Source organism: Cricetulus griseus, chromosome 2 (genome assembly GCF_003668045.3).
Source record: "Cricetulus griseus strain 17A/GY chromosome 2, alternate assembly CriGri-PICRH-1.0, whole genome shotgun sequence".
In the NCBI taxonomy this organism is placed as follows: Eukaryota; Metazoa; Chordata; class Mammalia; order Rodentia; family Cricetidae; genus Cricetulus; species Cricetulus griseus.
This window is the reverse complement of record NC_048595.1, coordinates 349,250,831-349,508,031: the sequence shown is the minus strand read 5'-3', so window position 1 is coordinate 349,508,031 and position 257,201 is coordinate 349,250,831. Positions and strand designations below refer to the sequence as shown.

At 35.5% G+C, this 257,201-nt stretch overlaps 1 protein-coding gene across 5 annotated transcripts; it reads right to left on the bottom strand.

Annotated features, from left to right (window-relative positions):
- Positions 1–39,227: 39,227 nt before the first annotated feature.
- Positions 39,228–167,770, bottom strand: Cdh9 (cadherin 9). 5 transcript variants are annotated; one of them, XM_035440622.1, is made up of 13 exons: positions 167,660–167,770; positions 167,195–167,364; positions 122,658–122,923; positions 77,899–78,193; positions 73,537–73,656; positions 72,917–73,084; positions 70,981–71,168; positions 69,801–70,054; positions 46,445–46,581; positions 45,860–45,993; positions 44,686–44,803; positions 44,068–44,379; positions 39,228–40,561 (listed from the first exon to the last, which is right to left on the bottom strand). In XM_035440622.1, the coding sequence occupies exons 3-13, from the start codon at positions 122,880–122,882 to the stop codon at positions 40,074–40,076; spliced, it is 2,439 nt and encodes an 812-aa protein (XP_035296513.1). In that variant the 5' UTR covers positions 122,883–122,923; positions 167,195–167,364; positions 167,660–167,770; the 3' UTR covers positions 39,228–40,073. The 5 variants fall into 5 exon arrangements, with proteins under 5 accessions (XP_035296513.1, XP_035296512.1, XP_035296514.1 ...); XM_035440621.1 differs by having other exon boundaries at positions 167,195–167,732; XM_035440623.1 differs by having other exon boundaries at positions 44,128–44,379; positions 167,195–167,730.
- Between the last annotated feature and the right edge of the window lie 89,431 nt (positions 167,771–257,201).

The window sequence follows — 257,201 nt, the reverse complement described above, 5'->3', positions numbered from 1 at the left end:
CAAAGAAGACTTGATACTATTTTGGCACAGAAAGTGAAAGAGTGACAGTGTCAGAATAAGCTACGTGCTGTACAGAGCGGTAGCCTACTAAAGATTTCACATCAAGTCTTGTTCAGTGGTTGGCATTTTCAAAGGTCACTTTCTTCCTCGGTACTAGTCAGTTACTAAACAGAAAGTGTTACTGACACTTAAATACTGCTGCACAATTAGCAAAGGTGTGAAGCATTTCATTTCTGAAAGCAATATTCTGCATTTGGAAAATTTTCCTCAATATAGCCTCCTATTAATATCTTATTCTCTGTGTAGCATGTTCCATTTCTATCACCTGATCCCATCACAGTTGCAGATTGTAAAATATTGTTCAGATTTGAATCTTTGTCTTTTCTCTGAGGACTTGGATTTCCTGATTAAATGCCTGTTACACTAATATTTAGGCATAATATTTACAATGAAATGAATTCTATGGAAGTAGTAACAGTCCATAAACACTAAACTTTGTGAGTATTGGTATAGTTGTGTTAATAATTGAGTACTATGTTAAAGCAGTTAGCAAATGCAGAGCATTAAATATTCTTGAAAAATGTTCATATTTTCAACTTGAACATATGAATTTGTTATACCTAACTGAGATCATGCTGATCTAGTGTGGAAACGAAGTCCAATGGCAGGAGACATTTTAAAAGAAATATCTAAGGATCTAACCTTAGGAGACCATATATTTATGCACAATGATGATGTGTTTCTAGTTACAGTCAGAGGAAATAATGTGTATGTTTGTCATAAGCATTCTAGATGGACTCATAATTTTGCTCATAGTTTCTAGAATAAAAATTAAAGGATATTTTCATTCCTATCATTGATGATACCTTACTCTCACAGGAAAAAATTCTTTTAGGTTTGTCTTTTTAGACTATTACTATGAGTATATTACAAATGAAGAAGTATTTAAAACACACACAAACTTCCAAGCTTATTCAGGAATGCCACACTTCAAAGAGATGCATGTACATAATTTATTTTACTCTCTGCAATTTAAATCTAGTTGAAAAAGCATCTAACAATAATGGAAGAGGAATTCAGAGAGATGATTGACTTTACCCCACACAGTTCTGGCATAAAATCATGCCTCCATTGGCCTTTTAAAGGCCCTTAATACAGTATGTTTTACATAATTTTATTCGTGATGTGAGGTATTACAAATAGTCATATTTCTCAGTACATGAATTTTACATTTCACTTGAAAACTACTATAATATTTATTTTAAAGTCTTGTGTCAATAGATGATTCGTGGCATTTTTTCCTTGTAATGCTTTTGTTAGTCACATATATTTAAACACAAAATAAATGTTCATGTATAGGCTCTGTATTAATAAATATTCCCATTACACTAATATTAATCAATTTAAAACTCAAAGCATGTCTATTAAAATTGTGTTCCAATGACTCAGATTTAGAATTTCCAAAGATAAGCTTTAGAAGAGCATGAGAGAATGCAAACATTGTGGCAGGGGGCCATGTGTGCTAAGGCACTGGAAAAAAAATTCTTCAGAACTGTAGGAACATCTGATACAAGAGGCCTTGGTTGAAGCAAATAGTGTGGCTCCTCAAAAATATGATGTTGAGATTTAAATTACTCATTGTGTTTACTATCCTCATATGTAATCAAGAAAATTATATACAGAATAAAATTAAGCAAGTAGGAAGCATCAGAGAAAACATACCCACAATGAAAAAAAACACAAATGTAGTACACATACATACATACATAGGTCTATAAGTGATATGTACACAACATTAGCAAGGCCAAAAATATTGTACATGTCACAAAAAGATCTTGATCTTACTCCAGAAAGTGCATTCACCCAAATCAAATTAAAATTAAAGAGAAACATTAACTTCCAAGAACACCAGGTCATTTCTTGCTGCTTACATTTAGGTTTTCTGAATCATTCATTATGAATTCATTGCATCAATGAAACTTAAAACCCTCACAATGTCATGATTTGTTCACAAAAATTATTGTTATGATCCATGAATTCCTTCTTTTTGTAAGAACAACTGAAATCTACTTTATAAAACAATATAAAAATGATACCATAATAGAGGGAGACATCATAGGTTTAAAGAGAATTCAGACACTAGGGAAATGTCTGGAGACCTACAAAGATGACACCAATTATCCATCTAAGCAACAGAGAAGAGGCTACTTTAAATGCCCTCCCCTAATAATGAGATTGAAGAATAACTTATATCCCATCCTATAGCCTTCATCCAGCAGCTGGTGGAAGTAGAAGCAGACACCCACAACTAAACACTGAACTGAACTCGAATCCAGTTGCAGAGAAGGAGGAGTGGTGAGCAAAGGGGTCAAGACCAGGCTGGTGAAAACCACAGAAACAGCTGACCTGAACAAGGGAGAGCTCTTGGTCCCCAGACTGACAGCTGGGAAACCAGCATGGGACTGCTCTAGACCCCACAAATGTGGGTGTCAGAGAGGAGATCTCGGAAACCTATGGGGTCCCTTGTAGTAGATCAGTACTTATCGCTAGCATAGGAATGGAGTTTTGGAGCCCATCACACATAGAGGATACTCTGAGTCTAGACACAAGCGGAGTGGCCTAGACCATATCCCAAAGGATATGACAGACTCGGAAGACCCTCTATGGAAGGCCTCACCCTTCTTGGGGAGCAGAAATTGTATGGGATATGTAAGGTGTTAGGTGTAGAGCAGGGGAGGAGGGGAAGGAGAGGGAATTGGAACTGACATGTAAAACAATCTTGTTTCTTTATTCAAATAAAAACATAAAATGATACTTTCATTTCACATAAGTAATGATTATAACATTAAATTGAGTTTAAATGTTCAATGTATAGCTAAGAATTTAAGATATATTGCGTATAATATGTATTACATATTGCAGCAACAATGTAATTCGGAGGAAAATACAACACTACAGCTTTCTGTTTCCTATTATTTTCTTCTTTAATAAAACGTTTTCTAATGGAGGACTGTTTATGCTTCACTTAGTTTCACATGGTATTGCTTGCTTCATTTCTGCTAATGGAATTTCCTAATTGGCATGTTTTCCTATCACATGTTACTGCCCTAAGTCTGTCATATACTTGGTTCATTTCTAAATTGTGCCTACATGTGCTTGGTACATTCTCCTAGCCAGTAGGTATCTTGATCTTTGTACTGACTACTGAGATACTGTTTCTCTAACAGATTGATTATAATATGTAAGTGGAGTAGGAATCTATTCTGGCCCATTGAAAGCTTTTCACAACTGGATAGACTCTTATGAAAACTCTGAACTCTGCTTTCAAATTAAAGACAGTGTTTACAATGTTAACATTTCCTTATGCTGTATGTTTGTGATACATAAATACAATTCTGTGAAGAAATTATCTATATTTACAAATGCAATGTGTGAAGGTAATAAGCATTCTTTGCAAATGTAGATACTAAGGAAGAAAAAGGTAGAATATTTTGCTCAACAGTGTTGCACTGGGTCACCAATGCATCTCAGCCCTCCCTATTCTAGTACAATCATCATTGCATTTATCTCTCATTTACTGAATCACTGTAGACTCTATTCTGATAAAGGGCAGTCATATATAGGGCTTGCGACACCTGCTCTCTATACTGTCAGCAGATAGAGTGATCAATGCAGATAATCAGCTCACTCATTCTTTTGAAATCCACTTCAGCATCTGTTCACACCCAGTGAGCTTCATCTAGAAAATATCTCACCAAACCTTGATTAGAAAGCTCACAAGTACCTCGAACTACAGCTTTAGGGTATCCAACATCCTCTTTTGGCATCTGCATGTATCTCATCCCATCTGCAGGTACACAGAAACACACACATAAACACACTTTGTGTGTGAGTGTGTTTGTGTGTGTGTGTGTGTGTGTGTGTGTGTGTGTATGTATGCAAAACAATAGTAAAATAAAGCCAAAATAATAATATGCAATTTAATAATTTATATTTCCCTTTAAAATATCTAGAAGACAGGATTTTGAGTGTTTACAACATATATGATATATGTTTAAGATGATATACTAATTACCATGATTAGATAATTACATATTTTGTTTCCTCATTAAAATACTACATTGGGTAATTGCATATTTTGTTCACATATGAAAATACTATTGTGCCTCACAAACATTTGCAATTATTCCTTTATACTTTTATTCATTCCACAAATTCATATTTTTGGGAGATACATTTATTTAAACCATTTTGTAGTTGTTTTCTTATATTGCATCCATTTATTAAAATAGTATTTTAAAATAATTTCTGTTTTCATGGAAATGAAATACCACTAAAATTAGTGCAATTAATGACTACCATTTTTCAACATGTTGCTTTTGTTTTATTGCTCTGTTTATAAAGCTCATAATTTTAAACTTGACACATGTTACATTTTTATCAAAGTAAATTATTTCTCCAAAATCTGTATTTGACATCTCACGGTTGTGCTGTCTTACAAATGTGGAGGACCATACAGGTTTTGTCCTAAAGATAGCACTTAGTGCTAATATAAAGGATACATTTCACTTCGGTAGAAGTGCTGTATTTTGGAGGAAAAGGTTTTAATGAAACAAAACCTAGTTGACATGTGACCTCTATGCATTCAGACTGGCTCTGAATCCAGAACTGCCTGCACTTGGGGAATACTTTTGTACCACTGATCAAAACTTTATAATTGTCCATCTCCTATTATCTGTTTACCCTTTCCATCAAATTTGTCATAACATCTATCCTCTCAGTCAGTCTCTAAAGTTTGCTTTCCCACTTATCATAAGAAGTTCAAATCAAAACAACAAAATGAGGAACCATTATCCCTGTATCAGCTGATCCTGAGAATGAAGAGAAGGAGGTTGTTCCATTAATTGCCTGTCTTGACAGCTGGCTGGCTAGAGCAAAGTGCCTTGCCTGGAAGACACCACTGCATTTTCTGGCCTCTCACAAATTCCTGTAATATTTCTGCTAACCTATACTAGACTAGAAAAATACACGAAAACTGTTGAGTTATCAAATTGATTTTCAGATTCTTGTTCATTTTGGATGTTAGAATGTCTTTCCTAACCGCATAGCCCCCTCTCTGTAAAGTACCTTGCTTTCTGGGCCAATGTCTTCTCTAGAGTTGAGATGTAAAGAAAATGGCAAACTAGAGCACCAGGGATAATTTTGAGAAGAAATGCAAGCCAGCTCCCAATACTCCACCCTTGCAGCAGACAGAGAACTCAGGACAATGGCAATTGATTAGGCCCCTTTCCATTGTCATTCAGAATAAAGATCAACATCTTAGTAAAATGCACAAACAAAGCTTAGCCAAAACTGTGCTATTCTTCTATTGTAGTTTTTTATACAATGGCTAGAAACATAAACACCAACTATATTATACGCAGATCACCATAAGTGTTGAAAGACAACAAAACAACTATCACATGAAAGGGGTCTTATTGAACCTCACATTATTCATATGATAAGCAAGAGAGATTCACAGAACATCATATGTTTATTATTTAATATTCTGTAGGCTTCTAAAGTCATTGCAAATTGATTGATGAGTTTATGAAGTATTGTTGTAACTTTCTGATTTGAATTATGTTATCATTTATATTAGCATTACTTTGGAGTTAAGTTCACAAGTTTGGGAATGGATAAAACTTAAGGAATCCTGTAAACATATATATCAATGTCATGTTTCTTTTCTGAGGCATTAGTTTTAAGATCTAAGTAAATGTATATTACAAATCTATTATCTTTCTGAACCCTCACAATATCAGAATTATATGTTGTTTACTTTAACTCCTACCCTGAAATACAAGGAAATATGTTTTTATTTAGAAAATAGCCCTAAACAAACACTAAGTGAATGTGATTATGTTTTTAAACTTTTTTCTCCACACTTTTAAGTGAAAATTTTCATCTTACCAAGTACAAATCTTTACCATGATTCTATAATGAGATACAATATACCAGCTAACTTAAACATAGAAATGCATTGTTTAAAACTTCTGTAGTCTCAAATTCCATAATCGAAATGTCAGGGTTATTTTTAAAGAATATATGCAAGTTCTTTACACCCAAAGAACTAATCTCCAAAATAGTAGGAAAAGAAAATGGCCATTGAGCCTGAAAACAAGATAGGATGCTCTTGGAAGCACTCTGGCGAGCTAGAAAAGAAAGGAAGAAACCATACCTTTTTATCTAGCCAAACATTTACAATAAATTACAGACCAGCTCTCAAAATAGACAATAAGGAGTCTTCATGGAAATGAACAGGACATTTCAAGTAATCACCATTCTCTGGAGATGTGCCTGCCATTCAGATACGTGCTTCTGTTAGCTAATTGGTTTTATCTCAAAAGAAAACAAACTCATCATAGCCTGTAATAGAAGGCAGACTTCTAGCTTGGGACTAAATCCTTTTAAAAGTTTCTAAATTATGCTGCCACCGAAACCACTGCAACAACATTAAAACTGATGGCTCTAAAGGTTTTAGGGAAGATACTCCCGAATCATAAATATGGCAAAAATACTTTTAAAACTTAAATGCATATATTTCACCAAACAAAGAAAATACATTTACAGTTTTCCACAGAAACCAGCATCAGAACAGAAGGCTTAGAAAAAGGTATCAGATTTTAAGCTGGAATAATCAATTTTTTTATTGACATATGTTTTCTTATTGAAGAATGATCTGTTACAGGACTGCTTTCCTGTCTCTGTGTTATTATCCATTCTCTGTTTTGTCAAGTATCTGGCAATATCCAAACTCTGGATAAGCTTTTCTGTGTACACTTACTGAAATCTTTACCCTGAAAAGAATTAAATAAATATTTTATAGTTTTGTGTATTTGACAACTCAAAAGGAAATGCATAAGAAAATCCTACCCTTCTCTAAAGTGCTGGTGTGAGAGAGCTGCAGGGTGCAATATTTCCCTGTAGCTTTAGACAACATCTTCTGGTATCAAAGGGAGGATGACAATAGAATGAAAGGGATAAAAGGAATCCAGCCAACAAGGTGGCCCTGTGTATATTTATAGTCACAACCTCACTTTACCAAATTTGCCCGATCCCCTTTTCCTCTTTTTCATATTCCCTTATTACCTATAATTAACTCCTTCATGCTGAATTTTTCCATATTGACATGGAGATTACAAGCAACCTAGACATGCTTGCTTTCTTCTGCACTAGGAGGTACCAGAGGAGGCTGTCAAGTGTAGGAGGAATGAAAGACTTCAAAGAAATTAGTAATATTTACATGGGTATTGCTGAAAGAGAGCACAGAAAGGGAAGTTATTCAGCTTGAAGTTTAATGTAAAACATTTTATTCTTTTTTTTTGCAACAAGCTTTGGCAATTAATTATTAAATGATATGGTATTCAGTATGTAACCCAAGACACTCTCCAATTCATAGGTAGCTTTATTTGCTACAGCTTTATGCATGGTGGGGTTATAACTGTGGGTTAGAGTTTCTGGCATAATGGTTTTATCAAATGCTAAAAATGAATGGGTGGTAGGTAGAGATTTAGAATTTTTAGTCTATAAGAGTGGAATCATTGCAATTCGCTCTGTGGGTAGACTTACTGTGACAGGTATACTCTTCAAGGCTGAAATGCCAATTAAACTGTAAAGCAAATTCTGTCTTCTCAGGACATATGGAGGATACTCTGTGCCAAAGCAAGCAAGCAGTGGTTTGGATCTAGCAGACTTGCAAAGCTGTGAGAAAACACGTTTTCCTCGTTATTGGAATAGAAATTTCCTTACAGTTTCACAAAACAGATCAAAGAAAATCCATTTACTTTCTTGAACACAATCCAAAAATCATGGATATTTGTAAAGCCTACAGCTATTTTGTTCTGAACCTTTATTGAAATTTGCTATTCTAGCCCACTCTCTGGAGACAGAAAAAAAAACAACCAGAGTGAAACATTCTAAGGTCCGATGAGTATATTTTTTAAACTAAATTTTGTGACAAATCCTCATTGGAGAAGCATTTGAAATGGGATTTACTACAAAGTGCAAAGAAGTGACAGTGAAGAGCCAAGTAGTAGTTTCTTGCAGCCAAGTAGTTGATTACATCAACAGGAAACATTCACCTGATGCAAATTTTCACATTGTGTAGTCCCTGCCTGAGATACCTGGAGTTTTTACTTGCCAGTGCTTCTAGAGTCTTCCAGATCTTTAAGCATGGATACCCACTTCCAAGACATTACATTAATGTTAAAATCAGTGGTCAAGTTAAACAATGAAGCCAAAATGAGCAGTTCTGGAACAATCTATACAAACTAATGTTTTGTAGTATGAATGATAGAAGAAACAGACACAAACACTAAATGCAGGTACCGTGATGTAAACCACAAGGAAATGTCAGAAGTGGCTAATATATTAAACAGCAAGGCAAACACAAAGTTCAGGCATGGAGATGTGACTCATAAGCTGAACAAATTAATGAAATGAAAACAAATTGGGAATCAGTATACCTCAAAACCCAGCAATACCATACTTGAGCATATAGCCAAAGAATGCACACTCATACCACAAGGATATTTGCTCATCTATGTTCAAAGCAGCACTATTTGTAATATGCAGAACTTGCAAACAACGTAGATGCCCCATCCACTCCTCAGAAAGAGTATGGCTTTCCATGGTGAGTCAAGAATGTCAGGCACATCACTTTGAGGTAGGAACAAGGCCATCCCCCCAAAATATTCTTCCAAAGAGAATGGGTTCCAAAAAGCCAGTTCAATCACTAGGAATAAACCCTGGTACACTGCCAATGGCCCCATATACTGCCCAAGGCACACTGCCCTTACCCACATTCAGAGGGCCTATTTTGGTCTTATTTAGGTTCCCTTGCTGTCAGTCTGCATCAGTAATCTCCCACTAACTCAGGTTAGCTGTTTCTGTGGGTATCCCAAAAATTATCTTGACTCCTTTGCTCATATTATCACTCGTTCCTCTCTTACTGGACTCTGGAAGCTTGGCCCAGTGCTTAGTTGTATATCTCATGTGTTTGGATGTTTTGCCTATGCACTAAATGTCTAAGCACCATATGTGTGTTAGGTGCCTATGGGATCCAGAAGTAGGTGTCCAATCTCCTTGATTACAGATAGTTTTGAGCTAACTTATGAATGCCCCGAGAAGTCCTATGCAAGAACAACAGCAAGTGTTCTTAATTGTTGTGCCATCTCTTCCAGACCCTCAGTTGTGTGTTTAAGTAGGAATGTAGAAATTTATTGAATATTATCAGGTCAATAAAAAGTCCAGGAACATGATTTTGAAACAAACTAAAACAACATAGTTCTATAAAGATTACTGCCTGTTTGAGAAGTAAAATTTCGATTGAATTAAGTGAATAGGTATGTACCATGGCAAAGCATTGGCATGTCTGTAAAGAATTATTCAGTGATATATATTTTAAATACAGAATACACACATCATTGTATTATAATTTATATGCTATATAATTTGTGATTTAGATGTTAATTTTTAAAATGGTGCTATGCAGAGAAATAAAATATAGTCCTTTCTAGTAGACAAGGTGATGATTTTTGTTGGCTTTTAATTCCCTGTGAAGTATATTTTAAATGGTCTCTAGGGAAAAATAATGGTGCAGTATCCCTGAGTGATTCTTACATCTTGAGAGAGATGAAGGTTATTCTTTTTAAGTGATAATGAACAAGAATTAAATGCAGGCACACTAATGAGATTACTCTAGTTCAAACTCAGTCCTTGTTTCAATCTTTGTTTTGAAAAGAAGTAAAAAACTGTTAACAGCTGATACCATCAGAGCAAATCAAGGTAACATAGACCTCATCTTTTGTGTGAGAATTCATCAGAACAGGTGCCATGGAAACAATCTCTCAGCAAATAAATTGTGAAAATTAGGAAATAACCCTAATGTCTACTTAACACTTTTACTAAAATATTGGTGTTTTAATATGTTTTAATTTTTTTGTTAATACCACACAGGTAAAAATATACTCCAATTTATTTGAACTAGAAAGGCAGACCATAGACTCTGTGATTTTGGTTGATTAAGTAATTAATTCTAATAATTCATTTTATGTAGAAGAAAAATGAGACCCTGAGACCCAAGTAAGTGCATTGGACAGGTCAGAGAGCAAGTTATTGCTAAAACCATCAGAGAAAAAAAATACCCCTGGTCTTTGCCAGATGCTATATTATTTTGGAATATCCTAAACAGCAGGTATAATGGAAGAAAGTATGCACATAATGAAGTGTATGCAGATATTAAACTGTTATTTTGAAAATTAACTCTTATCTTATGAATCAGCTTCCCCAGTATAAAATTTAAAGTTAATACTGATTAGAATTAACTACTCTACAAAAATTCTAATGAATAACATTTGATACTTATTAAATAGGTGTCAATAATTATAATACTGTACTAGTTTTTCACAAAAGAAAAATAAATAATACTAATCAGTAGTTCGTATTATTGAAAACAATATCACAAACAACAGAAAACTTAATTGCAAATTTTGAATAATCACTAGATGAACAAATGTTTCCTTCAAGTTTCTATCATCCAACTAAGTGTATTTTATTGACTTTAATTGATTTTTTTACATAACATGTATTTTTCATGTGAGCAACTGCCATCTGTTCAACAGAAAGAATTTTGGAATGCTCTTTTAGCTTGTGTGATTCTGAACAAGTGGTTCCAGAATTGCCTCTGGCACACTAACACTGAAACAAAAAGGAAAAAAAAATATATTGTAGAAAGTTAAAAATCTAAATTATTTCATAAGTTAAATTACTTTGTTTTAGTGTAATTATAATGCAGCCACATCTGTATCTTAGAGTACATCAACTTAGACAAATTTAATATTAAATATTTAGATAAGAAATATATTTAGATAAGAAATAGTAAGTCCTAAGGTTTTCTTCGAGAATGTTAGCTTTTGTGAGAAAACTTTGACAGGCTCTAATCCCAACTACATGATGTTTCAATCAATAGAGACAAAGAACAGTCAATAATATTCATGGAAATTTATGAATTCATATGAATTATCAAAGCTATGTAGAAACAGTGCATATTGACTCTCTGAAATGTGCAAAGCATGTTGACACTTCGAGGTAGATCAGAGATGTGACTATTTTAAAATGAGATTTAAAAGAAAATGCAAGTAAACAAAATGGGAGGCTTTGAGGAAGCAAAGCCAATTCTTTTCTGACAATAGAAGACAACAGCTATAAGAAAGTTGGAGTCAATAACCCACCTTTAAGATCTAGTAATGCATTTCAGAGCAATAGAAAGACATTGGCTTATTTTCCTAAATATTTCAAGTATGAGGGGCAACTTTGTATTTTAAAAATTCCTCAACACTGAATAAATAAAAGGTTTTGAAGCAAATCAAATCTTTGGGCAGCTAATAAAAAGGGTCTAGCACACAAATAATTGGTCTATAGAAAGTAATAATCAGATAATTTAGAAGAGAATTATCAACACATTGCACTGATGGACTGGGGAATCAAGACTACAGGAAGTGGTGACAATGGGATTTGTGGCTTTTATTACATAGTAGAATTTGTTTTCCTTATTAAGAGAGGGTCTACACAATGATAGCGACTGCTCAAAGCTGAACTGACTTGTGGTGGCATCTTCCCTTGTCAATGAACTAGGTGTTAGCCACACCATTTGGTTATTGTTTCAGGTGCAGACATGACCTATTATATGGTAGATGAGGGGCTAGCTCATGCTCTCTTGGGTTGCAGAGAGAATCGGAAGGGCTGAGATTTCATCTTCTTGAGCAGGAAGACTGAGGTGGTTATTTACTCTTATTTGTGTAAGTGCTTCACTAATAAATATCTATCATTGATCTTCTTTCTGGTGGATTCATTTTAATGCTGCCTTCAGTGACTTCACTTTGGTTCTATTGAATCGAATCTTACTTTGGCTCAGCCTGTATTTCAAGGAGGTTAGTGGGTTATGGAATCACATGTTTACTAAAACCAGATTATATGGGATTGCCCAGGGGCATTTATAGCAAAAATAAAGTGAAGGACTAAGTATTTTTAGGTGATGATGCAGAAGTGAGATTGATGGCATGTTTATAATGAGATTATTTACCATAATCACAACTTAAACTTCATCCTAAAACATGTCTTTAGTGCAAGTCACTAGAATCTGTATATTCTGAAATTGTTGTTGCTTTTACTTAATTTGTAGAATAATGAAATTTGATGTACAACCTTCAGTACAAAGGAAGTTTAATCACAGGAATCAGATAAAGATAATGCTGCATTAAATTGTGAATTTAAATATATACTAGATAGCCTACCTAAATTCAAAACATTAAAATCAAAACAAACCACAAAAGGTAACATGACAATAAATGCTAAAACAAAATGCACACACACACACACACACACACACACACACACACACACACACACACACACACAAATAAATATGAAGTCTGTTTCTTTATTGATAAATCTCCTTTGAATGGGTCATGCTTTGGAATGTGTGTGTAGGGTGATATTCCTTTTGCAAACAAGTATGGATTAAAAATATTCCTGGCTAGGTGTTGCATTTTGTTCACCCTTCCCACCCTCAATGCTGTTCTTCTATTTCATTTGGACTGATGCATCTCTTGGGCATGCAGTCACAGCTTCCGTATTTCATATGCAAATCAGCATTGTGATATGTTGAAGACAGGAGTTATCCCCTAACTCTGGCTCTTATAATATTTCTGCCAACTTTCTCACATTGAGGCTTGAAGAAAGGATTTGATGAAGCTGTCTCATCTACATGTGAGTGCTTGGAAGATACTTACTCTTTCATAAATTGTACAGTTGTGGTTTTTAAGCATCATTTACTGAAGGAGGAAGCATCTCTAAAGAGGGTTGAGCAATTCACTAATCAACAGGTATAGTAGTATGTCATTAAGAGTCATTTTATTGTTATAATACCATAGAATAGTAAGAATCATAAATTTGCACCTGGGAACCATGACCTATCTAGTCTCTAGCTCTAGACCACTTTAGCTGTGTCAGGTATGGTCTCCTCATAAAGTGGGCCTTAAATCCAGTCATTTTTATTGTTAGTTTAGTCCTGTAAGATTTTTGCCACTACACCCTTAGTATATCTTACAGGCAGATTGTTAATGTAGGAAGAGGATTCATACCTGTATGATATTGGTGGTAACTTTTCTCCTCTGGTAGCTGCAAGGTATCTTTCAGCAACATGAGTACTTGGAAATAGACTTGAATTCATAAATACAGAAATGCCTTTCTGAATGGGACAACAACCATCACTGGGCATTATGATTGAGATTTTGCAGTTAGAGTAGTGGTTTGATCATAAGGAATACTTCCATATCAAATGTGTGGTAGCTCTTTAGCTAATTTTAAGATATTAATTTCCTATCTTGGATTATGGTTCTTACAAAAATATCTAATGTTCATACTGTGGGAAAAAACTGTAAAATAACCATGCCTCTGATAAAGTTAAATGTAGCAATAACACCAGACAATGATGCCTCATTTTTTACATTTATGTCAATTTTACTAGAACTGAAGTATAAGTAGAAAAAAGGAGACATTTGTGAAATCATCTAAGCCAAATAAAAGAGTGATGAAAAAACTATGGGTACAAAAAGACTACAATTTATTAGCACAATAATGGTTTAAAAGAGTTATCATCTTCATGCATTCAAAGAGAAGCATTGCCAGTGAAACCCTTTAAAATTCATAAAAAGTGCCTTAAGTCAATAAAGAAAATGAATAATAATTTGAGTGAAGATACACTACAAAGATATTTCTAAAAGGCCATACTGAAATATAGTTTTCTGATCTCCCCAATAATTATGTTGTCACAAAATTGAATGCTACACTCTTAACATTTTAACATGATATGCTTAGAATATGTTCATTTCATGATATATTTAATACAATGAATCACTAAAATTAAATATGAGTGTGAGCACACCAAACCTTATAAGCACATTCTATACTGGAAATCACACATGTTTTAATTGCATTAGAATTGAGATACATGTCAATATAATGCAAATAAAGTTTGAAAGTTGTGTCCATAACTATTTACACTCTCTCTTGATCCAAAGATGTCATGAAATAAGTACACTGATAAGTATAAAGTGAATTCAACATTACAGTATTACTTTTTTTTACATTACTAACATTCATTAACATTTCCTGTCTGTTTTGTAATATATGTGTTATTATTTGTGTTTCAGAAGGCAGAATTTCATTTTACAAGTTTGGTCTAAATGATTTTAATGTCACTTCCTTTTTAAGAATTTTTAGTAAGAATTCCACATACTAAGAATAATTTAACATGTTTCCACAGTCATATTTTTGAAGTATTCCTGAATGCCATTTGGCTAAAAGATTTCCTAGGGTTTGCAAATATTTAGAAGGTTGAATTGAGATGAAATTTGAGGTGAAAATGTATGATGCCCTATGCAATACTTATGCGTGCTTTCAGGGTTTTTTTCTTACCTGAATTTGATGCCATCCTTTGACATTTTAAAGCAGTACAATATGAATTTTTTTCCAACTTTTTCATTTTAATTAGAAACAGGATTTTTTTACATGACAATCCCATTTCTCTTCTCCCACCAATCGTCCCCTACCCCCCCAACTAAAACCCTATCTATCATGTATCCTTTCTGCCACCCCTGGATGGTGAGGCCTTCCCTAGGGTGTCATCAATGTCTATTCTATCCTTTGAGATAGGGCCTGGGCCCACCCCCATGTGTCTTGTCTCAGGGAGTATATGGAATGGGCTCCCAAAGTCCACACCTATGCTAGGGATAAGTACTGAACTTCTACAGGAGGTCCCATAGATTTCTGAGGTTTCCTCACAGAAACCCATGTTCCTGGGGTCTCTAGCTATCAGTCTGGGGAGCAAGAATTTCCGGATGTTCAGGTCAGCTGTTTCTTTGGGTTTCACCAGCCTGGACCACTGTGCTCTTCACTTGTCCTTCTCTGCATATGGGGTCCAGTTCAGTTCGGTGATTAGTTGTGGGTGTCTGCTTCTACTTCCACCAGCTGCTGGCTGAAAGGTAGAGGATGGCATGTAAGTCAGTTACCAATCTCATAATCAGGGGAGGGCAGGAGGATATACATGGTCCACTGGAGAAGGGGAGAGGGTCAAGATCTGCTAAGCAAATTGGGAGCGCAGGAAGAGTGGGGAGGGGAGGTGAATGAGAAGGGGAGGAGAAGAGGGATGCAGAGGACATGAGGGAGCAGAAAGTTTGAGTCAGAGGAAGAATAGATGATAACAAGAATGGAGATATCATAATAAAGAGAGACATTTTGGTTTACAGAGAAATCAGGCACTAGGGAAATGTCTGGAGATCTACAAAGATGACACCAGCTAACAATCTAAGCAACAGAGGAGAGGCTACCTTAAATGCCCTCCCCTGATTATGAGATTGAATTTTTACCTGTATAAATATCCATATAGTTCTGCATTCTTCAAGGGATACTCCATTCTGTCTTCACTTCCATCCTGAAATATTGGTGAACTATTTTAGTGATACTCAGGTAAACAGACTGCATGAGAAGGGAATGAGTTCATTTCATCTACACCTAGGAGAATATGACTAGCTTTTAATGATCAAAAGTAAAGATCCACATCTCCTAGATAGGGTAAAATAAGATTGCCATTGTTTTAAACAGTATTTCCCTTTCTATCATTATGGTTTCACAGTGAGCCTGAAAAAATATCAGTGCCATGCAATCATGAACATAGCCACTAACCTGGAGAGTTTTAATACTTGTATCTGACAGCTATAAGTGAAGAGAAATTAAAAACTAGAATTGACATACTCAACCAATTATTTTTTGGTTTGTTTTGAGAATGTTGCATGGTTGCTAACATTTGAAATAGATACAATATAGAGCAAGACATACTTTGTAAGGCTTGTATGAAATGCCAAACTATATGGTATTTAAAGTGATGTTATTTAAAAATTACATTCTAGAAATTGCAGGACTAAGTAATGAGTGATGGACCATTTCATATCTTTAAGCCCATACTGATCTTATATATATGATGTAAAAATCCACAGTGAACTTCCAGTGTATGACCTCTAACCAGTCAATTGTTCATCACTGTCTCCATTGCATGATGCCTATCCTATGCAATATGATAACATTGTTCTTGTCAGTCTTTCTAATTTTTATATATCCCATTTATAATCTTTCTCCATTATAAATTGCATTATTAAATAAATTTACAAAATATGTTTGTGTTGTTTTATTGCTGTCTGACCTTAAAAATAAGAAGCAAATAAAACGTGATTAGTAGGAGATAGAGAGATGGCTCAGCAATAAGAGCACTAGTTGCTCTTCCAAAAGACTAAAGTTTCTTTGCAAGTACCCACATGGATGCTTACAACTGTCTACAATTGTAGTCCATGGGATCTGATGCTCTGTTCTAGTGTGCAAGTGTACATGTATATAAAACACCCATATATATTTACATATATAATATGTAAATAAATATTGTTGTTTTGAGGACCAAAATTCATATTTCCTCAGATCTTTTTCCACATTCTATATACTTAGTTTCTTTAATTTCACAGGTATTTTTCCTCATTTTAATTTTTAATTTCTATTATATTATATTTAATTTCTGTTTTTCTTAGATAATTTTTTCCCAAAGAAAGTGTGTTCCTTTTGGAGAAATGAAATGTGCAGGAGTGGAGTGAGATATAAGATAATGACAGTAAATAAGATCAGAGTATGTTATCTGTTATTATTACATATGAAAATGACATAAAATCTCATTATCATATAAATAGACTAGTTTCCACAATATATTAAAATTGAAGTCGTACAATCAGAAATATGATATAATTGATACCGCATCTGAAATAGCAAGGTCAATCTCAAATAAAACTTTTCAGCATGATTGCTCTGGTAGAGTTGATTTCCTTAGTTAAAGAACCTGACATGATGGAAATAATTGCAATGCAAACATGGGTCTAATTGAATGGATTGTTTTGGAGAATAATGTGGAGTGTTCTTTCTGGGTTAAGTTTCCTTGAAGAAAATGACTTCCATGGGATTCGGGGATGAGTCTGACATACCTTATTGAAATTTAAGGAGACAACTTGACTGGGAATGTACTTCTGTGTATGTTCATCTTATTGATTGTTGAATAAAGTACTGTTTGGCAAATGAGGCAGCAAATTAGATGAGACTAGGAGTCAAGGAGGGTACTGGGAAATGTAGTAAAGAAGTGGTGATCCAGGCAGGAAGTGACATAGCAGAGGGACTCATAAATAAAAATGGGCAAGAAGGAAGTGGTCCCCTTCTCTCTTCCTCCAGAGTCACCATGTGATCCTGGGATGAGGATGTCAAAATAAGACATCCTAAATAAGACAAGTCTTATACAATATATAGATTTATGATAATTAAGACTGAGCTATCAGATAAGAAATCCTAGTCATTGGCCATGCAGCATTTGTACCTAATAGAAGTCTCTGTATATTATTTGGGGACCTAACACAGCAAGCAGAACTCAATCGGGTGTCAGAAAAATTTGCCGTAACAGAATGGTGTCAGGATAAGCCCATGCCCTAAGATTATCAGAGGAAGTGGGAAACCTGCCATCATACCTGGCCCTGTTGGGCCGCTGAGAAGCATCGGAGCAGCTTCCATATGCTCACACCATCCCAGTGCTCTTGGGGGTTAGACTCAGCACTCCTGAGATGATTAAACAGATCCAGATAAAGAAAAACCTCAAAAGTTTACACTGCATTTAAAAATACATGTAGGCTTGTGAGAGAAAAAGTAATAGGAGGAAATAGAGTAGCTGGGTATGGTGGTACACACCTTTAATCCCAGCAATCCAAAAGCAGAAGCAGGCAGATTTCCACCCTGTCTCAGGAAAAAAAGAAACAAAAGAAAGTAAAAATAGAGTAATAAAAAAGCCATCTAAAGATGAAAAATACACAGAGAGTCTGGATACTATATGCTGTATTGTTGTCTTTAAATTGTTTGATTGCTGAGGAAAGAGTTACTGCTACTAAAATACATTTGATTATAAGTGCTGCTAAATTAATCCAACTTATACATTTTAAAATTGCTTTGACTTCAAAAATTTAAATCTAAGGACAGACTACTTGGGAAAAAAGTTTTTGCTTGTGTTTCTACAGAAAATGAAAAGCTGTGGATTCCTTCCAGACGAATATGGTTTGATCAAGCAACATCCCCTGAAGCAGCAGCCCCACTGATCCTACATCCAAAACAGCTGAGATGATGCACCCATAGATGACTACAGCCAGGATTTCTGTGTTTTAACATGATCTCCATGGTACAGACATCGCCCCCCTATCTGCATGAAGCAGTTTGGAATGAACAATGCCCAAATTCACAAATATTGTTTATAAATGTTTGTTTTCATTTAAATATGGTTAGTTATAAATGATAATGAGCATAGTCAATCTCTTTTTAAAGAAAAAAGGGGGTAATAGGATATAGTAATGAATACTTTGCATTGGTATGGATTTCCATTTATTGATACAACTTTAAGGTCAATTTTGTGATATGTGTATATCTCCTCTTGTTTAGGTATTGTGTTTATATAGATCTTTTAAAATGATATGCATAATTAAATACAGGTTATATAGTCACCTATAATAGTCAGAACTTATAATTAGGATAGTTAGGTTTTCTAGATATACAGAGATGTATTTGAGATGGATAGGTATTTTTTCAAATCTTTCAAAGACCCACAGAACATATGGCATTTAAATGGTTTAGGGTCTTTCTTGGCAGTGAGACACAACTGCTCCTGGTACACCAATTATGTCAGAAAGGAGGATGGGCATCGAAGAAACTCATTATGGAGTTTGCTTTCAACATGGCAAAATTATCCATTTGAGCAAGAAACCTCTCTTGCCTGGACTGTTTGTTGCTGTAAAAACTGGACATGCAGGCCCACAACAAAATTGACTGCTGAACTTACAAAACAAGACAGTACTAAAGGGTTCCTGTTGAAATGGAGAAGTGTGCCAGACACACTGTGGCCTATGGGCTGAAGATGGATGCCCCAAGGTTACAGAAGAACTTTGGGTGACTGTCCAGGTAGTGAGATGTCTCTGCCAATTCTAGAGTTTATATATTATCCTTCTGTGGTCTTTGTTAGAGTTGAAGACAGTAATGGTTATAGTTTTCTTCGGTTATTGTAAAAGACAAGTTACCCTTCTTTTTATTTACAAAAATAAAAAAAGAGGAGATGATGGGGAATGTACTTCTGTGTATGTTCATCTTATTGATTGTTGAATAAAATACTGTTTGGCCAATGAGACAGCAATTAAGATGGGACTATGTGTCAAGGAGGATTCTGAGAAATGTAGTAAAGAAGTGGTGATCCAGTCAGGAAGTGACATGGCAGGGAGACTCATATTTAAGCAAGGAAAAGCAGGAAGTTGTCCCTTTCCCCTTCGCTCTTCCTCCTGCACTCTGCTGTCGGTCACCATGTGATCCTGGGGATGAAGATGCTATCAGAAGTTGTAGGATAAGTCTTATAGATTTATGATAATTAACACTGAGCTAGCAGATGAGAAATCCTAGTCATTGGCCAAGCAGCATTTGTACCTAATATAAGTCTCTGTGTATTGTTTTGTCCATCCACATGGCAGGCAGAAATCAAGTGGGTGGTGGAAAGATTTATCGTAACAACTATCTGAGGTTTATTAGAAAACAGCCATTATTTGAGTATCCAATTCATCATTTACTCTTTATTTCTGGGAATCTGCCTGTACTGGGCCCAGAAGGCTACTACATTTTATCAACTGCAGCATAAAAGGAGTTAATTGCAAGAGTTGCAGACCATTTGCCCATCCCTTCTCCCCTCCTATTCTTTCTGGTCATTTACTGGTTGCTCTCCCTCTGCCTCTCTCTCTCCCCACACACCTCTTCCCCTCCTTCTCTTCCTGTCTTTTTTCCCTCTCTGTAAGTCATGTACACAGATTTATTTAATTGACAAATGGAATTTGTTCCTTCAAAATCATACTCTGAAGTATGACATGGGTACCAAATACCTGAAACTTTGACTTTTACTCATTTTTTTTAATCTTCAGCCTTATGGAGCAATGATAAGCTTAGAGCAATAATAGTCACCTTTCAACTACATTAATTGTTTTTTATATAATGTTTCAGATATGCAAAACACAGCTCACAATGTGTTTATACAGCATACCTTTGCTACATACAGAAATGTAAAGTATCAATTAGATTGGAAATCACCCAGAGCAGTAATTGTGAACACTGGCAAGATGAAAGGTTTCTGGAAAGATCTTAATTTGGAACAAAACTAGAATTTAATAAATATTAGGATAAATATTAGGGCTTTTCAACATATATATATATATATATATATATATATATATATATACTTTCAGTACAGTAAGTCATTGAAGAACAAATCAATATTTATATTTAAATATCACAAGGAAAGGAAATTACAGAATTGGTAAGAAAAGATAGGCTCTGTTTTCACATAGAAGTTGCTATGGGTGATTAATTTCACAAAAATATCATCAATATTTATTCCCTTTAGGGCAAAATTGAATAAATTTTCCTAAATAAAAGTCTTATTTTGTTTTGTGTGATAATCAATGGGTTAGTTGATTTTATTGTTTCTACTAAACATAATAACTATTTTGTACTGTTAATTATACACTTAAAATTTAATGGTTTGGTTAATTTTCGTGATAAATTGTTGAGTATGGTAAAGTTAAACTTCAAGGGAAAGACCCAGCAACAATCCAGTTACTTTTAAAAAAGATCAAAGTTTATTTCTATTTCATATAGTAATTTTAGACCATTACTTCAATGGGATGACTATTTAATAAAGCATAGCTATACCTTTATAATCCTGATTAATATTTGTAGTCAAATTTTCTTATGGTTATAAATTAATATAGGTAACATATTCTGGGGTTATTTCCCTTTTAAACTTTGTAGAGAGATAGATTTTGGAATTATGATAAAATAGCCAAAATAAATCTAGAATAGCCATATAGTAAAACATGTTTGGACTATTATCTTTGACTATGTTGCGGCATCCACCCTTGACCAGCAAGAAAGACGCCACACCGAGGAATCTTCTTTAAACACAGTTTAATCGGGAACCTCTTTGCTTTGTACAATGTATAATGGTGGCGGCGGCGGCCGAGGGAGACGGGGCCTGATATAGTCTACATCTACCAATCACCTAACCCTACGTGGCGCGCCAGGATAGGTTGTCTCCAAGCAGAATTAAGAGGATACATGACCTTTGCCTAATTTGGAGTTGTTTACCACAGAGAGCGCTCGCCGTCAGGCTGGCGGAGGGCGGAAACCAGCGCCATCTTTTGGGTGCGGTTTTCTGCAGCTCCCTACAGTTCCCCCTTTTTGTTTTAATATTATAGGAGTAGCAGTATCTATCTGTTGTCAGATTTCAGTCATCTCTGTCTTAGGTTTAACCCCAGTGTCCCTATCTTACCCGTCAAAGAGTCACTGTGTCGCCCTCACAGGCTCATGTCTTAGGTTGAAGGGAACACATGTATGCTTATTCACTCCGCAAGAGGGTAGGTGCCCGTCATTGAGCATGACTGATTCAGATACGCATCACTTATTCAGCAAGGGCGAGACAGACATCTATTTATCTGTCAGCATGGATAACCATGCTTGAGGGGACTGTCCTGCTTCCACAGCAGCAAAGGCCTGTACCAACATAGCAGCTTGGGATTTTTGCGACTTCCTGATCCTGTATAGGCACCATAAGCAAACAAAAATGGCTAACAGCATCATGGAAAACATAACCCCTACTCCAGTCCATTCCTTAACTAAACTAAAGGCTTGTGTAATCATGGTATTACTTCTCTGCTGTGTGACCCTCATCCTGTAGATACACCATAATGTTATGAAACTAACTAGGATAAGCATTCCTCCCAGGGCACCCATTCCTGCCGACTCTTTTAGATGATTCATGGCTTGAGTGATCTATGCAGACAGTCCTTCCGCAACCGAGATGTCGACCCTGGTGGAATTCACATGCATTATGGAGAGTCTTAGCTCCTGTATCAGCTTGTCAAAATCCCCAGACCAGTTGCCTAGATGATACTATGAAGGTTGTTTAGACATGTTTGCTGTTAAGGAATAATTCTGATAGGAAACAGCTGTTACATACAAACCAGGCATTCTCCATTCACATCCCAACTGTGCCAGTTGTCCAATTGTTTCTGCAATAGATCCATGTGTTGATTCAAAACCATAATGCCACCTTTCAATTGAGCATTAAGGGTAGATTGGATATCCAATGCAATCTCCATATGCTAAGTGCAGCAATTTTAACTCCTTATTAGTTAAGAGAATGTCATCCATATAGTGAACACATCTCACAGAAGGGTATTTCTCTCTAATAGGAGCAATAGCATGACATACAAAAAGCTGACATATAGTGGGGCTATTGACCATACCCTGGGGTAAAACCACCCACTCATATAATGGTATGGAGAATAGAAGGTAAAGTAAAAGCAAACCTAACACTATCCTGTACACATCACAAATCAGTTTTTTTATGATTGGGTAGGGCTGACAGCAATGGTAAACCATGCTGCATAGGCCCCATGACTTGTATCTATTTATTTCCTTTAGCTGTTCTAGAGTAACCTGAAGCTCAGTGCGAACCGTATGCCACACTTCCGGACAGAAGGTGGAGCAACCAGGACCTCCTACTTCCTCTTTTGAGCAGTAGGGGGGAGGAGCGGTAGGGCGGTGCCCTTGCTTTACAGTCGCCATTTTAGGACGCTGTTTTTTTGATACTTTTAATGAATGTTTTTCCATAGCTCAATAATCTCTTCCTCCTCTTCCTCCATGATGTCCTCATTCTCACATATATCCTGTTCTGATTTTGAATCCTCTCCTGGTTCTTTTAACTCCTTTCTCAACCTTCTTAGAGAAGGATAAACTCTCTTCTTATCCCTTTTCTGTTTCTCCTTTGTTTTCTCACTGTAAGTCGGATAACACCATCAGAAAACAAAAGCCCATACTGCGATGTTAAAAGGCAGCCAAATCACCACTATAATAGCGGGGTCCATTAACTTACTCTCACTCTGTAAATTAAAGCAGAAGCGAGGTTTTTTACTTTCGGTTCGCTTTTGTCGCGAACAGTGTTGCTCCTTTCCGGAGACTTTACCGCCTCTTTCCCGAGGGCTTTGTTGCTCCTTTACCGGAGACTTTATCGCCTCTTTCCTGAGGGCTTTGGTGCTCCTTTACTGGAGACTTTATCGCCTCTTTCCCGAGGACCTTGGTGCTTCTTTACCGGAGACCTATCTCCACATTCACCGCGGACTTTACAGTTCCACTTACCTTGGGAACTTACCCCCGACTGTGAGAAGTTCTGATTCCCCGTACGGGCCACCACTTGCGGCGTCCACCCTTGACCAGCAAGAAAGACGCCACACTGAGGAATCTTCTTTAAACACAGTTTAATCGGGAACCTCTTTGCTTTGTACAATGTATAATGGCGGCGGCGGCGGCGGCCCCGGGCCGAGGGAGACGGGGCCTGATATAGTCTACATCTACCAATCACCTAACCCTACGTGGCGCGCCAGGATAGGTTGTCTCCAAGCAGAATTAAGAGGATACATGACCTTTGCCTAATTTGGAGTTGTTTACCACAGAGAGCGCTCGCCGTCAGGCTGGCGGAGGGCGGAAACCGGCGCCATCTTTTGGGTGCGGTTTTCTGCAGCTCTCTACATATGTTGGCACAATTTGGATACAGACTGACAAAGGAGAATCTACAGCCTTGCTGTTCATTCACTATTCAGATGTAGCAAGATATTTAATGTGTCTGTTTGTATTTGCTCATCTCTACACATAAACAACCTAAGCTATGAAAAAGTTTAGGAAAGTAGCAAATCTAGAGCCCACTCAATAACTAGTACTCAGTACTTTGAAATAAAAGTATAATCACCATATAATGAAATTAGCAATGAAGTTATACATTAATTTTATTTTCCCCTTGCTAAAATATCTGTCATTTATCAGGTTTTTATATCTTTTCAAGCTTGTAAGATTTTGGACTTTGAACAATTTTTAATAATTATTTGTTAATATAGAGAAACTAATATTCAAATAATTCAAAGTAATTTATAGCACTCTGTTTTAAAAGAACATGCCAAGTGGATCTTACTTATTTTGATCATTACTTCCCTAAAATTTGTTTAACTAAGTAAGTGAATTGATAACATACATTCTTTGCTTATTAATTGTTCAATAAAGAAAGACAATGTGCTGAAATGATAGCATGATGCTTAGGAACTGAGAAGTATATTATAGATGCTATTGCTATTATTATTTTTTGACCAATCATTGCAACTGATGGATGTTCCATGATGTGATTACATGAAGATCCATGATATCTAGTTTATTCCTTGAGATTTTGACTTTCATTAACTTTCACTATGCTTATTTTCTCAGTAGATATGTTTCATACCCTTTTATAATCCATCTGTTCTCACTCCTATATGACTGCAATGAATGCCAACTGGTGATTCATTCAAGTGATTTAAATGTAAAAAGTTCTTTAAATGAAAATTAAGCAAAGCAATTTCTCTTTCATCATTTCTCATATTGTTCCTAGTCAACAACGACATTATTTAAGAGGGATGGTATACAGCCACACCTCAATTTCACATTCTCGTTCAGAGGTCTTCCTCATTTGGGTGATTTCATTTATTTATTTTGGGGGTTATATCACAGAGGAACATTTATTCATGACAATGGTTCTCTGATGCTCCATGCAAAGTTGCTGACAGACTTCACAGTTTCTATTTTTTTTTTTACATCCATTCTCCTTTTCTATATTTTCTTACTGAATAGAACAATCAAGTAAGCTTTGACAATATTACTCCTCAACAATTCATTTTATTGGACACAATTTCTTTGGAAAACTTGATCTGTCATCCAATTATTTTTTTCTCTTTAACATCATTTTGAACTCATTCTAATTTTTATGCTTTAGGTATCTTATTTCCATTATTGCTATTATTGTTTAAAGCAAAATTCCCAATGTGTTTACCCTCCATATATATATATATCTGAGTGTAGCCAAGTACTGTGAACAATGAATGAATGCTAAGTAGAATATGTTCCCTGCATCTAACACAGCAGTAAGTCTGAATTTGTAGGGTGAGTGTATGTGTGGGGGTGTGGGGTTGTGTGTCTGCCAGGTTATCACACCTATAAAGTACATATTAGAGGTTTCTAAAGTAGTCATTTCTGAGGAGAGGTAGAAGTGTTTGTATTCTTATCAAAGCATGTCAATTTTCCTGACCTCCACACTTCATGAATGACCTTTATGTAATTGTTGTTAGTACATTTAAAAAGAGAATAGATCTATTAATGTGAATTCAAAGTTATTTTATTTGATTCACATAGTCTCTTTATATCCTATTTTTCTAATCAAATGAGGTGAAGAAGAGTAAGACAGGAATACACTAGACCAATAAATAGAAAATATTTTTGAATATTGATAAGAACAATTTTAGAAAACTTTATATTTCTGTAAGTAAGATTGTAGGAATCTTTTTTCTATAGGTTTTATTTTAAGTTACTGTCTATGCATTTAGAATAATATTTTCAAAATTATCAGTTTTTCTTCACTGCACTATGTAAATGAAGATTTCTCTCCCACCTGTCAGTTCCTGAATAAACATTCAGAGTCTTAATATTAATTATAATTGTTTGGCCAATGGCTCAGGCATATTACCGATTAGCTCTTACTATTAATTAATTTTTTTTCCTAATCTGTGTATCACCACATAGCCATGGCTTACCAGTAATGTTCTGAGATCTACCTCCTTAGGCAGCTACAAAACTGAAATGCATTTAACACATTTACATATCAAAAGTGGCAGGATATTTAAATTCATTGGTAATTTATATAACTGTCAAATTAATATTTTTCACATTGTTTCACTTGGGATTTGGGGTACCATCTCCTGTATTTTTGTAAAGAGATATTCACAAAATAAATAATAACTCTAGTCTCCTCTGTATGTGATACAACTTTGAACTTTATTCTATCTAGGCTTTTGAACTTGTTGTAGAAGCTCTTTCCATCTCGGTTTCTCCACTGAAGTTGCTCACAGGTCTTAGGAGATTCATTCTGCATTCTGAATAACTTATTTTCTCATCAACACATGTGCGTGAAGATGTGGTATTTATCCTTTTTCATACATACCATATTTCACCAAGATACTTCCTGATAGTAATATAGTGTTATTTTACACACAAGTAAGTATATGTATATAATATTTTATTTAGCTACTTATTCATTGATGTACCCATGTCCTATCTCTCATGGTTGGTGGGGATATAATTTAGTATGGACATGAAGAAACATGTACCTTGAAAAGGAAACGAAATAAAACCTACCATCTATCTCCTCAGATACACTCCTGCACAGCTATGTATAAAAATGATTTTCATGGGCCCTTTGGTGGTGGCACACACCTTTAATCCCAGCACTCAGAAGGCAGAGGCAGGTGGGTCTCTGTGAGTTTGAGACCATGCTAGTCTATAAGAGTGAGGGCCAGGACAGACTCCAAAGCCACAGAGAAACCCTGTCTCAAAAAAAACAAAAGAAAAAAAATAAGATTTTCACAGATGAATTAATCCCCCTTTTCAATTGCCTAATTGAAGCTTCTCGAATTATTAAAGTGTGATCATCTATCTAGAATCCTAACAATCATGTATATGTCAATCTACCTGTCATTCACCTGGCAACATGTTAATGGTTTTCTTCACATAGAAATATGGCTGTTACTCTAGGGTTCCATCCAGGAGCAATTCATTAGATTTATATTTAGTAGCATTGTTTCTGCTCCCATATTTCAGAGTCATTTTGTATGCACATTTTTATCTATTAGTCACATAAACAGTTGTAGAACTGAGCATCGATTCTTTTATCTATGTAACTAATAAAGTGGGGCATTTGAAAGATTCAAAAGAGGAAATGTTCAAAAACCAATCTAAAAGAGACAGTCTGCATAGATTTAATGGAAAGTATCCCTAATTCCTGACTGTTTAATGTCTCCCTTACTACTTGTTTACACACTATCAGAATGTATTGTAGGAAGAGACAGTGCATTCTTCGAAGACACCTGGGCATCTTCACTGGAGCATACCATCCCTAACCATTGCTCCCTTTGTTCATGTGGGTGACAATATTTTTATTCTTGGGGTTGAATTTCTCCTATATTGATTTCATTTTAAGATAATTTTGACAAACTGGAAGCATTTTTTTTTGTTCATGAGCTGGGGGGGGATAGTATAAATATTCTTCCTTTTTCTGCAGATCAGGCTTTCATATCTACTTGAAAATATAGTGTCCCCAAGGGATTTTAGTATCTTTTTTTTCTCCAGGCTTTTCTTTTTGATCATTTATTTTTACTGAAAATTTCTCTTGGCCTTTTCAGAGAAATTTGTAAAATTGGCTTTTCTATGAAGTGTAAGCAGATTGTATACATTATCTAATATCCACCCATGTGCTCCCAATGCAAAAAGTGTTTTCACCACAGCATATGCAGGAATTTATCCAAAACAGTTTGCAAAACTAAACACATATTCATTTCACTAATATTGATTTATTGGTAGTCTTTTGTTGTCTATTGATATGCGTATTTACTTTAAAACTGAAGATGAATATAGCATGGAGAAGAAAAACATTTTTAAGATGCTGAAAATCAAGAATGATCATAAAATCTAATTTGTAATATGTACACTAACAACATGTACTTAATATTTATTAGTTACCACTGAACTAACAGATTTTTAAACACACCATTTTAGATATTCAGTGCACTCTAACTTTTAACAAAGATTTACATTTAAATATCTCTTAAAGTTGTTTCTAAAGTATTTGTTATTCAGTGAACAAAACTAATGGTTATTGCATTTAAGTTTTAATGAGTTAAGGTTGAGAATATTTAATATAATACCATGATAATAAGTATGAGAGTAGATTAATAATGAGAAATGCACAATTTGTTCTTTCATTATCACTGGGAGGTTAAGGAATTAATTTTACAGACCATGAAATGGAAATAGCTTCCCCACTATTTTATTAACCAATACTTAGAGCCATCTAATCAACTCCTGCATTTGGATCACATCTATTACTTAGTGCATTTAGATCAGCATTCCCATCAGTTTGTTAGGTTAATATAATTCAGTAAATAACAGTGAAGTAAAAACTAGATCACATTACATGATTATTTCTTGATAAGACACCATAATTCATTAAAGAAATAACACCAACACTTCTGATACTGAAAAAAATTGTATATTAGTTGTTTCACTTTTGTTTTTTTTTTCTAATTATGCTGCATGATGCTGCCTTCACTGATGGAAATAATTCCATGGGTGCAGCTCAGTGATAAAAGGTTTTCTAGCTCTGTAAAGCATAAGGTTCTGGATTCAATGTCCAGCAAAGTACGATTAAAAAAGTAATAAATAAAGCAAAATAAGTGGTCAACAGGAGTTAAGGAACCTTTTATTAGTATTTATTTGTTTATTTGTGAGGGGTACATATATGTCAATGTTCCTTTCTCCCCTTCTATGTGTCTTGAGGCTCTAGAACACAGTTTCTTAGGCTTTGAAGCAAGTGCCTTTACCAAGTGAACAATCTTTCTAACCCCAGGAGACAGGGCGATAATTTAGAACATGTTCAACCTGTAAAAAAGAAACAAAACCTCTTTCCCATTAAGTGTGACTTGGGATACAAATTTTAAGTTTTTCTATAGAAGACAAAATTTGAAGGTCTGAGCATCATCAGAAAATATAAGGCTAGCTCTAAACTCTGAAAATTGTGCTGTACACTACAGAAGAGAACTGAATACATTTGTAACTGTGATTGCAGTGCACACAGTATTTACTTAGAGTTGAAAGTGTTGACCTAACATTCTAGAAATTATTTACATTTTGACCAATTGTGAGTTATTCTGGCCAGGCTTTATCTTGCATTACGTATGTTTTCAGTGAAGACCACATGATAAATAAATAAAAGCAATCGATGTGCTCTTCCTTGAGAAGAGCATTACTCTCAGAATTCCATAGTTGCCTGAAATTTTGTACGGTTGAGGCTTAACGGTCTTTCCTACACGGACTTTTGCATGTCTATTACTGGATTTCTTTGTTTAGCTCTTGTTTAGGCACATGTGTTGGTACAATTTTATGAGTGTAGCTCTGAAATTTCCAGATTGAACAGCTTTTGTCTAATATATATATATATTAGACAATATATATATATATATTAAACATATATGCATAAACAATAATTAAGGAGAAAAGGGGTCATAAATTTGATCGTGAGCTAGGTTTGTATATGGGAGGGATTAGAAAGAGGAAACAAAAGAAAAGTGATGCAATTAAATTTCTAATCTCAAAAATAAAAGAAATTCACAAAGAGTAATTGTACTGCTGAAGAGGTAGACCAATGGGTGTGGTGGTTTGAATAAAAATGGCTGCCATAGGCTGATATAAGTGAATCCTTTGTCATTAGGGAGTGCTGCTACTTGACAGATATTAGGAGCTGTGGTCTTGTTGAAGAAAGTGTGTTACTAGGGGTGAGCCTTTCAGTTTCAAATGTTCAAGCCAGGTTCAGTGTCTCTCTTTGTTTCAACCACCTGTGAATCCATATATAGAATTCTGAGGTATCTTTCAACACCATGTTTGCCTGCTTGGTACCATGCTTCTCTCCATAATGATCATGAAGTAAAATACTCATGTTATGAGCTAGCCAGTCTTTTACTATTATGTCATTTCTTTCTCTTTTCCTGCCCCATCTCTCTCTTTCTCTCTCTCTTTTATATATATATCTGCATGTATATATAAAACATGTGTGTGAACACAAACATTTAACATAGATATATAAATACATATCCACACACATGTATTTAATACATATGCACACACATGTATGTATATGACATATGAAGATTCTCATGCAAGTATACAATGCAGAAATATGTTTTAACAATTATAGTCAGAGAGCTTTCCAAAAGGAAAAGACAATTTTAGTTCCTTATGTGAGGTATGATCTATCCATGGAAGAAACTGAAAAGTGTAGAGAGCTGCGATGTGCCGCGCCTTAAAGATGGTGCTGCTTTCTGCCTTCCACCCTCCCGACAGTGAGTGCTCTCTGTAATAAACAACTCCATATTTGGCTAAGGCTGAGATCTAGGCTTGCTTCCGCATATGTGGACCTATCTGCAGTCACCATGTGGCATGCCGGGGTTGGCTACTCTTAGGCTTTATAAGCAGTGGGCTGGCTTTCCCCGGGGTCAGAAGATTGTTCAAGGTTCCTGAATAAATTGCTTAAAGAAGAGTTCGTGTGTTGCGTCTCCCTTGCTGGTCGAGGCGGATGCTACAAAAAAAGGACTGAGATAACTTCCCTGAGTCTGGCTAGCTCTTTGGGATATTTCAGTGCTAAGCAATAGGGAATCTCACAGGGTCTGTATATATCCCAAATACCCAACCAGCAAGATGATACAAGTCATTCTTTCAGAGTTATCCACTGTCCCTGTAATGTGTGGTTGGAGTATCTGATCCTCCATTTCTGACTGTGGTTTTGCTAATGACCATGACTGTATGGTAGCTTGTAGGGGAAGCTGTAGCCACGCCTACTTAGGGGCTGACCACAGGTGTGCCTGACCACGCCTTCACAAGCTTGCAATGGCGTGTTCAGGGGACGTAGGGTGACTGTGTTTTCGATTTCATTTTCTCTTTTGGGCTTGCATACAGACTGCTGCCACGCCGGCTGGCTAGGTAGCTCTGTAAGTAAGGCTTTTCCCTATTAAATACCCTTATATTTCTACCTGACTCCATATTGGTAATTTCCCACTATAGTAGCTGTTAACACAAGTGCCAGTTTTATACCTTTATCTCTCAGCTGTGGTAGTTGTGGTGTTCTTAGTTATTTCCTTATCACAGCATGATACAGAGTCAAGTAGATGGATGGTTTTGGTTAGAAGCCACCCTTATTTATCATTAGTCTCATAATTATCTGCATTTGGAATAAGTATAAATGGCAAATCAATTACTGGTTTCTTACATTCCTCAAGGGCACATGGGTGAGGGAGAAAGCCCTCATCACTGGCTCAGAGGTGAGTCCTCCTTATTCAGATAAGAAGGTCAATTCATGCTATTAACCCCAGCATATGGGAGGCAGAGGTAGGTGGATATCTGTGAGTGCCAGGCCAGCCTGGTTTACAGACTGAGTGTCAGGATAGGCTCCAAAGCTACACAGAGAACCCTGTTTCAAAAAAACAAAAACAAAAAAGAATGCCAGTTCATACCACACTGTTAACTTCTCTGTGTCTCATACATAATGTCACCATCCTCTGTGGTTTCACTGCAATAGTTAATAAACCTAACGTTCATTATCAGTGTAACAAACCCTCCTCCTATTCTTCTCCCATACGCAGGAGCTAGCAATGTCCAATAGCTTCTCATGTAGGGTGGTCCTTCTTGTCCTCCTCTACCTTCTCCATGCCCATCATTCTATGCAAGGGTTTTGTATGGCTTGATCTTTTCCCATATCATTTGTGTTTGTTAAAGACAAATAAAGAAAAAATTAGTCTTGGCTGAGGAATTAGGAATGTAGCTTAGTGATAGAATCCTTAATTTGAATACTCCCAAGCCATTCTCTAAAACCAAAGGATTCCACATTTCTTGTTAGGCTGTTTAACAAGCAAAATTGGAAAAAAAATTAAAAACTTGTGTTTAGTTCCTAGCATTTCAATTACAGGATACTGAATCTCCATGTTGCACATTAGAGATACATGGAAGGGAAACAACTAGTGTTTGGTATAGAGCATCCTGTTTTTGTACTCCATCTCTGAGAAATAATTGAGTGACATTACTAGCTGATGGTAACAGGTGATTTGCAGAGCTCATAACAAAGCAGAGAGTTGCTGTGCAGCATTTCCTCAATATTAAGGACTCCAGCCTAGAGGGAAGATGAAGCCCAGTGATTTTAAAGAAGTAAACAAAAGTTGTAAGTCCAAGAGTACCAAAAATTAAAAGCAGACTAATAAATCCCTTTGCCAATGGAAAGGCAGCAAACAATTCCATGGGAGAGGAAGCTCCATGCTGTTGAGCTTTCTAACACTCATATAGGGACTTTTAGCAATGCAGCTTTCATGAATGCCATTTAGAGTATGGTAGACTTTCCAGTAATGACTCTGCCTTGAAGTCCTCTGTCCATCCCATGCATAACTCTTCACCCACATTTACAAAGTGACCCCAGTATACTCACAGATTCCCTCAACTAGGCTTGCTACAATCTTACCTTTGAACTTACGTTGATTACCTTGCTGGGATGAGTAGGCATTTGTTGGTATTTGCCCAGGGAAAGTCACAACAAAAGCAAATACTGGCTATGTCAACAGATAGACAGGGTCCACAAAAGGTTATTTATTGTTTGAAATAAATCATAAGAACACTCTGGAAAAAACAACAATATATATGAAAAACCTTAATTGTTAGCATAAACTGTTTGGTTATATTAAACCTAAATATCAAATAAAGTAATACTTATTACTTGTGAAAAGTATTTAATGCTTGTGAAATTGATTTTCAATATTATTTGTTTATTTAGAGACATGAACAAAATCTCTGAAAAAAATACTATCACAGAAAGGTAACAAAAGTTTATAAAATTATCTGGATGGGACAGAAAAATAAGGAAAACCTGGTTAATTTCATTAGAAATTTTTCAATAAAATTCAGAATCTTTGATTCATGGACAAATTTCTTTCATTTTTAATACTAACAAAAGCATGGCTTTATTAGTATTTTATTTCTGTGTATGAATTTTTGGATGAGGTGTAGTTTCACTCTGTGATATTTATCAGATAGATTTAAATTGTGTCTCCAGCTCACATACATTGATATCAATATTATTTTAACTAACACTTGTTTTAATTTCCTGGAATCCATACTCTTATACTTCAGTGCAAAATAATAGAAAGCAGAGAGCTATATACAGAAGTAGCATGAAAAGCTACTTCATGTCTTCCTTGTGCTGACCACCATTTTGAAAATGGTAAAAAAAAAAAAAATAAATGAGCTTGCAGTTTTAAATAGTTTATCTATCACGTCCTCACTGGCAAAGTGACATTGGACATAAGAAATGAAGGAAAGGGCAATTATCTTCACAGGAACATTGGAAAACAACATTTTATAGAAAGTAAGGAATTCATTCAATAGGAGCATGTTTGACATTTCTGAACAAATACAAAATCCAGGATATGGAATTAAATTAAGGAAATAGAAGAAAGACCAGAGCATTGATATAAATCCACCTGGGTAGATTCTGGGGGGCCTTTATAATGTCTACTGGTGCCAGCAGTCAATTTGTATTTTTGAACAAACATCTTCAACACTAAGACTTATTAAAATAAATAAATGAAGTTAACATTATCATGTTTTGTTGAACATAAGCCATTGAGGTAGAGTCTAACAACAATGATCATGTTGAAAATTAGTAAATAATTTAGGAAAAATTTAGACTGTGGTTGTAATAAGAGATATTAAGTCACTATATATTACATGGAGTTTCATTATTTTTGAAACATTACCTAAATGAAAAAGCAGAATAAGTAATATACATGATAACTCATGCTTATTGTCAACAAAATTAGTTCAGAAATGTTATTAATTAGCTGATTCTTTCAATAAGAGGGGACATTTACTATTTGGCATCTTGGAATGACAAGCATCTGTTTAAATGGAAATGTATTACTACAAAAATCTACCAGTGGAAATGTCTAATAATTAGTTGGACACATATAGAAATAATTTTACAAATGAAAGAAGAATACATATATCTGAGGAATTTCAATGTATGTATTTTACATATTATCTACAATATAAATAAAGACATAAGAAGGTGTTGTAATTTGGAGAGTCCATATGACTAATCAAAGGTCACAATCTGAAAAAAAAAAAAAAAAGAAAGATGAGAATCTGGACTCCAGGAAATCTGTCATTTCATATTCAAGAAAAGATACATGAATAAGTCTTCATTTTTAATAGTCAAATGTTAATTATATTCACAATACTCAGTAATCAATATAATAACATATTGGGAATGAAGGTGTAATCAGGGTAGAGCACTTGTATATCATACACAAAGCCTAGAGTTTGATTTCCCATCACAACATTAAAATAATGTACTCAAGCTTGACCTTTCATGTTAGATTTGTTAGTTATCAGGCAATTCTACTAGGGGTCTGACAGGATATGCCCTCAGCTGCAGCCACTAAGAACACCACCTGTGCATATTCACTAGGTTCCATTTTAAAAGGGCCCTGCCTACCTCCCATCCTCCTCTCTCACTTTCTTTCTCTCCCTCTCTCTACCTCTTTCCTCTCACTCCCCCTCTTTCCTGTCTCCTGCTGCTCCTCTCTCCTTCCCTTCCCCCCTTTATGATCCCTTTCTAAAACACAAAAACAAAAACAAAAACCACAACAACAACAACAAAACTCTGCTTGAATCCTGTGGAATGGAGGCTTTTTTGGGTGCTGCTTTTCTTAAATGACAACATTACCAATTGGTGTGTTTTGCCTGAGAGAACAATGTTTCTCCTGCTCACATTGCCCAAATTGGTTGTGTAGGATTCAGGACTCCTGATCTTTCAGTCCTAAAAACATACAAGTAATATTAATTTACAGAATGAGTAGGTTATTGTTGTATACTTAGAAATATGTATGTTTACATGTGTGTATGTGTGTATGTGCAGAATAGTGTGGTGTGTAAAAGAATTAATAAAAATTTGCAATGAATGAATTTCAAAATAACAATGAAGAATATATGGAAGTGTTCGGAAGGAGGAAAGATAGGGGAAGAAAATTATGTGATAATTTTATATCTCAAACTATGAAGGAAATAATTTTTAAAATTTAATTTTGAGTCTAGTAATCATCAGTAAGCTAAGTACATACCAGTTTCTCCATCTCTGCCCCACTCCATGTAGTTCTCCCTTTTAAACAGTGATGGAATGCAAACAAGGCAAGCACATTCAACATCACTTACATCTCTTAGTCTAATGTGTAACAAATGAACTGATTTCCTTATTAGGTCATGTCACTGAAACACCCTTCCTTAGTTTTCGACTGATCCATTCGGAAGAGGACTTGAAATGGGGTAACATACATTCAATTATAAATGAAAATGGTTAATCTTAAAAAATGTGAAAGGTGCCGGGCACATGCCTTTGGTCCCTGCACTTGGGAGGTAGAGGCAGGTGTATCTCCATGAGTTTGAGGCCAGCCTGGTCTCCAGAGTGAGTGCCACGATAGGCTCCAAAGCTACATAGAGAAACCCTGTCTTGAAAAAACCAAAAGAAAAAAAAATGTGAAAGGTTCTCTGTGAACATTTATAATCAGTTCAAAGTTTCAAAGTTTTCAAGTAGTTTTTGATGTCATATATAGTGTTTTCCATTGCAGTAAATTAAATAATTAATACATATTATCTCTTGCTGATGCAATGAGAAATTCCTTAAAACTTTCGAAGAATAGCATCATAGTACCTCTTAAGCACCTGTTTATAATATTGTATTTGATACATAAAATCTTTTAATCACAGGCTAGCCAAAATTAAATTTGATCCCTATGAACTGTTATTTATTACTCAATTGTGACTGTTTAAAGAAGGTGGACAATTTTTGACACAGAAAATAATTACCCTGCCATTTACCTGTGAATGATTTTGGTTTCATACTGTAACAAAAGCAGGACCAGCATCAGCCTGAGTGTCTTTCCTACATAGAGAAATACCTTTTTCATCCTTTTTTTCTTCTGAAGTTTTTAGGTGCCTGTCTTCTGTTCATAGATAATCCTAATCATTAGTAAATAATCATTGTAGTAATTTTAAAAGTGGCATTTATGGTAGTTATCATTTTCATTACCTTAAATGCCACCCTACAACCTTCATCCAGTACCTGATGGAAGCAGAAGCAGACACCCACAGCTAAGCACTGAGCCAAACTACTGGAATCCAGTTGTAGAGAGGGAAGAGTACTGACAAAAGGGTCAAGACCATGCTAGGGCAAACCCACAGAAACAGTTACCTGAGCAAGTGGGAGCTCATGGACCCCAGACTGACAGCTGGGGAACTAGGACTGAATCAGGCCCCTGTATGTGGGTGTCACTTAAGAGGCTTGAGTAGTGTATGGGACCTGTGGCAGTGGAACCAGGATGCAATTTCTAGTACAGGAATGGACTTCAGAAGCCCATTCCCCAATAGAGGGATACTCTCTCAGCCTAGATACCCTGGGGAGGGCCTATGCCTTCCCCAAATGACTTGACAAATTTTCATGATCCCTCATGGAAGGCCTCACCCTCCCTGGGAGGGGATGGGGGTTGGAATGAGGGGTCGATGGGGGGCATGGGAGAATGGGAGGGAGAGGAAACTGGGATTGGTTTGTAAAAGAAGATTGTTTCTAATTTAAATAAACTTTATAAAAAATAATGTCAGGAGAGAGAAAGATGACATGAGACACAGCTCACATGAAGGGATTTTTTTAATAGGGGAAAGGGTATGGGAAAAAGGGAAGTGGAGAGGGGAGACCAGCCTCTTGGGACAGGAGCAGCAGAAGAGAAAAAAGAAAGGCTGGGGAGGTGAGAAGCAGGCAGAGAAAGAGAGAGGAGAGAGAGAGCGAGAGAGACAGAAAGGGAGAGAGGGAGAGAGAGAGGGAGAGGAGAGGGAGAGGGAGAGGGAGAGGAGAGGGAGAGGGAGAGGAGAGGAGAGGGAGAGGAGAGAGAGAGGGAGAGGGAGAGGGAGAGGGGGGAGGGAGAGGAGAGGGAGAGGGAGAGGGAGAGGGAGAGGGAGAGGGAGAGTAGGTGGGCAAGGCCCTTTTAAAGGGGACATAGTGAATGTGTACAGGTGGTGCAGTGGTGCTCTGAGTGGCTGTAGCTGAGGATGTACTTGTCAGAACCCCAAGTACAGGCCAGTACAGATGCCTGAACACTAACAGTCATACTGCTATACATCTTTTTTCACAAGCTATGTACTTTAGTGTTTTTGATAAAATCACTACTAAAAACTAATATTGTTTAATCCATTTTAAAATTTAATTTTATGGGGCTGGAGAAAAGGCTCGGTGGCTAAAAGCACTGGCTTCTCTTCCAGAGGACATGTTAGTATTCAGACAACTGTACTGCCCCACCCTCAGCTGCAGCCACTTAAGAACATTACCTGTGCACATTCACCACATTCCCGTTTTAAAGGGCCCTGCCCACCTACCATCTCTCTCTCTCTCTCTCTCTCTCTCTCTCTCTCTCTCTCTCTCTACCTCTGTCTCTCTGACTCTCTCTGTGTCTCTCTCTGCTTCTTTGCCTGTACCTATTTCCCACTCTGTTTCTTTCTTCTGTATTCTCTTCTGCCACTCCTGTCCCCAGAGGCTGGTTCCCCCTCTCCACTCCCCTCTTTTCACATTCCCTTTCCTTTAGTGCAATACCCTTCCACGTGAGCTCTTTTGCATAGCATCTTTGTGCTGCTGCTTTGTTAAATTACAACAGTACCAAGGTTTAATTCCCAGCACCCTGCCACACAGCTCACAGCTGTCTATAACTCCTTTTCAAGGACTTTGACACCCTGACACAGCTATTCATACAGGCAAAAGGCCAATGTAAACAAAATACAAATAAACAATTAAAAATTAATTTCATTCAGTATATATTTTTTAAATTTTATTTTACATCCTGGTTGCAGTTTCTTTGCCTCTTCCTCTCCTCCCAGTTGCTCCCCCACACAGGCACTCTATGTTCCTACCCACCCCAACCCATTCCTCTTTCATCTCCATCCAGGACAGTGCAGGTCTCCTATGAGTATCAATAAAACATGACATATCAGGTTGCAGTAAGACTAATCACCTCCCCATGTATTAAGTTGGCCCAACAGTATGAGGAGTGGGTCCCAATACCAGTAAAAGATTTGGAGACTGTCCCTCCTCCCACTGTTTGGAGTTCCACAAAATGACCAAGCCACACAACTGTAATGGAGAGTACCTAGGTCAGTCCCTTGCAGACTCCTAAGTTGTGTATACAGTCTCTGTGTGCCCCTATTAGACCAAATTGGTTGGTTGTGCCAGTTTCCTTGTGGTGTCCTTGGTCCTTCTGGTTCCTATAATCCTTTCTCCCTCATTTTAGCAGGAGTCCCAGAACTTTGGTTGTGGTCTGCAGGATAAAACCTCTAGAATGAAAATCTGGCTAGGTACTAATCCCATCATATCCCATAGGCAGGACACACTGTAAGTCAAATGTTTGGGGATGGCTTGGTTTCCCTCTTCTTCCATTTGAAGTTTTGCTTGGTTACCAGAGATGGACAGTTCTGGCTACATATCCAACAATGCTAGGTCTCTTAGATGGGATCATCCTTATTAATCCTGGGGGATTCCCTTGTGCTACATTTTAACCTCCTCTCAGAATGTCCCCACTTGGCAGTGGTCTCTTCCAGTAATCTCCCATGCTCTTTCCCCTCCTCCAAATCCTCTCAGATCCTTTCTTCCTCCCTAATCAGCCTACTTCCTTTTCTTTACCATTCTCTAACAAAAAACAAAAACAAAAAGCAAACACACAGAACACCTCCAAAATAACAAGTGAGAAAAAGAGCATAAAAAGTAAATAAAACAGAAGAAAACAAAAACAAGATAAAAGCATAAAAAATATACAGAGTTGTTTGTACTGACCTACTGTCTTGGATGTGAGGTCTACTGTGGAGTGTGGTTGGTATACTCAGTGACACTCTATTGAAGAAACTGAATCTTCCACTTCCCAGCAGGTATCAATACCAAATAACTCTTTAGATAGGGGTTTGTCTTTGTCTTTAATTCTACTTCTCAGTCCAGGAAATTTTTTTCAGTTTGCAAACGTAGAGATCAATAAAAATTTTTAACATGTTACCAAGAACTGAGAATATATCCATTGAATTTCCAGACCAGCAACACATGCACGTGCACACACACACACACACACACACACACACACACACACACACACACACACAGAATTACTGTTTCTCATTTTAAAACAATTATTTCTGAGGTAATTGATTTGGGGCTTTTTCTAATCTCTGCAGCCTCTTTGAGTTACACTCCATGTATTCAAATACAATGCATGGTTTGATATATCTTGCAAAAACGTAGTTTATTGTCCACAACCATATATATATATGTATAATAATAATGTATATCCCAAATCGATATCCATAGTCTATGAGTAGACATTAGTAGTTCAATAAACATTTGTCCACACTTAAACAATCAAAACAGAGGAAGAACATTTCATAGCACAGTTTATCCCTGGAGCTATCTCAGTTTACATGGGTGTCTTCTGCACTGACTTCTAAACTGCTTTTCCCTGAGTAAATCGTGTTTTACACTCAGAGAGATAAAACACTTCTGTTTTGAGATGAACTGCTCCAAGGAATTAAGTGAAATGAAATTGATTTTTATAAATATTAGTTTATTTCATAAAAATACAAAAATATAAATATACACTTATAAAAATATGAGTGAATTAACACAAAGACATCTTTCAACTAAATAAATATGGCAGTAATAGTCACTCCTAATTTAATTAGGTACATTTTCTTTCATATTAATTTACAAAGCAGTTGCACAATGTTTAATTTCATAATATATGTGACTGACAATCAGTTAAGAAAGCATTTATAAATTTCCTAAACTAAGACAAGGCACAAAAAGCCTTTCAAGAATTTTTATTGACTATTGATGTGATATATTTTTCCAAGCTCATTAGGCAAAGAGGGTGAAAGGTTGTTATTACTGTTTTAAAATCTATGTCATTCATACTCATTCACGGAAACTTACTAATTAAGCAAATCCTTACTAAGACAACACTTATGTATTGTTTGGAGTTGATTTTTAAAAACTTCCTCCAGAAAAAGGATAGTACAGGCCACTCAATCTGGTATCAAAGAGTATTTCCACTAACGTTGATCAAGTCATACAGGACTCATTCCCTGTCACTGTCATCACCTCCATACATATCTGCGAGTTTTTTGAACCGAGGCCCCCAGTCGCTAAGGTAATCATAATCTTGGTTACAATCAGCTGTGAGAGACTCTAAGGAGCTGAGCGAATTGGCTACGGAATCATTCCCTTCATAGGCATAAGTGGCCAGGGAGTCGTAGGGAGGTGCACTTGGATCTGAGTCATTTTCTTTTAATCTCCGGTGGATAAAATCTTGTACATCAATATTTTCCCAAAGGGGTACAGTCCTTCTTATCTGAAAAATAGTATCAGGCATGACATCTCTTCTAAGTTTACTGTCTTCTCTTGCTTCCGGGTTTCTTAAAGTGCCAATGTCAAAAGCCTGGGTGTCTTCCTCTCCACCACCTTCATCATTATAGGTCACAATATTGTCCCGGACATCATCCTTTGAAATGATTAGAGGCTCCTTTTTTCGTTGCCTCTTCAATGCAGCAAACAACATGATTAGAGCTATTGACGAGAGAAGAATGGATAGTGAAATTCATGATTAGAGATAATGTACATAATTCTAGTTTATGTGAAGCTTACTTGATCATCTGGAAACATGAGGTAACTATCTGATTGGAACAATAAAGGGAACATTACATGATTTAAAACAAAATAAAAAAGTAAAATAATAATGAAAAATGGAAGCTATTAAACAATTATTAAATTACATTTCAATGTCTGTGGAACATTGGTATTGAAAATATTATTTATGACTAACTGTATTTGATCATCTAAGATTAACTGGAATTTCATTCCCACCTAATGCAAATTTATCTCAAATTAAAAAAAATTATTCAGTCATCACCATTAAAATTTAGGGTTATGTATGTAAATAGTCTCTCATAAAGAAGCACATAAATGAATACATTTCTATACATGAATTTATAATATTCATATACACACATATTGATACGATGCATATGACTAATAATTTTAATCTAATTAAATATTGAGCAGAGAGTTATTTAAATTTCCTTAGTGTTATGGTTTTGAAAACATTCTAGAAAATCTGAAATGCAACTCTAAATCCTAAATGTAATATACAAATTTCAAAACAAGTTTAAATTATACCTACACATAGAGCAGCTAAAACTAGATTTTTCTTATTGAGACCATTCATAATTCACAAAATTATGTTCAAAATTTGTGACTAAAATTGTAATTTTGTTTTATTTAGTCTTCTAATTTTTATTTATTTACTTTTCTATGGATGTAATTAAGCACTTTACCATACAGTAAAATTGCAGGTTTCCAATTATAGTTGTAGAGTTAAATACAATACAAATATTTGAGAACCATCTTTTCCTAATGCTTATGTATTAGGATGCAATCTATGCATATGTACATTTATTTATGCATGTATGTGTGTGTGTGTGCTGTGTGTGGACTCTGAAGATTAATATTGGGGGTCTTTCTTGGTCACTATTTACAATATTTTGTGAATTAGGATCTGTCCCTGAATTAAGAAATCATTAATTGGTTAGAATGACTGTCCTTCATGTCTCCAACATTATCCTTGCCCTAAGGGCAGTGGAGGTTAAAGATGTGCTCACATATACACAACATTTTCCCTGGGTGCTGGTTTTCTGAATTCATGTCCTGAGTTTTGCATGAAAAACATTTTACCACCAAAGTCATCTTAGCTCCTATAAAATGCTTTCAAAAAATTAAAAATCAGTATGATTTCTATGTCTTAAAATTTATATTAAATTCAATAAATTCTCTATTTGTACATGAGAAAATAAGAAATAATTTAAAATATAATAAAAATACAGTGTGAGAAAAAAATTAATTAAAGAAGAAACAATCAATTTGGGAAAATTTATTTAAACAGGAGAGAATTTGAAAACTACAGTTCATTTATTTTAAGAAGCCAAAATTTTGCCAAAATTACAGACTATACATATTTGTGGTTCTAGCAATTTAGGGCCTTGAGCAGTAAGACCCTTTGAACCTAGCCCAAGTTGCCTACTGAGATCTTGTCTCAAAGGCTAGAAGAAAGGGGAGATGAAGATCATATTTCATTGAAAGAACCAATAAATTAACTTCAAATTTCCCATTGCTTTTGTTGTGCCCTTATTTAAGTTTGTTATGCTGTACTTTTTTTTCTCTTTTGTAGGGTTGAGCTTTGAGTATGGGTGGAAAGCATTGTACCATTGTCCTACATCTCCAGTTCAATTCCTAACCTCAGATAAATCCCACAAAAAATATATCTTTTTGAGGACTTAACCTTTTTCAGGTTCATCTGGGAGGTATTTAAAATAAAGAAAACATGACTGTATTAAAATGAATAAAACCTTAATCTTCCTTATTAAAAGATGAAAAAACAAAAGAAATCATAGACACTTTGTGTATCATTAGCATTATCATTTTGACAGGTAGGTATTTTTAAACTTTATTAGAATTCTTTAATTTGTCTAGACATCCGTTAACTATTATGCACTTTATTGATACAGATTTTATTACTTACATTTGTTTGGTTTTACATAAATCTTGTATCAAACTTAGTGCCTCATAATGTTAACATGCCTTATCCCTGAGCTACAACCACAGCATTCTTCTAAATTAAGATGTATGATAATTAAATCATAAGATTCATCATAGTGCCAGAGGGGTCTCTGTGGTCAAAATTTATGAAGTTCTTGCCATGGATTTCATTTCCACCATCAAGTTTTTGTTTTTCTTTTTTGAAGATCACAATCAAGCTTTAAGAAGTCCCAGACTGGGCAGAAATGGTGACTTAAGGGCAAAACACCCTCATTTTCTTTCTCAATAGCTAGATGATGTTAAATGAAACAAATGTTTTCCATTCACTTTTGTCAAACCCCTAGTGAAATTCTACAAAAATGTCTGGCAAAAGGGGATTTATCTAGAAAACTTGAAAGGGTTTGTAGTGAAAAGGAGCCAGCATACATGAGCATTTTGCACATAAACTTGGCGAGATCTCTTGCCCTACGTGCAAATTTTTTGGATGAATATTTTATAGAAATAATTTTGGAGGCGTTCACAGGGAAACAAACTGTTTAATTGAATTAAATCATTTGCTGTTTTAGTGTGTGCTTAGATAAAATGTGTTCTATCAGAAACAAGATTTAAATTGAAAAATACTGAGTGAGGCATCTGTGATTACCCTCTCACAATGACATTGCAAAGGTGATGGTGTGTGTGTGTGTGTGTGTGTGTGTGTGTGTGTGTGTGTGTGTCTTATAATAGTTCTCTAAGGAAAATATTTTAAGGTGGCCACATTAATGCCTGATATACTCCTATATATTTTATATTGTTAGTAAAAACATTTTAAAAGCTGAAATATGCTTAGTTCTGAGATTGGAATAGAGACTTTCAAGATAGAAATATTTGTTTTAATTCTCCAATAAATGCATTTAAGAAATGCTGTTTTGGAGGTGATCAGTTGATAACTAGGTTGATTGACAAGAATGAGGCCATTAGCCCAAATTTCCAGCAGACAGGTATAGTGCCAGGCATGTTGATAGAGTCCTGTAAATCCAATAGTAGAAGTGGGTGGAGGAACCAAGAGCAGCACTAACCAGCTAGGACAGCCAATTTTGTGAACTCCAGTTTTGTGAGCTATTCATTGTCAATAAATAAGGTGATGATCATTGCATGAAAGCATGTGATGCTGACCTCTGGGCTCCACACATGACTCTATATTTATGTGTGACCTGTATGCAAATGTACATGGGCATGCAGTCACACAAGGAAAGGGTTGCATCTGTTTTTAGCCATTTCCCAGCTGGACAGATTTGATAGAATTAAATTAATCATTAAATCAAATCCTTAGAAGTGTGACCAAAATACCTTCATGCTATGGTTGTAAGACCCATGCTATTTAATCTTGTTTTATAGCTTTATACAATGAATCCTTTCTCCCACAAAGAAAAAATAGGTGGGGTATACTTTTGTCATTGAGAATAACTGTAGTAAAATGATGAATATGAACAACATCATACACAATGCCTGGCAATGGAGAAGACCTTCGGGAGGGGATGATTGAGAGATACATAGCTTACTGAGCAGGATGATGACACAAAGTAAAATTGCGATGAGAGCTCCTGTGCTCAGGCCTGCAGCAAGCATCAGGGCCTCTGCATTGCAGGACTGCATGTTCCCTTGGTTATCACATGCACACACACGGATCGTGAGCGTGCCAGTGCTGCTTTGAATAGGGTAATCATTGTCAAAGATTAAAACTGGCAGTAGGTAGGTGTTCATTTTGGTGCGGCTGTACCCATCTTTTCGAGTTATGATTCCTGCTGTATTATCTGAAGAAGAAAAGATTATTAGAAAAAAGTCTTCATACTCATTTGCTTCTCTCCCTTCTCTCTTTTCCTTCTTCTCTGATCCCTTCAACACACTCTTCCTTTCTTTGGTTTCTTGAGATATTTTCTCATGTAGCCCAAGCTAGCCTCAACCCCCCTGTCTAGACAACAACCTTGAATTATTTGATATTCCTGAGATAACTTCCAAGGTGCTGGGATAACAGACAAAGCCACCACATCTTGCTTCATGTTCAATTTCAATTCTTCACCTTAATAATTGACACTTTATTTTTTATAGATGTCTATTACCTTTATTGTCTACAATGGTGAAATTTGGGTTGAGAGGAAATTCTGGCACTGGCTCAAAGAAGAACTTGTGTCCTCTGGGAGGGTCATCTTTGTCCATGACACTAATTGTTTGAATTAGCTGAAATCCAAACATATTCATTAATTCAATGCTGCAAAATAGAAACAAAGCTTAGTTTATTCAAGACCTTTTTAGTAGCTATAATTTGCTGGAGCAATGCCTGTTCATATTTTTGATATAATTAAAACATTGACCATATATATCATTCTCAGAAACACACACCAAAGGTGTTTATATGGATCTATTGCTATCATTTAAGATACCATTTAAACAATAATGAAAATTCTCTCTGAAGCAAAGTTTGTTGGGTACTCCAGTGCATTGTTTTCTACCTCCTGGTGACTCAAACATCCCACTTTACAAAAAATTGACTAATTCAAAAAATAATCTGTTTTGTTATTTTTCTATAGCCCTAGTCTCTTAAACTTGATTATTTGTACTTAATCAAGATCTCATTTCCTCACTAGAAAATTGTTTTTCTAAGGAAGAAAATATAAAATGTGCCCCTCAAAAAGCAACCTTGGTATGAAAAATAGTATAATTGAAATTTTACTATCATAGAAAAATATCAGAGCAAACTGTACTCTTCTGAGTTACTAGTGTAGCAAAACATGAACAATTACAATTGAATATTAAAATAGAAATATTTCATACATATCAATGTTCATTTAAAAGATATACTCAAGACTCTAGTAACTTTGACTCAATATGAGCCTAATTAGAACTCTATGTGAAATTTTTTTGATATGCCATAAACGTGTTTATCTTCCCACAGTCAAGTTAAAAGTAATTTTGAAAGTCACATTTTTGATGTCATTGTGAGTACTTTGAAGAGTGTACATAAAAATGCAATAACAGGCCAGGCGTTGGTGGCACACGCCTTTAATCCCAGCACTTGGGAGGCAGAGGCAGGCAGACCTTTGGGAGTTTGAGGCCAGCCTGGTCTCCAGAGTGAGTGCCAGAATAGGCTCCAAAGCTACACAGAGAAACCCTGTCTTGAAAAACAACAACAACAACAACAAAAGCAATAACAGTACAATAAAATGTCATGCAAGTGAAGCTGTGATTTGAGCCTTACCAAAGATTTGTTTATAAAGTTTATAATGACTTATTTACCTGCCCAGATTTTGCATTTTCACAAACAAATGTTTCATAGTACATGGCAAATTCCGGAGCGTGATCATTTATATCAAGAATTCTGATGAAGACAGGAATTTGGCTACTTTGTTTTGGGTTATCTGAAACAAAAACTTCAAGTAAAGTTTCAATGCCATTTGTAAAAGAGGCTGTAAAGCCCCACCAGCATTCGTATTTTGGTGACTGATCAATTCCTTTTATTCTCTAGCTCATTTGGATGGCTAGCAAATATTTCACCTTTATTACTTGGTCCACAACCAAAGCATAATAAAAAAGGAAAATATAATGGAGGATAAGAAAATAAAATTGACAATGTCCATACTCTCATGTATGATTTTTATGATGCTAGATGCAATTCAAATCCATTACAACTTGTAAAAACACATAAAACATATTTAAAATAAATTATATGCTAATCTTTAAATAAATATTAACATGAATTACAAACATGCTGAATCATTTTTTTATATTAACACTATTACAATATTTTTACGAAATACTCTTTTTTGCCATTTATTTACTACTTTGGTGAAACATGTTTTCATGGATATACCTAGAACTTACTTATCTCTGTGGCTGTAATTGTGATGTTGTGCCAAGGGGATGATTCCCTGTCCAGGGGCTTCAGAGTGAAGATAGAGCCATTTTCTGAGTGAATACTGAAAACCCGGTCCATATCAGTATGCCGGTCAACAGAGTATCTGACAGGAAAGAGACTTGTAAATTCAGACATCTCTGAAATTAGCTGTGTCTTTCTTCCTAAATTTATAGCAAATTCTCATATTCACATGACAAAAATATGATTTGTAAAATGATGGCACCTTTTCTGCATTTGTATCCCAATGGGATCATTATGGAAACAGCTTGAGGCTCTGACTGTTCCATTATGACCAACAAGTTTATGAGTGTGTTTGAAGCAATTAGTTATCCTCATGTGTACTTGTGTAAACCTTAAGTAAAGTGATATGTGCTTTTTCATTGACTTATTTTATCACAAACCAGTGTTAAATTTGTTATAGAATAGTCATATTAAACATGATGGTCAATAACAGAACATTAAAAGAATTGAATTGAAGATGGAAAATAAAGAACAACAAAGAAGGAGCCATCTAACTACCACTGAGTGCTCAAATTTTTTTGATGTCTCCTTAAAGTCACTTAAGAAAAGAACTTTTTTTATCTGCTTGTGAAATACTGTGTATTTTTTATTTGTTTTTTAATTAATTAAGTACTGTATATTTTATTGTAGTTTTTCTGTTTTGTTTTGGTTTTGTATTTTTGTTTTCTTATTTGTGTATTTGTTTTTAGATAGTATTTCAAATAGACAAGGATGGCCACTCACCATTTAGCCCAGGCTTCCTTCAATACCTAGTCTTCATGCCTACACCTTAAAAATGCTGGGATTATTTTTTGAGGCATGAGTTTGTATATAGCCAAGGATGACATCCAACTTGGAGTTCCCCTACCTTATGATCAGTACCCTTGACACTGCAGACACAGACAGCCAATCCAGCAGTTGTTGGGGATTTTGTCATTATGCATATGTGACAATAGATATTGTTATAGGAATTATGAAATTTTATAGAAAATGAAAGTAAATTCAATTAGTGTATGGATTTTTTTACTTTCATGTATGTTAACATATTGCATGCTTGGCTGGCAATTGTGGAGGCCAGAAGCATAGTCTGGATTCGCTGGAACAGGAGTTACAGAAAATTAAAAGCATCTGTGTTGATGCTGGGGACCAAACCCTGGTCCTCTGTAGGAACAGTGCTCTTAACCATTAAGACACCTCTTTATTTATTCCTGTAAATTCAATTTTGAATTTAATTTTTCCAGTTTAATGCAATTTATGAAATTACTTATTAAATTTATTTTGACTATATCTTACAAAGTAATTATCTCGGTATTTTTATATTGACTTATTACAGTTTTTGAGCCTCTTAGAAATCTGAACAGCTTCATCTGAGGGGAGAAAAGGCAAAAAAAATTACACAGTTTCATATTTGTTTATCTGTTTTACACATTTTGTTTTAAGTGTGGTTTTGAGACAGATGCTCATGGAACCTGAGTTCCCTTGAATTCTCTGTATAGCTAAGGCAGACCTTTGGTGGGGAATGTACTGTGTATGTTTATCTTATTGATTGTTAAATAAAATACTGGTTGGCCAATGAGACAGCAAGTAGACGGGACAAGGAGTCAAAGAGGATTCTGGGAAATGTAGTAGAGAAGTGTGATCAAGGCAGGAAGTGACATAGCAAGGAGACTCATATTTAAGCTAAGGAGAAACAGAAAGGGCCCTCTTTTCCCCTATGCTCCTGCTCCAGCAGCACAATGTGATCCACCGGCAAGGAGGGACACCAATAAGGCATCCAATAAGATAAGTCTTATAAAATATATAGGTTTATGATAGTTAAGACTGAACTAACAGATGAGAATCCTAGTCATTGGCCAAGCAGCATTGAACTAATACAAGTTTCTGTGTATTCATTTGGGCCTAACTCTGGGGGGGGGCAGCTGGTGTAAAGCTCACACGTGGCTTTGGGGCTCAGGTGGGTTTTGACAGAAAGACTTATCATAACAGACCTTGAAATTCCTATTTTCTCAACTCTTGTCTCCAAATTTTGTAATTACATGTGTACCTCTATACGTAAGAGATGGTCACTCCTCATGAATGCATAGATCATCTCAGTCACCAATTTTATGACCTTTTGAATGAGAGTTCAGTGGGTGATAACATTATCTAAAAATTGTAACTCCTTAAATTTTATCAAGTGTTATTACAATAACTTGAAGAAAAACAAGATAAAAACATTTCTGTGAGGAGCAAAAGTATATCAAAACAAGATAACAATATATTTGTGTTGAATAAACTACCACTCATATTCAAGTGCAAATTTGTCTTTTCATTGTTGGGAAAGGTGAGTAGTTTTTTTTTTTAATTTATTTTATTTTATTAGCTCTAGTTAGGGAACAAGCTTATTTCAAGTCCCTTCTCCCTCTCCCTCCCCTCACCCCCAACCCTCCTCCCCACGCCCCCACCCACCCCCCACCCCCCACCATCCACCCACCACTCCCCAGGCAGGGTAGGGTCCTCAACAGGGGCTCTGCCAAGTCTGAAAGGTGAGTAGTTAACCATTATCTGATTAAAAAGAAGAAACTATCCGATTCCGCCGCCGAAGACTGACCTGGAACTAGGTGAGTGAGCTCCTGCCCGCTCCCGACCCCAGACCAGAACACCCCACCACCCCCATCCCACCACCCCCTCCTGAGCCTGCCGGCTTGGGCCAGACACGCCCAGAGAGGGAGGAGCCCTCTGCCCCACCAATCTGCTAGCACTCCATTCTTACATTCCGCCGCCGAAGACTGACCTGGAACTAGGTGAGTGAGCTCCTGCCCGCTCCCGACCCCAGACCAGAACACCCCACCACCCCCATCCCACCACCCCCGCCTGAGCCTGCCGGCTTGGGCCAGACACGCCCAGAGAGGGAGGAGCCCCCTGCCCCACCAATCTGCTAGCACCCCATTCTTACATTCCGCCGCCGCAGACTGACCTGGAACTAGGTGAGTGAGCTCCTGCCCGCTCCCGACTCCAGGCCAGAACACCCCACCACCCCCATCCCACCACCCCCTCCTGAGCCTGCCGGCTTGGGCCAGACAAGCCCAGGCAGGGAGGAGCTCCCTGTGCCCCAAATCTGGTAGCACCCCACTCTTCCATTCCGCCGAACGACCAAGAAACTAGGAACTAGCGAGGAGACCACCAGGAGCGTCGAGATCATCTAGAGTTGTGGACATCGAATTCCTAGCCCCCACACACCACTGGGCCACAAGAGGAGATAGAGAGAACCCACCCGCACCCACTAAAAGGATATGGGGAGAAGACAGAATAAGATTTCACTCAACAACACAAAGACCAACATGACACCACCAGAACCTAGGGACTCCACTCCGGCAAGAGCTGAAAAGCCCAACACAGAGCATGAAGATGAGATGGACCTCAAAAATTATCTCAGCAAGTTGATAGAGACCTTTAAAGAGGAAACAAGAAAATCCCTTAAAGAAATAGAAGAGAAAACAAACAAAAAATTAAATGAATTGGAGGAAAAGACAAACCAAAAAATTCAAGAAATAAATAAATCTCTTAAAGAATCCAAAGAAAGCCAAGAAAAAACATCCAAGCAAGTGAAGGAAGCTCTTGAAATAGTTCAAAACATGAAAGCTGAAATACACACAATAAAGAAAACACAGAATGAGACCATGTTGGAAATGGAAAGGTTGGATAAACGATCAGGAACTAAAGATGTAAGTGTATCCAACAGGATTCAAGAGATGGAAGAGAGAATCTCAGCCACTGAAGACTCGCTAGAGGATATACATTCATCCACCAAAGAGAACCTCAAGTCCAACAAAACCCTAACACAAAATATCCAGGAAATATGGGACACCGTAAAAAGGCCAAACCTAAGAATAATAGGTGTAGAAGAAGGTGAAGAAATACTGCTCAAAGGTACAGAAAACATATTCAACAAAATCATAGAAGAAAACTTCCCCAACCTACAGAAGGATATGCCTATGAAAGTACAAGAAGCTTACAGGACACCAAACAGACTGGACCACAAAAAGAAGTCGCCCCGACACATAATAATCAAAACACCAAATCTACAGAATAAAGAGAAAATATTAAGAGCAGCAAAGGAAAAAGGCCAAGTAACATATAAAGGCAAACCAATCAGAATCACACCCGACTTCTCAATGGAAACTCTGAAAGCCAGAAGGTCTTGGATAGATACCCTACAAGCACTAAGGGAGCATGGATGTCAACCCAGACTACTGTACCCAGCAAAACTTTCAATCACTATAGATGGAGAAAACAAGATATTCCACGACAAAAACAGATTTAAACAATACATATCAACAAATCCAGCACTACAGAAGGCTCTGGAAGGAAAACTCCAACCCAACGAACATAACTACACTCACAAAAACACTGTCAGTAGTTAATCGAATTTCACCAAACACAAAAAGAAACAGAAGGGCAAAATCCACACGCAATGATACCACCAACAATAAATCCAAAACTAAGAAGAACCAATGAACAATGGACGTTAATATCCCTGAATGTCAATGGTCTTAACTTACCCATAAAAAGATACAGGCTAACAGAATGGATACGAAGACAGAATCCATCCTTCTGCTGTTTACAAGAAACACACCTCAAATTCAAAGACAGGCGATACCTCAGAGTAAAAGGATGGGAAAAGATTTTCCAATCAAATGGGCTCAAGAAACAAGCTGGGGTAGCAATACTAATATCTAACAAATTAGACTTTAAACTGAAAGCAATCAAAAGAGATAAAGAAGGGCATTTCATACTCATCACAGGAAAAGTCCATCAAGACGAAGTCTCAATCCTGAACATCTATGCCCCTAATACAAAAGCATCCACTTTTGTAAAAGAAACATTACTAAAGCTCAAACCACACATAAAACCACACACACTTATAGTAGGAGACTTCAACACCCCCCTTATACCACTGGACAGAACTACTAGACAGAAACTTAACAAAGAAACAAAGGATCTGAAAGAAGTTATGACACAACTGGGTTTAACAGATATCTATAGAACATTCCATCCAAACACAAAAGAATATACCTTCTTCTCAGCGCCACATGGAACCTTCTCAAAAATTGACCACATAGTTGGCAGCAAAGCAAACCTCCACAGGTACAAAAGTATTGAAATAACCCCCTGTATCTTATCAGACCACCATGCATTAAAGCTAGAATTCAACAGCAATACGAATTGCAGAAAACCTACATTTACGTGGAAAATGAATAACTCCCAATTGCACCATTCCTTGGTTGAGGAAGAAATAAAAAAAGAAATCAAAGACTTTCTAGAATTTAATGAGAATGTAGACACAACATACCCGAACTTATGGGACACCCTGAAAGCAGTGCTAAGAGGGAAGTTCATAGCACTAAGTGCTCACATGAAGAAACTGGAGGAAAGTCACATTAGAGAATTGACAGAACAACTGAAAGCTTTAGAGCAAGAGGAAGCAAACTCACCAAGGAGGAGTAGACGCCAGGAAATAATCAACCTGAGAGCCGAAATCAACAAAGTAGAAACTAGGAAAACAGTACAAAGAATCAATGAAACAAAGAGTTGGTTCTTTGAGAAGATCAACAAGATAGACAAGCCTCTAGCCAAACTAACCAAAAGGCAGAGAGAGAGCATGCTAATTAACAAAATCAGAAATGAAAAGGGAGACATAACAACGGACACTGAGGAAATCCAGAGAATCTTTAGGTCATACTTTGAAAACCTGTATTCCACAAAATTGGAAAACCTAAAGGAAATGGACAACTTTCTGGATAAATATCACTTACCAAAATTAAATCAAGATCAGATAGACAGTTTAAATCGAACTATAACCCCTAATGAGATAGAAGCAGTAATCAAAAGCCTCCCAACCAAAAAAAGCCCAGGGCCAGATGGCTTCACTGCAGAATTCTACCAGAAATTCAAACAAGAGCTAATTCCAGTACTCCTCAAACTGTTCCACACAATAGAAGCAGATGGGATATTGCCAAACTCTTTCTATGAGGCTACAATCACTTTGATACCCAAGCCTCACAAAGATATGACTAAGAAAGAGAACTACAGACCGATATCCCTCATGAACATCGATGCTAAAATACTCAACAAAATATTGGCCAACCGAATACAAGAACATATCAGAAAAATCATCCACCATGATCAAGTAGGCTTTATCCCAGGGATGCAAGGATGGTTCAACATACGAAAATCCATCAATGTAATCCACTATATAAACAAACTTAAAAAGAAAAACCACATGATCATCTCACTAGATGCTGAAAAAGCCTTTGACAAAATCCAACATCCCTTCATGATAAAGATCTTGGAGAGAACAGGAATAACAGGAACATATCTAAACATGATCAAGGCAATATATACCAAACCAATAGCCAACATCAAAGTAAATGGAGAGAAACTCAAAGCGTTTCCTCTAAAATCAGGAACAAGACAAGGCTGTCCACTCTCTCCATATCTCTTCAATATTGTACTTGAAGTTCTGGCTATAGCAATAAGACAAGAAAAGGGGATCAAAGGGATACAAATTGGAAAGGATGAAGTAAAACTTTCACTATTTGCAGACGACATGATAGTCTACATTAGTGACCCGAAAAACTCTACCAGGGAACTCCTACGGCTGATAAACACCTTCAGCAAGGTAGCAGGATACAAAATTAACTCAAAAAAATCAGTAGCCCTACTATACACAGATGATAAATCCAATGAGAAAGAAATCAGGGAAACATCACCTTTCACAATATCCACAAGCAACATAAAATACCTGGGGGTAACACTAACCAAAAAAGTGAAAGACCTGTACAATAAGAACTTTGAGACTTTAAAGAAAGAAATTAAAGAAGATACCAGAAAATGGAAAGATCTCCCATGCTCATGGATAGGTAGAATTAACATAGTAAAAATGGCAATCCTGCCAAAAGCAATCTACAGATTCAATGCAATCCCCATCAAAATCCCAACACAGTTTTTCACAGACATTGAAAGAACAATACTCAACTTTATATGGAAAAATAAAAAGCCCAGGATAGCCAAAACAACTCTTTACAATAAAGGATCTTCTGGAGGCATCACCATCCCCGACTTCAAGCTCTACTATAGAGCCATAGTTCTGAAAACAGCTTGGTATTGGCACAAAAATAGACTGATAGACCAATGGAATCGAATTGAAAACCCTGATATCGACCCACGCACCTATGGATACCTTATTTTTGACAAAGGTGCTAAATCTATACAATGGAAAAAAGACAGCATCTTCAACAAATGGTGCTGGTACAATTGGATTCGGACATGCAGAAAATTACAGATAGATCCATACCTGTCACCATGCACAAAACTTAAGTGCAAATGGATCAAAGATCTCAGCATAAATCCAACCACACTGAATCTTCTAGAAGAGAAAGTGGGAACAACCCTTGAACAAATTGGCACAGGAGACCACTTCCTGAACATTACGCCAGAAGCACAGACATTGAGGTCTGCAATTAATAAATGGGACCTACTGAAACTGAGAAGCTTCTGCAAGGCAAAGGAAACAGTCAGTAGGATAAAACGACCACCCACAGAATGGGAAAAGATCTTCACCGATCCCACATCTGACAGAGGACTGATTTCCAAAATATATAAGGAGCTCAAGAAGCTAGCCACCAAAACACCAAACAACGAAATTAAAAAGTGGGGTGCAGAACTAAATAGGGAATTCTCAACAGAGGAATCTGAAATGGCTGAAAGACACTTAAAAAAGTGCTCAAAATCATTGGCCATCAGAGAAATGCAACTCAAAACAACTCTGAGATACCATCTCACGCCTGTCAGAATGGCTAAAATAAAAAACACCAATGACAATCTATGCTGGAGAGGATGTGGAGAAAAAGGAACACTCCTCCATTGCTGGTGGGAGTGCGATCTTGTAAGACCACTCTGGAAATCAGTATGGCGGTTGCTCAGAAAAATGGGAATCAGTGTACCTCAAGATCCAGCCATTCCTCTCTTGGGTATATACCCAAATAGGGCATGTACTTACAACAAGGACATATGTTCAACCATGTTCATAGCAGCATTGTTTGTAATAGCCAGAACCTGGAAACAACCTAGATGCCCCTCTATTGAAGAATGGATTGAGAAAATGTGGTACATTTATACAATGGAGTACTACTCAGCAGAAAAAAGCAATGGAATCTTGAAATTCGCAGGCAAATGGATGGAACTAGAGGAAACCATCCTGAGTGAGGTAACCCAGTCACAAAAAGACAAGCAAGGTATGTACTCACTGATATATGAATTTTAGACATAGAACAAAAGACTACCAGTATATAATGCTCTTCACCAAAGAAACTAGGAAACATGAAGGACTCTAAGGGTTAAATGGTCCCCAGGAATGGAAATGGCATGAACTCCCGAACTAATTGGGGGCATGAGGGTGGGGGGGGAAGGAGCTGCTACAATAAGAGCAAGAGAAGAGGAGAAGAGGAGAGGAAATGGAGGGGCAGAAACATTGAGTTGGGGGAAGAATAGAGGAAAGAGAGCAAGATGAGAGAAACGATATCAGAGGGAGCCACTGTAGGCCCGAGAAGGGATCAGGAACCAGGGAGATCTCCAGAGACCTACAAGGATGACACGATCTGACAATCCAGGCAATGGTGGAGAGGATAACCTAAAAACCCTCCCCCTAAAATGAGATTGATGACTTCTCTTTATGCCATCCTAGAGCCCTCACCCAGTGGCTGATGGAAACAGAGACAGACATCCACAGATATACAATGAGCCGAAATCGGGAATTTAGTTGAAGAGAGGGAGGAATGAAGAACGAAGGGGTCTGTACTAGGATGGAGAAACCCACAGGAACTGTTGGCCTGAACAAGGGAGAGCACATCGACCCCAGATGCTGTCCAGGAGGCCTGTACAAGACTGATCCAGACCCCAGAACATAGATGTCAATAAGGAGGCCTCTGCACTCCAGGGAGCCTCTGGTAGTGGATTAGTATTTTTCCCTGGTGCAAAAAGGGACTTTGAGAGCCCATCCCATATGAAGGGTTACACTCTGGCCCTGGACACATGGGGAAGGGCCCAGGATCAGCATAGGAAGACTTGGTGGACTTTGCTGAGCTCCCGTTGAGGGCCCTACCCTGCCTGGGGAGTAGTGGGTGGATGGGGTTGGGGGGATGGGCTGGGGGTGGGGGAGAAAGTTTGGGGGTGAGGGGAGGGAGAGGGAGAAGGGACTTGAAATAAGCTTGTTCCCTAACTAGAACTAATAAAATAAAATAAAATAAAAAAAAAAAAAGGTTGGCAATAGTATTTACTGTTAACATTCCTCTGCTCTGAATAATATAATAGTGTTTGATTGTATATCTTATGTAGCTGCAGTGAAACATGAAAAATAATACTGTTTTCTAAAAAGCCTAGTAATTTAAACAGGGTGAATTGTTTGCAATTGTATATTCTAGGGTTCTTTTTAAGTTATGTAAGTAGACACCATATTTAGAACTTGGCAGAATTTTCCAGCCAAATAGATAGAGAAGAGGAATTTGTGACACACTTGGAGCCAGCTGGCTAATAAGTGAATATACTTTGTCACAAGCCCCCTACTCTACACTTTGCCTACAAACAGCCCCTGCCTCCCTCTAACCACAGGTTGCTCCACTTCAAACCTGATGGCTTGTGGGAACCGCTTTGTCAAAATCATTAAAGAAAGAAATGCCTGTGAATTCTCCAAAAAAAAAAAAAAAAAATCCATCTCCTTTTTTTGCCAATACGTTTCCCTAGAGATTATATATATATATATATATATATATATATATATATATATATGGACTCTCAAATAATAATTCTAACATTATAAAAGACACAAATTGACTAACTTGTAATTTATGGGGAATAAAAGTATTTCTAGGCACATGCCAGCCCTCTACTTCAGTTTAACCTTAAATGGCAATGCATCTCAGGTTATGAATTCATGGAGAAGAGTCACTTTGACAATTTAGCATTAGGCTTACTTTTTATCACCAACAGTGAAAACTTTATGGTCTATATTTCAACACTGCCCTCAATAAAAATGATGCCCCATGATTTGTCAAGGTCCAGATATAACATGCTTTTACTTAGCATCCATGGTCTATTTTCAGCACAGAGTTAGAACATTCTAAGGGACCAATTTGTAATAAATATATTGAATTATTGCAAATGACCAGAAAAAATGTTTTAAACACTTAACACAGAAGTCATTTCTGTGTTCCTGAAATTGGATTTCAAAATCAATATTGATTTTCCTCCTTTGAATTTTAAACAATAATCTGAAACAGATCAGTAGCATAAACTTTTGTGGGAATGATTCACGAAGAGAAAGGAACTATTTATATGGGTGACATACAAAACTCAAGATGTTCTCATGATAACTCATCTGTAGAATCTGAGTTCAAAATTGTGATTTTAATTTTATGTTGTTAAACAAAACATTAAACATAGTAAAGTCTCTCTCTTATTTTTTCCTAAGACACACTAGATAGAGACCCCAACCATATATAACATTTCTAGGAGTGGCTTCATTGTGTAAAATAGATCATCATCTTATCAATTACTAGGTCAGTGTAGCCACAATAAGTATTTGCTTTCTGACTCCAGAGCTAATTTTTTCAAAAAATTTGTTTCTCACAACTGTATACAGTGAAATTTTTATTTTCATTGTTCAAATGGATGGTGACTATATATTGAAGCTAATTTTAGTTTCACAAGACAATGATAAATGTAATTTACAGAGATTAGTAATTTTAATATCAGACCAATATTATTTACAAATAGACAGTGTCTCAATGGTTACCATAATTCTTGCTATATAGGCCAAAATAACATTGAGGAGACATTTTATTTAAGATTTATTAAAGTTTGCCTGAGGATTCAGAAGGCAAAATCAGCCTTAAGCTATAGAGATCAGGCAGTGGTGGTATACCCCTTTAATTCCAGCACTCAGAAACTAGGAGATAGTGGCACACACCTTTAATCCTAAAACTCAAGATTAACAGGTAAACAGATCATTGTTATTTCAAGGCCACAATGGCCTACACAAGAATGAAGAGTAACAGAGCTCATGCCTATGATCCCAGCACCTGGGATCACATGCCTTCAATCCCAACATTAGAGAAGTTTAAAGATAGGTGCAAGGTCTCAGAGTTGGCAGAGTCTCAGAGTCTCCAAAACTTTGCAGATGGGAAGGTATTGAAATCTCCAGACACTTTGAGGAGATCAAAACAATCAATGATTACAGTCTGAGGTTTGGTGCAGCCAGGATCACCTTTCAGCCTGAGGCAGAGGCAGGAGTTTTTTTTTGCTTCTGTGATCTTCAGGTTGAAGCTTGAACTTCAGTATCAGTTCTGGGTATTTTATCGTTCTATATAACCTCATATCAGTAATCCTCATGCTGTAGCCACCTGTGTCTCAGGAATAAAGGTTGCACAACCACATCTGGCTCGATTATTTTCATTTAACAACAAAGTAAAATGAAGAAAGCTGGGAAGCCATCTGTATACTGATGTTCCCACGGATTCAGTGCAGCCTGAGTTGGACCCTGTGGCTGTTACTGAAGCTTAACCCAATCCCTAGCCAATAAATTTGTTTTGCAACTTAGTTTTAATTGAAAGCAACTGAATTTCTTCTAAAAAAATCTTTGAACTTTAAAAAATGTTGAACATAAAATAGGTGTGAAGTGAGGCAAGATGTTCTTTCAAATGCATAAAATTACAGCCAACCTTATAATTTGAGAGATCCATAATAACTAATGAGGTGAAGCAGAGGTGGCAACAGCTGTGAGCTGTGACAGTAAATTCGTATGGCCAGTAGCATTTGTATTTAAGCCAATAGGTTTAATAAACAGATTTTCTGGATTGTAGATGAAAAGCAGTTCACCAAATTTTCTTTTAGAATGTGTTTCTGGTGCTGACTTTATACACTCTCTGTTTGGGGATTCAACCATGCTTCTTTATTTCTTGTTGATTTATTGTGGATTTTTCTTCCCATTACCATTGGATATCTAAAGGTGGTTTCATTACATTTTGCATTGCGATGAGTTTTGCTGCCTTCTCCTTCTATTTCCAGGTACAACTTTATTTGTTGGAAGGTTCCGTGATATAAATGATTGAACATCATATTTCTTAAGGTTTTAAGTGAAACTACATCTCATTCCTGAATTTTGATAAGAACTGGAAACTTAAAATATATCAGGCATCATTCTGTACAATGAAGAAAAGATGAAAACTTTACTGTGACTATTTTAAACCAAAGAAAAACATCCCATTGAAATTATATTCTTAGGAAGTTACCATATTTGGGATATATACAATTTTTCAAAAATATGAAGATTCATTAACAAATTATTAAACATATTATAGTGCATTTTTATGCAGAAAATATGTACAGTATGATAGTACTTAAAGATTGGAAATCTGATGAACAATGTAAATTAATTGTTTTAGAATATAGCAGATATCTAGATTATTTTGTTGAAAAAACATCATTTAATAGAAAGGTAAAAGTAACGCTGATTACTAGGTGGAGAATAACTTAATTTTTATTTATTATAAAACATATTTTATCGAAATCAGTGTTTCTCAACCTTCATAATGCTGCAACCATTTAATACAATTCTTCATGCTGTGGTGACCCCCAACTATACAATTATCTTCATCGCTACTTCATAACTGTAATTTTGCTACTATTACTAATTGTAATGTAAATACATGTTCAGGTGGTCTCAAGCAACCCCTGTGAAAGGATGGTTCAAAACCCCCAAAAGTTTCGTAACCTATAGGTTGAGAACCTCTGATGAAAGCAAACCTTTACAACTCAGAAAGTAAGGGATATAATCAAGAATAACTTTCTCCAGCTTCTCTCAAGTCAGTAAGAGGAGTCAAATTATTGTAATTTCAATAATTGTGAATACACAACAAAATAAATAAAAATGGAATTTAAACAATTGTCAAACCAGTAAGCTTTGCTCAAAAATGCAGGTAAGTACAAATATATTTTAATGCATAAGAATTAAAATATTTTGCAGGGCATTGGTGTTGCACACCTTTAGTCCAAGCACTTAGGAGGCAAGGGCAGGTGTATCTCTCTGAGTTTGAGAACAGGCTAATCTACAAGAGCTTGTTCCAGGACAGCCTGCAAATCCACAGAGAAACCCTGTCTGGAAAAAAAATATAAAAAACAAAAACAAAAACAAAAATAAATAAATAAAAGAATTAAAATATTTCAAGGTGCCAATGGAAAAGGAATAAATATTCAAATTGTGATATTTTTATATGAGAACACAAATAAGTTGCTGTGGTAGAGCCCTTTCCTAACACTACAATATCTCTCTAAGAGAAACAGTTCTCAAGTTCATCATAAAAAGAATTCATTATAAAATGAATCAATTTTTATATCAATGAATTCACAGTAACTATATACTTTCCAAGAAATGGTTGTAATTTATATCTAGTAATAAAAGGGAAGCAAAAATTTTGCCAAAGTAGTTGGCTATTCTCAGAGAAACTTTAAGAGGAGGTGTTTAAAAAAAGAAAAAGACTGTAAAAACAAAGACTGATGCAAAACTATTGGTGGATAGGACCAGATCATAGAACATGTGAACTCACAGCAACTGTTGTTGTCTATATAGTGTAGGCAGAAGGTCAAGCCAATCAACATTTCAGTATAAACTACAGATGCAATTCCAGAACCATTGGCATTGATGGCTGCTGAAGGAGTGAGTGTATGTTGTATTTAACTTTGTGGTCCCTGGTAGCATGTTCCTGTGTGCCTTTGTCTAAACTATGCTCATACATATGGACATCACTAATTGGACTACTGCTTTATAAGGGAAACATGGAGAATATGAGGTTTTATGTGAACATGATGGGAACATACACACACATATGTAATGATCAAATAATAACTAAAAATGTATAATATAAATCACAGAAACAAAATCTTTTAAGAGTAAGACATGATCATGGCTGTGATGATGTTTTCACTTTTAAAAATATGGCAATTTTTAACAACTCATTTTTTTCAAAATTTGTCCACTTCAGTGTAGATCAGGTTTACTCCAAGGAAGCTGATAAATGTTAAGAGAAATAAAAGTTTTTCTGGTCCTGGAAACATGGTTCATAATTTACGAGCTTTGGTATCTTCCGGAGCACCAAGATTCATTTTCTAGCCATGGCATTTTGCTCACAGTGTCAATAATTTCAAATCCAGGCATTCAAGAACATCTAATGGCTTCTATGGGCATTTTTATACATGTGGTCCACAAACATGCACAAAAGCAAATTACCCACACACATAACATAAAAAATATCTAATTTATTTTGCTACCAATATTATAACAATTATAACATAATTATAACCATTACTATATATTATAATTAGGTTATTGTAACATATTATGAACTGAGGGTTTACAGAGACAACATACAAAAAGCATTTTAAGCAATTTCTTGTAAGAGCCCGTGTTTAATAATATTAATTTATTGTATGAGAAAAGAGACAAAATATTTAAGTTGATTGATATGTCATGAAATCACAGCAACATGACTAACAAAATGTGAATTTTGTTGGCTGTGCATAACTTATTGATAAGTTGCAGAAATTTCTTCAGAATGGAATTTGTAAATAGAAAGTACAGTGAAATTTCTGATTTGAATACACACATAATGGAGGGGACTTGGAAGAGACATTTACCAAATCATGGAAATGCAGCACATAAATAAGGACACATAATATTTTTGGATGTGATCTCCAACAACAAGATGATTCATAGCATTCTAATAGAGAATAATCTTCTTTTCAAAGTTATATTACCCTTCTTTATAAGTATGCGATTTGTTGCATAAACAGTCGGCATGATAATAATTAAGGAGAAGGACTTGGCCAAAATTGAACTTTGCACTCAGAAGTTGGGAAAAGTTATCAAGAGGAAAGAATTCTTGAGTGTTTGAAGACACTCTTATGAGCACACCTATCGTAAAAATAGTGGACACTGACAAGCTGAAAAACTACAAAAAAATGACATACTAAAAGCTGAAGAAAAAGGAAAACATGATCCATCTGAGACAAATATGTTTACTTCTTCTATACAGAACACATTTTAAATATTTTAAAATTTTATGTGTATGAGTATTTTGCTACCGTGTATATCCCCGCCTCATATGCGTATCTAGTTACTAGAGAGGTCAGAATAGGGCATCAGATCCCAAAATTGGAGGTAATGGTTGGTTATGAGCTGCCATGTGAGTTCTGAAAATCAAACAACAGTTCTCTGCAGGAGGGACCACACATCTAACTGCAAAATCTCCTCTCCAGCCTTGAACACTTTATTAAAATCATTGCAATTAGTGACATTGCAATTAGTAAAAATTTGTTAATATTTGGAATTTTTTTCTAATTTTGTAAATACCCCTATCAAGATGGATGTATATGTACATGCATATATATTCACACTTATGATTTCAGGTCTTTATAAAAATGGGTAATTATATATCCTTGAAGTAAAACTATAAAGGTATGTTGTTGTCCTTACCAACTGAAAGCAAATTGCTTCTGGTGGTTTTCCTGGCCAGGGGCAGAAAGAAAAGCAGATAAATCAATAGCTGGACATCATGTACCAGAAGATGTGTTAATCTACTGAAGTTACTACACCACATTTGGTATAGCACTTAAAATTGGAGTCACTACTTGATATTTTTATAGTCCATCATCATTCTTCATGATCAATTTGTCTACTGCACTGGCCAGAGAGAAGAGTGAAAAGGAGAGGTGGTGGGAACCACCAACCTGTATCTTCCAAGTCTTTGATGGGGCACTGGTTTCCACTGTCCCTCCAGGGATGTGGTTTTTGATTCAATATTTTTACTGGCAGGGGCAACTCTAATGGCTTCCACTTAGCCTTTCTTAATACAATATCCGTTAGTTCATAGGACAGGAGCTAATATGGGAATCCTGTCAACATCTAAATATGTCTATCCCAATTATACATTCTGGGACTGGGAGAATAACCACAGTATTTTTTTTAGATACCCATTGGTTCTATTGTGAATGAAACATCACTCAAAAAATCCATTAATTAGGTAAATTCCAAAGCCCCATTTTAACTGGAAGGTTACAATTTTTCTAAATGTTTTCAGGAATCAGCATTACTTCAAAACCAACATCCAAAAAAAAAACACCACAGAAAATCTATTTACTTTTCTCCAATGTCCAATTATCCTTGTGAAGGTCATAGGTTTCTCTGGGGAGGACTAGAAAAAGGCTAGTAGTAAAACTCTAGGTATTTAATTTAGATCCTTTCTCAGGGGAACCTGGATGTCCCTTCCTTAAAGTGGTCTTGGGTCTGCAAACTGGCTCAAGTCTGAAAAATTAGTTCACAGGATTAAAATTCCCCTTTTTGAAGAAGCAAAGTTGCTTATCTTTAATTTGTTTGAGAGTATTCCTGCAAATATATATCAAACAAAAATGTCATGCACTTCTTATCTATTTTATGCCTGGAAACACCTTGATTGATTATCCAGTACCACAGAGCCATATGGGTCATGCCATGAAAAAAAATCACTTTACCCTTGATGTTCACTTATGGGTCAGGTCATTATGAACATGGTTTTACCTTTAATATGCATTGCAGGCACTATGATCACCTTGCCTTTGGCAATTCAGTACAGTTATCTGACCCAATCTACTTGGAGGTCAAGTGCATTTAATCTATCCAACAGAGAAGCAACATCTCTCACCCTAAAGTCTGGTACAAGGAAATGGCTGACAACATAACTATGCATATGAGCTTGTGTCCCTCTTATCATTATATGCCTTAATTATAATTAGTGAAGGACATGTCTTCTGGGCCTCTTTATATTGGAAGATTAGTCTTCACAGTGTGCCCACTGTAGAATTGCAATTTCTCTGAGCCTTAACATCTCTTCATCAATGCTAAGCCATGGAATGTCAGGAACATTCAACTCATTTTCAGCTGGACAGTTTTAATTGATACTTCATCCAACCAATTAAGTAAGTTTTGATACATTAAAAAAAGCTGTGCCAGCTTCCATATGAAAACTACAATCTCAGTAGTCCCACATTTAAGTAATCCACTGCCAGTTCCACTCACCATATAAACTGGCCTGACAGAAAGATGAAATGCCATTTTGAATACACAGTTACTGCACCAATTAGGTGGAAGTAATCTGGAGGAATGGGCCAGGGTTCTACAAAAGGTGACCTATGTTTGCATCAATGTCCAGTATATATGGTATACTTTTTTCTCCTCCCTCTAGCCAGGAGCCATGCATCCAGAAATCAATGGGAGAGAAAGAGAATGGTTTTACTCATTATCACATACAACGACTCACTCTGAAGTTATTTTGTTTCCTGTAATTGTGACCTTAAGTTCTACTGCAATAGAGATTCTTTCTTTAGGATGGGAGTGGGGCAATCACCCTTACCAGGAGACACAACAAATATTCCTCCTAATTGGAAGCTCAGACATCCCCCTAGTCACATTGGGATTCTGCTTCTGTGAAACCAACAGGCTAAGACATAATTAACCGTGTTAGGAGCATGGTTGACCTATATTACCAAGGGGAAAGTGGATTCCTTCTCCAAAATGGAGGTAAGAAAAATTGTATCTGGAGTACACAAGGACATTCAGGGCATCTCGTGGTGCTACCATGCCCTGTGATTAAAGTCAATGGGAAACTAAAACAACTGGATGCATTTAGGATACAGGTCCTTCAGCAATGCAAGTATGGGTCCCTTGTCTAAGACTAGAACCAAGACCAGGTCAGGTGCTGGTTAGAGTGAAGGAAATGCAGAATGTGTAATAGGGGATGGAAGTAATAAATATAAGCCAAGGCAGCATGACCAGTTACAGAAACAAGTATTATAACTGACATTACTGTTTCTTTCATATTTTTATTGAGAATGTGTTTATGTAGATTTTTGTTTGTTTTCCCCCATGGATTTTTTTTTGTTTGTGTGTGTGTGTAATGTAACTTCAGTTAAAAACAAAACTCTGTATTCACCATATTTAAGATTGAGATACTTAAAGAACAACCTTCAAGAAACATTGGCATATTATAAAATTTATAATGCATTTGTGGTTGCACATGGAATAGTTATATGATGTTACACATAATTATCACCTTGTTAAATATATAATGCTTTTGACATTTTACATGGTATAGTTAAATCATGTTAATCTAAATTAAATCTGGTTGTTATTTTCACTTGGACATTAACCATGAAATAATGAGGTATGATTGTGTGTCAAATAGATAAATGGTGAATTGTGATGGCTAACATTGGTTGTCAAATTGACTATAAGTGAAATTAAACTCAAGTGTTTGGGTATACCTGTGAGGGTATTTTTTTAATTAAATCATTTCAACTGAGAAGATTCACCTTTAATATAGACCACACTTTCTGGTGGCTGCCTGAATAAAGGAAGTATAAAAAGGAAGCCTTAGTTCTTTGTCTGATTTCTTTCCCTCTTCACTGGAAAGTCAATTTGTTCACTAACATTAAAGTCTATTTCTTTGGTATTCAATAGCTTGTAAGACTCTCAAATACTCTCTTCTCTCTCTCTCTCTCTCTCTCTCTCTCTCTCTCTCTCTCTCTCTCTCTGTTCATTCTGTCATTTCTGTTCCTCTAGATAACCATGAGTAATACAAAGGATAAACTCATACATGGTAAACCATAAATGAGTAATTTCAATCATTATATAAAAAGGTACTCTGTATATATCTCATATCTTCTATATCATCTTATACATATCCATTATTTACCAGTTATCTGGATAAGTCATAAACTCATACTAAAAATATATTCTCACATTTCTTGTTTACAATTATTAGTCCTCTTATTTTCAAAACACAGAACAACTTCTTTACAGAGAACCTGAAAGATGACATTTAAAAAATCCTTGACACATAAAAATATATTTTCATGACCCTTTATACAGCATATTGTGCAAATGTGTTAATGTGCAAATATTTGAATTAATTATCTGATTCATGACCTAGGGAGAAAGCTCAGTCTGTAAATTATGTGTCTGACAAACATGATTTCAATACTAGTATTAACATAAAGGGTAGGCGAAGAGCCACATACTGTAATTCCAGTAGTAGGAGGGTGGGGAGTTGGCCCCTGTGACTTGGTGGACAACTAGTCTAGACAAACTCCAGATTCTGTGAGAGACCACATCTTAAAAAATAAGGTGGACACAAATTGAGATGTCAGACACCTGATATCAACCTCTGGTCCCCACATGCACTAACATGCATATATATCTTTATATATAATGCATGAGCACCCACCATCTCCAAAACATGAAACTGGTTATGCATTTTAAGTAGTTTAATTTTTGCATCATTACTGTAATGTTTAGAGTCTAGTGATATTTGAAATTAATTATAAATTGTAATTGACAAAAATTCACGTTCCATCTTCAATGTGTCCAAGAGATTCAGAAATATTCCAGAAGCAATTCTATAGGGGTAAAACCTTAAGGATTTGAATCAGAAGAAAAAGCTTGATAACATTTAATTTTAAATAAAACATCTGTAACTGGTGAAATTTTCTACTTATTACATGAAGATACATACCTTAATGGAATGGGTAACACTATATTTCAAATAGTATTTTTAATTCAAAATTAAGTTTGAAGATTTCTTTTTCTTTCCATTTTCCTCCTTTTTATAAAAAATAGATCTATTTGAAACTTGTTTACCTTTTAATATGAAGCCTATTAGCAAGACAAGCCTGTCTACCTTTCCTCAATAGGAGACATAGTAGCTCCAGAAAAAAGCAACTCTTGATTTTTACATATGAAATGAGCTAACAAGCCAGCTGCAGCTTTGGTGAAGAACCTGGTGGTCTGCTTCCAAGCTTACAAAGTTATATTTAACCTACCTGTCAATACCATCAGAGATAGAAGAGGGGTAAATTATAATACAAAGTATAATCCAAGCAGCGTGCATAGCAATACTAGATCAAAAGAAGACTCCCTGTCATAGTGAACTTGAGATAAAGGAAATAACTGCTCCCCATTCTCAATCTGGGTTCCTTCTAGATAGGAACACTGTCAGCCATCACAGAGCCTTTGGTCCTTCTGCTTCTTCTAATTGTAGTTGTCACTTATACCATTGATACCTTAACTAAATGATAATTGCTGTCTGAGTATCATTAAGCTGATGGTGATTTGATCCCAGTATAGACAGATATCCAGAGTCAACAATTTGAATCTGGATACAACTTAAGGGGAAATGATGAGAGCCAAAGTTACATTTTAAGTTCTAATTACTATGATTGAGTGATTCGTGAAACAAAAATGCTTCTGAACTTCAAACCTCTTACCCAAGGACAGATAGCTCCTGAAATGCTGGAGACTATTGTTTATGAGAGAAAACAAGCCCCATGTGTGTTTTATTCCCCCAGTTTGTCTGAGCCATATGCACCCAATGTGCGTGATCACATGTGGGTTGGAGGTTCACAGGCTGGAGATAATCAGGATGTATGTTTGCCCCAGATTGGACCCAAAGGAAAATGCAAGGTATTATGGGTTTTCCTTCTTAAGCGCTTGCCAAAAGTGATTCTGTGTCATTTTCCAGGAACCTGGGTATGGACCTGGCCAGAGCCCATCTACCTGGCCAGTATTTAATTAAAGCCTGCTTTAAATTTGGCTTTAAAAATAATTCAAGTTTTATCTAGTTTGTATCTATGGATTATAGGCACCAGAGTGGTCAAGAATACCACAAGAAACCCACAGAATCAACAAAACTAGGCTCATAGTGTCCCACAGAGACGAAATTGACAATCAGGGAGCCTGTATGGTATTGACTTAGGCCCTCTGTTCGTATGTTTTGGTTGTGAAGCTTGGTCTTCTTGTGGGACTTCTAACAGTGACATCAGTGGTTGTCTCCAACTTATTTGCCTGCTTTGGGATCCCTTTTCTCCTACTGGGTTGCCTTTCCCAGACTCATTTTAAGGGGAGATACCTAGTCTAAATGCGACTTGATATGACATGTGTGGTAGATATCCTGTATGCCTGCACTTTTCTGAAGGGAAACGGAGGGGGGGTAAAAAGAAGGAGAGGGGAAATAAGGGGGGGTGAATGATAATAGGGGACTGAGGAAAGAAAACTTCAGTCAGGATATAATATATGAGAGGAAAAAAAGTAAAAGAAAAAATAGATTCTTTTCTCATACATTATTTACCAATTGTAGACTGTCCTAGCTCGTCTGCTCCTAGCACCTTGCACCATACCTCCCCTCTGGATCACTCCTTTTCTGTCACTCACTAGAAAATAACAGTCTTCTAAAACATATCAACCAAACAAGACAAACTAAAATACAGTAAGAAAACCATTATATGGAGGTTGGACATGGCAGCCCAACAGATTGACTCTATTCAAGTCACAAGAGCAGGCACAAGAAACAGGGACACACTCCATTAATATGTGCAGGAGTCCAATAAAAATGCTAAGCTACAAGCTATATATAAGTAGGGTCCTGCTCCATGCCAGTGTATGAACTGTACTTGAAGCTGTCACCCTATGTTCTAGTGCCTTTGGTGGGAAAACCTACTCTACATTCCACCAAAAGAGAAACATAAACACCAATCCAGCCACAAAACCTCTGACTTACACTGATACTCTGTCCTGCCTGCAAAATATACCAGGGACTTGGGAACAGAGCTTATGGGATTAGCTAACCAATGTCAGAGTGCACTTTGAGTTGGATCCCATAACTGACTCTGTTAGGGTAGTCACCCTAATAATTGACTAGATAGCCCAGAAACCTAGGGAAAACCAAACTCTATTGATAAAAAAGTATCAACAAAATGATTTTCATTGCTATATTCATAGAGAATTTCATTATTCAATAATCATCAGGAAGACTTTTCCAGCAGCAGATGTGAACAGATGCAGAGACCAAGAACATCTCTCTCTCTCTCTCTCTCTCTCTCTCTCTCTCTCTCTCTCTCTCTCTCTCACACACACACACACACACAACACACACACACAGAGAGAGAGAGAGAGAGAGAGAGAGAGAGAGAGAGAGAGAGAGAGAGAGAGAATATAAATGGGAGGTGTCCATCAAACATCAAATCCTTCCGTTCAGATATTAGGGGGCACGCGGAAGAGGAGGCAGAAAGAATGGAAGGACTAGAGGGGAGGGACAACCAGAGGCTCACTAGAAGAATAAGCAAAGAACATTTGATACTAAAACATTCATTTACACAATTCTTTTATTTATAATTTATTTATTCTTTTAAATTTCATTTTACCTTCCAACAACAGCTTTCCCTCCCACCCTTACTGCTGCCCACCCACTTCTTTCATAATAGATAGTTCATAACAATTATTTAAATTTCAAAAACAATGCTTCTTAAGTGGTGAATCTACAAGTTATATTTGGAAAATATTGTACTAAAGTTTTTACTAATAATTTAACACTTCCTTTGTTTTACATATTACATTTTTAGGAAGAATTTCTGAGGATATGTGAATTAATAAAGGTATCCATCAAAAATTTGACATATATTATTTTATTATCTATTTCAACAGATTATATTCCCTTTATTTTTGGTTTTTCCGGACAGAGTTTCTCTGTGTAGCTTTGGAGCCTATCCTGGCACTCGCTCTGGAAACCAGGCTGGCCTTGAAATTAAAGAGATCCTCCTGCCTCTGCCTCCCAAGTGCTGGGATTAAAGGTGTGCACCACCAATGCCTGGCCAGACTATATTTCTATAAATATAAAAATTACAATAAGCTTTCTAATCCACATATTTATTCCTAGATCATATATATATATATATATATATATATATATATATATATATATAGTCATATATTGATATTTATTGAAACCACTGAATTTTTGAATGTTTGTTAAATAACTTGATTTTATATATTTATTTGATTTAATATTAAGAGACAATGGAATTATCACATTAGCAATTAAAGGCTTAGACTCTGTAGCTTAGAGAAATTGATATCTTGTCTATATTTTTAGGAGCTAGATTATCTGCCATGTTAAAATATTCAAATGTTCAGAGACTCAGTAGTATTACTTTTAGTGAAGTATTATTATTTCGGCATCTACCTTGTTGTAAGACTCAAATGTTTTCCCATGCCTAAAGCAATCAGAAGGAAGCAGAAGTGAAAATGGGTCTTTGAGATGTGTTTACTGTGTGTGGTTTACCACACACAATTATACACCTCAAGTTTTTACAGAGGTGTTAAAATGGATTGCATGGTTAAAAAAACACATGTGTTCAAGTACTTACTTTATTATGTTGTTCATAACATCTGGGTCATATGCAGTGACTTGTCCAATGATGCTTCCCTCCTTCACATCTTCATCCACCTCCATCAAGTAAGAGCGCTTGCTGAACACAGGGGGCTCATCTACATCTTCCACAGATATCTTAACCATGGCTGTGTCTTTGAAAGGCCCAAGATGTAAGAATCGAGGATCTGGATGTGTATTGCTTGCATCCACTCTTAAAGTGTATAACATTTTCTTTTCAAAATCTAAATTCTGAGTTAAAAAAAGTAAGAAATGTTAGAATACATTGGAAGACAGAGCAATCATTGATTAAATGAATGATTAATTATCTTTTAAAATTTTAATCAACTATGGCTAAGTAACTACCCTAATAACTGTTTAATAATTTTATTCAGTGAAATAGCATATACAATATAACTATCATGGAATGCATAAAAAGGCTGATGCCCACTAGGTAATTTTCTTCAATTGTCTGGGCAGAGTTACATAAAATATCATCTAAATTAGTACTGATTAAGCAATAGTAGTGTAAAATTAAACCTTACTAAAAATCAGAATATTCAATAAAATGTAAGTCTAGAATAAATTTTACATTTCATCAACTTGTGTATTTGTTGAAAGAAATGTATAAAGGAAAGAAAAGTAAAAATGATTAATATTGGCTATATTATGATTTACAAGGTTTCAGATCATTTTCAAGCATTACATTAAAAGTCAATACAATACAATAAACCAGAATATTTTACATAGCACTCTCTGATTCTTTAACTGCTAATTGAAAAGTAGGAGGCTTCAAGGTCAGTTCTGGCTCTTCATTCATTTTGTATCACTCATTTTACATAAACCATCACACTTACAAAAGATACAAGAAATGTATCAAGTGCCAGTGATGGATCTGGTTTATTGCTTATCCCATAGTGATATACAAAGAAAGTACCCTTGAGTTTACTCCCAGGCTCATCTACATCGAGAACAGTCATCTAGGCATGAATAGAAACATAACTATCGGGAACAATGTATCCCTTATTTGAAGAGAAATCAGTTTTCCTACTTTCTGTGATTAATGGACAACACAGAAAATGATGAAAAGTAAATCCACAGTTGTTTTTCCTCTGTACTGAAAAGTAAAAATAAACCAAAGAGCACTTAGTGAAAATAGGATGACATCCAAAAGAAACCTGTTTGACAGTTATGATCCCTTCCTGTGTGTCTTTGTCGGTAATCACTTCAAACATGTCCGATCCTTCTCCTTCTGAAATGCTGTATTCCAGCTCAGCATTCTCCCCGGTGTCAGGGTCATTGGCTTTTATCCTTCCAAGATGAGTTCCAAGGGGTGCAGACTCAAGAGAATTAAATTGGTAAGTACCTGTAAATTAAATCGTAACTGCATTTACTTTCAAATTCAGATGGCTCAAATTTTCTATTTCACTTTAAGTAAAGTGATTTAAATCAAGAGGCATTTTCATCATCTTGAGTTGTATACTGTCAAACGTTACAGATTTGTGGAGGACAAAAATGTATGGAAGTTTAACTTTATCAGTTTATACCCAAGAAATACAATTTTTATCAGTATTAAGAGAATGTTCAATGTTACTTGAAGAGCACACAGAAACCTGCTTTAATAATTCAGAACTTGACATGACAATCATGAAAACCAATTGTTTGTTACTTGATCATGATGTTAAATAATCTCACCACACATTTTACACATGCTCGGAATAAAAGAGTGAATGTGCAAATTTTCAAATAGTCCACATTTTTCCAATAATTTCAAGCAGCAATGTCTTTATTATGATTGTTTCTGCTAAAAACTTATATTTAATGTCTTTAAGTAGCATGTTTTCCACGTTGTATACAGATCCAACCATGCCTTATAATTTATTCTTCAGTTATGAAGAGAATTTCATTCACAAACTTTCTAGAAATGTGGAAAAATAAAATGATTAAAATAATATACTTAAACCTCTGTGCTGGACATTATATAAACTCAAATATTCTTTAGGATAACCTCGTTAGTCTTTACAAAGAAGCAACTTGTGTAAATAATTGTCAGTGGACAGGCCAAAGGAAATTAACTTGCTCAGCTATGAAAATTAGAAAACAGAGTATAGACTCTTACTTCAAACTATAATCTCTTTCCTGTGATTTTGTGGGTAGGATGGGGAGGATTTATATCTCACTGTGGAATTCTATATTAAATTCTCTAAACTTTAATGTCAAACCCAAGTAAGTAAAACAAGGAAATGATGATAACAATTAATTCACAAATTTGTTATGAGGAATTAGTGCTACATCTGCCATTCTTTCAGTACATGGTCCAACCCTCAGCATTCTGTCACTGTTATAGCAGATATAGACCTTCTGTCAGTGTCCTGATATGTGACAGAGCTGTAGTGTGGTAAATCACCCAATTATACATTTAGTTTATATTTTAAAAATCTGAACAGAAAGTTTAGGTGACATCTGGAAGGAAATTTACTGATATTTAAGTTTCAGAAAATTAAATAACTCTAAAATTTAACAAGTTGTTACATAATTGATGATTTCAATATTAGTATGATATTAGCATAACCAAGTTATCATGACTTTTTAAGTAAACCAAAAGAATATTAAGATGCTGCCAATTTAACCCACATACATTTCTTTAAATATAGATTCTGTTTTTAGAGATGACAAAGCATGCAATCTGTGTTTTAAAATTCATTAAATAAAGGCTTATAATACTTGTTTATAAATTAGCCAAGAGTTGTGAACAGTGTATACTTCAAATATAAACAGGCAGACTTTTGCGCCCACATTCTTACCCATGTTGCACTGAAAGGTGGAATAGCAACAGGGACTGTGAGGACATCAGCCTGCAAAGCTGTCTTACTCATCAAAAGCTGGCAAACATGAAGTGCAAAAGAGACTTGGTTTTGTTTTGTTTTCTTCCATACCTCTTTGGGGATACATAACATCACTTTTTTTAATTTTAGGAAATTTTAACTTTTTCTTTTTAGGAGGGAGTGCATTGATTTGCTCTCATGAAAGGGACCATAAATATGAAACATTAGTTCTGTTGTAATGGTGTGTTTGGGAATATTCCCATTATTCTGTCTGTACAGCCCGCCTTACTCTGTGGAAACCGAGGAGGGTTGTTGTTGACGTCAGTGAGGGTGATGTTCACTGTGGTTGTTCCAGAAAGGCCTCCCATTTGGCCGCCCATGTCCTTCGCCTGAATAACCACCTGATACTGCTCTCTGTTTTCTCTGCTCATGTCTGGTAATGCAGTTTTTATTATGCCTTTAAGAAAAGTAGAAAATTAAAACACTGAGTTTTTAAACCCAGCTATACATTTCAATATCCATTTTACCAAAGATAAAAGAGTGTCCAAAATTAATTTAATGTAATTCACAAAACACAAAACATTCTATTTTGTGCATTTTTTATTTTGATTAATTTTTATAATCACTATGTTCTTTATGCTTTGAGTATTACATTATTCTGAAAATTATAGTAATCCCTGTGACATCTTAGTCTCATAAACTTAAACCCAATAAATAATAGATAGAGTAGCTAAGCAATCAAATAGATGTGTTAACATAAGATGTTTTATTTCATTTCCATAAAGCAACTGTAGGAAGCAGCAATTCAAAATTGTCTGGATAGGTTTTAAAACATAAAACTCCCTGAAGAAATTGTAGATCAAGTCTATATTAATAAGATGTAATAGACTAAGACTTGAGTGTATTTACCTGACTCTGGGTCCACTGAAAAATATGGCTGCCCTTGCAGTATGCTGTAGACCACTTTGGCACTGTTCCCATAGTTGGCATCGTCTGCATCAGTGGCAGTCACTTGTATGACAGAGGTACCTGCACCCAGCCCCACCCCAAGGAAAGGCACATCAATTCTTCTAAGTTGTATACTATTTTAAAGCCATTTTCTTACTCATTATTTTCTTAAATGAAAAGAAACCCTGGTTTTACTCTTCACTAACAAGGTATGAAAATGCATGATGTATTTTATCACAGAGATGAATACATCTAAAGAATTGACAATTTAGGTAATGGGAATATCATGATGAGGAAAGTTCTCATTAAACATAATAAAAATCAAGTTTTCAATTCACATATTTATTGCTAAATGAGAAGGTGCAAGGAAAATTTCAACAATTTTATCTTAGTGAACTGTGTCTATAAACCTAACAAAATATACAGAGGTAATGTTATAAAGAAGCAAACAAACAAATTATATTGCAAAATATACCCTTATCATGTCAAAATAATTGGGAGCAAGCACCAGAACTAAACACACACACCAGTAAAAAAAAAGAAAAAAAAAAAACGAAGTAGCAGATATTTACTGTACATAATATCGGATATTTACTGTGACTTGTAAATCCATAAATAGTAAGTAATGAAATATTAAACTTTCTCAAAAGATAATTTATGAATTTCATATTTCTTGTATAACCAATTTCATTTCCCACAAAATGAAAATAATTTAAGCATTTAAATTTTATGGCTAAAGACAATCTCCTAATTTTTACACATTGCACTATTTTTCTAAGGAATTTGTTTCATTTCCTTTAGTCTTTTTCATGGTCCCATAGCTAACAAACCAAGCTTATTTCAGTTCGGTTAAACCTGTGGATTAAAGATTCAAAATGACACATGCCTCTGTAGCCTCTTTCTCCGGGACAGCTCACTGTTAGGAATAATATACATGGGGAAACTTGGTGGATTCCATGGTGGGTGAGGGTGACCAAGGTGGGGGACAAACATTCCAGGCAGAAAAAGCTAAAGTGAGAAGTTTTATTAGAAAGGGAAAGGAAGGGGGATAAAGAAAGGGAACAGAGGTAAAGAGACACAAGACAGAGAGGACAGAAGAAAAGAGTGAGAGAGGAAAAGTCCAGCCTGTCCCAGGGGAACGGCAGGAAAGAGAGCATAAGTGGGCAGAGGTCTTTCTTTTAAAAGGGTCCTTTGCACCTGCATTCAGACAAGTAGTACTGGAACACTGGGCTGACCAGGGCACTGCCTGAGTGCATTCTGCCAAGTGACAAGGGCAGGACAGCATAATGCCTGAATCCGAACACTCACCTCTTCTCCACAATAATTAACTTGAGAATCAAAGGGACAACTTCTCTCTTCCTAAGCATTTGTGTTTTGGGGTAATCAGAAGGGAGCATTGTTAATACAAACAGTAAAGTGTGAACAGTATCAATTAGAAGTGACACTATTAAAATTTTCATCAGTTAGAAATATTTTTTTTTTCCTTTGAAGTGTAAGTGCTCTCTGGGCTTGGACATTCAGGATGCATTTAAATAGTTAGTCATGACACTAACCACATTGTCTAGAACCATGCCATTTCCTTAGGATGATTAGAGGAGCCTTAGCAGATTGTTAGCAGTTTAATTGTATTAAAACTTACATTTCATATCACAGGAGGACATATGCCTTTGGGCAGTATATCATAGACCCAGTAAGTTACAAGAAGAAAATTAGAACTAGCTAGTCTAACTAGAGTTCACCCAAACCATTCTAAGTTATTTTGCCTATAGACTAGGAGGAAAAAAAGCCTCAAAGGTGTACTTGTTGATTCCATAGACAGTGAGCCTTTTAAAAAGGGCCTAAACTATCATGGGAAGAAATCAGAATTTGACTTAATTTCAAAATTAACTAACAAGGAATGCTAGTTTGAAATTTCCTAAGTAGGGAGGACTAGATAGGTCTTTTAGAACATAAAACAGATCATATCTCAGAATTACAAAACATATTCCTTACAAACCCAAAATTCCAGAACATCCATAAGCATTAAGGGAAACCCTTGCAGCTATAAAAATTCAATATTTGATAGTTATGAAGAATTGAATCATCAAATATTTTTAAAATAACATTTAAAATTACTTAGTTCAGTCTATATATTGTTTATATTTTACAAATAATGATAAAATATATACTAATATTTAATATGATAAAGAAGACATGGAAATGGAGTATATGCATGGTAAGAAAAAAACGAATTGTGGGATATTAAAGAATATTTATCAAAAATAGCAGAGAGAAGAGAAATAGTAACCATTATATAATATATTAAACATAATTTATTTTCAATAATAGGGGAGAGGACAAAATGTCATACACCAAAAAAATATATTTGATAGAGAAGTTTTACCTAGTTTTATTTTTTTTATTTTTATGTTTTGCCTGCATGTTTGTTTGAGAAAGCATGTGTGTCTGATTTCTCGGGCAAGCAGGGGAGGGCATCAGACACACTGGTACTGAAATTACAGACCATGACAAAGACACTGTGGGTTCTGGAAATCAAAACTACCCCCTCTATCCCCCTTCCAGAAGAGGAGTTCATGTCCTGTATCCATGAGCCACCCTTCCATGCCCCTTTCTGCTACTTTAAAAAGCAATTAAAGATGATCACTAATGTATTTATGAGTGTGTGTGTGTTTGTGTGTGTGTGTAAAGACAAAAAAAAGAGATCATGAATTTGAAAAAAGAAAACAGAGGTTATATGGGAGTGTCTTAAGGAAGGAATAGGAAGTGTAAAATTATGTAATTATAATCTTAAATAATAAAAGAAAAATAAGTTTAAAGTACATGACAATATAAATAATTCTGATCAAATATTCTAATAATCAAAGATATCTGTCAACCTAATCATGCTTATTATATTTCTATGTATGGAAGAATCTATAAAAGGATGAGTAATATTTAAAATAATTTGCAAAATAACATAAAAACAATGGTTTTCAAAAGTTAAACTATATAACCATAATTCAGTTCAATTCAAAATTGATAATTTATCCAGAGGTTATAATTTTACATATATTTCTTCTAAGATGAAAGTTCATAAAATTCTGTAATGTAAATCAAAATTAACTTAATGCCAGGGAAATATAAATCAATCCAGGAAATTTTAACAGTCTGATGTTATAAGAACACCACAAAAGAATACCCATTTACTCATATAATGTGCAAGGGCCTTGTGATCTGAAAAGTCTCCTTTTTTTTTTCTAAATCCCTTTTATGTTATAACAATGAAAAATAGGAGAGAAGATAGAATATCAGTTTCCTCAAATACCCGAGTTACACAAGATAAAACTTCTTCACGAACTCTTGGTTCCTCTGAATAGACATGCTACATCACTAAAAAATAACCATGACACCCTCTCAGTAGAAAGGTATAAAATATTAATTTTTGATAATAGGAATTTTTATTCAAACATACATTATTATGCTATTATATATATTGAACTAATAAATAAGTAATGTTAGATGTAGAAAAATGTCTTACATATTATGCATTTAAGTAGTATTAGTTCAGCAATATTTTAAGACAATATTTTGCTCTTTTTATAGAATGTAGTTATTACACATTGAGATAATTAAATGCATTAACACACATAAAAGTAGTAATTTGGTATACTAATCAGTGGTGCTTAAAATTGGGACAGTCTTAGAACAGTGGTATACTAATCAGTGGTGCTTAAAATTGGGACAGTCTTAGAACTGTGAGAAATGACTGTTTCTAATTTGCATGTAAAGCCAATTAGAAGCTATTACACACAGATACACAGCACACATCTGTGACTTTTAGAATGATGCTTTATATTATTTGATCTTCATTCAGTTGTTAAATTCCTTTGAATTTTGAATTCCTAATAAACAGGATGGGCAGCAAAGTTCTAGTTCTCATATTTATAAAATAAGGTTGTTTTGATAATGAAATGAGTCTGTTATGTAGAAACAATTTGTCAAATACAACAGTTTTCCTTTTCTGTTTAATGTGAGAAGAACTGCTGACATAGTTAATTCCCCCCTTCGGGCAGCCATGCATTCTACAGGACAGCTCATTTAAATGACAGAGCCGGTGTTGATCCGAATGGAATCAAACATCTTCACTCAGTAAGTTACAATTAAAAGGAGACATTGACACATTAATCATTGAAAATAATTGGAATGGAGTTGTTTGACTAAAATAAAAGGCTCTGTATACGGCTCTGAAATTGAAAGAAGAACGTATACAATTACATGCCTCTAAATTTCTTAGTAGAAATATGAGAGTAAACATGCTGTGTACATGTGTTAGTAGATACCTACCAACTCCAGACATTTCAGGAACACTGGCTGTGTACAAGTCTTTTGTGAATTTTGGCTCATTGTCATTGATATCATGAATTTTAATGATGAATTCAGATTCTGGCTCTACTTGCCGCCCAGTCTTTCTGTCGATAGCCTTGGCACGGAGAATGTACAGGGATTTTTCTTCTCTGTCTAATTTCTTTGCAGCATGAATGTCTCCTGTATTTTCATCTATAACGAACAGATTGCCAGCACCATCTCCTGTCAAGATGTATTTTAAATTTCCATCTCCTTTATCTTGGTCAGTGTGGAGCTTCCAAGAATAGGAAAGAAAATACTGTAAATATAGGGGTGGTCATTACAGTGTAAACAATTTGATATACACTAATTTCCCCCCATGTCATATTATGTCAATCATGATCTGAACACATACCTCAGATCAAGGGACATTAAACATTTCAGATTTTGTTATTCTTAAAATATTACATAGTTATAGTTGGTCCCCACGGTTGGATGGGCTTTAGAATAAATGGTACTTCAGTTCTTCAAAACTTAGTGTTTGAAATATACTTTTGAGTGGAATATTACCAAAGTTTAAGCCTCTACTTTATTACAAAAGAGGAAAATAACTTTGACTCCATTTTGTGTCTAAAGTATCAATCTGAATTTCACTTTAAGGAAATAAACTCAAAGATATAACACGAGGCACTTACAATTTATTCCAATAATTACTGTATAATTAATTCTTTAGTTGTTACTTAGTGTTCTCCCCTGGTGACATAAACCCGCAAAATACTTTGTATGTATGGGAGCTAGTCAGAAAGAGGAAGTACTTTAAATGTCAAATAATTTGCAATAAAATGTTTTCTTTCTTTAATTTAATTTTTAATTTTACATTTCCATACAGTTCCCCCTTCCTTGTCTCATCCTCCCCCCACCACCTTGCTTTCACCCCATTACGTATCCACTCCTCAGAGAGGGTACACTCACAGTAAGACTTTAATTATTTCTACTACCATTTTCTCATATATGAGAGATGATCTTCTCTATAAACATTTGAAAATTCAAGTGATGCTAAACACGTTGTGGATATGTCATGTTTTAAATAAAAATTAAGATCTATTCTAATTAATTAATTTATTCTATAAAGATAACTTCTCAGTAAAAGTAAGCTCATGTTTGGGGTTGGAATTCACTTGTAAAACAACGCCTAAATGAACCTAGGATGAATCCCTAATAGTAAAATAATAATGATGAAAAATGATAAAGAATAATTATGAATATATAGACAATCCACTACTTAGTTAAAACAAGTGAACTACAATAATCAGGCCATTCTGTATTGAGTGAAACCGTAGTTTTGACAAGGCAATGGCTCAAATCCTTATCCCTTACCCAGGGAATGTAATTTTGACAAATGAAAAGTAACTCTTGGAATTTCTTTATTGCTTCAAGGCTCCTGGGAGAAAGAGAGCATTTAAAAGAGAAAAAGAAGCAAGAAGAAGAAGTGAGCAGGAATTAGAAGTAGGACAGGAGAATTAGAATAGAAACAGAAGCATAAAGACATTGAATCAGAAAAGCATGCAATAGGAGATTCTTCCACCCAAGACATCCTGAGTCCTTCCTGGCTCCTGCTTCCTCTCTGAACTCTGAGCAGGACTTGGGGCTGGACCCCAAATGTTCTGATTAGGCTGGCACATACTATCATCTTTGCTAAAGTTCCAAAGTCTAGGGGCTGTACTGCTCTTTCCCATTTTCCTTTCTGATATAACCGAGCATTTTAGTTATCCAGCCTTTTCATCTACTCTTTACTCTGGTTTTCGCCTCTCGTCTAGCCGCTCTTCTCACATGCACCAGTTTAAGGTCATGCTTAGTCTCGAACCAGATGCCTTTAGCTATGCTCTCCCTCATATCTACAATAAATCTCCTCTACCATACCTAGGGTCAGTCATGTCCTTCATTTTCATTCATATATGAATGCCTCCAATATGTTCATGCATCTGAACAACAGATCCCCAACTGTTAGCACTGTTTTGTAGGTGGTAGCATCTTGAAGACTTAGAGCCTTGCTAAAAAAAATGAGTCACTTGCAGTGGACCTAGGGTGTTTGATAATTTGGATTCAATTCCATGACCCTCTTTGATTCCTGAAAGCAGATACAGTTTGATCAGCTCTCTCACACACCTGCTACCTTACATTGACCAGCATGATGGTCTTGTCCTATTAAGTCCTAAGTCAAAATTCCACTTCCCTCCCCTCAGTTGCAACAAGGCAAATGAATCAATGAAATGAACAGCAAAGTCTTTGTTCAATAAGCTCATGAAGAAAGTGGACATGGCACCAGGGGAAGAGGGTTTTTTTTTTTTTTTGTCAATGTTCAGCAAAACAGATGCTGGTGCATCAAGGTCATCTTTAGAGTAGCTGATAAATCTCAAGCTGTAGCCAGTGGGAACTAATATGCCAGTAAGCCACCAATGCATCATTACTGAAGGTTGACTACACATCTGCATTTCACAAATGAGTCATTCTAATACAGGTTTTTTCCCTTACATTTAAACATGTGACATAACTTCTTTCTTGGAACATACAATGAAACTTTCAACAGAACTCAAGCATAGTTGTTCTTGACCAGTAACTTCATTACTCAATAACAGAAGCATAGCAGTGCATTCCTGTTGACAAAATTCACCTATCTAATATCATTTTATCTACAAGAATAAAAATACCATTTTCTAAATTTTATAAATACTAAAGACAACTCCTTAGTCAAAACATTATTCATATTTAAATGAGTGCCACATACTTGGAAAATATTTATTTAGCATAAATATCATAAGAAATTTTATGAAAATAATAACCTCAATTGTAAACTCATTGACCTCTTTTGATCAAAGAAGACATTCAGAAATATAACACATAAAAATGGACACTATTAGAACCATAAAATTCAGCTGCACCTCTGTCATAGCATATGAGGCAGAAATACAAAAGAATTATTATTTAAATCATATAAACTGGTTTCTAGTCATGTGATACCCTTGGCAGATTACCTATGAAACCATGGAGCTAATGTAAGCTATAAAACAGGAAACTAAGTCCAAGCAGTACGTTACAAAATTATATGGGAACTCTGATTTTTATTTACTTTTTTCAATGAATCTTAAACTGCTCTAAAATTAAATTAAAATATTTACAGAAAAATATTAATTAAAATAATTAAAGACAAAATAAAGATACATTACAAAAACATCCCTATAAAGAAAGTAAAAAAATAACCCACAAAGTGAAATTGTTTTGAAATTTTTAAATATTTCTTGGAAATACTTGGAAGTACTGGAAGATTTCTTGAAATTATTGTTTAAATCATTCAACTAGTACAAAATCAGTAGAAAATAATAAGATATTTTACAGTAGATGTGTGGAGAATCAATAAGTAATCAAGGCACATTCAACTGCTTGATTCTTTAGGAAAATGGAAAGTTCACTGGGTAAAACTACACATATTTCTTTAAACAGCTTAAATTAAAAGTTAAATTAAACAAGCAAATGGAATTATGAAATACATTAATTCAAACTATTACTTTTTGTCTCATTTGAGAAACATTTTGGATAAAATAACAACTTTTATTTACTTAGGTTTCTCACAGAAACGTGCTTACGCTGCACCTATTAAGCACAAAAGGGCAGAAAAGCACATATGTTAACCACTGTAGTAAAGCAGATATCCTTGAAAAAAATCCAATATCCCATATCAACCTGTTTATTTTTACAAATACAAAATAATCCACACACACAATTTGGAGAAGAAAAGGCTCTTAAACAAATCTATAAAATATTTCCACATGATGAAGATCAAAGATACTTCCCTATATCTCACACTGTGTAGTAATCAATTCAAAATTGATCAAAAACCTTAATTTAAAGCCTTAAAATCTGAGATAGCTAAAACAGAAGGCTAATACATACCAAAATTCAGCCATAAGCAAATATTATTGTAAATTGTACCAGTAACTCAGGAACAAAACAAATAAATAGATTCCATGAAACAGGGAATCTATTTATAATGTAGGGAATTAATATCTACATTATATAAAACATGAAAATACCCCAAATCTTCCAATCAATACATAGTCTAATGAGATCACCAGGCAAGAAAGCATGCAGATACCCAAGAGATATGAAAAAATGCAAAAATCATTATCTTTCCAGTTTTAACACACCAAGAATAGTTATCATCAAGTATCAAAGGGAAATACTTTCTGATGAGAATGAATACTAAATGAGTTTTCATAGAGTACTGGGAATATATACTAATGTTGGCAAGGTAGCCCAGTATGGGAATTTGTTCCCAAAAACCAGCTTAAAGCGCCAGAGACAGGTGTCGATCCCACTGCTAGAAGACCCACAAGCTGAAGAAACTATACAACTGTCACACACAGAAGGCCTAGGTTGGTTCAACGCAGGCTGCCTAGCTTTTGGTCCAGAGTCCTTGAACTCCCACTAGCTCAGGTCAGCTGTCTCTGTAGGTTCCTCCATTATGAACTTCGTCCCCCTGGTTCATAGAATCCTTCCTTCCTCTCTTCAAAAGGACCGCCAGAGCTCTGGCACTGCTTGACTGTGACACTCTGCATCAGTTTCCATCAATTATTGGATGAAGACGTGGTGATTTATTAAATTTGTTTATGATTTATTAAAGTCAAGCTGAAGATCAGAAAAGCAAAGTAGTCAAGCCAGTAGATATTAATTCTACCCAGCTGAAATTGCAATCCTGTCACCACGAATCCTCCGAGGCAAAAGCTCTCAGTTCCTGTCTCCTCCTTATATTCCTTCCTCCACAAAGCCAAATCACTCCTATAACCACCTCTTTAGTGCTGTTATTAATGGCAAGTGATACCAAATGCTGAGATCACCTTTTTGTGAGATGTTTCTTTTAGGACTGGCTCAGTTTCCTATAGTCAGTTTGTTCAGGACTAACCAAGATCCATTTACTTCTTAATCCTGAGTCCTGAGATTAAAGGTGTGTATCACCACTGCCTTGATTCTATAGCTAACTAGTGTGTCTGCTTGGTCATATTGATCTGCAGTGCCTTTAATAAATAAAAAACAATATAGAACCTCAAAGACTCTCGGATGACAATCAGAGTAGTCATCAATTTGATTACAGGAGAAGGCTAGTTCAGGCACCGTCTCCATTTTTTGCTAGGAGTCTTAGCTGTGGTCATCCTTGTATATTCCTGGGAGTTTCCCTAACCCCACATTTCTCCCTAACTGCAAAACGTGCCCCATTGCATCAAGACACCTCTTCAATACTCTCCCCCTCCATGGCACTCTAACCTGCCCCACCCAATCCCTCACTTTCTCACCACTCCATATCACTCCCCACCCCTGCTCCCAATTTACCCAGGATATTTCTTCTATTTCTCCTTCCAAGGGAAATCCATCCTTTGGCCTTCCTTCTTACCTATCCTCTCTGGGGCTGTGGATTGCAGCCTGGTTTTACTTCAATTGACAACTAATATCCAATTAGAAGTGAGTACATTCCATGTTTGTCTTTCTGGGGCCAAGCTACCACAAATAAATAACATCATGAAATGTGAGGGCAAATGGATGGAACTAGAAAGAATCATCTTGAATACACATGGTTTTATGTTGAGGTTCCCAATCTGACTAGTACTGGAGTATTGTGCAGGGTGATAGCTATGGATGTATTTTTGTACTTCTACATGTTGGCATCTAGTCATGCCAGCACCATTTGTTGAAGATGCTTTCTTTTTCCATTGTATACTTCTGGATTCTTTGTCATATATCATGTGTCCATAAGTATGTGGATTTATTTTTGCATCTTTGATACAGTTGGATTTTTTAATGTCTCTTTTTTAATGTCATTACCATTCTGGGATTTGGGGGTTGTTTTGTTAGTTTTTTTAGCTATAATTCTGCAGTAGGGTTTGAATACGGGATGGTGATATCACTAGAAGATATTTTACTATACAGAATTGTTTTTTGCTGTCCTGGTTTCTTTTCCATTAGAAGTTGAGTATTACTCTTTCAATGTCTGTAAAGAACTGGGTTGGAATTTTGAAGGGGATTGCATTGAAACTTTTCTTATAGTTAAGGCATTTTTAATGTTTTAATAATTTCTTATTTAAATTTAAAACAATCTTATTTAACATACCAATCCAAGTCCCCCCTCTACCATCCTCCCATTCCTCCCACCATCTCCCCATCCCACCCACCATCTACTTCTCAGGGAGGATGAGGCCCCCCATGGAGGATCATCAAAGTCTGTCACATCATTTGGGGCAAGTGTGAGGCCCTACCCTCTATATATTTGGAGAAAGTAGTATCCCTCCATAGGGAATGTGTTCAAAAAGCCAGTTCATGCACTAGGGATAAATATTGATTCCAATGACATTGGCCCCATAGACTACCAAAGACACCCCAAACTGACACCCAAATTCAGGGGCCTAGTTCTTTCTTATGCAGGCTTCCACACTGTCAGTTTGGAAGTCCCTGGAGTCTGTGAGCTCCCACTTGCTCAAGTCAGCTATTTCTATGGGTTTCACCAGCATAGTCTTGTCCCCTTTACTCACCACTCCTCCCTCTCTACAAATGGATTCCAGGAGTTTGGCTTGGTGCTTAGCTGTGAATCTCTGCTTATGCTTCCATCACCTACTGGATGAAGAGTTTATGATGGCATTTGAGATAGCCATAAATTTCATTATTGGGGAAGAGGATTTATGGAAGTCTCTCCACTATTGCTTAGATTCTTAGTTGGGGGTCATTCTTATGGATTCCTGGAAACATACTAGTGTCACATTTCTTGTTAAGCCCATAAGAACACCCTCTATCAAGGTATGCAATCTTGTTGTCCCTCAACCAAAGAACAGAAAAAAGAAAAGCATGATAAATTTACATGGCGAAATATTGCTCAACTCTTAAAAACAATGACATAATGAAATTTTTGGGAAAAGATTAGAAGTAGAAAAAATGAAACATTATGATTGACGTAACACAGATGCAGAAATATAACCATGGTATGTACTTACTTATAAGTGGATATTGTCTATAAATTAAAGGTTAATCATGCCATAATCTACTGATCCAGAGATGGTAAATAATACAGTCTCAAGGGGGGATGGACACATCTCCCTGGGAAGGGGAAGTAGAATAGATTTTGGGGTGGACAGGGGAAGGGTTAAGATATGAACAGGAGGGAAAAATACTGAGAGAGATGAGTAGAATTGGTTGGCTTTGGGGAGGGGATACTGTAGAAAATTTATACAATGGAGACTCTTAGTAACAGATAACACAGAGCCTGAACTGGCCATCTTTTGTAAATAGAAAATGTCCCCAGTTGAGGGTGATTGGGACACCAAGTCAGTCCCAAAATCTTTAACTACAATTTGCCCTGTGTGAAAGATTTGTTTGGGTAAATAGAGCATACAACTTGTAGAGTGGCTAACAAACTACTGGTCCAAATTGAGAGACATGACCCATAAAGGCACTCATGCTTGAAATTGGCTGGAGGGCCAGGAACTAGAGGCTGAATAGCCTAGAGACAAAACCCAACATGATTGGCAAAATAAATAAATAAATAAATAAATAAATAAATAAATAAATAAAGTAAAATGATTCCTAACAATATTCTGCTATACTTGTAGACTGTATTTAAGCATAATCATTAACACAGAGGATTCATCCAACAACTGACAAAGGTAGATGAAAGTACCAACAGGAAAATATCAGGTATATCTTAGGGAAACCTGAATATGTGGAGGAAGAAGTATTGTAGAAGACAGAGAGGCCAACTACAACACACACACACACACACACACACACACACACACACACACACACACACAAAACATGCCTCACAGTGTTAAATAACCAGGCTCATAGAGGCTCATGGACTGGAATGACACTCAGGAAGCCTGTCATCCTCTCTCTCCCCCACCTCTGCTCTATCTATCTATCTATCTATCTATCTATCTATCTATCTATCTATCTATGCATATGTATGTAAAATGTGTACATGAATACACATGCACACATATAATATTCTATAATATTATGCTTGGTTATATTATTGTGAGATTCCTAACAGTGGTAGCAGGGGATGTTTCTGAATATTTTTGCCTACTTTTTACAACCTTTTCCACCTATTGGGTAACCTTTCCATCCTTGATATGGGGGTATGTGTTTAGTCTTACTGTAACTTGTTATGCCATGTTTGGTTGATACTCTGGAAGATCTGCTCTTTTATGAAGGGAAACAGTGGAAGAGTGAACTGGGAAGGTGGCTGGAAGGGAAACTGTGATGAGCATGTAGTAGTGTATGAGAAAATAATAAATAAATTCATCAATTAAGAAATACTCTACCAAGATGTGAGAAGTGATGTCATTTATCTATACTTACTATATATTGAGGCAATATGCAATGAAATATCATTAGGGATAGAGGGTTTTATTATTACAGTGACATTAACAAATGTAGATCATTATCTACAGATATGTTACTTAAGAAGGATCATACATCCATTTTTTTGGTTGAGGAGCATCTATGTTGCTTTCAGGTTCTGGCTACTACAAGTAATGCCACCATGAACATAGTTGAACAGATGTCCTTGTTGTATTAATGTGCATCCTTTCTGTATATGCCCAAGAATGGAATTTCTGAACCTTGAGGCAGACTGATACCCATTTTCATGAGAAACTGCCATACTGACATCCAAAGTGGCCATACAAGATTGCACTCCCAACAGCAATAGTTGAATATTCCCCCTACTTGAAATTCCATCCACAGGCAAATGGATGGAAGTGGAAGAAACTATCCTGAGTGAGGTAACCCAGTCACAGAAGGACAAGCATGGTATGTACTCAGTCACATATGAATATTAGACATAGATCAAAGGATTAGTAACCTACAATCCACAACTCCAGAGATGCTAGAAAACAAGGAGGACCCTAAGAGAGACATGCATGGACCCTGGAGAAGGGGAAATGAACAAGAGCTCCTGAGCAAATTGGGAGCATGGGGAGGGGGAGAGAGGTAGGAAAAAGAGAAGAGCAGAAGAGGAGTAGGGTGGAGGACATGAGAGATCAGGAAGACTGAATCCAGGGAAGAATAGAGGAGAGCAAGAAAAGAGATACCATAATAGTGGGAGCCATCATAAGTTTAGAGAGAAATCTGACACTAGGGAAATGTCTACAAAGATGACCCCAACTAGAATCTAAGCAGTAGTGGAAAGGCTACTTTAAATGCCCTTCCCCTACAATTTGAATGATGAGTACCTTATATGCCATCCTAAAACCATCATCCAGTAGCTGATGGAAGCAGAAGCAGAATCCACAGCTAAACACTGAGCCTACCTCCTAGAATCCAGTTGTAGAGAGAGAGTAGGGATGAGCAAAGGGGTAAAGACCATGCTGGAGACACTCACAGAAACAACTGACCTGACCAAGTGAGAGCACAAAGACCCTAGTCATAAAGCCAGAGAACCAGCATTGGACCAAATCAAGCCCTCTGAATGTGGGTTCCAGCTAGGAAGCCTGGGCATTGTTTGGGACATTTGACAGTGGAGCCAGTATTATCCCTAATACACAAATACTCTTCGGGGGCCGTTCCCCATGGAGGGATACTCTCTCAGCCTAGATTCATGTTGTGACAGACTCTGATGACCCCCCATGGAAGGCACCACTCTCCATTGGGAGTAGATGTGGGGTAGATAGGGGGTGTTTTGCTGGAGGCTGGGAGGGAGAGGGAACTGGGATTGATATGCAAAATAAGATCGTTTCTAAATTAAATAAATAAATTTAAAAATGAAGGACCCTATAGTAGGCAAACCAGATTGTACTGTGAGAACAAGTAGCAGAAAAATATTGCCGCAAACATTTAATTTGTTTTACAGTATTCAATAAAAGTTGCTTGGTAAGCTTGAGTGAGGAAGGAAAGAGGCCCTACTTTTTAATTCTCATACTGTTTACTGAAATAAAAATGAGCATATGCAGACAGAAAAGGTGTACTAAATAGTTTCAGAAAACTAAATTTGTGGTTTGCATGGACTAGGTGCTTGATAAATATTCATTGATTCAACAAAATGAATTGGAATCATCTAATAATCCTCCAGCACACAAAAACCTAGCACATTACACTAGTCACTTGCACCTATCCTTCAATAACTCCAGACCTTCCAGCTCCAGACAAAGAGAGATGCCACTTCTTTATGTTGCCAAGAAGTACTCTAGCCAGAGTGGTGAATTCCCAAGGCTTCTGTGAATACACATGTGGGTTAGTTGATATAGTCCCTGTTTGGAAAATTTGCCATCATCAAAGTCTTTCACTGTTTCTAAAAATATCTTCAGTCATATATAATAGGCCTTTGTTAGTTCATGGGTATTACCAGCAGAAATCAGAAAAGAATATCACATCTTCTATAACTTAATTTATAGGTGGCCTTTAATTGTTATGTGGATCCTGGGAGTCAACGCCAGTCCTCTGTGGGAGCATTAAGTTCTCTCAGTGGTTAAGCCATCTCTGCAAACCTATCATCGGCTTTTAACTCAGTAATAGGCAACTCTCCACAAAAGATAAAGTCCTCAGTCTTTTGTACCATAAGGCACAGGATGTTGCTGTTCTGTCTTTTAAGGGTAAAATGCTGGGAAGCACAGCTCAGGAACTCTGCACTAAAGGAAATCCTATGTATAATTTTCTACTCACATCTTTGTATCACAGTGGCACAGACAATAATAGATAATCTGTTTTATATCTATGATGAGGAAGGTGAGAAAGGTATCTTTACCCTGCATTTCACACTCAATATTTTTCTAGGATTCAATATCCTTAGGACAAGTCCCAAGACCAATTTAATGGAACAGCTGCCATAGTGACAGAAAAAGTTAAGATGACTCCAATCTTTAATATATTTTATGATCCTAGTATCATGTATTGGATACAAGAACAGGAGAATGAAAACCTGAGTGGTATATATTGTAGCATTCATTGTCACCACCAAATAACTTTATAAAATAATTATCCTTCAGTGAACTTATAAGAATTGTATGCTATTTCCATGATGCACCCAAATCTGTTAACTACTTTTCATTAAAACAATGTGAAATGGATGTGCTATTGGCTTTTAATGGATGCAAACAGTTATAAACGAGATTGGATGGATGGCTCAGGAGTTAAGAACACTTATATTTAACTGATATTGTAGATAAAGAATTTCTGTGTTCTAGAACCCACACAGCTAATCCTAGTCAAACACCTATACCTCTAGTTCCAATAGCTCTGATGGCCTCCTCTGATTTCTGAGGTTCTGGTATGTATATGGTTCATTTGTTGAAAGAGGACAAGAAGCACATATAATTCTTAAGCAGTGGGTGATTGTAGGAAACACAGTCTTATAGACATGGTAGCAGGATGTAGATATGAATTCACAACTGTTTAGACAGCATACAAAGACCTGCATAGCATCAGAGCAGGCAACTTTCCAACATAGAGAAATAGAGGAGCTGGACTTCAAATGCTGCTCCTAGCTAAGAAGTTATTAGGACTTGAATGCTGTTGGAAGAGGATGAGTCAGTTCGCCTTAAAATATGGCCTCTGTTGGGTTAACCACCCTCTATTGTAGCCGACACATCCAAGAGTATATGTCCATAAGAAACTGTACTTGATGACATTAAAAAAGGTGGGGAATCAAAGTGATGGGTTACAGAAGGAAGGATGGATCTCAGAGGAGTGGGACTATGTGCATGATCAAAAGGAAATTTATAAAACTCTTAATAGGATTAAGAAGGTAAAAGGTGGGAAGCTGATATTTTGTTGAGCACTTTCAGTTCCAGGACTTTGGACTTAGAAACCTCTTCTTGCCTTCTTGCAGCCCAGCTTAGTATACTTGATTGAGCTCAAGACCAGCGAGAGGTCATGTCTCTAAAACCAAGTCTAGCAGTGCTTGAAGCACCCAAGGTTTCCTCTTGGCTTCCATATGTACACCTTTACATATCTGCCTACAAGCACAACTATACCTGTAATAAGTGAACACACACACACACACAGAGGGAGAGAGAGAGAGAGAGAGAGAGAGAGAGAGAGAGAGAGAGAGAGAGAGAGAGAGAGAGAGAGAAATAGGTATAGGTGTGTATGTGTGTTTGTGTGTGTGAGGGTGTGAGGGTGTGATGTATCCAGTGTTCCTATGTATGTAAGAGAAGTAACACATACAGAAGGCTTTTATTTAAACTTATGCCAGAGAGAATTCTCAGCACAGAAAGGGATGTCTGGGGACTTTCACTGAATTTCAAAACCCCCATTGAGTTACCTTATCCAGGATTGTTTGAATAACTGAAGTTAGTCATGATCTTAATACTTCACAAGGTGTTTGATTACTTCATATCTTGCTTATGAACAGTGCAACTAGTTCAGGTTATAATTGTTGGCACTGTGGTAGGTGTTGAAATATCTGCATAAAAATCTGTATACATTAAAAAGTGAAGACACTTAGAGATGGCAACATTTATTTATTTATTTACTCATTTATTTATTTATTTATTTATTTACTTATTTATTTTCTGGCAGAAAACATTCTCCAGAACAAAATTTCTCCAAGAGGAGTTCACAGCAAAATTTCCTCTCATTGTATAACCTCATGAAAAAACTGTTCCTCATACAACAGCAAAAGTGTGCTGTTTCACCGAAAAACTGTATTGTAACTTGAAGTTAAGAACTAATGACTCCTAAAATCTAAGGTGTATTGTTAATGAGTTCACACATTCTGAAGAATATCAGCTAGGAGAGATACATCCTTTAGTTAATAATTGGGCAAGTTGGGATTTACTCTTACTTGAAAAAATCTGTTTAATATTTTGATGGTTATGTCACTTTTAACTGTTGCATAAATTTAGGTAATTATTATGTATGAACAGGGTATGATATTTACCCATTGCACAGGGCTATTTTGCTGTATTTTATATTCAAACATATTTAGTAGGGTTTTGGAATTTTCTAGTCCTGTGTGATGGGGAACACTGAGAATACAGAATGCTGAAATTAAGCAATACATCACAGCTAAGCTTAAACAAATTACTGCAGTGGCAGATTTGTTTCCACTAACTCCCCTTAAGACAGTCTTCTGAGTCAGCAAGTCTAATTCCTATTAGCAGACTGAAATATGAATTGGAGTGAAATGGAGCAGGAATTACCAATAAAATATTTAAAGAGGTGGTGGTGCAAGCAGTCCAATAAGGCTCTTACAACCCAGTTGTTCAATGACAGGAGAAGTAGAGATGACAAAGCCAATGAAGACTGTAACCTTGGCACTAATCCTTCATTGCTCCTTAGCAAGGGCCTCTGAATTCTTCTGCACCAGCAGGTTTCATGGGCTTTATATATATTTTATTATAGAGTACTCAAAAGGAAATTGCTAACACTAGTAAAAATTCTAATCCACATGTAGCATTTTAAATATACTGGCAATAAAGACTGGGTGTTAACTAAGGAGAGAAACAATCGGATAATGGAAAGCAGCAACTTGAGGCTCAGTTATCCTTCCCTATGCTAAAGACCAGTATTCTGGACAGCAACATGAGACTCCTGAACAAACACATATCCATTATCAGGTTGTTTCTTGGTTCAGTGACCAAGGACAGAAGGTAGAGTCTCCCGTTATTGCCGACCTCATCATTTTCTAGCACAAACTCATCTCTGCCTGCCCTAGATCCTAAAGGGCTTTTTTAAAATATAAATTTTATTCAAATTAGAAAACATCTTATTTTACATATCAATCCCAGTTCCCTCTCTCTCTCATCCTTCCATGACCCCAAGACTTCCCCATCCCATCCCACAATGACTTCCAGGAGGGTGGGGCTTTCCATGAGGGATCATCAAAATCTGTCAGGTCATTTGGGGCAGGGCCTAGGCTGAGAGAGTATCCCTCCATGGGAAATGGGCTCCCAAAGTCCATTTGTGCATTAGGGATACATCCTGGTTCCACTGCCAGAGGCGCAATAGACTGCCCGGTGCTCCTAGCTGATACCCATATTCAGGGGGCCTGGTTTGGTTTTATGCTGGTCCCCACATGTCAGACTGGGGATCATGAGTTCCCACTTGCTCAGGTCAGCTGTTTCTGTGGGTTTTCTCAGCATGGTCTTGACCCCTCTGTTCATCACCCCTCCCTCTCTGAGACTGGATTCCAGGAGTTTGGCTCAATGCTTGGCTGTGAATCTCTGCTTCTGCTTCTGTCAGCTACTGAATGAAGGCTCTAGGATGGCATTTAAGGTAGTCATCATTGTCATTATAGGGGAATGGCATTTAAGGTACCCTCTCCACTATTGCTTAGCATCCTAGTTGGGGTCATCCTTGTGGATCTCTGTACAATTCCTTAGTGCCAGATTTCTCTTTAAAACTATAGTGGCTCCCTCTATAGATCTCTCTCTCTCTCTCTCTCTCTCTCTCTCTCTCTCTCTCTCTCTCTCTCTGCTCTCCTATATTCCTCTCCTACTCAATGTTCCTGATCTCTCATGTTTTCCTCCCCCTGCTCTTCTCTCTTCCTCTTTCTCCTACCTCTGTCTCCCCTCCCCTAATGCTCCCCATTAGTTCAGGGGATCTTTTTACTTTCCACTTCATTGGGGGAACATGTATAACTCTTTTACAGTCCTCCTTGTTTCCTAACTTCTCTGCAGGTGTAGATTGTAGGTTGGTAATACATTTCTCTATGTCTAATATCCATGTATGAGTGAGTACATACCATGTTTGTCTTTCTGTGTCAATCTACCTCATGATCCAGCAATTCCAATATTATGCATATACCCAAAGGATGCACATTCATACAACAAGGACATCTGTTCAACTGTGTCCATAGCAACATTATTTTCAATAGCCAGAACCTGGAAGAAACCTAGATGCCCCTCAATGGATACAGAATGGATACAGAAAATGTGGCACATTTATACAATGGAGTACTACTCAGCATTAAAAAGCAATGGAATCTTGAAATTTGCAGGCAAATGAGTGGAACTAGAAGAAATCTAAAGGGCTTTGTGATCATTGATGGGCACCTGAGATGGAAAATATGTTAATATTTGACCATCAGAATAAGTATTTGTAGATTATACAACAGTGTTTAAGTAAGGAAATGATATTTTGTGGTACTGGCTGATAAGGGATATTCATTTAATCATGGAAGTTAAGTTATCACCATGGGATTGAGAAATATTTGTACATTTGCACATTCTTGGACAATATCCTTTCTCTGGTGTAAGGTAAAATAGTCATAATAAATGTTAATAGGCAATATTCTAATTAGTTGCCATACAGACTAACAAACAAGCAAAAAGTAAATACAAGTTCCTATGGAAAAAGAAATTTTAAAACGTACTTCAGTGTCACAGTGACTACTCACATTTGCTAAAGCAAAAACTCTAAAATTTGATTATTTATCCAATGAGTCCAGAAATCTCTGTACCTCTAGTGGAAATTATTTGAAAATCTGATTGCTAAAGTATCCAAATATGAATCATGACAACACAGTATCTGAGATCTACCAGTACTCTTCATGTTCAAAATTCACTGGTAGGATTACTTGTAATTCTCCTATCAAGTTTGTGAATTATGGAACAGATGTGGCATTGGAAAATACATTAACTTTCATTAAACAAAGGGAAGGAAGCAATTGTACAATTACAATACAAAGTAAAAAATTAAAATAATGAAACATAAACATTTGGAATACCAATTTCTCTCAATGTGGCCTACATGGATATATATTTATAATAAACTATACATTTCTGTCATCAGTTTCTGAAATAGTAAATAGATACTTTAATAACATAAAGTTCAAATTACAAGCATGGAAGTGTGATACTCAAATTAAAATAGTTCTTTTTTGTCCTGTATGATGACCCGACAATAAACACAAACTTTCGTCAATACTCAAGACTCACATAGTGGACAGAAAGTGCCAAAACTAATGTGCTGCCTTCTAATCTCCACATGCATGGTATGGCATGCAGGAACCCACATGCATACACACACAGACACACACACAAAAAAAAAAAAAACAAGTAAATAAGACTTATCAATCACATTTTAAATAGGACATCTATAAAACATCTTTTCCTTCTCGGGCTCAGGAATCACTATAGAAGAAGAGCAGAGTTTGTAACAAAGTTCGTGCATGACTGCTTCCCAACAGATTTTATGGACATTACAGGGTTTGTACACAACACAAGGGCTCTGTGGCTCTCGTTGCCCAGTAGCTCTGAATGTAGACACAAGATCTGTGGAAGATTAAGCCAGACAAAATATCAGCACGTACAGGGAATTTGCTCATATAGTCCTACCCTTAGCTGAGAAGCAATTGCCACGTGAAAGCTGCTTGGAGAGAGGGAGTCAGTTTACTTTGGGGACCTGTTCCCTGAGGGCTACTCATGTTCCAGTGCAAGGTCCTGCTCTTCTCAAATACTAGTAGGACTAAGGATACTTAGTTGAAAAAGAAGAGTACTTGAAGCTTAGAAAAAATAGTGTACTTAGTTATATTATATTGATTTTTAAAAAGAAAAAGTCTTTGCCTTTGAAATGCTGAATGGGAAAGTTTCCATGAGGATGTTTATTTAAATACAAATGCCCTCAGCTTCAATATGACAGAACACACAAATAACCTCAGAAAATCAAGATCTGTTCTAGAGTTGAGAATGGAGGAACAGGGAAAAGACAATGGAGCATTACTATACTTTTTCTTCCCACGAAATTTTTCTCCTACTCTTTCCTATCTAGTGTTTTCAGACATATCTTACTTTTTAAATAAGAAAAGATGTCTATTACTTAATTTTGAATACTTGGTCAATATGTATGTCTAAGGGTATTCCATCTTAAAACAAAACTTTGGTCCTGTGATGTTTTACTAAAGATAACTCTATTACAAGCAACAGGGCTTCTCCTGAGTCCTAAGCTGTTAAATCTTCTCTGGACTAGAAACCAGAAAACTGGGTATTATTGAGACCATTTTGGAGCAGCATTGGGGGTAAGTATGGGCCTGCTGAGATAAAGCATCATTATTCTGTGGAAATGAAACCAGTAAAATTATGAAATATACTAAATGGAAAAGATGGATTCACCTCCTGGAGAGGATTGTGGGTACCTAATTTCCAAGCAAAACAGCATCACTCCTAGCTGATATTATTCCTCAGTTAAGGCAAATTAAGGGGAATAGCTTTGGATTTTTATCATCATTGAAACAATGTTGAAATTTGTGTTCCATGTACCATAGGAATACCGTATCTTGTGAATAAATTCAATATTCCAAAGGCTCTATATTTGCTATGGTTGAAATGTGAAGTATTCCTCGTCAATTCATTTATTTAAACAAGTATTCACAGCTGATGGTACTTTTTTGGAGGCTGTTTAAAAGCAGAAGCCTAGTTGCAACTGGGTTACAGGATAGTGAACTTTGCATCTCCACTTTTCAGGACTTCCTGGTTCTTGACTTTGGATAAGTTGCATTCAGCTACCTCAAGGTGGCATATTTTCACTACCATTTTAGAATGTCCTTTTTCAACCATGAGCCAAAATAAATCCTTGCTGCCTCCAGTTTCTATAAGGCTTTTGTTAAATGCCTGGAAAATTCATTAATAATTTTAAAATACAGGATGAATTTGGGGTTCAGTTTGGGGAGTACAGCTTTTCCTTATGGTCCACTGGCTACCAGTCCATGAGGACAAAGAGGCAGAAGCTATCACAAAGAATCTTGGTCTGTGAACACAGGCCAAATAGCATTGAAGGATATGACTTCAGTGAGAAAGATTAATTTTATTCCAGAGTGGAGGGGATATATAGGATTGGCATGCTAGCTGGTACAAATCCTAATTTTCAATAAGTGGCATGATCCTATAATATAGCTGGATTAATGGCAGCATGGCCACAAGAAAACAGCTAGATCATGTTACTTAATTACCATGTAGGCAGTAGTGGAATAGCTTTTACATGAAACTGTGTTGAAATAAGTCAGTCACCTGGGCCTAGAGACATCCTCTAGATTAGGCTAGGCTGAGAGCAGGAAGCCCCACAGGAGGTAGGAGTCATCTATATTTCTTTGAACCAAGGGAGTGCTGCTAGGCTATGGTACACTGCAATCTCTGACCAAAACTGAGTGGAAGGATATCAGCATTTCAGCCATCTGTAAGGCTGGGGGAAAAGCCTTCATAACACCGATAGGAACACAGTGTAGCAATTACTTTCAAGAGATTGTGAATAGCTGGGAATATTTTATAGAAAACCCAGTTATAATTAAACAAGTTAATGTGATAGTGACTTCAGTAGAGCAGTGTATGATGATGACCAAGGCTGATTCATGATAAATAAAAGAGTAACATATCATGCTATTGATAATTTTCAAGGTCTCAATCCATAGACAGCTTTGGAATATTACAGCAATTTTGGAAGGAGGTATAAACTACCAGAGGGAGGAATATTTTGAGAAAATAGTCAATAGTGGTATGAAAATGTGTTCTATCCCAGACTTCATTCTTTTTGCTTCCCCATTGCTATGATATGAACAACTCTTCTCTGTCATATGCTTTCCTTGATGTCCACCCTGACCTTAGACCCAAAGCAGTGTAACTTCTCAACAAGGAACTAAATACGAAATTATGTGATAACGTAAGTCTTTTCTCATTCTTGTTATTTCTGTCTGCATTTGGCATGTTAAGATGTAAAAATCTGATAAACACAATTCTTTAAAATAAAATATTTGCAGAAGCATATGATATAATATAATAGAACTCACAATTAATATGTCTTAGAAATGTTTAGTTGTAGTAAGCAAATGATTGCTCAAAACAGAAGGGAGGTGGGGATGCTAAACAAAGTTGAATTTTGAATGGTAAGTAGCTGTAAAAAACTAAAATCAATTAAACAACTACATATTTAGGGATATTTTACATAAGCATACTTTATATTCTATACAGCATCAGCATAAAACATATTCCCTGCTGTGTGTTCTTCACCATAATTTCAGTATCTTCAATATTTATAGAACCTTTTTTTACAATTCTGCAACATTTTCCTTCATCTTTTATTGCAAGCATTAAAGTTTATATTCAGTAATGCATCAAGAACTCTTCTTAAGAAAACTTATTGAGGCAATAATTTGACTTTTATAGAGATATTATATAATTTGAATCAATTATTGCATAGTAAATTTGAAAATATGCTATTATTATATTTCTTTATTATACTTCAAAAATATTTAAAAATCAGAATAAAACATGTATCACTTGGTCTACATTGCATTTATAATACATGTTTCTTTGTACCATATCTTGAATAGTGTCTTAATGAATTATTTCTTTCCAACACACATAAGCAATTATGTGGACTATATTTTTTTATGTTCTAGAAGCCTATATAAAAAGAAATTAAAGAAAAGATTAACATAAATTTGAAAGAGAGCATGGGAGAGTATGTGGGACTAAATGAAATTGTAAATGATATAGTTATATTATAGTCTCAAAAGAAATCTTAAAATTCAACTCTGACATCACACACAGTTCTTCAAATGATCTTCAATGATAATCACTACTCCTATTTTCTATTTTCCCTTAGCCATATTTTATGCAAATGACTTTAATTATATGTAAGGCTGTCACAATCTAGTCTCCATATTACCCCTTACACTGACTTTGGATTATGATATTTCAATGTGTAACTTATTGGCCCTCAGATATGCAAAGTGAATTGCTTAAAACTCTGTGACTGTATTACTCCATTTCTCTAAGGACATATCTGAGTTTTTTTTTTTTACAAGGAAAGGGGTTTATTTAGCTGAATCCATAAATAGGACATTGCTAACTGCATTAAATATATCATGTTGGATGATATCATAGCAAGAGTACAAGCCAAAAGAAGATATAAGATGAGAAACAAGTACGTAATTCAGAAAGGTCCACCTTGTGCCTTTATAATATCATTTCTTAGGAACAGAAGTCACAGAACACTGTTAACTCTGTCTGATGGTATCCCTACAAAGACCAAGTTACCTTACACTAAGCTTTGGCTAGTGATTGAACGTTTCCAATATTTTGATACTTTGAAATTGAAGATCAAGCTTCCAACATGTGAACCATTGGGGAACTAATGAATCATAGTCCATCAATAGCAATGACTGTAAGAGAATGGAATGTTCCTCCCAACCATCTAATGCGAATTCTCTCGTCTTTCCTTTATAACACACTCTGCTCTTTTATTTAAACTATTTTTATTTAAATTATAAGCAATCGTATTTTACATACCAACTGCAGTTCCCTCTCCTGTTGTCTTCCAATTTCTCCTACCAACCCTTCATTCTATCCTCCCATCCACTCCTCAGGAAGGGTGTGTCCTCCCATGGGGGATCATCAAAGTATGCCACATCTTTTGGGGCATCCCCTGTGTATCTAGGCTGAGAGAGTATCCCTCCATAGGGAATGAGCTCCCAAAGTCCATTCCTGCACTAGGGATAAATACTTGTTCCACTGACAGAGCCCCCATAGACTGCCCAGTCCTCCCAACTGACACCCACATTCGGGGGCCTGATTCATTCTCATACTAGTTCCCCTCCTGTCAAAATGGGGTCCATGAGCTCCCACTTGCTCAGATCAATTGTTACTGTTGATTTCCCCAGCATGGTCTTGACTGCAGAGAGACTATCTTAAATGGCCTTCCTTTATAATGAGATTGATGACTACATTAAATGCTATCACATGCCTTTTCCCAGTAGCTGAGGGAAGCAGAAGTAGATTCATAGATACGCACTGAGTTGAATGCCTCCAATCCAGTTGTAGAGAGGAAGTAGTGATGAGCAAAGGGGTCAAGATCATGCTGGGAAGCACAACCTGCTCTTATATGATGCAGTAAATTTTGTGAAATTGTTATGTCAAAATCTTTGTTTCTGCCATAGTCTTCATTCTGTCTGTAATACTCATGATTCTATTACATTTTGTACTAGATGAGGGCAATAATCACATTTGTGCATCTGGATTTCTTCCATGGATTGTCAACTAGGACCGAGGAATCTCTTTCTCTTCTAGTAATGCAGTAACAAAGCACTAATTTGCAAAAATACAAGTGAATTCATCAAATCTCATGTTTAACATATATCAATGGCTTTGGATTGCCTTAAGCATACACAAATACAGACACAATTCAAAAGAATAACCAATTATTTTCGTCCTTCTCAAGAATCTCTGAGTTAGTTTTCCTCAACTGCAATTATGTGTTGTGTTATGCATACTGCGGTATATGTATTTTTGTAATATATGAACTTCTACCCATGGGTGTATTTACATGTTCATGGATGCCTGCCTAGGGAATTCAGAAGTGACTTCTGATGTACTAATTCTTTCTCTTCCTTTACTCTTTGAGAAATGACCACCCACTAATTCTTCTTCTTATCCTATCCATCTTACCATATCCCATTCTGGCTTACAGGTGGACGTTCTGATTCCTGAGTTTGTGCCTTTTCATCTCTGAAAGTCTACTAAGTATTTTTCTTCCTAAAAAATCACTATTAATTAACTCAACAGAACTAAAATAGAAATGACCTTCAGTTTGATCTCAAAACAGTTACATTAACTGTAAACTTGTTCAAATTATATTGATAAAAGTTTTGTAACAAGATTTTCTGACTGGGAAAATTTTTTCTTTATTCCTTTCTACAAATACAAAAATCTAAATAATGAATCACATGCTCTGTTTTACTTAAGATGAACAAAGATATTTAACTATCCATTTTAGGAATTTAGGAAATGTTAAGAGACTTTTGTTGGCATTTTCAATTTGCTTTTCTTCTCTTGAAAACTGGATCATCAGTCTTTGGATTTTTGCACTGCCTTCCTGTGGTGACAATAATGAGTAAAATTACTCTGTTTCAAAGAAAGCTAAATGAAATTTATAATTATAGTAATTCTGATAAAATTTCATGGTATCAGGTGTTTACTGTGGCATGTTATGTCCTCATAAAATACCACTTGCATAATTTATAATGGACTGTTATACTCTCATCATAATAAGCAATTATCTACTGTAAGTGAAAACAAAATATCACTAAACAAATTTCCTCAACTATTTTGTTTTAAATTCTTGTCTCACTCTATTTATAATAAATATAAATTGATTTATAGTAAATATAAATATAAATTAATGCATCAATTATATTGGTGTATTAATTCCTTTTAGTTTCAAAAATTCACTGAAATTGAACTATTGTAAAATGCCTCCATTTTGCCATGTATTTGTTATCCATTTCTTTTATAACATATTTCCACAATCTCACACCAAAAATAACATATATTTTATAATCTTACACAACTTGCAATACACAAATTTTGACATGTCCTACTAAGATTAAACAAAAGAAATCATGAGTCTGAATTCTATTATGGATGATCTATTGGTAACTTCTTTCCTTGCTTTCTGAAGACTTTGTGAGCAGTTAGAGAAATCATACCATATTTAAAAAAATTTTCAACACATCTAAGGACTGCTATTAAGTTTCTAACATACACATGAGGCAACAGACAGCCACTTATAATTGAGGTAAATGGAGATATGGTTATATAATGCTCTCTTATGATATTTGCAGATACCTGCATATAAACACACAGGCACACACATACACTAAGTCTACTTTATTTGGTCAGCTACTACTGAACTTTAGTCTTGAGTGTGATTGATATACCCAATGTTACTCTACTAAAGAAAATCAACTTTCCTTCTGTTTTTAGGAATCTAATGCAAGCAGTATTTTGGTAAGGAATAAGACTTTGTTCTCACTTCCCCTTATCAGTTCTGGGATTTTATCTAGCTAATCCTTTTACAAGATTTATACATGCTCTCGAAGTCTTTGTGATTTCATATGTGCTTCATTCAAGTTTTGTATGGAAGATACTTTACCCTCAGAGTCACCCATGACTTCTGGCTCTTACAATCTTTCCTCCTTCTATTTTGCATAGATCCCTGATCCTTGAGGACAGAATTTGATATAGACACCCTATCTATAACTGAGTGTTCCAAAGACTATCACTATATGCACATTGGCAAGCTACTCTATTTCCTCCTGTTACTTTTTTTCTCACAAACCTACATATATTTTTAAATGTAGTGTAAACCTTTGAAGGTTTTTCTTTATCTGGATCTGTCTTTATCATATCGGGAGTGCTGAGTCCAATGCCCAAGAGTACCGCAATGGTGCGAGCATATGGAAGCTGCTCCGATGCCTCTCAGTGGCCTGACAGGGCAGGCTGTGTTGGCAGGTTTCTCTTTCTCTGGGAGCCTTGGGGCCTGGGGTCATCCCACTCCTGACAGCATTCTGTTACGATAAATCTTTCTGCCAAAAGCTGCCTGAGCCCCACTGCCACATGTGTGCTTTATGCCAGCCGACCGTCCGAGTTAGGTCCAAAAGAATACACAGAAACTTGTATTAGTTCAATGCTGCTTGGCCAATGACTAGGATTCTCATCTGTTACTTCAGTCTTAACTATCATAAACCTATATATTTTATAAGACTTATCTTATCAGATGCCTTATCGGCGTCCCTCCTTGCCGGTGGATCACATTGTGCCGCTGGAGCAGGAGCGTAGGGGAAAAGAGGGCCCTTCCTGTTTCTCCTTCGCTTAAATATGAGGCTTCTTGCTATATAACTTCCTGCCTGGATCATCACTTCTCTACTACATTTCCCAGAATCCTCTTTGACTCCTAGTCCCGTCTAATTTGCTGTCTCATTGGCCAAACAGTATTTTGTTTAACAATCAATAAGATAAACACACACAGTACATTCCCCATCATATATATTTCTGGGTTAATTACCATCTATTGAAAGAAGCTTCTCTAATGACAACTGGGTGGTAAATGATAATTAAGGTACAGCAATATGTTATTGGGAGTAATTTTTTTACTATATTTCCTTAGCAGAATGATAACAATAGGTTTTTCTGTGGGTCAAGGACATCTGGAATCTAGGGTTCTTGGCAATTTTAGCAGTGTCATGTATGGGTTTCACTTCATTGGCCAGACACTTAAATGTGATTAAATTTGTTGGTTACTTTTAAAACATCTGTGCCACTCATTGTCCACTATATTTTATAGGCAGGTTGCTATTGCATATTGAAGATTTTTAAGATATCTATTATTGATGTTTACTTTCTTCTCTAGTAGTGTGCATAGTTAACTTAGGGTATCCTGAATGCTAGGCAGCGGGGCTGAAATGTCTATACTCATACACAAGACAACAGACAACATGCAATTAATTAAGGAGATCCACATTTCAGTGGTATGCTAGCATCAAAGAAAACAAATGTGCATTATTATTATTAATTCATACATATAAATTCATTTAGGAAAATGAAGGATAGAAAAGAGTAGAGATTTTTTCTGGAATTGATAATTTCTTGGTAAACTTTTGAAATAAAGGGTATTATTTTAGCAGACTGCAACTGAATAAGTGAGAGTTTTAATTATACTTAAGTCAGCATTTGTGAAGTATATGGAAGGTTGGAAAGTATGCTATGATCAGTAGATGATGCATCTATTATTTAATAATTTTTCAGAAGGTCCTATAAAACTGTATTAGAGAATTAAGAGCTGTTCTGGTTTCAGGATTACTAAATGATTGTTCATTTACAAGGATGTCACACTAACATATAAATAAGTTTAGGAACAAAGAAAATAAAGATATATAAAGCAAAACAAATATGACACAATCTACTTTACATCACTGAAGCAATGTTCTGATATACTGAAGAGTTTGAAATAAGCAATTAGTCATTTATATTTTAGTCAGCAAAAAAATGTTTTTTCACAATTCTTTCCTCGTTTTGTTTTTAAGTAGATTATTTCTGAGTTTCCCATATCATTTGGAATTCAGTAGACCATTTTCACAGTGAACAACTTCATTATTATAAAATATTACAATTGTGTGCTTTAATGTCATTTGTTTTTGCAAGGGTTATTATGTTTCATATAAAATGAAAGTCTTTTAATCAGAAAGAATATTATTTTACATGTCACTCCCAGGTCTCTCTGCCTCCCCAACTCCCCTGCCCTCCCAACTATACCTTACCTATCCCTTACCCTTTCTGCTCCCCAGGCAGGGTGAGGCCTTCCATGGGGGGGGAGTCTTCATAGTCTGTTATATTCTTTGGGATAAGGCCTAGGGGCAACCCCCTTGTGTCTAGGCTCAGGGAGTATCCCTCCATGTGGCATGGGCTCCTAAAGTCCATTCCTATGCTAGTGATAATTACTGATAAACTACAGGAGGCCCCATAGATTTCTGAGGTCTCCACACTGACACCCACATTCAGGGGGTCTGGATCAGTCCCATACTGGTTTTGCAAGTCTGGGGACTAAGAGTTTTTCCTTATTCAAGTCAGTTGTTTCTGTGGGTTTCACCAGCCTGGTTTGGACCCCTTTGCTCATCAGTCCTCCTTCTCTGCATCTGGATTCATTTAAGTTCAAGGGTTATCTGTGGATGTCTGCTTCTACTTCCACCAGTTGCTGATATACAATGTATATACATATACAATGGCATATGAATTACTCATCAATCTCATTATCAGGAGAGGGCATTTAAGTTAGCCTCTCATCTGTTGCTTAGATTGTTAGTTGGTGTCATCTTTGTAGCTCTCCAGATATTTCCCTAGTGCCTGATTTCTCTTTGAACTTATAATGACTCCCTCTATTATATTATCTCTTATCTTGCTCTCTTCTGTTCTTCCCCCAACTCAACCTCCCTGCCCCATCATGTCTTCCTCACCTCTCCTTTTCTCTCCTTCTCATTCTCCTAGTTCCCTTTCCCCTCCCTCCATACTCCCAATTTGCTCAGGAGATCTTGTCCCTTTCCCCTTCTCCAGGGGACCATGTATGTCTCTCTTAGGGTCCTCCTTGTTTACCAGCCTCTCTGGCAACCTGGGCTGCAGGCTGGCAATCCACTGAGATCCAAAAGAAATAAATTGGACCTTCTGAAATTGAGAAGCTTCTGTAAGACAAAGGACACAGTCAACAAGACAAAATGATGGCCCACTGATTGGGAAAAGATATTTACCAACCCCACAAATGACAGAGTGCTGATCTCCAAAATTTACAAAGAACTCAAGAAGCTAGTCTCCAAAACACCAAATAATCCAATTGAAAAGTCAGGCAGGGAACTAAATAGACAATTCTCAATAGAATAATCTATAATGACTGAAAGACACATAAGAAAGTGTTCAGCATCCTTAGCCATCAGGGAAATGCAAATCAAAACAACTCTGAGATCCCGTCTTACACCTGTCATAATGACTAAAATGAAAAACACCAATGACAGTTTATGCTGTAAAGGTTTTGGAGAAAGAGGATCACTCCTCCCCTGCTTGTGGGAGTCCCAACTTGTTCAGCCACTTTGGAAATCTGTATGGCGATTCCTCAGGAAAATGGGAATCAGTCTACCACAAGATCCAGCAATTCCACTCTTAGGCATATACCCCAAAGAAGCACATTCATATAACAAGTCATCTGTTCAATGATGTTCATAGCAGCACTATTTGTAATAGCCAGAAAGTGGAAGCAGCCTTGATGCCCCTCAACCGAAGGATGGATAGAGAAAATGTATAATGGAATACTACTCAGCGGGAAAAAAAAATGGAATCTTGAAATTAACAGGCAAATGGAGGGAACTAGAAGAAACCATTCTGAGCAAGGTAACCCAGTCATAAAAAGGCAGGCATTGTATGTTATAGTGGGAAATTACCAATACAGAGCCAAGTAGAAATATAAAAATATAAGGGTATTTAATAGGGAAAAGCCTTACTTACAGAGCAACCTAGCCAGCTGGCTTGGCAGCAGTCTGTCCAGCCAGTTCAAAAGTGAAACCGAAAGAGAAAATGCAGTCCCATGCAAGTATCACTCTACGTCACCCTGACCACACCCTCGCAAGCATAGTCAGGCACACCTGTAGCCAGCCCCTAAGTAGGCATGGCTACAGCTTCCCCTACAATTCCCTTTTTAGTCTAAAAGAGGATTAAAACTTAACAGTGTAAAGTATCCAAAATTAACAATCATAAAGGTAAAATATAAGAAGATACACCAATTTTCTTGTGTCACATCCTAACTATCTATTTTAACTAAACGCTAAAGTTTCATATGTGGATTTTAGACATAAAATGAAATTTTTTGTGCATACATCCTGAGCTGTTATTTATCTGCTGTTTATCTGTTATCTGCATTATAAGTTCAAAGAGAAAATCCACTGGAAGAGTCACTGAATAGAGTACTATTTTATCTATCACTATAGTTCCCAGATTTTCCTCAGCAATCACATGGCATTATCAAATTGCTCATTTTTATAACATTGACTGGAAAAGAATTAAAGCTCACTAGCTTTTAAAATTATTACTGAAAATGAAACCAAAACAGGTTCCTCTCTTAATTGCCAAGAAAACAGTGCTTTTATTTCAAATATTATACAATTGATATGATTATCTAAAGCATGAAAATAATTGGATGGTGAGAGTTACCTCAACAGTTTTTAAACAAACAGATTTTTCCCAATTATTTTCTGAACTCATTAGTTATATTTAAATTCAAATTATGCTATTTAAATGAAAATTTCAAAGTAGTCATATTGTTCTCAAAGCTATAACACAGAAGATATTTCAAGTGCATACAGTTTTACATAATATATTTTATTTCTATTTACATATTTATAGTCAGAGAAATACATTCTAGGAGAGTTTTTAAAAACATAATTTGTGAATTGTTTATTTTTATTTTATTCTTAAGAAAATGTTTCTAAATTAAATATTACTCATTTTATGTACTCCTATAAATTATATGGTATTGATTTTAATTCTGTTGAATACTTAATTTATTTCCTCTAAACCTATAATTAAATTACGAGAATGCATGTTGTTTTATAATACAAATAATCTTAGTAAATTTATTGGCTGTTTTTCTAGTATCTTACTTAAAACACAAGTTAAAGTCATTTTCATGAATCTTCAAATTTACAAAAAATATATCTATTATTTACTCTAAAGTATATTTCTCAATAGTCCAGAACTAACCCCCTTATGATAGATGTTTACTCTTCTAGTTATATCCGTTTTTTTTTCTATGTGCATTAGCCCAAGTAAACAAAGCAATGATTCACTGACTATGGAAACCTCCTACATATGTGGACTGTCTAGCTAGCCCTGAGTCAAGTGCATTGGCAGCCACACCTTCCATTTCATTGCTTCAATTGGATTTTGTAATACATACCTATGTTGCACCTTTTTATATAAAAAATAATAGAGTGCTTTTTCAAAAACATACCTTGTCCTGTTTATCTACATAAATACAAATAATATGATTTATTTTTTTCTCTCATAACCAGCCCCACAGTGACTGATGTGTGTACAAAAGAATCCAGTAAGAATGGTTGTGGATACTCACAGGTAATACAAATTGAATGCCAAGAAAAAAATTTTCATTTCCTCTAACTTTTGTGAGCCAAAGAAGGGGAAAGAATGCTAGCAACAGAAGCATTAGAAATGCTCCTGACACAGGAGAGGCCACTCTTATCACAATCCACACATTTCAGCCACCTTTTGTCCTTTAGCATTCACAAATGCCAGCTCTGCCTCTTTCCCCCTCTCCTTGCCCATGCAAAGCTAAAATAGGAGCCTCTATTTCTATCCTTGACCAGAAATTCAGAAAAGAATGTGTGTTCTGTGTGACTCAAGCATTACTCACTGTGAACATGGTCAAGATGAAGCACACATTACCAGGAGTGAAATGACAAGAGGGAAAATTAGGATTCACTCATTACTCTTATTATATCTCACAGAATACAGACAAAGGTTGTAGCCTTGAACATATTTTCAAGAGGCAATTTTTACACTCTAAAAATGCTATCTATAGCAATGTATTTCCACTCCCACTACTTCATTCCAGCTTTAAAGAAATATATGTTATGTAGAGCTAGCTGTATGTAGTAATACCCATTGTGTTTTCATTGCATAAAATTTGTTAAACATAGTGCAGCCATAGGAAAATGTTTATAGCAAATTTCTGTCATGTGATATTATGGATGCCTCACAGAGGAAGTATACTTGTTTCTCAATAGGACTTATTTCAGGATATTTATATCTAAAGTTTATATTGCCTACTGTTATTATTGATATTAAAAACTATTTGGTCTTTTTCTCTTTTGCAGAGAGTGTGTGTGTTTGTGTGTGTGTGTGTGTGTGTGTGTGTGTGTGTGTGTGTGTGTGTGTGTGACACACATAGAAACACATGCAGATCATGGAATCAGGCATCTGTTCATACTTAAACACACACACTCACACACACACATACAAACACTTCGTATACTCACTGCTGTACTAAGACAAAAACTAATGTACTTTTATACTATACATACAGTGTGAGTACACAGAGAACATTGTTACAGTTACTCTCTCTGCCAGCCTGGTCTCAGTGACATGCCAGACCGAAATAAAACAGATATTCTATTAGTTATAATGCTGTTGGCCAATATGTAGGGCTTCTTATTGGCTAGCTCTGTCTTAAGTATTAAACCATAACTGCTAATATACATATTTCTACAAGGTCTTCTATTACCAAGAATGCCAGACACATGTGTCCTCTCCTCCCATTTTTGTTTTCAGGTTAATGAAGTTTGCCAGGGAGAATGTACTTACACAAGAGGTGGGTGACTGCTGCAGGTTCCAGCTCCAAGGATCCACCCAGGCTGTTCTCTGTGACCCAAGCAGAAGCAAGAGAGAGTTCAGGAGTCCAGGACCCCAGAACTAGTCTTTTTTCCATCACATCCTCACCTGTGACCATGCCCAAACTGGTGCAGTGTGGATATCTCACTAGAGAACACCATCTCCAAATGCTAGGAGATGAGAAATGCTCCTAGATTGTAAAAATTGCTTGAAGACCATTTTAATATCCAAAATATTTTAGCCACATAAAACAAAATGAAAGACACATTTGTACATGTGTGGGAATTTAATGGTAAACATGGTATAGTATATGGTGAATAATTGTTAGCACCTCTTTATAGTTTGGGAAGAAAGACACAGGTAACCAAGTGTTTCCCATTAAATGTGTTACATGAAAAAAAAGCTACAATGCATTCTGAAGAAGAAATTCTTTGCCAATAGAGCAAGAAGTCAATCAGAGAAAGGGAGGGGGAAATTCTGCTCACCAGGAGGGGTTGGGAATCAAACAGCTCCAGCTGTAATGTTTGCTTAGAGAAACAGCATATATTAAACCACACAGAATTTAGGGATAAGTAATCAAATGGTCAAGATCAACAACATAAGAGACACAAAAATTGAAATATATCATTAACAAATTTAATATATTTCCCTCTAAAATTATACTTTCTTATATGATGAGTATATTGTGTTTGTGTGTATGTGTGTGTGTGTGTGTGTGTGTGTGTGTGTGCGCGCGCGCGCGCACACATGTGTACACAGGAGACACATCTCTAATACTTCTATTCACATGCTGTCGATGTTATCGTTTGGGACGGTTTCTCAATGATCTGGAGTTAATCAATTTGACTAGGTAGGATTGTTGACATCTATCATGAGAGACACCTAATCACTTACTTTCTAGTACTGCAACAACACATTTTTTATAAGGGTTCTTGTGAATCAAGCTTATATCTTCATGGTTCCACAACAACCACATGATCAACAAAGGTTCCTGTTAGCCATTTTTCAGTATACTAGTTTTTTAGAGGATGTTCAGTGTCCATTTGGGAAGACAGTAAAATAAGGCTTCTCAGGACTCATCATCAAACATCAAAAAAACATGCTTCTCCTCCACTTTATTTGCAGGAGGGACACCAGTCACTAAGAAAAATTGAAGTGAGAGTCTTATTTTTTTCCAACTTTTTTTATTTGAATTAGAAACAGGATTGTTTTACATGACAATCCCATTTCCCTTCTCCCACCTGTCCTCCCCTACCGCCCCCCCCAACTAAAACCTTATCTGTCACATATCTTTTCTGCTCCCCCTGGATGGTGAGGCCTTTGATAGGGTGTCATCAGAGTCTTTCATTTCCTTTAGGGTCGGGCCTAGGCCCATCCCCGTGTGTCTTGGCTCAGGGAGTATTCCTCTATATGGACTGGGCTCCCAAAGACCACACCTATGCTAGGGATAAATACTGGGCTTCTACAGGAGGTCCCATAGATTTCTGAGGTTTCCTCACAGAAACCCATGTTCCTGGGTTCTGGATCAGTCCCATGCTGGTATTCCAGCTATTAGACTGGGGAAGCAAGAGTTCCTGGATGTTCAGGTCAGCTGTTGAATTCAGTGTGTTTCACCAGCGTGGTCTGGACCTCTGTGCTATTCACTGGTCCTTCTCTGCATCTGGGTACCAGTTCCGATCGGTGATTAGTTGTGGGTGTCTGCTTCTACTTACACCAGCTGTTGGATGAAGGCATATAAGTCAGTCATCTATCTCATAATCAGGGGAGTGCATTTAAGGTAGCCTCTCCTCCGTTGCTGAGATAGTTAGATGGTGTCATCTTTGTAGATCTCCAAACATTTCTCTAGTGCCTGATTTCTCTGTAAACCAAAAATGTCTCCCTCTATTATGATATCTCTATTCTTGTTATTGTGCATTCTTCCCCTGACTCATATTTTCTGCTCCCTCATGTCCTCGGAGTCTTAATTTTAAAATGGGTAACAGGAGAATAGTAACAGGTAAATCAGATTTTTATTTACTTTTAATGAAATAGCTGAACTCTAATTATTAGTGGGCTTCTAAAACTGAATGATAAGGTTGTGAAATGTGCTTCTTTTCAGTTTTCAGGGGCTTTGAATGAATTATCATATGCTCTTGGTTTCAGAACTTCAATTACAGCTACAACTGGAACACTTGATCTAAAACACAGTATTCTCTTTATCCCAGAAGTATTTTGAAAGCATTCGAGCTCACAGTGCCATTATTTTCTTCAGTAGTTTTTCTTTTTATGCTCACTTCTTTATATTTTATTTTATGGCCTTTTATTTAAAATATCCTGAATTAGAAGAATAAGACATATTAATTATTGATACATAGTTGGCACTATGCATTTAATCACAAACATTTACATATATAATGATGCCCATTAATTTCTAGCCCTTGCAGTTATAAAGCTTTCAAATTATTTTAATAAGAAGGAACGCTACTCCTTCAAGTCTGTGTCTATGAGATCATGTGTTAACCAGTATTTCTTACAATGGCCTTTCTTTCCTTTTGTGTTGATGTATCATTTTTGGCTTTACTATGAAGGAGAACATGAGGATTTCAAACAATGCTTCCAATGAATGCCTGCACTTTTGAAAATGAGGTAAATTACGATCAAATAGAATGTAGTATTTGAGTTAATATGCTTCATGTTTTGTATTCTTGGTAATTCTGAGACAAGGTCTCAGAATAAAAGTTACTCAAGACCTAATTAGGTAACCCGGCCTGGAAGAGACTGTACAAATCTTATGTTTCACTGTCCTAAATGCTGAGGTTACAGAGATGTGCCACCATGAGCAGTGGCTCATTTTTTTAATTTTAAAGATTATTTCAGACAGGCTTATAGTCTTTTTCCTCCTACCTCACCCTCTTCTCCTGCTTTATTCTGAGGTACAATGAATTGCTGTAAGATTTAACTGAATATTTTCCAGACTGCAGTTCAAAACATTTTCTCTGGCAATCTCTCTGTCACCTTGGTAAGATCATAACTGAATGCTGAGAAAGTTTTATCTTTAGTGAAATCAAGTGATGAGTTTCTACTTTGGGAAATAAGCAAGCCTTGATCATATTTTTTGTTCCCACTCCTCCTTTTATTTTGCAAAGACGCAGGAATCATCTCAGCCCTTTAGAAGCATGTCTGCCTCTTCATTTTCACAGTGATTGACTTTGCTCATATAACTACTGATTATTGAAAGCATTTAAATTCTTTTGTGTCACAAGTGAGCCACAGTTTATTTTTTTCCTCTTGTGGGAGGGCATATTTGACAATAGAGTAAGCATAGATGAAGAGAGTACAGATGGTACATAGATGGCCTTGTAAAAATGAAAATGCTACTAGTACAATTCTACTAGTGACTGTGGAATTATAAAGCAACAACTGTGTGAAAGCAAGCCAGCAGCATTACACTGTAAGCCCTGTGTGGTTCGTTAACAGCCTGAAATAATTTCTTATATTATTTAATTGAGCAGTCAAATAAAGCATTTCATATCTTTTCTTTGATGTTTTGTTTTACATTTGCAAATGTGAGTGATGGTCCCGAACAAATGGTATAAGAAATAAGTAGCAATTATTGGTGCTGTTTGTTTAATTAAATACGCATTAATAAAATATTTTCTAATTTCAAAAACTGATCATAGGGAAAACAGCAACATTTCTCAGGAACACTAGTAAATGTAAAGAAAATCAAATCCATATATATTTACTTTTGCCTAGTTCATATCTTTCTTCTCATATAGTATGAGGAATATCATATAATAATGAAAGCATTTTTCTCAAGAATTTGCTTATTTTAAATATTGATCCTAAATTATGGAGAATATGACTAACTTATAATCTTCAAAAGAAATCTATAACAGCTTCAAACTTATTATTCTTTATTCTTATGATACATTACCAAATGATATAATTAAAAATAGCAAATATGAATTTATTTTTCTTATATAAAGTAATTTAAATGAATATCAACAATGAACATTTTAGCTAAATAACGAAACTAACTACATTCTAGCTACATTGACCTGTGGCCACTATCCTGAGATTAGAAAGGAAAATTTTCTAGAAAATTATGAGAATAATTACTACCTATATTCTCTGAAGCATATTTATATTACTAATTCCAGTCAATAGAAAATCATTTTTAGAATTTACAGGGTCATCCAATACTCATTTGCAGTATAAATGAATTTCAATAATAAAAAATGCATCTGTGAGGTTCAACATTGCACATTCCCCTTCTGGTCCAGTAATACCATACAATTAGCAGACTGTTGGTTTTCAGCTAGAATGAACACAAAACCAATCTGCATATCCAGGTAAGAATGTTTAAAATATCACTTATTGGGAGCACATATGAGCAGCCAGAGAAATATGGACAGCAATAATAAAAATCAGAAGTGACTTGTTATTAATAGCATAGAAGCAACATTAATATGCAGTGGTAATCTACAACTCTAGTGAGAAAAGAAAACTGTCATGTCAAGGTATGTTGAAAATGTTATTCAAATTGGAAATGAAATAAAGGTGTTTCAGATAACCAAAGCCAAAGGAAATTTCTGAATGTATGAATAAAAACATACCAAGCCAATGTCAAAGATTTCTAGACTTCAAAAATTCATAAACTAATAAACCTATTAAATATTTTCAAATATAACACAGGATAAACTAATTCTGAGCTGCACATTTAAACATTGTATCAAAATTTCAGAAAGAATTATACTGTAAAAGAAAGGAGGACAAATCCCACAATAGTCATTTTCAGAGATTTATGGGTAAATTAGAATGAGGCAAAGTGATTCAAGTAAGATTCCTACCTGCTGTGGTGGGAATGCCAATAATTAATTTGCTAGAGAGTATATGATGTGTAAATAACAATTTTTATATCACTGTAGATTTCAACTTTTGAGACAGGGTGTAGAGTGCTGTTTAATACATGAATACCTTGGATTCACAATTATTTTAAATATTATTTCATTAATGATAAACAGTTTTAGTTTTTTGTTTGTTTGTTTCTAGACAGGGTTCCTCTGTGTATAAGCTCTGTCTGTCCTGGAACTTGCTTTGTTGATGAGGCTGGCCTTGAACTCACAGATATCTTCCAGCCTTTGCCTCCCTACTGCTGGGATTAAAGGCATACACCACCACTGCCCAGCAAGAATACTTTTTTAAGAAATGCATATGTTATAAAATATTGAGTTGGCATTTACTCTCTACTACAGAAAAAAGAAAGCATTATTCATCTTTGGTTAATCGGGTCAACTATTAGTCATTCACTAATTTACCCATATTTAATTAATTAATTCTTAAATATGTATCTGTGCCTCTGCCTAAATAAGAAATAATATGTCTATATTCTACAATGAGAATTTAATATAGTCACTTCCTCAGAAATGTTAGCTGTGAACTTGATTTAGCATTCAGCACATGTATCTCACTATGTACATAATGATTGCATATCTACTGTGACTTCAGTTACCTCATGAGCTCAATGTAAAGCATGGTGAGAATTTTTGTAATCTTTTCCTAGCTCCGTTTCCATGGACACCACCACAGCAAACCTGTGATGCTTAATACAGGTCAATACGTTTTCCTCTGTGCACATTACAAAATATTTGCACAAGAGAAAATCAAATATTTTTGGCTATCTGGGATAAATACCTTTGTTCCTTGAAAATATGAAGCACCATAGTTCTTAAACAAACAGATATGCACCATTAATTTAGAGAATAGCTCTAGTGTTAGTTACATAAGGCAAGGTAGGTTTAATTAAACACCCAATTTATTATGTCTCCTTTACCCTGAAATAGCATTTTGGCAGGTAGTTGTCATATCCTGGAAGTGAAAATCGCATTCAGTCTATTGCAGACACAAACCTTATTTAAGATGCAGATGACTTCATCTATTCTCTTTTTGCTAAGAGTTAACAGTTCACTCTGCTCAAGGGATTTTATCTTTTTAGCATTAATTGAAAAAAGATGATATGTACTACTAAAATTCATACCAAAATGTAGTAACAAGTTTATAAATAAATATCCATCACATCTAATAATTTCCTATATGCATAAATGAATGATTGATTTTGTGCTGAAAACTAGAATTTTTCAGAAGTGTAGTAGATATATACACACATAGCATCTAGAAATTGCTGATGTTTAACATTGAGAAATCCCCCTAGCATAAAAATGATATTTGCTGATAAGAGCAGATACTACACTTGATCTTAGCGAAAAGCGATCAGGGACACTGGCCAGAATGGCTAAAAGCAAAAACACCAATGACAGTCTATGCTGGAAAAGATGTGGAGAAAAAGGAACACTCCTCCTTGCACTGGTGGGAGTGCAAACTTGTAAGACCACTTTGGAAATCAGTATGGCATTTTCTCAGGAAAGTGGGAATTAGTCTACCTCAAGATCCAGCAATTCCTCTCTTGGGCATGTACCCAAAGAATGCACTTTCATACAACAAGGACATATGCTCAACTATGTTCATAGAAGCATTGTTTGTAATAGCCAGAACTTGGAAGCAACCTAGATGCTCCTCATTTGAAGAATGGATAGAGAACATGTGGTACATTTACACAATGGAGTACTACTCAGCAGAAAAAAAAAACACAAAACAACAACAACAAAAAACCAATGTAATCTTGAAATTCACAGGCAAATGGATGGAACTAGAAGAAACCATCCTGAGTGAGGTAACCCAGTCACAAAAAGACAAATATTGTATGTACTCACTCATATATGGATTTTAGACATAGAGCAAAGTATTACCAGCCTACATTCCTCATCACCAAAGGAACTAGGACACATAAAGGAATCTAAGAGAAGAATGGTTGGACCCTAGAGAATGGGAAGTGCAGGATCTCCTGAAATAATTGGAAGCATGAGGGTAGGGGAGAGGGAGCTGGGAGAATGAGAGGGGGAGAAGAGGAGGAGAGAGGACGAAAGGAGCAGAAAGGTTGAGTCTGGGAAAGAATAGAGGAGAGCAGGATTAGAGATACCATAACAGAGTGAGCCATTATAGTTTCGAGGAGAGATCTGGCACTACGGAGATTTCCAGAGATCTACAAGGAAGACACCAACTGACAATCTAGGGAATGGTGGAAAGACTACCCTAAATGTCCTTCCTCTATAATAAGGTTGATGACAGCCTTATATGCCATCCTAGAGCCCTTATCCAGTGGCTGATGGAAGCAGAGGCAGACACCCACAGTGAAACACTGAACTGAACTCTGGAACCCAGCTACAGAGAGGGAGGAGTGAAAAGCAAAGAGGTCCCAGGACCAGGCTGGTGAAACCCATAGAATCAGCTAACCAGAACAAGGGGGAGCACATGGACCCCAGACTGATGTCTGGTAGGCCAGCATAGGACTGATGCAGACCCCTCAAGGTGGATGTCAATCATGAGGCCCCAGCACTCTATGGGGCCCCTGGTAGTCAGCCAGTATTCATCCCTGTCATAAGAAGGGACTTTGGGAGCCCATCCCACATGGAGGGATGCTCTCTCAGCCTGGACACATGGGGGAGGGCCTAGTCCCTGCCCAGGATGATATGAGCAACTTTGGTGAACCCCCATGGAGGGCCTTAACCTCCCTGGGGAGGAGATGGGGCATGAGGTGGGAAGCTGGTGGGGTTTGGTAGGAGGGGAGTGAGAGGAAGAAGGGATTGACATGTGAAACAGCCTTGTTTCTAATTTGAACTAATAAAAAATCAAAAAATTAAAAAAGAAATGTTATTTGAAAAAATGGTATTTGCTACTAAACTCTGCAAATACAAAATTTCATCATAGAAACGTGTGTGTGTGTGAACAGCAGAAAACAGAATCATTGATATTTCATTGCTATGCCATGCTCAATCTTCATTTTTTAATTCTATAAAACATTAAAATCATAGCATTAACTGATAAAAACAAGATAAAAAAGAATAAATGAATTGAAATTTCTGTCAAGCGTGGTGGCATACCATTAATCCTAGTATGGGGTGAGAAGAGAAAGGATCTGTGAGTTAGAAGCCAGCTTTTCTACATAATAATGTTCAAGTTCCAACTGGGGCCACACAGTGTGACATTGTCTCAAAATAATGAGTAGAAAAACATCAGTGTTAAATACATGATATATACATGATATATTAATGAACCAAATATTTAAATGCCCTAACCTGTCTTGTGGTATGATCATACTATTTTCTTAGCCTGGTTTTCTATAAGAAAATGTCATGTTATATCATGACTATAACAATAATTAATGCTCTCCTGTGCCTAACTAGATGTTATCCACATTGATCTTTCTGTACATGGCTAAATCTAGAGACATGGCTACTTCTCTAACTAGCTTAATGTATTTTTGCCTACTTACCTCCCTCCCTTTCTTTCTTGTTTAATTTTAAACCACTAAAGTAATATAAGAGTAGATCGGATCCACCACCTGCATTCTTTGAAGTAGATGAAGAGATGGTTGGCCTAATATAAATCATTTAAAGGGCCAGAAGTCAAAGAATTAGAAGTGCTAAGAAAAATTATATATATATAGTTTGTGGAAAATATTGACAATATTTTATACCACACTTAATAGTTAAAGAAGTTTTCCAGTTACTTATACCAAACAAAAATTAAAGAGTTTTCTATAGTAGTCAGGGACATCACAAGAAAATCCAAAGAATCAACAAACCTGGGCTCACAGGGGCTCACAGAGATTAAGCAGACAACCATGGAGTCAGCATGTGATGAATCTAGGCATCTGCATGTATCTTACAGTCGTGTAGCTTGATCCTCTAGTGGGAACATTCCTAATAGTGGAAGCAGGAGTTGCTTCTGATTCTGCTAAATGCTTTTGGGGCCCTTTTCTCCTAGGGGGTTGCCTTTCCAGGCTTAATGGCAGAAGATGTGACTACTATCACTTCAACTTGATATGATATGCCATGGCTGGTTTATATCCATGGGAGTCCTGTCCTTTTCTGAAGAGAAACAGTAGAGGAGGGGATGATAAGGTTGGGGAGAGAGGAACTGGGAAGAAAGAAGGGAAGGGAAACTGCTACCAAGATGTTAAATAAATAGACTTCATTAGTTTTAAATTCAAGAGTGTATAAGAACAGCTGCAAATCTTAATTCAGTATTATTTAATGTAGAACTTACATATAAACACTAATTTAATGTTTTCTTTATTGAAGATAGAGAGATCTTTTTGGAGAGGAAGTAATTCTAATTACATGCTCTGAGGAAATGCTACACTGAAGTAGTAAAGCCAAGTGGGCAATGACATTGTTGGTAGTACATGGTAGAAGATGGAGCTCTAATTTTGAAAGTGATTTTTCTATACTGTGTTGTGAAACTAGTCTGTATAGGCTGTCTTGAGGAGCTGGCCATAAATGCTTAATATTTTTCTCATGTGTTCTGAGTTTTAAATGACTGGGCTATAAAGAGAATTCTAAAATAAAATACATTCATAAATCAGAGGTGGCTGCTGCATGCACTGTACAAAATAATGACAATCTAAAACCTTTATAGAGCTATTTTACTTAGATTCTGAATATCACTATAGCATACCATAACTGTGCACCAGGTAAGCTTCAGCAAATTTGAGAGTCCATTTCTCTTTCTAATTTCATTTTTCCTTGTTATTTCTATATCAAAGTTTCTATAACAAATATCTGTGTTCTAAGAGCTCAACAAAAAGTGAGCTATTGCCCATTATACTGCATATTCTTTAGGAATAAATCATCATTTGGCACACATATGAGACTGAGTAAATGTAGAGAAGATCATTTTTTACAGTTTGAATATAAATATAAACAAAATTATTATCAATTTTATATCTGGGTCTTTGTGCCCATTGTTTTCCAAAATGCTATTTTAACCAACCAGAGAGTGGACAGTGAAGGTCAGATGTTCATTCCAAGTACTGTGACTATATTCATGATGATGTGACAGTGTATGCAACTACGTGGGAAATCTATGAAAATCCAACAGCTAGCTTTAGAATAAAAACCTCCTAGATTTAATTAGCGATCACTTAGTGGATGTTGTGTAACAATTTCTTCTGAAATGTTTACTTCATGAAGAAAGGATGGAGGTTCTGGATGTAAAAACAAACAAACCAGAAACATAAATGAAATGAAATACTACAGGAGCCTTCAGAAGTTCTTGAAAGTTACAAGATTTCACAAGCAACAATGGGGACAAGCTACTCTGACTGGGTATAAGTGCCTGAATACTGTGCAAAGAGCTTCAGGGATGCAGCTGTCAGGGATCTTCAACATTTTAAGGTGGACTTTCGGTAATGCAATGACCTTGAATTAAACCTTACAACTGTAAATGACACCTGGCTACACTCACAGTTGTAACACCTTGCACTCACTGGTTCGGTAACACAAATACTCAGAGAATCATCACTTTGGTCTATGTTCAGTGCCATCCACGCCTCATATAGGTTTCCTGGATATCTCCCCAGGAAGTCACATAATAACAGTTCAAAGGCACCATATTCCTTCTTCTTGAACAACCAATGCTAAACAGGTTGCTTTGAATTGATTTTGTATCTAATGTTCAAGTAGATTATAATGCAAATGTTTTAATGAATCCTGGAGGCTTCCTTAAAATAATAACAAGAGCAACCCAAAAATACTAGTTCTTCCATATATGGAAATTGTATATCTCTTCATCAATAAAGTTAGTCAATAATCAGATATTAAAAGGATATAATGATGTCTACTCAAGTTGCATAAATGATAATTGTTATATGGTTGGTTCATAATTACCAAGGTAATATAAGATCTGTGTCTAACATAAAAAATTAAACATGGACTATGGATATAGTTCAATTTATATCATTTATCTAGAATGATTGAAGGTCAGGTTTCAATCCCCAGCCCTAAAAGTAAACAAATAAACACATAAAACATAGGTTATGATTAGCTAACAAAATCTAAATCATATCTTGTACTTCTTGTGAGACATATTTTAATTATTTTCTTAAATGAAACTATAATGATTAAACAATTCATTCACCTATTTTTACTTAAATTACAGAGTGGTTAATGCACTACTTTTTGATGTAATGTTGAGTGAGAAAGAAGAAATTCATATCATTACATAAAATAGTAGTAGTAATCACTGATACTTCCAGTCCAAAAAAAAAAAAAAAGAAAAAAGAAAAAAGTGCTAAACTAAATGTGAAATGCCATTATTAGAACTAAAAAGGAATTGATTTACTTACAACTTTTCTGACCTTAGTCCTATATTATACTCATGGTCAGTGATGTGAATAAAAATGGAGTGTGTTCCTTTATAATAAAGTGAGGACAAGCCATAGTATTCCTCTATTATATCCTAAAGAGGACAACAAGCTCATCAGTTCAGAACTGTAGTCCACCTTCATTAATTGACACTTGAACTTTTAGCAGTGAATTAATATTCCAGTCACTCTGTTAAGAGGTGTCTGTTTGGAATGCTGGGCAGTACTGAGGCTCAATAACATTAGTCAGTCAGTCTGTCTGTCTGCTTCTCCATCTCTCTCTCTCTCTCTCTCTCTCTCTCTCTCTCTCTCTCTCTCTCTATCTATATCTCTGTCTCTCTCTTTCATTTTTTGCCTTTTCCTACACATTGTATTTAATCTGTCTACCTGCACAGATTAAATACAGAATTTTACTAGTCCTTCCTGATCATATTAGCAAGTAAAAGAATATTCCATAAGCAAATTTTGATATCAGTATAATTAGACCTAGAAAATCTGTGAGGATTAGAAATGTTAAATGGCTCCTGTGTTTTGTAAGGTCATAGAAGAATATAGGGTTCAGTCCAAAAAAGCATATGGTTATATGCATAGTGTACAAAATATTGTTTGTTCTTGGGTGGTTCGTAGTAAAATTGTTTCTTTATATTCAAACTGAAGTCTTAGCTTTATCTTGAGGTTTATATTATTTCTAACCATATGTTTTTATATTATCTGTAAATTAATTTTGTGTTGTATTGTGTTATTTTCACAAAACTGAGGTAAAACTGTGAATAACTCTGGGTTTTAGAAGCTACTGGCCCTTTCCCATTTTAGTGTGTGATGAAGATTTCAAATGATTAATTCAGCAAACTTAATATCACCAATTCAGTGGATCCTGAAAGAATAGTTGTAAATTTAATCAGGGAAACGATAATACATTAGTTATAAAGAGTGTCCATTTTGTGTTCAAAGTGGCAAATCTTTATGGAAATTAAAGTATTTCACAATGCTTAAAGCTGAGGATCTGGTTACTCTTTTCACATGCAATATACAATCGTAAAAACACAGATAAATAATAATAAAAACTGCTGGAAAGACCACTTAATGTCAAAATATATGATCAATAATGGCACATGCAAGGCAAGAGCACCAACAAAGTAAAGAAAGCACATATTTTTAAGGAAAATAGATGTTTTATGTTTGTTTTCATATTTCTTGTATTCTCATATTGTTTCAAATAGAGAACTAAATAATATTGAGAGACAGTTTTACATTGATAATCTTCCCTAGACAAAATGTGATTATTATATTTTTTTCATGTTGCCTTGAAGTCTGCTGCATAAGAAAAACAGACCAAGAAACAGAAAGGAAAGGAAAGGTAGCTAATGTCTCAAGTTGTTCATTCGAGCAATTTGAAAAAAATGTGTTATTTAGATATTAATTAATAAACAGTACCTGGGAAACATTTTAATTTTAAGTTAAATCACAATACTGGTAATAGGACTTCAATAGCCATAGGATTATATGTATCACCTTTTTCTGTGACCATTTTCCTACATATTTGAAACTAAAGAGTGAACTATTTCAGTAAGACCCTGTGACCTGACTGTCAGTCCTTTATATACTGCCCCCCACAAAAAGAATCACAAAGCAATTTCAAGTTCTTAGATACAAACGCTTGCTTGTTGAACTTGAAGTGTCCCGACGATACCTATTAACTAACGGTGAAAGTAATGTTAAATGAGGGATATGGAAGGAAGCCACATGACTAATCTAGAGAGAATTGCATGGAAGAAAAGAATCATTGACTGAACTGCACTGGACAAAAGTGTATGACCTAAGTAGCCACGGAAGAGAGATCTCAAAAAGGAGGAAATAATAGTCTTCAGTTAACAGAGACTGTATTTGAAAAAGTAAAGTAGTATAAGATTTTGACAATTTCTCAGGATAAATGTCCTTCTGGTTTGAAGGATATGGATAGTTTTGTGCCATCAGTTATATATTTTATTTTCTTTATTTTTTGCCTATTATAATACATTTGCCTGCTGTTTTCATTCAGCCAATTCTCACTACCTTAACGATAATACTTGTATGCCAAGAACACAGAAATGTTTCTGTATTTCTGAATGTTTGGCATGTGAGTGATTGTCAGAATGTAACATCATTCATGATGTTACTCTCAGGTTGTCATTATATCTGAGAATGGTGTTTAAGTTATGAACAATTAGAGAGATCAGGAGAACACTATAAGGATAAAAGAGATCCATTCAGATCGTGTACGGAGCATAAACAGGTCATAGGAAATGTCAAAAAGATTTTATTACTAAAACTGTAGGATGCCATGTACTGAAACAATAGAAGGGGTAAAAGGGAGAAGGAAATGCAGAGATAGACAATGAAAGGAACTCAAATCCAGTACCCTCAAATGAGTTGTATTAGCACAGGGAATAAATAATTATTATTTCCCTTCCTGAATGCTAGTGGGCAACTCTCAAGGATGCTGAAATTGACATTACAATATTCCAACCTAAAGGTAGTGTCTTCTTTCTCTTTATATTTTTGCTCCATTCTTTGCTTAGATGGCAGTCACTCAGGTACCCAGCTTGATAGATTTAAGAAGCAGAATATTAAGAATTATCTCTCACTCAGTTCATTTTATTATGAACCCTAATGAACTAATTAATAAGATACAATGATGTATTTTCTTGTATGTAATGACTACATTTTGTTTTTATTCATATGACACATGAAGTATTCATTTACAATTTTTCTATTTTTGGTTGTGAGCCTAGCCTTTAACAGCTGAGCTATTCCTCCAGCACTCATTCACAATTTTAACAAATAATCTAAGTCAGTCTTTTATTAAGCAGATGAAAATTATGAATATAAATTCTACATCCAGGCTGCAATGAAGTTTCCCATCCCTCCTCTCTTCCCAGTCCTCCACCACGCACCCCCAGTCCTCCCCGATGCACCCTCTTTGTTCTAACATCTCAATCCACCCTTCTTCCATTTCTGTTCAGGAAAGGACAGGCCTCCCATGAATATCAATAAAACATGGCATATCAAGACTCAGGAAGACTAAACACTCGACCCACCCCATATTCTCTATTAAGCCTGGGAAGACCACCCAGTATGAGGAGTATGGTCCCAAAAGCCCTTTCATTCAGGATTGTTGACACTCAAGGATAGCTTGATTTGGATATATGCATACTAAATTGAATCATATATAGCTGATCAATGAGTCATGATAACATGTGATTACTATTTTTTCTTGCTTATTTCTCCCTTCCCTTCCCTTCCCTTCCCTTCCCTTCCCTTCCCTTCCCTTCCCTTCCCTTCCCTTCCCTTCCCTTCCCCTATTCCTTTCTCTTTCCCCTTCCCCTATCCCTTCCCTTCCCTTATCCCTTTCTCTTTCCCCTTCCCCTATCCCTTCCCTTCCCCTATCCCTTTCTCTTTCCCCTTCCCCTATCCCTTTCTCTTTCCCCTTCCCCTATCCCTTTAATTTTCTCCTTTTCTTTCAGGCATGATCTAGCAACATAGTCCAAGTTGACCTTCAAGTTTTGATCCTCCTGACTCAGCTTCCTCAGTGCTAGGACAGGAGGTGTGGGTAAACCTACCTGGATGATTTCCCATTTTGATATCTATAAGAATTGTTTATTCATATTAGGTACTTGAATGGTACATTTCACACAAGTCTCATTAGAACAATTTATGGTAACACCTTATGACAGTGAAGCTCGCCCAATATTTTAGGATAATTATTAGTGATACAGAGTTGTCATAAAGGATAATGGATATCAAATTCAATTTCTGGTTTTTCCAGATCAAAATCTTACCTTTCCTACATACTGAGTGTCTGTACCTGTGTACTCTTCTAACAAGAAGAACTGATTCCACATCCAGCCACGCTTGGTGCGATGGAGCATTTTCCCATCATCTTTTGTCAGATTCACTATGGTTTTCAGTAAGTGACTGTTATCTTTTGCTTGTAATGGGCTGTTGTCAACGGTATGCAGCATGCAAGTCCAGATGACAAGTGGGAGACAATGGTACATCCTCATTATCTTCAACTTCAGAAGTAAGAAAATTTCAATGTATAAATCTGTAGAAAAAAAAATGATTTCATTAGGATGTGTCTCACTTTTACATATACTGTATACTGGAACAATTTAGTATACTATTTATGTTCTTATGGATATATAACACATTTGAGAGAAAAATCTAGTTCTATTGGATGTATCAGAGTTTAGGCAATGACAATGTGAAATTTTCAACTTAAAAAATAAAATAAATTTACTTTTATATTCACTGCAAAGACACTGAAGTATTCCAACATAACATTCAGAGATCAATCTGGCTAACTGAAAATATTACGGGATAGGAAAGAGATTCAGTAAGGTTGGGAGCATCAATGAAGACTGTCATATCAGTTCAGTAAAGGATGGTGATGTTTTCTAGAAGTATAGCGTAATGAATTAGTAAAGTTTGCCTGTAGACTAAGTATGATTCTTAATAGGAACACACACACACACACACACACACACACACACACACACACACACACACACACACATTCACACACTCTCTCTCTCTCTCTCTCTCTCTCTCTCTCTCTCACACACACACACACACACACACACACACACATACACACACTTCACTTTCTCTATGCCTTGTCTTTAAATTGGCTACTGCAGTGACTTCCTATGCTCTTTGAACTTTGCAAATGTCCTTATGAAATTTCTGAGAAATATTTGAAGTGAAATATGAAACACAACTGAGTTTCATGCACATTCCTGCTCAAACTGTACTGTGTATTCCCGTGTGTGTGTGTGTGTGTGTGTGTGTGTGTGTGTGTGTGTGTGTGTGTGTGTGTGTGTTTATTTTCCTATATATGAGGTTGTGCACTATAGTTCTTAGACTGTAATGCTCAAAGACATGTTTGGAGATTTGGGCATTTTATTTTACAGATAAGACATTCATTTAGGGATTAGAATGTGACTGTCTGGTCTGAATGTTTGGTCTATTTGAAAATCCCTGTGTTGATAACCTATTCACAGCAAATGTTAATTGGGAGATAACTAAGCCAGAGACCAGAGTCACTCATGGAAAAATTACTACCTTAGGAGAACATGGTGGGAACTGTGCTCTATTTAACTATAGCTTCATGAAAGCATATGGAAGGCATTCAGCACCACTGAAACTGCACCACTAAGAGGGCACCTTGACCTTGCACATATCAGTATTCAGAATTTAAAAAATACTTATTTCTGCTATCTTTCCCATTGTATATTATGTTGAAGTAGTAGCCAGCATCAACAAGGAGAAAGAAAATAATATTCCATATGTATGTATTTGAAGACTTTATTTAAAATTTGCCCAGTTAATAGTTTTACTATATTCCTACTGTGATCTGCATAAATCTTACCTGGTTCCTTCCTAGACACATTATTTGCATTTTTGATATTTCTCTATCATATACTTTTATAATTCTCCAAGTAACCATTTGAAAGGTATCATGTCATACCTAAGTTTTTCCTGTTTTCTATCAACTTCACATTTATGACCTTCTCATGAATGAAAACAGCATTTATTATTTCATTCAATCTGTATTTAACACAATGCCCCCCTTTAGTTAGATAAAATGTCGTTTGTATGAATGATGCAAGAAGTGGGTAGCTTATAATGGCCTACACACAACCTAATAGGCACTTACTTATTTGAGTAAAATCATCTGCTTGATGGCTTAGTTTATAATGCTTTTGCAGTTTATTTTCAACCCAGGGTCACCTATCAAATGCTTATCAGTCTAATGTATAAACAACAGTGGAGACACATGTAAAAATTGACCCTAGAAGGTTCATAGCTTTTGACTGGAGTCAGAGACTATTTTGGGATTTTGTAACCTCAATCATGAAAATTTCAGTGCCGTCACTGAAATTCACAGAAATTTGCATTAAGTAAGATTAAATGTTAATAGCACAGCATGACTGCTATAAATTATAGAATGTTTTTTATGAACTTTGCCACTCTCTGATTTAATACCTTTACTTTAGTCAACTTTTTTTTGTATATTTGTTTCACATTTAGGAAACATTACTGGAAACCCCCTGTGGCCAATTTAACACCTGCACATTCTTTGGTTCTGAGATAAAAGTGCCCAGTTTAAAAGGTTTTCTACTATATTTGATTTTCAAGTTAGCAATCTCATGTCCCATGTGGTTTATTAGAAACTCTTCACATCAGTTATTTATTCAAAAACAACAAGCTGATTACTAAATTTTCTATGCCTAATTATCTCTATCAGCCTTAACTGCTCTACATTTAATCTCACTTTTGTTGATAAATAACTACCATCAAATGCACTATGAAGTGAAGTATTTTAAATAAGGGTTAACTTTGATTTTGAAATCAGGCAATTCACTTGAATCTTGTTAGTGTTAAAAACTTAACATTGTTTTATTACATCCTTGTTCAGTTAATTATTTAAATTCCATTTTATTTCAATTTCAGAATAAAGAAAAATATGGTTTGTTGTGGTTAATTGAATGCTTACCAGTTAGACACCTCTCTGCATGCCCTTATATAATTATAATCCAAATAAAATTTTACAGTTTTCTTTTGTTATTAATCATTTGTACATAATAGTGTATCTGCATGCGAGTATATGTACATTTGAATGCAGTTGCCACCAGAGTCCAGAAGAGGGTATTGGAACCCAAGGCCATGGAGTTATAAAGCAATTGTGATTCACCCAATGTGGGTGCTAGGAATTGAACTCTGTTCCTCTGCAACAGCAATATACACTCTTGGCCAGTGAGCCATCTGTACAGTCTCTCAAGAAATGTACTTAGAACACAAGAGTATGTGATTAAATTTGCTACTTTGTCATTATAAAATTCGTAGTCAACAAATAATTTGACAAACTTTACAATAATAGTCTTAATAGTCACATAATTTATATTTTCCCAATGACATATGTGAGTTCTACAGAGATGAAATAATGTACTTTTCATTTATGTTACTTTTCTATTTTCATGACAAAATGCAATGACCACAGCAACATATAAAAGGACTTAATTTGCTGTTTACCATTTGAGAGTGTTAGAATCAATAGCCAACATTTCGAGGAGAATGGCATTAGAACCATAGCTGAGAGCATATATCTTAGTCCACAATTCCAAGGCCGAGAGAGATAACTGGGAATGGCTGTTATTTGTTTGCTTTTTACTGTTGTTGTTTTCAACCTTAAAGCCTGTCTCTAGGAACTTACCTCTTCCTACTAGGACACACCTCCTAACCCTTCCCAAATTCCCACTTCATATATATTTACTTGTCATGGTCATTATCAATTAAACTATTTATGGGACAATGTAGAAACCAAGTACAATGGAAACTCCATGAACTCCACAAGGTTCACCCTAGCAAAGACTCCTAGTAATGGGAGATAAGGAGCCTGAACTGGCCATCTTCTGTAACCAAGCAAGACTTACAGTAGAGGCATTGGAACACCAACCCAGCCACAAAACATTTGACCTACAACTTATCCCCCATGCAAGATGTGCTGGGGTAATGTTGTTGCAGTTCTTGTTGAGTGGCCAACCAATGACTGGTCCAAGTTGAAACCCATTCCACTTCTGATATTGCCTGGAGTACCAAGATGGAGAACCCATAGACCTAGCATAGAATCACACATAACCAGCCCAAATAATAAATAAATAAATAAATAAATAAATAAATAAATAAATAAATAAGCCAATGAAATGATCCCTCATACTATTCTGATATACTCCTAGACTGGAGACTAGTATAATGATCATCAGAGATTCTCCATCCAGCAACTGATAGAAGCAGTTAATGGAGTTTTAGGTGGAGTTTTAGGAATCCTGTTGAAGAATGGCACAATGGATTGTAGAAGCCTGATAGGTTAAGGATGTCACAAGAAAATCTCCCACAGAATCAACTAACCAGGTATTATAGGGGCTCATAGAGACTTGGGTAAAAATCAGGAAGCCTATATGGCAAGAAAATGTCCCACAGAATCTGGAAGCCAGAGATTATAGGAGATCATGGAGATCTGGGTGAAAATCAGAAAAACTTAACATGGGTCTCATATAAGTTCTCTGCATATATGTTATGGTTGTATATCTTGGTGTTCTTGTGGAGTTACTAACAGGGGGAGCAGGGGCTGTGTCTGATTTTTGCCCTAATCGTGTGCGCCTTTTCGTCCTACTGAGATGCTTTATTTAGACTTAATATGAGGGGTTTGCCTAGTCTTATTGTTAACTTGTTGTGCCATGTCTGGTTTATATCCCTAGAGGCCTGTCTGATATATCCCTGAGATATACTTTTTCTGAGAGAAAAGGAGAAGTGGACTGGGAGAGAGGGGAGTTATAGGTGAAAGACCAGGAGGACAGGAAGGAGAGGAAACTGTGGTTGGGATGTCATATCTGAGAGAAAAGTAAATAAAAAGAAAACATATGTGAAAAATATAGATATAAGACATTCTGAAAATGTTAGCAATTAATAAATTTTATGTCAGCATGATGAAGTACCATCATCCCTGTAGAAAAGTTAAAATTAACACCTAAAAATCTTTGTTAGGATGATGCACAACATGAACTCTCCTTCATTGCTGCTATGCCACTCACTGCAGAGAAGGCCTTTGAAATATTTAAAAGAAATAAAAGTTTTATATTCTAGCATAGCAATTCTGTTTCTAGTTATCGTGCTTTAAAATATTTTTCATGAAGAAAATACACAGTTGATTTTACATAATGTTTATTCATATTTACAATTTTAAATATTTATTCCTTTTTATTCCTTGGGTATGCATCCCTGCCTGAGTGTGGGTGTATGACTTACATGCATGCTTAAACTCATAGTACCTGCAGAGGGCATCCCATTCTGTGGGGTTAGAATTACAGGCATTTATTAATGAATTGACATGGCTGCTGGAGATTTTAATATCAGTTGTCTAAAGAGCAGTGAACCCCTTAAACACGGAGCCATCTCTCCAGGCCCCAAAATGCCTTTTAGAAAGTGAACAGATACATAATTTTCCAAACACTCATGAAGTGGAATATGATAAAAGTGAAATGGGTTTTATTCTGATTCCAAAATAAATGAAGAAATGTAAATTAAAATTTCTACAAAATTGACTCTCTTATGAGAAGTTTATGTATGTAATTAACAGGGACACATGGCATTCTGAACTAGGTAAATTCATGAAGCCCCCAAATTTCAAAACTTCCCAGTGTTTGCTGAGAAGGGAAGAAAAGAGAGAGGTAAGTTACAAAATTAGATTTACTTCCTGACACTGTCCTGTATAATGATGCAATGATAATTCAATTTTCAAAGCCTATTACATAAGGAGTTTTGGGACTGAACCTCATTACATTCAAATTAAAGAAAAGCAACTCTTTCGGAGCTGAGGTCTACAGGGCTAGTTACTAGAGGACTCGCAGCCCAACAAAAGAATTGATCTCTGCTCCCAGTGATGAAACAATCTTAGTGATGTGGGGAGAAAAGAAAAAAGGATACTCATGCATCTTTGAAAATGTGTTTCTTTTGACAGTAATTGGAAAACAATTGCACACACACTCTTTCCTGCAGTGAATGAAAACATTTCCACAGGGGTTGGGTTGACAAAATTCATCATGATGTTTTAGATCCTGAAATTAAACAGTGAAGTAAATCTGCTAAAGATTATTAGGATGAAGTTTTTTAAAATCCTGATGAAACTCATAGATAAGAAAAAGATAAATGAAGCCTTAACACAATCCCAAAACATTGTAAACTGTCTTATGGCAATACAGATCATATGATGAGCTTTTTTAAAATGTAGAGATGTGTATATACACACATTTCATGCACAAATATGTAAATTATTCAGTGAGTCAAAGAAAAGTCCTAAAAGCATATCGACAATCACCAGTGAACTGACTTGTTTAATACAAAACTTACATTACAATAAATACCATTTTCCAAGAAAATAAAACAGTATTATTGGAGAAAACTTACCAGTTCTAGGACTAAAGGAAGAAAAACACAAGAAATGAATTTGAAGCAACTTGTACGGCTGCACATTAAAACAGGATTTAAGACGAACTAACAAGTAACACAAAACTACCATGTTACTGTGAGTATGAAAAGTATATATGATTAAAGAATTCCTAATCGCACAAACTAAAAGGTTTACAACATAATTGGTAATACTGTATTATAATCTAACAAATAACGTAACAATCAGCAAATTTATAGTAATAAACATGATTGACTCATTCAGTTAATAATTGTGTAAAGAAATCTAGGCAAAAATGTGTACCAAATAATTTATGTTTGTATTTTTCCATCACGGGGAAGAACCTGTATTCAAGATTCTTAACAATGGGACAGAGTAATTTCCTTCCATGACAAGCCAAATGAAATTAGGTGAAATCCATAATACTATATTGGAAGAAATCACAAAAAATAGCTCAGGTCCCTGAGATCAATCTCAACAATGTTAAAGTATGTATGCTTCAAACAATGTGGAGAAATGCAATTCATTTCTTGTTCCTCTACCTGTTCAAAAGCACAGCCCTGCTTTCAACTACCATCACACAACTTGGAATTCAGGAGTATCCACTAATAACTAGAGCAGAACTTGTCAAATTGTCAACGTCTCCATTGATATAGAATGTCTAAGAAATATTCCTTGCCAATGGGAACTTCGTGAGACATGACTAATATATAACATGTGGTAAGCTGGACAGAATCCTAGATGAGAAAAGTATACTGGATTAGGAACCATATAAGTGCTAATAAACCAAGGTCTTGGTAATAATTTTCAATATTGTTTTATTAAGGAAAGGGAATGTTTTGTTCTATTGGAAATATTAATAATATGGAAAATAGATGAGATGTTTTAGACAATTATGATTTAAATTCTCATTTTTTTGTAAAATTAAAACTATATTAAAGATTAACCAAGGAAAATAAAGTTAAATGTTATAATATTATATTAAGTGTGGATAAAAGGTTTGTTATTTTCAGTATTGTTATAAAAGAGAAACACTATGTTATCGTGAGGCCATTTTAACAGATAGATATAAGAAGAGGGAAACGTACCTAAAATTTAAGCATTAAAAGCATCCCCAGGAAAACCAAGCAAACAGAATTCTGTTGTAAGAGATTAGGGAGACATGGGTCTTATGGAGAAACACTTTGAAGTCAGCCAATTGTAACTAAAGCTAAGTGAAAGGAGATAACACAGTGAAGCCAAACTGGTAAAGGATCCTGGAGTTTTTGAAGTCATAATAAGTTTTTACCTTCATGATTTTTGTGGTTCTTTTTCTGTTGCTGTAATTGCATTTCCCCCCAAAAGCAGTTTAGGAATGAAGTGCTAAGTCTAGTCCAAAGTTAATATTCTAACCCAGCATGGCATGAACAACAGATCATCAGGAGCTTGAATCAGCTGGCCATATTGTGTCACAATCAGAAAGCTGAGTCAGAGAATGAATGTGCTCGGCTTGCTTTCACCCTTTTACATGGTCAAGTCAGTATCAATGGCCAATAGGTAGATTTCCAAACTGGGAAGCTGACTTCTCACATCTATTAAGCAAACCTAGAACAATAGATGTACCAGAGGCTTTTATAACCCAGATAATAAGTGACAGAAATCCTCTACTCCTATACCATCCCAAATCAGCCCACTAGGTGATTCCATAACCTTTCCTTGTTGAGAATTAACACTAATCATCTCAATGATAAATAAAATCATTCAGAGGCTTTGTTCCATCAACATGCTGAATAATTCATTATTAAACACGTGGATATAACTAAATTCATGCATTCAATAATATTGTATTACCAGTTCAATGGAAGTTGAGAAAATACAGACATTAAACTTCAAATTGAGTTTATAGTACATTATTACTTACAAATTTATTTCAGATACAATTGTCACCCTGTGCAGTTAAAAAAAAAAAAAAACACTGCAAGGACAATAGTCAATGTTATTAAGGAAGTAGTATAATGGGTATAGTCCTTGACATAAAATCATAAGCAAAGTAATTATTTGGATGATTTGGGGACAAGAATGAGTCTGTGAGGTTTTATTTTCAATGTAATTTAACAATGTTCATGAAATTCCCTAAAACTTGGGGAGATATAGCAGGGGAATAGGGGCAAAATTGAGGAAGAAAAAGAATAAATCTCTAAAAGTGGAAAGGCAAACAACCCATGCTAATTCTTGAGAATGCATTATTTTAGAAAACCAAGAGGGACACATAGACAGTTATTCTTTTGACAAATGAAAGTGAAATACTTGCTTTAGAGGCATTTTTCTAGACGTCTAAGAGATGTTATGTTTTAACAAAATCTTTTACAGTCATACAGAAAGAAACTGTGCATCATATCTGAAAAAATATTAGTGTTAGAAGTCATTTACTAAAGTGATATTTCATCCATTAAGCCAATGAAAGAGGAAGCAACATTTGTGTGTCAAATTTTTAATCAGCAGAGAAATGCTATAAATACATTTTCTGCCTGTGGTTTTGTGTCAGCTTTCAGTGTCAGAAATGAACATCACAGTCTGTCAGATTCAAGTTAATGAGTATACCACATGAGTCACCATCCTGTAACCATGTCTCACTGAACAAGCTCAAGGCAGAAAATGGTGGATGACACCCACATGCCAAGTGTAAGAATCTTCAGAGACTAAACCAGGAATAGTTGGAGAAGAGCTATCCTAGGAGGGGTGTGATGATGGAAAAACACTACTTACAGTAGCTAAGGAAGAAATAAAACTTTAAACAAAAGAAACAGAAGAGGATTGTAGCTATTGCTTTAGACATCGAAAAGTCCTCAGAAAAGTTGTAACCTATAGTTAAAAGGGATGTGGGTTCAGAGGGCCAGCACTACCTCACATCTTGTCATTGGCAGAGCTGAAGGACAAAAGAAAAACAGAAAATAGCAACAACAAAAATCAGAGATTCCAGGAATACACCCAACACTGGCTATGTCAGTAAGTAGATTCACAATGTAAATAGGAAGGAAAAATGGGGTCCAGACACTACACATGGGAGGCTAAAATCCTCTCTTCTCAGATTTTGACCATTGCAATAGCAAGAGGCCATTTTATTTATGTTTTAATGTGTTTTTGTATGTATGTATGTATGTATGTATGTATGTATATATGTATGTATGTATGTATGATCACTTGTTTCTGCCTGGTCTGGAATTCACTAAATATCTGCACCAGACTAGCTTCAAATTTAGAGAGAAGCCATTTTCAAGGTGCTCTTGTTAACACTGTGCACACCTTTCTGAGTACAGAGGAATAATCCTAAACTCTCTTCTGTGGGGCTTGTCTTAGTGAAAAACTCTTGCTATAGGAGATAAATTCTGATTCAGTGGCACTCAGAACTTTTTACTTTTAACTTTATAAAACCAGTATTTTTTTAGCTGAAAAGTGTAATTTTTATACAGTATAGTCTAATCATGCCCCCCCTCCTTCCTGTGCCTTCACACCGCGCCTCCCATCCCTTTCCAGGTTCTGTCTCTCCTTAGAAAACAAACAATTATCTAATGAATAGTAACAAAATAGGAAAGAAAAGGAAGAATGCAGAGGTCATCAGGAAGCAGAAAGGTTGAGTAAGGTGCAGATTAGAAGAAAGGATATGTGATAGGTATCCTTTTACTTGGGGGGGGGTCGTAGGGGAGGAAGGGAGGGAGAAGGGAACTGGGATTGTCATGTAATTCAATCTTGCTTGTAATTCAAATAAAAAAAAGATAAGATAAGACAAAAACAAACAAATTGGCAGACAGTGCTTTACACGATGGGAATCTGGCCTATGTCAAAGAAAAAAAATCAGACTCACTGGGCCTTCCTACGAGAGACAGACAATGGAAATTTCTTAAAAGTGCTGGGGTTTAAGACACAGAAATGAAAAGCTTCCTGGTGTCCCTTTCCAGGAAATCCACACTGAAATCTGCCTCCAATAACATCGACACTGTTTATGGATCCACACCACCCCCTAGCTGAGAGAAAATCACCACAAGGTATGACACAGAAAACTAAATAATGCAAAAGTTCTTCTCCTACTGGAAGATAACCAACTGGATACCCAAAGAATGGAATGGAGTGTAGCTTAGAAGGAGGTTGTACTATACTTGAGCAAGTGGTGGGATGTGGAGTGTCACCTCTGCTCAGGAGAGACACCATAAACGCATTCTGCACTGGTATACAGGAGGATTGTCAGGTAAAGATTAGAAATATCACACAGTGGATTGTGTCTTTAAACCCCTTTGTTCTGCCCTGCTCACAATCTCTTGTTTCCCTAGTTGTTCATTTTCAGAAAGTTTCTTCCAAATGGCACAGGATGGGGTGGGGACATGGTTAAGTTGTCTAAAGGCATTTTTCTTTCCTCATTTCTCTTTTCATTCTACCTCTACCTGCAGCTACTGTATCTGTTCTCATCTTATTGTTTCTCTCCTCTAATCATTTCCCTCTTCTACTTCTTCCCCATTGTTTTAATGTTAATTAGCTGTCTTACTAATCTAATTTTATCTCCATTCCTACATTTATCACCTATAACACCATCTTAGAGCTATTAAAAGTACCTTCATACATTAAATACTGTTATTGTTCTTTTATTCTCCTCAAAGTGTAAGAGTTGAAGAATTATGTTAATTGGCTATTAATTTATTTTGGTACATTTGACTTTCTTGAGTCACACTAAGTGATCAAGTATATGAAACATGTAAAATAATGAAATCAAAGTATACACAATTTACAAAATCTAAGGAAAGATAATGGTCATTTTGATGCAAGAAGCATTCAGAATGCCAAACTGAAAAGAAGAACAAAGAATCTCTGCATATCTGATTACAGGTAATACAGATTGCACTCACAACTGTGTAACACAGACTCACACAAGCACACACTCATAAGAAATATTGAAAACTGAAAAAAAAAAGGACCAGGTGAAATATAAAGGGAAAGCAATGTGAATAATAATAGATCTCTCTACATAAACTCTCAAAACCAGTGGGAGGTGAAACTATACAATTCAAGTTCTTAAAGACAAGTGCAGAAACAATGTTACCATATCCAGTGAACTATCGGAACTGAAGAAGAAAATTTTACAGGACAACATAAATTAAACAATTCAAGAATAAACAAGCCAGCCCTAAAAAAGAATGTTAAGAAAGTCCTACATCCTCAAGACAAACATTTATCATGCATGATGTTACAGTTAAAAAACAAACAAACAAACAAACAAAAAACACAGGGTAACAGAGAAGCCTGTTATCAATTCAGGGATAAGAAAGTACAAAACATAATAAAACACAAAAATGTATAGAATCTTCATGCACCATTCAATAATAACACTGAATGTTAAAGGTATTTGTTCTATAATCAAAGGATATAGAGTAGCAGATTGAATTATTAAAAGGATCAATATATTTTGCTACCAACAAATGCCTCTCACTTTAAAGACAATCATATCATAATTGGGAAATCTGAAAGAAAATGTTTGCCATACAAATATAGCTAGGAATAGCACAAGCATATCTATGAGTTTCTGATAAAATAGACTTCAAACCATCACTTAACACTGGTTAAGAAAATAAGCCCACAGATACACACTGAACTGAACTCTGTAACCTAGTTGCAGAGAGGGAGGAATGAAGATCAAAGGGGTGGGTACCTGGCTGGTGAAACCCACAGAAACAGCTGGTCTGAACAAGGGGGAGCACAGTGACCCGAGACTGCTGTCTGGGAGGCCAGCATCGGACTAGGACCTAGACCCCTGAACATACATGTCAATGAGGAGGCCTCTGCACTCTAGGGGGCCCCTGGTAGTGGATTAGTATTTTTCCCTGGTGTAAGAAGGGACTTTGAGAGCCCATCCCACTTCTAGGCCTGGACATATGGGGGAGGGTCTAGGACCGGCTGAGGATGATGTGGTGGACTTTGGGGAGTCCCCTTCAAGGTTCCTACCCAGTCTGGGGAGTGGAGTGTGGATGGTGTGTGGGGAAGGTGAGAGACTGGGGCGTTGGGATGAGGGGAGGGAGCAGAGGGAGAAGGGATTGACATGTGAAGCAAGCTTGTTCCTAATTTGAACTAATAAAAAAAATGCAAAAAAAGAATATAAGCCAAGGTGACAGCAAAATTCTAAACATATATGCATAAAAACAATTTTCAAAAGCAAGAACTATTTGAAATATAAATACAGATATACTTCAAAACAATAGGAACAGGTGATTTCAATATTGCACTCTCACCTACATTGTAGATTAAATGAATGTTAACAAGAAAATATCAGAAATAAAAGACACTGTGATATGATGGGCTTAACAGCATCTACAAAATAGTCCACCCAAAAAATGTGGAATGCTTCATGCCCATATTCACTGCAACACAACTTGCAATGTCCACATTAAGAATTAGCCTAGTCAACTTTAACAGATGGACAGGTAAATAATATCTGGTGTTGTAGAATACCTTTTGAACTGGGAAAATATGTGTTACATTTATTTAAGCTCAGGAATACTACTTTAACTATATGAAGGTGTGTTACATTTGTTTCTGCTACCTTAGTTAACTATGTAAATATGTTGAATGTGTTTGTGTCACAATTGTTAACTATGTAAAGATGTGCTGCATTTGCTTTAATTAAATGAAGTTAACCTGCTCAGAGTGGCAGGGTAGGCAACTGGTTGAGGGGCAGTAGAAGGGAGACCTTTAGCATGGGCTTCATTTATTTATTTATTTATTTATTTATTTATTTATTTATATATTTTTAAATTTTGAGTTGGGGTGGTGTGGAAGGGAGTAGTTCCTGGATGCCAGCAAAGAAAGAAAGTTAGCCAGTTATTACTCTTAAAGTCTCTAGGCTCACAGGTTGCACTCTAGACTTTGAATCATAAATTTTTTTTAGAAAGATAGAGATTTAGTTAGAACTACCTTTAGAGGCAGCAACAGAGCCTTTGTTGTGGAGGAACAGAATTCCTCAGCAGTCTATGACCTTAGCAACCAGGCCACTTGTAGTTTAAATATCAGACAAAGTAACTAATGTAAAACAGCAATCTGCTACAGATACATAATTGTTTTATTTCTAAAGATAATAATGAAGTTTGTTGCTTTATCAAGAAATAAAAAGTAATGGTTACAACTGAAGGTTATCCTCCTAGACATAGAAACGTATTTCCTATTTTATCTCACTTGTTGATCCTGTATTACACGTGTGTGCGCGCGCGCGCGCACACACACACACACACACACACACACACACACACAAACACACAATTTATTTTTAATTTGTGACATTTAAAAGGGCTTGAAATTTTTAAGAAGTATTGCTCTTTCTACATGCAATAAACAGCAGAATCTCAGGGGCTTTATAATCATGATAAATATTTTGTCCTCCAAAAGTAAAGGGAAGCAAATCATAGCCATAAGAACTCATGTTTTCTGTTTCCTTTTCTTTTCTATTTAACACCAATAAACACGCCACCCTCAATGGGGAAAAGCCCATGAGAACTCAACCACACCCAAAGAAATATAGACAATTAAATAAAGCTAGAAGGAGTAAAGGTGGTTTAACCAGTGCCAACTGGCCAGTCCTGAAAGCATGTATACAACAATGTTATATGGACTCAAAATGTTGTAATTAGGAATAAACAAGTTTACACATGTAAGCACACAATGATCATTAGTAAAAAAAAAAAAAAGAAAGAAAGAAAAGAATAGGGTGACTCTTAAGCAATGTTGGGAGATTTTAGAGGGAGGAAATGGAAGGGAGAAATGTTATTACATTACATGAATAAAAATGCACAAAACTAGTTTAATATTTTATGCTATGTGTACTGACTATTTCTACAACCTCTGTCCACTCTGTCGTTATTTTTTAAAAATTAATTGTATTTGGTATTGGATAAACAGTATAAAACATACATGCAAATTGTATTATACACATTGAGAAGGCTTTATTTATCCATATTATGTGTATATTACATATATAAATATAACAATATTGTATGAATATATGTATATAACATATAATATAGATTATGTGTAAATAATGTACATATGGATGTACAGAGATATGCATGTAACAAAAATTAAAGAAAAAAAGAAGCCATGAATTGCAAAGAAAGCATGGAGAGATATATGGAAGTGTTTCAGGAGAGAAAAGGGAATAAGGAAATCATTTATTTATAGTGTGATCTTTGAAAATGCAAGTTTATTTTAAAATGACACATAAAGTGCAGATTTTTTATGTATTTAAGTACCATTAGTATTCTCTCTCTCTCTCTCAATATATATATATATATATATATATATATATATATATATATTGCTGTGTTATTTAATGTAAACATATCTGTGCACACAAACATATGGATGATGAAAAAATACTATATGCAATTTTATACCTTGCAAAATTTTGCAGAATGTGATTACTACCTAATCACTTTATGTGCAACAATGCACAATAGCTTATTATTTCTGTGTATATATGACATATATGATGTGTGTACATGTGTTTACATATTTTGTGTATGACTTGTACACATCTACATCAGATGTTTTCCTTGATCACCATCACTTATGAGCTAGGGTCTCTCACTAAACTTAAAACCAGACAATTATCCAGACTCTTTCCATTCTGTCAGGGACTATCCTGTCTCTACTTCCCCAATGCTGGGATAATACTTGCACACTACATTGCTAGGCTTTTACTTGTGTTCTAGGGATTCAAACTCAGCTCTTCATTTTTTGAGCTATTTTCAATATTCTTAGCTATAATTTGCCTACCACTGATCAAACTATGCCTAACTTTTCCATGGCTAAAATAATTTTGAAGTTTTGTGAGTCCATTAAAGATATTTTTAACCTGGAAGTCAGTAATGAACCCATAAATTTAGTTTTCTGAGACACCCTGTCATTTGTTGTCTGTGTTTCTTGAAATTTTTGAAATAATCTCTACTGTTTGACTTATTGGACATTCCTGAAGGCAGAGGATGGAATTATCACATCTTTTGGAGCTTAAATGTTCCCTTTGAGAGCTCATTAGCTGCGGATGTTGTTCCAGGATCTTTTCTTTTTCTTTTTCTTTTTTTTTTTTTTTTTCTTTTTGACAGTTCCAGGATCTTTTCAACCTCACTGAAATCAACACTTTTTGGTCCTTTCTGTAAGATAATGCTCTTAAAACTTCAATGATTCTGCACTTGGCACCTGCCAATTTTATGTGTCAAGAGGCATCACAGATATGTGACCTTTCAATACACACTTAAGTTTTCTATATTTTTTTCTCATACTGCCATTCTTTAGCCATGGCTGGTTCTACTTAATTATGTATTCTGTAGACTTATTGAACTGATTTGGGATGTCCACAATTTTAGCACAAGGAAAAACATTGCAATTAAAGGCATTTAATGTACTTTAATCTACTTCTATAATACATATAGAATTATAATTAGAATTAGCTGCTCTTCACTGTAGGACTTCAAATTATGTTCAACAATTGTATCCCATCTATTCCTTCAGAAGTACATTTGTGCTCATTGTTTTATGAACATGATGCTCTGGATACTGTTCATAAGTAAATCATTTGTCCTACTGCTAAGTGAATTATCCAGCAACACGCAAACGTGTTCTCATTTCAATCTTTTAATAAGAGCGTCAGAAAATAGTGCCTCATTCTCAGACTCTCATTCACATTCCTGTTCATTCTTTTACATTTTATCAAGACAACTAATGGTGAGTATTCAGGCATCTGCACTGTCCTGTCCTTGGGATTCTGACAGGCTACGGCCTCAGCTGCAGCCACTAAGGCTACCACCTGTGTATAGTTACTGTGTTGTTTCTCACATTTGAATTTCCTGCGTCCATTGTTACACACAACACACTAGTTCACCCCGAACTTCTCACAATTCTCCCATCTACACCTTCCATCCTGCTGTGTGCACTCGGATGGCAGATTCAAACTGCGGCATCTTCCTTTGCTTGGGTGAAGGAGAGGTGCAAGTTTAGAACACATTTGGCAGCAAGCACTTTTGCTGAGCTACCAATCTATCCCTATTTTTTCATTATCTCTTATTTATATCATCCTACTTATGAGACATTCTCAGTAGGATAAATAATGTTGATGTTATAGAAAATCTTCAAAACACAGTGATGGTTTTGGGGTGGTATTTTATTTTATTTGGGGGCAGAAAAGGGTTTATTTTTCTTTCTTTTTATTTATATTAATTCTTGGAGGATTTCCCATCATGTACCACAGTTTCACTCATCTCCCCATGCTTTTACATCACAGTTTTTAAAAACAGAATTTTATTTGTTTTCAATTCATAGGCAAAATAATTATAGAGTAATGCTTAGAATAAAATCCTGTTGTGTTCTGTAATAGTATTCATCCAATGTATAGGAAAGTTTAAATTAGGTACTCTATATTAGAGTGACATCAAGGCTGTGATAAATTTTATTATAAGGAATCCAAGGTAAAAAAAAAAGATGTTCTATCACCCAGATCTTTTGATTTCCAAGAGAAGATGGGGGAACATGGAGACTTCTTGCCTTGTTCACATTCCACACAGAAGAGACACACTCACTGGCACTCACATCAGTGGACAAAGAATACCCTAAGAGTGCAGGCATCACAATCCTGCCTTGTGATATTTTTAGGTAACATTTTTATGTAGTGGTGAGTGTCAAAGCCAAGGTTTTCGGTGAGCTATGTTACCAGTGTTCAACATGTTTAAGTGAGACACGGGCAAAAGTATTCGCTAAACAGATTTGAAAACTGATGCAAGAATATATGAGTAGGATTACACATCCTACAAGTCACAATGGAGGCCAACTTTGACACCTTTGTCATTATATGAAAGTAAAGTACTTAAAAACATAATCACATTGGAGTTAGGCCACTTTCCATTAAAGTGGGAACTGCTTCAATGTCACTGGTCTTCTTGAAAGTGGACCCATACAGAAAGAGGAGTGATTATATGAAAGCTATGAAGGAATCTACCATAAGGCAAATAACCAGGAAGCAAATGTAACAAAGGTCTACACTTTTTCAGTGAGGACAGCAAACCCAGACAACCCTGAAAGTCAGATTTTATTGTCCAATTATATGAGTGAATATTTTTATTGTTGAAAACCACATGGTTCATAAAATCGTACTAAGACCATTCCAGGAAACTAACAGTCTGTTAAAATTAAGTGCTCTTATGGATTATCCATTGGAATATCCCCTTAGCTTCACCAAGGCAAGAGGAGAAATGTTTCATCTGGGCTGCAGTAGCATAGTTTGTAATATGCTTACTGAACACATTGGTATTGTTAGTATGTAACACTTGTAGTTCTAAATAGCCATGCTACTTGCTAAATGAATAGGTACTACCTAAATACTAACTTCTCTGCCTCAGTTTCTTATTCTCTCTAGTTTGTAAAGTGAATATTTTTAATATTAAAATACATGAGCTAACAGCTAATTCTCTCATAAACTGAAAAAACTGCTTGCTCAGTTAAAGAGAGCTCCTTTGAGCTGGGCGTTGATGGCCCCACACCTTTAATCCCAGCACTCGAGAGGCAGAGGCAGGCGGATCTCTGTGAGTTCAAGGCCAGCCTGGTCTCCAGAGCAAGCTACACAGAGAAACCCTGTCTCGAAAAACAAAAAACAAACAAACAAAAAAACAGATCTAAGGATGGCATCTTAAAATGTATTGTGAGACAAATGATTTACAGAGTCAAATATGGATTCAATATAGGGATTTACACATTTGAGGATTAATAATTATTTTATAATTTAAAATAAAAAATAATGTGACCTGTAAAAGGATCATGTGAGGTAATTCATGTTGATAAAATTGTCAGAATTAAATTATGAAAATTTTTTTTTTAATATTTCATCTTATGGTATTAACGTTTTTTATTATTTAATATGTATACAGTCTTCTGTCTGCACTCCAGCAGAGGGCACCAGATCTCATTCAAGGTGGTTGTGAGCCATCAAGTGGTTGCCTGTAATTGAACTCAGAACCTCTGGAAGAACAGACAGTGCTCTTAACCAGTGAGCCATCTCTCCACACCAGTATTAACTTTTACACACATAAAATACACAGATATTAAAATATAAAATCTCCATTTTATTCGTTGTTACACATATAAAAATACCGGCAAAATTCCATTTGCATTCTATCATTGTACCTTTTAATAAATCTTAGCAGATCAATAGCACAGATTTCTTGGCATCAAAGCCAATCTTAATGTTACTACAGCAATTGCCATGAAAATATTTTCAACTTCAGCTACACAGTACCCAGCATATTTATCTCTTATTCCACTTGGCATTTTCATAATGATCTACATATTATATAATTGTACCATAAAATACATTCTTAATAGATCAACAAATCATGTATGAAAAAGAAACAGCAACCATCTGTATGCTGTGAATTTCTATTTCTCTTATAGGTTGATGAATAAATCTGCTTTTGGCCAATGGACAGGCAGGATGTAGCCAGGCAGGATGTAGACAGGGATAGCAGACTAGGAGAATTCTGAGAAGAACACAGAGAGTGAGTCGCCAGTGAGATGCCATGTAGCTAGCAGGAAGGTAGAATGTCCTGGCAGTAAGCCAAGACCACGTGAAAATACATAGATCAGTATTTAGGGGTTGATTATTAATAGAGAGCAACTGAATAAGAAGCCTGGGCCATCAGCCAAACAGTTCATAATTAATATAAGCCTCTGTGTGTTTATTTGGGACTAATGGCTTTAGGACCATGTTGGACAGAAACTCCATCTACAGTAATCTTGGGCTTGAAAATAGTCTAACCTATGCTGAAAGCATCTAAATGCAAAAACAAAACAACCAAAACTGAACATGTATCTCTTTGCAAATAATCTATTAGAAAGCAGGTTAGCCAAAAATGTATCCTTAATGTCTTGATAGCAAACACAAAAATTAAAAACACAAAGTTTATATCAGCTGGAAAGTGTTTTTTCTGAAAATGAACAAATCACTTATTCCTGTTAAAATCCAGGTTATGTGAAGAGGAAAATGGAGGCTTTAGTAGTAATAAAAATGTTAGTTTCTTATGATGTTAACATTTATTAAGCATAGATAGGCATTAATCTACTAAACACATCGTGGTATGTAGCCTTCCTTCTTTGTTAAAATAACTAATTGTGAAGGCAAGAATTCAGGATTGTAGGAATCTAGGCTCCCGGGTAGAATAGTCATATCCTAGGAAAATGAAACATGAGTAACCAGCCTGAAACTCAACGTATCTGTAACTTCAAATGGAAATGCTAAACTTCTATATGAGTAGTCAAACTTCCATCCACATTCATGTACATATTTAAAATGCATCTCTTACTGGAACACAATTACTTGAAGTGTGGTGATGCCTAGTCCATAGATCACTGTCTGATTAAATAAACATTGGAATTTTAATATGCCTAAGTATATTTTGTACCACTTTTTTTTTCTTAAACTGATTTTAAAAGGATTTTAGGAACAAAGCAATGTACATATAAAGGAATGCCTAAATGTACTGGTTTGATGTGTATTGACTGTGTAATGCACAAATCAGTATATATACAGATAGCTTCTAAAATGTGTATCATCTCTTTTACTTTAGCTCTATGCAAATCTCTTCCTACCTTAGAGGAGTGCACTCCATTACAATCATGACTCAATATGAGGCTTTCTGCCATAACAAAATACTTAATGTTTGGAACTTGCAATGGAAAAAGGCTGATGTAGCTCATAAGTCCTTATTTTAACCTGTAAGATGTCCTCTTAAAGGTCTTTAGCAATGGCATAGAAAAATTAGGTAGCAATAACATGGTCACAGTCTTGTTTGTGATTTTTCTTGTTTTTTCATTTGTTCTGTTGTTTTGTTTTGTTTTATGTGAGCATTCTTTTCATGAGTATTAACAGAAGTCTACAACTGAGCCATTCACTGTCCAATAAAGACCTAATTGTTTTCTTACTAGTCCTACCTTTAAAAGACTGTCAAATAAATGATTATAGGCTTATATCTCATATAAGTGAAATGACTATTGACCAGTGAATTTTGCATGCATAGATGTTATAATATCTCTACAAAATCCTTGTGAAATGTTTTTGCCAGAAAATACTTCCCAAGTTTCTTTCCCAAATTGCACACCTGTGAGGAGCAGTATTTAATACGAAGACACATTTTTTTTTATCTGTTTGAAGTTGGGGTTCAAATATCTGTACCTTTATCACACAAATTTCCATTAATAAATGAAATGTACCTGAAACCATATATTACTCTCCACATCTACTTGATAAATAAATGCTTTTCTATATGAACGCACATGGATCCACAAATTCACAGAAATGAAACACATGGACTATGATAACACATCCTGAAGAAAGATGCAAAACTGAGATTGAGAAATTATATCTGTAATATGTTACCAAGGGGTTTTTAATAAATAAGAACATGTGACTATAAAGAATTGGACAGAAATAGCTAATGATTTTGTCATTTTATTATCATGCTCATCCTCATCACAATGGATGGTTTGTTAAAAGAACTGAGTACACCCAAAAAAGAGAGCTATGCCTTCTCTCAAATATGAAGAAAATAAGAGAATACTATTACCACATGAGCCTCTTTAGCAGTTGTGACTGAACGGTTGTATTTCAACAAAATAAAGGGCAGTAGGCAACACAAGGAAAACCAAATATTTTCTCTTTCTAGCTATTTTTTGCATTAGCATTTCCAAATGATTTTTCTCCAAACTCATAATTAGAAATAAGCTTTCAAAAATTCTCAACCTTTTTTGTTACTTCTAAAGTAAGTGATGAACCCAGGTTATTTTTAATAGTTTTCAAATTCATTTTTTACATTCCAGTTCCATTTCCCTGTCCCTCATCTCCTTCTGCTCTCCCGTCCTTCCCCGCTACCCCACCTCAAATATGCTTCTCAGAACGGGCAAAGCCTCCCCTAGGACGTAAAAGAAGTCTCTCCTATCACCTCATTGAGGCAGGACCAGGGAGCCCAGCCCCTGATTTCTAGCCTGATCAAGGTATCACTCCATAAAGCATGGGCTCCTCAACGTCAGTTTATGCATTGTACTTAGATCTTGGTCCCACTGCCAGTGGCTTCATATACTGTCCAAGCCGTACTAAAGTGATCGAGGAGTGATAACATGAGCGAAAGAGTCAAAAGCATGATGGGGTAACCCACAGAATCAGTTAACCAGAGTTAGTGAGAGATCAATGACTCTGCACTGTTCATTGGGAAACTAACATAGGACAGAACTAGGACCCCTGAATACAAGTGAATCCATATTTTTATACCAGTCTCAAGTGCTGTAAAAAAAGACATTATGAAAACAGAGAATGGAAACGTCAGACTTTCCCCACCTGGAGACTATGCCTTGCAGTAGACAGAAACTTCCACTTTTGACCTCATTTGAGAATCCTTGTGAGCTTTAGAAAAGGGGAGAATTTCTGTTTCTAATTATCATTACACCCAGGTATCTATAAATAATAACCCAGAAGTGGTAACTATGTTGTTACCAAATGATGCATTGTTAGTTTGAAGGGTTGATCACAATATATTGATAGGCTATTTCCTTTTATTTGTATGTGTGTATGTGTGTGTGTGTGTGCTTGTTTACAATAGACTGGTTGTATAATTAATATGAAAATATCACATAGTAATAGTTGCATTGAGACTGATTATGATATATATATATATGATATACATATATATATATGTCTTATAACATATTAGAAAAATGTCTAGAGTACAGATAGAGATTTATAAGTTGAATTTTACTTGTATACAATGAAATAAAGAAATTTAGTTTCATAAGAAAAATCACCAGTTTGTGCATGATAATTAGTTTTGTGTTCTCCTACAAAGACCTTCTCTAATTTTACAGTCTCATTTTTATTACTTTATGAGACTTCAAATCCACCATTATGATAAATCTTTCCGTCAAAGGCCGCCTGAGCCCCACCGCCACATATAAGCTTTATGCCAGCTGCCTGCCCTGAGTTAGGCCCAAATGAATATACAGAAACTTGTATTAGGTTCAAAGCTGCTTGGACAATGACTAGGATTCCTCATTTGCTAGCTCAGTCTTAACTATCATAAATCTATATATGTTATAAGACTTATCGGATATCTTATTGGCGTCCCTCCTTGTTGGTAGATCACATCCTGCCGCTGGAGGAGGAAGGGGAAAAGGGACCCTTCCGGTTTCTCCTTCGCTTAAATTGAGTCTCCTTGCTATGTCACTTCCTGCCTGGATCAGCACTTCTCTACTACATTTCCCAGAATCCCCTTTGACTCTTAGTCCCATCTACTTGCTCTCTCATTGGCCAAACAGTATTTAATTTAACAATCAAAAAGATAAACATACACAGTACATTCCCTATCAATGCACCATGAAATTTTAATAATAAGAACCCGTGAATCTAAAGTTTTATCAATAAAAATAGTTATTAAAATACTTTGAAAGGTTAATTTACGATTATGATCTATTTTTTAAGAGGAAGAATTAATCAAATGTTAGAAAGGCTTAGTATGTAAATTTGGTAGTTTATTGATAGAGCAATTATCATGGAGCTTTCCTACAACTTAAACATGTTATATTTTACTTTATATACACTGAACATAAACGGTTTTTATTTAAAGAATATTTTATAGATCTACTACAAATCCCAAAGATATTTCTAAAGGACTGCCTCATTTCTCCAATAAATTTCCATTGATTTGCAGTGTGAGCAATTTCTTCTGTTAAGAAGCTAAGTAATAGAAACACATACCCCTAATCTACAATCCTGCCTCTCTGAAACTGTTTATTCCTCTTGTTCCATCTGGATCTTTCTGTGTGAGAAGCCATTCACCTAATATGAACAGTGCATATTTTCTCAGGCAACATTTTATGCTTCTGAAGTAACTGCATTAAGCTTTCAATGTAAATAACAACATACACGGAAATAAAATTAATGACAGTCCGAGATGTTTTCCCCTTGGGAAGTCACCTGTTAGTAAATATGAAATTCTAAAATATTTGCTGCAAGATCATGGGCATCATTAGGGATTTCCAGAATTATTTCTGGGTTGCTTCTTCTTTGATGCAGTATTCTAATGACATACTCAGTCAAAGGCTTGGCACTCGTTTGCAAGTGAGTCACCACCTTTTGCAGCAATCTTTTCAAACAGTATGCTTACTAAGCCCTTAGTGTGTTAACAGTGGTACCCAGAACACTCACATGCCATTATCAGCTTATATGTTGCTAATCATATTGGTGCAAAACAATTTCTTCATAATGATTTTGTCCTTCAAATCCAGCAAGACATTATCAACATCCTCATCCTGACTTAAGTAGCTATGAGAAGTGACTGAGCACACCATATATATCTATAGAAAAAATTTAGTGATATAACTGACACTTTACCATTTCTACCAACTTTAATATGGGTAACAACAAAGATTTTGAATTATAGGTTCTCTCCTTAATTATAATTCTCCTTGGAGATGAATGCTTTGGTCTCTCAAAACAAGAACCACCACGACAAACTACCCATAACAGAATACATAGATCACTAAATATCTCCTATAAATAAAGGTGTTTTGTAATTGCTAATATGCATAAAAGATAAATTGAGGGTTTTGGGCAATGAATTCACAGTTATTTCATATAATTCATGATTAATTCATATTAATGGTTAGGATTCAATAAAATGAATATAATAATAAACAATTATCTATTACTACAAATGTGATTGATAGTTTGCCCTATGCCTATTAGGTAAATATCAAATTATTGTCTTATGAAAATTCTATTATTTATTTATTGTTCATTCCCAGTATTAGGGAAACTAATTTGTGTTAAGCCTGGAGGTCCACTAAGAAATATGAACAGGTATCATGTGAAAATGTAACAGGTAAATTGAGAATTTTGTAAATATTTCTAAAAATGTTACATAAATAACTGATTGGAGTGGTGTGTTCTGCATCCTTTCTTACAAAACAAAAGAAAACTAAAGAACATGTAAGCAAAAGGAAAACTAAAGAACATGTAGTATCCTGAATAGTGTAGTTTTGCACCTGTTATTATTAATGATAACATAGATATGAAGATGGTCATTTTCAGAGGTTGAACAGAAATCTATGATGTATACACTCATGGGTTATCCTGACCCACTCTGGGGTCTTCACATTGATACAAACACTGGACTCCTTAGTTGTCTAAAGTTTTAAATTAATCTTATCCATTTTCTTGTAACATTAAAAATAATGCGGCCTTTAATACACTTTTACAGCTACAGTGAATCCTATTTATGAATGTTTTATCCTCTACTGGAATTCTATCTTGCAGCTGAGCATGTAATGGTGTCATTGCCATTAGAAGCTATTATCTACATTTTGATAATAGGCCCAGTGCTTCAGTATGTAAGTCAGAAATACCTGAATTGGGGAGTTGTTTTTGCTTTCTTTTTTTCATTTTTAATATTATGTTGAGATTAATTAGTGACTATTACAATTCAATCCAAAGCTATTTACCTCTTAAAATTATTTACAAAATAAAGCGTGAGCAAATAAACTTCACTTGTATGAAAATAACAGTAAAATACAGCCTTCACTCACACACACCCCACACAAGTTAACATATAAATGTGTGAGAGTTTGCATATGTAAGAACGAATACTTGAGTGTATATTTGGGCATATGCATGCATGTAAACAAGTGCCAGGATTCATGTGGAGGTCTCAGGGTATCATAGATGTTTTCCTGACCACACCCATCCTGGGTACTAAGAGTGTCTCACTGAACCCAGAGCTCACTTTCAGCTGATCAAGGCAGCAAGCCTGCTCCAGGGATTCACTTTCTCTGAGTTCTGTGTACTGGATGACAGGCAGTGCCAGTGCCGTGTTCCTGCTTACCCAGCTGCTAGTCTCTGAGGATGTTTAGGCAGCAAGCATTTCCCTGCTGACGCATCTCCTAGCCCCTCATTTATACTCTTAAAACTGAAAATAATAGCACAGTTTTATTTTTGGATGATAATAATGCCTACAGCTGCAATGCTTTTTCCCAAATTATTTATTGCTATTAAATATTAAACGTTTAATAATTTAGTGAGTATAATTCAATTACAAAAATATAAATATTTAAAACAAAAAGAATAATGTGATCTTTTGGGACCTGCATGATTTTATTGCTAGTATACTACTATGTTGCCATAGTTTATAGGATAAGAAAGTACACTTTTAGAGAATATATACACATACATACGTGTAATATCTGACATTGTAAATGCATGTCTTTGTTCATTTTTGAATATTTTAAAGATAAGTGTTAATTAATGAAGTATACCTGAAAGCTCAGATCCTTAAACTGAAGAAATGTTATTCTATAAAACCCAAATATTCATAAATTAATTTCAAAGAATGAACATTAAGTCATGCATAGACAGCTGTAAAATAAAATGTTTATGACATAACATTCAGAGTGAAAAACCTAAGTCTAGTGTTGGGCTTATGATAGCTTCACTAAAATGATATTATTTCTTGATTGTGATGATGGAAAACATTTCTTGTAGTTTATGCAATGTGTGTGGAAAGGAAAGCACATGAAAACACCTTCTATTTTTATAATGTATTCTGAGCCATCCAAACAGGGACAAAACTTTGTGCCAAGTAGCTTAGCTGAGCAAATCAGATGCTCAAATATCTTCCACCTGTAAATAAACATTGTATTTAGCTATAAGTTTAGAGATGAAATATCCACTTATTATTCCTGAAATATTAATGGGCAGTAATTAAATTTAAACTTTAAAAACTTCTAGTCTACTAGTAAGAAATATAGCATCTCATGAAATACTAATAAACACAATCTCATGAAATGCAAACAAATTGCAAGTGTTCAAAGACTATGAAGTAAAATTATTCATAAACCAAAGTCTCATAAAAAGGGAGATGGACATAAATCTCCAGTAAAAAGAATAGCAATGTTTCTGTACATTTACAAGAGTATGAGAAAGTAATAACAGTGAGGTTGTTTCTATGGCATGTGTACCTTTTATACTCCAAAATATTGGAAACATATAAACCATAGATTAGAAATAAATAGTACTCCATGTAAGATTAGAAAAGAAACAATGAAAAAGAGATCATGTATACCAATTCTATAGGTGTTTTTTTTCAAATGCAAAAACTAAGTTTTCCCTCCCACAGACTCAATAGAGATAAACTTACAAATAAAGGTCCATTTAAAATAAAACTGAATTATCAGTGCTTTATTGCAAAATGGCATCATACAATTGAATTAATTTAATTAGTGAATAGAATAATTTCCCCCTTTAGATCATCAGAAAGATATCTTCAATTCCAGGAGGGAATCTCAAGGACAGGAGATTGATTATTTGCCTCTAAATAATTAATTTTCATATAAATAGCTCTCGAAGGCAAAATGTTTAATTGACTATCAGGTACTTCAATTGTTATGTTTCCTCAAGATAGCACACTGAGGAAGTGGACATGGCTGTTGTGAGTTTTGGTGGAGCTTATCACCCACATTCATGTTTTCATTATCTCGAAAACACACCAGATAAGACATGATCAAGGAGAACAATGTCTTCCTGTTTTACCAGGTGAGTCTATATTCAAAAACGCCCAGGAGTGCCTCTTTCTCTAGACTCAAACTTATGTAACAGAAACTATAGAAATAATAATATGCCAATGGAGTTTTTAAAATAGAAGATAGCATGCAAACTTTTATCTGTTATAAATTTGGGATCATTATTTTCTGGACATAAGAATTCCATAGTTTTAATGAATCTAATCAAAATGGGTTTAGACATTTTAGGAAAAACCCAACACTTCCTTTAATAAATGTCTCTGTATAATTCAATATCCTGATATTGTTAAAATAAATTTGATATCATAGGAACCAGGAAAATTTTGTAGCTCCAGAGACCTATAATATGCTCAATCAAATAAGTTTATCACACACACATTGAAGTGGTTATTATAAAAAATTAAAATAAGTAGTGAAAACTACATTATTTTTAGGTGAATAATGTTTGAATGTTTTAGCAGGTTAGAATAGACAGAATTGCTATAAACTTGAACTTTCCTATAGAATATGCAAGAAAGTATGTACTTTTGGGTAGAACAATTTAATAGTTTTTTGGTTATGTGTTACAATAAAAACAAGGCACGTCTCATAGATTTTATAGAAATCCCTGTTGGGAAACTTCTGTGGTCTGGAGGTCAGCCAAAAGAAAGAACAGATCGGGACCTCACTGAATGCCAACATGGGAACCTTGATCTTAGTAAGGTCTTGGCAAGGTTAGGTGTGTGAGTCTACTATACAGTATCAGGTGTTTTCAGGCATTGTTGGAATCTAATTTTCTTGTTTAATAGTTTGCTTCCTGGAAAATAGATGTTAGGTAAAGAACTGCTTGAAAGTTTAGGATACAGTTTAGAAAACTTTAAATGACTTTTAAACTATAGCAGTCTTTAGAAATATTTATTCTTTCTGTCAATCTACTCTGAAGACGTTAAACAGTTGAGTGGTAATGAGAAGCAGCTTCTGTTGGGATTCTATGTTCTCACCCTTGGCTCTCTTTAATGAGCTACAGTGGAGCTGTATTTCTTTCTATGCACCAAGTCAGGAACCTGTTAGTTAAGCCTGCATTCCTTCTCACAGACGATAGGGAAGCTCCACAAACGATAGGAAAACTCCATCCTAATCCAGTCTTCCTGTAATAACCAGAAGGGTGTGAACTATCCTGTTTTCTCATTAATGTTTTCAAAGAAAGCAAGTCTAATAGTACTAGTAATTAAAATGGAAACAATTTGCTCATTTGAATTATTCATGAAAAATATTTTCCTGTGTTTCACATTATACAGCTATGAATTAAAATAATTCTGTATGAATATAAAGATTCATATTGACTCAGTGTCATTTATCACATGATCTATTCTAAAGAGTCTTTTATTGGCTCTTGGTGTTTCAGAATGAGGAACATTTCAAGTGATATGTCATGGTTTTAAGATGGAGGCAATTAAATCAAATGCCAGGTTTCTTCTTGCTCCAATAATCCCTGACTTATTGAATCATTCTTTCCAATTAAAATATTTCTTCTAACTGAGAAATCAGATTTTATATGCCTTCTCTTTTTTACTACCTTAAAATTGCATGTGCCATTACAAACACTATGATGTGAACCTATTTCCTTGAATCAAGAAAGAGATTTTTGTGTAACTTCAGTTATTTTTCACAATGTAATAGGGGATGATGTTTCATACTCTGTATTTTGAAAACCATATTGAGCAATTTTTTTCTACATTTTCAAACGTGTTTTCATGACTGTCCTTATTCTCAGGATTCATTATTGATGATACATTAAGTACTTCAGTAGCCTGCATCATTTGAGATCTCAGACTATCCTTTGAAGTAAGAACTTTGTATGAAGTCTCAGTGTTTTGAAGACAGAATTAATTTTAATTTTCTTCCTTCATTTTAGGGCCTAACCCAGTGGTTCTCAACCTTCTTAATGCTGAGACCCTTTAATATATTTCTTACTGTTACAGTGACCTCCAACCATAAAATTATTTTCATTGCTATTTTATAATAGTAATGCTGCTACTGTTATGAATCCTGTTTTTGTTTCAAGTTTCTTAGGCAACCCAGTGAAGGAACATTTGATCCTCAAAGTGGTTGTCACCCACTGGCTGAGAACCAAGTGTCTAGACAATGGTAACTTCTAATTGAAGTATAAAATATACTTATTATTTTTCTCAAAGGATAATAAAATTTGTCAAAGATAATATTTTGAAAATAGAGTATATTTTATAGTATAGTTTTAATAGCTTATGTTAATATTGGGTACTAAATATTAAAAACAATTATGTATTATCATGATCACTAATATGCTAAAGAATGATAGTTATACTTTACAATCAGAAACTGAGAACTGAACCCCAGTGGTAGTAAGAGGTGGGGTTAATGTTTCTGACTTAGAACCTCAGCTCTTTACAACTGGAGTAAATATCTAAGAAAATGACTTGTTTCCTCTATGCTCCAAAAGAAGATAATGGCAAGTTGATTTGGTTTGGGACAAGAAAAGTTGAAAGTAAGAGGCTATACAGTTGTAGATACCCTCTCAATTCTAATGTCATGTTTGAAAGAAACGACAATTAAGAAATGAAGCATTTGATTATAAAATAATTTAGCATTATCAACTTTACTGAAAAATGATAACTGTATTTTATCTTAAGATATCTTAAATAACTTGATGAAATAATGTTAAAGATAAAATTGGGTAATATTTTAAATTATATTTCCTAACACTTTGAAAACTACACTTAGGTCTGTTTTGAGTGAGATAACTATCTTCTTGATGTTTATCTAGGAAAGAAGAGTGCCACTATATTTGAGCACTTCACTCAGGAAGCACAGTTCTTTTGATAACTATTTTAAAAGAAGAATTCCAAGGCATACCCTTCAAGAACTCAAAGGTGCTTTTAACAGCAAGCTCAGGTATGGCTGGGAAGTTTGTTGACTGCCTAGAATGGGAGTTCTGAAAACTCTAGAGTATAAAATCATGAGTTGCCTTGGCGTGAGTCTTCCTCAAATCAGCAGAAGGTATCAAGGGAAATGCTGTGGAGTAATCCCTTTGTACTCTGTGATTATTTGTGGCTCTGATTGTTTTAATAAAGAACATGACTGGTTAGTAGCTGATCAGAATAAAGTTAGGCAGGAAAGCAAGACTAGCAGAATGGTAGGAGGAAGAAGGGTGGAGTCTGCAGTTGCCAGCCAGAAATAGAGCAGAGGATGAAAGTGACATGCTAATAAAGGTACCTCTATGTGGCAAAGAATGAATAAGAAATATGGGTCTCCAGTCTGATAGCTGGGAAACCATCATGAGGCTGATCCAGACCGAATGAATGTGGGTGTCAGTGGGGAGACCTTGGAAATCTATCGGGCCTTTTTTAGTAGATCAGTATTTATCCCTAGCGTAGGAATGGTCATTGGGACCCCATTCCACATAGAGGGATACTCCCTGAGCCTAGACACTCAGGGGTTGGGCCTAGGCTCAAAATATTTGACAGACTCTGAAGACCCCCTATGGAAGACCTCACCCTCGCTGGGGAGCAGAAAGGATATGAGATGTATAGGGTGTTAGTTGTGGGTACCAGGGAGGAGAGAAGGGAGATGGAACTGGGAGTGACATGTAAAATAATCTTGTTTCTAATTTAAATAAAAAATCGAGGAAAAAAAAGAAATACGGGTTAACTTAAAATGTAAGAGCTAGTTACTAATAAGCCTGAGTAATTGGCTGAACATTTATAATTAATATTGTCTTTGCTTGGGAAACAGCTGCAAGAACAGGATAACATTACCCACAGGGAATTGGTAGTTACAATGAGGAAAAGCTAAACCTGTCAGTAAAATGAAAAAAAAAATAATATGAATATGCTCTTAGAGACTGTGATAGGAGTGAACATTTTCAGAAAGCCAATCCTATGAAGTCAAGAGTTGCTGTTGTTATGTATTTTAAATTTTCTTATGGAAAAGACAAGAAATATTCAACTTATACTCCAACTGAAAATTACAAAGATTTGAAGGGGGATTTTCAGTGGGAGACTTTGAAAGAATTCAAGAATTACAAATCCTTAACATTCTCTTGTCCTTTGAAGGAAGTCACACCCTATGCAGTGTTCAACTGTTAGAAGCTTTTACTGAATTCTGCATGTTAAAGAGTAGTGAGATCTGCTGTATGTTAGCATTATACAGAAGGATCTGGAGATAGACACAGAACCCAGCAGACACATCAGGTTGTTGTCATGCATTACCTAAGCAGAAATGAGTCTTTTGCATTTAGCCAGAAAGAAGGAAGACTTTAATGGCACAAAGACAGTGGGTTCAAATATTATACTATATTTAGAAATGCTCATTTTCAAATGAATCATATTTAGTAAAATTCTAATATTGTATTGGTGAAGAGTGAACATTTCAGATAAGCCACTTATTTGAAGAAAAGATATTAAAGGTATTAATAAATCATGTCTATGCAATGCAAAGTACAATGCTACACAGTCAAAATTAATAAGTATTAGACACCAATACTTCTTTATAAATTTACTTTGCAATATAATTTAAACACTTTATTTTAAAAATCTTGTCAATGTACAGTATTTTACACAGTTTAGAGATTGTCATCCTGATAAAAATACTGCTAGCAAATAGTAATATTATATTTACAGTAATTGTATTGAAGATTATATATGTGTAACTATGAGTCCATCTTTTTTATAGAGATGATTAAAACATTCTGAAAACAAACAACATTTATTAAAAACCCTTTTTTATTTTAAGGTCAAGAATGTCATTTATTTTAGTCATAACAAAACAGAAAGAATGAAAGAATAAAATCATAACAATGATGAAAAGGAGTTAAATATCTGACATTGAGTTTATGACATGAAACACTGATATTTCCACTAACTTCAAAGTCTTTTCCTGATCACTTGTATCTCTAAGGTACAAGGGAAATGAATGTACTTGTTTAAACTTTAGCTAATTAACTTAATATACTGTAGTCTAAGATATTTAGAATTATTTTCCAAGTTGCAAGAGCTTATAAAACATATAGTACTCAAAGTGAAAGAAAATATTTTCATCATATGAATTGTGAACCTATGATATGATAAAATGTATAAATGTTGAGATTTATAATATCAAAACCCTCCCAGTTTCAACAACCATAAATTTAATCATAAGGTTCAATTGTTCATTTTATTTGTGGATTCTCCAACAAAGTTTACCAAGTTCTAATTAAAACTATAGTCAAGTATTCCTTATCACAATGCTGACATTACTATCTATTTTTAGCCCCTTAGGAATCTTAAAATGTGATTATAATGTGTGAAATTTCACACAGGAATTTCATAGAGCATCACAATATTAAAAAGTTTTCTGAAGCTTACCCTTGACGTATGGAGCAAATTTCTTTTTCATACCTATGGTCTTTGGCTCTGATATTCAGCCTGTCCTTACTACCAGTAATTTGTGCGTACCAATATAAATTCTTGATTATTATATTTTACAAATGAAATAATGTGTAATCAATATGAAAAACCACCTGCCTATTAAATACAACAAAAGAAAATTGGCTACAAAGAAACTCTTAGTGAGTTAACAAACTTCTATACTTTATTTGTTACTACAATTAAGCATATTAGGAAGCACATATTAGAAATTAGAATCACTATGTTTTATAATTTGTTTATTTTTCTGAAATTACAATATAATTCTTTGTCATCTTCCTCTCCTCCTTCCTTCAAATCTCCTCATGTAACCTACTTGCTGTTGTTCAAATTCATGGACTTTTCATTTATTATTGCTACATATGCACATGTGTGTGTGTCACAAATTATCAGGAACAGTATTAACTATCAACCCCCAAATACATATGATACATGTAATTTGGTACATAAATACATGTATGTAGTTTAAATAAAAATTTCCCAGTTGAGCTTTTATTTCTCCCTCCAAGGGCAAAAACATCAATTAAAATCCCCAAAAGAGCAGGGTGGTGGTGGCTCATGCCTTTAATACCAGCACTCGGGAGGCAGAGGCAGGCGGATCTCTGTGAGTTCAAGACCAGCCTGGTCTACAAGAGCTAGTTCTAGGACAGCCTCCAAAGCTACAGAGAAACCCTGTCTCGAAAAACAAAACAAAACAAAACAAAAAAATCCCCAAAAGAAGTTGTGACAAATCCGCTTTTCAGTTCTTGGTCAGGGTTGTCCCAGAATGGTCCAAAACATTACAAGATATTCTTATTACTGCTCTTTGTTGCCCCCACAAAAGTGGAAATTATGTACCTCTTGATAAACATATCATGTACTAGACATAGTGCCCAGAGGTCACTGAGCTAGAAATGCTCTGAAAGCCTCCTTCTGGAAATTCAGCTTTCATGATAGCAACAGGTGCCATAGGACTATCAAAAAAGAGGAAGCAACCAATAGTTATACCCAGCTAATTACAGTTATGAACCACAACCACAAGACAAAAAAGGCAAATAAATCTTTGCTGTGCACAACAGGTATCTAATTGGACCGAAGATTTGCTCAACAAGAGGGAAACCCAGTCAACTACAAAGGGTTACTGAAGTCATGGGTTTGGAAGGAGAAGATATGACCATCATTTTACTATACCAGCATAGCCTGTAAATGCATTCTTTATTTTGTTTATACCAGTACATAAGTGTAGTTCTAAACATTCATCACAGAAACTTCTACTAGCAACAGCAGGAGACCATTACAGAAAACCAAAATCAATCAAAATGCAGAGTTTGAGAGCCCAGCCCCAGTGCTTGAATCTACAATAAAATTCCCTAACCCATGGCTTGGGGATCACTGCAGAAGAAGATGCAGAAAGATTCTCAAAGCCAGAGGATAACAGTTTGTTGTGATATTGAGTATCTTGGGGATGTCAGAAACTAAACCCATTAACATGACTGTCTAAATGAGAGCTGCTAAAGGATAACAATAGTAGACATGCTATAGTGTGAGTCAGGGAATGTTCTGCCAGCCTTAACTCCATCCAAAGAGCTACAAGCAACTATGGAATGATGAATATAAGATAAATAGTCTTCTTAAGGGAAGAACATGCCAATTGGTTATCCAATATTAAATGGTCAGCCTCAGACCATACATTCAAATAGCATTATACAAACTGAGCAGACTGCCTTTATGTGTTAGAAATACATATGAATTTTAAAGCAATAAGAAAATGGTTCATGGGTCTTAAAATCAGGAAGGGTGACAGGAAACTTCTTGAAGAGTGAAAGAATAAAGGAGAATATATGTTATTATATTAAAATCTCAACAATATAAAGAAATACTTTAAAAAGAAGGATCACTTTGAGCACACAAATAAGAATCAAATAAATATTGCATTGATTTTCAAAATAACAAAGTGCTCAAAGAACTAAGTAGTACAGGGAAAATAATATATGACAGGTATTTCTCTTAGAATTTTTACATCTGGCATGTAAGATATGTCTACCTAACATTTCCTCTCTACATATCTCTTCTTCAAATTAGTGAATTATACTAGAGTAGAATAATCACAAAATTTGAATCGCAAGTTTTAACAGGTATTTAAATACTCTTGTTGTTTGTGTTTTAACATAATATTACTTACTTTCATTTTAGGGGCAATAATTGAATGAGAAAACACTATAGGAAAGGAAAAAGGAAGAGCTGAACGTCTTACGAGAATGCTTTATGAGATGTACACACATGCTACTAGAAGAATGGGATACTTGCTAACCTGAGACCTTAGCCTGTGTGTGTCCTGAATATCCCTATCCCACATATCCCTCTCCTAACCAGGCACTGAGTGACCTGTCAGCAACCTAAGTCCCCACCTTCATTGAACTTCATGCACCTCTTTCTCAGAACAATTTAGTAAGTTTCTCCTCCCAGTAAGGACCATTAATTTGGATAGTTGATACTCAAACAAATACTTAATACATAAGAACATTAGAGATGACCTGTAGGTCCTGCCTACATGGGTTTTGGATACATGCAAAATAAAGTAACCAAATGTATGCCTATGCTAAATTGCACATAAATAGGATTAAGCTAAAAGTATTACAAAAACGGGCATGATCAGCAGAGAAAAAATTCTAACATGTCGGTCATATAGACCTCACCCAAGTAAAATGACAAGTAAAGTTAGCATGCTTCAATACCCTTTAAAAGAAAGAGCCTAATCTAATAAGGGTTTGAATAGCCTCAATCACATAGCCACTGTCATTTATGTCAAACAATTTTGTGAACTATACTATCACCTTATTTTCAAACTAGCTTCTTCCCTACCTGAAGTCTGTGTGGGCTTTGTTTTATTTTTAAATAAGAAACCAGGTTCCTGGAAATGCCAGGCAAAGTTCCTGCCCACCACTGTTTCACAGAGCATCCTCAAGGTTAGGATGAGCCTCAGCACCTGACTGACTGCATAACTGAAATGATGTAAAATGTTTATAATGCAGACGATTACACACACCGGACAAATTTCTTTTGCATGAATTTAATTCTACTGGTTAGGTGTGCTGTGCTCTTATATTTGTTTCTAACTGTACAGTAAAATGTAAAGTGATTTTCTTTGGTGAGTGAGTTCATACACACGGGTGGGGGAGGTATTATCACCATTGTTAGTTGAAAGGAATTATTGGAAACTGACAGTGTTGGGACAGTGGCATCTATAATCATGACCATTGCAAGACAGAAGATACTACTAATGCACTACAATGCTCTGCTTTTCATTCAATAAGAGTTAATGAAGAGAAGGAAAAATACAAACAAATAAGTTAACCAGCCAATGTAAAGACCATTTACTGATATATAATATAAAATTCATTTTCACAATTGTTCAATTTAAATAAAGAAAAATGAATTGCTAAGGCAGCATCCTGGTAAGATCACACACTATATTGTGGATATATCAGTAGCATCATTTTCCACCAACATGCACATATTCAGACAGACTGCTTTTCTTCAACAGAGCATTAGAACATGTGAATTATGAACTTTCTTCTTAACCTAAAGGATAGAATTGATCCAGTGTTCTGCTCTAGATGTAAGAATGTGTTGAAAATTAATTTCCCCCAATCCATCTCCCTTAAGAACATTATAATGGTGACTTCAATTCTTTGATTTCCCGTTTTTGTTTATATTTTCCATCACAACTTTCCATCCACAAGTTGCCATTTTGTGTGTGGGACTTTTCTCCTGCACTTGTTCTTGTCACCCAGAAGTGACAAACTTGTTCTGCAATCACTTCTTAAATCTGGTGGATTTGATAATACTTACCTTCCCCCATCCCAAGCCCTTTTCCAGTCAGACAGTGAAAGCAGGGGAGGAGGAAAGAGCAAAGGGTTTCTAAAATTGGTGGTGGACCATATTGACAAAATCACATTAGTTCCCGGCATGTAATGAATCCTTATGTTGGAACTAGCACTTCCTGTTACCAATTGAATCATCTCCCAGAATGAAAGCCAAGTTAAAATGCATAGATGCTTACCCTTAAATGCACTGTGTCTTTGAAGTGGAAGAAAAGAGGGGTGGGAATAATGATAATGGGAAGATACCACATAGTAGATACGTACAGAAAACAGCTGCACTACTACACAGGGTGAGAGAGGAAAGCCCAAGGAGACAAGCCAATCTCAGGAAGAAGTGATGGAGTACTGCACAGCACAATATAAACCTATGAATATAAATGTGTTTTCTGATATTTCTTATTGGTGTGTGTGTTAGGAGGCAGGGGATAATACACACTACATTTAAAAAAAACAGTGATCTTACTTGCTTTCTACATTGTTTCTTTAAATTGTTTAAAAATAATTTTGTTCAAATGGAATTTTTCTCATAAAACATGTAATTATCTTCTTATGAATTCTGCCTGAGGGAATCTTAGTACTGGAAAAAAACTACAAAAACTTTTATTTTGAAAAAAGGAGTATTAAGTTAAATAATAAAAATATAACCTTTAATATTAGTGATTTTACAGATATTCTAAATTTGTGGAAAGCCAATGTGATAATATATATATATATATATAGAGAGAGAGAGAGAGAGAGAGAGATCACAGATATCTATATATATATATATATATATAGAGATATCATAGATAAATTATAGATAGATGATAGATATAGAGAGATAGAAATAGAAAGAGATGACAGATAGATTCATAAATGATGAATAGAGATAGATAGATGATAGATACATAGATATATAGACAGACTGATAGATGATAGATGGAATTTTAATTTTACAATATTATTTCCCAATAAGGTGCAATATACCACTCATGCATCATTAAGGAGAGAAGCTTCTCCAAAACTGTTAGACTGTTACATGAAATAATTTTAAACTGTGGGCAGGGTTACCTCAAACTCCTAATGACTATTTTATCTTTACATTTTTCTAATTTTTAAAACAAATTTGTAGAGCCAATGAAAGAAAATAGGAAAAATATCTGTGACCTAAAAGTGTGTTACTCCCTCAAGGGTTTTGACTAAAGGAATATATTGCTATGTCATGAAGGGAATTTTCTGAATTCATGTGTAAGGGAAGAGTGAGAAGCCTCCCATTTACAATGGAGCATCTCTGTTCGTTGCCTCACACGGGGAAGAAACACAGAGTCTGTGTCAGTATCTATTAAATTAGAACCTTTGCATGGCTCTTCCTTTGAGTACACTCTGGAAAGATCTCTCTTCCTTGCTATTAATCAATTTTCCTATGTAGTTTTCAAAATTTATTCTTGACTATGAATGTTTGTAAACTCAAAGTAGCTTTATGACATGCAAAAAGTTGAAAAGAATGACATCAGAAACAAGTTTTCCTTTATTCTTAATCTCCCTTAGTCATAAGCCTTCTTCAATCCCTAAATTTCTTGCCCAATTAAAATTGCATTACATAGCTGCTATTAGAAATCAAGTTCAAAAGATGCCTTGAAACCAGGTTAGTGAATTTAAAATATATCATTTATATTTATATCTAATCTTTACATACAGGTTAAATATAGACATAGGGATTATTGGTAATAATATTTCATCCCACAGATAAATAAATACATACATGTTACTCTGCCACTTGGTGGCAATTTTTCTTTAATGGTTCACACTAATATCACCATGAATATTTATAAGCAACACTCCATTACAGCATTCACTTTTTTCATCTTATACAACTCATTAGAAAGCAAAGTTATGCTGATTTGAAAATATAATGCCTCTCTTCATTGTCAAAAATTCTATTAAACAACTGACTTCTGAATAAAATAGCACAAGGTAGATGAAAACTCTTTTATAAATAATTATCCTTAAAAGTATGTTACAGGGTTATTTATTTAATTTTTGAAATGGGGCTCACTGTCAGAAATCCAAATAAAAATCTTGATATTTTCAACTCTAGTTGAACTGTTTTGAACTATTTCATAAGATAATGCGATAAGCCTATGCCATTCTAGATCCTTCATCCAGTAGCTGATGGAAGCAGAAGCAGATTCCCACAGCTAAACACTGAGCTGAACTCTGAATCCAATTGCAGAGAGAGAAGAGTGAAGAGCAAAGATGTCAAGGCCAGGCTAGAGAAACTCACAGAAACAGATGACCTGAACAAGGGGAAGCTCGTGGACCCTAGACTGATAGTTGGGAAAACAGCATAGGACTGTTCCAGACCCCCTGAATGAGAATGTCAGTTTGGAGGTTAGGTGAATCTATGTGTTCTCTAATAGTGGATCAATATTTATACCTAGTACGTGAATGGATTTGGGAGCCCACTCCACATAGAGGGATACTCTCTCAGCCTAGACATACGAGGGAGGGTCTAGGCCCTCCTCCAAATGATATGACAGACTTTGAATATCCCATGGAAGACCTCACCTGGGGAGCAGATAGGGGATGGAATTTGGTTTGTTTGGTGGCAGGGGAAGAGGGGAGGGAAAGGGAATTGGGATAGACATGTAAAACAAGCTTGCTTCTAATTTAAATAAAAAAGAAAAGAAAACAAAGTCATCAGGAGATAGGGATCCATGGTAAATTAAAACAAAACTTTAAAAAAGTTTATTGAAATTTTTTTTAAAAAAAGACAGAAAGAATTTAGCCTTGGCTATTTTATTAGTAATGTGTATTTATGCCTATATAAAACAAAGCTTTTTAAATATTTGTACAACATTTTTATTATAAAAGAAATCTGCTCTGAAGAATATTATAAATTCCCTCTATTAATGTAAATAAATTAAGTGTCTATTAAGATGACCCTTAATTAAATAAAGTCATCAGTTTATTAATTTGAAATCCACATTATACTATGAAGGCTTTGTAGTGACTAATGTAAAATTATTGAGGTATTTTTGCTATATCTCAAAATGGGGATTTAATTTCATTATAATCTATATTTTATGTAACAGTTTCCCCACCCACCATATGTGTGGGCAAAGAGATTATATTTTATACAGGTCTCAAAACTGTGAAGATTAAGTGGAATCGGTTGTTTCTAGGCACAGCTTTTCAAAGAGTCTAACTCACAATATGCACTAAATTACCTAAATCTCTTACAACTCACAGAACACTTCAGTTTAATTTTGGGGGAAATAAAATTATTCTAATGCTAGTTTTATTATTTTCTCTGATATATTTATTGCCTATAACCACTTGATACACAGTTAAGTTCTCTTATATTTCATCATTATAATAATTAAAGGCTATACATTAACTTTTATGTACACATAGAAATAATGATGTTATTTCCTTCAATTTTTTGTAAATGCATCCAGTCCATATGAACATGTCAGATAATTATGTAGCAATATGTGCAAATATATACATTTCAATATTAACATCTATAAATGCGGATAATCATTTGAAATACAAACATTTTACTGTGTAATTTGAACTAGATAGTTTATCTATTTTTTAAATATTTTTTGACGTCTTCTGGATTATTATAATAAAACACCCAGATATGGATATTTGGTGAAACACTTCAGCAAAATACATGAAATTCTACTGTATCCAGCTTGTGGAGGATAGACACATACCTGATAGAAAAATTGTCCCTTAAAGAATGGTTCTGGTTAATACTGCACTTTTACTAAAGCATATATATATATATATATATATATATATATATATATATATATATATGTGTGTTGTGTGTGTGTGGTGTGTGTGTGGTGTGTGTGTTGTGTGGTGTGTGTGTGTAGTGTGTGTGTTGTGTGTGTGTGTGTGTGTGTGTGTGTGTGTGTATGTTCATGGGAGCATATGTATATGTACACTACTTTGTAATATTGATGTCTATTTATTTATTTGATGGGAGAAGAGGTAAATCACATGTTTGCCACATTGTGTGTGTGTGTGTGTGTGTGTGTGTGTGTGTGTGTGTGTAGGACAGAGTGCAAGTTACATGATGGGTGGGTTATGAGGGCCAATTTCCTGAAAGTACATCTACAAGCTGACGTACTTCTACATTGTTGTTAGACCAAAGGAATAAATTACCAGTATTCCTTTGCCTTAACCACATCATGTTCTATTCAATCTCTCTTTGGATAGAACACCTTCCCAAGAACATAGTTTCTTGGTTAATATGACTTATTCCCAAACACACTGTTTCCTGATTAATATGACTTTCCTAATGTACTGCCAAAAAATGTGTAGAAAGGATCCACCTTGTATTGGAAGTTATGGCAATCATACAAGAACGTTGTAGGTGTTTCATTCTCTAATGTAAATTCTGCCAGACATAATTCCTTCCACAAGTGTAGTTAAGAATGTATTAAACTTTCAAAATGAAAATCCAAATAACAGCTGTTAGTAACTAACATTTCCATTAAAAGTTATATGTTAGAAGTGAAATAGGAGATAACATCCAATTAAATCGCCCATGCTCTTCATAAATATGGAGTCAATTCCTAAATGATATGAAGAAGTCTTTTTAGTCATACGTGTGAAACAACTTACAAGTTCCATTAACTAAAAAGATCAAAAATTTCTTTCTAGTTGAAACAAAGAGAAAATACTAGAGTGTTCATTCATTGTGTGACTGATTTAGACATTGCTAAATTAATAAAATAGAAGTACCAGCTTTGACTATTATTAAAATATATGAGACTTCTATCATTCCACTTCTGCTGTTCTAAATGTGAAATAAGGTCCAAAATAAAAATAAACACAACCATCCCCCACAAACACAATAAAAATAAGAACCATGATGTTTTGTTTCTATTGTTGGTTCGCACCCAATAAAATAAATTTTCACACAACAAATGCTTTAATCTACTCAGCAATGTCCCTACACATTTATGTACCACAGTTAGATTTATGGGCTATCAAACAAACAAACAAACAAAAAAAAAACATGAGGTTAGGAAGTAGACAAGTTGGGAGGATATGGGGGGACTGGAGGATTGAAATGTGGGACAGAAATGAGGGAAGATACATATTTTATTATGTATACAAAATTCTGAGGAATAAACAAAATAAAAAATATCTGGAATAAAAAAAATTCCAGATAGTGACATTTACACTGGGGGAGACATTTTATGATAGTGAGTGTTCCTGTATAATGTCTTGGTCAGGCTCTGGAGAATCCATACTTTCCACCACTTTGCATTTGGAATGTGGCTGTAAGACCTGCTCTAAGAGTGCTAAATTTAGGTATCATTACATTAGCATGTTAGCGCTCCCATGGAAAGGGTTATAAGTGAAAAGAGGCTCCCCTCCCTGCACAACGCTTGCCATGCTTTACTGATGAGCATAATGGTGGTTCCAGTAAGAGAACTGAAGTAACTCCTGAAGACAAATCTCTGTCAGGATTTTTAAAACCACAGAAGAGTTATTACATTCCATTTGTTCTCTCTCTCTCTCTCTCTCTCTCTCTCTCTCTCTCTCTCTCTCTCTCTTTCTCTGTCTCTCTGATCTATCATTGTCTATCTATTAGACATCTGCTTTTCATACTTCCACTCTATCACCCATTTATATATCATCCACCTTATCTACCAATATCTATCACAAATCTACCATCTTTATAACTTTTCATTAATCAGCCACAACCTACCATTAGTTTATCTACTTACCTATCTAAATATCTATATCTAGCCATCTTTCTAATCAAAGTTTCATCATTAAAATTTTTACAGGTAGCTTTGCCAGTTTTTCATAGCTAATCAAACCCCCTTCTGTATGTAACCAAATAATTCTAAGGCTTTGTTTTCTCCTGGATGCAATATAAGAAATACATACATATTCTACATCTTTCAAAGAATCACAATTTTTTAAAGTGCACATTTAATTCTATATTACATTTAAATGTGCATTTATGTGAACAGAAAAAGGATAAAACTAACCATCAATTCATTGAAGCTTCTGTCTTGCAGCCAGGTAATGATCCAGCAATACTTCCAGAGAGAACAAGTCACAGCCAACATTTACTGATGTCCCACTTGTATGTACTCTTTAAAGTAACCCTGATTTCAACTGATTCTTTCTGGCAATTATCAAATTGTCATGTTGCACATAACTTTTATTTCAGAGTTTTAAGAATTTGCTAAAACATAGTGGCTGATATCTTTCATGCATTCTAGAACCATTGTAGAAAGTAATATATGTTTCATAGTATACCAGAGGAAAGATTACTACATAGGAAAAGACATTAAAATTATCTAGCTCACCTGGTGAGTGTATAATAGACAGGACATTGTATTTAATAAGCTGTGTATGCAAAGGAACAAAGTAAAATGCAAAAGTGATGCCACTCCATGCAAGGTGACATTCAGAAGGGGTTCACATCCATGTTCTGGTTATCAAGTCAAGCAAAGCAACACAGAATTGAAAAACATAATTTCATATCAATTTGAGTTATAATCTGGGTACCCAGATATCATAATGCATTTTTTATTTTAATTGTACACATAAGCCTAATAATGCTCTCCCAGTTACATAAACCAGTTCAAATAGTGTTTCATGTACTTAAAAGGTGTGATACAGGAAAACCACATTTTCCATCTCAGAAAATTATACTACCTTATATGACTATTTCCTTATTAGAATTATTGGTTTTGTTTACCCTGAAGTTTGGTTCATTGCTTTTAAACTGATATTACCATCTGCTTCTCTAAAACATTACTTCATTCATTATTGCAAGAAATAGTTTGCTTATAACTTATACTTTAAATCTCACTTTTGAAAATCTCTAATTATATGAGACATTGTTTTAGCATTTAAATAGTTTCTATTAAGCACATATAATACTGTATTACACTGCACTACAGAATACTTCAGTTGATCTGGTGAAAAATTTGGTGACAGAATATAGACACATGCTGCTCATTTCTATCCAAGCTCTTACGTGATGAAGCAGCCTGCTATTTGATCTTCACTATCTTTCATAATATCTGTTGAAACTGGCATTCACCATTTTCATAGTTACACATAGCCGTTCCTCACTTGACACAGCACTGCTTGTGCAATAGATCACTTTGAGAATCAGAGAATATAAATTATATTTTGCCAAATGCAGGAGATTTTTCTAATCATATTAAGAACATGGAAGATAGGTAATTCTTGTTATTTCATAGAAATCACAAAAGGAAGCCAAGTGAAGATTCTGTCCTACATCACAGAAGTTGTCACTTTTCTTTGATATCATAAAATTCATATCTTTTCAGACTACATGATGTATGCATATTATGAAAAATATGCTTAGAAATCTCTTGTGTTTACCACAGATCAGAAATGACAACAAATCTCAACAAAAGACAAAGTTTTCAAAAATCTATAATTCATTATATTTCCATCAAAGCATTGATCAGACCAATTATTATAAACTTATTTTCTGCAGTTGGTGACTTTCATTATGCCACTTTTAAATAAAATGGTCTCTGAGAATTTCACCCAGTGGCTAAATTTTACAACATTCTAGAGACATTATAAAAAACAATCAAGCCTGTTTTGACGATCATTGTGCTTACAAGAAATGACTTAAAATGAACTGTGACATTGATTCTGCAATGGAAAGGCACAGCAACAATTATTTTGGTAAATCAATGCATTTTCTTATTATTTCAAACCTAAAAATGCCAAATTTTGCCTTTAGCAGACTTTCTCAATTTCATAAAGTTTCAACATTAATTTATGTTATCCAATTACAGCCAAGAGGTATATACATATAGAAGGTTTCTATTAATAAGAGCTATATGCATTTTCAGGAATGTCTGCTACCAGGTAAAATTCTTACATTAACTCTAACTCATGAATCCCAATGACATATAAAACATATTTCAAATCTACTGTCACATTCTTATAACTGCAAAAAGAAATTCAAATTATGAATAATGGGCCTTTTACATTTTCAAATAATTCTGACTCAATAGTTAACAAAAGTTATGAGAAAACTGGAAGACCATTTTGAATTCAAACAAATAAGAGTACAAATGTCATTTTTATAAAAGGGGGAATTCAAAGCCACCACAAAGAACTAACATGGTTTGAACTTTGATTTTATGGTAACAATAATAATCCAAAAGCAAATTTAAGGACTATTAAAATAGCTTGGTGAGTATCAGCAATTTTAAAAAGTCAAATAAGAAGCAAGCACTACTTGTTTTTGTCCTGAGCAGAGGGATACATATATATCTTTAATACTATAGAACATATTACCTGCTGCCAAATATTGAAAGAGAGCAGAATAGCCCAGAATAAATAGTTGCGAGGAGAAAAGCAGTGTCTATGCTATATTATAAGAAAACAAGAACTGTGAAGCTTCTCTTTCCCAGCAAATAAATAACGCTTACCTTGTTAAGCAATGGAACTGAGTTAGCCTCGCTCAGCAGGCGATTCGATTCTGCTGTTGCTTCTGCCTCATTCCTTCTCTTCCCTTTTCATAGTGTCTTCCCAGCGGAATCTTCATGCATCTCACTGTGCCTCTCTTTCAGCACCACTTTTAACTCAGACAGGCAGGAATCTGAAAGCAAAGGAACTCTCTGATTGGCTTCCATTCCGCGTTTCTGATTAATAAGAAACGTTGCTCATATAAGAAGATATTGCAGCTGATGGCGCTGCAGGGCTCCAGGTTTAGGATGGGCTGTGCAGACCCCTTTGGGCAGGACGATTTGCAAGTGAATGAAGTGGGAGGGTTGGGGGGAGGATTTGTCAAAGACCCTCAAAAGAGAAAATAACCCAGTGTTTTTAGTCTCAGTTAATCAGCTCTGTTTAATCTGTTTGCAGTTGGGAAAGAAAGGTCACAGCATGTCTCTAACCCGTAAATCATCTGCCGAATATGTATATCACGTGGAGCTTGCTGCTGTTCAAGGATTCTGCGAGTACTCCTTGCACAATGCCCTGTTCCCTACTTCAAGGCAATGCCAAAATTCCAGTCTCAGAAACGAAAGAGAAAGAATACTGAACATGTTCATCATTGATAATCACAAAATTTCATCAGTCTCTTTAGCTTATTACATAAAATCAGCTCTCAAAAAAAAAGGTAATTTTAGATTGTCTAATAATTGACTTCTTGGCATGTTCTTTTTCGGGAGAAGGAACAATGTCACATCGTTTGAAATTTCTAGAGCACTCATTGTTTTACTTAATTAGACAATTGAGACTGTTTGTACTTCCTGGGGAATGTTCAAACATAATAGTGACCCCAGACACCTCACAAAACTACAGGAGCCCTCTGTGGGAGTCTCTGAGATATGTTGCAGGACTCTAAGCGAAAGTAAACTGGCAGAGTAAAACTGGTTCAGAAGGGAGGTCTCTTTACTGCTGCTGGAAATGGCACAATAAGAACAGTATTGATGAGTAGATAAATTCTTCCACAAAGAAGTTTTAGTAATAGTTGTATGAAATGCACAGTGGGAGCATGGCTCACTTTATCACAGCTCCTTAAGTCACAGTAAGTAAATAGCTTAAGTGCCCCCAAAATATCAATATCCTATTTGATGCTTCAAAGAAAAACAGATAACAGAAAACAACAACAACAACAACAACAAAAACTTTCCACATTTTTCTTCCAATAGCGAAGCTCATGTCATCAACCGAATGTTCATGATAAAGACGCCTATTCAGTTCTCGTACCGTGTGAAAATGTATGTCTCCAAAACCAATACTCATTCTTGGGCAAATGTAATTCTGTGTGTATATACAGTTACTGTCACACTATAAGCTTGCAGTGGGTGAACTAAAATAGTGATATAGAATTTAGGCAACAAAGTAAGGCTTGGCATCTTTTTGTCTGAAAACGAGATCGGGTAAAATTATTACAGATTTCAGGAGTTCCATAGATCGAGGTGCTTAAGGCATTGTAATGAGTTCTTCATGAGCATTGCCATTTTCTAGAGGGAAAAAAAGATTTAAAACTCAAAGCTGCTTTGAGAATTATTTCAGCCAGTCTACATGTTACTTCAAATAAAATCACATTTACAGAGAACACTTTGCTAATACAGAGATAAACTATCTTGTACAAGTAGAGGAAAGCAAATTAAACCAAATAATTCACCATAGTTTATGGTAAATATTCACAGGTTAAAGCTTTAAATCCCTTATGTTGTGCACAGTTAACTCCCCACTGGAACATTGCTATAAGGGAAAAACTGTTGTGTGAGAAATACACTATCCAACAGAGTATTCTATAACCTAATTTAGAGCTATTTTTACTAATCATAGAAAACAGAGAAAGAAAGTGTCACCAGGTTAAAAACAAAACCCAAAAAGGTAAATACCCTGAAAAGAGTTTAACTTGGAATTATCCAAAAATATGTATCAAATGCATAACTGGATGTCTTCAAATATAATTAGTAATCTGCATCATAATAAGGAGATGTGAGCAAATGCCTACTTTTCCCAGACATGGCACAGAGCAAAGTAACAGTTGTAGGAAGTCTACCTTAGAGGGACAGTATGTTTCAATATGGTTGCTTATAGGAACATGGATGTAAGGGAACCTTTGGGGAACCTGTAGCTATGCCTGCTTAGGGGCTGGCTAAAGGCTCCCCTACACATGGACAACCTATGGGTAATTTTACCATTGAAGACAAAAACAAAGAAAAAAACTCTTAGCCTTAAATGTCTACTTATGATTAAAGAGAGATGTGTAATCTAAAGCCAATCCCTAACAACTCTAAACTCTGTATAAATCCTGGGATGGGGCCAAGCCCCATGAGTCATCCATTCCTTCTTCTGGAAACTAACTGGCCACTAATCCTTAAAAAGGGGTGGTGCTTAAAGAGCATGTTCCCAGCTCCTAAGATTGTCACACTGATGGGTTGATTGCCCTGAGCTTGTGCAATCCTTTTGTTAACCACAGCTGTAAACTGTTCAGGAGAGCAAAGGCTACATCATGTCCAAAGGATAACATTCCAAAGAATCTTGTACAGCACATATGAAACATTTCTAATTCTTTTTCTCTTTTAAGTTACTGAGGATCATATGAATACCTGACCTTATAAGTGCTAAGCAAGTATATAGCATCTAAGCTACAACATACCTCTAGACTGCCTTTTTCTTTCTTTTTTTTTTTTTCAAGACAGAATTTCATTGTGTAGCTCTGGCTGCCCTGAGATTCTTTTTGTAGATCAGACTGGTCTCGAACTCATAGATCTGCCTGCCTATGCCTCCCTAGTGCTGAGAGCTAGAATTAAAGGCTTGTGAAACCAAGCCCTCCCAGACTTGATTTTAATGCTTGAGGAAATGGATGTAAATAGCAAATGGGTTTTCACTGAAGTGTTACTTTCCTTATTGTTTTTTTCTGTAGAAATTGTAGTTCTTATGTGTATTTACAATTCAAATTCATTAGTAGAAATGTAAAATAATAGGTGAAAATGTGTTTTTCAACTTAACTACAGCTTAAGCTTTCTCTTTTGATTTTTATTGATAGATTGATTACTCTTCAAGAACAGCCACTAAATGAGTTTTTACTGGTGAGTCATTTCAGGATTTCTGGTTTCTGTGAAAGAAATCCCACAGATAGTCACCAATGGTCCAAATGGCACTTAGTCCAACACGAAGTCCGCAGTTAATGGAAAATCAGGATGATAATTCTATTTGTTATTTTTAGTTACCTAAGTCAATTGTTTTCTTATGGTCAACTTCATAAATCAATAAAGGTTTTATTCTTCTTTATTTCCTTTATTGAAAATAGATTCTATTCTCACACAATGTTTCTTGGTTATAGTTACTCCTCCTGCTACACTTCCCAGTTCCTTCCCTCTGGATCTGTTCACTTTCTGTCTCTAATTAGAAAAGAACAGACTTCTAAGAGATAAAAAACAAAATACAAATTAGTGCCTTATTCAGTTATCATCAGAGAGGCTTCCTCTGGCACCAGATAGGGACAGATGCAGAGACCAGAAACGGCACATTATTCGGAGAAAGGGTATACATTGGAGGTCTCCCTCCCCTCAGAGCTCAGGGAATTTCATGGAATACAAGGTAGCAAGATCCTATGAGTTCAAGGGAATGGAGGATACCTTATGAACAAGACCTCCTGCAGCAACAAAGCAAGGCACATATGAGCTCACAGATACTAAAGTAGCAAGACCATGGCCCACAAGGATCTGCACATGTCCTCTGTGTATATATTACAGCTATTATCTTAATATTTTTATGGGTCTCCTGAGTGTGAAATGAGTGGTTCTCTAACTATTGTGCCTGCTCTTGTGATTCTTTTTCTCCTGTTGGGTTGCCTTGTACAACTTCTCTACATTATTTTTTTCTTCATCATGTAAACTTTCTTAATTATTACTTTGTATTTAAGTGGTAGCATTCACTGCAGAAATATATTTTCTGGGTTTTCTTCCCTCTTTTCTTTTTCATCCTGGCAATCCTCATTCATTTATTGCTAATGGAAACTTTAGGGGGGTTCACTTCATACAGAAAACTCATACTTTGCATTGTCTTATTAGAAATACTACTATACTATATGAAAACATCGCCTTGAAAGATTAAAAATGTGATATAGACACAATTCTAACTTACTTATTTGACTGAAATAGGAAATTTTATAGAGTAAGCTATAACTCATTGAGAATTTAGCACACAATTGTTCCCACACTGAAGACTTAGGTACATATAAGCATGAGCATAGGGTCATAGGAGAGACAGAATATCCTCTTGCTGACTTCCCTCATGCCTCATAAAAGATTATTGGAATTTGTGATAGTTATCTGTTCCTGATAAGACATGCTTACTACCTGCCAGTAGAAATCAAGTGCTTGAGCTAGCAGAATTGCTCAGTGGGGAAAGGCTATTTCCAATAAGATTGACTACCTGAGTTTTATGCTCAGTAAGCACATATCCACATGGTGGAAGTCTCTGACCTTCACACTAGTACCAAATAAATTTGAGCTTTACCATCTCCTATTATGTTTTGTCCACAATATATCCTTCCTTGGTTATCTAAAAGTCATTTGTTAAAGAAATGGCAGTTAGCTGTTGTTGGCTCTAACTCAACATTCACTAGCTGGCAGCTGGAGTGAGATAGCTCAGCAGTTAAGAGAACCGAGAACCGGCTGCACTTCCAGAGGTCCTGATTTCAATTCCCAGCAACCACATGGTGGCTCACAGCCATCTATAATAAGATACGATGCCCTCTTCTGGCATGCAGGTATTCATTCAGAGCACTCATATATAAAACATAAATAAATAAAAATTAAAATAATATTAACTATCTGTTTTACCTGATACAACACTTTCTCATTTGCTTTTTCCATTTTTCTGTTAGGAATTCTTAACCACAAAGAATTAGATAAATTAAGTATTTTCATTCAAGCTTCTGATAGACTCATGTTCTGTGTATTGATTGTGTTTCATCAGTAAACTTGTAAATTTAACAATTAAATTCCAAAAACAATTTAAAGACTTTATTCCACAGCCTCAGTAGAAGTGGCCCTGCCAAATAGAAAAACTGGCCAAGAACTGTGAATGGATGTCCTTTGAATACCTTAGAATTAACTCTGTCTGAGTTGGTGATTTGGTTTATTCAAGGTATTTGATAATATAGTATTTTGTTTTTTCATTTTTATTTAAATTAGAAACAATATTGTTTTACATGTCAATCCCAGTTCCCTCTCCCTCCACTTCTCCCCTGCCCCCACTAACAGGCTACCTATCCCATATACTTTCTGCTCCCCATGGAGGGTGAGGCCTTCCATTTGGGGATCTTCAGGTTCTGTCATATACTTTGGGATAGGGCCTAGACCCTCCCTCATCTAGCCTGAGCATGTATCCCTCTATGTGGAATGGGCTCCCACAGACCATTCCTATGTTAGGGATAAGTACTAATGTACTATAAGAGGTCCCATAGATTTCTGAGGTCTTCTCACTGATACCCACATTCATGGGCAATGGATCAGTCCCATGCTGGTTTCCCAGCTATCAGTCTGGAGACCATGAGCACCCCTTTAAGAAGATCAGCTGTTTCTGTGGATTTCTTTAGCCTGGTCTTGAGCCCTTAGCTCATGACTCCTCCATCTCTGCAACTGGATTCCTGTTTGTTCCATGTTTAGATGTGTGTGTCTGCTTCTACTTTCATCAGCTGCTGGAAGTCTTTGTGATAATCTCATTGCAAATATTTCAGCCAAAGATCCTTTAAGGTTTTACTTTTCCATTTATTTCAAAAATGAAATTTGTCTTAGTCCATTACTTTTATCTTTTGTGTTTAAGTAAATGTGTTTTGACTTGTTTTAGATAGAGTTGCAATACATAGTCCATACTGGCCTCAAGCTCATACCAATCCTCCTGATTCAATCTCTAAATTTCTAGGATAACAGCCATGGGTCACTCTGCTAATTTTCATTTTTTCCCCTATTTTTAACATACTTTAACTGGTTTAAAGGTATGTAATATATCAAGATATTATATTGTAACAAACATATTAAAACTATTCACAGACACCAATCTAGAGATTTGTCTGAGGTAAAGCAAGCTGAATTCTGACTTAAATACTGGCTAATATCATATGATACACAGCAAGAACTTCATGCATACAGAGCAGAGTGAAAACCATTAACAGAAAGGACTAGATAGGCTGAGTGTGTCTATTTAAGACACTAAAAGTGTAATTTATAGACTGCAGAATCAAAGTAAAAGTGACCCTGAGGATTTTATTTCAAACTAAGTAACAGAACAAACTATTGACGCATGTTGCCTGTCTAGTTCACATATCAGTACAAGCTGTCCTGCAGTGACAAGGTCAGTGGTTCTTGGCCTCTTTCTCTTGATGATACATTAAAATGTGACCTGAGTCTACTTGTTCAGAAATTCTGAATCTGATTTTTATTTCAAGTCACAGAACTTGGGAAATTATGTCTGTCATACTTTATAACATATCTGTAGCCAGAAAACAAAAACAGATAGGCAATAGAGTTAATTTATCCAGATAACAACCATAGATAGGTAATAGGCTTACTCTATTGGGTCTTATTTCAGCCCCACTTGGGTTCTGAAGAGAGGAAACATGTAACCTGAGATTTTCAAATTTCCACTTTTCACATGCAATGTTCACAGTTCTCATAATTTCTGTGACTACTTTTATAGCACCATACATTACACAAACTTTTCTTTGGTAAAAATACCAATACTCTTTATCTTTTTGGTTTGTTTTCATCTTTCAGGACAATATAATTGCCTCAATCATCTCTATCTCTCTGGTACCAATTTTCCATTCCTCTCCAGGCTACTCTAATGGATATGCTTTTCATTCTGCCTCTTGTGTGTTTGTTGTTGAATGGTCCCTGGCACTCATTGTAATATTAGCCAAACACAAATTACACACATGATATATACCAGGACTCAGACAGCAGAGATTTCTAATTTTCAGTAAGTCAAGTGTTTTATGAAAATGGATGCAGGCCATTTCATTTAAAAAGACAGGCTATCTATAATCATCTAATTATCTGTTAATTAAAACTAACCATATCTGTGCAACACCACAGATTAACAGTGACAGTTCATGTAACAAATATCACCAACACATTTCACAAGGAAATATATTATTTTTCAAAACTTCGCTTTACAAATTCAGGTCTTTGTATATCACATCAATATGCTAGTATCTGCACCTTAATTTAAAATCCTAAAAATTTAGGGGATGGGTTGGGGTGGGTTGGGTGGGGAACATGGGAGGAGGGGAGGGTGAGAGATTGCGGGGATGGATATGTAAATATGAGTAATTAAAAATAATAAGCAAATTTTTAAAAAAGAAAAAAACAAAGACAGAGGGAAAAACATACATATATCTGCCTAGGAAGGGGAATTAGACAAGATCTCCTCAGTAAATTGGGAGTGTGGGGAGCAGGGTGAGGGTGGAAAGGGAGAGAGGAGGAGGGAAAAAAGAAAAAAAATTATTAGATTATTTAGTGTGTGTGTGTGTGTGTGTGTGTGTGTGTGTGTGTGTGTATGTGTGTGTGTGTGTAGGCATGTGCACATAAGTAAAGGCACATTGAGAAGTCAGAAAAGAATGTCAGAGTCCCTGGATCTAGAGCTACAGGTGCTTTCTCCATCAATGTGGGACTTAACTGGGGTCCGTTGCAAGAACAGGGCATTCTCTTAACCCCTGAGTGACCCCCACCTCCAGCCCTAATTTCCTGACTATCTAAGCCAACAGTTCTGTTGTAACAGTCCTAGAAAATGAACACAGCAACCCATTTAGACCAGTGGATGTCATGGAGTTTTAGACTGTGTGACTACTGTGTGATCCTGTAATGGTGGTTATCTACCATCACACATCCATCCAGGTCTCCACCAGGATATTCAGGGTCATGAGGGAGCCATGATGTAAACTATACACTTTGTATAATATTGGTCTGTGGGTGCTGGGGACTATAACAGAATTACTCTGATATTCCATGTTGATATTGGGGAGGACGCAAGGGCAAGGGTATTGGGCATATGGTAAATATCTGTAATTTCCGATCACTTATTCTGTGAATCTACAACTGCTGTAAAACATAAAGGCTATTAAATAAATAGATGACTGGAAAAAAAGAAAATTCAATCGTATTTTTGTTGTAATTATTCAAATAAATTTTGTACTGTTTTTAAATAACATAGCTACTAATTTCGAAGCCTAGTAAAATGATCCAGAAGAAAAGAATTGGAGCTCAGAAATCAAACCTGTGTAAGCTGGGAATATGTGTTGGCCCAACTATAGTGCGACTGTATGGAAGACCTAGAGACATGCATGTGCCCACACACATTTATGTACATGTGAATCTCACACATAAACATTTCCAAATAGACAAACACAAACAAACTTTAATACCCAGACATGATATTAGCTACATTGTATATACACTTAACTCTTTTGAGTCACACAGTAAACATGTGCTAAAGGTCAAGAGCTGGATTTCAAATGGTAATAGAGTGTTGAAATTACCTTTGCTGCAGCACAGAAGTGATTGAACACAGTGATGTGTTATTTCTAACATTTTACATACAGAGTGATGTGTTATTTCTGTATTGCTGCATATAGACAATCAGGTTTCATCTTCCAGGTGCAAATATTTGTTGTTAGTCCTGGACAGTATCCTATGAGAAAAATCACAACTAATAATTTCAATAATCCCTAATTCTGTCACTTGCAAGATGTATGGTTCCAGGCAGTTACTCAGTGTTTCACAACCTATAGTTTCACACAACAGAGAAGGAAATAATGTAAGAAACATCAAATATTAGGGTTTTATCTGAACATTTATAAAATTTTTGTTTAGGACAAGATATTCAAATGATATTATATTCTCCAACTTTTATAACATTTCTGAAAATCTTTTATCTGTACCACCTATTAAAACTTTTATTCCAATGTTTCAATTCCTTCCCACAGGCACCTGGTAAAACATGTTTAAACAATTGTCCTTTTGCATTCAGAGAACGTGAATGATATAAGTGGCCAACAGCTTTCTATACTCTTTCATTTCCTTTTTCCTGATTTTTTTTTTTACTAGAATTAGCCAATCGTGAAAGATTGAGGTCAGACCATAGCTAATGGGGGAAAAGACACAGCCAAGCAGAATTATAATGAAATCCTGTCAATTTTCTGTCCTTGTGTGCTTGCTCACCTGGTTTGGGCATTGGAATACCGTCTTTGCAGAAGAATTTCCTTGCTGAGCTACTCTAACTTTCTTCCAGTGTTTTTTTTTTTTTTTTTTTTTTTTTTTTGTATGTGTTTACAACACCAACATTATTCTTTGTTGCTTTCATTGATGATGAGGAAAAGACATTGTTAATATGAAAAATCTGGTATTTTTTGTGTTTTCTGTTTATTTGTTGTTTTAATAATATAGTTTCTTTTGTTTCCTGAGAATATCATATAATGTAATTTTACTGTATTCACTCCTCACTCCTTCCCCCAATTTTTCTCTGATCAAACCACACATTTCTACCCCATTGCATGGTCTTACTATGTATAACATACTGGCCAATGACTCATAGAGATCCATCTACTTCTGACTCCAGAGTTTGGGGATTTAAGGTGTGAGCTATTAATCTCAGCTGAGCATCTGGATATAAGTAACTAGAAACAAATGTAAAAGATTTACATTTTAGTATTTGTTTACTTTGTTTGACAAGTATATTTGCTTAGAATTATTTGATACACTGTGCTGCATTAAATAGTGATCAATGCAGGAAAAACTTTTAAAACAAATATGTATGCTTTTACACAGGAAAAAGCCCCAGACTACCTCAAAATTCATTTTAGTTTCATTAACCTGCTTATGTTACTCTAGATTATATTATGAATATTTACAGTTTGTCCCCTTGCCAGGATTAGTGGCTGCTCACACCAAGGTAAAATACCATGCTATATCTCATTCCTAAATTTGGGATTGCTTTGAACAGTGTTCTAGTTTGTTTTTCCTTTGCTGTGAAAAATGCTAGGTCTTTCAGTTACACATGTCTTCATCACAGTCCATCACTGCAGGAAGCCTGGATGGCAATTGAAGCAGAAACCATAGATGAATGCTTCTTACTGGCTTGCTCCTCCCATCTCATGTCCAGCTAGCTGTTTTACATAGCAAAGACCCACCTGGCTAATTCCTGTTACATCAATAAAAAACATGGAATTTTCCAATGGATATGATCATACGCCATTTTGAGCTAGGCAATGGTACCCTGGATTGCTTCAACATGACAATAAAATTAGCCAGGACAAATGCCAATGTTTGTTGAGGCTATGCATGATATATGCACTCAATAACGTAATATGAAGGAATGCAAGCATAATTCATAAAATCATTATTCTGCACTGAGAAAATGGGTTCCTAGAAAATTGTTATCCTAGAAACCAAAAGAGGTAATTCAAATTTTATTTGTCGTGTCTCTGAGAAGAACACATGAAAGACTACTGTCATGCTTGTAAAGAATTAAGATTCAGAAAGAAAAACTTGTGACAATGTAATCAATCGGCATTAGTTTTGCATTTTATTTCATTCATATTATTATAGCTTAAGCTATATTAAACATCTAAGCCCTTTATATGTTATATAATTTTATAGGGGGATACAATTCTTAGTGTTATTGACTTTAAATATGGTTGTGTTCACTTTATTCAATATGTCTGTATTTAGAATAATTGAGACTATCAATTTTATTCCAAGAATCATTGTACAAATTAATTTAAAAAGTTAAATGATGCTTTTTAGTCTTTACATTTTCTATATACTTATGTAATGTATTTTATTTTTATTTTTATTTTTATTTTTATTATTTTTTTTGTTTTTCGAGACAGGGTTTCTCTGTGTAGCTGTGGAGTCTATCTTGGCACTCGCTCTGGAGACCAGGCTGGCCTTGAACTCACAGAGATCCACCTGCCTCTGCCTCCTGAGTGCTGGGATTAAAGGCATGTGCCACCATTGCCCGGCTGTAATGTATTTTATATATTTATCACATGCAACAATCTTAGCCTCCAAATTGCCTAAGCAACCCTAACTCCATTCCCATTTCATGTATTCTTTGTTTCTTTTCTGTCTCTCATGAATAACCACCGGTGTTTGATTAGTACTGCCAATATGCACATGGGTGTGTAGTCATTTACTGGAACAGATTAAGATGATACCTGCTGCAATCTCAAAAGACAGCCCCCTATGAGAGTGTGCCACCTCTGTCCCTCATCTGTTCTGGAACTTTTTAACTAGCTTGATTGTGTGCAGGACTTGTTCAGTTTTGTAACAGCTGTTGGAATTTGATGTCATGTCCAGAAACCAATAGCTCACAGTTGCCTTTTACACATGTTACTTGTTATATTCTTTCTGTTCTGTAAAACCCAATGTTCTCCTAGCATTGGATGGTGCAGGTAGGCTGCCAAGACAAGAAAAAAAGGTGTGAAGTTTATGGGGTTTCAGTTGGATATGATGCTGTCCATGTTTATGTAAACCTGGGGAAGACCTCCTGGCTTGGGAGGCTATAGGCACTAGTGGAGGAGGTAGTACAGTTTTACTAAATAGTCATACTCTCGGTGGCCACATTCCAAATATTTACATTTTAATCAGTAGACTTGTACTGCCTCTGTGAAAGCAGGCAAGGCTCCTCACCAATACTGCACTTGACAGAAGAATTAAGTTTCTGTTTCAAGCAGGTTTTGTCAATCACCCTGTCATTAAGTCAAAATGGTTTCTGATTTTCTGCTCCCTGAGACTTTTCAGTGGACATACCCTAATATTATTGAGTCAGCATGTGGAACAGCTAGGCAGTCTGGCAATGGTTATCTACATTTCACTCAGCAAGAACACAGAATCTGAGTTTCTGTCCAATTGGCTTTTTAAAGTAATTGACCCTGTATCAAATTTCTTTGAACAAATGTGTCATTCACATCTCTTTGCCCATTCCTCTCTCTTTTATCTCTCTATGTCCTGTCTGCAGGTTTACTCCTGAAACTTGTGATTTTTCACTTGAATTGATTCTTAGTCATGAAGATGCTATTTTTAACAAAAAGATAACCATGAAATCATTGCAACTATTGTGGTGACTTCATTTTACATAAAACATGTAAAAGCATATTAACTAATTCATTAGATTTGGCATTACTTTTATACTTAGGGAAAATATTAACAAGATAATATTATAAAATCATCAATAATTGCTGCACCTAGAAAACAAAATATTTCTTATATTACCAAAAGTTTGGTCTAGATAAAATTCAAGAGGATCCAATTTTAAGAAAACACAAAGAAAGAGAGAACAAAAGTTGGTACACATGGAAAATGTTAAATCGACTTTACTTAGTCCCCAGTGTCTCCTCAAACATTACAAAAGAGTTTTTCTATTTATCTGCCTATCTATGGACTTTCTGCCTCCGAAGACTGAACACATATTAAACTATTCCTATTTAAAATTAAGTCAGACCATGTGGTTAGATTTTTTTTTTTGTGCATGAGGTTATTTGGAGAAGAGGACATTCTTTACATTATTACAATGTCATTATTACCATTGCTTTGTTGTTTTTATTCTTTAGATGGGGACATTGAGGATGGAGTCAAGGAACATACAGTTGTTTCCATGAGCTGTACCAATGAGCTACTACATTTACAACTCTCTCTCTCTCTTCCTCTCTCTCTCTCTCTCTCTTTCTTTTCCCCTTCCTCCTTCCCTCCCTCTCTCTTTTCTCTTTTGAAACAGAACATCACAATTACAGGTTCATAACAACACACTTGTGTCTTTCTTTTCAACAGGGGAGCCATTTTATTTCAATTGCAAGTAGTTTATTTCATAAGTTATCTTAAGTGTGTGTTTTAGAATATAGGACAAGAGAGAAATATATCTTATACTAGGTTGCTATCAGTCATGTTACCTCTGTAGGTACTTGGAAAATACTCACATAAGATGATTTCATAATCTAACAATTATGAACTTACCAATATGTTGCTCAAAAAGAGTAATAAACAAGCTCAATCATCTCTAACATTTCTTTTTTTTCAGTTGTTAATGTTAATGTTTGCTGTTAATTCCCGTTAAGTCCACATCATTTTAGTAGTAAGTAGATTGCTAATTAGGATCAAAGAGAAAGATAATGTGCATCAAAATGATGAATTCTTAATATTGTTTAGACACAAGTATGAAGGGTTAGGAGATATACAGAAAACTTAACATTCTGTAGCCCTATACCATTGCTTGGCTTCCCACTGATTGAATTGTTTGCTGAGGTATCTCTTAACACTAATGTCTTGCTACAACTGAAATTCCAACACAAATGCTATTTTATCAAGGATTTTTCATAGTTTAGGGAAAGCTTATATTTAGACAATTACTAGGATCCAATCAAAATATAATACTTAAGACTATGAGAATTTCAATAGAGGCCAAAAGTAAAGAAGCATCTATGGTGTTCTGTAAAAATCTCAGCTTTAAAAACTGGGCATTGGTGGTGGTGCACGCCTTTAATCCCAGCACTCAGGAGGCAGAGGCAGTGGGGTCTCTGCGAGTTTGAGGCCAGCCTGGTCTCCAGAGCAAGTGCCAGGATAGGCTCCAAAGCTACACAGAGAAACTCTGTCTCAAACAAACAAACAAACAAAAAAACTCAGCTTTACCAAAAGAAATTTGGCAAGATTCAATGACTTGTTCTATTGTTCTGTTCAGTATGAAATGATACTGAGACCATGTCCCCAAACTTGGGTTTCAGCTTGTCATGAGAAGAGATATTAATTACATGTGAACCCTACCTTATAGGCATATACTAATTATAAGTTAGCATAATTAGTATGAGACATTTTATTTTTTCTAGGCATGATTGTTTTACTTACTAACAATCCTTCATTCAAAATTTCCACAAGAGCTTTTGGTAGCATCTATATAAATTTTTTGGTCAAAGAATGCTTAATCTACGAAGTTGGAAAATATGCTTATGTGCAGAGAAATGGCAGAGATTCTGAACATATGCCTTGACCCAAAATATTTTTACTGAAAGGATGGTGTGCTGTTACATCAGGTATGACACAGGAGGGAGTGACAGCTCACACAGTTGATATGCGTCTCTGAAAAGGAGCATGTGTTGTTTACCAACAACAAATAACATGTTCTGTTCTGTTCACCACATAGCCAGACAATCAAAATATACAGTAATATAGATGTGGAAATCACAGTGAAGACTGGCTAAAAACAGTAGGTGACAATTTGCTTTGTGAGCACATGCATGGCTATTAATAGTAAAGCCACATTAAAAAAAGATGTCCTTTACCTTTCCAGTTAACTAACCAACTGACATAACAAATAATGGCAACAATAGAAAACTATAAGTAAAATTATAGCCACATGGTCCATTAATAATAAGAAGAAATATGTAGATATTTAATCACATCAAATTAGGTAATACAATATATTATAATATATTTAATTAGGTAAAACAACATTTTATAGTATATTTTAAATTTATTACAACAAAACAATACTGTGCGAATGTTGAATTGACAGGAACTTAATATACACAATATTATTTCACACATCACAATTAGAATCTTCTAGAACATAGTGTCTCTCCTCCTCGTGAGACATGGAATAAAGTAGATACCCCTGAGTCCCTTTTCTTTATGATTTTGGATCACCTATTGATAGGTTACTGTAATGAGATATGGATTAGAATGGGGAAAGGAAAATTTATACTCTGTAGAAATCTAAGGCAGAAGCAGCTGTAGAAGATTTTCCTGAAACCCCTTGAGAATGACCATTCAGAGTGTCCAATTAAGTTTTTGTAACAGTTTTCTGGCTATACAAATAGCAACTCTTTTGAACTTAGTGATGGTTTTCACTACATGAATAACAAGAACATTTCCATTATTATAACAAACTCTCTATATTATGTTGTTTCCTTCAACCAGAAAAGATGCTGGTAACTTTTGTTTCCTTTTGCTTTTATACATCTATTTTAGAAATACCTACTGTTTAATTCTGCTCATTTCCTGAGAAATTTCTTTTCTTTTTAAATTTATTTCTTTTTCTGTGCATTATGGTTTGGCTGAATGTATGTCTGAATAAGAATGCAAGATGCCCTGGACCTAGAATTACAGACAGTTTGGAGCTGCCATATGCACACTGGGAATTAAACCCAGGCCCCTTGGAAGGCAGCCATTTCTCCAGCCCCTGAGAAGTTTCTTTAAATGATGTGTTTTTACTCCTGGTCTCTACTTTTTCATAGATATTTAAGCTTTCAATAATATTTCCTTGGCCTTCAAGTGACACCTTTTTATTTTCATTCTATCAGGAATCATTTAACAAATGAGTTATTAGACTTGTACATAATGGGCTGAGCCATTGTGAATCTAATTTTGAAAAAATAATTGAAAAACCTGTTACTTCAATACTGTGCGCCATTATACCAGCAAATTTTACTGTTTACTTTTATTCTGTTATATTTGGTGAACACATATTTTATGCTAGAAAATGATTTGAAACCTGAAGACATGAAAATTAATCAAAACTTCCTTGTCCTTGAAAGGTTCAAAGCCCAGTGACAATAAAATATTAAGCATATGGGGGCTGGGGATGCCCTTTATGCTTTGGAAGAGAATGATAATAAGCAGGGAAATAAATACGTGTAGAAAAGGAAACACTGTACTAACTTGATGTTTATGCCATCATAGGCCAGTGGACACAATCCATTTTAATAGATGGATCTGGATACTCATTTTCTTAATACCTGTGTTAATTAGCATAGACACTGAAATGCTGTCTATGATCTTTTCTTCTGGCTGATTTTGATGTTCTCATAATTGTCTATATATAAATAACTGGAGGTTAGAAACAGAGGGTCCATGTACATTCACTATGGCAATTCAAATGAATTTACATATATTTGTGAGTCCTTCCTCTAAGTGTACTTTTTAAATCCCTCTGCAAGGACTACATCATCTTTGGGATTCAAAATGCTCTTCAGCATAACTGCCACCTCTGCTTTCATCAATCAAACAACAAATTAATCATTTAATAAGAAGGGTTGAATTAGATAATGGTCCTGAGTGAAATCATATCTGTTGTCTGCTCATGGTATATGCAATAAAAGTGATTGCTGTCCTCAAGCCTGTAGCTTTGAACATCATCTGTTATTTGTATTTGTATCTGTTACCTGTATTTGTAATTATTTCTTTAAATAAATCTTCACATAATTTCTAAATAATCTTATTTTACATACCAATCCCAGTTCCCTTTCCCTCCAGTCCTTGCATGCCCCCACTAAGTCCCGTCCCATTTGCCGTACACTCCCCAGGGAGGACTAAGCCTCCAATGAGGGATCATTGGGGGCAGGACCTAGGACCTCCCCCATGTATCTAGATGGAGAGAGTATCCCTCCATAAGGAATGGGCTCCCAAAGCCTATTGGTGTACTAGGGATAAATACTAGCCACAGTTGTAATGAGGTAGGAGTGATGAGCAAATGGGGGGGGGGGCATACTGGGATTACTCACAGAAATAGATGACCTGAACAAGTGGAAGTTCACAGTCCCCAGTCCGACAGCTGGGAAATCAGCATAGGAATGAATCAGGCCCCCTGAATATGTTGTCAGTTGGGAGGTCTGGGCATTTTTTTAATTCTTAAGCAGTCTTTTCCATTCATACTTGTTTAGTCTCTGTCATTGAAGTATACAAGGCTTTATTCCCTATGACTTTTCATTTCTATTACTTTAAAAAATATTTTGATTTGCCCATGTTGTTTCAGTAACAGGCCTTAGTATTCAAATAAATGCCACAAAGATATGGTTTTGACTATTTTGAGGGTTTTCCTTTTTTTGTTTTGTTTTGTTTTTTGTTTTTCGAAACAGGGTTTCTCTGTGTAGCTTTCGACCCTATCCTGGCACTCGCTCTGGAGACCAGGCTTTCCTCGAACTCACAGAGATCTGCCTGCCTCTGCCTCCCGAGTGCTGGGATTAAAGGAGTGCACCACCACTGCTCAGCTTTTTTTTTTATTTTTATAAATCTTTTATTTAAATTAGAAACAAGATTGTTTTACATGTCAATCCCTATTCCCTCTCCTTCCCCTCCTCCCTGTCCCCCACTAACACCCTACCTATCCAATACCATTTCTACTCCCCATGGAGAGTGAGGCCTTCCATGGGGGAGTCTTCAGAGTCTCTTATATCCTTTGGGATGGGGCCTAGGCCCTCCCCCATGTGTCTAGGCTTAGGGAGTATCCCTCTATGTGGAATGGGCTCCCAAAGTTCATTCCTATGCTAGGGATATGTACTGATCTACAAGATGCCCCATAGATTTCCAGGGCCTCCTCATTCTCCATGCTAATTAGTATAACCTCTCTTAGTTTCCCTTAATTCTGTTTTATTGCCATCTGCTTCCATTCTAGTTACTTTTCCATATTTATCGGTATTATTGTTGCTCTCTTTATTGATTTATTAATGAAAACCACTGGGTTTCAAAAAGATAGCATGGTTAAATGTTGCTGTGTGTTGAAAAGAAATCTATTCTCAGTTTTCATACCAATCCCAGTTCCTACTCCTCTCATCCTGCACTCCCCACCTTCACATCACTCCACTCCCCATACACTCCTCAGAGACAGAAAGGAGGGATATTATTTTTGGAGGGATACCTTGCTCAGCCTAGATACGAGGGGCGGTGGTGGCTTGATCTCGCCTCTAACAGCCGTTGTTCCCGTTTAAGCCATGGCTATCCTATTCAGCACCTGCCACTCTGCAACTACCAGCAGCAGTGGCAAGAGATGAATACTGTGGGGATTCTGTTCACTCCGGCACTTACTCTTTCAAAGCTACTAAGGAAACTTATTTAAATCTCTATCTTTCTAAAGAAATAAATATTCAAAGGTTGAGGTAGAATCCTGCTTCCCAGAGAGGCCGAATAGCAAGCAGTTCACCTAGCTCACCTAGCTCACCTCCTCCTTTCTCCCAAGAAGTCCTCCTGCTCATTCTAGCCCTTCCTTAGGAACCCTTCTCTACCTGGCTCCTCTCTAGACCTTCCTGTCAGCTAGTTGCTGACATAGCCCCCTGATCACAGGTGAATTTTATTTAATCAAACATATCTTTGCATCATTAAACAAATGTTTCAGAGCATAAAGACAAGGGACACACCTTAAAATAATATTCTACAATGGCAGTGTCACAATAAAAATGGTAACATTGGGGTTACATTGAGATTAAATTTAAAGAGTATTTTTTATTGATTATGATAATTATATCTGGTTATTGACTCATGAAAACCCTTCCAAGCAGATTATAGAAAAGGGTATGTTAGCCATTTTTTTGTTCTCATTTATTTGGCAAAGCTAATATTTAGAGGAAAGCACTTTTGGCTTCTTCCATCTTACATTATGGGCCACAGAACAAAAACAACTTAAGAATGGCAAAGGTTACCTTGGCTATGGTTCCATAGAGATAAGACCCCATCGTGCTTTGACAGAAAAATGGCAGCAGTATAGCTGCAGGAGCAGAAGGCTGAGTGATTGTATCTGTAACATCAAGCATGGAACTCATGGCAACCTGCAAGTGAAGTGAAGCCTAATCTCACAAAAACCCTCTCTTCTTGATATACTTACTCCAGCCAAGGCGTACTTCCCCATAACCTCTCTAAATAACATCACCAAATGGAAAACAAATGGTCAAATATTGGATCCTATGAAGGATGTTTCTAATACAAACCACCGCAGAGGAGGAACTTAAAGCCACATACTTTAAGGCAAGAATAGCACACTAAAATGGAAATGTACTCCACCTTGGTCAAGGAATATAAAAGCAGAATTCACACAGGAAGATGGCTGTGATGAGAACATCATAGTTATGCAAAGAGTAACAATCAGAAATGATGTATTATTTATGATTAACTAAAGCTTCCCTGAGGATTCAGAAATCAAAGTCAGCCACAAGACATAGAAGCCAGGCACATACCTTTAATCTGAGCAGCCAGAAGCTAGGATGTAGTGGTTCATAGCTTTAATCCTAGGACTCAGGATTAAGAGGTAGATGGATAGCTGTGAGTCAGGATTAAGAGATAGATGGATAGCTGTGAGTTCGAGGCCACTCAGGGATACATGAAATTGAATCAATCTAAATGAGTAACAAATCACATGCCTTTAGTCCAAACACTAGTAAGGCATATCAGATAGAATCAGGGCCTTCAGTAGTCAGTATGGGGCATTCATTCTCCAGCCACATTGAAAATAGAGGCATTCATTCTCCATCTACACCGAGGAGAGGTTACAGTCTGAGGCTTAGTGAGAGCTCTGGGAGACAGGATCATCCAATTCACCCTCAGGTAAAGGTAAGAGGCTAGTGGCTGGCTCCTTGCTTTTCTGATATTCTGCTTGAAGTTTGAATTCCACAATCAGTGTCTGGGTCTTTTATTCTTTGTGTTACAACAATCAAAGTTTGTGCTATTAGGAAGCATAATTCAAAAGACTATAATAGATAATTTCTCTTTTTATTCTCCACCTGATGTTCACAGGGAACATAAACTATAAATGCAGCATTTAATATTTCAAGGGTCCACATTTGCTACTATGTAAAGTAATTGGGAAAATGTAACATATTACTTGATGAGACTAATTAGGTTATAATACGTAATGAGTTTACTTTAAATGGTTGATTCCATTTGACATTAATGTAAACCACTAAATGATTTGCTTGTACATTAATGGATAATGCCAAAAAATGTTGAACATCTATCATTTGTATTACTTTTCCTCCTGCTTTAAAATGACACTCTCATAGCATTTACAATCTATGAGAAAAATACTGTAGTAACTTTTAAATAACACTTAAGATTCTTTCAAATCCCATGATTATGCAAGCACATAAGCATTCATGGTACTCTTGTACTAAATTTTCGTCATAAAGTGAAACTGAAAATAAGTTTCCAGGTTCTAATAAAGGAATATATTACTGGTAACAGTTTTTATAATAATATATCTGTTGTTCACACATGGTATTTTGATTGGATATGCATTTAACACAACAATAATATTCTGTGCAAATTGATCTTTTGAGAAGAAAAAGTGTTCTTGATAATTTACCACTTTTGATTACCTAGATCAGCACCCTTATTAGATCTCACAAGCATGAAAATCCCGATTTTAGAATGCATTCTTAACACACTAAAGAACTTTGTTCCCCAAGTGACTTGTTAAAGGGATGTTAACACTGAGTATTACCAAGATTTGAATATTCTGATTAGAATGAAGAATATTATAATAAGAACAGACTGTAGTATGAATATTAATAATTCAATTGACTATTAAAATAGGTTGTAATTAATGGAAATAAATGTACCTCTAAATCTTATGCAAAAATTTGAAATGCTAAATCTGATATGAAATAACCTGAGTTTTTTGGAAGGTAATTTTGAAGTTTAAAGTGTTGCATTTTGTTTCGTGTGAGAGAAATAATAAATATGCTTTGAATACATGCATGTTACCTAAATTATTTTGCAATGCCTATATTTACAAAGGATTAATAGTATTACACAAAGAAATTGAAGTTACATATAGGTAGTAATATCCATTTTGGGTTGATACCTCTGTATTTCTTTTGGTTTGTTATCCACATACATAGATGACTGCATATATTATTGGGGTGAGTTGTTTTATGTCAGCTTGACATAACCTAGTGTAATTGAGGAAAAGGAACATCAGTAGGGAAATTGGCAACAATAGATTAAATTATGGTATTTTTTTATATTATTGATTGATTCTTGGAGGCCATTCCCAGTGTGGGTATTTCAAATGATGGGTTGACGGTCCTTGATAATGAAAAAAAGCAAGCAGAATGAGAAAAACCAAAAAATCAAGCTAGTAAACATGTTTCCATGTCTTCTGCTTAAGTTCTTACCTCCAGGTTCCTTTCTTGAGTTCCTGTTTTCACTTTTCTCAGTGATGTATTGTTACCTGTAAATGTAAGATGAAATAAATTCTATTTTTTCCCAAATTACTTCTGCTCATGGTCTTTTATCACAGCATAGAAATGCTAATGAAAACAATTATCATAAAGGAATACATAATCATAAACTTCTTAGTAAATAGCATATATAAATTATCTTCTTGTAGTTTGAATTCTTTTATTAGAGCTCAACCTTCATGGAACATAGAATAGACACAGTAGTTGTATTAAACGTAGGAATTCTACCTACAGAAATACCCACAATGAAATTCTGTGAGAATATCTTTATATATTTTTTTTCTTTGCAACAGAATAATTAAATGTGTAACATGTGTGAGAATTTCAGGTTTTTGCATTTAAACTGTAGTTACCTAAACACCCATGGCTCTGGGATGACTAAATACTTGTAACTTGTTAATAACTGATGAGATAGCTAGTATAAATTATTTCTAATTGATTCTGAGTGTTGTTTTAGAAAATGTTATTTATATTGGTGAAATTGAAATATGAAGAGATGATGATTATGTCCTGTTCTGAAGTTGAAACATCTCCCTCTAGCCCTATCCTAAGAACTCCCAGCCACCTATGGATGTTTGCCATAACAGGTGGTTCTCCAAGTTGTTGGCTATTTAGAACAGGTCAGAATTTTACCACTAAATATTAATTTTTCTTTTTTATAAGCTAGCTTATAGCACTATTTTTCAACTGAAATTATTCACATAAATTCCTATAATCAATATGCTAAAAAATATATTTACTTGCTTCCTATATTCCTGTCTGTATAATTTCCATTCTTAGTCATCTGCAGAAAAGTAGATGAATAAAACTAAGTATTCTATTGCCTTCTAATAAACCTCTTTGGAGAAGTGAAATGACAGCCTGTGACAGGGTTTCAGTAAACAGAAGCCGATGTTCCATGCAAGGCTCAACAAGTTGTTCTTAGAGATTCAATTTAATAAGAATATACGCATTCCTATACCTTCATATTTCATTGTAACACAGATTTCAAGATTTGAGTACAACCACATGGTGTACAACACTTTTTGTCCTTCAATAAAGAGGTCATTTACTTTCCCTCTAGAACTGAACATATTTCAAAGCATTCACAACAAATAATTTATTAATTAATAAAATTTTAAAATAAAAATTGAGAAATGAAAGAAATGCCAAGTAACACAACTAATATAGAGAAAGATCTTCACTAGTCACAAAAGATATCAATATATTTAAATATATGAATTCAAATGAGTTTTAAGCCTGATACCTATGTAGACAGATTTGAATAATATTTGGATTTAAGTTCCAAATAAAAACTAAATAATTTAGTAAACAGAACAGAAATAAAAAAAAAACTGCAGTACAAAATACAAAATGACAATTTTCAAGGGGATCTATATGCTTATTCATTCTCTTTGCCGTGTATATGTGATGATGTTCCTACATAATTTTTTAATGATTTTCCTTTGCAGAGCAACTAGCCATCTAGTGTTTAATGATTGTTAAATGCTAGACAACTCATAGTTGACATTCATTTTTGATTTGGTCATATATGCATCTTAGCAGTTGTGATATTTTTAATAACAATATCTTTTAATGGAAATCATCAACGGTTATCTAATTAAAAGAAAATCTAACTGAATGTTGTAGTAAGTGAATAGCAAGTTTTCCTATGAAAACTATTTTATACTCCATGATACTCATATATTGGCAATGCTGGAATTTTAACTGTCATGAAATAAGATAGGACAATTATTTGAAACATCATGTATAATAATGAAGAATTTTTAGATCCAAGAAAACACTATAAGTATCTGTAGCTGGGATTTTCTTTATCCTGCCAACCAACTCCCAAATAAAACCATGGAGAATTATTTTTAATCAAGAATGCTCATTCATAGTTTACGCTTATCTCACTAGCTGTTTTAACATGATTTAACATGTTTCTTTCATCTACATTTTGCCTTGAGAAATTTGTGATTGTAATATACAATATGAGAGAGAATCTATTGTCAATAATAAAGAATCATTAAATGTTCTAAACTGAGTATCAATGTTGTTAATACAAATCCTAGAATTTTTTATCACCTCAACTTTAATTTTATGTTTGTACTGAACATAAATTCTAGTTAAATTCAAGTTTCATACTTTCAGAAGGACAAGGTGATCTTTTTTTTTTTTTAAAGATGTTTTCTACACTCCAGAAAGGCAGTTAACTATTTCATAAGCAAACCTTTAGAAACTGTTAGATAATATTTCTATATGGCAAATGACAACCAGCAGCTTTGTTCACATGCCACCATTCTAGCTTCACATTCCTATTCTGCTGCCATTAAAGTTGCTTTTCACCTGAGCAACTTGGAGACTGGATTACTCAACTCATCCCACAGAGAAGATTCAGAAACAAAAGTGGAGGTTTTCACTGAAAAGGTGAATCTAAACAAACAAACAAACAAATAAAATTTGTAATGGCCAACAAAAGTCCCACTCTGAGGAATTCCTTTAACATGTGCAGCTGGAAGGGAATTTGTGTTCATAAGTCTTCAAGTGGAGTTTAAAAATACACTGCCTAGTGGTCTTTTCTTCCTACCCTCTACTTTCTTGTCACACAATAAAGTAAAAGCTACATCCTTGTTCTAATTTTATATAACAGTCTAATTGTGATGTTCCTAATGTCTAACAGATTGAAATCCTTTGTGTCTTTCAATCTTCCTGCCTACCTGTATTCTTATTGCTATCATTTCTATTTTAAAGTACGAAAGTAAGTAATATTATGTGACTGACATAGGAGAGCTATGAGAAAGCCTATTTCTATAGAGGAAACAATAGCAAAGCATAAGAGAAACCCTATCTCAAAAAATTAAAAAAATTCAATGTTTATAATAAATGCCACATATTTGAAACAAGTAACGTGATATTTAAAACTGAAGAAATAATTTTTTTAGAAATAATTTGTGATCTAGTCCTTCAAGCCTTATTAATATTATGGGATAAATCATTTCCTACAAGACGTTTAAGATTTAAGAATACAGTAGTTTTTAAAAACAAAAACATTAGTATAATTTAATGGTTGGTCAAAAGGTTACATGAATTTCTACACAAATAACGCTGTTGTAAACTATCTTCTGGGCAATACAGTGTGACTGCAGTCAGTGACTCAAAACATCTGATGATACTTGTACTGACTCTGCACAATTATGGGTCTATCCACATCCAAACATTGATGGAGATGGGACTCATGGGGCCCCACCTGATACTCACTGATGAACTACATACTGATTGATAGGTTTAGGAAGAGGGAGGAGTATTGCCTCTTTGTGTATCCACTGATGACCCCACCAGGCTCCAACAGGCTATCCCAATGCAATAGTCACACACATGCTACCGAATAAACTATGTATGCCACAAACCAAAGGTTAGAAATATGATAAAGATTCTTGTGGAGGGGAAAGAGGGATGATGAGGATAGAAGGGAGATCAGCAAATTTAGGCAGAGAAATTAATCAGAATGTATTGCTTATATACTGAATGGTTCAAATAACAAACTACATTACTGATGGTTGAAAAATAAAAGTAGAAAAGATGACAAAATTCTCACACTGAATTTTTCTGACTGGGACATAAAGTGTTTCTACTATCTATTGCTGCTTAGGGAGTTCCACATTGTTGCATCTGCTTTAGAGAAAACTATGCACCCAGAGTGGTAGTCAAAGGGGTATGCAGGAATTTCTAGCAGAGGCTTCATAACAATTGCAGGTCTATGTGGAGACTTATTTTAAATGCCACTAGCATCACAAGAGCCTGGGAATGTTCCACATTATTCAGAAGCTCACACCTATTTTTAGACTCCAGGGAAGGAGTCTTCCTGAATCAGAGTTGGGTCTTTTAGAATGTGGGGAGTTCTATGTCTTGTATCAGTATTAGAGGAAGCTTCAGACAAAGAGTGGGAGCAGGATATAAATCGTGTTTCTTTGTTTGTTTGTTTTTCCCCACAGGTGCACTGGAAGGAATGCATCTGCTAGTAGCAAGAGTGTTAGCTATTGACCCAGAGTGAGAGAAGAGAGACTTAACTTCCCATTAGACTTACAGATATGTGGAGAGTTCCATAAAGCAAACAGACATCTTTAGACACAGGCAAAGGGCCTTAGTATACACCTGACTTATAGAAGAATATTCAAGATACAGCATCTAGACCTAAATAATAATTCCAAAGAAGGAAACTACACTTGAATACTAGGATTTAGTTCTACTTAATACACTACATTTATCACCCCAGAAAGAAAAACAAACTTAACTACAATAAAACCAAAAATAACTACAAGAGGAAAGTGAAACTTCAAGCAAGTAACTCAAGACATGGATGTCTCAGCAAGAAGTAGAAACAAGACAAAAAATGAAGATAATATATATCATTCACAAGTATTAACCCTATAATCATGACATACAATCTAAGCCAATGCGAACAAATCTGATAGAAACCAAAGCTTAATAACCAAGCAATCATCTGTGGAAAGTCTCAACATTAGAATTGATCACATAGGAGACCAGAGAAGTGGGGAAGGAGTACCTGGTAGTGGAACTGGTTCACTTATTCATGGTCAGCAATACTTTTAAGAAGAAATACAAACAAAATAAGAGAGTTCTGGGATACCATACAAAAATCTAACATTTTGATTATGTTAATCAAGTGATAAGTTGATAATGAAAACTTGGTACATATATATATTTAACTACATTTTAATGAGTTCTAAAGAAGAACAAATTTTATTAAAGTTTCATGTAATAGATGGAGCTGGAAAACATTGCATTGAATGAGGTACCCAAGACTAAGAGGACAAACATTGCATGTTTTACACGCTCATGTGCATCTTAATTTAGATTTGTGTGTTTAATTTTGGAGTATCTGTAGCATCCGGGGAAACTTAGAATGGACCAGATTATAGAAAGGGAAAGAAAAACCTGAAGGGAAGAACACAGGTGATAAGGGAAAATAACAGAGATTAATGCTTAAATGAGGAGGGAGACACAGCTTCTGGCAGAGGATGGGGTTAGGTAAAGCATAATTAAAACCAAATATGTCTGAAAAATTGTGTTTGTTTGTGTGTGTGTGTGTGTGTGTGTAGTACATTTGCTTTTAGTTACCCTACATTGGGATTATCCTTATCCCCGAAGTCTTAGGTTGCTGAATAAAAATGCCAGGACCCTCTGAATTTCAGCAATGACCATTATAGCAAGGAATGCCGACAAGTGTAGTCGAGACATGAAATCTATGGAAGCACACAACTTCATTCTTCTTGGGTCTAACACCTGCTTCACAGGAGGAAACATTTGCCTGGTATTTATCTGCCAAAGAACAAAGAGTCAGAAGCTCTCTGTCTCCAGATGTGAGGCTTCTTTTTTCTTAATAGATATATATCTATGTTAGTCATGTTTCTCTAGAACACACACACACACACACACACACACACACACACACACACACACACACACACACACACATTCACACTGCTGTGCTCCAACCTCTCCAGCAATTTTTATCATCCAATGGAAAGTAAAAAAATTCAAGTTGAAATTTTATGAATCAAATGAAAACAATCCCTCAGCAATTTGGTAGGCAAAGGTGCCAGTGAGAATGAGGCAAGCAGGGAAATGCAAGAGCTTCTTTCTTCTGTGCTCTTAAAATGGGCTGCTACCAGAAGGTGTGGCCGGATTTACTGTGGGTCTTCATTACACCAGTGAGCCAGTCAAGAGTATTCCTCACAGGCATGCACAACTTTTTGTGTTTTGGTTATAGATGTAGTCAACTGACAACCAAGATTAACAACCCCAATATCAGACTGCACTCTGCATTTGTCTCTCTCAGTCAAATAGTTGCTAACTAGAAACCTCAAACATAAAAGTACAGAGAATCAGTGACTATTTGTGGGTTCAACCACAAATGAAACAACTATATCATCCTTTCTCCCCAAGGCTCAGGGATGATAACAGAAGAGGAAAGCAAAGGATTATAAGAGCCAGTAGTAAAAAAAAAAAAAAAAAAAAAAAAAAAAAAACAGGAGCTAAATAGTGTGTTGGAATATAACTTGCTACTGAACTCATGAACTTATAAATGTTGTGGTTTCCTACAGAATATCTGGCAAAATGAACCTACTCATAATTCTAACACAGAATGGGAAAATTCCCTTGATCCTGTAAACATCATTGAAGAGATATGAAAGAGTAGATGGATTCTGGGGAAGTGAGGCTCAATTTTTTTAAAGAGTATGTCTCCTGGTAAATTTGTTATGTTCCCATGGATTGCCTCACAACCAGAAATATACAGAAGGTACAAATTATAGCCAATTATAGCCAATGGATACTAAAAAAAGGACGGGGTAAATTTGTCAGGAAGGTTAGAGTACATATGGAAGAGATTCTAAGATTAATATGTTGCAAACACATCACATAATATTTTCAGAGAATGAATAAAAGTAATTTTTAAAAGAATAGTAAAATGTGTAACACTATAAATAAAAGACCCAAAGACTGACTTTGGGTTTCAGACTTAAAACTGAAGATCAGAAAATCAAAGTTTGGTCACTAGCACTAACCCTGAGCTCAGGCTGAAAGAGTAAATTCATGAGCTCTCCCCCAAGCCTCAAACTATTCCCATATTCTCACCATGGCTGGAGAGAATCCCGAGTCTGACTACTGAAGACCTGGCTCTTATCTTTTATACCTCTCTAGTTCTGGGATCTCAAGTGCTGAGATCATCTTTGTTTGAGCTGTTTCTCTTAGCACTAGAACATGTAGTCAGTGTGGCCTTGAACTAATAGAGATCTGTCTACCACTTAATACTAAATTCTGGGATTAAATGTGTATGCCACCAACTCCTAGCTCTATGACTGCCTCAATTAAAGGTGTGTATCACAATTGCCTGGCATGTATAGCTTTTGGCTGACTTTGTTTCTCTGAATCTTCAGGAAAGCTTTAATAAATTATAAATAATGTGTCACCATAAATATGATGCTATTAAAATAGACTTCAAAGTTTGTACTTATTCAGGGATATTATGGTAATTAAAACTAAAAAGATTTAATTTACAGTTGATAGTAGGAAAAAAATTTCTGTTTTAAGCCCTGCAGAAGAAATTAAACAAAAAGTAATCATGCAGAAAGGGGTTCTATTGTAAATTTAAACCTGCAAAGCTAGAGAATGTAAAGCAGACATTTTGCTTTATTTTTTTTCACTTTTCTTTAGTACTTGCAGATCCTGTTCAATGCTTGCAACATTCATTTTAACTTCTTATAAAACAATTAATCTACACTTAAGGAACAGTAGTTGAAAGTGATTCAAATATTGTTTAGGACAATATTTTACATATTTGGCTACTTAAAATTACATTTTATACATATCATTTAATATTATTTTAGGAGCATTTTCAGTCATTTAAAAAAGAATGTGTTAAGAACCACAAAGAAACAGATTTTAGCAACACAATCCTGTGTATGTGATAGGGACAAAGCAGCCTCCTCCTTTTTATTAAATATAAATCTTTACTCTGCATGGTCTGCTCTGCTCCAGATCTTCCTTGTGCTCCTGAACTGGCTTGACTTGCTTGAAAGACTTATTTTTACTGAAGATTGAGTATGAAAATATCCTTGTCCAAACTGAAAACAACTGAATTCCTACTCTATAGCTATTATCCCCAATATGTGGTCCTATGTAATCACTCTGGTTCCTGATTTCATCCTTCAAAGTGTCTTACTATGATTTAGAAATAATCATGTCTAGATTCTTTCTCTCTGACATGACCCTTTCAAATTTATGTTCCCATATCCTGTATCAATCTCAGCTTTAAGAGCCGTGGTTTGAAAGCCAGCTAGTGTCTCCATCCTTTAGCACATCATTGCAGCTATGTAAATTCAAAATAGCATAAAAACAAACTAAGGGCATGTTTAATTTAAAAAGTTACTTTATTGGTTATACTTCATAATAAGAATATAATTCAATCCCTTTTAGTTATTATTTATCATTATATCTTGTCCTTGTATGTATCACTTGTATTATATATAATGCTCTCTATGTGTTAAATACAAGTCAATTACAACTAAATTGAAGAAGTAATCCTTTCATTTCTCAAAGATGAGTACACACCAGACTAAATTCTAAAAATGCCAGAAATAACCATTGACAACACTGAAAGACTTTTCTCAAAAAATGATGTTATGAATTGCATGCATGAAACAACAGTTTACTTCAAGATTAATAGCATTATCTCAGGCATAATTAAGAAAGCAGCAAAAATATGAATCTGTGGAATACTATTGACAATTAACTTGAAGTGTTTTTTATTTCTTATTGACAGGAAATTGAACATATAAGTAACATCATTAAATTTGTGTTTTAGAAAAGTATTAAAATAATATCAAAACACTTAACCTGATTTACTATTCATTGTTGTTGCTGAAAGTTATCTCTTTATTCCTTTATAGGCAGCAATTTACAAATAGACTCTAACAAATTTTATTTAGTGTGAAGTTAAATATTTTGTGTTGTCCTGAAATATTATTTTTAAAGTAGGGAAAGGCTTTCTTTTCTTAAAAGAGTCTCTAAATTCAGAAGCATCACTGATGATTAAAATATTCTTACAGGGCCAATACTCCCTGTTTTATTACTCAGATTTATAGAAGAAAATCTGTGGACCACAATTGGTGGTTATTATTTAAGGTCATGCCTTAAAAGAAGATCCTGGGAAATCATGAAATATCTTGAAAGTGGGACAAAAAGTCTGTGATTGTACATGGTGGGCTTTATTTTAGGTCATTATGCAAATTTAAGAGCTGATAGAAACTCAAAACAGCTTATTAATACATTTGTGGGTTCATAAGGCAGGAAGTTCAGGGTGGCTTGATACATAATGACTTTATTAGGCACTCCTCTTTATTGAAAAATGTGCAAATCAGATCAAGTGTCAAGGAAGGCTAATTTTTGTAAGCACTAATTTTAGAAATTAAAATAAGTGGCAATAACCTTGTAGTCAACATTACCTGCTGACTGTGAAAACTGCTATCTAAAATATGATAATTTGCCATGATAAAACTTTGTTCCCAAATTGTTAAAACAATTGGATATATCAGTCTTAGATGAGGTAAAACAAATAAACAAACAAAAACAAAACAAAGCAAAAAACAAAAAGCAAGAGTAGAGTCCAGTCCATTTGTAAGGACAGTAAGTATAAAGGAAGTAAAACAAGGAATAAAAAATATTATTAAAATCATTCTTGACTAATGATTTTAGAATCTTCTGACATTTGTTTTGGGTCAACTTAGCTACTTAGCCTTTCCTCAAGTGAATTGCTTTTTCTAAGATCTAGACATGTATTCATCATACAGACTAAATAACATCCCATTAGACCAGTAAGAAATCCTGTCATGAAGACTAAGGCATTTGATCTAGGCAAGTGCCAAGTTTGCTTTAAATTTTACTGAAACCCCAACCAACTGGTAAATATCTCGTTGCTGACAACAATGTCCTTTACTTGCAAAGAGGCCAGCAATAATATTAGGGGTTATATATGTGTAGGAAGAAACCCTGATTACACATGGTCAGAGTTACATAGGAAGGGTTTAAGAAGGAGAAAGGCATGCACACTGGTCTCTTTCACTTGGCTGAACTGAGTAGGAAGCATTTTGAGGGTCTATCCTGCTCCAGTGCAAACCTGGTCACTGGCTCCCTTGCATGATTATTTTTTCCCAATAAATTATTGTTTATCAACCTATTTCTGACTCCACTGCAATAGTCAATAGACATGGGCAAGATATTCCCAACTGTCTTTAAGAAAGCATGTGCCCTATAGGTTCTAATTCGAGTGATCTGAAAAGTTAGAGTGCTTAGTAACTAGTAATAAAATTAAAGGCATGTTGAATGCTCAAAGTAGTTGTTCTGCACACTTTAACAGTATGTAAAAATGTAAATTAGCAATTTTGATTGCTCTAAAATTCTCTAAATTTAAATCATCTTTAAAAAATGACTGAACAAATATTAGTTTAAAGAGAATTCTGGCACTAGGGAAATGTCCAGAGATCTACAAGTTTGACCCCAACTAACAATCTAAGCAATAGTGTCGAGGGTACCTCAAATGCCCTTCCCCAATAATGAGATTGATGACTAACTTATATGCCATCCTAGAGCCTTCATCCAGTAGCTGATGGAAGCAGACTCAGATACCCACAGCTAAACACTGAGCTGAACTCTGGAGTCCAGTTGCAGAGAGGGAGAAATGATGAGCAAAGGGGCCAAGACCAAGCTAGGGAAACCCACAGAAACAGCTGACCTGAACAAGGGGTTGCTCATGGACCCCAGATTGATAGCTGGGAAACCAGCATAGGACTGTTCCAGACTGCCTGAAAAAGGACACCTTTTCACCCTAGACACACAGGGGAGGGTCTAGCCCCTGCTCCAAATGATATGACAGAATTTGAAGATACCCCCATGGAAGGCCTCACCCTCCCTGGGGAGCAGAAAGGGGATGGGTGCAGGGTCAGGGGAGGAGGCGATGAAGAGGGAACTGGAATTGAGATGTAAAAGAAGGTTGTTTCTAATTTAAAATTGGTCTAAATATATATATATATATATATATACATATATATATATATATATATATATATATGCATTTTTACATTTGTAACTCTGTCATAAACTGAGTCATCTGAACCAGATGTATCTAACTAAACATTCTAGAAAAATGAGTAAAGTTGGCTAAATTAAAAAAAATAAATTTTCATGGAAATGGAGACCTACATTAACACAAATGCTAAAATAATGCCTTATGAACAATGCTGTTGCAGTGAATACAAATGAAATCATGACTTGCCATTTACTTAATTTGTATTATTAAATGCTTGATATGAATGTCAGGAATGTTTTTCAAATGTTTCATTAAAACAATTTTTATAGCCATAAGGTAGAATTACTATTAAAGGATTATTATGTATCAGATGTTTATTGGAGAACTGAAAGTGAAAACTGCAGAGAAAAATGATAAAATGAGGTCAAAAGAGAGATTATTTATGCATAATCTCCTATAAATGTCATTGAATTAAATAGAGGTCAACATGTCTGATAAAACTCATATAATAAGCCCTCTTTCAATGTACAAATGTATTTAAACTTATAAAATAAATATTTTCATACCTTTAAGACTTTGGGATAAATTTATAAATGACACATTTTAAGTAAAAACTATTTGATATTAGTTGGATTATAATGAACTTATATAGCTATAAAAGATGAACATACTGTATAGGCATTTACTATGTATTTCTGAAATTTTCTGGTTTTTGTGGTTTGACAAGTTAAAGACATTCATAATTATAATATTTATAAAACTTATTCAACCCTCTATCTGTAAGAAGCATGCCTTAGCAAAGATTTTTAATTTTGATCCATAATTGCCATATATTTGAAGTTTACCAGTCATGTTTGTAATGTAAAATTGATTATGAACTGAACATTTCTAGTTTACAGATGACTCTTCATAAGGAAGGTTTAAGGGAAAACTGATTTTTGTTATCTGCTGAAATTGGCTTGTGTTTTGCAAAGCAGCTTATATAAGCCAAACTAAAATTCTTCTGTCATCTGCTAGAATAACAAGCATGTTTTCACACGTTGAATGTTTTAATCCTATTTGTCAGGTTGTTAGCTAGTGTTTCCAAATCTTTGATTCAAACTGGCCTACAAATCTCTGGTTAACTAAAGTCTAGAAAGAGGAAATGAGTTCCTGTCACTAGGCTGTTAAAAGGTCAACAGGAATGACAGATTCGCCATCTCAATTGCAGATTTTCAGCTAAAAGCCAACTGATGTCAAGATTAAGTCAAAGCTGAGACCTCATGATAATAAACAGATTGTCAAGAAAGCAAAGGAGAAAACAGTTTGGAATAGGAAGCAGGCCTATGAATCTGGCCATATGGAAATTGGAGGAGAGAGAATGAGAAACTGAGAGAGGCTTAGGGAGGGAGGGCAGGGGATTCAGAGCAAGATACACAGAAAGAGACACACAGAGAGAAAGCGAGGGAAAGACAAGGATAGAAAGGCATAGCAATGATGATAGATGATGATGATGATGATGAGATATATATATATATATATATATATATATATATATATATATATGTAATAGCTACATAGATGATAGATATGTAGAAAGAGACACAAACAGAGTGCTGTGGCCCATGAAGAACTCTGCCATGACCAGCTCACAGTAAATTATGTGTTTGTCAATCTGTATGGAGACAGGCAAAGAAGAGGGATGTAGTGAAAGAGAAAAAACTGGATGTTGGAGAAAATGATATATTTAAGATGTCTGTTTTTCCATTTTCTTAATAATTTTTATTTCTATACTCAATATGTGGGTAGCAGAAACAGTAAAATCAAGTAGAAACAGATGATAGAAAGAGCAGTGCTGCTTTCCTTAATAAGCAAATAAAAAATATCACTGATGGTTGAGGTACTGAGTAAGAAGTCTACCAATACGTAATCTTTAATCAAAAATACACATTGGATGCCTCAATTAGGGTTACTATTGCTATGAGAAAACACCATGACCAAGCAATATGAGAAAACACCATGACCAAGCAATGTGGAGAGGGGAGGGTTTATTTGCCTCATAGTTCCATCTAACATTTTATCATGAAAGGTGATGAGGGAAAGAACTCAAGCAAGGCAGGAACCTGGAGACAGGAGCCTATTCAGAGAAAGGCTGCTTCCTGGCTTGATTGTCATTGCTTTCTCTGAACCCCAAAGACCAGCTTGGCATGGCCCTGCCAACAATCGGCTTGTCTTCCCAATTTAGTCAATGCTTGTCTATAGCCTGATTTTTTTTATCTTCAATAACTTTATTTGCAATAAACTCCAATAGTCAGCCTCACTAGTAACTAGAAAATATTACATATTAATAATAATAAATTATTTACTTCCTTCTCATACTAACATACTCAGTAAAGGCGTGGTGTGTATCTCAATATTTTAGGAACAGTGGCCTTTCTATCATGTTGTTTAAGCATCCTCAAAGTATAATAACATTTTCTGGCAGAAAATACCTTCACTTCTAGCCATTACACATGAATTCCTGTTAACAGAAAGTTAAAAAGGAAAAAAATTGTAGAAGAATACCATTATAGTAATAACATATCTAAAATGTATAGAAAACATAATGTTTCTCCTTAGATGCTATTATTCATAAACAAGTTCCTTAACAGCAAGGGGAGCGAAGAAGTAAAGTCTGAATTCTGAACAGCAATACATTGGGGAAATAGTGCTATTATTGCAGAAAGAAGAAAAGGGCTATTGGAGGTCTTTCACAGGCTTTTGGCTCTTTTCAGTTAGGACAGTCTCTATAGCATCTTTTTCATGAACCCAAATACTAACTTTGTGGGGTTAAACACTTACATACATCTTCACTCAGTTTAAATTACCTTAAGCAGACATCCAATTTTTTATTTAATATTATTTTTTTAAATTATTTTAGTTCAAATTAGGAACAAGCTTGCTTCACATGTCAATCCTTTCTTCCTCCCCTCCCCCGAAACCCTCCCTGCAACCTCCCACCTACCCCCTATACCATTTTACCTCCACTCCCCCGGCAGGGTAGGGCACTTGACAGGGCTCCCCAAAGTCAACCACATCATCTTGTGCCATACCTAGTTCCTCCCCCATGTGCAATAGTGCATCCCTTCACGTGGAATGGACTCTTAAAGTCCCTTCTTACACCAGGGAAAAATACTAATCCACTACCAGGGGTCCACTAGAGTGCTGAGGCCTCCTCGTTGACATCCATTTTCAGGGGTCTGTTTATTCCTGTGCTGGCCTCCCATACAGGAGTCTGGGGTCCATATGCTCCCCCTTGTTCAGGCCAGGTGTTTCTGTGGGTTTCACCAGCCTGGTACCAACCCCTTCATTCATCATTCCTCCCTCTCCAAAACTAGGTTCCAGAGTTCAATTCAGTGTATATTTGTGGCTGTTTTCGTCTGCTTCCATCAACCACTGGATGAGGACTCTAGGATGGCATAAAAAGTACTCATCAGTCTCATTATAGGAGAAGGGAATTTAGGTCATCCTCTCCACCATTGCATAGATTGTCAGTTCATGTCATCCTTGTAGATCTCTGGAAATCTCCCTAGTTCCAGTTCTTTCCTCAGACCTATAATGGCACCTTCTGATATGGCATCTCTCATCCTGCTCTCCTCTCTTCTTTCCCCAACTCAACATTTGTGCTCCTCCATTTTCTCCTCTCCCCTCCTGTTCTCCTCTTCTCATTCTGGCAGCTCCTTGTCCCTGTTGGTCCCAATGCTCATGAGATCCTGCCCCTTCCCATTCTCTGGGGTCCATGCACTTTTCTCTTAGAATACTTCTTGTTTCCTAGTTTCTTTGGTAAAGCAGATTGTAGGCTGGTAATCCTTTGCTCTACATCTAAAATTCATACATGAGTGAGACCATACAATGTTTGTCTTTTTGTGACTGGGTTACCTCACTCAGTATGGTTTCTTCTAGTTCCATCCATTTGCCTGCGAATTTCAAGATTTCGTTTTTTGTTTTGTTTTGTTTTGTTTTGTTTTGTTTTTCTGCTGAGTAGTACACCATTGTATAAATGTATAACATTTTCTCTATGCATCCTTCAGTTGAGGGGCATCTAGGTTGCTTCCAGGTTCTGGCTATTACAAATAACGCTGCTATGAACATGGTTGAACATATGTCCTTGTTGTATCAATTGCATATTTTGGTTATATGCTCAAGAGAGGAATTGCTGGATCTTGAGGTAGACAGATTCCCATTTTTCTGAGTAACGGCCATACTGGTTTCCAAAGTGGTCTTACAATTTTGCACTCCCACCAGCAATGGAGGAGTGTTCCTTTTTCTCCACATCCTCTCCAGCATAGATTGTCATTGGTGTTTTTTATTTTAGCCATTCTGACCAGTATAAGATGGTATCTCAGAGTTGTTTTGAGTTGCATTTCTCTGATGGCCAAGGATTTTGAGTACTTTCTTAAGTGTCTTTCAGCCATTTCAGATTCCTCTGCTGAGAATTCTCTATTTAGTTCTGCACCCCACTTTTTAATTTCATTGCTTGGTGTTTTGGTGGCTAGCTTCTTGCATTAATTGTATATTTTGGAAATCAGACCTCTGTCAGATGTGGGGTTGGTGAAGATCTGTAGTTTTGTCTTACTGACTGTGTCCTTTGCTTTACAGAAACTTCTCAGTTTCAGGAGTTCCAACTTATTAATTGTTGATCTCAATGTCTGTGCTACTAGTGTAATGTTCAGGAATCAGTCTCAGTGCCAATTCCTTCAAGGGTATCTCCCACTTTCTCTTCTAGAAGATTCAGTGTGGCTGGATTTATGTTGAGATCTTTGATCCATTTGTACTTAAGTTTTGTGCATGGTGACAGATATGGATCTATCTGCAATCTTTTGCATGTTTGAATCCAGTTGTGCCAGCACCGTTTGTTGAAGATGGTATCTTTTTACCAATGTATAGGTTTAGTATCTTTGTCAAAAATAAGGTGTTCATAGGTTTACAGGTTAATATCAGGGTTTTCAATTTGATTCCATTGGTCTATCTGTCTATTTTTGTGCCAATACCAAGCTGTTTTCAGAACAATGGCTCTATAATAGAGTCAGGGATGGTGATGCCTCAAGAAGATCCTTTATTGTACAGTACAGAGTTGTTTAGGCTATCCTGGTTTTTTTTTCATATAAATTTGAATATTGTTCTTTCAAGGTCTGTGAATAACTGTGTTGGGATTTTGATGGGGATTGCGTTGAATCTGTAGATTACTTTTGGCAGGATTGCCATTTTTACTATGTGAATTCTACCTATCCAGGAGCATTGGAGATTCCAATACTTTATTATTGGAACACTTTAATATTCATTCTTGTTTTTCTTTTAAAAAGTTTTTAAACATGCAAATTTATATCAATCTCTCTCTCATCCAACTTCATTCATGTCCATACTCTCCCTCTCAAATTATTTTCATTCTTGAATATGTATACATACAAATGACCACAAAATGTTACTGGCAGATAGATAAATAATTTAGGACTGATCTCTTGAGATAGCCTTTCAGGTTGTCATACAGATGTGGAAACCTCAGCCTCATCCCTAAGCACCCTTTGACTGTGTTTAATCTTTGATCTATAGGTAGGGCATTATGAAACTTTTCCATGCATATGAAACTCTGGTATATCATTCGGAAAGTCATTTTTTAGACAAGTGTATCTTTGTGATTTCATGGATGCACCATTCCATTCATGTCTAGAACATATTTTCTTTCATAATGCAACCTGGCCCTCTGGTTCTCATTATCTTTCTGTCCCTTTCCAAGGGTGTTGCCTGAGTCTTGGCCATAGAGGTACATGTATCAATTGTGTTGGGTTCCCTCTTGTCAGTTACTCAGTTTTATATCTCTCAAACAGCCTCTGTTTTGATGCAAAAACATGCTTCATTGATAAATAGTGAAAGCTAAACTTATCATTGGGTATAGGGATAAATATTAGAATACAGTTAGAAATCATTTTGTTTTAGGAAAATACTAGAAGTAGTGTCTCCTTTGTGGTATTTTTTTATTCTAATGATGGATATTTGACAATTTTCTAATACCAGGGTTGATGTTCTGGCTGTTTTTTTGTCAATTGGTCACAAATTAAACTCATTTTAGCATAAGAAACTTCAATGGAGCCTCTGGAAAGACTGTTTTCTTTTCTTGATTACTGATTGGTTTCAGAGATCTCAGCTCACTGTGACTATAGCCATCCATGGGAAGGTGGTCCTGGGTGCAATAAGAAAGCAAACAGTGTTTGCTTTTCTGGGCCTGGGTCATCTCACTCATGATGGTTTTTGCTGGTTGCATCCATTTGCCTGCAAATTTTAAGATGCTATTGGTTTTTATTGCTGAGTAATACTCCATTGTGTATATGTACCACATTTTGTTTATCCATTCTCTGTTGAGGAACATCTAGGTTATTTCCAGGATCTGGCTATTACAAATAATAATGCTGTGAACATAATTGATCAAGTGTGACTTGGTATGTGTGTGCATCTATTGGGTATATGCTGAAGAGTGGTATTGATGGTTCTTGAGGTAGATTGATTACCAATTGTCAAACATGGTATATTCTCACTCATAAGTGGGTATTAGACATAGAGCAGAGGATAAGCAGTCTACAGACCACAACCCTAGATTAGACAGAAAACAAGGAAAATCCTAAGAGAGACATATATAGATCCTATTGGGAAGGGGAAATAGACAAGTTCTCCTGAGTAAATCATGACCCTGGACAGAGGAAGAGGGTTATAGGGAAGTGGTGAAGGGAGAAGTGGAGGAGAGAAGAACATGAGGAATCTGGTAGGTCAAGTTTGGGGAAGGACAGAGAGGGAGAGCTAGGATACTTTGATAAGGAGCCATTATGGGGTTATTGAGAAACCTGGCACTAGGGAAATTCCCCAGAATCCACAAGGAGGACACCAGCTAAGAAACTAAGCAATAGTGGAGAGGGGTACCTTAACTGTCCTTCCCCTGTAATCAGATTGATTACAACCTTAACTGTCTGTCATCATAGAACCTTCATCCAGTAACTGATAGAAGTAGATGCAGAAATACACAGCACTGGGCCAAGCTCCAATTGTCCAGTCATAGACAGGGAGGAACAATAATATAAGAGGTCAAGGCTATGAGGAAGAACCCTACAGAAATAGCTGATGAGCATGGTGGAGCTCACTGACTCTGAACTGACAGCTGGGGTACCTCAATAAGACTGAACTAGGCCCCCTGAACACGAGTGACAATAGGGTGGCTTGGGCAGTTTGTGGGAACAATAGCAGGGAAACCAATATTTATGCCTAGTGCAGGAACTGTCCTTTGGAGTCCATCACCTATGGAGAAATTTATTGCTCAGCCTAGATACAGCAGGGAGCATAAGGCATTATGCTGGCCTGCCCCTACCACCTGGCTGAATGCAGTACCCTGGTCAGCCCAAGGTTCCATGGAGTCTGCACTCAGGTGCAAAGGACCCACTTGAAAGAAAGATTTCCACCCACTTAATGGACTTTCTGCCTGCTCATCTCTTTCTGCTCTCTTCTTTTTCCTGTTCCTCTCTTTCCACTCACACCCCCTGCCCTAGGCTCTCTTCTCTTTTTTGCTGTTCCTCTGGGGCTGACCGGACTTTTCCTGTATCCCTCTTCTCTCCTGTTTTCTCTATCTCTATGTCTATTTACCTCTTTTCTCTTCCTTTCCCCCTGTTCGTCTCTGTTCCCATTGATCAACACCGACCCCTCCCTAGTTCCCTTTCCCAATAAACTTCATGCATGTTTGTTGAGTTTTGTGGTTCATGTTTCATTGCCAGCAGCTGCAACAAAAATACTACAGGGAGGACCTTTGTTCTGCTTCAAGTGATATGACGGACTTTGTTCATTCCCCATGGGATGCCTCATCCTTTCTGAGAAGTAGATGGGTAGTAGGGTGGGAAGAAGGGAGAAGTTGGGGGAGGGGAGAAGTGGAGGAAGAGGGAACTGGGATTGGTATGTAAAATAAGATTGTTAAAAAAAAGGAAAGAAAGAAAGCACATCAAGAATTTCAGGAGAATGAAGGCAGTAAACAGCACTCCTTCCTCTTCTCTACATAGGTTCCCGTCTTACTGTTCTGGCCCAGTTCGAGGCCCTGCCCTGGTTTGCAGCAGTGATGGAGTGTGACCTTAAGTTGTAAGAAACAAACATTTACCTCCCCAAGTTGCTTTTTATCACAGTATTACGTCACAGCAATAGAAAATCTAACACACACAATGACTGCTCTTTTATTGAGCAGGCTTTAAGTTCATTTACACAGCTGTTTATTTGTTTCAAGATATACGTACTGTCACTGCACCACTGTTAATGCTATCAGGTCAGACATGGCTGTGTTTCACAGACTTTCTCCCTTGGCATCTTGCACAGCTCCTCCTGTCATATGATAACATGTCCTCATGGAGGGGGATTCCAGGTAATTCCCAATTCTAATTCTCCAAGTAGTTTGAAGAGTTTAGTGTCTTCAGTAATAGGACCTTACAACTAATGTTCTAGGAGACCATTAAGGGGATTGACAATAGCATTTTTTTGTCAATTGTTGGATGGGGTCTCTCAGACACCTTCCTTAATAACTCTTAGAAAGTTTTCCCTTCCTTGGCTATGGTCCTCATGGAGCTAGAATACAGACAGCTGTGAGCTAGTCCTCTTCAAGAACATCAAAAATTGGCAAACACTGGGAAATCTTGTCAGAGACAGAATATATATATCTGAATAGAGTCAGGAAACATTAAGAGTCCGTGATTCTATTTTAGAGTAAACTACTTTTACCTTTGGAGAATACACAAATACTTTAAATAAAGTTTGGGTAAATGTAATGGCATTTTCTCTATCTGTAAAGTTTCTATTTCCTTTTACTTTTTAATCTAAGCATGTAGAACTATTTTTTCAAAATTTATATATTAAAATTGTTTTTATATATTTTCTGTTATCTATTTCTATGACAACAATTTATATCTATAATATGTATTGTTAATACAAGGCTTTATATCAAAACTTGGTTATTTTTAGACTTGTTTTGTTTTACTTTTTAATTTATTAATTTAATTTCAGAACCTAGAAATCCCAAAGGGACAAATGCAAATAAACTTAAACTGGAAGATTCATTATAATTTAATTTGCATATCAGAAATATCAATAAATTAAAGAATGAATTGTTTTTCTCAAAAGATTTATGGAGCAATGCCCAACGAACTACTTTGAATCATGTTGATTAAAACATGATCAATATGATAAAAATAAAATGTCAGTGTACATTCTTTGGTGAATAGAACTTAAAATCTGCAAACTCCAGTAGCTTTCAATAGCTTGCTAAGTACTGTCCCTGAAAATAGAGTATATAGAGCCTATGATACTAACAACATATGCTTAAGACAACATGAGGAAAGCAGTGGTCCTTTGTAAACATTTAGCTATACAGTATCTTCCTTAAGGATTCAAGAACTTTATTTTAAATAAAAATTTTATCAGTTTTAAACTTAGCTCTTCTTTAAAAGTGTATTCTTTCTTTTATTGAAAATGTGTTTTTATTTATACAATATATCTTGATTATGCTTTTTGATCTCAGTACTTCTAACAATTTCTCCCAATCATCTCCCATCCTTATCCACCCCTTCTTTCTCTAACAAAACACAGGCTCCTAAGGGATGATAATAATAAAACAAAGTAAGATAAATAAAAAACAAACACATCTCAATAGGACAAAACAAACAAACGGAAGGAGCACAAGAGAGGGCATAAGATTCTATGTAGACACAAACCCACTCATCGACACACTCAGGAATCCCATAAAAATTAAATTTAAATTTAAAAAGGAGAGAGGGGGAGAGAATAAAAGAAAAATAAAAGCCCTGGCATGACATTATAAGACAAGGAACCTCCAAAGATGCTGTTGAGCATATCTGTGTGCATGTGTGAGGTGAGATATGTGTGGGTATGCACATCTCATGTATGTGTGAAGGTGAGAATACAACTTGGAGGAATTCTTTCTCTCCTTCCCAAGTGGGATCTAGCAATGGAACTCAGATTATTAGCAGTCTTTTCAGCAAGCACTGTAACTATCCTAGTCATCTCCTATATTTTTGGTTGTGAGCCTATCCTTTAAAGGCTGAGCCATCTCTCCAGGCCCCCAGTCATCTCATTAGCCCCATTATGTTTCTTTGTAACAAAAAATTTACCTTGTTTCAGGCATATAACTCCTTCCATACTGCCATGGGGACCAGATCAGTGCATTTTGGGAATACTATTGAAGTCTGTATCCATACGCAATTCAATGCTGCCTCCTCACTAAGACTATTTCTCCATGAATTGCTTTTCCTCAGATCTAAAATCCCAGATCTAAATTCTGAGCAGCTTGAAAAGAATTATTCTGAAGAAAAAAATGCAATATTGCTAAGCATTTAAATGATCACCACTTTGCTTTCTATAACAATCATTTGATTTGCATTTTTGCCATGATACACAGGCAACAATTTTGACTATATAATCAATCCAAGGAATCTCAGCTAGTAACTTGAACTTCACCTTAACACTAGTATAATTTCTCTAATTTCCTGCCATGAAAATGTATTATTCAAGCTGGGTGTTGGGTGGCGCACGCCTTTAATCCCAGCACTCAGGAGGCAGAAGCAGGAGGATCTCTATGATTTCCAGGCCAGACTGGTCTCCAGAGTGCTTGCCAGGATAGGCTCCAAAGCTACACAGAGAAACCCTGTCTCGAAAAACCAAAAAAGAAAAAAGAAAAAAATGTATTATTCAAAGAACAAACACAAGATGTAATAAAGTAAATGACACAAAAAAGCTTGCTTAATGGCTTTACAAACAGGTTAAATATTCTGAGTTAGTCAAGGCTTAGTAGATAATTACAGGGTACATTTTCCTCTTCCTCAAGACAATTACAAATAATGGTTGTAATACTCTAATCTCTTTGGATTTTATACAAAATCTTGATTTCATGGCTTGATTGAGTTGTACAGACAAAAATGAGTTCAACAGTAGTGCTCCTCCTTTCAACTGAGAAATTCTTGCAACTAGTAGGTGGCTTAAAAGAGCACTGATTACTTTTGACATGCCAGAATCAGTAACTTTATGATTTTTACTTTCAATGCTTGTGATAATAACATAGTAAGAAATTCCCATTGTTGTACTGTCAACACTCAATTTTAAGATGTAATGTCAGAGAACTTAAAGATTTATTTCTACAGTATTTAGGTATGCAACACAAGACTATTAAATAATGAGGACATCAAACTCATGTAATAAAACAACACTTGCCATCAGGTCGTTCACAAGACTCAATCTCTCTTGGAAGAAGAAAGAAACAAAAGTTGCAGGTGAGCTCTTGCAGGATTAAGTCCTTAACAAAAGCCTTACTAAATAACAGCCCCAGAAAACTTTTGATTTTACATTTTTCCTTCACACTGTGTGACTCTGTACTCTATTTCACAGAACAATGCTTCACTGAATGCTGTCACTCCTGCAAATGGTGTGGTAGCAGCCAAAGGTTTTCAAAGGAAGCTGAATAATATATACATATCTTATTTTAATGTGCTCAAAACACATGGACCTTTTAGTATTAGTAGTGAGTGAAGAATTTGACCATAAGGTGAAAGCACAGCTTGTGCTGTGGAGCCTGACAGCACGACACCACATGCTTCATTAGATATTCTCCTTAGAGCAGCTGGCCAATGGATCATGAAAATGAATCAGAAATATTGTCTTTTTCATTTTTCCATTTCTGCATACACAGACAATTATGAACAGTTGGAACTTTGTGTTAGTGCCTCAGTTCTGTGCTTTACCTTGCTACTTTTTTCTGAATTCTAGTGCCCTAACTCACAAATGTGCTACAGTAAACACTCACATGAAGGTCTCTAGGTGTATTCCTGTAAAAATGGACATTAGGAAATTGGGTTTTTAAGTGAGAAAGTAACTTCCTTCCTCTCTCCTTTCCTTCCTTCCTTCCTTCCTTCCTTCCTTCCTTCCTTCCTTCCTTCCTTCCTTCCTTCCTTCCTCTCTCTCTCTCTGTCTCTCTCTCTCTCTTCCTTTCTTTCTTCCTCCTTTCCTTCATTCTCTCCTTCCCTCCCTCCCTCCTTCCCTCCCTCCCTCATTTCTTCCTTTTTGAAGTTAGCAAATCACTTTATAGAAACAAAGTTAACATATAGGTTAAGTGTCTGATTACAAACTCTACTGAGTGTCTAAACCAGAGACAATGTTTATTTTCATTCTGTTATAGTTCTATTACAACCACTATCAGGAATGTGTAAGAGTGGAGGTCAGAATTAAAGTCAGTTACAGTTATGAGTAAGTATCATGCATACCATCCTATTCAACTCATAACTGATAACGCTGAGGGTTTGAATGTGTGCATTTTCTCATAGTCATTCTTTATTGAAAAGATATTCATTTCTAATATCTCAATATGTAAGTAAATTGTATCTATGCTAATGTGGTAAAAATTCAACCTCTTTACTTCAAGCTATCTATTATTTTAATCAAACCAATATCAGCATTTATTTGGACTTCCATCTTTAAGGTAATTCATACTGTTAGCAATAATATTCACCTCATTTTGTAATGAGTCAGTTTTAAAACACTATGATAACAGTATAAACAAATTGAATTAGTTATGTTTATTTTGTTATAAGGGTAAATCCAGTATAATATTTGAGCTTACATTGTAAGACACATTGGGACAGTATAACCAAGATATATTATCAGTCAATATGATGAGTAGAGCAAATAATAGAAAATTACATTGAAAACAAAATGAACAAACTAAATAAATGTCAAAGTGATTAATTAAGCAGTTGACATTATGTCTCTGTTATTAGCCCAAAGGTTACTCATTTCTAGAACAATTAAAAGAAATGACAACCTTACTATTTTTTTTATTTGAGACCCTTAGGATGCTTTCTTAATGTCTCAAGCATAAAAACAAAATATATTTTAAAACAGGATGAAAAACAGAGCAGAGAAGAAGGGGATTTTTAGGTAGTATTCTAAACCATTAATTAACACTACACACAGTGTAAAACAAACATGGGATACTTAGCTACTAACTAGCAGACCCACCATACATGATTCTGTATATTAATCATTTTCTTAAAGTAAAATTAGGCATTAATTTCACATGAATAGACATAATTTAAATTTCATTTTTGTCAGCATTAACCTTTTGCCTAGAAGGATTTTTGAGGCTAATTATATAGAAACATATTTTAGATGTTAAAAATGCACTGAAATTTGCCAGATCCTAAAAGGTAATAGGAACCACAAAAAATATGTTAGTAATTGCTATCAAACTTTCTTCAGTTTGCTTTGTTACTTCCTTATTTTGTGCAAGCATAATAAAATTGCATGCCCAATCATCGAGTCTTCTACTGAAAATACTTTGTTAAAGTTAGCAGTCCCTCTCAGTGTTACAAATCTGAAAGACACAAGTGTTCTTGTATTTCATGCTATTTCTCCATATTGTAACCTGGAGTTGCAAACACTTTCTTCTGGAAACATATATTTCTCCCTTTCTAGGCAATTCACATCTTTAAGTCTCATTCATAAATCACAGTATATTTATTCTTGAACATAAATATGGTCTGACCAATACTAGGAGCAAGAGCTACAGATTTACTTTATACTCTCCTAACTAATTTCTGTTCACCATGGAAGAAGTTTTTGTAGCCACCTGACATAATACTTATCCTTGATGAATTCCATTTTATATTTTAATATTAATTTAGCCTTTAAATCCAGACTCATAGAGGCTATTTGATATTTCACTTGGTATTCCCTAAATGCATCCTACTAAAATTTGAATTTCTCACTTTTCTTGATAAAACTTATTTCTTTTTTTAAGCATATCTCTCCCCACCCAGTGGATCAAATAAAAATCATTCAATATTTCTTTCTTTTTTTAAATTTTATTTTATTAGTTCTAGTTAGGGAACAAGCTTATTTCAAGTCCCTTCTCCCTCTCCCTCCCCTCACCCCCAAACTTCCTCCCCCCCCAGTCTACCCCCCACCCCATCCACCCACCACTCCCCAGGCAGGGTAGGGCCCTCAACAGGGGCTCTGCAAAGTCCACCAAGTCTTCCTATGCTGGTCCTGGGCCCTTCCCCATGTGTTCAGGGCCAGAGTGTAACCCTTCATGTGGGATGGGCTCTCAAAGTCCCTTCTTGCACCAGGGAAAAATACTAATCCACCACCAGAGGCTCCCTGGAGTGCAGAGGCCTCCTTATTGACATCCATGTTCAGGGGTCTGGATCAGTCTTGTCTGGCCTCCCTGACAGCATCTGGGGCCGATGTGTTCTCCCTTGTTCAGGTCAACTGTTCCTGTGGGTTTCTCCAACCTGGTACAGACCCCTTCGTTCTTCATTCCTCCCTCTCTTCAACTAAATTCCCGATTTCGGCTCAGTGTATATCTGTGGATGTCTGTCTCTGCTTCCTTCAGCCACTGGGTGAGGGCTCTAGGATGGCATAAAGAGAAGTCATCAATCTCATTTTAGGGGAAGGGCTTTTGGGTTATCCTCTCCACCACTGCCTGGATTGTCAGATGGTGTCATCCTTGTAGGTCTCTGGAGATCCCCCTGGTTTTAGATCTCTCCTTGGACCTATAGTGGCTCCCTCTGATCCTGCTCTCATCCTGTATCTCTCATCCTGCTCTCTTTCCTCTATTCTTCCCCCAACTCAATGTTTCTGCCCCTCCATTTCCTCTCCTCTTCTCCTGTTCTCTTGCTCTTATTGTAGCAGCTCCTTCCCCCCACCCTCATGCCCTCAAATTTTCTCTCAACCTGAGATATATTTATTTAACTAATTTATTTAGAATTTCCTATATGATTATTATGTTTTCATTATTTTCTGTTCCATCTCCTTCCTCCATCCTTAATGTCCTCCTATATACTTGCTACTCCCTCTTGAATTCATGACATATTTATAATATATTTTATTATTATTATACATATATATATTTATTTACAAATTCATATAAGTACATTTTGAATTCATAAAAGGATTCATGCTGAATCTTTTACTGTTGTTCGTTTTTTGTATGTATATGTGTTTAGGACTGAATACATGGGGTTGGATAATTTTTTTGGTTCATCGCTGAATACAACAAATTCTCCAACTCTAATTAACCATAAATAGCCTGTAGCTCTGTAGCTCTCACACTTCCTTGAAGAGTCTAAGAATTTCTCCATTTATGTTGGCATGTAAATTTATGTTTTCATCTCTTTTATCGAAATTTCTTGAGAACAAAGTTCCATCCAAGGTAGAATATGCTCTCTTACAAGAGAAATTCTTTGACTTTTGTTCTTATCTTCTTTCTCTGGCCCCATCTCCAAATTTCCTTTAGCCTCTCATACACGTGATATGTTACAGAAGCAATACTTTGTGTTGAGCATCACATATTCACTCACTGACCTTCATAATATTCTATTTCCTTGCAAAAAGATTACGTGATTAGAAGTGAAAACTGCATTAATACATGGATATAATTATTTAGAACAAAGTGATAAATTATATTGGTATAAGAAAAGGCTGTACTTCCTTCCCCCTCTGCCCCTGGCCTGAAACCTACCGAGACTACCAGGAGAGGCAAGACCATCCAGAGCTGCAGATATTGATGTCTTGGCCCCCATACACTATCGGTTACAAGAGGAGATAGAGAGACTCCACCTGCATGACTGGAAGAAGAGATGGGAAAAAGAAAGATTAAGAACACTCTCAACAACAGAAAGGCCAATATGACACCACCAGAAACTAGGAAACATCATCAAGTTCTGAAAAGCAGAGGATGAAGAAGAGATGGACATAAAATTTATCTTAGGAAGATGATAGAGACCTTTAAAAAAGAAACAAGAAAATCATTTAAAGAAATAGAAGAAAAAACAAGCAAAAATTTACATGAAATGGTGGAAAAGACAAACTAAAAAATTGAAGAAATAAACAAATATCTTAATAAATCTAAAGAAAGCCAAGAAAAAACAACCAAATATGTGAGGGAAGCACTCAAAACAGTTCAAGGCATGAAAGCTGAAATTGAAACAATAAAAAAAAACACAGAATGAGGGGATGCTGGAAATAGAAAGGCTGGATAAACAATTTGGAACTAAAGATGTGTGTATAACCAATATAATTCAAGTGATGGAAGAGAGAATCTCAGTTGTTGAACACTCTCTAGTGGATATACAGTCATTGACCAAAGAAAATCTCAAGTCCAACAAATCCCTAACACAAAATATCCAGGAAACATGGGACACCATGAAAAGGCTGGACCTAAGAATAAAAGGTATAGAAGAAGGTGAAGAAATACAGCTCAAAGGTACAGAAAACATATTCAACAAAGTCATAGAAGAAAACTTTCCCAACCTAGAGAAGTATATGCCTATGAAAGTACAAGAAGCTTTCAGAAGACCAAATAGATTGGACCACAAAAAGAACTCCCCTTGCAACATAATAATCAAAACACCAAACCTACAGAATAGAGAAAATATTAAGAGCAGCAAAGGAAAAAAAAGGCGGTGTAACATATATAGGCAGACCTACCAGAATCACAGCTGAATTCTCAATGGAAAAGCCAGAAGGTCCTGGATAGGTATCCAACAAACACTAAGTGAGCATGGATGCCAACCCAGACTACTGTACCCAGCAAAGCTTTCAATCACTATAGATGGAGAAAACAAGATATTTCATAACAAAACCAGACTTAAATAATACATATCAACAAATCCATCACTACAGAAAGTTCTGGAAGAAAACTCCAATCCAACGGAAAATAACTACACTCACAAAAACATAGGTAATAGATAGTCCAATTTTACCAAACATGAAAAGAAGCAGGAGGGCAAAATCCTCACACTATAACACCACCAACAATAAATCCAAAACAAACAAGAACCAACAATCAATGGACATTAATATCCCACAATGTCAATGGTATTAACCAGCCTATAAAAAGATACAGGCTAACAGAATGGATACAAAGACAGTAACCTTCCTTCTGCTGTGTACAAGAAACACACCTCAACTTCAAAGACAGGGGTTAACTCAGAGAAAAGTGTTGAGAAAAGATTTTCCAATCAAATGGGCCCAAGGAACAAGCTGGTGTAGCAATCCTAACATCTAACAAATTAGACTTCAAATGAAACTCAATCAAAGAGATGAAGAAGGGCATTACATACTCATCACAGGAAAAGTCCATCAAGATGACGTCTCAATCCTGAACAACTGTGCCCTAAATATCAAGGCATCCACATATGTAAATGAAACATTACTAAAGTTCAAACCCCACATAAAACCACACACCTTATAGTAGGAGACTTCAACACCCCATTTTCACCACTAGTTAGCACCACAAGACAGAAACTTAACAAAGAAACAAAGGATCTAACAGAAGTTCTGACCAACTGAGTTTAATGGATATCAATAGAACATTCCATCCAAACACAAAATAATACACCTTCTTCTTAGTGCCACATGGAACCTTCTCTAAAATTGACCACAAAGTTGGCAACAAAGCAAAACTCCACAGATACAAAAGAATTGAAATAAGCCCCTGTATCTTATCAGATAACTGACAAGTTCTAAAGTTGGAATTCAACAGCAATGCAAATTGCAAAAAACCTGCAAACTCATGGAAATTGAATAACACCCAATTGCACCATTTCTGGGTTGAGGAAGAAATAAAAAAGAAATTAAAGACTCCCTAGAATTTAATGATAATGTATTAAATAGACCCAACATTTATGGGGAATGTACTATGTATGTTCATCTTATTGATTATTGAATAAAGTAATAGTTTGGTCAATGAGACAGCAAGTTAGATAGTACTAGGAGTCCAAGAGGATTCTGGGAAATGTAGTAGAAAAGTGCTGATACAGGCAGGAAATGACATAGCAAGGAGACTCATATTTAAACAATGGAAACAGGAAGTGTTCCCTTTTTCCCTTCTGCAATGTGATCCACTGGCAAGGAGGGATGCCAATAAGGAGTTTGATAAGATAAGTCTTATAAAATATATAGATTTATGATAATTAAGACTGAGCTAGCAGATGAGAATCCTAGTCATTGGCCAAGCAGCTTTGAACCTAATACAAGTCTCTCTGTGTGTTACTTTGGGCTCTAAAGCAGGCGGGTGGCTGGGGTAAAGCGCACACGTGGTGGTGGGGCTTGGCGGCTTATGGTGGAAAGATTTACTGTAACACAACATACCCAAATTTATGGGAACCTATGAAAGCATTGCAAAGAGGAAAGTTTATAGCACTAATTGCCCCCATGAAGAAACTGGAGAATAGTCACACGAGTGAATTGACAGAAGAACTGAAAGCTATAGAGCAAAAAGAAGCAAACTCAACATGGAGGGGTAGACACCAGGAACTAATCAAACTGAGGGCTGAAATCAATAAAGTAGAAACTAGGAAAACGTTACAAATAATCAGTGAAACAAGGATTTGTTTCTTTGAGAAGTTCAAGAAGATAGACAAACCTCTACCAAACTAACCAAAAGGCAGATAGAGAGCTCTCTAATTGGCAAGAGCAGAAACGAAAAGGGGATATAACAACAGACACTGAGGAAATCCAGAGAATCAACAGGTCATACTTTGAAAACCTAAACTCCACCAAATTCTAAGACCTAGAGGAAACAATTTCCTGGATAGATATCACTTACCAAAATTAAACCAAGTACAGATAAGCAGTTTAAATGAACCTATAACCCTAATGAAATAGTAGCAGTAATCTAACTTCTCCCTCCCCCCCCAAAAAAAAACAGAGCTGGATGGCTTCACTGCAGAATTCTACCAGAAATTCAGACAGGAGTTAATTCCAGTATTCCTCAAATTGTTCCACACAATAGAAGCAGAAGGGATATTGCCAAACTCTTTTTACGAGACTACCATCACTTTGATACCCAAGACACACAAAGATACAATTAAAAAAGAGAACTACAGACTAATATCCCTCATGAAAATCGATGGAAAAATACTCAACAAAAAACTGCAAATCAAATCCAAGAAACATCAGAAAAAATCTTTCACTATGATCAAGTAGGCTTCATCCCAGTGATGCAAGGAAGGTTCAACATACAAATATCCATCCATATAAAAAAACTGAAAAAGAAAAACTATATGATCATCTCACTAGATGCTGAAAAAGCCTTCAAGAAAATCCAACATCCATTCTTGATAAAGATCTTGGAGAGAACAGGAATAATAGCAACATATCTAAACATGATAAAAGCAATATATATATATATATATATATATATATATATATATATATCAAACCAATAGCCAACATCAAACAAAATGGAGAGAAACTCAAAGTGATTTCTTTAAAATCAGGAACAAGAAACGCCTACCCATTCTCTCAATATCTCTTAAATATTTTACTTGAAGTTCTAGCTAGAGCAATAAGACAATAAAAGGAGATCAAATGGATACAAATTAGAAAGGAAGGAGTCAAACTTTCACTATTTGCAAATGATATGATATTCTAAATAAATGACCCAAAATATTATACCAGGGGATTCCTACATCGGATAGACCCCCTTCAGCAATGTAGCAGGATACAAAACTAACTCAAAATATCAGTAGCCATAATATGTACAGATGATGATTGCAATGAAAAAGAAATCAGAGAAATTTCACCCTTCACAATATCCACAAGCAACATAAAATATCTTGGAGTAATGCTAAGCAAAAAAGTGAAAGACCTGTACAGTAAGAACTGTGAGTCTGTAAAGAAAGTAATTAAAGAAGATATCAGAAAATGGAAAGATCTCCCATGCTCTTGGATAGGTAGAATAAACATAGTAAAAATGGCAATCCTGCCAAAAGCAATCTACAGATTCAACGCAATCCTCATCAAAATCCCAACAGAGTACTTCAAAGACCTTGAAGGAACAATACTCAACTTCATATGGAAAAACAAAAAACTCAGGATAGCTAAAACAACTCTTTACAATAAAGGATCTTCTGGAGGCATCACCATCCCTGACTTCAATCTCTATTTTAGAGCCATAGATCTGAAAACAGCTTGGTATTGGCACAAAAATACATAGATAGACCAATGGATTCAAATTGAAAACCCTGATATTAACACACACACCTAGGAAAACCTTATTTTTGACAATGATACTAAATCTATACAATGGAAAAGACAGCATCTTCAACAAATGGTGCTGGCACAACTGGATTTGGACATGCAGAACACTGCAGATAGATCCATATCTGTCACCATGCACAAAACATAAGCACAAATTGATCAAAGATCTCAACATAAATCCAGCCACATTGAATCTTCTAGAAGAAACAGTAGGTGATACCCTACTGAACGAATTGGCACCTGAGACTTCTTCCTGAACATTACACTAGTAGCATAGACATTGAGATCTACAATTAATAAGTGGGGCCTCCTGAATCTGAGAATTTTCTGTAAGACAAAGGAAGCAGTCAGTGAGACAAAATGGCAGCCCACAGAATGGGAAAGAATCTTCACCAATCTCATATCTGACAGAGGGCTGATTTCCAAAATATACAAGGAACTCAAGAAGCTAGCCACCAAAACACCAAACAATGAAATTAAAAAGTGGGGTCCACAACTAAATAAAAAATTCTCAAAATAGGAATCTAAAATGGCTGAAAGACACAGAATAAATTGTTCAAACTCCTTGGCCACCAGAGAAATGCAACTCTGAGATTCCATCTTACTCCTGTAAGAATGGCTAAAGTCAAAAACAACAATGACAATCTATGCTGGAGAGGATGTGGAGAAAAAGGAACACTCCTCCATTGCTGGTGGGAGTGCAAACTTTTAAGACCTCTTTCAAAATCAATATGGTGGTTGCTCAGAAAAAAATGGAAATCAGTCAATCTCAAGATCCAGCCATTCCTCTCTTCAAATTATGCACGTTCATACAAGAATGACATATGTACAACCATGTTCATAGCAGCATTGTTTGTAATAGCCAGAACCTGGAAGCAACCTAGATTCTCCTCCATTGAAGAATAGATAGAGAAAATGTGGTACATTTATACATTGGAGTACTACTCAGCAGGGAAAAAAAAACAATGGAATCTTGAAATTTGCAGGCAAATGGATGGAACTAGAAGAAACCATTCTGAGTGAGGTAACCCAGTCACAAAAGGAAAACATGGTATGTACTCACTCATATATGAATTTTAGACATATAGTAAAGGATTAACAGCCTACAATCCTCTTCATCAAAGAAACTAGGTTATAAGAAGGACTCCAAGAGAAAAATGCATGGACCCAGGAGAATGTAAATGGGCTGGATCTCCTCATCTAATGGGGAGCATGAGTGTAGGGGAGAGGGAGTTGGCAGAATGAGAGGAGGAGAAGAGGAGGGAGGTAGAGGAAATGGAGGAGCAGAAATGTTGAGTTGGGGAAGAATACAGGAGAACAGGATGAGAGATACCATATCAGAGGGAGCCATTATAGGTCCGAGGAGAGATCTGGCACTAGCGAGATTTCCAGAGATCCACAAGGATGACACGAACTGACAATCTATGCAATAGTGGAGAGGATACTCTAAATGCCCTTCCCCTATAATGAGACTGATGATTACTTTTTATGCCATCCTAGTTTCCTCATCTAGTGGCTGATGGAAGCAGAGCCAGACACCCACAGTGAACACTGAACTGAACTCTGGTACCCAGTTGCAGAGAGGGAGGAGTGAAGATCAAAGGGGTGAGTATCAGGCTGGTGAAACCCACAGAAACAGTTGGCCTGAACAAGGGGTAGCACATCGACCCCAGACTGCTTTCTGGGAGGCCAGAATGGGACTGATCCAGATCCCTGAACATGGATGTTAATGAGGAGGCCTCTGCACACTATGGGGCCCCTGATAGTGGTTTAGTATTTTTCGCTGGTTTAAGAAGGGACTTTGAGAGCCCTTCCCACCTGAAGGCATGCTCTCTCATCCTGGACACATGGGGAGGGCCTAGACCAGGCCCAGGATGATGTGCTGGACTTTGGGGCGGCCCTGTCGAGGGCCCTACCCTGCCTGGGGAGTGGAGAGGGCTTGGGGTGCGGGTCAGGTGGGGTTTTGAGGGGAAGTTTTCGGGGGAATGGATTGAGAGGGAGAAGGGATTTATATGTGAAGCAATCTTGTTCTTAATTAGAACTTAAAAAAAAGAGAAATGGCTGTTATAGGTTTGACTCTGAATATCCCTTACCTCACTAGCCTTGATCTTGGTTTAGAGTACTAGCAATGAATTCCCTTCTAGTGAGTGTGATTTAAGTGTATTTGTGGATATCAATTATTTGTTCAGATGCAAATGCCACTATTACACTTTTTGGGATATCTTGCTGTTCTGGTCATTTAAGTAGTTAGTATGTACTTCACCCTTGTAGGACTATCATTTCCTTTTCTGCTTAGAAGCTTGTGTATCTCCTTTCTATACTATGTTAGATATTTTTCAAAGAGGATGCTTCTAGATCATATTTAGAGCCATTGCCATGAGTTCTGTTTCTGAGTGTGGCATTTTGTAAGCAGTGAGTTCTTGCCTTGAATTTCCAGGAAACAACCAAGGAAAATGCTTTTTGTATGCTAAGCCAGCAATCTACCAACTGTGCTATGCTCATGAAATTAATTAATCATCACAAAGAACCATCTAAGGTGGAGAGAACATGACTCCTGCACAACACAGAATTTGCATTTTTTCCTTCTGGATGCAGAGACATCAGATGAGAGTTGGTCTTAAACCACGGAATTTTAACAGCACATGATAGAGTCAAGGACTGAACTCATGACATTAAAATTTCTGAGCAGTGCTTCTTGATGCAGATGTACAAACCAATCTTTCACTGTGTCTCCAGATAATGAACTCTTCTATGTCTCCCAGACAGAAATAAATAAAATGAGTGATAGACAGTATTGATACATAGCAATCCTTGTTGTCTTGATGTTGTTTGTCTCTCTCATAAATATGTGCAGATATTTTAACTTTCCTGTGCCTCAATTTTCCTAATAGATTACTATAAATCATGTCTAAGCTTCCTGTTACAGTGCTGTCTTTATGTATACCATAGCAGTTTTGCTGTCGTTTCTCCACTTTTTTCCTTTATATTTGGGGAGCATTTTCATATTAATTTCACACTCTGACATGCTAGAGTGACAATGGCCTGGACGGCAATCTTTATTTTTTTTTTTTAAATTTTGCATCTCTTTTTGCTGTTTCCATAAATTTCCAGTGAAGACAATACTTAAAATTATTCCAATTACAATACTGAAATAATATATTACTTTTCAATTTGTAAATTTTAGAGAGACATCTGCTGTGACCACATCTCTCAAGAATCTTAGCAATCATAAAGTTATTTTTGCTTAAAAATAAATGGAATCTTGCTTATTGTAACTATGGAGGAAGAAACTAATGGAGTGAGAGGATGTGTGTGTCACCTGAAAAGAAAAAAAAATTCAATTCAGGGCCAGAGTCATTCCCATCACAGCAATGAGCCTACTCCTTTGGAAATCTCTGTGTTTTATTGTCCAAGCATCAGGAACTAGTGGAGATGAAATCTGTATAAAAGAACCCCGTTTATTAAATTCTACACAACACAAATGCCTTTCAATTCCAGTTCATTTGTAATGAGTAGACTACAAGGATGCCTCAGATTTTGGAGAGAGCAAATAAGGATCTTTTGCTATAACTTTTACCACAAAGTTTTGATCTGACAGAGACTCTTCCAGACTTTTCTTATTAAAAGTTAAAGCATCTAGAAGATGCTTGATGCAAGAGCTTCTTTAGACCCATCAAAATGCACTAGCAAAAATTTCCTCGTATAACGTCTGCAATCATTATCAAAAGACTTGATTTGCACACTTGAGTGAATGCTTCTTTTGGATTTACAGTCACCATTTAAGTCATTTCCAATTCCAGATGTTAATCACCATTACATAGCATCAGATTAAGAATGAAAAAATGTCTCATTTACTGTCTGAGAAGATATATATGTATAAACTACAAGGATAAAATGGCATACTAAAATTGTGTACTCAGAAAATTTTTATACTTATATGTGTCTCCTCAAGGATATAAACTTAAAATCATAAGGCCCAGATATATTAAAACATCATATTCATATTTATGGTTTGCATGATATGCAACTATTTGAATGATTCTCACACGCTAATAGATGATATATACGATACAGTTTAAAAGGAAATGATAATATATGCGTTAGTTTTTCTATCCAAGACAAATTCTGGAGGTTGTTTTTTTTCATGAATTGGATTTAAAAGTAGATTAGTACCCTTTTATTGGTAGAAAAAAAGAACATAACTTTTTTGGTTTAGACTTAATTAAAAACATAAACTGTTCCTGAATAGAGACATATAATAGAAATGATCTATTTCTCCTGCATAATATATTTGACTTATATCATTTCAGGGAGTTAAAATATAAATATAGAATGTGTACAGCAATCCTTATTATAAACAAATTATAGCTATTACTTATGCTTTAGTTTACAAATACACGATTGGTTATACAAATTTAACAACTGCATCCTTCCCAGAAATAAAAATACATGTTTTTTCTTCAGAAAAATTTCTTCTCTTTTAGTGATAGATACCAAAGCATCATATTTCTATCTTAACATATGCTGCTTCATATAAAAAATGATAGGCTATCCATAAATTTGATTTAACAAATGTTCAAAATTATTATTTTGTGAGATAATATCATCACCATATTTTAATTTTAAATATCCAATCCTTAATGAAATATATATATATTTATCCATATATATATATATATGGGTATATATATATATGTATATATATATATATATATATCCAGTTTGAACTTACGAGTATTAGTAAGCTAGTAAATGACACCTGTATATTGTTTATTTATTCAGTAAACTGTTTTAGGTAAAGATGCCATTTATTGCATTTCATAATGCTCAAAACCAGTAATTTCATATGCTGCTTCTAGTTCAGTAAGTTTGTTAAGTCACCTAATATTAATCCTTTGAAAATATATTACTTGGATTGTCATATGCTTCATTATTTTAAGTTCTGTAAGGTGTGTTTTTGTGTATTTGAATTAAATATACAAGCATATGTACCAATAAATTTGTAAAGAAGAGGTTGTAGACATATTTTTAATTACCATAAGTATTTTATATTCAGTTATTCTGTAATCACTAAAATATGGTCTGCGATATAAAAATTTAAGGACAATATTGTCACTTAATTCAAATGATGTTAGAAATATCCTGTGAGAAATGCATGCCTATAACTCCAGTTCCAGAAGTTCTGAAACCTTTTTTCCTCTGGTCTCTCTGGGAACCTGCACTCTAGTGCACATATATGCACACACATACACACAATAAATAACAAAATATTTTAAAGATGAATTTCTGAACCTGGCAATTCATGGAATTTCAGAAATTCCAGAAAAATACATGGAATACACTTGATGTTACAAGCATAGAAAACATTTCTAGAGAGGACTCTAATAGGACAGGTAATGCCCTGAGAATCTACAAATAGCTCAATGTAAAACTAAAAGTCTCTACCCATAAATATCCATGAACAAACAGGTAACACAATAGGGAAAAGTTTGTCACACATACTCCAGACAGAGAGTTGACAAATTGAATATGTATATGTGTATGTGTGCATGTATGTGTATCAGAACATGGTTCAAAAATGAGTCATGAAAAAGAAATTAAAGATTTCCTAGAATTGAATGAGAATGTAGACACAACATACTCAAACTTATGGGACACTTTGAAAGCAGCACTAAGAGGAAAGTTCATAGCAATAAGTGTCCACATTACACCAGTAGCACAGACATTGAGATCAACAATTAATAAATGGGACCTCCTGAAACTGAGACGCTTCTCTAAGGCAAAGGACACAGTCAGTAAGACAAAACGGCAGCCAACACACTAGGAAAAGATATGCACCAACCCCACATCTGACAGAGGACTGATTTCCAAAATATACAAAAAACTCAAGAAGCTAGTCTCCAAAACACCAAACAATTCAATTGAAAAGTGGGGTACAGAATTAAATAGACAATTTTCAATACAGGAATCTAAAATGGTTGAAAGACACAGAAGAGTGTTCAACATGCATAGCCATCAGGGAAATGCAATTCAAAATAATTCTGAGATACCATTTTACTCCTGTCAGAATGGCTAAAATCAAAAACACTGAAGACAATCTATGCTGGAGTGGATGTGGAGAAAGAGGAACACTCCTTCACTGCTGGTGGGAGTGCAAACTTGTACATCCACTTCGGAAATCTGTATAGCCATTTCTCAGGAAAATAGGACTCATTGTGTTACAAGACCCAGCAATTTTACTCTTAGGCATATACCCAAATGAAGCACATTCATACAACAAGGACATCTGTTTAACTATGTTCATAGTAGCATTATTTGTAATAGCCAGAACCTGGAAGCAACCTAGATGTACCTCAATTGAAGAATGGATAAAGAAAATGTGGTACATTTACACAATGGAGTACTACTCGGCAGAAAAAAATCAATGGAATCTTGAAATTCACAGGCAAATGGATGGAAGTACAAGAAACCATTATGAGCATTGTAACCCAGTCACAAAAAGACAAACATGGTATCTACTCACTCATATATGGATTTTAGACATAGATTAAAGGATTACCAACCTACAATCCACACCGCCAGAGAAGCTAGAAAAAAAAGGAGGACTCTAAGAGAGAATTCCATAGTCCCACGGAGAAGGGGAAAGGAACAAGATCTCCTGAGAAAATTAGGAGCATGGGGGGAGGGAGAGGGAAGTAGGAGAATGAGAAGGGGAGAAGAGGAGGGGTGAAGAGGACATGAGGGAGTTTGAGTCGGGGAAAAATAAAGTAGAGCAAAATAAGTGGTACCATAATAGAGGGAGACATTATAGGTTTAAAGAAAAATCAGTTGCTAGGGGAATGTCTGTAGATCTACAAAGATGACACCAACTAACAATCTATGCAACAGAGGAGAGGATATCTTAGATGACCTCACCTGATAATGAGATTGGTGAGTGTCTTATATGCCATCCAATAGCCTTCATCCAGCAGCTGGTGGAAGTAGTTGCAGACACCCACAGCTAAACACTGAACTGAACTGGAATCCAGCTTCAGAGGGGGGAGTGATGATCAAAGGGATCCAGACCAGGCTGGTGAAACCCACAGAAACAGCTGACCTGTACAATTGGGAGCTCCTGTTCCCCAGATACATAGCTGGGATTCCAGCATGGGACTGATCCAGACCCCATGAAAGTTAGGAGACCTCAGAAATCCATGGGACCTCCTGTAGCATATCAGTACTTATCCCTAGAATAGGTGTGGATTTTGGGAGTCCATTCCACATAGAAGAATAGTCCTTGAGCAAAGACACACGGGGCTGGGGCTAGGACCTATCCCAAAAGATATTACAGACTTTAAAGAACACTCAATGGAAGGCCTCACCCTCCCTAGGGATCAGAAAGACTATGTGATAGGTAGAGTTTTAGTTGGGGGGCTGGCAGGGGAGGAGGGGAGTGAGAGGGAACTGGGATTGAAATGTAAAAACACTATCTTGTTTCTAATTTAAAAAATGGAAAGAAAATGAGTCATGTGAGGAGACTTCTGAGTACTTATATTAAACTCTATGAAACAAAAGTTTGTGACCTCACTGGGCATTGGTGGCACATCCCTTTAATACCAGCACTTGGGAGGCACAGGCAGTGGGATCTCTGTGAGTTCGAGACCAGCTTGGTCTACAAGACCTAATTCCAGGGCAACTTCCAAAGCCACAGAGAAAGCATGTCTCAAAAAAAATATATAAACAAAAAAAAAGAAAGAAAAAAGAAAAGAAAACAACAACATCAAAAACAAAGAACAGTTTGTGATCTCATTTTTGTGAGAACCCAGGATTCTTCTTGGAATGTGTTTTTTTTTATTATTATTAATTCAAGTTAGGGAACAGGCTTGTTTCACATATAATTCCCCTCTCCCTCTCCCTCCCCTTACCCCCATTCCTTCTCCCCCACCTCCAACCTACCCCCACCCCATCCACCCACCACTCCCCAGGCAGGGTAGGGCCCCCAACTGGGGCTCCACCAAGTCCACCAAATCTTCCTGTGCTGGGCCTGGGACCCTCCCCATGTGTTCAGAGACAGAGTGCATCCCTTCAAGTGGGATGGGCTCTCGAAGTCCCCCACATACACCAGGGCAAAAAGCCAGTCCACCTCCGGAGGCTCCCAGGAGTGCAGGGGCCTCCCCGATGGCATCCATGATAAGGGGGCTGGATTAGTCCCGTACTGGCCTCCCAAAGAGCATCTGGGGTCGACATGCTCTCTCTTTTTCAGGCCAACTGTTTCTGTGGGTTTCTCCAACCTGGTACAGACCCCTTCGTTTTTCATTCCTCCCTCTCTTCAACTAGGTTCCAGATTTCAGCTCAGTGTATTTCTGTGGATGTCTGTCTCTGCTTCCATCAGCCACTGGATGAGGACTCTAGGATAGCATAAAGAGTAGTCATCACTCTCATTCTAGGGGAAGGGCTTCTGGGCCGTCCTCTCCTCCACTGCCTGGACTGTCAGATAGTGTCATCCTTGTAGGTCTCTGGAGATCTTTCTAGATCCAGATCTCTTCTAGGACCTATAGTGGCTCCTCTGATATGGTATCACTCATCCTGCTCTCTCTCCTCTATTCTTCCCCCAACTCAATATATCTGCTCCTACATTTCTTCTCCTCTCCTCTTCTTCTTGTGCTCTTATTGTGGCAGCACCCACTCCCCTACCCTCATGCTCTCAATTAGCTCGGGAGTTTATGCCACTTCCCATTCCTGGGGTCCATTTATCCCTTAGAGTCATTCATGATTTCTAGTTTCTTTGGGGAAGAGGATTATAGGCTGGTAAACCTTTGCTCTATGTCTAAAAATCATATATGAGTGAGTACATACCATGTTTGTCTTTTTGTGATTGGGTTACCTCACTCAGGATGGTTTCTTCTAGTTCCATCCATTTGCCTGCGAATTTCAAGATTCCATTGCATTTTTCTGCTGAGTCGTACTCCATTGTATAAATATACCACATTTTCTCTTTCCATTCTTCAGTTGAGGGGCATCTAGGTTGCTTCCAGGTTCTGGCTATTACAAATAACGCTGCTATGAACATGGTTGAACATATGTCCTTGTTGTCTGGACATGCAGTATTTGGGTATATACCCAAGAGAGGAATGGCTGGATCTTGAGGTAGATTGATTCCCATTTTTCTGAGCAACTGCCATACTGATTTCCAAAGTGGTCTTACAAGTTCACACTCCCACCAGCAATGGAGGAGTGTTCCTTCTTCTCCGCAACCTCTCCAGCATAGGTTGTCATTGGTATTTTTGATTTTAGCCATTCTGACAGGTGTGAGGTGGTATCTCAGAGTTGTTTTGAATTGCATTTCTCTGATGGCCAAGGATTTTGAGCACTTTCTTAAGTGTCTTTCAGCCATTTCAGATTCCTCTGTTGAAAAATCTCTGTTTAGTTCTGCACCCCACTTTTTAATTTCATTGTATGGTGTTTTGGTGGCTAGCTTCTTGAGCTCCTTGTATATTTTGGAAATCAGTCCTCTGTCAGATGTGGGGCTGGTGAAGATCTTTTCCCATTCTGTGGGTGGTTGTTTTGTCTTACTGACTGTGTCCTTTGCCTTACAGAAGCTTCTCAGTTTCAGGAGGTCCCATTTATTGATTGCAGACCTCAGTGTCTGTGCTTCTGGCGTGATGTTCAGGAATCGTTCTCCTGTGCCAATTTGTTCAAGGGTTATTCCAACTTTCTCTTCTAGAAGATTCAGTGTGGCTGGATTTATGCTGAGATCTTTGATCCATTTGCACTTAAGTTTCGTGCATGGTGACAGGTATGGTTCAATCTGCAATTTTCTGCATGTCCGAATCCAATTGTGTTGGATTTCTTCACCATTTGTTGAAGATGCTATCTTTTTTCCATTGTATGGATTTAGCACCTTTGTCAAAAATAAGGTGTTCGTAGGTGAGTGGGTTAATATCTGGGTCTTCAATTCGATTCCATTGGTCTATCAGTCTATTCTTGTGCCAATACCAAGCTGTTTTCAGAACTATGGCTCTATAGTAGAGCTTGAAGTCGGGGATGGTGATGCCTCCAGAACATCTTTTTTTGTAAAGAGTTGTTTTGGCTATCCTGGGTTTTTTATTTTTTCATATAAAGTTGAGTATTGTTCTTTCAATGTCTGTGAAAAACTGTTTTGGGATTTTGATGGGGATTGCATTGAATCTGTAGATTGCTTTTGGTAGGATTGCCATTTTTACTATGTTAATTCTGCCTATCCAAGAGCATGGGAGATCTTTCCACTTTCTGGTATCTTCTTTAATTTCTTTCTTTAAAGTCTCAAAGTTCTTATTGTACAGGTCTTTCACTTTTTTGGTTAGTGTTACCCCCAGATATTTTATGTTGCTTGTGGATATTGTGAAAGGTGATGTTTCCATGATTTCTTTCTCATTGAGTTTATCATCTGTATACAGTAGGGCTACAGATTTTTTTGAGTTAATTTTGTATCCTGCTACCTTGCTGAAGGTGTTTATCAGCTGTAGGAGTTTCCTGGTAGAGTTTTTCGGGTCACTTATGTAGACTATCATGTCATCTGCAAATAGTGAAAGTTTGACTTCGTCCTTTCCAATTTGTATCCCTTTGATCCCCTGTTTCTTGTCTTATTGCTCTAGCTAGAACTTCAAGTACAATATTGAAGAGGTATGGAGAGAGTGGATAGCCTTGTCTTGTTCCTGATTTTAGAGGAAAAGCTTCGAGTTTCTCTCCATTTAGTTTGATGTTGGCTATTGGTTTGGTGTATATCGCGTTTATCATGTTTAGATATGTTCCTGTTATTCCTGTTCTCTCCAAGATCTTTATCATGAAGGGATGTTGGATTTTGTCAAAGGCTTTTTCAGCATCTAGTGAGATGATCATGTGGTTTTTCTTTTTCAGTTTGTTTATATGGTGGATTACATTAATGATTTTTCGTATGTTGAACCATCCTTGCATCCCTGAGATGAAGCCTACTTGATCGTGGTGGATGATTTTTCTGATATGTTCTTGGATTCGATTAGCCAATATTTTATTGAGTATTTTAGCATCAATGTTCATGAGGGATATAGGTCTGTAGTTCTCTTTCTTAGTCTTATCTTTGTGTGGCTTGGGTATCAAAGTGATTGTAGCCTCGTAGAAAGAGTTTGGCAATATCCCATCTGCTTCTATTGTGCGGAACAGTTTGAGGAGTACTGGAATTAGCTCTTGTTTGAATTTCTGGTAGAATTCTGCAGTGAAGCCATCTGGCCCTGGGCTTTTTTTGGTTGGGAGGCTTTTGATTACTGCTTCTATCTCATTAGGGGTTATAGGTCGATTTAAACTGTTTATCTGATCTTGATTTAATTTTGGTAAGTGATATTTATCCAGAAAGCTGTCCATTTCCTTTAGATATTCCAATTTTGTGGAATACAGGTTTTCAAAGTATGACCTAAAGATTCTCTGGATTTCCTCAGTGTCCGTTGTTATATCCCCCTTTTCATTTCTGATTTTGTTAATTAGCATGCTCTCTCTCTGCCTTTTGATTAGTTTGGCTAGAGGTTTGTCTATCTTGTTGATCTTCTCAAAGAACCAACTCTTTGTTTCATTGATTCTTTGTACTGTTTTCCTAGTTTCTACTTTGTTTATTTCGGCTCTCAGGTTGATTATTTCCTGGCGTCTACTCCTCCTTGGTGTGTTTGCTTCTTTTTGCTCTAAAGCTTTCAGTTGTTCTGTCAATTCTCTAATGTGACTTTCCTCCAGTTTCTTCATGTGAGCACTTAGTGCTATGAACTTCCCTCTTAGCACTGCTTTCAGGGTGTCCCATAAGTTCGGGTATGTTGTGTCCACATTCTCATTAAATTCTAGGAAGTCTTTAATTTCTTTTTTTTTATTTCTTCCTCAACCCAGGAATGGTGCAATTGGGTGTTATTCATTTTCCACGCAAATGTAGCTTTTCTGCAATTCATATTGCTGTTGAATTCCAGCTTTAATGCATGGTGGTCTGATAAGATACAGGGGATTATTTCAATACTTTTGTAACTGTGGAGGTTTTCTTTGCTGCCAGCTATGTGGTCAATTTTTGAGAAGGTTCCATGTGGCGCTGAGAAGAAGGTATATTCTTTTGTGTTTGGATGGAATGTTCTATAGATATCTGTTAAATCCTGTTGTGTCATAACTTCTTTCAGATCCTTTTTTTCTTTGTTAAGTTTCTGTCTAGTGGTTCTGTCCAATGGGGTAAGGTGGGTGTTGAAGTCTCCTGCTATAAGTGTGTGTGGTTTTATGTGTGGTTTGAGCTTTAGTAATGTTTCTTTCACAAATGTGGGTGCCTTCGTATTTGGAGCATTGATGTTCAGGATTGAGATTTCATCTTGATGGACTTTTCCTGTGATGAGTAAGAAATGCCCTTCTTCATCTCTTTTGATTGATTTTAGTTTAAAGTCTAGTTTGTTAGATATTAGGATTGCTACACCGGCTTGTTTCTTGAGGCCATTTGATTGGAAAATCTTTTCCCATCCTTTTACTCTGAGGTATCACCTGTCTTTGAAGTTGAGGTGTGTTTCTTGTAAACAGCAGAAGGATGGAATGTGTTTTCTTTCTCCTCTCCAGTGTAATGGAAAGCAGTGAGTTTACTTCAGATTATTCATTATAACTGGCTGTTCTTATTTTTTTATAGTTCTCTATGAAAAATCATGTGTTTGCCATGTGTGGATTGCCCTTGTGACCATACAATTTACTAATGAGATTCTTCTTAACCCCCAGAGTATGAATTATCTGATGCTCAAGCTGAATAAAGTTGGCTATTGCATGAGAGACTTTATTCTACCTCCTTTATCTGCTCCATTCTGCCAGATCTCACTGCCTCTAGAGCAGTAACCTCTGTGTGTTTGTGTGTGTGTGTGTGTGTGTGTGTGTGTGTGTGTGTGTGTGTGCATAAAATGCAAAAATAGCACACCGAAAATTCACATTTTTGTACAAAAATGAGTTAGTGTCACAAGCATATAGTTTTCAAAAGATGAAATACAAAAATCAATAAATATTTTTGATAATGTTCAACATTTACAGTCACCAGTGAAATGAAAATTCAGAAATTTCTGATTTCAGCACACTTCAGTTAAATGGGTATAATCAAAGAAACAAATAGTAATCAAATTTTGGAAGATTTTTAAGAAGGAAGCGCCTGTAGCCAGTTGTGGTCGATGTGCATATTAGAGGCTTCTCAAAATATGAAAAATTCAATAATCATATAATCCAGCTATATCACTTCTGTTCAAACACCCATAAGGACTTTTTATCCTACTGTGGAGATACTTGTAAATCTATTTTTATTGCTACACTGTTCACAATGGCAATCTAGATGGTTTTTAAGAGAAAAACAGTGTAAATAGGCAGTATTATATTTAAGTATGTCAGTTTAAGAAAACTAACTATTCACTGGGATGAACATTCAACCTCATCACTTGTATTCATGTAAATAAGGAATTTTTAGAATAGAAATGGACAGTGAAATGAGATAGGAGATAAAGGGAGGGAAATAAGAGGTGTTAGGATGGGGAGTTGGGGGACAAAAAGTCACATGTGACTTGAAACCTGATCAGAGTACTGCTGATAGAAGGATACCAAAGAGGCATAATGGAGGAAAAAGAAAACATGAAAACAATTTAGAATTAATTAATGAAAACAAGATTTTTTAAAATGTAATAATGAAATTTAACATCATGTAAGTTTATAAAATTTCAAAATCTTTTACAAAAGTACAATGGAATTTTACATTGCTTCCTCAAACACAATCCATCATAAAATCCCAGCATGCATGTGTTATTAGTGGCATGTTATCCATGCAGAGAGTGATGCAAATTACCAAGTTATTAAGTGTTCTGAATTATGAACCCTTATTGTACTGACAGTTGTTGTGCAACTGTTCCTAGGAAGCATTAAAACTTAAGCCTTGTGTGCTTATATACTACATGTAAGAGTGAGGTGGCTTGTGTAAGTGTACCTTTCATCAAACCATAAAATTGCAAATAAAATAAGTAAGCTATTTTCTCTGGGCCATTTTTTCCCTTCAAGAATAAAAAAAAAGAAACTAAAATGGTGCAAATGAGCAAATTTCCTTTTCAAATATTTCGTGTGTGTGTGTGTGTGTGTGTGTGGTTTATGTTTGTGTATTTGCCTGAGCATCATTACCTATGGAGGCCAGAATGTCATATAATCTGGTTGTTGTGAGATATGCTACATGGGTGGTACTGGGTACCAAACTCAGAGCCAGTGGAAGAGCAGTCAGCACTCTCAATTGCCAAGTCATCTCCCCAGCTACACAATGAGTAATTTTTGGAATTATTGTTGTGGTTTGCAAATTTGCTTGTGCTTTAGAGTTTAGTTATTAACGTCTGTTTGACTTACACTTAATTAAACAGAATTCTATTAGAATTCCATCTTACCTATCTATACATTAATAAAAATAATTTGCTGCATAGTAGGAAAGGTTTACAGGATACTAAACAATATTGAAACATGTATTATGTGTAACTATTTGCCCTAAAATGAACATACACTCTGCACCTATGTGTAAGTTTATGCATGTGTATATTTTTGTAAGCATACATCAGTTAGAACCACCTGAAACAAAACAATAACATTTATACAAGTATATCCTATGATGAATATATGCTAAGTTGCTAATATAAAACCACATTTTATAATTCCCTAGATGTCATTCTATAAAATATATTGATTACATTCTGTAACCTATAACAGAGTCAACACAGTAATTTAGCAAGTGAAGTTTTTGCAGGGAGGAGATCACAGCATATCTAATTTTCCACTTCTTGTTCTTTACAAGAGTTGCATCCCCCCCACTTGTTACAGTTAGGCAAAGTAAAGTAATTAACACCACATATTTATTCTTACTTCATTAGTGACATTTAAACCTGAAGTATTACAAAAGTATGCTAATGTTTTATGTATGAATTTTATAGCCTCACTTACTGCCATTCACATCATTCACATTTAACAAAAACAGAAACTAATAAAAGCCAGGTATTGGGTATTATTTATCGTTGTCCCTAGTGTGATAACAGCTTTAATGAAAAAATGAATATAAACGTAGGCAGTGGTAATTACTCTGAGTGCATTTCCTCACAATGCAGATGGAGTGTAATGCAGTGGCTGTCTAAGCTATGTCCTTCATGTATACACATCACAATGAAAAACTCACAGAGCTGTCGTGAAGCGTAAGTCAAGCTGAACAAATGGGTTTTTAATTTGTACCAGGAAGCACAGTAAATCCAACCTTGTTATATTTTACATGGAAGGACACTATAATGACATATCAAAGAAGAAATTACTCAAAATATTGGCATCCAAGAAATCTGGGGTGGCAGGGGTTTATATATTTTGTGTGGTTGAAGATAATACAACAGCACACAACGCAAGATTATTTTGCTGTGTATAATCTTTGCTTGAAAATGAACATTATGAATAGAGTACAAGCTGAATATACATTAATGTGCCTCAAAAGAAGGTATGAAACATAAGCAGATTAATAATTTAGATTAAAATTTGGAGAGAAATAATGTATTAAGACCTTGTAGCTGAAAATAATGATGGCATATTATACCAAGCATTAATCTGCTGAAGCTGATTGAGGGCAGTAGCCAAAATGACAAGTGCTTTTAACATATGGGCCTCTCCTGCTTGTGACAACTGTCCATAAATCAGTGGACCATGAACAGGAGCTTTATGGAGGACTAAATGGAATGAAAGTGTTTCCATTGGAGCCTTTCCAAACACTGTCATAATTTTAGGACATATTAAATGTATTGTGTTCAAGCATGTTCTTCACAAGAAGTATTTTATTCTCCATGATAAACAGAAGACACTAGGTTAAATTCATACTTTCTAGCGTATGAATCTCTTCATCTTGGGTTATGCAAATGTATGTATAAGCATTGATACAAATTGCTCATCCAACATGCCTGTTCATATGTGGATGAGAAACAATGAGTATCCTATATGTGTTATCAAAGCAATGAATTGAGACTAGGAAGTTTATTATAATAGCTAGATAAAAATATGTAATCCTACTGAATTGCTTACAAATTCTAATAAAATTTAAAATACCATTTTATCCAGATTTATAGACTCAATCTTACTAAACTTTCACTTATCCCAAATTCTGTCCTTTTAATGGGATGATTTGTACCATTCCAAAATTTAAAAGTTTTACTCTCAAAACTCTTATTTTATTATGCAATCAATTTGGAAGAAATGTCTGTAAAGTGGTAAAAATGAGGCACAGCCAATGTGTAATGACAGGTGACCTTATGGGACAAGAAACTTTTATATCCAAAGTGGTACCTCAGATGTATATACACAAAGGGAAGACCATGTGAGCTCACAGCAGCAGGACAACCATCTGTAAACCATGGAGAAATGCACTGGAATGAAATTACTCTAGTCGTGAACTTGTAGCCTTCCAGAATTCTGATAATAAGTGTCTTTGTTTTAACACACTCAGTCTGTTCTATTTGTTTTGATAAGTTTGGCAAACTGAAAACTTTCTGACCCAGAAAAGAAGAAAAATGCATTTTGTTAATTTTATTTAGTAAATGTCCATTTTTTGGGGGGGACGGGTCAATCACTAATGGAAAGATTAGAATGACTAAATAAAATGGAATAGACTTAATAAACAAAAAAGTCCACAAATGGATATGTACCTTTTGTTTCTTTAGGATTGACCAAGGGATAGTACTTGCAGGGTCATTGTCATTTCTGGTGGGATACTTAAGTATCATTTCATAGCTTGAACTAAATTTCATTTTGTTTGTTTTTAATAAACAAATGCACAGAAATTATCCCAAACTTTCAATAATTCTTCTATTTTATATGTAGGAATTGTGGAATTTACATAATGTTTTAAAGGTCTGGAGTAGAGGGAATTTATCAGCTTTCCTTCTCAAGACCCATTTGACAGAGTTGAAAACAGAAAGAATAACAAGAAAAGAGGTCAGGAAATGTGTCAAAAGCATATGAGGTTTCAAATCACTGGAGACTGGTATTTCTGTGACTCTCTGAAGGGCAGATGTTTACATGTACTTCTTCACAGGGAAAATTATTTGTAGAAATGTAGGCAACTATGAGTGAGAGTATATTTTAGGGATAATTGTTTGGACCAGATGAGAAATGTTAGCAGTAAGTGAATATCTTTGTAAACTCTGTGAGACACAACTAGGGGCAACAGTTGAAGAAAAAATAGAAGCAGAAGACTGTGGCCATCTTTGAACAACAACACAGGCTGATAGTATGGGCTCTTCTGTCTACAGTGCAGTCTCTGGCTGCTGACTTCAGAAAAAAATAGTTAAGGCTTTTGGGAGTTACTAGACACTTTTAGCCTTTTTCTGTATTCTATATTCTATATTCTGTATTCTATATTTCTGTATCTTGTATTCTAATTGTAATGAATATTTAATGAGGGTACTAGGTTGAGGAGTTTAGACACATTGTATTATTTTGGTAGAACTTTTCTGAATAAGATAAGGCAACTACCCTCCTAATGTATTAGAAGGGAGAAAGAACAGAAAGTTCCTAAATCTGAAGCATCTCCCACAGTCCTCTAATTTTTATTGACGGGTGTTTACCAGGTATAGTCTTAACATATAACACAGAGAACAATCTCTATACAATTTTCTGTGCTCAGCCAGAACAGTGTAAACAAGATGACTGAGTCATGACAATACCACTTAGATAAAAGGTGTTTGTTCAGAAGAAAATCAATCTAGTCAAGATAAAGTAATTTATACTAATGTTTTTCCTTAGAATAATAATATAGAAAACATCAAAGGTTTTTTGTTTGGTTTGGTGGTGATGGATCTCTATTGTTTGGCTGCAGAGTACCTTCCAGTAACAAAGACACTAGAACCTGAAATGAAGGTTCTATGTAGTCAATAGCTCTACCTCTCCATGTTCAAAGAATTATTTGGGTGCTGTCTTCAGAAACAGGCCCTTGCTGTTAGATTGTATATAACAACCAAATGTCTTACAACAGCCTGCATTACATGAGGATTTCAATAGGACCCTTTGGCCATCAACTAAGTTAGATGTCAACCATTCCTGGTACTGAATGACAATATGTGACCAAGTGGGCTTTCTTTGCCCTCATTATTTGCAGACCTCATTAGGATCACTTTCATATACTTTACAAAGTTTTCCTGACTGCCAAATATGTTAAGGCAATTACTACATGACACCAGCCAATCTGATATAAATTGAGGCCCATCTCATGAAATTCAACACATACATAACACTGCTTGGATCACCAAAAACCAAAGACTAGATAGCAAGAGATCTAGAGTAAAACTGAATAATGTTGGTTTAAAACTCAAACGAAAAATGTGATAAAATAACTACTATGGATATTTTGCTATACTCATAGATTTGTGCCTTGCTCAGCCATCAACGGAGGTTTCTTCTGCAACACATGGGAACAAATATAGAGACCCACATCAAGGCATTTTTCACATACACATACACATACACACACACACACACAGAGAGAGAGAGAGAGAGAGAGAGAGAGAGAGAGAGAGAGAGAGAGAGAAAGAGAGAGAGGAGATCTTGGAACTTACTACTATAATTGAAACATCTCCATCAAATGCCTCCCTCAGAGCCAGAGAGGATGGAGGCCACCAGGAACACAAGGCCCTCTAAATCACCTGGGCAAAGCTCATATGAACTCTTAAGTGACACAGTGCATTGTCAATACCTGGTAAATCTGTGTCTAGTGGAAGGAATCCCTCATATAGAAGACTATCAGATGTTAACCAATAACATCTCCAGAAACTCAGTTTAGCCTGGTCCAAATGTCAGATAGCATTAATGAGAATGGTCTTGTGTTAATGTAGAGATGACAACATGTCTGAAATCTGATTAGCATTGGTCCACTTATTATGTTTTAAGTTCAGAGAACAAATGCTACTCCATTTCTCTTCCTTTTGCAAGCTGCACATTATTATTGTTGTGGTCCTGATGATAGCAAGCAGGGGCTTGCACATACAGGGTAAATGCCCTACTACTGAGTTATATCTCACCTTATCCACAACTCATCACTTTTTACATAGTGTTGACAATGTGTTTCCAAAACAGATTGCAAATATTGTGCAAGGATAAATGATATCATTTACTTCATCTTCAATAACAATTGTTTGCCAATAATACATTTAATCAATGACAATAAAAATATCATTTATCAGATATGATTATAAATATTACCTCTGCCTGTATAATTGGTATTAGTTCATTTATTTCATGTATCTTTTAAAAATAAGCTACACATAATACAATCATGGAAACCATACACATTTCAGAAAGATTTCTTTAGATCTGGATATATCACATTCACTTTGACATTCAGAATAAACTAGATTCAGTTGAAGGCTAAATGATGCACCAAAACTCCAATAACCTTTATCCTCATTATTTCACTCTAAAATCATTTCAGTTGGCTTTTAATCGATCTTTCCAACTATTGACCTCTAAAAAGCAAATCTTCAAGGAAAGCACAATGAGACCAAATTTTCTGAAACAATGTTTCCCATCTCACTCCATCCTCTGCAACCATTCCCATGACTATGTTACCTAAATCATTTAAGATCCCCTGAAGTTCTGGCCTTCAAATATCTCATAAACCCATCCATATGACTTCAAATTTATCATGCTTTAGTCTCCTAAGTGAATTCTTTCATTTAGATAATTGATCTAAACGTTTCCAGATAAAATATGCCACACTTCCCTGGCTACAATCCATTTCTTATTGTGTTCCTAACACCTGGAAAGTCCTTCCTTTTCCTCTCTTCTCATTAAAGTTAAATTCCCCACGGAAGTATTACTTAAATGGAGTAATCCACAGTGATTTTTATCTACTCCAAATTCCTATTCAATTTATTATCTCAAATATCAATTAGCACAACTTTCATCTTTATGCTGCAACTTAAAGCTCTTCACCCTTCACTCACAACCTCTGTGGAAGTGTTCTAACTTTTGAAATGAAATTTCAGTAATGGTTTGTAGAGATTGTGTGTGTGTGTGTGTGTGTGTGTGTGTGTGTGTGTGTGTGTGTGTGTGTGTGTGTGTGTGTGTGTGTGTTTGTGTGTGTTTTATATTTTATAAGATCTTTAAAGTAGTTTTATAAACCATGTTTACAGAATGTGTAAATGCAGGTGAATTTGTCCTAAGTTTGGTTAGTAGATACAGGGTTTAATAGCTTATATTGTCTAAAATTACAAATTAGTAGATTAAAATCAAGTTATGAATGTTATGATGAATGCTTATCAATATTCACAGGAGGGTAATGTGACTATTTTTGTGCACGTTTTTGAGAAAGGAAATGCAGAGTAACTTTTTAGTGAGTCTGTAAAAAAAGTTTATCAAATTGACAAAACAACAACATTTTTGCATTAGAACTATTTAAAGTAAAAGAAAATTGAACAAAAAATTGTGGAATTAGAACTGCTCTATTCCAAAAAGTATGCACCTCACCAAATCCTGATGTAATCCATCCCATGTTAGTCATGCATTAATGAGGAAGTACAAATATAATTTTAGATCTTTGGAATGAGGCCACAAAACCCTGTGGAAAACATCTACTATAGACTTGTAGTGTTTTAAAATGCTTGTACCTTCGTCAGACATGTCTGTTTTTTTTTTTTCTCTCATTTTCACTGTGATTACTTCCTGGAATTACTTACAGGAATAGCAATAACACAATTTCAGATACATCAACAAACCCTATGCCAGCATGGGTGACAACCCAGAAAAGCAAGCCTACTGCACAACTTGCATGCAGCTCTACAGGGTAGAGAGTATCCTTGTAGTTTACTTAGTCTGAGACACTTTCAGCTTGTCTGACAAGTTCAGCTTGTCTCTGCCTCATTCAGGGAGTTGGGCTTGTCTGAGGGATTTTGCAGCTTGGATTGACTCAGAATAGCAATACAACCTATGGGCCCTCCCTATAAGTTTACACAAGAGAACATTTTGTCTTTAAATGTCCAAGGTGTTATCCCAGCTTAGAAACTGCAAGAAAAGTTCCTTACAAAAGTAACAGTTCGAAAATTAAAGACCGGAGAAATATTCATGTACAGATTTTAGGATAGTTTCAGGGATACAGTTCATTATCAGAGTTTCCAAAACTTAAATATATATATTCACTAAACATGCACTATTGTGGTACAAAACTATTTCATCTATGTATCTGTAGATTTCCAGCTACCATTTAGCAATTTATTGGAGAATGTTTAATTCAATACTAAAAGAAGACATTTGTAGGGAAACATTAATAATAATGTAATCACTCGTTAATTAAAGGCAAAAAAACCCCAGAGTGAATTGGTATTGCTATAGCAATGTTGTAAATAGCTGTGAATGCAAAGCCGAAGCATGAAGTATATTTCATAGATTCTGGAATATCATTGAAAGATGTAAAGGAACTATGGATCCTTAGAAAACCTGGGAAAAAGCAAAGAGCATATAAATGTCTGGAGATATGTAACATCAATAGACTTGATAAAAACAAAACAAAGCAAGCAAAGAAACAAAGAAACAAACAAACAAACAAAAAAAAACCCCTGCAGGATTCTTCCTGAGACACTGAGATTAAAAAGGAATCAGAAAGATGCCACACTAGGTAATCAGGAAGACAGGTGGGTTTTTATGAGCCAGCGAATGTATGAACTGTATGACAATATCCAAATTTCAATATGTGTGGAATCAATGGCATGAATTCAGAGATGACTATAAGTGTAGGAACTTGTAAAAGTTTTAAGGCTATTGACGTAGAAAATAAACAGTGGATGACATTCCTATAAATAGTGGAAAACTTGAAATCTCAGAATGAATAAATTAGATGGCTCATTTTTCTCTCTCTCTGAGCATCTATAAATGACCAGAAAAGTGCTGGTGTATTGATTTTGATGTCACAAATAAATTTCATAATGCAGGCATATTCACAATCACCAAGTTTTTGAGTAATGTGGATTAACTACATAAAATGTAAGAAAAGGTGCAAGATTTATAGCAGGCATAGTATATCAGACAGTTTCAATATGGAACATTGTCTATATTGCTGCAGTGTTTTTCATTCATTAAAGAAGAATTCAGATTGAATACTTTGATCAACATTTGAGGCAATCATTTAAGTATGAAGATTCATAATTGGAAATTTTATACTGGTAGATTATCAAAAACTTGTAAATGTACAATCCATTACTGTATCTTCAATTGCATGAAATAATGTGCTTTTATCACTATAATTTTCATAGCTCGTCATTAGAAATTGAGCAAGTGGTTAGTAAAATGACATATATACTATATAGATTTAAAAACCTATCAACTTTTATCCTAAGGGTTTAATACATGGGTTATTGAATCACTTTTCCAATACATTTTCCATCAAAATAATATTATTAATTTATATTCACAAAACTTTTAACTATCTTGAGTATATTAAACATTTGGAATAATTGCATGTCAAGGTAGTCAATTCTACATTTAAAGTTCTTAAATAATATATTCCCAAATTTAATCATATCAATTGAATTTATATGCCATATTAAACAAGAAGCTGGTAAACGAAATATATAAACTACCTCAAAATTATGGTTAAAAATTGAAATCAAGCTTGCTAGTTTGTCTTTCTACATTTTTTAACATTTCCTTTTTGTTTCCTGTATAATTTAATATGATATTCCAGCCATCATTGTGTCATAGAATACTTATTACTGCTAAAACTACTATTGAAAGATTAAAAGGAGAGCAAATCTACGATGTGCACTCAAACCCTGTGCTGTGTATTATGAATACAAATAATTGTTTAAAACAAGACCAATAATAGGTGATAACAGGGTTGAAAATCTTTAAGCATCAACAAGTTATAAGAAATTATACTGTACTTAATTTATTTTCAGTATACAAATATAAAACACTCAGAAGATTTTACACTCAATATTAATATTTTCATATGGTTAATATAAATTACAAGGTTTTAGGATATAATAGTGAACTGTATTTGAAAGATTAACATTTTTAGTCACTAATATTTAAAAATACTAACTGTATCAGAAAAATGACAATCTCTTTAGACAGGTGTAACATGATTATACTCTTTGTTAGTTGCTTCATATATTGTGTATCCAAAATCATTAAGTCTGGAAAGAGTAATGATGGATGCTAGAAGCCTTTGGCAACTTTGCTAAACTTGTTTCTCCTTTTTAGTGTTTTAAATTTTATAATGCAATCAGTTATGATCTTTGTGCCAAATTTTATGGAATAATTGATAAAATTTCATGAGATGTTCATAAAATGATATTCTTTTTTAAAGAAAACATTATAATTTTTTAAAACTATAAGCAAAATTTAAAAAACAACACAAATATAAAGAGAAATAACAGAAGCTCCAATCTGAGAGTCAGTGCTTTACATTTACATTAAGCATGTAAATATGAGCAAGGTTTTTGTATAATGTCATAATTCGATGACTCACAACACAATTTTACTACCAATTTTCTACTGTATGAATGATCCGCATACATTACTAATACATTTGTGGCTTCTAAGATGAAGTTATTATTTTCAGAGTTGTAGTTTTACAGGTAAATATTCTTCACATTCATTTGCAATGTCTGATATTTTATGAACATAATTTCAGTAGGAAAGTGGTTTAACACCTCAATGGGTATACACATACATTAACATCAGATCCTATTTGCATTTGTCAGTTTGGCAAAAGCAGCAGCTAGCTGATTTTTTCATAAACTCTATAAATAAAGATTGGTTTTCAAAGCTTCAATACACACTGCACTCTTTTTGTAAGCAGGATGCCAATTTTATAAGCCATAAAGTTTAATAGCAGGTTTACTTATTAATAAGCGGAAAGACCTTGGGGAGCAAATATTTCTTAAATGAGGATGAAAAATATGACCATGGTTAAAGGATTATTTGTCATTTACAAAAAATTAAAATTATAATTGTAGTATGAAATAACTAGGCGAAAGAGGTATGAGAGTTTAAAAGTATATCAGTTGTATTCGTGAAGATTTTATTAATTTTCAAAGAATGGATATTTTAAACTTTATAATTAACATTCATTTTTAATTAGCATCACTGTGGCTGTTAGGAGAAATGAAGACCTAGAGAGAGTTCAAAAAGATATGAACCATCCCACTGTAATTACCACAACTCCCAGCAGGCCTTCCCTCATCTGATTAACACCACAGCAGGGTGGGAGATCCAACACACAGCTAACTGCCACAAGCCTGAGAAAAATAACAAGGCTGAGAGGACTCAAAGGAGAATTCCCCTAATGTTGAAAATTAAGAATCCAAACTTCTTAATATTGTAAAGAACAAATTCTAAGGTCTGAATATTGCTAGCATACTCAAGCTAACAATGGGATCAACATTTAACACAAACTTAAAAATAATCTGAATATTTCAATGAATTACAACTGACAGTGATAAAATATTTTTTAACCTCAAAGAAATAATTAAACTATTTGTTTCTTCTGCCATGGATCCTTTCTACCACTAATCAAGATCATAGAGAGATAATTTGTTCAAAATCTTATATCATAGACATAAGGATTTTTAGAAGAAATATGATTTTTGTGGATGTTCAGATATCCATATATACTCATGTTTAGTTAAATAAACTCATGTGTTATATTGAGTAGTCACAGACTTAATGCTTTGACTATAGTGCCTAAATCAGTCAAAGAATTGTAAGCATCACTCTAGAAGATGATTTCTGTTGTTTCTAATGATACTGGTTTTGTTTCTTATTTTAGTAAAAAAAATTGTTACTGAACATTCCATGGTTTGATTAATTATGCTATTTTATTTTATTTCAAATTTCTAATTTTATTGTTATTTTTCTTAAGTCCTGATAATGTACATAATGTCAGGTGTGAAATAGGCTTTGGCCAGTAAAGAAAATATTCAAGAAAATATAATGGTTACTTCTTGATCAATCTCTGAGATGCATTGGTAGAGATTCCCATTTTCTAGACTTATGGATATAAATGATGATTCAAATACTGTATGTATTAGCAAAATAAATCAATAACATTTAAACAAATTAGTATATATATATATATATATATATATATATATATATATATATATGATCAACTATAGCATTTCATAATGCACTGGCATTTTTGTATGTATTTCCAATAATCCTGACAAAGTCTTAAATCATTTCATAAGCTGTTATATACAAATTCTTACATACTCCATACCATAATTTAACAAAATGTGCAGCATTAAAAAAAACTAAGAAACAGAAATGACTTCAAGAACCCTGATCTAAAAATGAAACAGTTTTAAAGATGATACTACTTACAGAGGTTGTAGACAAGAATCTCCCCCATGACTTTCTCTTAATTTCTTGTGTGACAATTTTTTGCATTGTTTGTCCATTTTCCAGAATTACATTATAGAATCAGCCTTTATGTTTGCATAATATTATTTTTTCTATTTGGCTTTTCTCATATTAATAGCAAACATATTAGATTTAGGACTTATTCCAATCCACAATAACACTGTTCATTAGTTGCATTTACAGTTACTTTTATTAGAAATAACACAATTTGAGTTTCTGGGAATTAAGTGTTAATATGATCTCTTGTGAACTCAAATATATATGAAATTGGCATATTAATAAATTGTACATTATATATACCTTTTAGCTACTAGATGCTTTTCCAAACTAGAACTAAGGTAATGTAAAATTTCTGGTGAAATATATCATTAGAAGACAAGAAATTTATGAAATATTTATAATGGTATATAGTTATATATATTGTAAGATATATTTTGTGTGAGAACTGAGTTAGATGGCTATTCTTTGTTACTAAGATAGAACTTTCTTCCATAAACAACTTAAGGGAAGAATAATCTACTATATCTAACAGTTTCAGAGATATGGGAATCTTGTAGCAAGAAGTTCTGGAAGAACAACAAGTTATGTAATATCAAAGAGGGAATAGAGAATAAAGGAATACAGGAAAGCCCAGGCACAGCTCATGGACAAACTCTGTCTACTTCTCCTAGAGAGTTCTAATTGTACTCTTATACATTTACATTAGTGTCATTAAAATATGATCTCCTCATAGGTTCAATGTACTGGTATATCAGAATACACACGATTTAATTGTCTCTGGAAGCATCTTCCAAGATATATATATATATATATATATATAATATATATATATATATATATATGTTTGTGTGTGTGTGTGTGTACTTTACTAATTCAAGAGCTTCTTCATCCTATCACATTTAAAATGAAGATGAATCATTACAGAAAAAAACATTATTCTTTACTATTTCTTGTGAATATTCCAGATTTTCAAACTTTCTGAGATCATTGAGTCTTTTCTTTACCTTTCCTGTATAGCATCATATGTACATTTTGTTTTGCTTGTCAATATTTAAATTCATAGTAGACACTAGTTTCTTACAAAAAAATTTATTTAGAGATTGAGTGAGACCATGGATTAGGTGATAATGATGGTGAAAAATAATAGTTACTATAAGGAGCATCATATAATTGACAATATTACCAATGAACTGCTAAGGACTACTGTACCTGTATGCATTTTTTATTATGTATCTTATAAATGTATCATATAAATAGGGAAAGGTTAAGGCAAATTTTTGATCATATCATGAAAGTTATTATTCCATCAGAAACCATAAAGTAAGCAAGAAAAAATGCAAAAGTTACTGAGTATGCTAAATAAAAAATTAAAATAGAAAAGCATAGAAAGAATAATCATTAAGGGGATTTTTTTAAAGGCTAGAATGTGATGAAAAATAAAATTGAGTACAGGTGGAGGAGGATATCTTTTAAGAGGAGGCAATCTTGGTTATAAAGATGTTCAATTTCACCTAATTGCTTTCTAAGAAAGACTAGATGCCATACTTGTTTGAAGCTATATGACTAAGCTTTGTGATTATATAGTGCACATCAACTGCAATCAGCCATCAGAACTTTAATGAGAACTCTAGTTCAGAAAAACAAGTCATTTTTCAGAGGATGATGCAAACTAAAATAGCAGAAGTACAAACTACACAAAGCAATCATCTTTGAAATGAGGAATTTTGTGAAACATCAGGAGGGGCAAATCATGCATGATGATATGGGAGTGCATCTGAGCAATGAATTACCCTCTACACAGGAAAAAGAATGGGTTTTTGTAATGGTGAATTTTCCCCACACTTTTTACTGGTAGCAGATTTCCAATGAAACATTTTCATAATTATGTAGAGCTATTTCAATAAAGTTGAAGTCTTTTTATCATCCTGCATGCTTGAAGTGTACTGGAAAATAAAAAACTTCCTGGCCCTTACTCAAGGTTATGTGATATAGTAATGTGATATAGCAATCCAGAGTCCATCCACTTGATAGCTGGGTATAAAGTTATAGTATTTGAGATATACATATTATTTTTAAGTTCAAAAGGTGACTTCATACCTTAACTATAAACAAGAATTACTCAACAGAAAAATCTAGTATGTGTTCTCCTGATGAAGCAAATATCCAAATATCACCAGTATTGAGTGAAATGTCAAAAAATGGTGTGTTTCTTACTACAAATTTCAAAGTGATTACAATCAAATTTTTAGTCAACTGTACTTCATGCCACTTGGAGTTTCAAGAGGAACTGGTTAATATATCCTTGTTCCATAATATGAGGTTTCAGGCATTGTCAGGTAATGAAAATCATAAATATTGTGATGAAGTTTTTAAAGTTTTAAAATTACATTAAAGCACAGACCATAATTGTAAATTATAGGTTTGGTATAAACAATATCAACAGCAACATGTATGTGTAAGGTTTACCTTGTTTGTGAAAATTTGTTTGGTTTTTAATTGAGAATATCAAAGTTCATGATCTTGATTTTATTAAAGTTTATTTTCAGAAAACTAGCTAATTAAAATTTGACCCTGCTTTGTTTTCCTGACATCTTGATCATATTTTAACTTTATTTTATTATAATTCTCTTTTTTTTAAATCTCAGACTCTTTGTTAATGTGACTTTCTTTGCTTTGATTCTGATATTTTGATATTTTGATACAGGTTTTCACTCCCTACAACACTCATCAGGAACTATCAATACTTCTAGTTTGAACTCCTGAGATAAATGTTTACAAGAAGGAAACATTTTAATCTATAGATACAGATAATTTGGTACATTTTAATTTCTCATATTATTTTGATTTTCATATTCATATCTTTTCCTGATTTTACTGACAATTCTTCCTGTTTTCCGCTATTGTTTCATACCTCTGAGTGAAAGGAATGTTTTTAACTCACAGGTTTCCCATCTGTGAGTCATGGCAATGTTGTATATTATCCGAATTTCTCAGTGGATATAATATTGTTTTGAAAATATTCACCAAGTTTTCTTAGTATCCATGTTTGGAGATATATAACTTGAAATGTATGAAATATATGACTTTATAGAAGAGATTTGGTTCTCCTTTATATATCTTCATTTAGAGGACTCTGTGAGTCCTCTCTCCTGTTACAGTTTTCTACATTTAGTAGCTATTCCTATGTTGTTATTTTGGTAAAAAACTTCAATGTTCCTGCCCTTTTCTAAGAATTTGCCTGTTGCTAACTAAAAAGAAAATGGGCTAGTTTTCTTAATAGAAGAAATCTCAGCACAGCTTAACACTGAAATTGTGGTTTATATGGTGTTCAGCAAATCTTGTGATGTTGGAGAAAGGATGGTATGAGCTAGAGGTGTCAAAGACACCACAAGAAAACTCACAGAATCTTTTCTGTTGGACTCTAAAGATTGCTCCTGCATGGTCTGAGAAGCCCCATTCCTGTCTCTCCAAACCTGCCCACTCAGAGAATCTCCTAACAATGAGAAGGCACCAAGAAAACCCAGTTTTGCCTTTTTGGTGGTTAAGGCAGCCTCCTCCCCTAAAGTTGCCAGTGGCCCACATCCCCACATAAATTGCTGAACTTTTGATGGTATTTGGACACAAATCAAGCTTCTGGCAGATACATCATCATGCATCACCTACATCCTATGAAGTTTCCCTGCTTTCATTTGTGGTCATGGCTTCTCTGACCCCTATCTCTGGAAATGGAGAACTACCCTGGAGTTGCTTTGCTCAAATAAATCTGCTGTTATACCTTTTTCAATTTGATCTGAAATACCATGCCAGTAGAGAAACCTATTATGAGGTAGGGAGGGGAGAGACACATAAAAACAACCAGAATCAACTCACCTAGGCTCATATGGCATCACAGGGACTAAACTGACAACCAGGAAGCCTAGATAGGACTACCAATTTATCTGTGTATAGTCACCATGGAAATACACAATACCTCCCCCTCAGTTAGGTTAAATACTTCTCTCCTCCACTCAGGTCCAATAAGTCCCCAGTGTTTCACATTGAATTAAGCCACACTTAGGCATTCTAGCTTATATAAAACTCTCAATATATATTATCCTAAGGAGCAAGCTACTTCTCAATATAAGTTTCTTTCCAAACTTAACAAAAAAAAGAAAAACTAGTCTGTTTCAGTATATTTATTTATTCTTTTATCTTTATTTTCCTCTTTTCTGTTTCTAGTTTTTCCAAAACAGCAATGTAATGATCCTGATTGAGGGGCTGCCCATATCAGGGGCCATAACTGAACATACCATTTTGAAGAGAAAAGTAAAACAGGAGATGGTTTAGTAAGATGGAAAATTAAAACCTAGTGCAGAAATTCTATAATCTCCCTTCATATGCACCTCTTTTCTATCTTAGCTGACTGATCTTGCTTTCCTCTGGAAAGTGAGGAAGCTGGTGTTTGGCTACATGGTGGTGGATATATGACTTCTCCACCTCCTAACTGATAGCCATCTATCTTGCTGAGTGTGGCTTTACTCACTACCTAGTTACCAGCACTCTGGATCAAAAGGGTATCATTAGTCTTTGTAGCCAGGCCAAAACTGACAACATTGTTAAACTGGTTCCACACTGTAGTGCCCACATCCACAGGAGTGCCTTGGGAAACAATACAGAGAATTTTTCCTCCTGACACTGCAAAGAACTTCCTGCTTATCCAGAAATTCTCAAGCTGGACTCTGTATCTAGATGCCTTGAAACAAACAAAATATCCCTGGCCATTTACAACAAGCTTTCTGTTCTTGGAGATGACTCTCTAATGGGACTTAGGTACCATTTTACTGTCTGGACTACCAAGGGCATTGCAACATCATTTGTGGGCTCTATGCATCTTCATTTTACTTCTCCAATGTTTCAATAGACCTGTTCAATAAAGAGAAAGAGAAGCCACTGAACATATCTTCCTCTATGTTGCATGTCAAAGCCAAGGCCAAGGCCATCATCTCTACAACCACAAGTGTTGTACTAACTTGTCTTTAACATGAAACCATTAATAGTGCCCACCTATGTTAAAGATCAAATTCCTGCAATCATTTTTGGACACTCTATTAAGTTTTCATACATGGCAGCATTATAGCCCAGACACTCTGACAATGCATGCAACATTATTATATATTATGTGACAAGAACTTTTCATCCACCAGTGCCTGCAAATTCACCAGTAGAGAAATACACTGAAAAAAAGTCCTACATGTACAAAATATGCTGCTGAACCTTCACCATCAAAGACAACCTAAAGGTACACTACATGACACCTGATATTAGCAATAATTTCTCTATAGAAGGCAGAGAGCTGTCCATTGTAAATACTATGGATATTTGGGTATATTATTTGTTCACTGTGTATGAAGTGTCCCTGTTTATCTCAGAATAGTATGTTTGGAGTCTCTTTTGTGAGATGCTAAAAAACTGCATATGCTTTTTCATGATTCTACTTTCTTCCTATCCTTTTACCCTTAGGTGATATCTTTACCTAACAGTGAAGTATTTTTTTTTTAATTTTTTTTAAAGATTTATTTTTATTTATTATGTTTACAGTATTCTGCCTGCATTCCAGAAGAGGGCAACAGGCCTCATTATAGATGGTTGTGAGCCACCATGTGGTCACTGGGAATTGAACTCAGGACCTCTGCTAGAGCAAGCAGTGTTCTTAATCTCTGAGCCATTTCTCCAGCACACAGTGAGGTATTTTTATTTGAAGCAGTAAAAATACAGACATTTTTTAATCCATGTGTCTTGTTTGCATCTTTTTATCTTTTTAAACAAAATTATTTTATGAATTTGGGTGCATGCATGTGTGTCTTTGTACCATGTATGTTATGTGTTGGTGTCCACAGATGCCGAAAGAGGACATTAGATGCTCAGGTCTTAGAGTTACTGCCAGTTGTGAGCTGCCATGTGGGTACTAGCAATTGAAACTGGTCACTTTGGAAGAGTATCCAGTGATCTTAACCACTGAGCCATCTCTTAGCCTCTAGTGTGTGTCTTCTTCCCAGGTGATTGAGACAATTCATGTTAAGAGATGTTACTGAAGGATGTTTATTGAATCCTGTCAGTTTGTTGTTTTTGTGAATTTTTCTCACATATCTTCATATCAAAGCTTCCCTATGGTTAGTTTATCTTTTATTCTTCTTGGGCATGAATTTTTTTACAGTATTCTTTGGATAGAGTATGCTTTGTGCTAATTAATTCATTTAATGTGTTTTATCTTAATATGTTTAAATTTCATCTTCAGTTTTAATAGATGCTTCTGCTAGGTATAATCTGGATTTAATAATATTGTTTTTCAGAACTTTGAATATGTATTTCCAAGGTCTTCTGGATTTCCTTGTTTCTGTGAAATAATAGGGTGGTATCCTGGTGTGTCTATATTAAAACTAGAATTACTTTTCTCTCATAGATTTTAATATACTTTATTTATTCTGAATTTTATGCTTAAACATTAGTATATATTTATTAAGGCACTGGGAGTTTATTCTCCTTCTAGTTGAAATTCTGCAGTCTCTTTATATAGTGTTTTAATTAGTGTTGCTATGTATAACATTTTGTGAACCATCAGTTTTCTACAATTTTACAAGGATAGCATGCTTTGATCATCTGAAATTTTAAGATTTACTAGAAAATGAATTTGTATGAAAATAAAAATAATGTTAGTTTTTCCATTCTCATCAAAATGTCTTTTGTATTTTTTTCTCTAATTGTTCCTGATAGGTTGTCAGTAACATAGTGACTAAAGAAGAATATGTGGGCATCCTTATCTTGTTCCACTTAAAGTCAAAGCTACTAACTGTTGTCTTTTTGGTATGACATTAACATTTACTGAATGAGTCAAATCACTTTCATACTTAATATTATTACACAATGCTAAATTGTCACTTTCTTTAATGTGTTCAGATGTACATATGATATACTTGTTCTTCCTCCCAATGTGCGTGTGTGTGTGTGTGTGTGTGCGTGTGTGCGTGTGTGTGTGTGTGTGTGTGTGTGTGTGTGTGTGTACATGCCTATGTATTCATATATATTTTTGGAGATGGAGGGCGTCTCTCACTGAACATGAAGATTGTCAGGTAGCTAGACATTCTGACCAATAGGATTTGGGGATCCTCACATTTTATCAAAACATATGCTGGTGTTATAGGAATTCTAATTTTTGCCCAAGTCTTGATTTTATATACATATTGGGAATTTAAATTCATGTTTTCACAGTTGTGCAGAAAGCTTTCTACCAACTCAACTTTTAATAGCTGTTTAATAAGAACCAAAGGAATAAGACAAGAGAAAACTGTCTAGTTTGTCTTCTATGAAATATTAAAGCCAACATACTGGTATACAAAATTTTATTTTACAGTTCAATTCTATTTGATCAATGAAAACCATGTTGAAACTAGTTTCTTTGTGTATTTGATTACACATCTTTATTTTATTTCCGGAATTTATTTAGAATGAAGCAATGAGGATTAAAATCTTTTCAGACACTAGCTATACACAAAAAATTTTGCGTGCTGGGAGCAATTAAAAAGAACTGATCTCTTCCTCTTACTCTCATATCTCACACTGACAATGCTTTAAATTAAGAGTAAAATAGCTCACACATAATTAACCAGTACAAATAAGGAAAGAATTATAAAAAGTGTTATACATAACCACATGATTATCAATGTGATTTTTGCATGCTCAGAATCAATCAAATCATCCTACCCTCCTTCACAGTCTTTGTAGGTCAATGTTAGCCCCAAACTCATAGGAACATCTTTGGTTTAAATTGTTTGATTAACTAACAAAATGTAGTTGCATTGTCTATGTGGAAGTTTTCTTAAGTTACTAATTAAAACATTTAAGTCGAATTTCTTAATTATACAGCAAATTTACAAAGTTTACTTATATAGCCAATTCACATATATTACTGTTATGTAATCTTTCAGAATGGTAAATAAAAATTTTAATAATGGAGTTGTTAAAGCATTTTTTAAGGTGGGAAGAATATACAGCAGGTTATGGAATCTCCATATACACATCATAGAAAATTTTCTTAGTATGGATTTGAATTAAAGTTGCCTTCTTTTTTGTTATCATGTCATCATTTCATCCAGGAGATTCTCTGTGCTGAAATTAATTTTTAAGCATCCATATTTGGATGTTGGACTACTCTAATGACCTGAGTAGCAACTAAAATGTTCTTAAAGAGAAACTCTTCCTACTATAAAACATTCTGAGATAATAATGATTATGACCTTAAAGTTATTGAAGAGTCAATTCATTTCATAATATAGAAGATGGTTTTGCATATTACCATTAATAACATCCATTAGATTTTGGCACCTATCTAAAATTTGGCCAGTTTATTTGTTGGTATACACAAGTTCAAAGCTAATGACAAAATCATGAGACATAAAATCATGACTGAGATGAAGATAATGACATTAAATCACTGGAGTGTAAGAACTGCAGTGCTAGGCATTAAAAACCATTTATCATAAATATTAAGAAATATGATAGAGTACTATTTGGACCAATGTAAAACCGTCAACCTACAAGGAGAATAGACAAGTGGGTTTTAGAAGACAGAAGTATATCACTGTTTGATGAGGTTCTAAGTTGCTGCAATGATTACCTGTGGTCTTATTTTGTTACACAGATGGGAAAAGTAAATTATAATTGGTTTATCATTGTTCCTTGACACTGTTCTTCTCCATAACTCTATTAAGAAGGTACCATGTAACTTTGATTAATTATTCACACTGATGGTGAAATGCTGATATAATGAACTTGAATTAAAAGTATTTTTATTTTTTTCAACAAGTACAATTATTTTTCCATTTTTATGGTACATTTCCTACAAGAATAGTTAATTTGCTAGAAAGAAGAATTAGTCATTTGACTGATTCTGTTTAGTCATATGAAAAAATGATCTATTAGAACTAGTCTCAGAGGTACATATAGGAGGAGACTGACCTGATCATAATATGTTGTGTAGCAGCATTAGTTATAAACATAAATATTAGAAAACCTTGCTGAAAATATTTAATCTATGCCTTAAAACTATTTAAACTCTCAAGCGCTCAACTTGTTGTTTTACAACCTTTAATTGAACACATAAAAATAGTAGGCTCCCATTCATAACCAACACAATTATTCATAATTTTAATAAAGCTTGTTTTTATGACAAATACTAATATGTATATTGGAAATGGATGGAAATGTAAAATCCATGATGATTCAATACTGATAAATTGCCTCAGAGTAATTAATTACTTTCTTATTAAAGGATAATACCATAGTGATATATGAAAATAAATATTTGCCAGATTTTAAATACACTATTGTGTATATATTTCCCATATATATTTGAAAAAGGCTACTATGTGAAAATATGATATAGAACTGCAGCAAATGTCCTTTTGCTTAAATGTCCCATGGATCTCCCTATTATGACCAAATAATTGGTGTATTAACTATACCTGGACTAGCAACTTGATGGGGTCTGGAGTCAACCAAAAGACATGCTTTTAGGTTGGTCTATAAATATTTCCTATGAAGATTGACTTATGGGGACACCTCCCATATAGCCCTTATCAGTGTCAGCCTACATAGAAATAAGTTGGAAGAACTGTTGCTCATGTCTCCTTCCTAAATATTTTGCTGGTGAGGTCATCTATCCTCTTGTGGCTGTTGTCCTCCTTTACTACCAAAGGAAACTAGCTTCTCTGCCTTCCAATGTCAACCTTGGAACAAAGATTTTCCTCGAATCCTCAAGGACTTTAGTGGCAAATTAGGACTGCCGAGACATCTGTTTTTTGGAAATGGAGCAGCTTCTGGATTCTGAGGGTCTCATCCTCTCCAGTGTAAGGCCCAACCATGGGAGTATGCCACACCATGCATGGCTTGGAACTTTGGCATGACTAGAATCATGAGAGAAGAGAAAGAGGACAGATGCAGAAACAAAGTACATAAAAGCTGGGGTCACATAGACCATGAGTACTCAGATGGATAGACCCCATTATCTCAATAGCTCAGAATGTCAGCACGTTTTTATATACAGCACAGAGAGAGGTGTTAGCTGCTCTCAATAGGGCTCTATCTAGACAAGTTGTCTCATGCTGCAAACATTCAGTAAATAGAAGCTGCAGCTCTTAGCTTTTACATATACTGTCAGCATTTGCACTCTGACTAGAGAAGATTTGTCAATTTCCCACAGGTTTGACGGTTTGGTCCCTGAAATGGCTCTGTCAATGTCAAAAACTACATATCCATTTAGGGATCCATCTGCTCTTTACACATTTTCTCAAGGCTTCCAAAGGCTTTCTCAGCTCCCTGAAGGAGTACTCACTTCATATTTTGTAAATCAAGTTGATCTAAATCATCCCCACCTCACTTTATCTCTCATTTTTTCTAAAGAATTCTGACTAATATAGCTTGTGGTACAAGAGAAACAATTAAGTGTATGGAATTCCCAAGTGATCCTAAAGGAATCTGGGGCTAGTTCTATCTTGATAAAATGCACAGATACAAAAGATTTCTCATGTAGCATGGGGAATATTGAAAACCTATAGTGTCAACTATTTAAAGACATATGTAAGATAAATGCACTTGGTAATCCTGCTATCCAATGGTTTCAGGCAGCTCTCTTGATACAATTACCCCTGATGAGAAAAAAAAATAGTAACCGAATAAGTAACATTTTGAACATTTGTGAAAAGCAAGCCATAATGATTCTGACTGGGTGATTTCTGTAACTCTAGATAAAGGAAAGAAAAGAACAATGTCAGAGATAAAAATAAAAGTTCTAGTTGAACATAAATATTCCATAGGTTTCTAAATATTCCCCAAGAGAGGATCTTTTCCCCTACAGACCTAAAGCTTAAGGTATAAAAATCAAACTCAAGATCTCATCATACAATTACCTGACATACCAGGCAGATTTTAGTGACAGGCCCAAACCGTGTTAGCAATCAAAATGAGGGTTCTGATCACAGGAGAGTGGGATCCTATATCTTGGGCTGGAGGTGTGTTAGAGAATATTGATGATACTGGGGCTATTGAACTTTCATATTTTTACATTTTTATATTCTTATGTTGTCAGAGAATGTGTTCCCTCTAACTATAATAGTGAACATATCTCTGCTCTTTCCAGTATTACCTATTTAGGGAGGTGCAAATACACCTAAAATTTTCTAATTAATACAAGCTGAAATATGTGATATGTGGATGGGAAGTTTTAACATTTTTTAAATTTATTTTAGAAGCACTCTTATTTACATATCCATTGCCTCATTCCCTCACCCTCCCATCTTCCCATGCTCTCCACTGACCCCGGCAACCCATCCACCCACTCTCCAGGGATAGTGAGGCCCTCCATGGGGGATCATCAAAGTGCTTCACATCATTTGGGGAAGGCTCAGGCCCTCCTTCCCATATGTGGGCTGCAATAGTATCCAAAAGTCCATTTGTGCTCTAAGGATAAACACTGGCTCCACTGTTAGAGGTCCCTTGGCCTCCAAGCTGGCACCCACATTCAGAGGGCTTGGTTCAGTCCAGTGCTGGTTCCCCAGCTTTAGGACTAGGGTCTCTGTGCTCTCACTAGGTCATGTCAAATATTTCTAAGGGTTTTTCCAGCATGGTCTTGGCTCCTTTGCTCATCCCTCCTCCCTCTCTACAACTGGATTCCTGGAGTATGTATGGGGACAGATTTTAAGAGTGGGGATAATGGTGAAAAGGAATATAAAATTAAACCAGACACAATGTATTGCTATGGAGCTACTGAGTAGATACTGTGTGTTTATGATTCCAGCTCCCCCAGTTAAAATTGTGCCAACAGTTTATATCATTGGTTGGCTGATATATGGGTCACAATATTTCCTAATGTTAATGTCTTTCATCTATTAATTCACTGGTGATGAAAGAATTTAATAAATACATCAGAATTTAGAGTGTTGAAGTGGATTTCACATACAAAACCTAATAAACCACGATGAGTATCCAGAAAACATACCCTTCACTCAGAGTATATGAAAGAAAAATCTATTAAATATGGAGTGTTTTCTATGTGCAAAGTAGTATTGTCTGCATTAACTATTCCAGTTACTGAATTATTGAAATATTCTTGCCAAATATTAAATTAATATAATTTTATTTCTGTAGCCATAAAATTGTCTGTTCTGTTTTAAATTATTTATAAATACGTTAATATTGTTTTATCCCTAATTATAATATGTATATGTGATTTCGAAAATGACTTCTGAAATCATAAGCTTGCTAATTTTCTTACTTATAACTATGTGTGTAGTTACTTTAAAGCACATTTGAATACTCCAAAAATAATTTCCTGTAGATTTTAGAGCATAAGTGTACTCAGTTTTGCTAACGAATACCAAAAACTTCAGGATCAGAAATAATTCATAAATTCCTGCATCATTCTTTCCGGGAGCTGCATAAAAGTTTATGAAAGATGCTTTCTCTCTCTCTCTCTCTCTCTCTCTCTCTCTCTCTCTCTCTCTCTCTCTCTCTCTCTCTCTCTCTCTCACACACACACACACACACACACACACACACACACAAACAAAATCAAAGACAAAAATAGAAAGGTGAGATAAATTTTGTTAAATTGAAATGTGGACAGTATCTAGATAGCAGTTTCAGTAAATTTCTTTCTTTTTTTTTGTTTTTTGAGACAAGTTTTCTCTGTGGCTTTGGAAGTTGTCCTGAAACTAGCTCTTGTAGATGAGGTTGGTCTTGAAACCACAGAGATCTGTTTGCCTCTGCCTCTTGAGTGCTGGGATTAAAAGTGTGTGCCACCACTGCCCAGCTTTTCAGAAATTTTCCAATTGTAAAATTTATAGTCCTTACTAACATTATGCTCTGGTCCTGCTGCTGCCCA

Bases quoted from the DNA above. Each gene is read 5' to 3' on its own strand.
- Cdh9 (XM_035440622.1), bottom strand. From the start codon at position 122,882: ATGAGGATGTACCATTGTCTCCCACTTGTCATCTGGACTTGCATGCTG. The intron at 70,055-70,980 runs GTTTCTTTTGGA...TTTTTAACTCAG, and splicing joins GGATCATAACTGTCAAACAG to AATTTAGATTTTGAAAAGAA. The intron at 45,994-46,444 runs GTAAGTTCTAGG...CTTTACTTGAAG, and splicing joins AATTACAGCCACAGAGATAA to TTTTTGTTTCAGATAACCCA.